General features: G+C 43.4%; 2 protein-coding genes across 5 annotated transcripts in view; one reads left to right on the top strand and one right to left on the bottom strand.

Annotated features, from left to right (window-relative positions):
* Positions 1-99334: 99334 nt before the first annotated feature.
* Adamts18 (ADAM metallopeptidase with thrombospondin type 1 motif 18) lies at positions 99335-232668 on the top strand. Of its 3 annotated transcripts, XM_021721749.3 has the most exons (23): positions 99335-99520; positions 99614-99701; positions 102457-102773; positions 153084-153345; positions 155337-155530; positions 155782-155865; positions 157083-157242; positions 159067-159172; positions 162266-162403; positions 164345-164498; positions 174968-175063; positions 179581-179729; positions 186177-186349; positions 190072-190202; positions 190918-191041; positions 192076-192320; positions 209080-209221; positions 212040-212166; positions 215332-215536; positions 218141-218323; positions 220019-220222; positions 222064-222211; positions 230753-232668. In XM_021721749.3, exons 1-23 carry the CDS (start codon positions 99431-99433, stop codon positions 230866-230868), a joined length of 3636 nt encoding a protein of 1211 aa, XP_021577424.1. In that variant the 5' UTR covers positions 99335-99430; the 3' UTR covers positions 230869-232668. The 3 variants fall into 3 exon arrangements, with proteins under 3 accessions (XP_021577424.1, XP_040135470.1, XP_021577423.2); XM_040279536.2 differs by lacking the exon at positions 99335-99520 and having other exon boundaries at positions 99578-99701; XM_021721748.3 differs by lacking the exons at positions 99335-99520; positions 99614-99701 and having other exon boundaries at positions 102641-102773; positions 153084-153349.
* A 49958-nt stretch (positions 232669-282626) lies between these two features.
* Syce1l (synaptonemal complex central element protein 1 like) overlaps positions 282627-288358 on the bottom strand; it is a 10983-nt gene continuing 5251 nt past the window's right edge. Inside the window, exons 3-11 of one of the 2 annotated variants that reach the window (XM_078032701.1) lie at positions 286922-286981; positions 286666-286737; positions 286086-286133; positions 285768-285822; positions 284249-284312; positions 283313-283382; positions 283154-283241; positions 282978-283050; positions 282627-282783 (exon numbers count right to left, since the gene is read on the bottom strand). In XM_078032701.1, the coding sequence (XP_077888827.1) occupies positions 282706-282783; positions 282978-283050; positions 283154-283241; positions 283313-283382; positions 284249-284312; positions 285768-285822; positions 286086-286133; positions 286666-286737; positions 286922-286981 (608 nt within the window). In that variant the 3' untranslated portion in view covers positions 282627-282705. The remainder of the gene's footprint in view (positions 282784-282977; positions 283051-283153; positions 283242-283312; positions 283383-284248; positions 284313-285767; positions 285823-286085; positions 286134-286665; positions 286738-286921; positions 286982-288358) is intronic. The other variant, XM_078032702.1, reaches the window with a different exon arrangement.

The raw sequence follows: 288358 nt of genomic DNA, 5'->3' as shown, positions 1-288358 counted from the left end.
ATTCAGGGCCCCATAATTCTTCACTGTGGGGCCTGACTGAGCCTTTGTGTAACCCCATGCCGGTAGAATCCTGTGCCCTGGTCATGACAACCAAAGATGTTGTGGGGTGTTGCCGGCTGTCTCCCTGGGGAAGAATGGACCCTGGTTGAGAACTGCTGTATTCCTGGAGGAGATGGAACTGGTTCAAATCCTGGTTCTACCTACCATTTACCTGAACTTGGGCAACCTGTGTAACCTCCCCCCCTCCCCCCAACCAGTATCTGTTTCATTAGCTGTAAAACAGGCAGGTAATATTCCCAGGCCCTACTCTACTAGGTGTTTGTGAGGATTACATGAGAAAGTGCTTATCAAGAGTGTAGCAAGATTTTTTTTTTTTTTTGGTTCTGTGTTGTTTGTGCCCACGTGCAAACCTGTACGTTTAGTTTAAGAAATCCTGGAGTATTGTCAGGCTCCCCAAATTTGAAAATAAAAACACACTCCTCCTTTTTGTAGAAATGGGTTTTCAAAAAGTGGACCATTCTTAACCTCAGGTCAGAAGCCATGAACTAAAGGGCCTTGGTATGGGAAGGGAACTGAACTGGTCTGAGCTGATTCAGAGACAGTTTTACCTAGGACCAGATGGCTGCTGACACCTGATGTTCTATAGATTATAGCTACAGAGACTTGAATGGATCCAGTTAAACCAGACTCCGAAAGACAATGGAACCGTGCCGGTTTGTGCTCCCGAAGCGTCTCTTCCAAGTTGCCCACACACTCTTTCCTGGTCTTTCAGGACCCACCTGCACAGCGGGCTGCCATTTTGGACCCCACTCTGAGTGGCTTTTCTTCAGGCTGCAGGCAAAAATCACTCCTGCCAGTTGGACCCACAGACGGAGCTGAGACGGACGAGGTGTTTGGTTTAGCTCTCTTCGGGTCTGGCTGTTTGAACACCGAATCTGTAGACGCCTGATCTTTCAAGAGAAGGGGAGGTTTTTAACATTTGGGACAAATTAACCAGTTTGACAAAAGCAAAACAGTCCTCCTTTTAAGATGGAGTGCTCCTTAAGTGCCCCTACGGTTTCCAGCCCAGACCGGACGTTTCTCCTCCCATCTGCTCAGAAGGGGCCTTGGAACCCCACGTGTGTGCAGCAGGGTCAGACACCAGGGCTCTCCTGTGGCTGGACTCAGCAGAGCTGAGTGATTAGGCCCTGATAAGGATCTCAGTCAAGCCTGAACCGGGCCTGAACCTGCAGATATCCGTCCACCCTGCCATTTCTTTGGGTGATTTTCTTGTCCCCTCAAGCCTCCACCCCCTCATTTGAATATTTTCTATTGTTTCTCCCTCATAACATGCAGCTTGATACTTTGCTGGCGTGGGCCCAGTGTTGAAGAATCCTAATCAGTCACCTAAATCCTATTCTTTCCAGAGCCTCCCCTATATTTTCGGGGACTGTGGCATGCTGCTGAGGGCGGGGTGGAATGAACATCAGAAGCAATCAAGATGATGAATGTCTGCTGCCCTCAACTTTTAGTAGCTTCCCATAGTGGCAGAATCATCTGCTGGTGACCCTCCCTTTGAGTAAATACTTCCAAGGACATGAGGCTCACTACCTTGCAAAATGATGTATTCCCTTGTGGGGCAATGTCAGTTGGTGTTCTTGACTGTGGTAACTGAGCTGTGTCCTTCCTAACGCTTACACGCATCTGGAACTCTTTATTTGTTCATTCATTGACTCTCTGGTCCCCCTCCTCCCCATAGAGGGAGGATTCCTGAAGACAGAGAACCTCTTGATGCTCTCGTTGAATGTCAATCAGGGGATGAGTGAGGGAGTTAACTAGTTCACTAACAGCAAGACAGCTCTCAGGGTGGGCGCTGGAAGTTCAGATCCATATTTTACTCCTAGCACTTAGCTTGGGGGCTGAGACTGAGGAAGCATCGTGATGCGGTGGGAAGAATGGGGATTTGGGAGACAGACCTTGTTAAAATCCCACCTTGTTCACTTTGCAGGGGCCCTGGGTAATTAATATCTACGAGGTGTGAATGTTGCCCTCTGTAGAATAATTTTCACACACAGGATAGTGCCCAACTCACAGGTCATGAAGATTAAAAGAGGTTTTCCTAAACTACTTTGTGGTGCCTGGCCCCTAGTGGGTGTCCAGCTGTACAGTTTTAATTGTATTGATAAGACCAGATGACTTACCAGGTGACCAACCAAGACAAATAGCAGGAGAGGGGCCTGCCTCCAGCTGTCTTTTCAGAGGTGAGTAGACCAAAATGACCTGTTCATTGCTTCTGGAAAACCATCTTAGTGTATCAGAGGGTCTCCAAAAGTGAACCTGCAGATGAGGCGGTATCAAGAGGGCAGGAACCCTGTACTTTGGCCAGGGACCCCTTTGTTTCATGATAAAAAAAAAAAAAGTTTTCAAATGTGCATTTATTTTCCTTTTCCTCCAACTTGCAGACTGCCTAGATTTTAAAGTTGTTTTTTACCCAAATGTGCCTGGATGCTGGGTGTCAGATAAAGGCAGCACATTCATATTTCCTTTCTCTTTCTCTGTCCAGGATTTGTCTGTCACTTCCCTAGATTAAGAACAAATCACAGTCAGTTTAAATCTCCCAATTTAATAAACACCAGATCCTCCAAATGTCAGAGAGTCTAGTCTTTTGCAAGGTCTTTAACTTGTGGCTCACATTTGAGACTAAGGAAAAATGTGGTCAATGATATGAAATACGAGGGGGGGGGTGTAGGAGCAGATGGGTGGCTCACGAGGCCAACCGGTGGTTTGAGGCCCGTCTCTGCCATGCATCTGGACTGTGGACAAGCCTTCTGGTCTCTGAGGACCCTGCCTGGGGTCTTGAGTTCTGATCAGGACAGCCCAGACTTCTGCTTTACAGTGAGTGGTTAGCTGTTGAGTAACAGGGAGTTTCTCCACAGAGAAGTTTCCAGAGCAGAAGGCTTTCCAACTCGCAGCAGGATGTCAGTGTTCCAAAGCCCGAGGAAACCTCATCTTTGTCCTCATTTTGCAAAGCCATATGGTGATTTTGACCTTGACTTGTATTGTGTCAAACTATGCTTCTTTTTTTTCTGGTTGTCCGTATTATTCACAGGAAAGTCGTTTAAAGTAGAGAGGTTAGGGAAGAAAAAGCAAGAAGAGCAGGAGTCAGTTCGAGGCATACATCTTCCATAAACTTATTAAAGGTTCTAAAAGAAGTGACGTCTGGCTCCTGGGCCTCATCCAGGGTCTAAGGAAGGTCTCCGACTAGTTGCTTTGAGAATGTGACCTCTGCAGCGATGGGAGGCTGCGGGAGTTGACTGTTCTCGCATTCCCTCTCTGTTGCAACCAGAGACCTCCGCCATTGTAGGCTTTAAAATGGCTCCCAGAACCTGTCCACGGCCAGTCCCTGGGACCTGCGAACATGTGACTTTACACTGCAAAGAGGACCTTGCAGAGGTGATTAAGTGGAGGATTTTGAGTTGGGGAGGTTAAACTGGATTATGTGGGTGCCCTCGTGTGTTCATGCAACTCCTTATAGGAGTGGGTGGAAGAAGGAGGTACAGTGGAAGTGGGGGTGGGAGCAGAGGCAATGGTCCTGTGCTACTGACTTTGAAGACAGGGAAGGGGCTGAGAGCCAAGGAACCCAGGCGGCCTAGCAACTGGATGTGATTTGCACATTGGGATTTTTCCAACGAGATTTCATCTACAGAAGGATTTCAGTGGTTAAAGGTGATTGAAAGCAATGGGATGTGGGGGCACTTGCCTGTAATCCCAGTGGCTCAGGAGGCTGAGGCTGGAGGATTTCGAGTTCAAAGGCATTGAAGGTAGCCTCAGCAATTTAGTGAAGCCGTAAGCATTTAGTGAGACCCTGTCTCAAAATAAAATATAAAAGAGCTGGGGAATGTGGCTCAGTGGTTAAGCGCCCTTGGGTTCAATCCCTGGTACAAAAAAAAAAAATTATAATTTTGCTACTGGGGAGCTGGTCCCTGAGCTTAGTCTCAGTTTAAAGTGACTGTGACTGAGTCCTTAATATAAAAAGTCAACTTGGGGACAAGGAATGTGGACACTTACAGTCTACTTGGGGACCAATACAGAATTCTTCAAAGAAGGACATGATGTCCTCTTCTCCTCCTCCACAGCGTCCGTCAGGCCACTTCTATCCGGCCCACTGCAGTATTTCCTAGGCTGGCCCTGTCACAGACACTGAGTGGCTATTTTTGGACTGAATAAATAAATAAATGGCCAGTGACTATGGTAGGAATGTGAACCCTTCTGGCCATTTTGGAAGATAGTCTGGCCGTTCCTTATAAAATTAAACATCACCTTACCGTAGAATCCCGCCATCTCCCTCCTTGGTATTTCCCCCGCTGAGTTGAAAAACTTGTGTCTACACAAACACCTGCCCATCGAGGCTTATAGGAGCTTCATTCATAACTGAGAAAACAAGGAAGCAACCAAGGTGCCCGTCAGTAGGTGAACAGTTAAACAGACAGTAGTACGTCTCGACGGTGGAATACTGTTCGCGCTAAAGGGAAATCAGTGATGGAGCACCACGGAGGTGAGAATGGTAAATGCACATTACTGAGTGAAAGATGCCAATCTGAAAAGGCTGTGTACTGGGTGACCCCCAACTCTATGACATTCTAGAAAAAGCAAATCTGTAAAGACAGTAAAAAGATCAGGAATTTGCAGGTGTCAGAGGAGGGAGGGATAACTTGGTATCAGAAGAAGTTCAGGGCAGTAAAACTATTCTTATGATACTGCAATGGTGGATGCATGTTTCTACTATTTTGTTTTTTCTTGGTGCGGGTGATTGAACTTGGGGGTACTCAACCACTGAGGTACATCCCCAGCCCTATTTTGTATTTTATTTGGAGACAGGGTCTCACTGAGTTGCTTAGCACCTCACTTTTGCTGAGGCTGCCTCATGATCCTCCTGCCTCAGCCTCCCAAGCAGCTGGGATTACAGGTGTGCACCACGGTGCCTGGCAAAGTTTACATTTTTTTTTTCTTTTTTGTGTTGCTGGGGATTGAACTCAGGGCCTTGTGCATGCAAGGCAAGTACTTTACCAACTGAGCTATATCTCCAGCCCCTGGATGCATGTTTCTACACTTTAGTCCAAACCTACAGAGGGCACAACACTAAGAGTGAACCCTGATAGGTCAGTCCGTTTGTTATAGCAGATGGATTGCTCTGGTGAGGGCTGTTGATGGTGGTGGTGGTGTGGTGCGTGTGTGTGTGCGCGCGTGTGGCGGTGGGGGGCAGGACAGGGCAATATGGGAAATCTCTACTTTCTGTTCAGTTTTGCTGGGAACCTAGAAGTGCTCTATAAATTAGTCTATAAAAAATTTAAAAGGCCACTAATCTACTTGCAATTTTCTAAACAGACTCTGCTTTTTGTGCTACTATGCTTTGCAGAATCTGTTACTTCCCTTCTCTGTTCTCTTGCCTTCCCTGAACAGCTCCTATTTATTACCCAAGGCTCCCCTGAGGACTTTGCTGACTCTCCTCCTGCACCCCCTACCCAGGCTGTTCCATGTCATCCTGTCCCAGTGCCTCCTGAGCCAGTACCTACCCTGCCACTGATCCACACTGCACTGTCATTGACATACTTATCCATGTGACCTATCGCACTGTGAGTTCTGGAGGGGATAAAAATCTTTTTTATTTGCAATGCTAAGGCCCAACGTGGCTCCTCAACACAGCAGGGCTCCTTAAGTATTTACTGGATGAATGATTGAGGTTAAAAGACCCAAATGTACTTTGCAGCATCTGTCTGGCTTTACCAAAACTTCCTTTCTTTTTTCTTTTCCCAGCTCCCAAATCTCTTTCACAATTATTTCCCTCTCATTCCTTTGTTTAGTTCAGTTATATGCATGTCAGATTTCTGTCCCAAGCCAAGGCATTCTCCAACTCCCCAAATCTTGAAAATGCGAATGGGGCTCCTTATAAGAGCCCGTCTCTTAATTGCATTTGGCTGACACTGAAATGAAGGATCTGTGTTATTGACAGGCATTGGGCTTATGCACTTTCTTTTTAGTCTTCCAGGAATTGTGTTTGCACTTGTGAGATGCATCACATCCTTCTGGAATGATGTGGCATAAACACACACACAGGTAACAAGGGCACTCAAGTACCATCTTTGGGATGAGTGATTGAAGGCAAAATGTGAGCATATAACATCACAGTCAAATTCCAGGGCTCTGCAGACTCTGACAGAGGGAGGACCCCACCTGTGAAAAGTCATAGGAAGTAGTTCTCTGAACAGGCCAGTGGGCATCTCACCAGGGGGACTACCATCTCATAGCACCTGCTTTATCGTCTTACAGATGCCTACTATTTGCCCAAAGCAGACATTCTACCAGTGCCCATCTTTCCCCTAGTCAATATGTAAATTAAGGTAGAGCAAGAAATAATTACCAGTTGTACTGTCTCGATGTGAGATAGTGCTTATTAATTCCCTTACCAGAAGGGGATTTTAATATCTAGACAAGGTCTAAAAGAGAAAGGTCTTTGAGGGAAGAGTTGGGGGAAAGTCCACCAGACACGGGGAGGATCAGAGGGAAGTTTGGGGTAGCAAAGATTTAGGTGCATTGATTTCCATTAATGGATCCGGTTCTAAAGTTCCAGCATGCTATTGAAAAATGGAAAGTTTGTGTTCCTGTCATTTGGAGGTGTCACAGATTCTGAGAGGCAGAGTGCAAACACATTGACAAATGGCAGGGTGGCCCTTCTCAGATAGGATGTGGTTTACATTCTGCTGACAGCGTGGAGCTGTGGAAGGAATTGGGGTGTGAAACTTGGAGCACCCCCAGAGGGTGGGGAGACAAGTTCAGTGGGTCCAGACAGCTCAGTGCTGACACGGGAGAGTCAGCAGATGTGTGGGTGTGACCCTAGAGAGCAGAGTGGGGCCAGGAGCAGTAGGCCAGAGACCCGGATTCCAGGTCCTGGCAAGGAGGGTGACAGATGCCCCTTGTAGAGCTGGGCAGGTGGATATGGAGGACATGGCTCTCGGAGTGAAGTGTGGGTAGAAACTCTGATGGCTCTTCTAATGATAGCTCCTGATGGGGTGAGCCCTGGAGGAAGTCACGGCTGCATCCCGAGGACAGAACTCAGATTCATTTCAGAAACTGTGCTTCTCTGGGTCATGCCAGAGGCTTAACAAAATAGGAAGGTGGTCAATCTTGTAGGCCAGGTAAAGTGGACTCTAATCCAGGTTCCTCCAGTTACTTTCTGAAACGGAGGCCCAGAAAGACTGAACAACTTCCTGGGGCAAACAACTTTCCTACTGGAAAGAAGGTCATTGTTGGGGTCAAAGACAAAGTATGAGCACCTCTCAGTGCCTAGTAGTTTCAAGTGCCACCAGTTTCGTCCTGTACACGACTCAGAGCATCGTCCTTCTGCCTGAGCATTTGTGTGACCCAAGTGTGACTCACTAAGGAGACAGGGTCATACAACATTTATTTTGATTTGTTACCAGGATAGAAAAACAGGCTTAAGGGGCTGGGGATGTGGCTCAAGCGGTAGCGCGCTCGCCTGGCATGCGTGCGGCCCGGGTTCGATCCTCAGCACCACATACCAACAAAGATGTTGTGTCTGTCGAGAACTAAAAAAAATAAATATTAAAAATTCTCTCTCTCTCTCTCTCTCTCTCTCTCTCTCTCTCCTCTCTCACTCTCTCTTTAAAAAAAAACAGGCTTAAACATTTAAAACCTATTTTTAATAGAACAAAGAACTAAAAAAAAATGTTTTTATTTTTCCTGATAAACTTACTTGAATCCTTCTTTAGTTGAAAGCTTCTATATCTGTCCGTCTAGCGTATAACCACATAATTGTCTGTCTGCCTGCCTATCATCTCTCTCTTACCTTATTCCAGAACCAACAGTTGATCATGTTCATTGCTTTGGAAAATGCCTACTTTCTCTCCTGCCTCAAAGGTGTAGTATGAACGTAGCTTCAAAATATCTTTAACTAGATGCTAAGACAATCGTCTCATCATTTTCCCATCCACTTTTTGACAAAGGTCGAATACTGAAAACTTTTGGTTAGCTGGATTTGGATGCATGACATCAGCTTACACTGGATTCGAGCGCCCCATTTGTACACTCTCTCTTCCATGAGAAATTAAAACAGGTTTTAGTTCCCAGCATGCAAGTATTAAAAATGAATATCATCTTTATTACCTGACTCTTTCTTCCAGGAAAATTTGAGATGGTCCTTTACTTTACTTCCCCTTCTTCCTTCACTTTCTTCCATTACAAACCCGACTCTCCACACGGCAGCGTTAGAATGTGAGGATTTTCAGCCTCTATTTATGTAACAGTTTCAATTCAACTGGCTTAATATGGAAGTTTGTAAATTATTATTAAATTATTTAAAATAAACTCAGAAAAGGAAGCAAGGGCCCCTGAGAGTGCACAGAATCTGTCGTGTTCAATGGCTTTTGCCTTCCGTGTTTCAGAATAAGGCTACTAGAAAGAGAAATCAATGCTAAAGCCATGGCATGTCTCTGGTTTCTAGCGAGGCCTATGAGAGTCGTTGTGGAAATCAGAAAAATATGCCTGGATGATAATGCACTGGGCCACGAAGCTGGTATTCAACGTTAGGTTGATGGGTCACAAGCACCTGGGGATGTTTGGTAAAACCACTGAATTGTACAGCCTTATCCATGGGATTAGAATGTCTGATGGGACATCGATGCAGGTAGGTCTCTAATCTTCCCTCCATTCCTAAAGATCTATGATCCTGTGAAAATATGTGTTCAATCCAGGTAACAGAATTCTCAGGACAAAAAAAAAAAAGTACTTGACCCTCAAAACAACAGTCTTGAGTCTTTTAGGGCTTTATTAGCTTAATTCTGGCCAGTTATATTTTTTTTATAGCTTTCATGAATCTAATTCAAAACACATTGAGAAGCCAAGTCTTTGCTGGGCTTGAGAATGTAACTAATAAAAAAGGCAAATACACCCCGGTTGCCAAACGCTGCAGAAGAGAAGTATATGACACCAGCTCTAATGTGAGAAATCATAGAGCCTTATTTTTGTTCTCCTTTTGATAGGAAACATAAGTGTGTTTTCATGTTCTTGGAGAAAGGCCCCTGCAATATGTAGCAGTTATTTTGAAAATATCGCAATCAAATGAGGAGAACGTTCCTATCGTGGCAGTGAACTATGTGCAATCCAGGCAATGCCCCCTCCCCCTTTTTTTCTGTGGACCTCCATGTAAGAGGATGCTTCTCAAATTTAATGTTTTCTGGCAGCCAGCAAAACCTCAGATCCTGTTGAAAAACCAGAAGCTCACGTCAGGGTCTCTAAGGTGATGCTGAGACGCAGATGGCCACAGGAGAAGAGTCACGAGGGCCAGGATGGGTGGGCCTGGGGGTGAGGAACCCTCTCTTCAACTCCTTCGCCCAGTGCCCCCTTCTCTGCCCCCACATAGGCACAGGTGGGCCAGTGTGGAAACCCAACAGACACAGAACCCTCCCGCCCATTCCTTCTGCAGAGAAGATCACTTTGCCAAGTGAGCATTGGCTTCCCTAGCTCACCCTCTACCACCATTAAACATGCACAGTAGAATGTTGTTTAAAAAAATATATTCCGGCACACTTCAGTGCACTTCACAAAGCTGGTACACAAAAAGTGCCTGTGAATCACTTTTCTCTGTTGAACTTCATGGAGTTTTGAGAATACTTCTGGCGACCAGGAGAACCATAAGCAATTTTCCACTCCTCATCTATAGACACGTCTGCTTTCCGTGGCTTCTGGGTGGCTTTGGCATCTCCCACCTGCCACGCATCTTCTGCAGCAGGGTGTGCTCTGCAGGCTGCTCCTTGCACCTGGGATTCTCTTCTTTCTCTCCTGGCCTGGCGGACGGCCTTGCGTTCCTCAGACCTCAGCTCCACTCTGCCCTCCCCTCTGTTCAGGGCACACTTCTTTAAGCTCTGTGGACCGTTCTGATCAGCAGTCCTCACTTTAACGACACTGCGATGGGCACAGGGCTTCTGTCTTGGCCTCTTCTGTCTCCAATGCCTTGGAGAGTATTCAGCATAAGCTTGATAAATGTTTGTTGAGGAATGAATGAATGAGTGAATGAATGGATTTACCATAGTCTCAACTCTGGTGCTGCCATCAACTGGTTGATGCTTACTTCCTTGGGCTTTGGTTTTACTCTATAAACTGGGGGATAAGAATACTTATGCTTCCTACCCCATAGGGTGTTTTATTAGAGTCCCATGAGATATTGTACAGCATTTGGCATATTGTGGAAAACCAAATTTTGCCAAAATAAATGGCTGAATTTTAACATGTTTGGCAGCATCTCATGTATGGGATGTTCCTTTCATTTTATATATGAAATATATTTTATATATTTTCATTTTATATGTTTATATTCTCAGGGAACCTCTGATCTTAGGTCATTTCCCTAAAATTTCCCTGCTTGATATCTTCTTCCTAAGTCCTCCATGTCTGCTAGGCATGACCTTATAGTAATGGTAATAACATCTCACATTTGTTTATTTCTTAAAAGTTCTTGGATTACTTAGCATCACTATCTGCGCATTCCCATCGACAGTAGAATGGATTTAAAAACTGAAGATGTTCATATAATGAGATATTCTACAACAATGAGAACAAATGATTAAAGTTACTCACCGCAACATGGTTGAATATAACACGTTGAGTGAAAGAGACAGCATAACTCATTCCTGTGAAGTAAGAGGCGCACATAATTTTGGTATTAGAACCAGGGTGGTGGAGGAAGGGACTGGACGTGGGCAGAGGGAGCATGTTCTGTTTTTTGACCTGGACGCTGCTTACATGGGTACATTCAGTGTGGGAAAATCCACCCAGTTGTGTGCTTCTGAGGGGCACATTGTATTTTACCTCCATGAAAAGTTTAGGAATCGTTTCTCCATCTACGGTTTAATACAATTTCTCCCTCAACCCTGGGGTTTGACAGAGCAAGTATTTTAAATTTTATTTTCGAGAAGCATTTAATTACTTAAAGAGCAAATGCCTTATTGAAACTTGCATACGGAGCACATGCTATAGCCGAGATTCAAACCCCGGTATCCTTTGTGTAGGGCCCTTTCTACTAGATCACATCATCTTCAGGAGGTAACAAGGGACTTTCAATATGCACATCTCCCAGAGGCCTATGTGGTGTGGGGTGAATGCCGGAAACCTTAGGTAACTTCTAAGGGCTCATTGTGGAATGGAGAGGTTTTGCATATACTCCAAAGCCCCTAAGTGGCACTGTCCCCCATTTCTGGCTGGAGTAGAGGGATATTTATGATGGAGGACCCACATCAGCTGCTGAAAGCTACATTGGGAGATCCAAATAAGTCCCCAAGACAGGCCATGACATCGAGAGCAGATGCTGAGGAGGACACACAGGCCAGCAGATGTTAAGCAGCTGGAAAGTCTCTAGCATAGCCAGTCAGGCTCCAGATGAACTGATTTTGTCTGTGGCCTTTGGTTGAGCACCCCACGTGCTAATCCTTGCAATGGGAAGGCAGAGCCTGGCTCGCACCTCATCACCGAGGGTTGAATGGGGAAGCAGAGACTTAGCAGGGCTCTTTCAAGACCCAAGCGGCTTGGTGGTGGATGGGAAGGAAAAGGTTCCAGATGTAAGCCGTGCAGGAGAGGTCTTGAGTTCACAGGAAAACTGGCTACAGGATTCTGTGGGTTCAGAAGTCACATAAAGGGACAAGGAGAGACATGAGACAGAGGTCAAGATGTTATGTTAGGGTGCAGAGCTCGAGCTTCGCAGCTCCAGGGCTAGAACCCAGGCTCTCTTCACTCCCAGACCTGTGATTTGTGCCTTCATCTCCCGCTGGGTGACCTTTAAAAGTCATTTCACCTCTCTGACCATGCATATGATGCTTGTGTACTAGGGCTTGTGGTCATGTCCCTGGCGGAACCTGACATCACATCCTAGCAACCAAAGCCTGTTTACGGGTAAGGAACAGAAAAACAAGTTGGAGGGATCATAAAAATACGTTCCATTGAAGGAAAAATGAACCTTCAACCCTTTTCTTTGCACCACAACGGACGTGCGCCTCAAAATATTTGACAGATCACATTCAAATAGAGTCCTTATTCAAGATAAACGCATAGCATTCTATTGACTCCCTCTATTCCAGAACCTTGATAATTTTTATTTGCTTTAGTATTGTTGGATTTTCTCACTATTTTCTAACGTTGCATTGTATCTTGGGACTTGATTTGGACCTATTCTGTGTGTGTGTGTGTGTGTGTGTGTGTGTGTGTGTGTGTGTTGGCTTTATTGGAGACCAATATTTTTTTTTTTTTTTTTTTTTTTTTTGGAAAATTGAGGTTTCCTGAAATCTGGTTTTATTTTCCCAATAAAAGCACAAAACCCATATTTTGATTTTCTTCTTTATCTTTTGGTTTTTCATGGAAATTAATAAAAAGTTCCCTATGCAGTAGAGAAAAATGAGCCCGTGCCCCTCACAGAAGTTCACTAATCAGAGTTCATATTCCTTTCACACAAATATTCCAACCTGCCAGGTTCTCAATGTATTTTGAACAGCCGGGTGCACATTCGTGGGACATCCATCTTCTATTTTGAGTAGGATGCCTTAGCCCTTGTCCTTAAGTCTCACATATCCCAGAGCTTATGTGTTTTACCTCTGGATGGCTTCAATCAGCGTGATCGACATGGAGGCATTGGCTGCTGAAAGTGGGTTCTACTCTGGTGGACCTCTGCTTATTTTGGCGCACTCTCTCTCTTACAATCTCATATTTTATCCAGTGCACGATTTGCTATCAGCTTCAGACACCAGCATCACCCACTGAGAAAAAGAGGGGAGGCCCGCCTCTGACAGTGGTAAATTTAATGGTGCATTAAAAACCCCAACCAACACACACCATCTGCTGCCATCCCAGGGAAGACTTATTTTACGGTTTCAACTTTATGGCCTTAGATTTCAGCATGACATGACTGATGTGGAAGGGAAGTCTATTTGGATGATAAGATGAGGATAATTTGTCCCGGGAAATTATTTGCAATAGTGATAAATAATCCCTGGCACACAATAACAGAAAATCTCAACCCTTGAACTGAATTATATATGTTTGTGTCTCATAAACAAGGTAGAAAATACATTTTTTTTAAAAAAAAAAACCGCTGTGTTTGCAAAGTCCTCTCACTTCCAAGCTGCCCTCGTTAATAATCATAAAGAAGCACATTTCCAAGCTCAGAATCCCATTAATCTCCCTCCACGTGACCTAATTATGCACTTTGGGGAGAATGGATGGGATGCAGTTGCCGTCGTGTGTTCTCTACGTTCTGTCTAGTTTTCTTGGTGGATGCCTTGAGAATGCAGAGTCTGGGGGGAATGATGGAGAAACCACGAAGATTAAAAAAAAAAAAATGAGTGTTTCAAAAGAATTGGACTTTTTGATCACGGAAACGATGATGGAATGAAGAGATAAGGGCCTTCTCCTTGTTTTCCTATGCTCCGAGAAGGCGAGAGGGGAATAATGTTTCTGTTCTTACTCCTGAGCCTCCCCATCGTATCTGGAAAAGCTGATGGGGAGATTTAACAGAACTTTTTGTCTGAAAGCTTTTGCTTATAAATGTTATAGAGTTTGGCTTTTCCAAGAGGGGGAGGTTATCCAAGGGTTGGTGGACAGGGGAGTGGCTACATGCAAGAAAGAACGTGAGGCTTCCTCCAGAAGGCCATGCAGACGGAGAGTGGGGAAAGGGAATGGTGGAGTGCAGCCAACGAACAGGCGAGGCAGGCCCCTCCTGCTTCAAGACTGCCACCAATGGTGCATGGTGACTCAGTTCCATCCATGGCAGTTGGACCTTGAGATTAGATCTTTGCAGTCAAATGTGTGGTCAGCAGAGAGTCCATGGAAAGAAGTCTTTCTGCCAGTGTGACTCTGATGCCCAGTGCCTAATGGGAGCCAGAGGGACCTAGAGGAAGAGCAGTGGAAATGGAAGCCACCATGATGGGTCAATAACACAGGCGCCAAACTCCTCTTCTTAGCGCTGCATCCCCCTGCGACCCTTCCACCGTGGCCCCTCTGCTTCTATCTTGTTTATTATTTGACGGTGCTGTACAAAATTTTGTCACAGAAAGGGATCTTTTAAATAAAAAAACCACACTTTGAAAGCATCGATTGAGCTAATCTGTGGGAGCGCTTAAAATGCGATTCCCTATCTGTGCTGTAGGGGAAGGGATGCAAATCCACGGAAGGAGCCTCAGAAGCGTGCAAAGAGGTTGGGGGAGAGACTTGGTCGGGGGACAGATGGCATGGTCTTGGAAACTCCACAGGTTATCACTGGGACCAAGTGAGATTGAGCGCACAGAGTCACTCAGTATGTAACCCAGCTTGAGTACCTCTGCTCCTTACCTATGGAGCAAGCACACTCATTCTGTATTTGTGAAGCATTCACAACTATTGTATAATCTGTTCTGAGTGACAAAAATCCTGACATTCTGGAATTCCTGCTTCAGGAAATTTAGGGAGAAATGCTTTCAGTTTGAATTCTACAATGGCACAGAAAAGAAAGAAAGAAAGAGGACTCAGAACACCTTAGGGTTTCCTAGAAGGTGCTCACCTGTGATTCCAAAAGCCAAGGAAAGAATCAGGGAACCATGGGAAGGGGGTGGAATGGAGTAGAGCCTTGAAAATGGTTGAAATGTGCCCAGAGTCTGGAATTTTCAGGTTAGAAGGAAAGTTGAGGAGTTCAAGTCCAACTTGTACTCAGCTGTTTAGAAATTCGTGGTATCATCGCCCCAGGGATTATTGTCTTGAGCTCTCAAGAAACCTAGATGAAATGATGGTATTGCTGAGTTTTATGTTAAATTCTTGCCTTGTGTGATCCTGAACTCAGGAAAACCTTAGGAAGCTACGATCATGTCCACTGCATAGGAAGACAAAGGTCGGACATCTTGCAGGACTTGTGCGATCAGACAGGGCACACATGTTTGGAAGTAGAGCTGAATGGTTGGAAGCTGTTGTTTCGGAATCAGGCCTGAGTTTCAGTTCTGACTTTGGCACTTCATAGATGGGCCATTTGTGGAAGCGGTCTGAGCCTTGTTAGCTGGTGTGTACTGTGGAGCTTATCATCTACCTCCAGAAGAGAATTATCATGGGAACTGACTTAAGAGTTACTAGACAATGTTGTGGAGCACTTGGAAATGTGTTTGGCACGGTTAGGCCTTTACAAATGATGTGTTTTCAGTATCAGGAGAGAGGAGAAAGAAAGACAGACTGGAGGCCATAGATTCACACGTGGCTTTGGAGAGGGCAGTGCTATGATGAGACACAGGATTCAGGTCACCGGCTAGCTCTGGATGTTTTCTCTTGTCCATTGCCCACAGTGATGATCTTGCATTTGTCCATGTGTTTTACCCAGGGTCCCTTAATCTGAGCAACATTGATGTTAGAGACTGGATAAATTCTTTCTCATGGGATTTGCAAAGTGGGAGCTGTTCTGTGCATTATAGGCTATTTAGCTCCATGCATCAGACATGAGTAGCATATTCCTCTCACTTGTGACAAACAAAAGTATCTCCAGACATTGTCAAGTGTCCCTTGGGCAGCAAAACTGGCCCTGGTTGAGAAGCACCGGCCTCACCATTGCTTCTGCTCTTTCTACTGCAACGGTACACGAGGCTCCCCTGTGAGACTCTTGGCCCCACACCCGTGGCTGCTCACAGCTGGAAGGTCCTTGCACCACTCCGTCAGGAACATACAATAATTCAACCCAAGACTGTCTTTCTTCCTTAATTCCCAGGGTTTGTACAGTGTTTCTTTTCAGTTTTCAACTCTGGGAATTTTTCTTTTTCTCATTCGCCAAATCCACAGCAACCATCAGAAAATGATTAACACTGTCTGTCCATGCTGAGGCTATTGAACAATCACAAGGTATACGTGTCCCCAGCACCGTCTGAACTTACTAGATGACCCCAGCTAAAGACAACCCGGTTTATATTTTTTACTACAAGAATTTCGTGTGGGATATTTTTCTTCATTTTGCTTTCTTTCCCAGCTGCTAGGAAAAAAACGAACATTCTTTATCCACATGTCCTGCCTTTCTTCTCTTTGTATCATTTTAAATAATCATCAGGCATTTCAGTGAGGGGCTAGGGAGGTCTTAACAAGATCACCTGGTTTAGATATGTCCGTATAGACGTGGAGCAGAGTCTATCCTGGGGTGGGTGGGGTACCCTCCAGGGTCTAGGTTCCCGGATATTTATTGCTCTTGGTGGGAAGAAGACTGAGATGTAGATTTGGGGAGGAGCTGGAGGCTCTGATACTAATTAAGCACCAAGCTAAGCACCTCTCACCATTGTTTTATTCAGCCCTCTGAAAGGCATTATGTGAAATGGGAGCCATAGTAACTACGCCTTAGAGAAAGTGAGTAAAGCTCGAGGAATTCACCAGCCCCATATTGCACCAGCAGTATTTGCAGCTGAGAGTCAAAGCTAGGCTCTCCGGTATCAAAGGCTGTACCCTTTGCAGCAACCAACAGGACTTCTACACAGATGGGGACCCATGTATTAGGATTTCATCCAGCCTGCTCACGTTGTTGTCTATTTCCTTGAATCTTAATAGCATGTACAGACTTTGGTCCACAAGGAGACTCCTCTACAAGTGCCAATCAGGAGGACCAGGAAGGAAGTTTGGCTAAAACCCAGAGGACTTGCAAACAACCCAGTGGACACATCAAGCCTTGCCTCGTCTTGGACCACTTAGTGTGCTCTAGCCCCGGGTTTTCCTGATAGTGTGGGGGTCGGGGGGGGGGGCTCAGGGGAAGTGCAGAGGCAGATGGGATATCAAGGTCTTGGAATTGGAATCTAGGTCTGTATGACCCTGGACAATTTATCTCTTAATTTTCTCATCTTTGAAGTGGGAAGTATGATCCCACTTCCTGAGCTGGGAGAGAACCTGGGACGAGGGAAATGTCCCATACATGGTTCTTTGTCTCTTTTTGCTCCACCTGGTTATTACTACCGGACAGCTATGTAGGTTTCTCCAGCCACCTCTTCACAGCCACCTGTGGCCTGAACCTCAGCTCTGCAGGCCAGGGATGATGCATTTCTCCCTCACCACATCAGAGTGCTACCAGTTACTATGGATGCTTCCAAGAAGCAAGCTCTTTTCCCATGACGGCACCTGCCTACACATTGTTGCTTTCTGAGTTTGGGGTGGGGGGGTGGGGGACCCGTCTCTTCTAAACTCAGCCACTTAATGCTTCTCCAGGTCCTCTTCTCTGCTTTGTACAAACATCTCGTTTTTCTTCTCTTTCTTGGGACCTGAGATAGTAAACTGGATAAACCGGATGTTAACCAGAGCTTTTAATTCTCTTCCTTTCATTTATCCTTACTTGAATGAGCAAACAACCCCATCTTTCTTTTTTTTTTTTTATGGTGACTGAAGACAACGAGGAAGAAACAATATCTGCTGATGCAAACATGGGTAGGCAAGGTCCAACCAGGAAATGTTTCCAACTTATTTTATTTTCAAACACCGTATATTCTGTTCCTAGGCACGCGGTGCAGAAGCCTGAGGTGAAATAACTTGTCTGGGGTCGTACAGCTAGGAACTGGTCCTGACTCCCGAGTCTGTGATCTTGACCTCTATGATATGTGAGCCTGGAGAAGATAGTTCTGTGAAAAGTCTTGCAGGCCCATAAAGTCTACTAATTTATTACCAGATGTAAAACGTGATTTAACTGCCTTATTAAAAAATAAAATTGCATGAAACTGAGACCTGCTGGATTATTCTAAGAAAGCATACTTCTTTCTGTGTTTGGGCCAGCTCTGAGAGCTTTTAGCAGGGGAGCAATTAGAATTTGCAGACCACCACCGAAGCGCCCATTAGCTGTCTGAGTCTCGGGGAGGAAGTGAAGGCTTCATTCTTGATACGTTCCTTTTCTCCAGGCTTGGGAGGGAAATGGAGGACTCCTGTCTCCCTGTCTCCCTCATTCTCAGGCCTACCCAGTTCTGCACATTCAGAAATAGCACTGCACCCAAGACCGCCTTTCCTCCTGGTCTCCTTCTTCTGCTCTGACTACACAGACCTGGTGAAACAGATTCATGGGTTTGGTCTGTGATTCAATTCACTGATCATTTAAAATTTCAAAGCAAGACTCTGAATAAATTTCATATGACTTAAACATGTATAAATAACTATAAAACATTTATTTATTTTAAAAGTGACATGTTCATTGTAAGTGATTAGGAAGAAAATTAAAGGGTCCGTAGGAGAATAAAAATTCACCATAGAACAACCAATCACTGTTAAGATTGGGGAGTATTCCCTCTAGCCCAGATCATCTCCCCCCACCCACTGTACTTGTAAATCATACAATTTTGGATGGTATTCTATTGTGCAAATGGGTTTCAATTCCGTTCTTTTTAAAATCTGACTTTTTATCAGTAGTAGTTTCCCTTGTCATTAAATAATCTCTTAAGACACCCCCTTGGATGGCCACCTGAATGGATGAATCCTGATAATTTAAACTATTTCTCTACTTGGTTAGATGTCTAGCTTATTTCCCATGTTTATGTCAAAGTAATAAATATTTTTCTACATATGTTTTCATCTGAGCTTTCTTTCTCCTTTCTTTGTCTGTATAAATATTTTTGTTACAAAGTACAGAGAGATGTAAGTTTAACTTTCTTAGGATAGATAAATTTGGCAAAAAGCAAAGGACATGAGTTTTTTTTGAAGGAGTTTTGTGCATACTATGGAAGCTCTTCCCAGATGATTTGTACCAGTTTGCACTCCTACGAGAAGAGAGTGACAGTAACTGCTCTAGTGTTCTTTTGCCCAAACGAATCATGTCAACCTTTAAAAAAAATTAGCTTATTCAAAAAGCAAAAAAGAAAATCTTATTCAGCAACTTGCATTTGCTAAAAATTCCTGATGAGGATGTACATTTTTTTTCTCACTTCATTAAGTACCTTTTAAGTGTTATTTGCAGTTTGATTTCATAATGGCCATTTGCATGTGTGAAATTTCTACCTTTCTGATGAGTTTTTTTCCATTAAGATTTGGAGGCTTTTCTTCTCAAAGTCTCAAATGGTCCACCAACTGGTCTCTCATAGTGAACTAAAAAAAAAAAAAATGTCCAGGTCTGGTAGCATACTGGTAAAATTCAGAAGCATAATTTTTGTCTTTGTTTAAAAAATACGGTAAGTGAGATATTATAACTTCTACAGTGAGACTCCCATCCCCCAGGAAATAAATGTGTCTTTTGCTGCCTGTATTTTTGTCTGTTTGGTTTGTACTCTTGGAGACTTTCCTCAAATTTCCTGAAGACTTTTTCTGAGGCGATAGCATATTTTCTAACTTCCAAAAGCGTTTCCTTTATTCTGTGTTCCTTTTTGTTGTTGTTGTTGCAAGTTTTATGAGTAAGTTTTCAGATCTCTCTGAAACATTAATAAGGATTTACTTTTGGAATCATCTTCTGCTCCCTGCATGACCTCTGTTTCCTTCAAGGTTAATGCTTACTCAGTTTATCTTCTCTAATTTATATATTGGAGATTCAACTAGATAATGATGGCTATTCAATAAGGTCTTAGAGTTTGTCGTATTGGAGTGGGGTTTGTGGATAATGGGCTTTGCATTTGGGTGATCAGCCAGTGATTAGCTGTACTGGAAAGTGCCGGATACTATGTGGTGACAACGATAAAGTTTTCTTGTATGGGATAGATGACATCTATGGATAGCATTTAAATTAATCTATCACTGACACTTTATTTTCAACTCATTTCTTACTCCATCTCTCAATGATACCTGGTATTTACAACCCCAGTACTCCATAGGATTCTGCTAAGCCCACACACTTTCTCTGCAGCGGCTCCATCTACACTTCTGGGCTGTAGCTTCTTTCAGCCAAGAGCAAATATCTCTGGTTCCTGGACCTTCGGCCTCAGCATTGATGGTAGCTCGTGGATGCTGAGGACAGTTCCTGTGGATCGTCTCACTTTGTTCTGACAGTGACTCACCTCGAGGAAGTGCAGAGTGATGTTCACTTTTTGTCCTGGGCTTTCTCATTCTTTGCCTCGGTAAAAGACGCCATCTATCAGGCACCTGTGAGAAGCCTATGAGTTTATGGGCATTCATGTCCCTCCCTGGGTACCCTCAACCCAAGGGGAGATGGAAGAATATGGGCCGGTACTTCCCACCATCAGTCCTTGAGTGGGCAGATCATCCCATTCCACACTCAGAAAATCTGGATGGGATTGAATTTCAACTGCCCTTGGTGGTGACCTTGGTTACCCACTCTTGTTCCTGCCCTTTCAAACTTCTCAATCTTTTTTTTTTTTAAAGATGGTCTCTGCATTTATTTTTCTAATTATTATTTTTATTTTCTATGACAGCAGAATGCATTACAATTCATATTACATACATAGAGCACAATTTTTCATATCTCTGCATTTCTTAAATTACTTCCAAGTTTAGAGTTCATGTTGTTGTTCACCTGATGTAGGTTTCAGATTTGTGTCAGTGTCTGAAGAGGCAACAACGCTGTTTCATTCACGTTGCTTTACCTGGATCATATTTGCTGAATGGAGGAATATACTCTCAGTGCCCTTCAGCCAAAGGCTACAGGAAATAGGTCTGTCGTCAGCAAAGCTGGGCTTACTGACTTGCAGTAACCAGGGAGAATGCTTACCATCTGAAACGGTGGGCTTTCTGAGTAAGGGAGAGTCTGGATGGACTGATGGGAGGTTTGTGTTAGGTAATTTTTTGGGAGGGTTCCAAGAGGTGATCTTTACCCTGGATCACCCTCAGGCTGGGTGTCAGGGGAGTTCTGTGATGAGGTCTCTAATGATTCCTCTCGCAAGACAGGTGGAACAAAGCAAAGCTCAAGCTGTGATTGGTAAGGAAGTGGCAGTGGCAGTTAATTGTTATTAGCCAGGAAAGGATGATGGTTAGTCTTTTTTAATTAGCTATTATTCAGTTTGGGCGTTGTACTTGTTTTTTTTTTTTTTAATCTTTGCTGGGCCAGGATGGAGGTATGATCTGATCTTTGTCTCGCTCCATTATGAGTATTTTTTTTTTTTTTTTACCATGGCCTTCATCAATGTTGATGTTCTGAGAAATTGTTCAGCAGGAAAACACCACGGCCCAGCTAAGTACAGGCTCCCCTCCCCAGTACTAAGACTTGGCAGACATTGCCTGGCAAGGCCCCAGCCATCAGCATCTACTCTTTCCTCTCTCAACCTTATAGAAAGTTCCTTGAAAACTTCACGGTGACGTAAGTCTGTGCAGTTTGGCCAGGGCTGAAGAACATCACCGATGTCAATAGATTTTGGAGCCTATTACATTTGGATTCTGAACTTTGGTTTGTCACTTGTTAAATGTCTCAACGAGCTTATGTTCTCTTGGACCTTTCCATCCCATGCCAATGTGACAATGATCCTCACAGAAATTTTATGCAACATAGTAACTGATATAGCAAAATGTTTATAGAATCTGGAAGACTCTTTAATCTCTAATAGGCCCATACACAATACATACTCTCTTCCCACTTTTTTTTCTTTTTCAGTGTTGTTAAGAACATTCTTTACAAAAATCACTGTCCATGAGGGACCTACCTGCCCTTGAGTAGCAGTGAATACTCCCCAGACTCGATGCCCCCGTGTCTGCCTTACCCCAATCCTCGCCTTTCCCGGTCTTCTCAGTTCTGCTCCAGGGCTGGCTTTCTTGTTGACACATAGTTGGAATCTCCCACCCCCACACCCACCACCAGCTCGGAATTATACAACAAATGAAATGTTTTGGATCTGTTATTTTTTTTTTTCTTTAAAGAGCTGGTAATAATTAATCCTGCTGTCTTTGCAACAATGGAAAAAATGGACAGAAATTTTAGAAGCTGCAAAAACCCAAACACCATCGAATGTGTTTTCTCAAAATAAGGCAGTTGTCACAATATGTGTTCTATTTAAGTGTCAATTTCTCAGGCACAATTTTGCCTAACGGAAAAAAAAATACAGATGAGTTTAGAAAAAGTGGGTGTGATCCTAAAATCGTATGATGGAATTTATGAATAGAATTCATACATGAGCCAAATTTATGTTGATATTTTAGTTTGGGTTCCTCTCGACAGAAGTTCTGGGCGAAGACTGCAGCAGAAGCAGTTTTCTTGGGAGAGGAAAGAAATACCTGTGGGTGGATGAGACTGGAAAAGAAACACAGTTAATAGAAGAAGGTGGTATTTCCTGGGACTAGCAGATCTTAATCTCTCTGGGAAAGCTGGGACCAGGGCAGAGCAGCCCCTCCACGTCACTGTCCTGAGGATGAGGCAGCTGGGTAGTCATGCACCAACAGCCCTCAGTAATCAACAGAGGAATGTCCCTGAGGGGATTTGCACACCTGGTCTGCTGTATGCTAGGTGGCAGGTAAAGTAGGCTTCTCAGCCAGAGTCCCAGAGGACAATCTAGTGAGTGCTGAACTGTTTGTGTCCCCCTCTGACTTTATAGGTTGAAACCTTTCCACCAAAGCGATACTGGTGGGAAGTAGGACCTTCATGGAAGTGACTGGTCAGGAGGGTGGAACCCCATAAATGGGATGAGTGAGCCCAGGGGAACTTATTCCCCCTTTCACCATGTGAGAATGTGGTGAGATTTGAGCAGCCTTCCACTGAGAAGGGAGCTCTGGCCAGAACCCCACCAGGCTGCACCTTGACCTTGGACTTCAGCCTCCAGAGCTGTGAGAAGGAAATTTCGGCAGTTTATAAGCCACCCGTCTAAGGTATTTTGTTATAGCAGCCCAAGTTGGTGAAGACAAATGTTACAACTCAAAGCCCTAGAAAAAGAAGATCCAACCAACACCAAAAGTGGCAGAAGATAGGAAATAATTAAAATCAGGGCAGAAATCAATGAAATTGAAACGAAAGAAACAATTCAAAAAATTGACAAAACAAAAAGCTGGTGTGATGACAAAGGAAATATCACAACAGACACTATTGAAATACAGAAGATAATGGAAACTATTTTGAAAATTTATACTGCAGTAAAATAGGAAACCTCAAAGACACCGACAAATTTCTAGAGGCATATAATCAACCCAAACTGAGTCAAGAGGGCATATAAAATTTAAACAGATCAATTTCAAGCAAGGAAATAGAAGATGCCATCAAAAGCCTACCAACCAAGAAAAGACAGGGACTAGACAAATTCACAGCCGAGTTCTACAAGCCTACAAAGAAGAATTAACACCAATACACCTCAAATTATACCATGAAATAGAAAAGGAAGGAACTCCTTCCAAACACATTCTACAAAGCTAGTATCATCCTGATACCAAGACCAGGCAGAGACATATCAAGGAAAGAAAATTTCAGACCAATATCCCTGATGAACATCGATGAAAAAATTCTCAATAAAATTCTAGCAAATTGCATACAAAAACATATGAAAAATAGTGCGTCATGATCAAGTGAGGTTCATCCCAGGGATGCAAGGTTGGTTCAACATATGGAAATCAATAAATATAAATCATCACATCAATAGACTTAAAGATAAGAATTATATTATTATATCAATTGCTGCACAGAAAGCATTTGACAAAATACAGCATCCTTGGGCTGGGGTTGTGGCTCAGTGGCAGAGTGCTTGCCTCCCACATGTGAGGCACTGGGTTCAATCCTCAGCACCACATAATGATAGATAAACAAAATAAAAAATATTTTTAAAAAAATACAGCACCCTTTCATGTTCAAAACATTAGAAAAACTAGGGATAGTAGGAACATACCACAACATTGTAAAAACTATCTATGCTAAATCCCAGGCCAACATCATTCTAATCAGAGAAAAATTGGAAGCATTCCCTCTAAAAACTGGAATAAGACAGGAATGCCCCCTTTCACTCCTTCTATTGGACATAGTCCTTGAAACTCTAGCTAGAGCAATTAGACAGACAAAAGAAATTAAAGGGATACAAATAGCAAAAGAAGAACTCAAACTGTCACAATTTGCTGATGACCTGATTCTATAAAACTTCAAAGCTCTACCAGAAAACTTCAATAATTAATAAATGAATTCAGCAAAGGAGCAGTATATAGAATCAATACCCATAAATCAAATGCACTTCTATATATCAGTGACGAATCTTCAAGTAGGTTTCCAAGTTCCAGTTTTAGGGAGGACTGTGGGTGAGCAAGAAAGACACAGGATCTGAAGTCAGACTTCTTCCCAGCTTTCTTGTGATGGTTGCATTGCTCGATTTCTTTGGGATCTTTTTCCCTTCTGCCTTCCAAGTTCATGGCAATGATCAGATGAGAGGTCACGAAACCCATCATGGGGTAAGATTCTTGCTTGGCACTCAAGAAAGCATTATTTATATATTTCTCATTTTTTCTCAATGAAGAAAATTTACTTGGCCTCACTAGCTTTCAGAAATGTATGGAGAGAAAACTAAAAGAGAAAACAGTTCAATGCAGTGATTTTGACCTGCACTGGTTGTGGCTGCACGGGTAGCTCGCTCCCTGAGCAATTCAGAGAAGACATCCTGGTGTCTAAATTGATGGATCTTGCAAGTTTGCTGTTGCCACTGCTTCCAGGGACAATGGAGTAGAAATCAATGATCGTGTGGGGCCTCCTTTGTTCACCAGTGGCTTCCAGAAAGATTATTGAAATAAAAGATATATTTTTTTCTTTCACTGAATTCTGATTTGATCAGGTAGCCTCAATGGTAACTTCAAATACATCACCTAGGGAAACTTTCACCTCTGCCTGACCTTTGCACCTGATTACTGATGGACAGTCCTCTTCCTTTATCTTGCCCTGTCACTAAACTGAGAGGTTATTAAGTCATAGCTACAGATAACTTCTGTTACTATCACTACTAATGCATTAGCTATTCTACCTCTTCTGCCACCGATAGCCTAGGACTACAATTGCAATGACTGTCACTAATGTACTATTGCTCCTAGTACTAATTCCACATACCTACGGTGACAGTGACTATTACTGCTGCTGCAAAATGCTACTGTTATTATGCCATGACTACCTTAATGCTGCTATTATTAGCAGCAATGCTGTTGCTGTGGTGCTTTTACTAACCATGCTGTGGCTGTCACTACAGCTACCCCAACTGCTGCTGCTGTTTTAGTTGCTCTAATGTCCTCAGCCCCCTGTGTGGCAGGGAAATACCTTGGATAACAAATGCAAATTGTTTTTCTGCTTAGAATGTTTATCCTCACAACCACATCAGGAAGCAGGCACCGTTTTTTGCTGCATTTTACAGATGAGGGGCCCAGGCTGAGAAGTTAACTTGTGCACGCACCATCAAGCACCAGAATCAGAATTTGATTTTAGATCTGCTTGACAACCATGCTGAGTTCTAGCGACTACCCTCTATGACTCTATTTGAACAGTCTCTTTTACATCTTCTGTTCTTTGCAGAAGGTCAGGCTGCATGAGCACATGGCAGGAGGGCTGAGGAAATGGAGATTGATGTGGGTGGTGTGACATTTACCTCTCACTTACTGAATGAATATGGGGAAACCTTAGAGCTTCAAAGCTTGGTGAATGTATAACACTCTTCACTCCCTTGGACAAATCTCCCAAAGCTGTTCAAACCCCAGGTTTGCAGACTATCATGTTAAAATACGAGCACCTGACTTTAAGAATTGTTCTGAGGATCAAAAGGATGATCTGATTGAGAAAGCCTTTTGTACTTTATAAGCATTTAAATCATAAGCTATTATTACTCTAATAAATTTTGAGGCCCTGTGTGATTAGATAAAAAAAAAATGCTCAGTAAAGCTCATCAATAAAAGCAATTCAACAGTTACAAGAACAGTTACAAGTTACAGTTACAAGAAGCTATCTTACTTTTTCTACTTTGTTGTTCCAATTCAATTAACACATGAAATATACTTAGGTGCACGATCATCTGGCATTCCTGGTGGTCATGCGCTGGGTGAGGACAGCCAAATGGAGCAGAAAAAGTGCCGCATCTTCATTTCCAGTTCCTAACTCCTCATTCTCGCTTCGCGGGGCTGAGGTTGCTAGGCTCATCCAATACCCCAATCCCCGGGCCTCTTCCTGACCTGGGTTTTGGATCTTTCCTCGACTTCTTGTGTTGAGGAATTTTCAACCTCCTGAAAGATCAGGGAAGGGTAAGATCCAGAGCCCCTGATGCTTCTGATGCTTCGAATAAACCAATCATGACTTGTTGAAGGCATGAAGAATTGTCGGGTTATTCCTTTAATAAAGGACTTAATTCCCTCTTTCCTCCACTATTAAACAACCTTATGGTAACTGGTTAAATGCACAACCAGCAGTAGAAGATTATATATTATAGTCACTTATTTCAAGTTCAGGTCCTATCTTTCAGGTCATACAAAATTATAGTGAAGAGGTTAAAAAAAAATGGCCACTGTATTGTCTTCAACTGTCTTCCCCTTCAGGGCGAATATGTCACATGTCATGAATTGCAGGGCTCCTTCACCTAGTCATTCTTTTCCCAAGGTCTGGAGAGGGATTCCAGAACATTCCAATTTCTCTCCCCTTTTTCCTCCATGGCCACTTGAATCATTTAGCTACTTTGTCCCTCTGCTCAGAGACCCCCCTCTCAGGTGGGTTGTCGATCATCCTGTTCCTCTTTGCATGGGGCTGGGTTGGGGTGGGAAGTGAGGCCTGTGGTCATCTTCATCATGTGCAAGATGCAACCAGAATTCCAAGACGAGATGTCATTGAGCATGCCTGTCTCCTTTTTGAGCTGAGCAATCATTTGTTTGCTTCTGTTTTTCTTTTTCCTGTGTTTCTTGAACCTTGATTTTGCTTAATGAAAAGTCAATATCAGAGCTTGAAGTTTAGTGATTAGCACTATTAGTGGTTAGTTACTATTCAATAGCTACTTGCTCCATGAAGAAACAACAGTGTAAATGGAACCTTAGTATGGAAAAGTCAGGATAGTCAGCAGTTCCCATAAAGAGGAGGGTTTGTTTTGTTCTATGTTTCCATCCCTGGGGAGGTCATTCCTTAACAAATCATGAGTCATTTCAGGTTTGAGTGATTTTAGATTTTGTTGAATTCAAATCACAATTGAACAAAATGAAGTGATTGCAGCTTTTTAAAAAGTATGGTCAACCTTGTGATTCTTTTCTGGACTGATGGGATTTCGGCTAAATGTGGTCTTTGGTCATATTTGGAGATTTAAATTTAGTTTCTTGATTTCTCATCCTTGGCACGAAGCAGAGTTTGGCTACCACCAAAATGCTGTTTATGGAGCTTGAAGGGTGAACTTGTACATAGCAGGGTGAATTGACAATGGCCTGATTTGGACAGATGGATCAAGCTATGACTTATACCCAGCACTGAGAACCCTTATCTTCCTCTGTTAGAGACAGGCCCAGATTTCTCACCATTAACTTTTGTTCCATCTGTGTCTAACCAAGAAGATATTTAAATTCAGAATAGAATTATACATTAAATAATTTGAGCCTCTAACTATTTTACATTAACCTAAAATGCAACTTTACCTCCATGTAATTAGGTCATATTAGATATGTTAAGAAAAGCATGTTTTGTACTTCCATCTGTTTGTACTAAGCCCTTATAGCTTAACTTAAAAGTATATCATCGTTCAGCTAAGATATACTTATATCCTTAGGTCTGCTGCCTAAAATTAAAATGGCTTCTTTTTTTCTTTATTAAATTATTTACTTATTCTAATGTGTTATACATGATGTCAGAATGCAATTCATTTCATATTACACATATAAAGGACAATTTTTCAAGTCACTGGTTGAACACAAAGTGTTTCACACCATTGGGTCTTCATTCATGTACTTAGGGTAATGATGTCTAACTGATTCCATCGTCATTCCTGCCCCTCTTGCCCCTCCCTTCCTCTCCCTCCCCTTTGCCCTATCTAAAGTTCCTCCATTCCTCCCATGCTCCCTGATTATCGCCATTATGAGCCAGCATCCTCATATCAAAGAAAACATTTGGCCTTTGTTTTTTGGGATTGGCTTCCTTTACTTAATATTTTATTCTCCAACTCCATCCATTTACCTGCAAATGCCATAATTTTATTCTCTTTTAATGCTGAGTAATGTTCCATTGTGTATAGATACCACATTTTCTTTATTCATTCATCTACTGAAGGGCATCTGGGTTGGTTCCACAATTTACCTATTGTGAATTGTGCTGCTATAAGCATTGATGAGGCTGTGTCCCTGTAGTATGCTGTTTTTAAGTTCTTTGGGTATAAACTGAGGAGTGGGATAGCTGGGTCAAATGGTGGTTTCAGTCCAAGTTTTCCAAGGAATACTGCTTTTCAGATTGGCTGCACCAATTTTAAGACCCACCAGGAATATATGAGTGTCCCTTTTCCCCACATCCTTGCCAACACTTATTGTTGTTTGTATTCCTAATAGCTGCCATTCTGACTGGAGTGAAGTGAAATCTTAGTTTTGATTTGCATTTCTCTAAATTGCTAGAGATGTCAAACTTTTTTTTTATGTATTTGTTGATTGATTGTATATCATCTTCTGAGAAGCATCTGTTCAGTTTCTTGGTCCACTTATTGATTGGATTATTTGTGGGGTTTTTTTTTGTATTGTTTTTTTGAGTTCTTTATCTATCCTAGAGATTAATGCTCTATCTGATGTGTATGTGGCAAAAATTTTTCTCCCGTTCTGTAGGTTCTCTATTTACCTCACTGATGGTGATTGTTTCCTTTGCTAATATGAAGCTTTTAGTTTGAATCCATCCCATTTATTGATTCTTGATTTTATTTCTTGTGCTATAGGGGTCTTATTAAGGAAGTTGGGGCCTAATCTGACATGATGAAGATTTTGGGCCTGCTTTTTATTCTTTTAGGTGCAGGGTCTCTGGTCTAATTTTTAGGTACATAATCTACTATCAGTTGAGGTTTGTGCATGTTGAGAGATAGGGGCTTAATTTCATTTTGCTGCGTATGGATTTCCTGTTCTCCAAGCACCATTTGTTAAAGAGACTATCTTTTCTTCAATATGTGTTTTTGGTGCCTTTGTCTAGTATGAGATAACTATATTTATGTGGATTTGTCTCTTCTATTCTGTATCATTGGTCTACAAGTCTATTTTGGTGCCAATACTATGCCGTTTTTGTTACTATTGCTCTGTGGTATAGTTTGAGATCTAGTATAGTAATGTCATCTGCTTCTTGCTAAGAATTGCTTTGGCTATTCTGGGTCTCTTATTTTTTCCAGATGAATTTTGTGATTGCCTTTTCTATTTCTATGAGGAATGTCATTGGGATTTTGATTGGAATTTTATTAAGTCTGTATAGTGCTTTTGGTAGTATAGTCATTTTGACTTGTATATCCAAGAAAAAGGGAGATCTTTCCACCTTCTAAGGTCTTCTTTAATTTCTTTCTTTAGTGTTCTGTACTTTTCATTGTGAAGGTCTTTTGCTAAGTTAATTCCCAAGTTTTTTTTTTTTTTTTTTGACGATATTGTAAATGGGGTGGTTTTCCTGGTTTCTTTTCAGAGGATTTGTCACTGATGTACAGAAATGCCTTGGATTTATGGGTGTTGATTTTATATTCTGATACTTTGCTGAATTCATTTATTACTTCTAGAAGTTTTCTGATGGAATTTTTTGGGTCCTTTAGCTATAGAATCATGTCATCAGCAAATAGTGATAGTTTAAGTTCTTCTTTTTCTATCTATATCCCTTTAAATTATCATAGATAGCTCTTACAGTGTTGAGATATGCTCCTGTTATCCCTAGTTTTTCTAGAGTTTTGAACATAAAGGGTGCTGTATTTTGTTGAATCCCTTTTCTGCATCTATTGAGAGGATCATATGATTTTTATCTTTAAGTTTATTGATGTGATAATTTACATTTATTGATTTATATATGTTGAACCAATATTGCATCCCTTTGATGAACCGCAGCACTTTTTAATATGTTTTTGTATTTGATTTGCCAGAATTTTATGGAAATTTTTTTGCATCTATGTTAATTAGAGATATTGGTCTGAAATTTTTTTCTTTGATGTTTCTTTGTCTGGTTTTGGGATCAGAGTGATATTGACCTCATAGAATGAATTGGAAAGTATTCCCTCTTTTTTTCTATTTCATGGAATAATTTGAGGATTATGGGTTTCTTTGTTCAGCTTTTATTTGGAAGATTTATCCAGTGGTGAAAGAGGTGTGTCAAAGTCACTCAGAATTATTGTGTTGTCATCTATTTGACTTTTGAATTTGAGAAGAGTTTGTTTGATGAATGTAGATGCTCCATTGTTTTGGGCATATATATTTAATTGTAATGTCTTGTTGATGTATGGTTTTCTTAAGCAGTATGAAATGTCCTTCTTATCTCTTTGATTAGCTTTGGTCTGGGGTCTACTCTATTTGTTATGAGGATGGAAACCCCTGCTTGTTTCCACAGAGTGGTGTGTTTTTTTCCCAGCCTTTCACCTTTAGTCTGTGGATATATTTTCCTATGAGATGAGTCTCTTGAAGGTAGCATATATTTGGGTCTTTTTTAAAAAAATTCAGTCTGTCAGTCTGTCTTTTGATTGGTGAGTTTAGGCCATTAACATTCAGGGTTATTATTGAGACATGATTTGTATTCCCAGCCATTTTTTTTTTGGTAATTTAACTTGACTTGGTTTCTCCTTTGATTGGGTTTTCCTTTAGTATAATACCTCTCTTTGCTGATTTTCATTGTAATTTTTCATTTCCTCCTCATGGAATACTTTGCTGAGGATGTTCTGTAGAATAGGTTTCTAGTTGTAAATTCTTTTAACTTTTGTTTATCATGGAAAGTTTTTAATTCATCTTTAAATATGAAGCATAATTTTACTGGATATAACATTCTTGGTTGGCATCCATTTTCTTTTAAAAGAGCTGCATGAATGGGCGCCCAGGGGTCCTGCTCAGGTGCTGATGCTGGTGGTCCTGAGTGGGAGCAGTTGTTGGGGGTGTCCTCTAATAACTCGCAGAGTGACAGTATTACCATTACCAGAATCCCAGGTCATGGAGCGACACAGAAACCAGCCTCCCTCTAGGCCGCCATCTTGGATCCTGTATAGAAAGTAAAGAGGATATATGGACACCAGTAGAGTAATGACTAATAAAAAAAAATAACTAGCAAAAAGTGTTTCTTGAAAGTGTCAAAATCCCTTCCTTATTCCTAAATGTTGAGATCTGGGCAATTCCAGATTTGAAAAGAAGGATATCAAGTTGAGACCTGAAGAAATGTGTATGAAACGACTCACAAAAATTTCTATTGAGCTTTTTTCTCCATCAAAATTAGTTTCATAAAGAAGCTGAACTTTGTGTGGGGTGCTAATGTAGCCCTTCAGCATGATTGCATGATTTTTAGGGCCTACAGGAAAAACCGGTAGAGTATTGTTGCGGTGTTTCCCAGGGCTGTTGGCGGACATTCCACCCTGAGAGCAGCTTAGCGCCTGTCTTCCATCCTCTCAGATTTTTTAGCTTCTGCTCCCAGCAAACAAAATAGCTAAGTGTGTCCAGCATGTAGCTGCTCTGCGATGCTTCTTATTTTCCTTCTTGGTGCTTTACTCACCAGCTCTTTGCCCCTGAATTATAGCCCTACCTCTCTGTCAAGCTGCAAATCACAGATGGAATAGTTAAAAGAGCACAAAGTTGACACAAGACCTTTCTCTCCCCCAGTTACCAATTTGTCTTGCACTTTATTAGAAGACCCATCACAAGTTGCTGCCGAGGCTCAGGGAGTTGCTATAGGCTCATTTACCAAGAAATGGACCCGAGAAATAAGTGTCAAGCTATGACTTGGCTCTGCTGGGGATTTAAGGTGTGTGTGTGTGTTGGGGGGGGGCTTTCTCAGGGTCTTGCTTATTTCAGGAGGTAAGCATTTGGTTTCCAGTTATGATGGGAATCAAGAGATGCTTAGGGTCTCAGCAGCCTTCTAGCCAAGTCATGGTTTTCTTAAACAGAGGTTTCCCAGGTACTGATTACACATGACCAAGTGTGAGAGGTCATTATCTCCCAGTGAGAACAGTGTTGGCTAGTCCTTGCTATTAATAATTACAGTAATAATGAAAGAATAAGCAATATTTATTGAGTGCCTTTTTAAATCTGTCAGACCTCTTGTAAGCATTTTGCTTTTTGTACAGCAAGAAAAATACTAATAGCATCTCTATTTTACAGGGAGAGAAACTGAAAGCTCATAGATCTCGATGTGCTTACCCGAGGTCATGCAGGATTAGATTTCTAAACCTAGTTTCTTCTTCGTGGTGCATATTCCCCTGCTTAAGCCCAATTTCCCTACCTTTTATACTCTGCTATCATTCTCCATGTCTGTACTGGGGCACTTGGAGTGAGCCCATCCTTCTCTTTCCCTACTTGCCTACTGCAGTAGTCTATGTGTTTCTGTCCCTTCAAATTGTAAGTTGAGATCCTAACTTCCAAGGTGATAGGATTAGGAGGTGGGGGCTTTGAGGAAGGTGACTGGTTCATAAGTTGGTGACCACATGGATGTGATGGGTGCCCTTTCAAAAGAGGCTTCAGAAAGCTGCCTTGCTCTCCTCGCCTCTACCAGTAAGGCACCTAGAGAAGGTACCGTCTGTGAACCTGGAAATGGGCCCTCACTTGACACCAAATCTGCTAGTGCTTTACCCCAGACTTCCAAGCCTCCAGCCCCCAGAAATAAGTTTCTGTTATTTATAAGGTCCCCAGTCTATGGCATTTTGTTTCAGCAACACAAATGAGCTAAGACACATTCATTCAGAAGCATTAATAGAACATGCCCAAGGTCCAACTCCTTTACATGAGTGTATGATTTAATCCCTAAAGATGTTCCATGAACTAGGTATCTATACTTACGTGTTACAGAAACAACTTGAAGTACTTGCTGTGATCCCATTCCTGCTTGGAGATGACCGATGGCTCTTCTGACCCCAGCTTCAGTTAATCTGAGGGAAGGACCACTCTTGGCACAAGAGCACACATCCATTTTCCATATCCCCATTGGTTAAGCACTCTATTTACTGTCTGGACAACCTGTGATGAAACTTTGGCTCGTCATCTAGAGTTGATTAATATTTCTCATGCACTTTGTCTAATATTCATTTGGCACTTAATACAAAGATGAGCTTTTGGCAAGGACTGCGTGTTGGTGACATGGGCAACACCTGATTCTAGTCCACATTCTGGTTTAGAAAGTACTGATGTGTCAGATCCTTGTATTTAGAGGAGCGCATATCAGGCCACGTAGAGGTGTCATTGATGGGGAAGGGGTGCAAATAGAAATGCTGGAGTCGGCTTTCTACCTCTGTCTCCTCCTCATCACTCTGGGAAGTTTGTTTTGAACATTGCCGTTGAATTGCTCACGCCCCGCCAGCCCTCCTCTCTAGCAGTGAAGTATTGGTACAAGTTTCAGGTCGGCATTCAGAGGTTGTAAGTCATTTTTCCTACTGCTTTTCTTGGATTCCCCCAGAAGGCCAAGGGAGAGGAATTTCCCCTGAATACGTAATTTACAGTCCTCTCACAGATGATGGATTTACAGTTTGATGGGTAAAAAAAGAAGCACTCATCCTAGCTACCATTTTTTTGTTAGTTTCATGTTGGAATAAAGCAGGCATATTTAAAATGATCTGAAGTTTACATTTAGCCTAGCGCTGAATTTCAGGGATTACAAATTATTTGTATTATAATTACAATATTGAGTTAACAAATTGCTAACATTTTAAATATTTTCATAACTCTTTACTGTTTTAAAGAGAAACCATTCAAATGTGAACTCTATTGTAGATCTTCTTTTCGTGGGATGCAGTGATAGAAAAAAAAAAATCCTGAGACTGTGCTTTGATTATAAAGTTTAAAACCTAGTGTATACAACATTTTAGATGATTTATCCCTGCTTATGGTGGATGATTTATCATTTGATATTCAAAAATTAAAGGAAAAAAAATAGCTAAAAAGAGAATGTCTGTACGTATTTCTATTTATTTCCTACCTAAAATGGGGAATGTCTCAGAAAAACATGAGAACTTTTCCCATCCCAACCTGAAGGCCCGGTTGATGGAGGATGATAGCTCATCCTAGATGGTGCTCAATTATCTTGTGTTGGTGTGAAAAGCAATCGATATTCCTTTCTTTCTTCTTGGCTAGTATTTCTCACCTCAGCACTGTTAACATGGTGGGCCACCTAATTCTTTTTTTTTTTTTTTTTCTAGAATAAGTGTTTATTAGTAAGAACAAATTACTGCCTTCTTGAGAGCTTGTTTGGAGGTTCTAGCAGGGGAGCGCAGGTACTCCTATACACTTGACCGAAGACGGGTCCTCCTCTATCGGGGAAGGTCATCCTCTTCGACCGAGCACGCAGCTTCGGGAGGGACACACATGGAGCGGTGAGGGAGGAAGGGGACACTCGCCTAGCCAGCCAGATCAGCTGAAACCACCCTGGCGATCAATGGGGTGACAGATGTCGCAGCCAGATGGCCCTCACATCCTACTGCCTTCTTTATGAAGAAGGATTCCAATGCAATCAATCTGCCCAAAATGGTAAGCCATTTCCCTTGCATTAGGTATCTTGTCCAGGGAGTACATCTAGTCATTACCACTGGCACTGCGTGCTTAGCAGCGGTGCCTAATTCTTTGTTGTAGGAGGTTGTCCCTTGCACTGCAGGACATTCAACAGCATCCCTAGCCTCCACACACTAGATGACATTAGCACCCCCGCCACACACACTGAGTTGTGACAGCTCAAACGTCCTTAAATGTTGACAAATGTCCTCACAGGGCCCAAATCACCCTTGATTGACGACCATTGGTCTGAGCTATTGTTTTGTCACCTTTCAGCATCCAGAACCCTTCCATTTGGAATTGCCAGTAAGCTGGATTTCAATGGGTAGGGCCCATGAGTTCATTTTCTGTCTTAGGCAGTGGCTGAAGGGAGTGGTACAGTGTGGTACAGTGCAAGTACTTCTGTCCTGGGAGGGGCAGTCCTTCATTTTACTTGCAAAGTCTTTACTAGTTTTTCTGATTTTTCTTCTTTATAACCATAGATGATAATCACTGCCCTGATATTCCTGGCTTAGAGTTCACTGTAAAATTTGGAATAAAATCATACATGAGAAGGGTCTTTGCAAACTCTTAAGGCATTGCACCCAGGATCTTCTGTCCAGTAATATAAGAGGTTGTTAAAGCAAAAGCACTAATGATGAGACATTCATTAATGTGTACACTAGCTCAGTAACTCTGGCAAGGCCACATAGAAATTCTTTAAAACTCAAATTAATCCTATAGTTTTGACGTAGCTCAGAAACAGACATATCTGTGTGGAGACTATGTTGATGAACACTTAACTGGAAGGATTGCTTTGGAAATTAGAAAAAAAAATAATTGGTGAAGGCTGGTTTTGACAATTCCCTTTAGAAGGTTGACACACAGTTTTATATGTTTCAAAGTGAGAAAATTTGGTGTGTGTGTGGGGGGGTCAACACCAGAATGTGTTCCCAGAACTGAAGAGTGCATCTGCAGTGTGACACAGGAACTCTGAGTTAGCACCTTATGAACTCTATTGTGTGTAGATTAAGCCATCAATCATTTGATTTGGCTAGTTTCTGTATGTATGTGTGTGTGTGGGGGGCGGGGGCGAGTTTCATCCAAATGGCCTACTTTTGTAGAGAGATCACTTCCATTTTCTAGATTAGGAAATAGATTTTTGGAAAAGCCAACTTGAAGCTAGCATGCACAATAGGGATGTGTTACAATGACTTCTTGCTCCAAATTTGGTCTTGACCCACACTCCTAAAAGAATTAATGGGGGAAATAAGCCTGATTTTTGCCATGTACCAGTTTACTTAAAGTGAATCTACATCGTCTTGTTGGGCTTTATTTATTTATTTTGTACTGGGGGTTGTAGGCACTCAAATACTGAGTCACATCCCCAGTCCTATTTTGTATTTTATTTAGAGTCAGGGGTCTCTTAGCACCCTGCTGTTGCTGAGGCTGGCTTTGAACTCGAAATCCTCCTGCTTCAGCTTCCAGAGCCACTGAGATTACAGGTGTGTGCCATTGCACCTGGTGCTTTATTGTTCATGTTTCATTATTTTTCTGTGTGCATGTTTTTGACTCTGGGGATTGTTCCTGAAATGCCCTTTTTTCCTTATATAAATCTTCTAAATACCTACTCCTTCTTCCAAGCCAACCTTGAATGCCACCTCCTAAGAGAGGTCCTTTCCTAAGTACCTGTGTTCACTCCTATTTATGGCATCCCGAGTCCTATTGTGAATCTGAAGTCATGAAGCAAAGAGTGAGGAGTCGTGAATAGAGAGGAGAGGCTCAACAACTTTTGTTCAATCGATTTGACCAAGTTGAAGTGCACGGGTTGAAGCTAATTGGTGCACAGAAACACTTTGGAAGAGTTGAAGAAGTTGGCTCAGAGAAGGAATGCAATTTTCACGTTCCTGTACCTTTAAGAGAACTAGCCAACTCAACCCAAAGCAAAGGAGGATGCTATCATTAACTCTGATTAGAGAATTTATTTTCAGTTCTTTGTAGAAGGAGAGATAATTGTAATGTTTGTAGTGAACAAATTACTTATTATCTCTTTGAGGCATTCCCATTCAAAGAGGCAGGGCTCTTTGATCATGGGGACACACACACACACACACACACACACACACACACAGGCGATCATGTATTAGTTTTACATATGAAAGCCTCAAGTTCCTTTAATCCTTATGGGACAGCAAGATTTATCAGTGGAAAACAGATCTGAACTCTCCTGACCTCACCTTGACACAGAAATCCTTAATTCGGGTATAACGACAGGATGGAAAGAGCAAACGCTTTTAACTAACGTCAACATACTCTGGCACTCTTTGTAATTAATCAGGGCAGAAAATTTGCAGACAAGAGAGTAACATAGGCTGCTGCAAGTCATATTCCTGTCTAATCAGCAATAGCACACACTTTTTCTTCACTCCACTTGGCGTTTGAAAAGGACCATCGTTTGAAAATGACAACTGCTATTGTTAGGATTCATTGGAAACTTGGTCAGCCTCTGAAGACCCAGTGTTTATTGTTGCAGGCAAGGAATGGTAATGTGCTTTGGTTTCAATTAGTTATCCCAAATAATTCCCCCCTAGAAACCACTAAATCCAGCCCTCTGACTGTGACAAAGCCTGTCTCTATTAAATCTATGCATTATTTTATAACTAGTCGGTGGAAAAGCATGAAACGTGATGGCGAAACATAAATAAAAAATACAAATCAAAGAGTTGGAGTGCAAAAGTGAATGATTTTATTAGCGCAGCGTAAAGGAGGTGACTTCATATTCCCAGCACGTGGGACAACAGTCCCCATTGTAGTGAGAAGCAGTCTTGCTGTTGCTCAAATGGTCTGGATACTTTCACATCTCCATCATGAACTGGTAAGCACGGCGGAGGCAACGTCTTCGAATGAAAGTGGCTGGCGTTTTAAAGGGAATAGGAACACGCGAGAATAAATCTCATATTTTTCATAGGGAACTGATTTTTAAACAGCTTCATTCTATAAAACGTGAAAAAGAATGAGACATGGTAGAAAGTCTCCAACTCAAGAGGCCCAGATGTTGACAGGGAAGAAGGTATTTGACCATTCTGAGTCTCGTTTATTAAAAATGGGGACCCAAATGCTTACTCTGTAGGGGTGCTGGGGGTTCAATGAAATCGTACCATCAAGAGTCAGAATATAGAAGGTACTTAATAAACGCTAGTGGCTATTATGTCTTTATAACTGCAAGAGGTTCACTCTAAGAGGTAGTAGCTGTCAGAATTGTAATTAGTACATGGGTTAGGAATGTTAGGAAATGGTATTGCAAAACTAAATGTCTTGAAAAACATTGCTGTAGAAAGTGCTGATATTTCAAATATTTGACAACTGACTAGGACCTGGGCACCAACCAGAATGGTCTATAAAGGCCACCTCCCTTGGGTCTGAGAGTGGGGCTGTTGTGCCAAGCTCTCAGCTGGGTCTCACAGAGGCGTCATTTGGTGCTCTGAAGCAGCTGGAGGCTCTGAGGGCAGGGCCAGGCCTGGGGAGAAGTAGTTCTGTATCAAGACACGGGATATCCGGTATGTAGGGAAGCATTTCAATACTTGAAAAACAAGGACCATGACACTAGTGCCTGTCAACCCCATCTGTAGAGAAACTGGTGATGAAAATACTGCTCCCCAGGTCCTGCGACATGTGCTGGGTTAGTGTTGGACCCACAGAGCTGCACCCTGGTGAAGGGCAAGGCCTCAGCTTCATTCACCTGGGACCATCCATGCAACACAAGGCCAGGCCAGGACTGAAACGAGGCTCCATGTGATCTGCCTTGCTCTCAAGTGAAGCCAGACCACTCTGGGGCTACGCTTCCTGCATCTGTGTAGAGTCTTACAATTCAGGAGCTCAAATGGCCCTGCTGGTGGAATATCCCTGTTAGGAATCAGTCCTTCATGCACAGGTGTTATGGCATCGGCTGAAGGATGTTGAAGGGAACCCAAAAACATGGGCCACATGGGACTGGGCACCACATGAAAAAAAAATACATGGTGTATTGACGTATACTGTGAAGTCTTTGGGTTCAGCAATCACTTAGATATCTTTCAGAGCTAAGTCAAAATATAATTCAGATTCTTTAGAAAAATGACTGAATTGACAAATAGAAATATAAGTATGCTCATAAATTGGAAAACTTGATTGTGGAACTCTCCCCTATGTACATGTCCTCAAATTGACCTCTAGAATCAATGCCATGCCCATCAAAATCCGAGAAGGAACTTCTTTTTCTTTTTCTTCTTCTTCTCTCTCTTGAGAAACTGACAAATCAACTGTAGAATTTTATGATATGGAAATAGAAAGTACTCATCATGGACAAAGTGATTTTGAAAAAGATGTTGGATGATTTCCATCACATTGTTCCACTGTTTCGAGAGCCCGTGAAGTGCTAGGTGGCGGAGACAATATATCAGTGTAAGAGACAGAGATTTATAGATCCATCCAATGGAATTCTGAATCCAGAAGTTAATCCATACAACTGCAGGAATTAGGGAAAAGCAATGGAGAAAAGATGACCTTTTTAAAAAGCAGTGAGGGTCCATGTTTGTTTTGTATCCAAAAAGATGAAACCGCTGATGTCACACCATACCCCAAAATTAATTGGAATCTTAGACCTAAAGGTAAGACCTAAAGCTAGAAGATAAAACAGAAAATCTCTGCGACTTGGGGATAAGTAAAGATTTATTATGTAAGGGATTAATATCACAAAATAATGATTTTTAAATATTAATTGAACTTTATTAGAATTAAAAATGTTTGCTCTTTGAAAGGTACCACTCAGATGATTAAAACATGTGGCTTCAGACTTGGCAAAAAAAAAATTATCATATGTTTATTGAGCAAAGGACTAGAGCAGAATATTTAGAAATCCTTATAACTCAATAAGAATAAGATGATCATTTAATTTAAATGGGTGAAATATTTGCATAGACACTTTATAAAAGAAGACATTCGCATGGTTAATAAGCATGTGAAAAGCTGCTCAATGTTTACTAGTCATCAGAAAAATGCAAAGTAAAACCGAAATGAAGCCAGACTACCCGTCCCACTGAATGTCTGACATTAAAAAGACTACCAGCGTCAAGTGTGGCAGAGAGGGGCAGCCCTGGAGCACTTGGCTGATACTACAACCAATTTTGAAAATTGTTTGGTAATTTCTCGAAAAGTTAAACAATATCCACAGCATCTTTTCCCCAAAGTGCTCCAAAATGGAAAGCAATTCACCAACAAATGGACAGAAAGACAAAGTGTGGAATGTTCATATAATGGAATATGATGAAGACAGAAAAGAATGAAATATTTAACCATGTTTTGTTTAGCTCAAAAAACAAAACATGATAAATAAAAGGAACCTGTTAAGAAAGGGTGAATTTATAGAGAAAAAGAATTCAACGAGTGATTCTCTGAAGCTGGGGGTTAGCAGTTGATAGTACAGAAAATGAGGAAGCTTTTTAGGGTGACGAAAATGTTCTATATCATGGCTATAGAGATGCTTAGCTGCATGGATAAACTCTTCAAACTGATTTTTTTTTTTTTTGGTACTGGGGTTTGAACCCAGAGATGCTTAACCACAGAGACATCCCCAGTCCTTCCTTTTGTATATATATGTGTGTGTATGTATGTGTGTGTGTGTATATATATATATAATTTAGAGACAGGATCTTGTAGAGTTGCTTTAGGACCTCACTAAGTTGCTAAGGCTGGCTTTTGAACTTGTGATCCTCCTGCCTCAGCCTCCACGGCCACTGGGATTATATATAGATGTGCACTACTGAACCCAGCTCAAACTGCTTTTTATTATACATAAATGATATCCGAGTAATGGGCACAGCACTTGACACTTGTAAGAGGAAGCAATACATATGTTATATAGTGAGTGCCTGGAAAAATACCAGCTGAACATTCCTACTCCAAGCATGCCAAAAGCTTCAGCACTTGGAGCATTTGAGATTTTCAGATTAGGGATGCTCAGCTGTGTAAAGTCCAGGCAAATATTCCAAAATCTGAAAAAAAAAAAAATCTGAAGCACTTGGTCCCAAGCACTTTGGATAAGGGACACAACCTACGATAGACCCTCCACCTTTTTTTCTTCCCTTATTTCTGCCTCCCCTCCCTCCCTCCTTCTCTTCCTTTCTTCCTCCATTCCACCTCTACTAATTTTTTTTTGACAATCCTGTGCTATTTCCCACTCAACATCTCACCAGCGCTGATCTTTGCTAACGTGCGAATGGCCCTCGTATGTCAACGTGCGGTTGCTTTTAGGGTCTCCCAGTGAGGAACTCTTGAGATGGGCTGTCCATGGCCTTTGTGAGGGATTGGACCCTGGGGACAGAATTTTTTCTATACGATGGACTTTGAAAGAAAAGCTGTTATTAATTATCCCAGTGTATTCTTGGCTCGAGAAATGTTGTAACCATTTATTTAGTAGAAAAACAAACATAAATCTCCAGATAGGCACTTGGTATTAATCAGACAAGTGGAATTTCGAGCTTTATTTCTCATGTTTAGTCTTGGTTGCTGCGGGAGGCAGGGCAGCCCTTGTGGCGAGAACATCACCTTTTCAGCCCAGCAGACCCCAGTTTGAGTAATAACTCCACTTGTTAGCTATGTGACATGGAGCTCCTAACCTTAAATTCTTCCTGAGGTTTGATGTTTGGAAATGAGGCATTAAACAGAGATATGACCTAGACGGAAAGAGGTTCCCACTCTGAAATAAACACAGAAGCGTCAGCCTCCTGGGTCAACCAGAAACTCCGGCTGGGGCTCTCATTAGCCAGGGAATATATGGCTATGCTGGTGGAATCGTACTGAAAGCTGCTTTTATTTTATTTCCTATTCATTAGTGGGTATAGGACTTAAGGCTCAATCGAAAGTGAATTGTAGGCTAGGTGACTATCTGTCTAGTTGGCATGAGCTCTCATGATCTGAAATGGTGGCCAGAATTCAAAAATCCACTGCATTCAAGAAGTACCACCTTGTTCTTTGAAATGTGTCTTTGCATGTACTCTGTTGGGTGATCCCAAAGGCTCAGTTAAGGATACCACTTACCTGTGTTTTAAAGGGCAGGGATCAGAAGTGTAGCTATATTAATTTCAAGATTCATAGCTGGTGAATGGAAAAAGGGTGGCCCAGAGTTCCTATCTTTGATATGATCTTTTTTCAGTGACTAATACTGTTGGTCCCCAGCACAATGAGACATTTCTGGCCATCCCTTGTTTTTGCCTTTGCAGTTGATTGTGGCCCTTGGGCTGGGGTTAGACATTCACAGATCTAGGTCATGTGTTAGTGCTCAGGTGAGCTTGGCTTGCAGATGTGGAGACATCTTTGTGGACGGCACACATCATGGAGTCAGCCTGGCTTATTGGAAAGTGTGTGCGGTATGGGCATGGACTGATCCAGGCTGGAATCTCTGTTAGGATGCTATCCATTAGGATCATATTTTGCAAGCTTTTCATTTTTGAATCTCTGTTTGCTGATCATTCTAGATGAGTTCCCATGAGAGTTGAAATATGTGCACAATTCTTGGCCTGTAATCATGGCCAACGAATGATTCACTTTCTCCAGTTTTCTCCTCATCCATGTTCAGCTCAGCTTCCTGTTATAAAGGAGGAATAGTCAACAGAAGGGGCAACAGAGTTGAGAAGAACCAAGAGGAAGAGACACCTGCTCCTGTCTTCTCCTTTAGTGTTTCGCAAGAAATCTTTGCAGTTCCTTGTGGTTCATTGTTAACCACTGTTGATGATTGTGAGAAATTTTTTTTCGAACTCATGAAGATCTTTTCATTCTCTAAGCAGAGGTTGAGGAAAAATTAGACCACTAATTTATTTTCAGCTCCTGATCCAAACACGGCCTTTGTTCATTCTGCTTTGTCTGCAGAAAGATCTTGCTCTTCTGGTCACATGAGGTTTAACATTTAACTATTGTTTTCTCTCCAGGGAAGGCAGAATTCCTGCGGCGGCTGGGATGTGAGTGTTGGTTATCTTATGGGCTAGAAGGAGCTTTAGAGATTGCGCAGAATAACCCTTCCATTCTGCAGGTAAAAGGAAATGTCTTTTTCAAGTTCACCCAAGGGGAACCCAGCATCAACTTTCAGTTCTCCTGAAACTTCCCCCATGGACCAAGTTCATTATAGCACCTAAGGATGAATAGAAATCCCAGTGGTGATCCTTCTGGCATCATTCCATAAATCTTCTTGGCGACTTTGTTAAAATGGGAATTGATCCCCAAGAAATTGATCCCTAAGAAATGACTTAGAAGAAGTTCAGAGGTAAAGATTTTACTTCAAGGAGTAATTTTTATGCACAAGGACTAGCTACGGGGAAGTCCATGCACGGACTTGCAGGGGGATTGTAAACCTGGAATTCAATGTAAAACTGCCTGGGAGTTTTTGGATGAGAAGTTTGGATAGATTTTAGAGTCCCCAAAGTCAGCCAGATACAACCACCCTTCAAAGGCTGCCTCAGAAACAGAGGGATGATGTTCTTGACTGTCCTTGTTTGTTTGTTTGTTTGTTCCAGGTAGGCTTATACTCTTTTCTGTGTGGTCATTGGTGGAGGAGGGGGACAGAGAAATTCCAATGACCCACTTCTTTCTCTCAAACTCGGTTGCTCAGGATCCCAGAATAGGATTGAACTTGGAAAAGTGGCCTTAGGGAAACACCCTTGCATTTCCGATTTTCCTCTTTGGATTCAAGTGCAGCATGCAGGTGGAAGACTTTGGCCTTAGAACTTGATGAGGAAAGCTGATGTGGAAGGTTAATGTAAAATACTTGCATATTAACACATTTTGACCAAGTATTTTTGTTTCCTGCTTTACTTTAAAATCAGTATGCAATTGCTAAATTGTATACTCGGCTTCTTATCCGTCAGTGTGGTTACAGGCGGCACAGGAGGTACAGAATACCTCAAATAGATCTCCAGGGGAAAGATGGTACCATGTATTGATACATTTAGCTTGGCCTAGGAAACAGAAAGGCAGAAAAATTGTGCGGACCAGTGGACGGTCTCTCCAGTTCTTGCTTTAGGGTGTGGACTTATACAACTTTGGAGCTGCTCAAAGTCATTTCTTGGAGAATGTAAAAGAATCTGGGGGGATCTTCTGACCTGCCCATTCATGCCCATACTGATGTTTCGGCATGTTAGTCCTGAGAGTTAGGGACCAGGATGCTGCTCCTTGGTAAAAGGAAATGTCTTGTTCCCTTCCAGGCTCATGGCTCTCGTGATGGCGTCCCAGGCGGCATAACAATACCATGTCTTCTCTGACCTACTCCTTCTTTGTTCCTCTCTCTCTTCCTTCTTAAGAGAATGTTTCCAGGATAACATTTACAATGCAAATGATTTGTTATTTGTGTGGTGACTTAAAAAGCTTAACCCGGTATAATAGGAGACCTGTACGTGTGTGTACCCTAGGGGTCTGACTTCCATGTTTGCTATGATCTTCTTCCTTAGGCCAATATATTCCCAACTTTTCTTGCTCTTTCCAAACACAACATAATATACTTTGCAAATAATCAGTCAGATATTTTGGGCACCTGATCATTTTATCGATAGTGAGTAGAGCTGTGGAAAATAAGGATGAGCAAGACTTTTTAATGCAACTGTAGAAATGATGATTTCATTCCCTGTCCCCCAACCCACCACTTACTGAGTACCCACAAGGGATAGGGTACTGGGGATATGAGGAAAACCCCACAAGACTTGCCCTCAGCCCCGTGGCTGTTATGTTTACACCTGATATAACAGCTGGATTGCATAGATTAGGTGTGTCGAGTTTGAAATGTAATTAACATTTCTTATATAAAAGTTTAAAATGGAAGGAAAGGAGAGCCTGCTCACCTGCAGGTCTCCGTGAGGAACCCCAGTGCCAGGGAGGCACAGTTGAGGAACCTCTTCCTCAGGAAGGATGAGCTCCAAGGGTCTGCCAACATCAGATATGGCCTCACAAATCTATACTTTGAGTTACCCAGCCATGCCACCTCTGCCCTCCTAGCATGCCCATTTCCTACCCCCATGCCTGTCAGGAGTCCTGGTCTCCATTTGCTGGCTGGGCTGTGTGTCTGTCTTCATGCAGGCTTCTAGAAAGAACCAGGCATTGTGTGCGCTTTATCCCAGGTCCTGTATAAAACGCAGCTCACTTGTGAATTCCTCTTTATGATTTCGATCATAGGACATGCTAACACATGCATCAGCTCTACCATGAGAGCAATTCTTAGTGCCACAGTTGACAACAGGAACTTCACAGCCACATGCTTGCCAAGGAAATAAGATCCTTTTCATCTTGTTAAACCATCCGGGAGGGGGGATCGGGTGACATTAGGGGATGATGTGAGAAGGAGGTCAAAAGAGAGAATTGAAACATCCAAGAAGCCCCCTGGCCCAAAGCATGTGCTCTGAACACCACAACCAGGCACCTCCTTGATTGCCTGGACTCTGCCTGCTTCCCACCTGTCTCTCGGTCTTCTCTCCTTGCTGTCTCATCCTTCTCCATTCTGAACAGAGGGAGCATTTCTTTCTCAGTTCTAGGACTTTGTACCTGCCTTACCTTTGACTGTACCTCTGTTCTTTCCAGATACTCTTTGGCTAACTCCAAATTGTTCTTTATTAATTTTTATGCATATCTTTTCTTAGCAAGGTTTCTGGAACCTTCTATATAGAGTAAATATGCCTCCTTAGGGTTCTCATAACCTTTTGTTTCTACCCTTATGTAAAACTTATTCAACTCACTTAAGGCAATTTCTTATTTTTTCCCTTTGCAATTCAGTAAAGGAGACTCTGTCCTCAGTATAAAATTCAGGAAGTTCTTGTTGGGTAAGATTTTAGAAGATATCTTGGGATGTCAAGTCAGAACCCTGCTTTATAGCTGTATGATCTTAGGTAAGTTACTTAAAAATATCTCCAAATCTTCCTTATTTTAAAAATGACGATGGTGCCACCTTACTTGTAAGACTGTTGTAAAGATTAAAAGATAATAGAAATAACATACTTGATAGAAGTTATTCACAAATATTAGTGATCATTTTTATGAAATGGGCACAACAATTTTAAAGGTAGTGTATCTCATTGTCTACAAGGAAAGAAAACAAGGTACTCAAATGTGGCCATTCTGAGAGCTAACTAAAAGTCTCATAAAATTAATTCCCACTTATTGAGTGTCTATACATAGTGTGCCTTACTAACAGTATCTCATTAATTCTCACAGTTGCCTTGCAAGATAGGAGTTAATATCATTCTATGCGTAAGAAAAATAGTCTCGAGGAGAGTATGGAAAAATTTGGAGGACTGACATTTAAGTCCATGTTTTCTAGTTTACTTTACTATTTTACAATCAGATGGCTTTTGCTACCCCTGTCCCAAGGGGCCTGTGGCAATATCTACAGGCATTTTTAATTATCACAAATTGTGAAACTAGCACGTGGGTCGAGACCAGGGAGGCTGCTAATCATCTTCCAAAATAAAGATTGGCCCTCACAATAAAATTATCCGACTCAAACTGCTAACATGCTCATGTATGGAAGTATGGTGGCCTAGGGAATGGTCATGTTCATTCAGGAACTGGGCCCTGGTGAGAATGGCTTGGCAGCTATTCAAGATGTGTTCTAGGTAGCATTGCCCAAGGACACATAGAGTACCTGAACACCCTCTGGTCTAGTTTCACTGTATCTGAGCTTCTTTTCTTTCACCCTGAAGATAACATGATATTTAAGTCATCTGCTTTTGATCACATGGAGTCATGTTAGAAGCCATTTCAGAAAGTCCTCTATACCAATAAACCCAAATAAGCTCTGTACCCTATAAAAAGTGATGGAATAAAAAAAAAACAAGACCGTTGTTTTAGTCAGCTCTTATTGCTACTGTAACTAAAAGACCTGCCAAAAGGAGGTGAAGGCCACATGAACCCCAGATATGGCATGGAAATAGCCTGAGAGGACAGAGGCAGAGCCTGGAATATGAAGTTGCAAGTCGAGGTCCCCAAGGAGGGCCTTGACCACCAGCAGCGAGGGGTGGGGCTCTACCACCACCTTGATTTTCGACTTCTGGCCTCCAGAACGGTGAAGGAATCCATTTCTATTGTTTTCAGCCTTCAGGTTTGTGGCAGGTTATTAAGGCAGTCCTAATAAACAAATGCAGTAACTCACGACTTCAACAGATCACCACTCTTCCGGAAGCCCTCCATGCGTGATTCTTCCCCAAAATGGGTTTGACAGCAGTGAGACACCTTGAAGAACGGGCAGCCGCACCATCCTGGTAGCTACATGAGCAGCGGCCAGGCCCATATCTGCAGGCCGACCTCGATCCCGAATGTAGCGTGAACTGAGGAGTTAGTTACATCTCTTGGCCTGATGAAAGCCATTCTTCACTGCCGAGGCTTCCTGGCGCCATGTCTTCCTTTGTTCCAAAGGAACCCGTGACCTGGGTCATCCTCAGGGCTTTCTATCTCCTGCAGTTGGAACAAGGGAAAATGGGGTTATGCAGACTGCATCCTCTCTGTGGGGAGGCTTGGATTACCCCAACATGGACTTCAGATAATCAAGGGAAAAAAAATAAAGTTCCATTTGCCCCAGAGAGCCGCTTTGCTTGAACAAGTGTTCCTCATTAACTAAAGCGGGGTGTGTTTTTTATTTCCCCTTTTCACCCTGAGTGGCAATTGCTTGTTCTGACTCGCAAAAAGTTCTTGGTTTCAAGAAACTGTTTTAGAGAATCGAAAGGGAATGTGTTTAAAGAATAGTGATAAATCTCCTGGCGGCAGAAGACAGATGATAAAATCTCCCAGGAGTGGTCAAGGTGGGCACGGGTTCAGACCCACTGGGGTACCAGCTCTGGGATCTGCGTGAGTTATCTACGTTCCTGAGAGCACTGATTCCTCATGGGTGGAGTTATTGTCAATTTTCAATGAAAATTTTGAAATATCCATTGTTATCCTTAAGTCAAATATTATTACCTCACCTTGGTGTCCTCCTTGCATGGAAGTATGGTGGCCCAGGGAATGGTCATGTTCATTCAGGAACGGGGGCCCTGGTGAGAATGGCTTGGCAGCTATTCAAGATATGTTCCAGGTAGCATTGCCCAAGGACACATAGAGTACCTGAACACTCTCTGGTATGACATAGGAGGACATCTGGACTTGTTTGATGCCAGAAGATAAGAAGGAGGAGATATCCATCTGGATTTCTCTGTACATTTCCTGCTTACCCAGGAAGGCTTCTGTGGTGTGGCTTGAGATTTTACCTTACTTGCAAGCTCACAGTTGGTGTTCCAAGGTTTTATGGATATTGGCAGAAGACACGAGACTCCTGGGTCAGAAACAAAAGACTTTATTACTTCTCAAATAGCAAGTTACATGAACTTCGCATTAGTGTCAGCTGTCCTTGCCTGTGTCCCTCAGGGCAATGCAAGGCGGTATGTATGTCACAGGTGAGGAACCAAAGACTTAGGGAACCTGAAGTTTTCATATTGAACAATAAGCATGACTTCCCATTTCTCCAAAGGAAGACACTCTTTCTTTTTAAAACTTGGGTTATTTGCTTATTTTATTAACATTATTGATGGTATATATCAATAAGGTTCTGTGTGGTGTTTCAATACATGAACCCCATGTGCTCTGACCAAATCCAGTATCCCTTTATCTACTCCCCCACCCCACAACTCCCTCATATTTGGTAATTTCTCTTCTATCTTCAGTTAACTTTTTAAACTTCCATATATGAGAAAGAACCTGTGATACCTATCTTTTTGTGCCTGGATTATTTCACTAAAGAAAATGTATTCCAGTTCCATCCATTGAGCTGCCAAGGATAAGATTTCATTCTTCCTTGTGGCTGAGAAACATTCATTTACGTATACCACATTTTCTTCTTCCATTCATCAATCGATAGGCATCTAGGTTGACTCTGTAACTTAGCTATTGTGAATACCGCCACAATAAATACAGGTGTGAAATATCTCTGTAGTTTGCTGATTTCATTTCTTTTGGATGCACACCCAGACGTGGGGTAGCTGGATCACGTGATCTATTTTTAGTTCTCCGAGGAAACTCCACACCATTCTCCTTAATGGTTCTGCTAATTTACATTCCCACCCACTGTGCATGGAGTTCCTTTTGGGAGATATTATTTCTACCTTCCAAGCCTGTTTGTCATACACCCTTAAAGACAGAGTACACAACAAAGGCAGCCCATGCCCTGCTCTTGAGATGTGCAGTAGCGGGTAAGACTCACGGAAAATCCTCTCCACGATGCTATCGATTTCTGTTTGTTGTTAAAATTATAGAGGACTAGGAGTAGTTTAGAAAACATCCCATGCCACTCTTCTCTCTTCCCCTTTTTGCAACTCCCTTCTTGCTTTTAATTGAGAGATAGGACTGAGGTGGAAAGAACACAGCCCTTGGAACTTGGTGTACCTGGGGTTGCTCATAGTGCAACCTTGATCTGCTTCTGATTCATGATGAAATCTTGGAAAAGTGACTTAGCATCCCCGAGTCTCAAGTTTTTCTGTCTATGAAATGGGGATAGGAATGTCTGCCTCACATTGTGAAAATAAGTTTGGCGCACAATACATGGTTAAAGAATAGTGCCTCTGTTTATAATGGTCATGTGATTGTGTTCTTGCATGGGTGAGTCAAGAGTGGAGCATGGATGTTATTTTGAGTGTCCACGTCTCCATAGAAAGCGTACCAGAAGAGAGGCTAGCCTGGGGATGAGAGACGAATTTTGAGCAAAGCTGCTCAAACAGAGACTTGCTTTTCTCAAGCTTCCCTCCGGATTTCTTGAGGAAGGAGGGTCCCATTTGATCCCGGTGGTGGCTCATGAGCAGGTCATCTTCTGCTAAGCATTTTCTTTGACTTTTATATGGAACTCATGTCCTGTGACCCACATACATGCCTTCAGGCTTTCCATTTTTGCCTCTGTTAATGCAGACAAGCTATAGTTCCCTGTCCACACCTCCCCCACCTCCTTCCCAGCAAGCCTTTGGCTTTCTTCCCTCCCAATGGTCCTTGACCAGTCAGTCTCTGGGGGAGTGAAGTCGGACCTACTCTTCCATGCTCAGTTTTCAGAATACAGGTGGCTGAGTTCTTCCCAGAGCCTCACTTCTGCTTTGCTAATTTCTAGTACTTTTGGTTTCTCAGGCACAGAGAACAAACCCTAACCCTGACTCCTGAAGGGGTCCAGAGTGAGGAAGAGATGGAAGGATGAGGATTACCAGGTCTCTTACTCCACATGAGGTCTAACAAGGAGAGGACCTGTATCGGATCTGTTTCCTTAGGTTTCTTAGCTACTATCCAGGTCGGTGGCTGCACTTGGAGAAAATGATGCCGCTTTTTTGCTGAAATCTCTTTTCTAACATTGAGCTGTTAGTTCCGGAGTGTCAGGTTTCCTTTTATGATGACTTCTGAGTACTTGCAGTGATGAAGAAAGAAAAGGTCAGTTCATTCAAGCAAAATAATCATTTATCTTGAATATATATACACCATCTATCCATTTTCGTATCTGTCCAATCATACTCCATCTACTTGCCCATCGACCTCTCTGTCCCTCCATTCATCCTCTATTTATATTAGCTATCTTATCCTGTTTTCTGTTGCTGTAACAAAATGCTTGAGGCTATTTGCTTTATAAATAAAAGATGTTTATTTAATTCACAGTTTGGGATGTCAAAGAGCATGATGCCAGCATCCTAGAGAGAGTTTCTGATTGTGCTATAGCATGGTGGAGAAGCAGAAAGAGAACCAGATGCATGCAGAAAAGCATGAAATAGCCTCACTGTATAACAACCCACCTTACCAGAATTTATTCACTCCAGGAGGCCAGCATTAATCCCTTTTAAGGGCAATGCCCCCATGACCTAATATCTCCCTTGGGTCCTTAAAGGCTTCACCACACTGGGACCAAATTCCCAGCACACAAATCTTTGGTGGACTCAGGTAAACCACATCCAAACCATTGTTCATTTGTTCTGTCTGTCTATCTATCTATCTATCCATCCATCCATCCATGAACCATGTCATCTCTGTATTAAACATTCTGTTTTAGATGATCTAAATGGTATTGATTAAAATGGTGGCATTGAGGATGAAAGTCTTTATATTCTGTTGGCTTGTTTGCTTTTCTTTCTGAAGAGGTCCATCTGTGTGGTCCAAAGTTTTATGGACATTAATTAATTTCCAGATTCTAAAACCTTCTGGAATTTGTGGCGCTCCCTGCTCTGCCACACATGTATCTGTTCTGTGGGCTTCAGAGCAGCACTGACAAACCTTCATTTTCTGGCCATCCAGGGTTTAGAGTTAGGATATTATTAAAAGTCTCATCCAGAACGTTTTATGAACTATTTTTAGTTCTCTGAGCTGAGCTCTTTTTTTTCCCCCTGGGTACTGGGGATGGAACTCTGGGGTACTCTACCCCTGAGCCACATCCCCAACCCTATTTTGTATTTTTGTTTAGAGGCAGGGTCTCATTGAGTAGCTTAGTGCGTCAATTTTGCTTGGGCTGGTCTTGAACTGGTGATCCTCCTGCCTCAGCCTCCTGAGCCACTGGCATTATAGGTGTGCACCATGTCCAGCAAAGCTGAGCCTTTCTACCCAAAGAAATAGTTTATTTATTTATTTTTGTTGTTTAAGAAAAACATCCAGAGTAGCTTTGAGGCCAAGGTGTTTCTCTACTCTCTTGTTAATGAATGCAGGAGACGTGAGGATAGAGTCCAACTGCCATGTTCTCACGAGGAGGAAATGCCAAGAAAGGGAAGCAGGTGCTGGATGAGAGAGAGAGCTTCAGCAATACAGAGGGGATCCACTGCAAGAGGAGGAACAGGAAAACCAGAGGCCATGGCAGAGACCCGGAGGGTCCATGGCTTTGTCAAACAATGCCAGGCAGTGGGTTCTGGGACACAGGGCATGGCTGAAACTTGACTGCTGGGCAGAGTGGACGAGCAGCTATTGGACTTCAGCTTCCTTCAGTCTTCTCTTCAGTGGATGCAGAATGGTCCTAGGTCTGGGTGGACTCAAGCGGCCTCCATTACAGAGGAGTGTGAGGATCAGAGACACCTTCAGGGTCTGTCCTGAGGCTCTGAAAGACTGTGAACTATGTACATGTGCTCATTCTTCTTCTCTGGACCATAATAAATGGATTTTTTTTTGCCACAAATATAGAAACAATACGACTTGTTGATGACTCATCCAAGCGATTTATTTCTATAAAAATTTCCATGTGAAAAATTGAGGAGTGTTTGTTTAGGCGTTTTCTCTAATCCTGTGTGATGGACAGCCACAGTGACACTTGCTGAATGGATGAAGGAATGAGTAATAAAGGAGAAGCTGTCACAAGAATTGATCTTCAGTCTGACACTCCTTCATCATCTGGGTTGTCTTCTGGGGAAGAGAGACAGTCCCCTCTTTTCTCTTTAGTTATCTAAGGTCCTTGATTCGACTTTCCACCCGTCTCCCATCCTTCCTCCCACTCCTTCTTACTGAAACTTGTCCTCAAAAAAGGTACAGTTATCGGTCACTTGTGTCTTGATGTGATTGCAAGTGACTGATTCTGCAGCGTCAGGTGCACTGAGTTTCTTTCTCGCCGGGAAACAAAAGGCTTTATTCCTGAGCACGGAGGGAGACAGGATGGGAAGGGGTGACCTCCGACCTATAGTCAGAGAGGAACTGAGGCCTCTTCCTGTTTTCCCTAAAATTTACACCTTCTCTGTCTGCCTCTAGCTACTTCTTTGAATCTGAGTTTTCTCATTTGTGATATGTACCAGCGACCTCAACCTCAGAGGGCTTTAGGGAATAAAATGGGAAAACAAATGTGTCTGTAGAAAAAGTGCCTGGTATAGTTCTGGGCATCACCAAGCACTCAAGAATGTGGCTCCTGTTCATGTTCTTTCATTATCACTGTTAATGTCATGGACAGGATTAAAAAGACATCACACAATGTCCAAAAATATTGTGTATTATTTTGAAGGCACGCCTGCCTTTGCTACAGTGAAAGGTACCGGAGATGGCGTATAAAACATCACATGTAAGATCATGTGTTAAAGATCACAGAGATCCTTGGTCACAGGTGACGGAGTGAGGCCGTGGCAGCCTGCGTGTCCTGTGCTGAGCAAGCGATCCCAACCTGACAGTGAAGCGCACATTCTGAGACTCTGCCTTCCACAGGAGAAGCCAGGATTCTCCTCCCTGATTGGAACTCAAGTCCCTTTGAAGATGGATGTGCCCAATTCAGATTGGGGTTCAAAGACGAGAGTAAACTCTGAAGAGTCGGGGGGGGGCTAGGTTTTTAATTTCTGGGCGAGTAGATTGGAACTTCTCACCAAATACGGGATGGCCGAGTACCGCCAATGTTCCTGTGAGATTCAGGCAGCTGAGGGTTCAGGGGCATGGACAGGAGCTGAAGGGAAAGATCCAGGTGAACCAGGAGCAGCCCAGGAGGCTGAGGGAAGGGGCTTCCTGCTCCCTGGAGGTATTGTTCTCTCAAATGCTCTTCTACTGGGAAACCACTGGTGTTGGCCTTGGGTGGGGAACCAGCAATGAAGATGTATTCTGCCCCCAAGGAGCTCTTGGTTTAATAAGAGTGTCCCGTTCACCATTCCAACGTGTGCATGAGCTGCTCAAGTTAGGTAAAAGCTTACGGAGATCATGCACAGAGTCGCGTGAGGTTCTAGGGATTTGGGACAGGTCTTCCTAAAAGGGCTTGGATTTCCCGCTGGGTGTGGGCAGCACCTGTGGCCTGCTTCCAACTCACAGAATAGGGCAAAGGTGGTGGGATGTTACCTCCAAGATCAGGTTGTGGAAGCCTATGCTTGCCATCTTACAGCCTCTCTCTTTCTGTGGCCTGTCTTGCCTTCTGTCTCTGACGAGGCATCCTTCCTTAATGGAAATTGTGAGTTGCCCTAATGGCCAACCCACAAGGCAAAGAACTGAGGAGCAACTCTCTCTGACAACCAGATAAGAACTGAGGATCAACCCTCCATCCAACCATCTTCCAGGAACTGAATCCTGCCATCAAGCACAAGGCTTGGAAGCCCGTGCTTCTCCAGTGGAAATTTCAGATGAGATCCCAGCCTTGGCTGGCACCTTGATTGTGACCTTGTGAGAGACCCTGAAGCAGCAGGCCCAGCCAAGCTGTGTTTGGATTCTTGATCCACAGAAACTGGGAATTAGAAATTGTGGATTGTACAGCAATGGATAACTAATACATCGATGTTCCGAGATCCGTTGGGGAAGAGAGGAATATGTAGGTTAGAGAAGCCCCAGTGGGATCTAGTCAGGCCAACTGCTTCCTTGAACTTTGGGCCTGGCAAGTTATAGGGTGTGGCCCCTCTGTGACGTTGGCACAGCCTAGCTGCAGACCCCTGAGGCTTTGGGACACATGGGAAAGACGCTTGTCGAAGGAATCGCTGAATCCAAATCTCTGCTCCAATGCTCACAATCCTTAATGGAAACATTCTACGGAATCTTCTGGGATCATAATGAAAGGAATAACCTCCTTATGTTTCAGCAAATATTTTAAAGAACAACCGCTGGAGTGTCAGAGCAAGGACTTGGCAGGCCAGAGAGAAGACAGATTTTAGGAGAATATCATAGCGCTCATTCAGAAAATCTCTGGTTTCCACTCAATATTTTTTGGGGGTCTGAGAAGTCTAAAGATAAATGATGCAATTAGCAGGGGTCATTTCTCTTTCTGTTCTCTTCTGCCTCTGACATTTAGCCAGAAAGACCGTGGAGGACTCCGCTTGCTTTATCATATGCATTGGGCTTTAAAGGAACCAAAGCCTACTGAATGCCAAAGATTTCTTCTCGATTGATTCTTCCTTCATGCACCTCTGAACTTCCAAGACCGTATGGGGATTCTTTCTACCAATTCTGTTTAGCTGATATTTTAACATTTTTAATCAGATTTATTCAGAGTTGTGGACTTTGAATTTTGCTCCAGGTGAAGCATTAGGATTTGGGGGTGTGCTACCGGGGCCCTGCAAATGCTGAGGAGGTTTCTGCCAAGCTGCACACTCTTAGTTGCTGTTTTACGTATTGAGTTCTGGGCAAGATTACATTTGAAAGACACAAAAAGAGGTAGAGTGAAAATGATAATGAAACATTTAGTGTTCTCCAAGCCACTGATGTTGATTAAACATCTGCAACGATGTCAGTCATCTAAACCATAACCTATTGTACTCATTTTGGGGGGGCGTAATTAAAATGTACTTATTAATATAATTTATTGAGTACTTGCCTTCTACCAGGTACCCGGATGGATTTATTTCCAACGACAGTGTGTCATTCATTCAATACAGAGTGTTCTTGGTCTCTAGTAGAGAATAAATGGGGTCCCCAATAAAGGCACCTGGGACATCTTGTTCCTTGCGCTTGAGGATGTAGGACAAAGCAGAACAAGATACAGTGATCGCCATGAATGTGGTGTCACCGTGCTACTCTGCCGGGAACTTTCCCATTACCTGTAATAATGATAAGCACTCCTTTTGCTTTAAAAAAAAATCCTGATTTAGAAGACATATGATTCACCCTAGGCAAGACAGGCCAAAAATCCTATGGGATGTAAAAATGTATCATTTGGTAAAAACAGGTCACATTTTCTGCTTCTACTTAACATAAAATTGATTATCAAAATTTATCTAGTTAATTTATGTCTTGATAGTTTAGATTTATTCTGGGGATTTATGATACCATAAATCATTGGAAATTTTAAAATTTTCTTGACCGTTGTATGAAAATTCATCTTATTTTATGCAGATCAAGGAAAAACCAGTGTTAGTTGACTCATTCTTTCCTCTCACAGTTTCCCAGTTGCCATGGACAATGTTCGTCCATTGCAAAGCGTAAATATCTGCTTTCCTACGTGGATATGATGACTATTGTGAATTTCTGGGGAGGGAACCTGCCACCCACACTGCACTTTCTTTTGCTTTTCATTCCTCCAAGGAATGATTGTGAATCAGAGAATCACTGTATGGAAATCAGAGCTGAAATAGCCTATAAATCACCCTTGTCATCGTTTCCCCCAACCGTGGTTGATTTATGATATATCCTAATGTCTCACTGCCCTGGCCATACCATTCTCGTGATATGAAATCACGTACACACACCATCGGGGACTACTTAAAGACTACACAAAGAGAGAAATCAAAACAAAACAAAACAAAACAAAAGAGTCAAAATTTGGAGAATGCCGAGATATGTATGGGATATAAATACATCTGTGGAAAATCTGGGGCTGCAAGCGATGAATGTTCCCATTATGGAAAGCAACAGGGATGATCATCGAGTCCACCCTGGAGAATGTTGAGAGCAGGCAAAGGCTGAAATAATTGAACTCCTGTCTCCAGATGCAGAGATGCTCCCATGACCTCATCCTTAGGCACTCTGCACTGGTTATTCCCAGGCAGAGGAAGGGCCAAAGTCAGCTGTCATTAAAAAACCCGGTGAAGGTTTCCATGCAAGGGGCAGCAGAATGTTCTGGGGAAGGAGAAAAGGGAAGACGGTGCTGAGGGAGGAAGGCAGGAGGAAGTCAGGCTGAGAGTTATTTTTTCATCGTTATCCAAGCTAGACCGTGGAGATCTGGGAAGAAATTTGGTGCCCTGCCCCATATCTGTGTCCACCCAAATTTAAATTGCAGTTGAGACTCAATGGCCAGTACCTCATTACCCCGAGAAGGTACTTCCTCTCATAAGTCAACCCTCCAGCTTGTTCTGGGTAGAATGTCCTTCATTAAAACTGTCTCTAAGTCCTATGCATTTCAGATAACCCTGGGGTTGTTTTCCAAAATATTTCAACAAAGACAGATAGTCAACGATGAAGTCAGAGGAGAAGTCAGTGTGAAGCTGAGTTGTCTCTCTCCAGGGCACATCCAGAATCAGCGAAGACCCATCAAGGCAGTGCAGGGGGAGTAGGAAGAGCCAGAGCGGGACCGGGACCCCGGTTGTGCCTGCTTTGCCTGGGCAGCCCCGTGGCTCCCAGCAGCCTGTGCTTCCGATTGGGAATGATTTCCTTGGGGATGGCTGATGGGCAGTGGTTCCACACTTGTGGGTCCTCTCCCGTCACATGTCCTTCCACTGAATTAGTTTCATTATGTCTAATTCCTTGTCATCACTTTGGGAATTAAGCACAATCTCTGGGCCAGACAGACGTGAGTTCAAGTCCTAACTCTGTCTGACTGCATGATGTTGACCAAGGTGTGGGGAGTTTCTGAGTCTCAATTCTCTCACCTACAGAAGGGAGATGAAAGCAGCTGGATTTTAAAAGTGCTTATGAAGACTGAATAGATGTGGAGAGCCTGATACTTTGCCTGACACAGAGTAGGCACTTAGCATGATATGGCATGCTATTGGGGTTCTCCAGAAGAATGAAAACAATACGTTGATCAATTGCTTGATTGATTTTTTTTTTTTAAGAAATTGGCTCAGAGAATGGTGGAGGCTGGGTGAATCCAAAAACTCCAGAGTAGGCCATTGAGCTAAAGATCCAGGAAAGAGTCAAAGGCCCACTGTTGACAGAATTCCTTCTTGCTCTGGAAGTCAATCTTTGTTCTTTCGAGACTTTCAACTGGTTGAATCAGGCCCACCAGCATTATGAAGAGTAACCTGCTTTATTCAAAATCCATGAATGTATCCACAAACACCTTCACAGAAATATCCAGAATCATGTTTCACCAAGTATCGGAGCAACATGACCCAGTTAAGTTGAAATACAACATTATCCATCACGGCATATGTTTATTTAAAATCGGGAGCTACATAATTCCTTGCATGCATCAAAGAATTATATGCCTCAAATAATTAAAGGCAATGCAGACCTGCTAACACTTTTTGAGTAGTCAGAGACTTGATGTGGATAAAGAGTTCAATGACTTTGGTTGGTCCCTCCAGACCCCACATTTTGTATCTTCTAAAATGTACTCCACTCTGATGGTCTAGGCCAAATCTGGAGTCAAGAGCAGGACTCCTCTCTCTGGCGGACCTGAAGCAAATATTTTTTTGGAACATAAATTGAAACCGAAACCAAAAACCATACCTGATGCATGTGTAGGCAGAGCCAGAAGCTGGAGAGAAAGGAAATCTCTGCATCTTGCGCTTTGCCTTTTGAGACACTAAGTTTGGTTTCCCCACTTGCCTCTGTCAGATTATAGTGCCTGTCAATCATGCCTGGCTTTGACGGCACCCTAAAGCTGCCTCCCAGGAAGAAAAAGTAGAGAAGATGCCATGCTTCCCAGGGTCCCTCGCCTTGGTGACTTGTCACTTTATTCTTGAGATTAAAACTGATGTGAGATGAGACAAGGGCCAGTTAGCAGGGAGGTCCTTAGCTATCTTAGGGTGAGACAGTTGTTCCAATGGACCACATTTCCACGGATTCCTCTGTTTAAATTCCCTGAAGATGCTCACATCCAAAAAGGTTTTCGGAGGTGTGTTTCTACTCTTCCAACCCTTTCTCCCCTCTGTGGTCAGCATAAGTGTGAAGTGGAGGCTCCGTTTCCTCAATCCTACTCGACCTCTTAGGTATCTGCCATTTTCCTGAAAGACCTCTCTTTCTCCTTCTAGGCTCCCTGTTCACCCTCTGAAATTTAGTTTGAATGAAACTTCCCAGGATGCCTTGCCTGGAATTTAATGACTTTCTCCTCTGTATCGCCATAGAAGCTATATGTCTATGATAGTGTCTAGCAAATTACTGTAATCATTTTACAACCCCTATTGCACCCAGAGTAGCACCCACTACAGCCAAGAAGTCCCTCAAGAGATTATAGGATAGACGGATGGATGGGGAGTTGGGTAGGTAGGCAAGTGGGTGGGTACATGGACGGAAGGATCCCTCAGAAAGATCTCAAAGGTGTTTCCAGTCAAAGTTTCTGTGCTGACTCTACGGCCAACTTGCTGTGTGACAAAGAACAATTTGCTTACTCTCTCTAGTTCTCCTCATGCATCAAAACAAGGATGGCTTCCAGCTGATCATCCAGACATTTCCTGTTCAAATAATCTGCAGGCCCAGCATTTTGCTGGGTTTCTTGGTGGCAGGCAGATCCCAAGCGAAGAGGCATGACTATTACAGTGTCAACATCTACTGCAAGCCCAGGTCACGTGGTTACCACAGCTAGGGCTCTAGAGAAATCTGCGTATCCTCTTGATTGATTCACTGGGATGAGAATAGAAATGCTAACCTCCCAGAGATGCTTTTTCCCCCCCAGAATTTCCAAACCTTCTGTGAAGGCAGCTTAGTGTCCTCAAGACCACATATACACCTCTGTAACTCCAACAGACAGCGTGGTATGAGAGACGAGAGAGGAAGCCCAAACCCGTGAATCAAACGCCGTAAGGCAAGGCACAGAAAGCAAGCCATGAAACCGTCAACACCCAATACTGAAAAGACCTCAGCTTCACGGAGGTCAGCAGCTTCACCCTGGATCCTAGGCATCGTTTCCTAGTGGGTTTTCCATAACCTCTCGGTTTCCCTCTGAGACGTTTAGCTCACTCAATGCCGAGGTGGTCTGGCACGGTCTTAGAATGCAAAGGGACCCTTGTCAAATTCTCCTCCAAATTCTATGAAGCCTAGAGCCTTCTGGGCTTAAGGACAGAGACAGTGGTGATGTGTCATGTGTGCCAGCATTTAGGAGAATTCTTGGGGCAGTCAGGTGGCGTGTTTTCTATTCCTGAGTCAGTCGCATGCTAACTGCACGGCTCTGGGTACGATACGAGCCTCTCTCCATCCTAGTTTATTTTTGATTGCAAAATGGGGGGTAATTACGGTAACACAACGAGGAGTCTTACTGTCGCATGGTTATGAGGTTTCAATGAGTTAGTCCACCCAAAATGCTGAGCTCAATGATTGCTAGAGACGAATAGCATTTCCTGAGCACTTCCAACATGTAGAAGCCTATCAACTGTCATTCCCAAGGCCCTCATTTTCCTCTCAAGTAGCACAGAGACAGGACAGACACCAAAGCATGTCCTTGGAGCCACTGAATGGCATGACTACCAGGGAAAGGGGCCCGGGTTTGGAATCCCAGTAATTGGTTCCTGGTCTCAGTCTACCACTTCAGCTAGCTGGTGCATTTACCTGTCTGTAAATGAGAAGTTGTGATCACGTCCACGTGATTCTCTTAAGACACGTTCATGGCTCCATCCCTTGAAACGTCTAAATAGATTGAACTGTCTGAATGGCATTCCATCTAAGCCATAAAATAATTTAAAAATCTCCGTAAGCATATTTTCCCTGGGGAAGTCCGATAGGCACCTACCTCTTTCACTGTCTCCCTAACACGCAGGCCACCCCCCAAGAAAAGTCATTGTCCTAGGTGTTCTCTGCCTTTTGTCTCTTAGTCCCAGTGTTACCTCGCTCAGCTGGAGAAAAGCAATCAGTGGAAGTCATTACTCAAAAATTATCAAGGACATTTGTCATCTGCCAAAAAAATAACCCAGAAAATTGTACTGAGAGGACCAGGGGTGTAATGTTTCAAAAATTCCCTTAGTAGTAGATGTAAAAACTAAGTGAAAGTTAACAGGAGTGAAAGTTAAAGCATGGTGGAGCCCGCATCCATGTTCATAACCTTAAATATTTGTGCACACACTGGACTACAGTGTATTCACATTATCCGCCCCACAAAGAATTGGAAAATCATTAAACCCACAGAGATTCCATTTGTCCATAGTGCCTGCGCTCATTTTCCCCGGCTCCACCCGTTCATCATTGGCTCTGTCTTTGTCTTATCAGTTTCTGTTTTATAGGACTGTCCTTCTCAGACTGGATGCAACAGGGAGATCTGAAGATACCTGGACAGTAGGGTTAGGTGACTTCTTACCTCTGGTGCCCCTCAGGCTGCATCTCTGCCCCACTTTTCCCTGGCTCCGGCGGCCCCCAAAGGCTGCAAAAGGAAACAATAGCTCTCAGCCCCTGCCAAGCCGTGTCTTCTGAGATGCAGCTGAATAATCAATTACCGGGTGAGTGTATCTGAATTTCCCTGGCCGCCTTCCACGTGCCTTCAGAACATCAAAGTCCACGGACCCGGCTGCTCGCCTCCTCACAGCCCTGCCACTCCACCTGAGCCTCCCAGGCAGCCCCCGCCCTCGCCAGCCTCTCCTGGCTTCATCTGTCCTGCCCACAGGGTGTCTGGAAAGAAAGACTATCGTTCCCTTAAAAAAGGACCTGCTGGAAAGGAGAGAGCGCAGACAGCAACACCTGGCTGCTTGTGACCTGGGGCAAGGACCAGGAGCCAAGAGCCAGGAGATGGGTACTTTAGACAACTTTGATTTTCATTTTGGTACATTAAGTGGCTCTGTTAAAATAAAGCAAATAGATCACAAATCCGGGCCTACCAGTGGACCCCAAATGGCCTCTGGTTCCCCTGCACCCAGAAGCCACAGTTGGGAGTGGATCTGTGTGCTTCTGGTCGCTTGTGGGTTTTGCTCTAAGAAAAGTCAAAATATCAAGACGTTCCACAGGGGCCTCTGGCCAACAGCGAGGGCAAGCTGGGAAACAGCTTAAGGAAGAGAAAAAATTCTCGTCTGTGAAGATGTCCAGTGCTTTTGAGTGTTGGTGTGGATATTTATGTCACTTTGGGGAAAACGATGGCACCGGCGGACTGGCTGATATGGAGGTGGTTGGCGGGCAGATCAGACAGCAGGTTGCGAGGATTCCCCTTAAAAGCAAACATGGCTTATGTAAGAGGTGGGTACCCAGACTCGAGCCCTGGGAAGGCCGCATTTCTCTAGGAGGTGTGGGTTTTCAGTCTGTGCCTTGCTGAAGGTGAGGACTCCGTTCCATTGGTGTGGCACAAACGGGTTCGCAATTCTCAACGTCAAGCGACTCTGAGAGGGGAGGCAGAGTCAGGGTTCCCGTCAGCGAAATGGGAGCAGACATCGGCAGAGGAGACAAAGTGAGAAAAGTACTGCCTGCCAGGTAGTGGGACTTTATTTATTTATTTTTTTAAATCTGGGCATCAAGACAAGGTGATGACACCCCCCAAGTACTTAGAAAACTCTTCAGAGGGAGCTTTGCCTTCTGAGTGTCTCATGACAGTGCATGGGTACAGGGCTTCTTTTGTGGGAGAAAAACATTCTAAAATTAGAGCATGAGAGTGCCTGAGCAACCCTGCAAATACACAGGCAATATCCAGTTGTACTTAAATGACTGATAGATCATTCACAAAGAAGAAAAGAATGTGTAAAATAAGTGTTTTTTGTTTTGTATTTAAAAAAAAAAAAACCAAGAACAAAAAAAGTAAATACAAACTCAGATCTTGGTGTGGGGATGGACCCATTGAGTTGGCCCCCATCCTAAAGCTTGAAGTCTTGCAGGTAGCTACGTATTTGCTGATGAGTCAAATAAACGGAGTTGGCTATAGAAGTAATAGAAGTAGGATTTGTGGCAGAGGCTGCTCATCACCCCATGAGATGCCTGTTTACCTGGAGCAGGCATAATCCCCCTAGAGATGATGCTTGTGACATCCCTGCAGCCACGTGTGGTCCTGTGACCCAGTTCTGACCCATGGATGTGAGGGTGGGGCAGGCTGGGTCAAGCGCGATAGGCTTTCTGTTAAACTTCAGAGATGGTGCTGACCTGGACTAGGGGTTTTGTAGGGCAGAGTTCGTTCAGTGGGGCTCTTTGAGTGGGTTTTATGAGCAAACTTGATGAGTTGGATGTGGGGGTAGTGACTTCTGGCTTCTGGCCTGGACGAATGAGTGAATGAATGGTGGGTCCCCGACTTGAGATGGGAAAGGAGAAAGGAGGCGAGGCGTTGAGGAGGGGAGAAGTTAGGTTTCCATAAAGTGTGACTTTCTGACTCGCATTTTGGAAAATGGGTTTAATTTCCAGTGAAGCCACATGGGAATAAACATACATAGCAATAAATTAAGTATAAACAGGGACTTCTGACCTCAGTTCTCTACTTTTTCTCAGAAAACTATGCAGAAGTAAAATGATCCTGCACCAGGTGGGAACAGGGAGTGGGCTGGTTGGCCCAGATTCCCCAAACGTCTCCACTTCTGCTGGTCCCACGTGGATACAGATTTGCATTTCTAAGAATGACAATCCGTCCTCCCGTTGCTACCCTGGAATGAGCCTTATATTCTGCACATTTCTAAATCCACTTATTATGTCTTGTGGCTGCTCATAGATTCCACTGGAATTTCTATATAAATAACCATGTGGGTGGATTAAGACATTTTACTCCTTTCTCTCCAGACTGGATGCCTTTAATTTCTGTTTGTCGTTGTTGTTATTGTTGCTCATTTTGTCTTTGATCAGACCCTCCAGGACCTCTGGGACGATGCTCAGGATACATGGTGGAAGTTGGCATATGATTTGTTTCTTATACTAAGGAAAAAGTATTCAGTCTCTTACCATTAAGTTTGGTGTGATCTGGAAGATTTCTCAAATGAGTTCTTTATCAAGTTTCAGAAATTACTTTCTATTTTATTTTGTTAAGATTTTTTTTTCAGGAATATATGTTGATATTTTTTTTTCCAAACACATGTTCTAAATCTGTTGAGATAATCATGTGGTTTCTCTGTTTTCGTTTTAATATTGTGAATTGTGCTGATTTTCATCCCTGGACTGCATTTCCACTTGACTTACCATCCTTCACATACATTTTTTAGACACAGTGATTCTAAATAGGTGTTAACAAATCGAACTCATGTTCACAAGAAATATTGGCCTGGATTTGTCTTGTCGTGTACTGTCTTGAACTATTGTAGGGAATAAGAATAAGACTGGCCTCAGAGTTGGGAAGTCTTTCTTCCTCTTTGATTTACTGGAAGGGTTTAAATAGAATTAGTATTACTTATTCTTCAACAGTTTGATAGAACTGACCAATGAAACTACGAATTATGGGTATAGAGACTTTTTTTATAAGGTATTTAACTAAAAATTTAATTTCGTTTAAGACACAGGATGGTTCAGATTATCTATTATCTTCTCAAATGAAGCTTAATCATTTGTATCTTTCAAAGAATTTGTCAGTTTGATCCAAATTCTCAAATTTATGGTTTCAAGGTGGTTAGTAATATCTTATCATCATCTAAGGATCTGCACAATCTGTAGTGATTTTACTTCTCCTACTCTTGGTGAGTGTGTTATGGTGTTTTTCCTGATCAATCTAGTTTATCTTCTCAAAGATCTTTCACTTATTTTCTAAATTGTTTTTCTGTTTCTATTTCGCTGTTTCTCACTTTTTTCTTTCTGGTACTGGGGATTGAATCTAGGGCCTCACATATGCTAGGAAGGTGCTCTACCACCAAGCTACATATACAGCCAATTTCAGTTTATTTTAAGACAGGGTCTGACTTAGTTGCTGAGCTTGACCTTGAACTTGCTATCCTCCTGACCCAGCCTCCTGAGTACCTGGGATTACAGGTGTGTGACAACATGCCCAGCTTCTCTTTGATTTTATTGTGTCATTTATGCTTCTTAGTTTTATTACTTTAAAAGTTCATCCTTCTTTTTCTAATTTCTCGTGGTGGAGGCATTGGTGGCCATTGATCTGGAACTCTTTAGGGACTCATATAGGTACTCAGTGCTATAAAATGTCCCTAAGTGCTGCCTTCACAGCATTTCACAGAATTTCAAATATTGCATTTTCATATTCGCTTAGCTCGAAATGGTCATTTCCCCTTCAGTTTCTTTGTTGGCTAAAGATTTACTTGGAAGTGTGTCATTTAGCTTCCAAGTATTTTAAGAGTTTCCAGATACCTTTCTGTCATTGGTTGTAATTGAATTCCATTGTGATCATAAAACAGACTTTGATTTCTAATTTAGTTCCATGGTATGCAGAAGATGTACTTTGAATGACCTGTATCACCCATAATAGAATCTATAGTGATACATGTTCTGTGTGCTCTAGAAACGAAGTGTGTTCTGCTCTTGGTGGTCAGGGCCATACACATCAATTAGGTAGAATTAGTTAATGGTATTGTCAGGTCTTCCATGCTTTCACAGATATTCTGTGTTTATTCTATAAATTATTGAGAGAGATCAATTGAAATTCCCCATAATAATTTTAGATTTATCTATTTCTCCTTATAGTTCTATGAATTTTTGATTCATATATTTTGATACTTTCTTATTAGATGCATAAATATTTAGGATTAAGTATTCTTGATGAACTGGCTTCCTTTCCCTGGTAATTTTCTATGGCCTGTATATATTGTGATATTAATATAGCTATTCTTGCTTTATTTAGACTGGTATTAACATGGCATATATATTTGCCTATCTATATATTTATATTAAATGTGTCTTCCCACAGTAGCATAGAGTTAGATCTTGTTTTTATACAATCTCACAATCCCTGTCTTTTCATTGGGGTATCTAGACCATTTACATTTAATAGATTATCGATATTAGGTTTAAAGCTTATCTTCTTGTTGTTTGTTTTCTCTTTGTTCTATCTATTCTTTGTTTCTCTTTCCTCTTTTTCTGCATTGTTTTAGATTAATTGTGTGGTTTTTAAGGCTTCTATTGTAATCTCCTTTCATGGTTTATTAGTGCTAAGTTTGTATATTTGGTGGTTGTGCTTAGGACACATTAGTCAGGGTTCTCTAGAGGAACAGAATCAACAGGGAAGTATGATTATGTAAAGGGTATTTATTAGACTGGCTTACACAATCAGAACTGGATAGTCCACAATGGCTGTCTGCAGGCTGGAGAGCTGGAGGAACCGGTAGCTGCAGAATCCAAGATGCTGACACCTCAGAAGAAGAGGAATCAATGATGCTACCCCAGTCTGAGACTGAAGGCTTCTGGAAACTCAATGGAGAATCACTGGCAGAGTCCACTTTGGAAGAGTGAAGGATCAAGAGTCTGATGTCCTCAGGCAATAGCAGCAGCAATCATGAACCTGTTCAGGAAGAATTGAGCTTACTTCTGCTGCTCCTTCCTTATTCTTCCAACTTTGATTCCATCTAGGCCTCCAGCCTAATGGATGGTGCTGCCCATAATTAGAGGGGTCTGCAGTTCACTTTCCCACAGGCCAATCTTTCCTAGACACACCCAGAAGCCTCTTAATTGTCAGCATCTCTTAATCCAATCAAGTTGACAATTCAAGTTGACCATTACAAGTATATTCCTATAACTTATCACCGTCTACCTTCAAATGATACTATACTACTTTACCTAAAAACAATAGTCTCTTTCCATTTCTTTCCTCTCAACCTTTATGCTGTCATCGACATACAAATGAATGCCAATCTAAGCATACGATAACCCTGATCTGTGTGTATATTACATTACCATTTCTAGCGCTCCTTATTTTAAGTGTAGATCCATATTTCCATCTGATACCATTTTCTTTCTTCTTGAAGGATTTTCTTTAACACTTTTGTGTTTTGTGTGTGCTGGTGGTGATGAATTATTTCCGCTTTGAGGATGTATTTAAGTTTCCCATCTTTTTCTTTTTGTCTTTATTTTATGGTGCTAAAGATGGAAGCCAGGGCCTCATGCATTTTAGGCAAGCACTCCACCTCTGAGTGACATCCCTGGCTGAAAACCTATTTCTCCAATCTTCATTTCTTGAAACACATTTCACTAGATAGGACATTCTAGTTGATTGCTTTCCCCCCTTTAAGTTCTTTAACGACATTGTTCTTCAGTGTTCTCACTTGTGTTGTTTCTAATGAGAGATCTGCTTTTGGCTTTTCTGTACAATATGGTGACTTTTGGAAGCTTTTTAGATTTTTTTTTATCATGTCTCTGGAAGATTTTTAGATTTTTTTCCCTTTGTCACTGGTTGTAAGTAGATTTTTCATTATGATTTGATAATTGTGAGCAGATTTTCGTTGTTATGTGACTTTGTATTATTTTCTTGCTGTGTCTTATGCTAGGTGGACGTTGAATTTCTTGGATCTGTAGGTATGTAATTTGCATTAAACTTATCAAAACCATTGGCCACTATTTCTTCAGGTCTTCTTTCTGTCTCCAGGTGCCTTTTCCTCTGGAACCCAGTTACATATATATCACACTGCTTTGGGTTGTCCTTAATATTTTTTTGTCATCTGAGTTTTGTTTTGAATAGTTTCTATTGCTAAAGTTCCAAGTAGACTGTTCTTTTCTTCTGAAATATCTAATCTGGAAACAATCTTCAGTGTATTTTTCATCTCAGACACTGTAGATTTCAGCTCTCAATGTTCAGTGTTATTGTTTTTCTTTTAATATTTTATGTCTTTTTGAATCACAGCATCTTGTCCAAACTTAACGTTTGAACACCTGGAATATGAGGATAATGACTAATTTGATATTCTTGTTGCTAATTCTAACATCTGTCTGCTTACAATGCATGGTCACTTATAACGCATTGATTATTCCCAGTTTGGGTCATGTTTGCTGGTTTTATTGAATGCATGCTTGGTAATGTTTGCTAGCCATTGTGAATTTGTCATGGAATAGATATTTTTACATTCCTCTAAATATCCTTAAGATTTTTCATGAATGCAGTGAAGTTACTTGGAAATCATTTGATCACTTGGGGGTCTTTGTATTTATGCTTTAAGCAGGTCTGAAGCAGCCTGGGATCAATTATTGCCTATGACTGAGGCAAGATCTTCCTGAGGGATCTACCAAGTGCCCTATGAAGTATGAGTTATATCTAGGAAAAGGGAATTAATCCTGGTCCTGTGGGAGTACCAGATAACAAGGAGATGAACAGAGTTCAGTCATTTATAATCTCCAGGTCCGATAGCACCCGAACCCAGTACCTGGATTTCCCCATTGTGTGACTGTCATTTGCATATGGCTCCTGTGTAGCTAACAAATCTGATCCACTGGTGTCTAAAACAAATCCCCTCCCTGCACTATGGACGCAACCCCTTTCAAAGAGGTAAGCTGGAGCCGTTGTGATGCTGTGGTGACCACTTTCCCCCCTCTCAGGAATCACCATCTTATGTAGTTGGATGTACAAAGTCTTGAACACCATTTTCCCATGTCTCTTTTTGTTTGTGAGGTTTGTTTCAGGCAGGAGGACCAATCTGGGTGATCTGTCTTGTCTGGAAGCAGAAGGTACTCCTCTCAACACCTCATTTAATCTATCTGTCTCTGCAGTAGTCAACCCCGTACCACTTTACTTTGTCAATGTTTTTCTGATTTCCTCTGCTTCATGATCCCTTGACTTAAAATGCTCTAGGAGGGGTTAGGAGATAGACAGAGTTTAGGGTTGAAAATAGGAGTTCCCAGGTCCTTTGAGACATAAAAACTAACACCGGGTGGAAATGTGAACATATTGTTGAGATGGGGGACCACACCAATATGACATTTTTTCCTTCTTAGCAATCATGGTGACACATTGGAAGCCTTATTAAGGATCTTCTAGCTCCCTGGGTCTCAAAATGGAAACAAACTCTTGACTGGGCAGGATATATAGTCATGAGTTACAAAACATAATAAAATTTAAGAAATATGGAAGAGACTGTAATTCTGGGATGCATCCCCCCACAATAACTTCTGAGACCTAGATACCTATTCTTTAGTGGAGAATCATATTGATGATCAATAGTTCTAAGGGACAAATGTGGAATAAAGTCTGGGCTCTCCCACTCACCAGCTGAGTGATCTTAGAAATCATCTAACCTCATCTGAACCTCCCTGCTTTGGTAAAATAGAATGGGTTGATGATTTGCCAAGACTGTTTGATAAGATTAGACTCATTCTCTGAGTTAAAGTGCACTGTGGTTCCTTTTTGTTTCAACAGCCCTGTTTCTTCTCTGGATATGCTCCACCCTATTCACGGTGGGGCAACAGAGACACGTGGGGTGTGCACTGTAGACCCTGTCAATCATCAGAACAACATTTCTCCAGAAATGACAATTGGTTCTGATTTCAGTTTCATACATCAAGCTGGGTATTGTTTCAAGTTCTTCTCCAGGAACTAACTCAGGTAGCGTTGAAAGAAAAAGGTTTTGTTCTTTGGGACACAGAAGAGGAAAGCGTGAGCCAGGATTTTCTAGGATCATGCAAGTCATGCAGAAGACACTTGTGTGCAGAACAAATGAGTCAGACAGGGCACCATAGAAACACAGCCAAGAATCAGAGTGGACCAGGGATGAAGGTAAAGCATCAGAAACAAGGAGATGACAGAGTTCAGTCATTTATAATCTCCAGGTCCAATAGCACCTGAACCCAGTACCTGGACTTCCCCATTGTGTGACTGTCATTTACATATGGCTCCTGTATAGCCAACAAATCTGATCCACTGGTGTCTTAAAACAAACCAAGATGCTTTTCCTTCTTATTGACACCAACATGCTTAATTGTACAGAATTCCCAGTTACCCTGATTAGAAAAGAAAGCAAATGAAAAAAAGAAAGAAAGGGCAAGCCCCACAGGTACAAATTTGGGCCAATGCAACCTTTGCAAGTTTTGGTGTCTGAACGTACACCCCAGCTGTGATTCAACGGCATGGCGCCATTATAACTGGACAGATTCTTGTGTGGGAAGTAATTTTCCTATTTTTTTTTTTCGTTTGAAATTTTTGTTGTTGTCAAGAATTTAGAAGACCTTCCACCATCAGTGGGATCCAGACTAAGAAACCAAAGGACACAGAACCCCCTGGTGTTCCTTAGAGTGGCCTTCAGCTTTTGCGGGCAGCGGGGCCTAGATGGTTCTCAGGGATGGCTGCAGGGAGTGTGATCGGGCCTGCGTGTGTAGACAGGGTGGGGCTGGGAAGCGCTTGCAGGGGCCCACCCTGGGTCTGGGCTGTGGGAACCATAAACGCAGGGCAGCCTCCGGGGTCCTAGGAAGGAGCAGACCCTCCGTGAGCTCTCTGGGAGAATGGAACAGCAGGCTCTCCAGTGGCTCTGGGGCTGGTGTCATCTCATCCCCGAGGTCATTGTCACACACGTCTTTCTCACCCACCAGCTGGTCCCTGTCTTGGAGTTGGCAAGCTGAGGTTGCTCTTGTCCCAGTTAGCCTGGGCTTACAGGCCAGAGCTGGCGGATGGAGTCCATTTGAAACTGGGGGAGAGGGGAAGCTGCTTGGGCAGCTTCAGTGGACAGGTGGAGAACAGGGAGCTCGGGGGTCCTGTGCGGGCTCGCCCACTTGCTAGATCTGTGCATTTGGGCAGATTCCACTGCCTCTCTGAGCCCCAACAGTTTCATCTAAAAAGTAAGCAGCTACAGTTTAAGGAGCCCTCAGAGAATAAGGGCTGATTGGAATAAGCTCTGGAAATGAAGGTGATATCAAAGGGGCCATGACCCTAGTTCCTATAGAATTTTTCAAAGATCCAAATTTGTCCCCGCCTGTTCTTTACCTTCCAGAGTAAAGGGGCAAAAAAATAGGTTATACAGACAGACAACCCCTGACAGAAGCCTCAGAATTCCCCAGCACATGCCCAGAGGAACGTGTGCACCAACATCTCCTTGATACTCATCTTTAAGTCAATTCACTCTTTTCCCAAATTAGAAATAGATAAAAAGGAATCTTTACATCATGGTTTTTTTTTTTCCACAATAAGAATTCTAAAACATCGTGTTGTTTTCTTGTGCTTTTAAAAATCACCTTCTAATTAGATACCTTTGCCTGCCAAAGGCGCTTGCCCGAAGCCTGTTCTTCCCTAATGCTTGCTAATCTCCCTTTTAAACAGATGTGGAAGACACTCTGAGGCTGAGCCAAAGCACAGCTTCCCCTTGATACGATCAGCCGGCGAGAAAGGGAGGCCCTTTCCAATCACATGCAGTTCTTGAGATTTCCATGTTCTTTTGTTCGTGTGCTTCTGAAAATGATCTGTTGGAAGTTGGTTCACATTTTCTGCAGTAGCAGATAGGAACTGCAGCCCCTCTCCTGCCCAACCAGAAGTCTCCTAAGACAGTTTTCTCCACGATAGACTGAAATCAGTCCCGCCCACTGGGGAAGATTCTTGGCAAGGGCCAGGACCCTGTACCTTCATCACTGTTTGCTTTGGAGTGAGCTTTAAAGGTGTCCTCTGTAAACAGGAGTTTCTCTCTAGCTCTCCTGGTCCTGGCCTATTCTTTCTGGAGAGTGGCAGGGCACAGCCTCAGATACTGGGACCAGACATATGACACAGGCCGTCCCTCCCCTGCTCTGAAAAGCTGCACTTCTCGTGAACTGGCCACGTTTATATTCATCCACAAACATCCCTGAACAAGTCTACAGAAGAGAAAGAAAACTCCTATCCATGAAACAGGCACCGCAGAATTAAAAGGCAGAGGAGCTCAGTAGGAAAAAAAAATCTGTTTTTCTTTTTAAAAAGCAAATTTGAAGATGGAGTGTGTAGGTGGGCACTGAGAAGGAGGCTGTGGTGAACTGCTGAGACAGCTACTGATCCTGTACAAGTTGCGTACCAACAGTGACGTGGGGACCTGGGTCCTCAGGGAGGCAGCAGAGGCTGTGGCTGATCACAGACCAGGTGTCATCCAGCAGATCCAAGAGCTTAGGCTCCCGGGGAACCGTAGGGCTCCTGGTGACAGGGTCGTGTGGTCCTCACTGTCAGGTTGTCCGTGCATTTCACCAGGGAGGAAACTGGGGCTGAACGGACCCCCTGAATCTGTGAGTGACTGCGCCCCTCGTCTCCTTTCCCCTTCACTGTGATCAGATGATACAGGTCAAATGACCCCACATTTACAACCAAGAGCCTGAGGCTCGGGGACAGCAAGATGCCTGCAGTCGCAGACCTAGTGTTCCCCGGGGACCGCAGAGGCAGGCACTGTCTCCAGGGTCCGCGCTCCTCCATCAGATTTCCTGAAATCTGCACTCCCTGCTTGCCCTGAGCACGAGCCCACTCCCCCACGCCCTGGGTTTTCATCCTCGAAAACACATGCCTTGGTTCTGGGGGAACATCCAACGGCAGCATTTTCAATACAGAAATTATAGGTTTTGAAGACATTTATATCTTACACAGACTTACAAACACACAAACACACACACACACCCCATTCCTAAGACTGGATGTGTTTGGAGGAGAGGAGTTTACTAGGCTTCCTTGAATATATTTGGCGTTTTTCTTGCCATGGATGCCCAAAGATATACATGGTATTTTGAAGATTTTGAGTTTACAAAGAAAAAGGCCTTTTTATTATTTTGGAGAATGCCCACTAAAGAGGGCAAAGGAGTCCACTCTGGACACATTCCCGAGGGAGCTTGATGTTCCAAAGGAATTTAAATGGCTATGATTGCTCATGATGCCTTACCAAAGTTGGGCTACCCTGGTTACATTCACTATTTCATCCTTTAATAGATTTTAACTGAGAATGTACTGTGGGCCACATTTTATGCTAGAGATACCAGTGAGAATGAGCATCCTGAAGAAAACACAGGCTGTGCTGGGGGCTTTGACAGGGACCTCCGCCCAGTCTAGGCTCCAGAGAAGGGTTTTCTCAAGGCAGATTTTTTGAGGGTAGCTTCTAAGGAAGCCTCCGCAGGGCCAAGAGTTCCTAGTGTGGAGACATTTTTATTGTTATGATAGATTTCTTTAGGGATATATGATTTCCTTCACTGAACCAAAGCTTTTTGAGAAAACAAACAAACAAGCAAACAAAAAAAAAACCCTCTCTACTCCGTTCATTCTCAGATCTCCTTGGTCCTGGCACACACAGGGTGATGAACGCATTGTTGGGATGATATGATGACTTTCTAGTTCTATGAATGAACTATCTGTTCATTCCCCTAACACAAGCAGGACTCAGAAATCATGTTGCTGCATCCCCAAACCACATCAGAGATCCAAACCCAGGTAGAACAAACGAAACCTCTTCAACATAGCATCACTTTTATCAATGACTGATAAATGGGAGTTCTGAGAAAAGATGAAACACTGACATTGTAAATCATTCATTCATTTAAATTTTTAAAGATGTTTTTGTGTATATGTATGAACTATATATATATATATATATATATATATATATACACACACACACACACACACAGATATGTAATATATATTTCACCTAAATGTTACCATGTTATCCATTTTTAAGTATAAAATTCAGTGATACTAATTACACTCACAATTTCTAAACCTTTTTTTAATCACCCAAACAGGAACTTTGTAACCATTAAGCAATGCCTCCCTATCACTCCATATCTTTCTCCTCTACATGTATTTTCTGTCTCCACGGATTTGTCTTCCTATTAGTGGAGCCAAATAATATCATCCTTTTGTGTCTGACTTATTTCTCTCAGCACAGTGTTTCAAAGGTCCTTCACATGATGGTGGGTTTCATGGCGCCACCCTTTTTGTGACCAGGTAATGTGCCATCGTGAATTTTGGTTATCCACGCATCTGTTGACGGGCGCCTGGGTGGTTTCCATCCTCTGGCTACTGTGCATAATGGTAATATCAACAGTAGAACAGAGGTGTCTGTTCTAGTCCCTTGCTTCCATTCTTTGGGGCGTATGCTATGACACTCAACTTTTTATTGCTGTGACTAAAATACCCAACAAGATCAAGTTAGAGGAGGAGAAGTTAGTGTATCTGGGCTCACAGTTTCAGAGGTCTCAGTCCACGGTCGGCCTGCTCCATGGCTCTGGGCCTGAGGTGAGGCAGAACATCATGGCGGAAGGACGTGGTAGAAGAAAGAAACTCACTTCGTGACAGACAGGAAACAGACAGAGTCAGATACCAAGGACAAATGTGAACCTTGAAGCCATGCACTCAGTGACCTAGTTTTTCCAGCCATGCCTCACCTGCTTACAGTTACCACCCAGCTAGTACATTAAACTTGTTAACTCATCAAATGGATTAATCCTCTGATTAGGTTAAAGTGTCTGCAATCTACTCATTTATACCTCTGTACTTTCCTGCATTAACACAGGATCTTCTGTGTTCATTCACAGACCATAATAGATATTGGAGCAGAATTTCTGGGTCATGTGATAATTCTGTGTTTAACTAAGGGGAATTGCCAGGCTTCTTCCATAGGAGCTGGACCAGTTGACATTCCCACTGGCAACATTCAAATATTCCAGTGTCTCTGCATCCTACCAGGGCTTGTTATTTTCCATTGTTCTGAGAACAGCCATTCTGGTGGGTGAGAACTGGTATCTCATCGTGGTTTTGACTTGCATTTCCCTAATGAGTGATGAGAGCCAGCATCTCTCTGTGTGTCTGTTGGCTATTTGCATATCTTGTTTGGAGAGATGTCTATTCAAGTCCTTTACCCCTATTTTAATTGGGCTGTTCGTCTTTTTGTGGTTGAGTTGTAGTTCTCTCTATATTCTGAATATTAAACCCACCACATACACAATTTGAAATATTTTCTTCCATTATGTAGCATGACTTTTCTTTTTCTTGACGATACTCCTTGACATCCAGCAATTATTAATATCGATGAATATGCTTCATCTGATTTTTCTTCTTCTTGTTACATGTGCTGTGGAGGTCATACCTGAGGGTCCATTGCTGAGCCACATTCATTAACTTTGCTTTCAGCAAATACTCTTTGCTTCTCCTAAGCCTTACCACATGCCAGGTACTAATGATAAATAAGAAAAACAGCTGCTTTCCCTAGGAAGGTTTTATTCTTGTGGAAGGAGACAAAAAAAAAATAAGTTAGATGATGTAAGTTAGATAGTAATAAGTTCTATGATGAAAAACAGATATTAAATCATAACAACAACTAAATATCAGAATATAATGGGATAGAGAGTGATGTAAGTAGTCAGGGAAACCCCTAATGAGAAGTGGTTTGCACAGTTACCCAAGTGATGCAAGGGACCAGTTATTTAAGAATCTGAGAGGAGATTGAATCTCACTGCATGGAGGCCACAGGCTGCCACCCAACCCCTGGATCTGAGTGACAGTCATGGTTTGCACCCAGGTCTCCCAAATTCCCTTTGAAACCAGTTGCATTATGTGTTTCAGGGTTAATCAGCAGAGTGGAAAGAGTCTAACCCCAGTGGGGAGGTAGTGGAGGGGTAAGAGGGAAAGAAAGGTTGTGATTTTGTATTTCTTTATCAAATGTATGGAATCTTTGGCAGCCACGAGGAGGTAATCAAATGACATATTAATTTGACCAGTATTTTGACAAGCTGCTCTGGAATGTAGGCTCCCAGAATTACTCAAGATCAATAAACAACGGCTCTCTCAGGGTAAGGCCTCAGGCACCCCGATCAGCTACCCGGGAAAGGAACGCAGCACAGGCGTTCCATTCTCCAGACCCAGGGTCTGGCTACAGTGGGATTTGTGGGTGGCAGAGGAGACGAGATGCAAACACTTGGCCTTTGGCGGACATGCCTGATAAATATCCGAGTGAGAAATTGTCTTCGTCATTCCTAGTGCTACTATGGCAAAACTCAGAGGTGGCTCAGTGTACAAGTCACATTCCTCACTTGCAAGATGATGGGGAACCAAGCCCAGTTCCCAGAGTCTTTCTGGACCCCAGACTCTTCTTCTTGGGAAAGTACCACCCAAAAGCAAACACACCCCAAACACACTGCACTCTCCCACAGAACAACTCCCAAACAGTTGCATTTCTCAGCACAATCTCAGCTTTTAAAAAACAACAAGTAAGAGAAGACCCTTCTCTAGGGAGAAGAGTTTATTTCTGATTCCCCGGGAATTAGCCTTATTTGGCACTCTTGTCTAACTTGAGCAGCAGAAAATAATGTCTCTTTGGGACTTTGATTAAGTCTTAATCACTATGAACTCCACCACCCCTTCCTGCCCCAAGCAGGGCGTTTCAAACCTCAGACTCATGCTCCAGCTCCTGAATGTTTGTGCCAACCTGGGTATTTTCCATTCTCAGCCTCCTATTTCTGTGGGGTTTTATTTTATTTTGTTTTGTTCAAGATTTCCATTATGATTCCTCAGCAATTATGTGTCTCTAAGTATAAAGGTCCCATCTTATTCATCCGGCCTCTGTCGTAGCACCCGTCACGGTTGTCACAGAGGGTTTGAAGAATCCATTTATGGCCTATCTTTGGTGGATTTTGAAAGCTGCCCCTAATTTTGCAAAGCTGAAGGCCACCGTGGCTGCCGGATGCATCACTGTGACATTCAGCATCACCAAGAGCTCTCTGACCGATGCTCCAGGCAGTTCACAGAGAAATGATGCCCGCTTAACCTGCCACCTCCCAAATTCCACTTGCACCATTTCAAAAGGAGAGGGATCAAAATAAACAGATGGTTTTTCTTTTAATTTATCATGGAGGAAAGTGATATAACATGCCACCATTTGTATACTGTGTAAATATCCACAAGCCACAGATGAAGGCTTGATGAGATAAATTGAAAAGAAAGACAGTTCTTGGAAACAATCAAGAATGTGAGTAGAGATCCTACAGAATGGGAGAAAATCTTTACCACCTGTACCTTAGATAGAGCATTCATCTCCACATGATTCAAAGAACTCAAAAAACTTTACAACAAAATAATAAATAACCCAATCACTAAATGGGCAAAAGAAATGAATAGGCACTTCATAGAAGAAGAAATATGAACAGTCAAAAAATTTTGGAGGTAGGAAAGACGGTGGAATGAGATGGACATCATTACCCTAAGTACATGTATGAAGACACAAATGGTGTGACTCTACTTTGTATACAACCAGAGACATGAAAAATTGTGCTGTCTGTGGGTACTGTGAATTGAAATGCACTCTGCTGTCATATATGACAAATTAGAATAAATAAATAAATTTAAAATTTTTTAAAAAGTAAAAATGTTCAACATTCTAGCAAGTAGAGAAATGCAAATTAAAAATACACTGAGATTCCGTCTCACTCCAGTCAAAATGGCAATTATAAAAAATACAAGTAACAATAAATGTTGGCAAGGATATGGGGGAAAAGGCACACTCATACATTGTTGGTAGGACTGCAAACTGGTGTAACAACTATGGAAAGCAGTATGGAGATTCCTTAGAAAACTTGGAATGAACCACCATTTGACCCAGTTATCCCACTCTTCAGTTTATACCCAAAGAACTTAAAAACAGCATACTACAGTGACATAGCCACATCCATGTTTATAGCAGCTCAACTCACAATAGCCAAGCTATGAAAACCACCTAGTGTCCTTCAACAGGTGAATGGATAAAGAAAATGTCACACACACACACACACACACACACACACACACACACGCACACACACACACAGAACATTACTCAGCCATAAAGAAGAATGAAATAATGGCATTTTCTGGTAAATGAATGGACCTGGAGAATATCATGTTATGTGAAATAAGCCAATCCAAAAAAAAAAAAACACACTAAAGGCCATATGTTCTCTTTGACAGGTGAATGCTAACCCAAAACAAGGGAGGGTGGAGAGAGGAAGAATAGAAGTCCACTGGGTTAGACAATCAGGAACAAAGGTAATGGAGGTGGGAGGAGGAGAGGAGAGACAGTAGAATTAATTGGATATAACTTTCCTCACCTTGTATTTGACAGGGTATCTCTACATCATGTACAACCACAAGAATGGGATCCTAAATAGAAAAAGTTATACTCTATGCATGTAAAATTTCCCAAAATACATTCTATCACATTTCACTGAAAAGAACAAATTTTAAAAAAAGAGAGAAAGAACAGGTGTAAAATCACTTACATGTGTCTCTAAGTATAAAAGTCCCATCTTATTCATCTGCCCTCTGTCGTAGCACCCACCATGGTTGTCACAGAGGGTTTGAGGAATCCATTTATGGCCTATTTTTGATGGATTTTGAAAGCTGCCCCTGATTTTGCAAAGCTGAATACTGCCTATGTATGTCAGGCAGTATAAAAAAAAATCAGATATAGTGTTAGCAACATATTTGTCCATGAGAGAAAGAGCACTATAGATTATTCTGAATGTAAATGATCATATACAGTAAGAGAAATGAAAATATTCATTCACTTTGACCTGGTTCTCTGTCTAGGGAAACTAATGTGCAGGAGATAATTCAAATACATAAAAAGCAATCATTTACCAATACAGTTAAAATTTTTCTCCTATTTATACAAAAACTAAAAGTCATATTTATTAGACTTTCAATGTTTTCAGGTCTATGTTATGATCCACTCAGCTGATATATCCAACTTAGCTTAAATCTCATCAGTAGAATATGCAGTAGCACAACTTAGGAAATATTTCCAGCCTACTTGTAAAATAGAAATGTCCACAATTTTAAGTAGCTAATATACGAGCACATATAAACAAAAGGTGAGTTTTTAGTTGTTATTCTGAGGTTACTGTCTTTAAAGAAGATGGTAGACATGTCATGATTAAAGAAAAGTTCCTAAAATATTTTTTTTCCATTTAGAATATAGTAAATAAATTAGAAATGATATAAGGAAGAAGGGTACAAAGAGTGAGGACCTCTAAGAGTGAGGGACTGTCACGCCCCGCCTCTTTCTCTTCCCCTCCTAAGCTAGGACGAAGCCCCGTGCTCTGTCTTCTCACGGTGAAGAGAAGATCAAATAGATTTTTGAAGAGCAGAAACTGCTACCCTGGAAAGGGAAGAAGATAATGATCGAGTGCATAAAAGCAGAACCCTTCCTTCGGGGCTTTTGGAAACAATTCTGGGGCCTGACGATTCATTAGAGTAATTTTCTGTGGCCTTTGAATTTTACGGGAGAACAGGGGGGCTGCCTCGAGTAGGGACAACCCAGTGTCCTTCACTGGAGGATACCTACTTAAGTCACCTTGGGTAACCAAAGAGGTGACTTGATCTTTCTAAGGAAGGTGATCTCTAGGGAACCTGGCGTTGCACACTGCCCTGATTGTAAATGAGTATGGATTCTCACGTGGTGTGTGTTTTCACGTCAGGGCTGTATATCCTACAACCGTGGCTTTTACTGGGAGGCAGGTAGACCAGGGGCCAAATGCTTCTTGCTTTCTGAGCAGCATTGGATGGTTTCCCCGAAGGCCGTGTGTGCAGAAGCATGACGTGGGGACTGGGTGGCAGGACCGCTGGACACAGTCATAAACAGCTGAGGGGCTCCAGGCAGTCAGGGCTGATGAATGACCCCTTGTTGGCACGGTGGGAGGTCTGCAGCCGGGTGACATGGGGATCGCTCTCCGGCCCTCTCCAGTTTGTGGTTTTTTTTTGTTTTTTTTTTTTTTTTTTTATCAGTTTCTTGGGTTAAAAGTATGCTTATCACATTTTCAGCTGCTACAGAAGTGGGGAGGGATTGTTAATGCACGGAGGACAGAATGCTCAACAGGCAGGAACAAGGGACCGAGAAACCAGAAAAGAGACTTCAATAGGGAGGGAAACTAGTTTGACTTTGGGAGCAAATAGTTGAATAATTTTAGCACAGGAGACATGGGACTTGGTTAAGAAGCAGAGAAAAGAGATCTGATATATTTTTTTTATCCATTTCCAGGAGGAATGGGGACCATGGGAATGATAGGGACGGCTTTTTAAAAATCAGAGGGCCCCATGTGTCACAGGGCCTGACAGTCCCACCTTGCTTGGTCTATGTCTGCAGTTCTGTGTCTGAAAGGGACTCCCATATTTCAAGAGGTTCAAAAGCATCAGAGGAAGCTCAATAAAACCACGAAAGAGAAAAAAGCAGCCGACATGGAGTAGGTATTTATTCTGTGCCTGGCACTCTGCTATCTGGAAACTTGGTATTTGTTCTCATGAGCACAGTGGCCTGGGTACCGGACTCATCAGGAAGTAGATGAGGAGACTGAGGCTTGAGGAACTTGCTCAAAGATCAACGGCCAACATAGGGTCAAATGAGGGTTGAGCCCAGGACTGTAAGCCCTCCTGGGACCCGAGCTCTACTTTCTCTTCCAGAGAAACCATCAAACACATTATGGATGCAAGTATTGTCTTCATCTATGTCAGACATTATCACAGGGAAGAGGACCCAGACTTCCCTGGGTCTCCAGATACACTAACTAAGGTCTTTGGTGTAATTTCATGGCTCAACCCATTTCTGCTTAATTGAAGGAAGAAATTGTAATGAGTAGTCGTCCCACAGTGCAAAGATCTGCATACACACATCTTAGATTTCTTTTACTGGGACTGTGGGAGCAGAGAATAGACATCATCTGTCATGGATATGTGGAAAAGAGTCTTTACTCCCTCTACTATCGACGGAAAGGTCGAACTCAAAGTCCTGTACCATCCCTTGCAACAGTAAAAATTCTGAGCCTGTGAGCCAAGCCCACAAGAATTGCATGTATTCTGAATGAGCTTGTCTGTCAAATTCACTGCTTCAATGTTCTTGAGTTTCTGCTCTTTAATCTCACCTAACCTTCCAGATTGCTGGGATTAAGTTCTCAGCATTACAACTCGCTAACCCCGTGGCCGTAGGTGAGCTACATGATGACCCTCTAACATCACTCTTCCGTGTGCAAAGTGCGGGTGAGAATGGCACCTGCATCAAGTGGTTGTGCAAACACCAAGGGAAATGTTTATTAAAGAAATACTGAGCACCCCCAAGACCAGAGCAGCACGACAGTATCTGTTAATGACTGATGGTGACAGTGTTGTGACGACAGTTAGGATAAAACGAATGACTGGAGACATTTGTCAGGGCCTTGTGTTTCTTTCTTCTTCTTTTCAAAATGCTTCAGGGCAAGGATTCCAGGCTGTTCAGTGAAGGAGTCTCGGACAGCACAGGGTTTCTGAGGAGCTGCCATTCCTATACTTTCCTGCATAGCTCACCTTTGAGTCCAGGCAGCCTCTGGCAGGATGCCAGTGTTTCCCGAGGACAAGGACACAGGTGCCAAATGTCATTTGGTTTCACTTGGTTCCGGAGACAATGCCTTTCCTGCATACCTTTTTTTTTGTCCCTGTGCTGATTTTATTCCTAAACGTCACTTAAGTCTTTGACAGTTGTGCCTGAGGTATGTTCATCTTAACACACCCCATTCAATTTATGGGAAAACGAGAGTCCTCCTCCACTCCGTGTATGGCAGACACCTGCACCCAGCCACACGGTCCCCAAAAAGAGCCCGGCTGAGAACTACCTGCAGATCTTTTAATTTCATACTCTCTCATAAATACGCTCAACACTGTTGCTTTATGGAAGGTGGATCTAGAGATCAGCAAGTGACTGGGACATTCTCCCACAGGCAGTAGGTGGCACTCAGGGTTCTGACCCTGCTTTCTAAAACAGCTTGTTCTTATCCTAATTCCAGGTTGCCTTGAGGCTGTACAAACCAACCTTCTGAACTGTGGCACAAAAGATGTACGCAAAAGACTATGAAACCAAAACTGAATTAATTAATATTGGCCATCAGAGCAGTCACATTTAAGGGGAAACACATCTTAGGAAACTCTGTACAGAAATATACAAAGAAAACCTCTACCATCCAAGAATGTGTCAGAATTCTTTGTTTTAAAATGGAAGACAAAGCAAACAGCACTCCCTACATTTTCAAGAGGCAATTTAGACATTCTGATATTTGGTGTCTGGAATAAAATGATAGCTCCTCAATTTCTAGCTAGTTTAGTCTTTCTCTACCACCAACTCGTGGGAGAAGTTCAAAACACTGAGATTTAGGAGAAGAAAACGTTTGTCTTTTTCCATAATGCTTCCATTTTTGGGAGTTGTTTATTTAATAATCAGAATCAGACTTTTTTTTTTTTTTTGCAGGCTTGGCAAGTGGCTACCAGTTTGAGATCCATTCTGATTTGATTAATTGGACCACAGAGAAGACACAGGAACATGACTGGAGAGATGGTTCTGGTTGTTTTGAAACTAAACATTTGTGCTTTGCTGCGTTTTTTTTTTTTTCCCCTGTACACAGTGTTACATGTTCTTAAATTTGTTGTTGAATTGATAGCATTTCATGTTTCATTTTTTTGATGCTTTTCCTTCCTCTGGGCAGCTGCCTGATTTTGGATTCAGACCTCACAGGGCATGCAGCGTGCAGACCTGGGGGACATGACTCCGGTAGGTCCTTCGTACTGCGGACCGGCCCTTCCATATGTCACACGATGGCAGGTGGTCAGGTTAAACACACCAGAGTTTCCAGGCAACCCCGTCTTGCCCGATGGGGATTCCTTGGGAAGCTGAAAAAAGATGTTGGAGATGAAGTTGTTGGAGCCACTCGGTCTCCAGCCATTGTTTGCTTTCTTTTGTCTTCCTCCCCGCATTCCCCGCCATTCTGACCTGAGGCTCCAACGTGGGAAACGCATTCCATTTCTGGCACTCCAGAAGGTTCTTGGGGGCACACGGAATTTTTAAAAATTTCACATCAGATAAAAAATATTTTAATTTGTGAAGAGTATCGAGTTCCAGAAATATAAGTAAAAAAGGTTAGGTGGTACCCAGATTTGGCCAAACAGAATCAACTCCCTTACACACACAAAAAAATTAAGGTTGGCATAAAAATTTGGACTCCGTTTCCAAAAAATGTAATAATATTCTGATTTTTCTATTTACATTGTTTTCCTTGTTTCTTTAGAACAACTATGGTAATGATATCTAAAGAACTCATGTAATTGATTAATTGATTAATTAATTAATTAATCAATTACATGAATTAATTAATCTACCTAATTAATTAATTAATCTACCTATGTAACAATTTAATCTTCCTTGACTACTTGGTTCAGGTGAAGAAAGCTTCCACTGGGGTCAGATAAGCCTTTTTCTTAACCTCAGCTTCAGCATTTACCAGGCAAGTAGCCTTGGGTAAATGGCCTTGGGTAAATGACCTCTTAGTACGTCAGTTTCTTTCTCTGTAAAATGGGTTGAACAACATAAGATTACTTTGAGTATCAAATGGCTCATGCCTTCAAATGAGTAACCTATTCCTAGTAAACATGCAATTCATTCTAGTTGCTGTTTATTCTTCTCGTGATCATTGTGTTTCTGAGATGCTACATACTAGTTGCACATACCTTCTTATTTCACAGTGTTAACATGTGGAATGAAGGTGGTGGGAATGATGGTGTGTGACATCTTTGTAGTGATCTTTCCGAGTGCTGCTAACTATGATGTCATTCATTAGGATTTTCCCTTTGTTATCTATGAGATTTCAGACAGTATCCCTGGTTCTGTGGCTTTTTCCAGGGCAAAGCCAACTCACGGTTGTTGGCTGGGGACACCTTTGGAGTTAATCCTCGAATCAGTTTTCAGAATGTGGCTTTTACGACAAGCTTCTCTTGTGCTCTCTGAGGACCAAGCAAAGAGAAAGGGGAATTCCTTGAATTGATCCTAAGACTCCACTTATTCCTACCCAAAGATGCAAGAGTGCCATGAGTCATTTTTTTTTAAGTTTGCTTTTGAGTAAGAACCCTGGCGTTTGTCATTACACTTTCAGTTATGAAGTGGCTAGAACACCCAATAAAGCATGGGGACACCTGGTCTTCAGTCACACCGTGACCATTTCACTTTTAATCCATGCAGGTCTCTGATGCTAATTAAAATGAATGCTCACATAAAGAGAAGGCTGGTTGGCCTGACGGACCCAGGGTCTGCAAAGAGAGGCCCCCAGATCCCTGCTTGCTTTTGCTGGCTGTGCAGAAGCCAGCTTTGGGTTATCCCCAATCTTCTGGAAACAAGTTCACTGGTCCTTCATTTGGTGTCTCTTATAACTCCTGGTGTTCGCCTTTTGGTTTTGTTGTAGAAATGCATATGACATGTGGAGAGTTCTGAAAGAGACGAGCTTTCCAAAGTCACGACGACTTTTAAAACTGATGAGGGTGAGAAGGGTCAGATGGAGCCCTTGTCATACACCCTCCTGACAGATGAAACAGAGGGGGACTCAGGGGCACGCTCACGTCCCTGGAGAATAAAAACATAACAGCAGTCGTCTAATGTGTCATTTAAAAAGAATCTTGCCATGTTTGACTCCTGCCTCGCTGCTTCTACTCCTTCAGTGAGTCAGAGCTCAAAAGAAAGGCCTGGGGTTGTCCGATGAAGTGCAAAACCCTAGGCATGCTCCTGTCTTCCACTTTAGACGCACTCCTGCAACTTGGAGTTCAGAAGAATGTGAGGAGGGCAACTGGTATCATTCATGCTTTAAATGACTCGTTCACTCTGTGCCCTCATAAGCGATATGATGCAGCACAGGAAGGTTGTGAAGGTTTGCCCTGTGTCAAATGACATTGTTGAATCCTCACAGTACATGTGTGAGATCTGGGCCACTGTGGTCCTGTTTTATAGATGGGGAAACAGGTTGGAAGGATGAGACGGTGTTCAGATGACCATGTTCAGAACTGGGCTTTGACATCAATATTCTGTGCTCTCTTACCCCTCCCCCATCCTTTCCCTTCCTTTTCTTCCTTGTTCCTGATGCTTTACAAACTTCCATTGCCTGTGGCTGCACGTGGGCCTCCTGCCCTGGGGCTGCTGCTGGATGGATCTTGAGACCCATGATCTTCTCATTCTTGACTCCGCAGGCTTCAACCTTAAAGTGTGGGTTACGCACATCGTGGTACCTTCAGCCCAGAGCTTTCTCTGACTCCTTATCCCAGGTTACACCCAGGAGCCTCGCGGGAAGCTGAAAACCAGCAACTCTTGGGGCCTCATCACTCACCTTGCCCCAAACCTGATGCTTCTCAGAGACGGTATCTCACTGAAGAGCGCGCATTCCTCTAGGGAGGTGAGCGGACTCCTCCTGAATGCCCTGCCTGCCTCATTTCTGCAGCCTCTTCGCAACCTAAGCCCCGCCCATCATCTCTTAGCCCCGCCCATCATGTCTAAGCTCCTCCCACGTCTTGAGCATCTGCCTTCCCTGCCTTGTCCTTCCCTTGCTCCTCACCTGTGGCCAGGACAGCTATAGTCCTCCAGCGGGACTTCCACCCTTACGGTGTCCCCACCCGTTCCCCACCCACCAACCAGAACGAGGTTCCTCCAAAGGCCAGCCTGCTCCTGTTGCCCCTGCCCCGTGGTCAGGCACTTCCCTGAATGCGCAAGGTCCTTGTCATAAAAGACTGTTTTTTTTTGTTATGTGCTGGCGATTGCACGCAGGGCCTAGCATATACTAGACAGGCCTCTACCCTTGAGTACACCCCCGCAGTAAGCTCAGACTTCCTAACAGGACTCCGAGGATCTGCTACTTGTGCTGTGTCATCATTGTATTTCCTTTGGTCTTTGTGCTGGGGCCACTGTGATCTTCAGCCAGTTCCTTGAATGAGCCACCTCCGTCCACATGTGTTCTTTTCTTTGCCTGAAAAGCCACCTCCAACTCTAGACTTCACCATCATAATTTCTTTTTTTTTTTTTAATATTTATTTATTAGTTAGATACAATATCATCTTTATTTATTTTTATGTGGTGCTGAGGATCGAACCCAGGGCCTCACACGAGCTAGGTGAGCACTCTACTGCTGAGCCACAACCCCAGCCCTTCACCATCATAATTTCTGAGCTCCCTTTATATCTCAACTCAGGTGTCATCCCTCAGTGAAGATTAACTTCCATATCAGGTCAGGTCTGTGGGTGTGATGTTGCTAGGAGACGTTGTGTATGAAAACAGGCAGGAGATCCCTAGGTTAGGTAGTGGGGTAGGAGATCAAGGGGCAGGGAGGGGAAAGGGAAGAATGGGGTATAAAATTGACCATCTTATGCAATATGCATGTATGAATATATCACAATGAATCCTGCTTTTATGTAACATTATAATATACCCTTCAAAAAAATATGTAAATAAATAGAAGGAAGATTGGAAGAGTAGAAGAAAAGGATTAGGGAAACAGGAGGAGAGGGAAAGGAGAGGTACTAGGGAATGAAATGGAACCAATTATGTGCATGTCTCACTATGTCAGTGACTGCCTTGATTATATATAATGAAAATGCACCAATAAAAACAAAACTTTGTATATTTCATTCAAAGCGTTTTAAACAACCAGTGCTTATATATTTATTTGTTTACATATTCGATTAGTATTGGTTCTTTGAGAGGTAAGTTCATAAGAACATCTCTTTTTCTTTACCATCACAACCTCCTACACCTAGTGTACAGCCCAGCACATAATAGTAATTCAATAAGTATCTGGACACATATACTATGACAAGGCACAATAGGATCATTACATAATTGAGCAAATGGATTTGTATTCTAGTTTATTAATGGGGAGAAAAATACAGTCTTTGTCCCCAACACAGAGATTCTCAAACTTTGGTGGTGATGAGAATCACTTTCCAAACTTATTAAAAGAGAGGGCTAAGTCGCATTCCCACAGTTCCTGGTTCATTGCGTGATGGTGTGTCGAACATTTGCATTTCTTTTTTTTTTTTTTTTTTTTTTTTTTTTTTTTTTATTTGCAAAAGTGTTTTCTTTTTTTTTTTTTTTTTTTTTTTTTTCCTTTTTTTTTTTTTTTTTTTTTTATTGGTTGTTCACAACATTACAAAGCTCTTGACATATCATATTTTCATACATTTGCATTTCTAATAAGTTTCTGGGTACTGCTGCTGCTGTTGCTGCTGGTGGTCTGGGGACCGCACTTCAAGACCTACTGCATTAGCCCATTACATTTCGGGGAGCCGGTTGTTAGACTCTGTGTTCCATGCCTTCCTGAGAAGTCGCTGCTTCCAAAGCGCTCTGCACAGCCTTGGATGTCGAGGGAGATGAGGAGTTTTGAGCTTTCCTAGCAGACCTGGGGGAAGCTTCAGTACTGTGCCTGGTATTGCTCAGGGATTCAGTTTACAACAGCCCTTTGCTGACTAGCAAGAGTCTCCAGGTTCTCAAGGGGAACGAGTGTCTGCGACTGAAAATAAAACAGGGAGGGAGGTTGGGGAGGCTTAGGTTTCCAACATCTTTCATTGAGGAATTAATTTTAAAGAGTCCCACAACAATAAAGCACCAACTGAGCCCAGACACCGTCATTCAGGACGCGTTCACCCTCTGAAACTGGCACCGTGCCAGCCTGGAGCCAGGTGCCTCTCTTGGATCTGAGTCAAGTGCCCTGCGGCCACCTACAGAGCACTCGGGTAGGATCCTGAAGGCCCCTCACCTCCGTCTGCTCTGCCTGATGACTATTTCAGATCCCATCCGAAGTCCGCCGGCCTGATGGACCGGGTCCAGCAGTTCAGGCTTGGCCTTCACCTTCTCTGCTCGGCTGGGAGGAGGATGGGAGGACCATTGGACCTGGGAGGACTATCAGAGCACGCCCTTGGCTTGGAGCTCACCTGGAGAGGCATGTTGACACACTGTTTAGGGTGTACGGCATGTTATCCCAAGGTTGGTGGCTGCAGAAAGACACAAGAGGGTTGGACCTGCAAAGCCGAGACACAGGTTTGAATATGAAGCCAAACAAACTCTCGGGACATTTTTAGGGCGAAGCGGGTGGAGTCAGAGATCACCTGCACACAGCGAGGTGCGCTCAGAGCCTTGAAGCTAATACCACAAAGTGATGCTCAAGGGCAGCTCAGAGTGCTGGCTGGGACGTGCTGTTTGTCCAAAGGGCGGGTGTTTGAGGACATGCACGCCTGGCTGGCTCCAAGGCAGAGGAGTCGTGCAGGTTTTATTGAACATTTAAAAGTTTTCAGTGGGAGCCCTGAGAACATGCCTCGCCAACTCCCAGCTGCAGGAAGGGCAGCTGAGCCAGTCCCTGGCTGTGCACCGAGCTCCGCCCTGGCATCTCTGCCCGGGTTGCTCGTAGCTGGCTGATCCTAACCAGTGGGCATGTGCACCAGGTACTAGGTCATCACTGGGGACTAATTTGACCTTTAGGACCCTACAGCCATGGGCCCCTGTTTGGATTTTCTCTCTTCTCTTTCACCTCAAGTGACAATCTAGCATTGCTAAAGCCGTAAACTGGAGCAAAGGTCATTCTTGGGATTCCTAGCTGAAAGCCTACTCTATTGGAGGAATTATTAAATACAAAACATGAGGTAGAGTAAATCCTCTCTGTAACAGACCTCTGATGTGGATGCTGTGACTCACAATTGGTTTTTAGCTGGTAGGCAGTTGAATGTGGTGGTTATAAATATGGAAGCATAACTCAGATGCTGTATTGCCTTGAGAAAGTCACTCAATCTCTCTGAACTTTCACTCTATCATTTGTTTAAAAAGGAAGGGGTGATGAGGAGGAGATGGAAGCCTTGGAGAGCTGACGTGAAGATTATATGAGAGGGCGCTGTACATGTGAAGGAGTTAATATAGGACTCTAGGCCCATTTGTGTCTGCTGGGTGTTTGATTCTGACAAAAGCAGTCAGGAAGCAGGACATGCAGTCTCCAGTCTTAGCACAAGGTACTCGGCACCGATGGTCATTAAGGAATATTTGCTGAGCGGACGGCCTTTCACATTCAGGTTTCTCCGTCTCAGCACTCTGGATATTTTGGACTGAACAACTCTGGCTCCTGGGGGTTCTCTCCTGGCCAGTGTGCACGTGACGTGGGGCAGCATCCTTGGCCTCTGCCCACAGGATGCCAGCAGCAGCCCCCGGGCCAACATGGTGACCAAATGTGCCTCCTGCCAGTGCCCTACGTCCCCTGGATGGAGGACGAGCCCAGTGAAGAACCACCATCAACAGCAGAGAAAAGGTGGCCCCTGGATGGCCGGCCTCGAGGGGCAGCCGGGCAGGCTTCCCATGGGCTTTAACTCATGGTTTGGATTTCTCCGTTTCACTGCAAAGTAAAACCCTGCGTGTTCAGGGCGCACAGGGGAAGGATGTGAATCCGGGCTGGAGGAATCGAGTGCTCCTACAGTCAGGGCAGGTGGGACCGACCCTCCATGACAGCCTTTGTGAAGGGACCATGGGGTCACTCAGCCCTCCATGAGAGGCCCCGGCTCAGCGTCACGTCCACTCCCTGGCAGGGAGCAGGCATCCCCAAACTTCTATTTTAGAAACGGGCCACAATACTTGTTGGTTCTTGTTTGAAGCCTAAACTTAGGGAGTGGGTCTCTTCCAAGTTGCTTTCTCACTTGTGGAAACGGGGGGAGCCAGGAGAGGCCCCAAGACCCCTGTGGTCAGTTCTTCTGCTCTGCTGAAGAGGGAAAGGAGGACGAAGCCACCTTTTATCTCCTCAGAGCAGATGAGTGAGTCACTGGGCGTGCTCAGGCAGGCTGCCGGATTGCTCTGCACAAAATGTGGGAGGAAAGAGGAGGGAGTCTTCAGGGACGGGACGACCTGGGGTACCAGGGTGGGGGCCGAGGGACCCGTGAGGAGGGGACATCTGACGTCCACCGTAGACTGGGTTCCCCCCGCGATGGAGGTCTCCTTTGATGACAGCAAGGGTTACACATCACCAACACGCCCTTCATGCCACCAATCAGTCCCCTCTGCAAAGACTAAAAGGGCAAATTGTATGCGATGGGTGTTTTACTGCGGGATTCGAAGGCTGACAAAATGTGCAAACTTTAGTGACAATTGCTGGGCACTCTCATGGCCCCTGGAGTGTCTGTCTGGGTTGGTGCAGGGCAGGGGGGAGAAGAGCACTAGAGAGACCTGTGGGCTTCAGGAGAGAGAGCAGAGCCCTGGGGCCCGTACCAGGCCCTGCGAGGCTGCTAGACTGGCTTTCTAGGGTGCCTGGGATTTAGGGATCCCAACGCTTGTGTCCACCTTTTAAGGTGCAGGGTAAAATCGGCTGTTGTCAGGCTGACGTAGAACTCGGCCCTAGAGTTCATCAGGGGCTATTTACACCACCTGTGTCTGAGGGGGTCAAAAGAGTCCAGGGAGCGAGGTGGACTTGGCACACACCAATGCTTAGGACCTGAGGTGGCCCTTTCACGCCGTTTCTTCCCTCTCCTCCATTAAATGATTTATTGGATGTCACATCACACTGCATTGGTAGTTGTTGCCTTGGGTTTTCAGTCTCTAGGTGTTTTGTGCTGTTTCTTCATCTGTCCTTCTCTTCTCGGTTGTTTTTCATGGGTGGGAACTGGGGGAGCAGGAGGGGGCCCTGAGACTTATCGGGTCAGTTATTCTCCACCCGAGAACGAGGCAAGGAATCGCGGCTTTCTCATTCCTGACAGCACGATGAAGAGTTACCTGATACGCTCAGGAACGGAATCCTGGCTTTTCCTTCTATCAATTGCTGTTCCAAATAATTATGCCTGTGGATGCCACTTGAGGTCAAACCTGTGACATGCCCGGGTGTGTCTTTGCACATGCAGGGATAGCCCTTATTACAAGGGTCCTCTTTGGTGTAATTCTGAAAGAGTTGCCGACTCTGCCCGTGGCCAGCCGAGGTCTCTTTTGGTCAGGCTCGGAGGGAGGCTAGGTAGACACCTGTTGGCCAACTCTTCCCACGGTGGGGTCACCATGCAACCTGAAATGGATGCTGTCATGCTTGGAGTGGGTCACACCCAGTGGCCCCACACATTCTGCTGTCCAACAGAAGATGGCGAGAGGCTGGGGTTTGCAGCTCAGTGGTAGAGCGCTTGCCGAGCCTGTGAGAGGCGCTGGGTGTGATCCTCAGCACCACACAAAAATTAATAAATAAATAAATTGATGAATTAAAGATATTGTGTTCATATACAGCTAAAATAAAATAAATTTTTTTTTTAAAAAAGATGGTGAGACAGGCCTAAGGAGTGTCTCTGGAATGAAGCAGAGCCGGAAGCCAGTGCCTCATATCCAAATTATGTCCGCTGGCAATTACTTACCTTCACTGTGCGTCAGACATTCTGACTTTAGTTTTCCAGATTAGAAAACTACTTGAATGCTTATTTTCTTTAAAAGTTCACCAGGGTTGGCCCAGTTCCAAGGAAGCAATCTATTAGGAGCAGTAAGTTTTTCTCGTTGTACCATCAAATGAAGTCCCTCTCAGCTACCATGGAATGTTCTGGGATACACGCATGCCTTGTCTTGTTTCTGTGTTCTTGGTTCTACATTTCAAGTAAACGTATGCTATCCTTCACATGTAGAGCTGAATTCTGAATTTTAGCTCCTATGGAAAGACATGACTGTCCGAATCTAACCGTTTGAGGGTGAAACTGTCAGGTTTGTGAGTGACAGCACCTGGGTAAGTTTAAGTAGCACGAAAGGCATTTATTGAGGCAATGGTAGTTTGGATTCTTGACCCCACGGCACTGCTATTGAGAAGTGGTGGTGGAACCTTTGGATTAGTCATAACCCACCCCCCCCTCACCGCCCCCGTGGTATTGATGGAGGATGGAATGGATCCCTATGGGATTGTCCTTGACACAACACTTGGCTTGAAGTTACTCAAGAAACACCAGTCTCCACCTCGCTTCCCCATCCTGAAGGGCAGATGTCCCCACTGCTGCTGTCACGTGGTGTAGCTCAGCCATCCTGCAACAAGGCCACTTCCAGATTATTACCGAGTGTCCCATTCTTTACTGGGTTATATCCCAGGTACTAAGAAGAAGGGTTCAGGGAATTCTAACACCTGTGACATATTCCATATACAATACTAGTCAAAAAAGTGGACACTAAAATATGTGCGATACAACCTCAGCTAGGTGAAACAGTGCTCAGTGCCGAGGGAGGAAGTCATACCATACTGTGTCAACGGTGGTCACCCTGAGGGGCGACTGATGAATCATTCTGACCCTCTCCATACTTTCTATATTCTTCGCGGTTTTCAAGAAGAGCTCATATTGACTTTTGTCACAAACGTACTTATTACTTTTTAAAGTCATGTCTATAAACTCTCCGTATTAGGCCTGCTTCTCAGTTCTGAATTACACGCGGAGATTTATCTGCTTTTCAGGGGGCGGGCGAGTTGTTTTTGTCTTGTTTTTATTTTGTTTGTGTCTTCTTTATGTGCTTTTAAGCCAAACAAGTGTTTCGTAATTAAAGCAATGTGCTCAAGGCTGTGTGTTTGCAAGAGACCTTTCATTTACTCTGAAGCCAACTCACTGAACGAAGCAATACTTGGGCGATTCTGGAGAAGTGGGTTTTCTTTCCCTGAAGGAGGGGAAGGCATGCGATGGTAACGATTTTCCTCTGTGTCATCTAGCCGTTTTCCAGGGCTTTCTCATTATGGCAGTGCTGGGCCATTTGAGGTACCTGCTCTCTAATCAGCCCTGGCTGACTTCCAGTCCGCCTTGGCGGAAGCTTGCTAGGCACGGGGTTTAATTGGGGCCACCCACCATGGAAGAGTTCCCCCCTTTGTCTGGAGAGATGGAAGCTCCTATGGATTGCATATAAAACGCCGCACACTGCCGGGCGGGCACAAGTGGGCTCTGATGTCCCAGACTCTTGTTACATTTCAGTTCAATGCTAACTTTCCAGACTTTTCCAAAGGGTTCCTCTCCTTTTCCTGACAATTGAAAAATCAAGATACTCTGTCCAGGCTTGCGGGGGGGGGGGGGGTGGCGGCGATGGGACTATACCGAAAGAGAGCAATAAAAAGGATTGGGTTGCTGTCTGGATATAAGCCCTATTTGGAACCTCTCTAAATAGATCCCAGACTGCTTTATAAAAAGATATACACCCCTCTCCCCCTTCAGCCCTCTGGCACCTTGGATTCCTAAAATTAATTCCTTGCAAAAGCCAGTTGAGTTCCAAAAATTGGTTTTAAATGATTGACTGATTGGCCTGTGGACATCGGGCCTTGACACCTTGTGGAGCATGGGGTAGGGGGCAAGTCACCATGCAGTTTCCAGAACCAAACGGCCCATGTAATGGGGTATAGCAGGGTGGTGGCTGTGTAGCAGGGGAGACAGGGTGTCTGAAGGCCAGAGGGTGGTGAGTGGTTGGGATAACGTGGACAAATTAAGGGAACCACGACCTTTTTTGCATGCTTAAAATTGGAACTGTTTAATCTAGATGTGAATGTGGCACCTTCAAGCCTCACATTGGTTGTTTCTCAGGATTCTGGGAATAAAGACTGCCCTTCCACCACCCCACTACAGTAGGCAGAGGGATGCTAGAGGGGAGTGAGGAGAGGGAGAGAATGGTGACAAGACTATCACCTGTCATGTGCCGAGAGTGCCCTGTAACTCGACGATGCACCCTGCATCCATATGAGACAGTACTACTATTTTTTCCCCTCTTGTTGAGGAAGGTAGGAGACTCTCCAAGTTCAGCCAGCTATGTTGGAGCCCTGTTTGGCTTTGCAACGACACTGGTCCACCTTGGCTGTGCATGCACCCACCTGGGGGGTCTGCAGCTAATGCAGGCTGTGCCTCAGTGGTCCTGAGCAGGGCCTGAGACTCCACAGGCATCTATCCTGCTCCAAGGAGATGCCCGTGCTGCTTGTCTGGAGACCCCACTTTTGGAGACACTGGACAGAGGTTGGTTGTCAACTGGTCACATATCAGATTGACCTGGAACTAGGGGACTTTCAAATTCACTCCACTGAGTCTCCAGAACTATTAACTCAGTATCTCTGGGGAGGGGGCTTGACCAATGTGTGCCCAGGCTGAGGACATCTGCAGAGGGGGAGAGTTAGATGGCTAAAATGTTAGGATATATCTGGAGGCACGTAGACATGGACGATAATGCACAGTGTAGTTAGGATAAGAAGGAGAAAAGGAAAGACCACTGTGCACTGGAGGGCAGGGGAGGGAGCAAAAATGAGGAAAATTTGGAGAATGAGAGGAGTAATATCAAACACAACAGTAGGACATGGCTTACAGGTGGTTGGAACCTACTGGGTGGTGGAAAGTGTCCCTCCCAGGGTAGAGTGGTAACAAGGCTCTGGAGTTGGGGCCGGCCGTGCAGGTGGCATAAAGTGCTTGCTCCAGCAGTCTGGAGTATTCTCCTTCGGGGCAATGAGGTTTGATTCACTGCGTTATCAAGCATGCCTGTGCAAGCCCCATGGGAGGTACGAGAAACAGATGATGGTGGTACAGTCACCACATGGCTGGGTGGGGGTTATGGCCTCTAATATGCTGTCTCAATGATCTCACAGAGGCCAGGGAGGAGTTGGCAGGTGTTTGGGGACTCTAGGAGGTGTGCTTATCATCCAGCCTTGCCTGGCTGGGCAACTGAGGAAGTCTGCCCTGGGGGTAGTATCTCTGTTTCTGAATCTCACAGGTGCATGACCTGAAATAAGGCCATTCTGATTCTGGGACAGACCCTGAGGGTGTAAGATAGTGGTGACCTTGACCATCATTTAAGTAGTGGTGACCTTGACCACCACCCCCATCCACAGGCTACCGGAGCTTCCCAGCTGGGGATCGTGGGCAGATGGGGCCTGTCCTGAGTGCTTGCTGGTCTAGGATCAGTGACTTGTTGAGGTTTTTAGCTAAATGCTCTAAGGCATTTAGCTAAAATATCCTATAAATGGGTGGAAATATGTGTCTAGAGCTCAGGACAGAGATTGGATTGGAATTGCCCCCAAAATGCCCAGGAAGGAAGGAGATTATCTTGTGGGAAAAATAAAAGGAACAAGGACAAGTTTATGGAGCCCCAATATCGAAGAGGCAAAGAAATTATTGATAAGAAAAATTCAACAAGATTGATTTAAAAAAATCCACAATATAAATAATAATCTGGAGACTGAAGAGGTGAGAGGGTTTTGAGGAGGTGCCGGGAACCATTTGTTTCAAACTCTTTTTAAAGAAGACAAATACTTCCATGGACTGCCCCGCTCCCTGTCTTTTTTACTGTATTGATGGAAAGGAGCAGGATACATGTCTTTTTATTTCTATTATTTTTTCTTTCTCTTATAGATTTCATTGCAATTTTATTGAAGGAGCACATGACCAGGGTTAGAAGCTGAATGGCAGGTAGGTGAGACGTGAAGGGGAGACCACTACAGATGGGACCTCCTTGTTGTCCCCTGCTCTGCCTGTCCTCCTGAACAAGTGTCCTGAGGCCAAGTGAGCCCGTGGAAAGACTGCTGAGTCACAGAGGCACACGGAACGGTGAATTCGGTAAAGTGACCCAACTATGAAGCTGCAGACAGGAGAATCTTGCTCCTAGTTCCCCACTGAACAATAAGAAAAGGCTGAAGAGGAGTTGGCAGTCCACGCTGGGCAGTGAGTGAAAACCTAATCCAGGTCTCGAGCTTCTTCTGTCTTTCCGACTTCTAGATGGAACATCCATTTCACAGCCCAGGAATAGGAATTCGGACAACTCTAGGCTTCAATCACACAGCGTGACCACCTTCCCCGAAAGATGGATTCTGTCTCCCAAATTGTGCAGTTCAACACCCATGAGAGATGACAACAGGTCACACTCCAGTCCAGCTCTCCTCTCTCAGGGTCAATTATTTTTGCCATCATGAAAGTGTTATTCCGTCCTTGGACATGCCTCCATTGTAGATTCAATCCAAAGAAGGGGAATAGGAAAGTTGAGCAGGCAAATCACCCTTTGCGGCCTTAAAAACCACACCAAGCAACAAATACCAGTTCTTCCCACTCAGCCCTCAGTGCCATAGCAAGGGTCCAGCTCTACGGTTGTTTTTTTTCTTCTTTCTGCTCTACCTGGCCTCCTTCATGAATCAAAAATGGCACCGAAGGATCCTAGAAGCCTCAATCCTATTGGCTAGGAAGTTGTGCTGGCACCCAGAGGAAGAGGAAGTACTGAAGGTCACAATTATCATTTTGTAATACGTTCAGTTACATCGGAAACACCCCTTAATTGGAATGTCCCTGGGGAGGCCAAGAATGTGTATTTCTAACAGTTTTCCAGGTGATTCTGATTAACAGTAGTCTCCAGTCCTGGCTGCCCCAGGCCTGAGGCTGAGGGAGAGCTTGTCTCTAAACCTGTGCATGATGGGACCATAGTGTGGAGAAGCGGGGGACAGTTCTTGAAAACAAAAGTTATTTGTCTTTTGTAGGCAGCCTGATATTTTCCAGAGCTTTTGCAAAGTATATGTTCCACTCTTCCACCATACAGAGGGCTCAGAACTTGGCCGTGAGTTCATGTGTGGAAATGAGTAGTCTAGTCTTAATACTACATCTTCAGCCTCTGGCACACACGCCACTTTTAATAGTAGGGCTTGGGAAAGGGCTAAAAATAGGCATGGGGAGGCAAGGAGTCCAATCCACAGGGGAAAGCTGAGATGAGGAAACCCAACCCCTTCGAGATCTGATGGTACAATGCAGGGAGAAAAGGAGAGAATGTCTCAATGACCAGTTGTAAATGTGTGGTTAAACAATGAGGTGCCAATACCTCCTGTTGCTGTTACTAGCAGAAAAATTTGAGAAAAAGGTCATTTCCTGTCACTTGCTTGAATTTCTTTCTTTATTTTGCGTGGTGAGCTCTTTGTCCTTCTGGATGATTTTCTTTAAGGAACCTAGAAATCAGGACCTGCTGCTCTGTGATCTTTTGCCTCCTCTCTCTCCTACTCTCCACCGATTCTGAGGACGACCTTGTTCCTTGTGTCTCATTGCTGAGACACTGAGCAGAAAGCAGCCCTTATCTTCCCAGGTCTTTGAGAAGGTAAATCCATTTCCATATCTTTATTTTCCCTTTGGGGTGCTCTTCTAGGTTTAGATGCATAATTTGGCGGGGGTCTTTCTCTCTAGATGTGAGAATATTTTCTATAGAAAGCTGCTAAAAAAACCTGTCCTATGAACCCAACAAACTATTTGATGCAGCTTTGAGGACACTGTCCCCCTACACTCAGCTTAAAAAGGAGGAGAAAATAAGGAACTGGTTATAGCACAGTAGGTCAACTGTGGTGGAAGAAGTGGTTAATTCTTCTCTCCTTCTCTTTTCACAGGTTAGGGACAAAGGGAAAAGTGTTATTCCGTCCTTGGACATGCCTCCATCTTAGACTCAATCAGAAGAAGGGGAATAGGAATGTTGAGAAGGCAAATCGCCCTTTGCCACCATTATTTTTGGTTTACCATTTATTTTTGGTCAGAAGGCAGTATATTACTAAAGATATATTGCTTTATTAAAAAAAAGTTAAACTTATGTCACTAGAAGATGAAGGGAAAACCAATGCCAATGGTACCATTGATTTAAACACAAATCAGGGGGAAACTTTAAAACTTTTTCTCTATCTCAAAATTTTCTTCCCTCCCTTCCTTGCTTCCTTTATGAATGCCTACTGTGTGTCATGTTCTGGGCCCAAAGAATACAAGATATCAGTGATCTTCCCTCCCCATGGGTTTGCTGTGAACTTTAGACAGTTATTGTGTCTTGAATTTGTCCTTTTGAAGTAGTCTGAGACTTCTATTTCCATGTGACTTTGAAGAGACTGCTACTTTGTAATTCAGTCTTAAGGCTGGACCATATGCTCATGACTCTCTGTCACCATCTAGAGACAATTTATATATATTGCAGGGCCAGTTCCTGGAAAATTGAATGTATCATTCAGAAATTATGGTTTTGCAAATGTTTGTGTATCAGTCCTACAGATGGGATCAGACCTTGTCTTGTCATCACCAAATGAGTAGAATTGGAAGCTTGGTAATTAGATCTGTGACTATATAAGAAATGAGTCTTTGTTTCTGTGCCAAACTATGGAGGATTGGGATTTATGGGGAGTAAAGTTTTATTTTGGGTATAGGAAAAGATCTAAAAGATCATTGGAGAACAAACCACTTACATTAGGTCCAGGAGGTGGCCAATAGCCTCTCAAAGGGTGGACATTCAACAAATATGTGTCCAGTTAAATAAGAGGCTCTGAGGCTCCCTGTTGATGGAGAAGGGTCACAGAATAGGACCTAGATGATAACCTAGATGAACAGTGCAGATCTTTCTGCACTGTTCATCTAGGTTATCTCTGGGGCAATCCTGATGCCCCAGGGAATGTGTCAAAAATATCATATTCTGTCACAATTGTGTGTGTGTGTGTGGTAGGGTGCTGCTGGCATCTAAGGGGTAGAGGCCAGAGATGCTAAACGCCCCTTTTTATAATGCATAGGACAGAACCCACCACAAAGAATTATCCAGCCCCAGTGTCAATAGTGCTGAGGTTGAGAAACCCCATAATCCAGTAAAACATATAGGAAAGAGATGTTTTCTGGGACTCTAGCGCTGACCCTCATGAGGACCTTGAATCACCAGTCACAGAAGATAAAGACCAGGAAAATTTCCTGCAAATGCATCTCATTGGAGTGACATGTTTCTTTTCATCTGAGTGTAGGCACACCATTCAACCCCTTGCCCCAGTTTCTTTTGGCATTTACTTAATGGTGTGACCTACAGTGCTATGGATTCTGGATTCCTTTTCTTGTTCCGTCTGCTGCTTGGCAACTACTAGTACTGAATGTCTGATGTCCAGTTTCCTTAAGTGTCCAGTTTTTCACTGAAATAAAGCACTTAAGTCACCTGTGTCAGAACCCACCTGCAGATGCTTGCTATAAAAGCATATTTGGGTCCCACGATCGAGAATTTCAATAGCTCACAGCCCAGGAATCTGCATTTTAAGCCAGGCTCATAGGTGAGGATATGAAGTCGTAGAAATAAATACTCTCTGTTCTTACTTTTAAAGTCTACTTATAAAGTGCTTGGAAAAATATACTCTATCCTCATTATATTTTTTTGATATATTGTGTCTACAACCCCAGGTTTAGGAATGTTGGCCTGTCACTTATTCTAAGTTGACATGGACCTTGTTTGAAATATGTGGTACCCATAGCAGTGTAATATGTTACCAATCCTGCTACCATCTGGTCCAAGACCCTGTCATTGTTCACCCTGATGCTAGCAACAGTGGCTTAACTTGTTTCTCTCTTGGCCCTGTCTCTGCACCTGCACACTCAATAAGATCCACACTTATTATTTTAAAAAAAATGATGTTGCCTCTCTCTCACACACACTCACACATTTACTGAAACCTAGCGATTTCCTACGTGCTCTCTCCCTGCCTACCCTACTAGGTCCTGAGCATCTGCCCCTCCCTCTGGCCTGTCACCCTTCCACAAGGCAAAGGCTTTTCCTACTTAAACTTCACTGAGGCTGTGCCTCCTCTTCCACATAAAGCTGACCTCCTACTTCCCTTTGGCCTTATTTTCAAGGTCAGTTCCCTAGAGATGTCTTGAACATGTGCACACACACCTGCGCAGGCTCTCTTTCATCTCCCTGCTCCCATTTAAATTGCATTCTGCTGCTATCTTTCTAATTAGGAGCCCATTATCCTTTTCTGATCGGTTAGGTTCCGTTTCTCTTGCTGAGTTACCAATGAGGTTCTTTTCCACTGGCTCCTGAGAATATATTTCATTTCTCATTGCAAATGTGGGGATCAAAGGATCAAATAAGTGTATTGAGACTGAACATTCACATGGCCCAAGGCATGCCACGCTGATGGCTGATTGCTATAGGTTTGGGGTCTGGGGCCAAGATTTAGCCCTCCCGAGTTGGAACCTGGGCCACTTGGAGAATGAGGAGGTCACCTCGGCCAGGCCAAGAGTGTTCACACGCGGACAGTGACAGGCTCATTATTCTAGTCTTCCAGATGCTCTAGATTTGAGCGTCGCCTGCGTGACTCCTGTTAGGTGGGTTATCTTGAGCCCATCTGGGCCTCAGTTTCCCATATTCATCAAGAAGCCAATGATTCCCACTTTGTTAGGACAGGGTCCCTGGTAAAGGAGGTAGAGCCAGGATAGCTCCGTCACCTTGGAGATGTTGAGAAGCCTGAATCTCTTGACTCTCGCCGGAAGACTTGTAAATGACAAGTCTGCAGGGACAACGAAAGAAGTCGCGCCTCTTACCTGAGCCCTTCTTCTCAGCTCATCTCTCCGTGCGCTCCCATTTCGTTTGCCGAGCCTGACCCTGGGCGCGCCCCTCCCGTTCTCGCGGTTGGTCCCTCCCTCCCCCCACTCCCACCCAGCCTCCCCGCCCCCTTCGCCCCCTCCCTAGAGCCCGAGCCCGGAATCCCACGCCCTTGCATCAGCCCGGGGGCTCGGACGAGCCCGGGAGCCGCTGGTCGCCAATCACCGCGCGGTGGAGAGGCGGGCGCTCGGCTCCGGCGGGCGCGCTGGGGGAGCCAGCTGGCGCGGCTTTCCCCCGAGCCTCAGACGCTCACACCGACACACAGACGCACAGCCTGGCTGGCGGGCGGGCAGGCACCGACAGAGTCTCCCAGCCGCTTGCGCTCCAGCCCCGGCCCGGGGAGTCCCCGGCACCCCCGGAGTGCCGCAGGCGGCCCGCGCCGCCGGGAGGGAGGGCACGCGGGCGGCCGGGGGAGGCGAGGCCCCGGCGCGCCCGCCCTGCCAGGTGAACGGCGGCGGCCCCCACCTGGCGCCGCACCTGGGGCTCCCGGCCGCCGCGGGGAGAATGTGCGCGGCCCGTGCGCTCCGCCCGCCACGTCCGGCCGCCTGCAGCCGCCGCGCCCGCACCTGACCATGGAGTGCGCCCTCCTGCTCGCATGCGCCCTCCGGGTCGCAGGGTCCGGCCCGCCGTGGGTCCCCGCGGGACTGGGGCGCTTGGCCAAGGCAGGTGCCATTGAGGGGCTCAGGGACAGCGGGTGGTAGGGGGCGCCAGCCCCGCCGCGCCCCTCACGCGGGATGTCATCTTTTCTCTTGCAGACGCTCCAGCTGTGCTGCCTCTGCTGTGCATCAGTCGCCACCGCCTTTGCCGGTCACAGCAGCAGCGGTGGCAGCGGATTAAATGATGGTTCGTATATGCATCCCCTTCCCCAAGGGCCTTTCAGGACACTTTGTTCCTTTCTTACCCCAAAGAGGGAAGAGAGAGAAAAGCGCAGCCCCTACCCTGGCAGGTGTGTGCTGTTTTGGAAATGGTTCCTATTTGGAGAGCAGGGCTTGTGGCAAGGACTGTGAATTTATCAGAAAAATCAGTGCCTCAAGCGGCAAGTCACATAAATGAAAAAATACTTTCCCTCCTTCACAGATGGCTTGTTAAGAAAAAAACTCTTAACTGTGGTGAGAACTTAGAAAGGAAGGGGACACCAGCTAGGGTATTAATGATCAAAGGGCTCCTCCCACATATCCTTCCTCTCCTGGGTGGGGTATGAAGGACCATGCACCTCTCTCTTACCACCATCTTCTTCCTCACCCATCTCCACTTCTGTTCTTTCCTTTCTTTACTGTGCTTGAGTCGTGGGTGCCCAAAGATGGCTGTTAGAAGGAGGAAAGCAGTAGCTGTAGGTCTTGGAGTCCTTTGTCTCTTCTGAGATTTTCCAGCCACAAACTCCCAGAATATCCTTAACTTCTGTCATTTATCATCTTCCCAATGGTGTCCAGAAGGGAGATCCTTGTTTGCGCTGTTTCCTACCAGCTACAGGAGAACAACTAATTGCTGACCTAAGCTGTATAGCAAAACCTTGTTGTCCAGCCTAAATTCCTTGGGATGCTATAGTTTTCATCCTTGCATGATTAACCCTTCTTGCCAGAGGGCAAGGGATCATTACTGGGACTGGAGGATGAGGGTGGTGGTGGGGGGGTCACAGACAGAAGATGGCAGAGCATGAGTGAGAGGACAAGAAACCCAGACATTAGCTCTTGGGAAATTTACCTTTTGTCCAATCCAAGGCTGCAGTTTCTAAAACTGCCCCTCCTTGTTCCATCAGGATCACATGGCTGGAGATCCTTTCTGACCCAGCCACCACCTGTAAGGACCTCATCTTTAGTCAGCTCAAGTGATGGATCAAATCACTCTTTATAGGGGACTCTGACTGCCCCTCTTCCAGTAGCCTGTTTATTCTCCCCTTGGAAACAGACCAGTAGCAGGTGTCTGGGGGGGTGGGGCTGGCTGGATGAGGCTCCCGCAAGGTCTTCAGAGTCAGCCAAGTTTCAGATGCTTTTGGAAGAGGAGGTAAGAAACAACTTCTTGTAGAAACACTATCTGGACCATTTCAGAGATGGTTTTTGTAGTCAAGTAGGATTTGCATTGGTAGAGGGCAGAAGTCAGTTTTCTGCAGAACCTCCTACGAAATCTTATATGTTTTGCTCAGGTTTTTAAGGATAAGAGAAGGGGAAAACTGTTTTTCCCAATTTCTTAAAAAAATGTCCATTATATAGCATTTCTAGTTAAAGGAGTGAAGGCAGCAGACAATGGAAAAGACAGGACTAAAGAATATAAGAATAAGTGTTGCCCAAGCAATAAAAGTCACAGATGGTATAGATACCGAATAGGTAAAAGTTATTGTCATATTGGTTTTGTTTTGCTTTTGCAAGTGTGTGCTTCATCAGAATAGCCCTCATTGACAATAACTGAGGGGTTCTATATTCCCTAACTTTATAAAATTTTGTTATTTTTTGTTGTTGTTGTTGTTGACCATCTTGGGAAAAGAGAACTTCCTCTCCAACCCCCCCCCCTCCGCCCCCCGTCCAGTAACCAAAGACCCAAGTGACTCACTCATGTATTGTAGTTATTCACAATCTTTCTAAACACTTTCCAAATTAGTTTCCCATTCTGTGCCTCGAAAGTAGAAATGCAGAGCATTTTTAATGCACAAAGGGCATGTTCCAAATCATTTTTGTGGGATGATGCTTTTCAGTTTCAATGTTTTGTGAAAGAAAACAGTGTGCTAGCTCTGCTCTTTCAAACGGCAAATTGTTTTTGAGCTCCCCCTCTCTAGAACATGCAGCAATTAGTGCTGCTCTGGGGAGCAATGGTGAAGGTATTTTTAAACATGCCTTTCCAGGTGTCCCCCATCTGCCACGCCCCCTCCAACATGTCTGAGCAGTTTTCCACACCAGACTACCTAGGATGGATCTGACAACTTTGCGGCATTTTTAGGCATCCACTATTTTTTAGGCTTACTATAAAATGGGATCATCCCTGTGAAAACTCATAGTTAAATGGTAAGAGTGAGCTGAGTGTTGGAGTTTTATCATCACAAGCAAATAGTACTGGAAATAGAAACTGCTGTTGTCTGTTAATGACCTGAGGTATGATCTCAAGTTGCACACCACCTCTTGCAGTGTCGTGTACTGTTTAACTGTGCCCCCCCTGCAAAAATGCTCTCCATTCAGTTTGAGCACAAAGCTATTAATCTCCTTGGGAAAAAAAATCCCATTTATTTGCTTTTGTGGTTTTTGATCATTTTTATCTTCCTACCCCCCCTTCAAAAAAAAAAAAAGAAAACCCAAATCTTCCATACGAATGGCTGTGTGGCTAATGTAAAGAATTCATCTATAGACCGTGAGAATCGTGACCTTTTTCATATTCTTGAAACTTATCAAAACTGTAGTTGATTTTCATTTTTCAGATGGTATTGTGGCAGAGCTCATCACGGGGACTCCAGGTCCCCCTCTTCAGAGCTGCTGGGGAGCCTCTTTGCTCTAAGTGCGTGGTACTAGGAAGGAAGGTGTCTATGAGCCGTCTGTTGCTCTTGGCCAGCCTGTTGGAGAGTGACCACTGGTAATGTGGGCTCTGGGTGCTGACAGCTGAACTTTTCCCATTGCAGATTACGTCTTTGTCACGCCGGTAGAAGTGGACTCGGGCGGGTCATATATTTCACACGACATTTTGCACAACGGCAGGAACAAACGATCACTGCAGAGTGCTGGCGGCTTCCTGCACTACCGATTTTCAGCATTTGGACAGGAACTACACTTAGAACTTAAGCCCTCGGCGATTTTGAGCAGTCACTTTATTGTCCAGGTACTCGGAAAAGACGGTGCTTCAGAAACTCGGGAACCCGCGGTGCAGCGATGTTTCTATCAGGGATTTATCAGAAATGACAGCTCCTCCTCCGTCGCTGTGTCTACGTGTGCCGGCTTGGTGAGTACACCCCAGTCTAGTCCGACTCCCTCTTTCGTGTGTCCTGTAAACTCGAGCGAACAGATGTCTGCAACGTGAAGTGCTCTTCTAGCCAACTCCACACATTCACACTGTCAGCTTTGATACTTATAATATTCTCAATTGAATTAATCTAATCTCCTCTCAGAAAGAAGAAAATATAATAGAACTTTAATTACCATTTAGAACATTCTTTTGATGTTTAATGGTCTGGGCCTTTTCATTCTCCATGTTTGAGACGCTCTCCCAAGGAAATTAATTTGATGGATGCCATTCGCTTTGTGAAGTCTTGGGAGACCAGGCATTCTATAAATCTAACAAGCTGCGTGCGTCTACATTGCTTTGAAAAGGGAAAACAGTATTTCCATGCAAAATTGCATTCAGCAGCCCTGGTAAGCCCTAACCTTCGACGGCACTGAAGCAGGTGCTGTGGTGTCCTGCTCACGGGAGACATCCTTTTAGAATGGGACATGGTGTGTTCTTAAGGGTGGTGACCCGGGAGGCAGGACATTTCAAAGTATTTGAGGTGAGTGTCATTTCCTCTCTGTGTACTCCTCATCTGTTGACCACAAGGCCAGGGATATTGGTGTCAATGATACCTCTCAGGATTCCATCAAATATATGAGGCAGTATATGGCATTCTGGGCTCTCATTTTGTGTTGCATAATTTAAAAGTGTCTCTTGGGTTGAAACAATGCGTTGAGTTGACAGAAGGGTTTGTGTGAAAGCTGGGTGGTGATCATGCTGTTGCTCTGGTGTGGCCCGGAGAGGGAAGCTGAGAAGGCCCACCGAAGATGTCGTGGGTAATGTCCAGGGCGGGTCATGGCAGAAGCCAGAGGAGAGGCTGGGCTGGGCATGAGTTGAGTGACTCCCATGTTCTTGATAGTTGAAAGTTTGTTATTTTTGCAGCTTTTCTCCCACAGTGTGACCTGAAATTCAGATAAAATCGTTCACCCTCACCATGGTCACGATAGTCTATGGTTTATTGAAAGTAGGAAGATTTAACCATCCCCAGCTGAGCTGGATCTATTTAAATGATGGCTACTGCTCACTAGTGACCTAGTTATAGCATGGTCACACACAGGTGTGCACACGTGCCTGGATGTGTCTGGGGATTTTTTTGTTTGATTTGTGGTGTAGAGCCTGCTGATCTTTGGTGTTGCCTGTGCATTTCTCTTCCAGAATCTTCAGGGGCTTAAGCTGTCCACTATGGTGCCGTGTGTGTGTGTGTGTGTGTGTGTGTGTGTGTGTGAGGGCTGGGATTGAATATAGGGGTTCTTTACCCCAGTTCTTTTTATTTTTTTTATTTTGAGACAGAGTCCTAGTGGCCCAGGCTGACCTTGAACTTGTGATCCTTCTGCCTCAGCCTCCTGAGTCTCTGTGATGACAGGTGTGTGCCACTGTTCCGTTGTGGCTGAAACACTCATTCTATATACTCACAGTGAAGAGCACGAATTCTCACACCAGCACGAAGCAGTAGGGCCTTAGACAAGTTACTTACCCCTGTACATGTGTCTTAGTTTCTTTGTCTTGGAAATGGGAATAAGGAGTGATGGGGTGGCAGGGCCGTGGGAGGGAATGGCTTATGGAGAAGATGCTGCAGCAGCTTCTGGCTCACCACTGTTCTCTTTCCCACAAAACTTGGCCCCATGTTTGGTTCTCCCAGCATTCCACCATCTGTGAGTGACATGTCAGATCAGTTCTCGTTAAGGGATGTCAGGTTGTTTCTCGTCAGGGAGAGACTCGCTCTTAAACAAGGAGAAAGGATCACTTAAACTGTGAGTTCCAAACGTCATATTTTAACCAGCAAATCTGCCTGGGTCAAAGGCTGATAGAAATTGGGATGTCTCTACTTTTCAATAAGGCAGGTGCGTAGATTTAGCTTATTAGCTTTAGTTCTCTAGAACTAAAGTTTACATTTGTGAACCACGTAACACGAGTTCTAAGGCCACTGTGACCTCTGAGCATCTGACTCTGGTTATCCAGTCCATTGACACTGGCAGGCCCCATTTTGTCAGCAGTGGGGAGATTGTCATTATCCATCCCTCTGTGCCCCACCAAATTGCAAAGCCCAGACACCTGTGAACACACATGTATTGGAAGAGTTGAGCTTAGTCAATTTTCACAAAGTCTACCCCCATGTAAGCACCAGCCAGATGAGACAGGGCATATTAGTACCCCAGAGGACCCACCTTGTCCCCTTCACTGCCCACCAGAGGCCACCACTGCCCTACTTCTAACAGTTTAATGTGCTTATTTCAAAAATTTGCACAAGTAGAACCATAAGCTCTCTCTGGGTATGAAGATTGTACAGTGTTTCCATTTAATTGTCAAACTTGGCCCCTTGTTAACTATCAAAGTGTTTTCTGTTGGGGATTGTTGGGAAGAACACTGCGGAAAATTCTCGAATGTGCCTTTTGCTGAACTTGTGGCTGCGTTCTGTTGCGTAGACTCCCGAGAATGAGGTTCCTGGGTCACAGGATATACACACGATGGGCTTTAGGGAGTCTTGCCAATCAGCTGTTCAGAGGGGTCCTAGGAGTTTACGCTTCCATGGCCAGCAAATGAGCACTGGGGGCGGGGCGGGCACTGGCATTGGGATTCCTTGAGGTGTGATAACCCTCTGCTCATGTGCATGCCGTGTGTGTTAGGAAAATTAATACGTCACCATTAAATGACCTGGCAAAGTGCCCATGGGAAAGCTAACCATGGTGGTGACTGCTAGGGAAACCCCAGAAGATAATGAGAGAAGGCAGAAGGTGATGGTAGTGAAATGCATCTATTTGTACATATGGGTATGTGCACATACTTCAGTGGGAGTTTTTCCATCAGGGAATTTGCCTTCAGAATTGATCTATGTTTACCATGTTTGTAATGCCTTCCTGAAATGCACCTTGGATCCCCTTTCTCCATCTGACAGTTCTCACTTTATCCAGGAGTTGAATAGGTTGTTACTTCCTTGGAGATAACTCATAAAAAAGAAGTCACAAACTTCCCTAAGTGAGTCCCGCCAACATTAGATTTGGAGGTGATTATTTTTTCAAATTTCTAATACCTTTTCCAGGCTGCCACTGCCTACTGCACCTGGAGACTTGCAGCCTTTCTCCCAGAATCTCAGGGTTACAGATTAACCTGCTGGCCTTTCTGCTGTACCCAGCCTCCCTTGACCACTGCAGTGAGGTCGTCATTTCTGCAAGCCCGTGCCATTGGAGGGGGACGTCATCTTCCTGTTGAACTACAGCTAACTCAGGATTTTCACCTGTTTTCAATTCTGTTTTCTTATACGACAAACCTGTATCTTTCTTCTTTAGTACTAGGAGCTTTAAGACATTTTTCTGCTCTAAAATACTTGACCGTGGTGGTGATCCTTTGGGTTGGAACAGTGACTTTCAGAGTGTGGTCAACTCCACTAGCCTTATTTGAGGTGCTAAAACTGTGGTGTCCTTCAACTTCAAGCGCAGCTCAGGGGGGCCCCAAAGTGCATATTTTAAATTCCCCAAATGGTTCTGATGCATAGTAACATCTGAGAAGCACCTAATGGTTGTGTGTTTGGAATTTACTGGAAAGATATTGAGTCATCTTTCTTTCATCCAACAACTGTTTATCAGCCTGTGGGATGCCAGGCACGTGCAGAGCACGAGGGACAGTTACCATGAAGATGGATGCGAGGGCCGGGCACAGAGCCTACAAGCTGAGGGAGAAGATGCCCTGGGGCTTTTAGGCCTGGAAGTTCCTATTTTAGTGTGAACCAAACTGTGGCTCCACAGAACTAAGAGCTGACAGGTTATGACCTCTGGAAAACGGAGAGCTGGTCACCTTAGTCCCAAAATGCCACCTCGTGGACAGTTACAGTGTCATGAGCATATTAGCAAGTCAGAGCAGTTCTGCATGAATCCCATTTTAAACACTGTTACATTAAATAACATATTTTTTTAAAAAAAACTCTGTTCAAACCTAGGCTTTTCCCAGATTTTCTGGTCATGGAAATTTTTTTTTTTTGAGGGGCACCTCTTCATAGTTTGGTGATAAGAAAAGCCCCGCAGAGATGCTGGGATCTTTTGTGTGGCTTTCTAACTGTTGCAGGATGCTTCAGGGATAAGAGTTTCAACTTACGGGAAACTTGACGTTGAAAGCAAAATTGACTGTGACACATTTCCTACTTTAACTGTGGCTCTGTGAAATCCCCAAAGATAGGACTGGTTCTAACTTGACCCCTCCCCTTTGCAGGCCATATGTCACCATCTCCTACCGTGGTTCTTTCTGTGTGTCACCCTGAAGGAGCAATTCTGGGGCCTCAGTGTATTTGCCCTCCATTGGTTCCTGACGTGTTCCCCCGGTGACCACATGTTCCAGTCTGGGACACGCTCTGATTGTCATCCAGCCCCAGTACCACATCAGAGACCCTGGTGGAATGTGTACCACATCCAGCCTCGATTCCTGATGTGCCATCCAATTTTGTCACTTCCTTTCTTTCTGTCCTTTGTCCCCAACAATTAATCCGTAAGTGGCATTTCTCCTCCATGGCTGGCTGCCCTAATGTCCCCATTGTATCTTTCTTTAGGAGTGGCCTTTTCAGACTACAACTGCAGTGACCCATTCCCCAGAGAACCTGGGTCCCTGTAAGGAGCTTTGGAAGCCATTGGATTTCAATAGGCAGTGGGGATGCTTTGATCTCCCCTTTTCAAAAGTATTTTATGACTCAGAAAGCTCCGTCATTGAGTGGCCTGTTGCTGGTCCCTGCCTGCCAAGTTGTCTTTAGAAAGCTGATTTCCATTCATAAAAGGGCTGAAGTTAAGTGACCTTCGTCCACGGCTCTACACTTAGCAGGCCCCGAGAGCCCGCAGGGGTTGCCGAATTACATACACCCCTTTGGAACCTCGTGGTCACTTGAGAGGATCACGTGAAATTAGGGATTAGACTGGGTTGCATTTGTATGTTTTTGGACACAGTCTGACCCAAACCAGGGGTGTTTTCTTAGGCTATTACTCAATTCATCAAGGGTAAAAAGACTTTAAAAAAAATTTTTTTTTTGGCTGCTTTCCTCCATGTCCTCCTCAGACATAATTTGTAAAGAGAATTATTTGCTTATAACAACACTTTGAGCAAAATGCCAGACTAAACTCTTCAAAAAAACGTAATAACTAACTAAGGACCTTGCCAGAGAGCTGGACACCAGAGGGGGGCTGGCCAGGCTGAAAGGCCTCGCAGGAGAGTCTGAAAGGAACATGCTGCCTGCCAGTCCAGGGAGGGCCACCGAAGCATCCTGCTCCCAGGCCTCTGTGTCATGAGTCCTGGGCCTCCTTCCCGTGTCTCTGCCTCGGTTTTCTCATTTGTAAGGTGGACATGGTTGTTCCCTCTCCTAGATTTTGGAGGCTTATGATGAGCGCTTAACTTGATGAACAGTAGGAATGCCGCCACGTTGATTGTTCTCGACTTTGAACCAGGAGATGGTCAGGCCAGAGATGGCCCTTGAATGCCCCTCTCCCCACCCCCAAGGCGTTCCAGGGCTGTGAGCAAGAACAGGAAGAGAACACCTGGGGGTTGGCACCCATCCTGGTGGGAATGCTGGGGGTTTTGTGTGAGAAAGTAACCACTAGTTTATCCGCTGAGAAGAAATAAGATGGAAGAAAGGGAGATTCCAAGAGGAAGGTCAAAATACAGACCATCATTTGGATCAATTCCTGTTTGATACATCACTGGGTGCCATGTCTGTGGGCTCTGACTGAGGTTCCAGCTCCTGGCCTCATTAACTCACCCCCCCCCCCCCCAAGGTAGATTGCTCACACTTTCTGGGCTTAGTTTCCTCACTGGTAGGATGAGGCTCCTGGTACCTCTCCATGGGGCTTATGTTTGATTTAAAGAAATACGCTCCATGTGAATGCTCGACAGTGCCTGGCACAGTCACATTGGTGCTGGATGAACTCCAATCTGAAACCTTTTGGGTGCCAACATGATACCATGAGTGGAAAACCTATACCTGACCTCATGCCATGCACAGGTCACAGTCTGACCACAGGTACACTAAAAATATTGTATAAAATGACTTTCAGGCTTTGTATCCATAAAGTGTACATGAAACATAAATGAATTTCATGTTTTGAGTTGAGTCCCATCACCAAGATATCTATTATGCATACGCCAAGATTCCAAAAAGAAAACATCCAACACACCATGGTCTGAAGCCTTTCAGATAAGGGATCCTTGCCCTGTAGTAAAAAGGATTTAGCAATAATCATCATCCTTGCAGATCTTCTTCCATAAAGGAGTTTTCAAAATTGGTTAATGCCAACCCTTACCACCCATAGGCAGGAAAGAACTTTAGCCTAGATTAAAATAAGAGTTAATATTTACTGAGCACCTATGGCTTTTAAAACTGGAGCTGTTGGGAGACTCAGCTAAGACAGAGGTAGCTGTTTAGAATGTTTAAGTTCCGGTGGACATCAATATTTAAGGTCTAAGGCAAGGTAGGGTTTTTTTTTTTTTTCCCATGCAAGAGATGTATTGTCAGTAACAAGTGGCATATCAACAAGGCTGTCCCTCTCAGGAGAGCAGCCCACAAGGTAGGTTTTTAAAAATTTATTTTATTTTATTTCTTGCCAGACACTTCACAAAGACCTGGGCACTTTGAAAAATACGTATGTTTAGGCCCTGCCTCTGGAAATTCCATCTGTCCTAGGTAGATCCAGGGTGTGCAAGTTTAATAAAGGGAAGAAGGTTCCCAAATGGGCGGTGGTGACTGGTGACTGAATGTGAATTTATCCTAAGGGTGTTGGCAGAGAACCTTCTCAGGGGAAGCAGGACTCCTTGGGCCTTTTTGTTTTTGCCATAATGGACTGTACATCATTGACGTCGGCGTGACTGTGAACGTACAGGCTAGCATTAGCCAGATGAATGCTGGGGGTCAGGATAGCTAATGGGAAACAAAAGGCAGAGACCATTCTTCTTTATAGATTATAAGACTTTTCCATCTCAACCAGAAAAGCCCCCCCTTGAACTGATTGGTTGGCTCTAGGCTAATTTTCTAAGTCATCCTTTCCTCCCTTCCTCCTCTTCCTCCTTCCCTTCCTCTCTTCCCCTCCCCGTTCCCTCCCTCCCTGCCTTCCTTTCCTTCCTACCTCCTTTCTTTCCTTCTCCCTCCCGCTCGCTGCCCCCCCCATCTTTGTCTCCCCGCCTTCCTTCCTTAGACCTGATTGGCTAGCTTTCTGTAAGCCTGGATCCAGGATATCCACTGTGCCCACCATCCCTAAGCTCTCCTCCTCTTCCTCATTCTCTCATTGGCTTCCTTCTGCTACGGGATCTCCTCAGTTCCAGCCACGACTCAGACATTTCCTTGGGTGGTGGCAGGTGACTTATTCAGCCACAAACCACATGCTCTGCCAGCTACTTCATACCTGAGAACACGTGCACAGGCCTCTGGGCTTTATTAGCTGTCATCTGCCTGTAAGTCCCAGGAGACCACGTTGAATTCACCTCTATCAGAACAAGACAGAACTGGTTCCAGAACAAGAAAGAACTGGTTCTTCCTTGCAAGGTGGATGCATGCACAGAGGGAGGTTTGAAGAGATGCCCACCAGCCCTAGGCTCCACACTGAAACTTCTAGAAGCCAGAGTTTGTTTCTGCCCTGTCCTGATGCATGGATACCTGTGCTTATGTGTGCTTAAAATGTATGTAAATTGCATTGGCCAATGCTTTTTCTGAAACATCTTTTTGGAGCAGGGAGTTTAAAAATAACATCTAACTTCTTGTTCTTATCGTTGGACATAGATCTAGCTGCTTCTTTTAACTGCTACATAGTATTCCCTTCTGGTTTATATGCTTATTTCTAGTGTTATTTCTATGCTTATTTCATGCATACATAAGACTCTTCTTCCATTCATTTCTACATTTTTGAGAGAGAGAGAGAAAGACATCTTACCATGTGAAAACCTTAAGTGTCAAAAGCATACAGGACATGAGCTGTGGCCAGAGATTTACTTGCTTCTGACATGTACCATTCACTCTCGCTGTCACCATTACCTTGGTTGTATAGCATGCAGAGCTATTTAGAGGGGATTTCATCCTGATTTTTTCACAAGCCCAAGATGATGATTTAGACTAACTCCCTACAGAGAAGCACATGTGTTGCTGGAATTGCGTTGTTTCCCACCATCAGCAGTAAACGATTTAAGAAAGGATGGTACTGATTAATTTCTGAAGTCCAAATATAAACAGGCCTAATGATAGCACTGCACATTAAGTGACCAAAAATATTTGCTTTGACTTCATACACATCTCTGTCCACAAGCCTAGGAGCTCCTCAACAGTTGCATCAAGTTATCCCCTTGAAAGCCTGTTCCCACGGTTTTTCTACCCAATTACAGGGCAGAATACACTCAGATACCATAATGCAAGTCTGCTGAGAGCCCTGCCTGGTCAGCATGCTCGCCTCTCCTGAAGGGATGCCTTTGATGTAGCTAAGGATTTCATTCTCAGCAGAATTCTTTTGATTGCTTATTCATGCCACTGAGCTTTGGAGTATTTTATCTGCCCTTATTACCACAGACAAGTCAAGAGGGCATGCTTTCTAATATAAATTATATAGTGCACATCACTAATTTATGAGATGTCCACTATATGCACACCCTTATTTGAGAGCAGGTACTTGAAAGAGATTGAGATAAGCTGGTAAAGGAGATTACCTCTGTGGCCTTACGGAGGTCTGCAGCAGAGTGCATTTAGCGTCTGGGTTCACCCTGTGATTTTTACAATTCCCACCTCCCTTTCCTGTTTTACTTTGCCACTTCCAGGAGGCAAAGAAAGACTCACCCAAAGTTAGTTTCTCTATGGATAAGGAATGCACAGAATTTTCTCTTTGCCTCGAGGATTGGGTGGATCTTTTTTATGCAGGTCAGAGTTTCAAGGGAGAGAAGACTGTATTCGAATGCACTCTTGATTTTCAATACACTCATGTGCATCTCTGCTTCTCATCTCAGGGTTTGGCAGTCAGTGTTTTCCATAAAATGCACTGGGGGTCAGGTGGGTTCTAGACGTGTAGAAGCATTCTCACTGTGTGTAAAACAAATACTGACCTGTTTAATATTGCATGTTTAACTCTGTCACTTAGGACTGGAAAATAAGTCTAAACACATGATTCTTAGTACAGCGATCAGTAGAGAACATGGGTGCCTATGCTCAGAGCCCAGCTCAGATGCAACAAAACAGAATGCTTGAGGATGGGCCCACGCATCTGTATTTTTGAAGACTGCCCAAGTGGTTTCTAAAACACAGCCCAGTTTGAGCACCTCTGGTCTAGGTAAATGAAGGCTTTGGAGCTGTGACCTTAGAAAAGTCTTGTCTGGTAGTTGGAGATGGTGGATGGTGTGTTAAAATGAGAGGGATTTTTAGAAACCAATCTCTCTCACTTTCTAATGGTGTAGTCTTTAGAGTATGTTTTTGGATGACATTGTATTCTGAAGTAATACAATGTCATAAGAACTTGCAAAAATAACTCTAGTTCCTGTGTACCCTTCACCCAGCTTTGGGAAATATTCAAACTGAGAATCTAATTTTCTTGTCTGGGAAGTGGAAGTTAAATAAAACAGGCAACTGTCAGAGGGTGCTGCAAGAATTACATGAGATAATGTTTAAAAATGTGGAAGGCAGAATTCTAAGGTGGTCCCCACAAGTCTTGGCCCTGGTATACTTAACTCCCCCCATTGCTGAGCTAGGTACTGCTGGGAAGGGATTTTACAGTTCACCTCGAGATAGGGAGATTGTTTCAGGAATGTCTGACCTCATCACAGGAGCCCTTTAAATCCAGCTCTAGTTCATAGTCAGGAGAAGTCAGACTCATAGCTGGAGGGGCTTAACATGGGAGAGCGTCTCCATGTGGGCTGTGGAGATGGAGGGGTCCATGTCAGAAGGAATGTGGTCAGCCTCCAGCCAAGCGGCTCTAACAGCAGCAAGGAAACGGGGCCTCAGTCCTGTACCCCGAAGGAACTGAATTCTGCCAGCAGCCTGAATGAGCTTGGAGGTGGAATTTTCCCCAGAGCTTGCATGAAGAGAGGCAGCCTAGCTGAGACCCTGACTTTGACCTTAGGAAACTCTGAGCGGAGCACTCATCCGTGCGGGGCCCACACTTAAGACTGGCAGAACTGTGAGTTAATAATGGTTTTTTTTTTTTTTTTTTGTGCTCCTTGTTTGTGATAACTCGTTGATTCTGCAGTAGAAAGCCAAGTGTCTGTGGGGCCTACTCTGGAGCAGGTGTTTAGTATTTATCGAGTCCCTTCCCTTTTCAGGTTCATGGTCATCTTCAGTCATCTGGTCAACCACTTGCCCTCCCTCATGAGGCAGGTATGAAAATGGTTCCAAGGAGAAGCAAGTTTCCTTAGGTGGCCACTTTAAAAATTGCTTAGGAAGTTGTTCTGTTTGGCACAGGGTTTTTCAACAGGACATTATGGATGAGTTAGAATGGATAATTCCTCCTTGTGGGGAACATGTCTCTGCATTGCAGCGTGTTTGGCAATATTCTAAGCTCTATTCATTAGATGCCAGTAGCCCCTCCAGTTATGTCAGCTTGAAGTGTCTCCAGACATAGCCACAGTGGTCACCAGCTAATAGATAGTGATTTAGCCCAGTCACGAACCAGCTTCATTAATAAAATGCATCTATTCAAGTTTATTTTTTTTCTCATAGAGTATACATGCTTTTAATTTCAGTAACATTAGGGGTAATGATTTCAGGTTCAAGTTGAGTACTCCTTGTCCATAATGCTTGAGATGGGAGTATTTCAGGTTTTAGAATATTTGCATATTCAGGTTTTAGAATATTTACTGGTTGAACATCCCTAACCCAAATAGTCTGGTCTCCAAAGTCTAAAACTTTTTAGAGTATCCCATCAGCGCTTGAAACGTTTCAGATTACAGAGCAGTTTGGATTTTTAGATGAGGGATACTTAACTCTACCACACCATTCTTTGAGGAACTAAGAGGCTGAGGCTGCGTGAATGGCACTTAGGGGCTGGGGGTAGATTGGATGGCAGCAGAAAAACCACCTGGGCATCCGTCAAAACTGTGTATTTGATTTTGAATTTCACAGCATGCCAACTCAGACTACTGATGATAATTGGATCACTGAGGAAACAGAGATACCTATAACAACATTTTTTCCTACAGTCTTAGAGGAAAGGGATCTCACCCTATGGATGTAGATTAGAAATGTGGTTTCTATTTCTGGGTTTGCAGTTCACCTGAGACCTAAGTGAAATAGTCTGTGTATTCTCTTGATCTATAAGGATGGGGCAATGGGTATTTCTTGGAATGAATTAAGCAATGATCATTTTCCTGGGTGTGTCTCTTGCCTAAGTACATTGTAAAGGTGTGCTAGACTTTTCTCTCTGCTGCACGTGGTTGGGTTATTTACACATTGCTTTTCAAATAGCCATGGTGCTTGGGGAAGTGAGGAAGCTCTGTTTTAATGGGAATGCAGGACATGGAATCTAATTCTCCCATAGGCATAGACTTACCAGCTGACCTCATTTAATCTATCTCATCCCTTTCTTCAAAGGATTCATTTGTTAACAGTAGTTCTGTCGTACTTACATAATCTGCAATATCCTCTCAATTACTATCAATCTCTTTTTTAATCTTTTATTGATTTTATTTTTTTAAATACACAACAGCAGTGGAATGCATTACAATTCTTATTACAAAAAATAGAGCACAGTTTTTCATATCTCTATAAAGTATGTGCACGCCAATTCATAACTTTTTCAATTACTGTCTCATTATAAAGTAAGTAAACAAAGCCAAAGTTACTTTGGGACTTGCATTCCTAGCTGTCAAGAACCAGATGACATTTCCTTCCCATTCTTTTCTCTCTGTTTCTTTCTCTATCCCATCCATCTACCCCCTACCCTGGACCCTTCTAAACCAACACATTTATTTCTAGCCTCTTATGTGTCTTACTCCTATGATAGAATATGGGCATATAAAATGATATTCCTAAATTCTACAGTATTGCAATGCAAGGGTAGGGAATAACGAGGTTGTGAACATGAACTGTAAGGAATTAACATCACGGCTAAGGAACATGTTGTGACCTCCCACCTGGGTTCCTGCTGCAGGAACCCTGTGGCTTGATTATTTCACTTTCCCCATCTCCACCCACTATTGGATTTACATCCAGACATATTTCTTATCATGGTCCTGAGGAAGGCCCACTGTGATCTGGCGTCTTCAACCTCACCTCCCATCTCCTCCATCACTGCACACTCCACTCAACTCTTCGGGCCTCCGTTGTCTTCCAACCCCCAGATGCCCCTGCCTCACTAACGGAGCTTCACATGAGCTTCACTAACTCTTCCTCAGGTTTCCTTCTTGGCCTCCTTCAGTTCTCCACGCACATGTCATGGTTGTAGAAGTTCCCTGCGTTGCCCCCTCATTTCCTTCTCTGGTTTTATTTTTCTTTATACTATTTATTTATTTATCACTCCATACCTGTGTATTGTTTTGCAGATCCTGTCTTCCCCTTTTAAATATCAGCTCAATGAGGGTCTGGGCTTTGTCTCGGCTGTCCTTTTTAGTCGCTAATAGTCCTTGGCAGATGAAAGACATTCAATAAACATTTCTTACGTGAATGTGTGAAAGTTAGAAAGAAGTCATTTCTAAATTGGACTCCATCCTGGACTTGATATTTCTCATTTATTCACTGAGAAAAAGGATAAATTGATTTTCTTTTATGTGGGATGTCAGGAACTCAGAAATGGCAGTGGTGACTCATCATCTTCCCAGTCCGTGGGGACCTACCCTGCCTCTATCTCAACCTCATATCCTTGGGATCTGGGTGCAGGTGACATGCTTTCTACAGTAACCAGTCAGAAGGCCAGCTATCCTTGTCTATAGCGACTGGTTTAGAGATAAACATGTAATAGGATGGGAGCCAACAAGGTCAAATTCTGGGACACCTGAGGGAAGAAAAGAGAGGAGACATGAGCCAGAGTTGCTGGTGACTATCTTGCCAGCTGAGAATAGGGTCATCACAGTCCTGATGTCTAGCTGTGCCTGAAAACTAATGTACTTTGTGTTTCTAAACTGCAATAGGAGTGAGCAAACTGTGGACACTTTCTGCAAAGCATTCTTTGTGTCATAGAGGAAGGAGGAAAACATAAAGCAGCAGAGTGGTTGGTAGGCCAGTGTAGTGAGTCAATGACCCACCTTTTTGGGGTGCAATGCCTGTGGCCCAGAGCATTATGGCATCCGACATTGTGGATGTGTGTTCCTAACAGTGCATCTTGGCTATGTTATCTATTCTGTTGATTCACTCCTTTGTCAGTTTTTCTTGTGATGACACACCTCTCCATGTCTGCCAACAATAACTGCAGATGGCTCGAAAGCGGTAAATACGAGTGAGCACGTTGTATGCCCGGCAGTGAGCAGTTGGTGGGAGACGGGCTTCACGGCTGGCTTAGAGTACGACTTCACACTCTAACCACTTCTAATTGGTTTCTTTGATTTGTTTGAATGATGACATGTGCGGTAAGATTGTAAACCAAGAATGCTTATCAGTGGATTACGTTGCTCAACGTGCATGTGAAGTTCATTTGTGTCTTTGTTTTTATGGATCTAATTTTGTGTGCAATGGATTTTTGTTTTTATTTTTTTTAGTTGTAGTTGGACACAATATTTCATTTATTTAGTCTTATGTGGTGCTGAGGATCGAACCCAGGGTCTCGGCGTGGGAGGCGAGCATTCTACCACTGAGCCACAACCCCAGCCCTAGGTTTTTATTTTTAAGTAATGACAACAGAAGGGATTTCTCCCCTTCATCTTTTTGTTTTTTTTCATCAAATAGAAATAAAGTCCTATGCATAGGACTCCGCATCCCTTTTGACCAGTGTTCAGTGGAACTAGTATGCAAACCAAGATATCTAAGTTTAAACTCTCTGGTAGCCACCTGGAAAAAGAAAAAGAAAAAGGGAAAAGAAATAGTTGGAATTTAGGTTAGTATTTTTTTTAATCTTATTTAACCCAGTATGTTAAAAATATAATCAAGGCAAAAATGATCAATGAGATACTTCACTTCTGTTTTTTGCATGGTTCTTCAAAGTCTCTATACATGTTGGATTGAGACCAGCCTTGGGTCAAGAGCCTAGTACTGGCTGCTGCTTTGGAGAGTGCAGCATCTCCTACCTGGAAGTTCACTAACAAGTTCAGAGACACCCAACAGGCAGAAGAGAGACCCCTTTTACTGGCTAGTTTGCTGAAATTGCTTTTCTCCTCGTCAACACTTTCAGAGCCTCTGCCGTTTTCTGTTGAGTACTCTGGAGTGGACAGGTTGGCATTCTTGTCTGGAGGCGCTTGTTCATTTCACAATTACATGGGAAATTGTACGCATCGATGAAAAAAATCAGACTTAAGGATGCTGAATTAAATATTTCCCTTGAAGATAACTGAGAATATATTGTGAAAAATTTCAGAATTCGTGTGTGTATTTTCTTTTATATTTCGCCCACACTTGCTAGATCAATTAACTTTTTCTCCTTTTGGAAACCTTCTTACTGATTCTCGGCTTCGTACTTTGTTCTCACAATAACCTTCCCCGTTATGCCGAATAACATTTAGGAAGCAAAGCAATATACGGTTTTAAAAGATCTCTGGTTCGGAAATTAAAAGCGAAGTTCACACTATTATCAGTTTCTCTCTCTAGTAGAGAGGTTCAGTGACAAAAATAATCCAGAGCAGAGGACATTCAAAAGTATATCGTATCTGATGTGGCATCCCATTTAATGTATCAGAAAGTTCAGTTTTCTCGTATTTCTGCTCCGATGGCTGTTTGAGCAGATCTTGTTTGCTGGAAGCAATTCTCATTGAAGCAGGAAGCTTCTACCAGAAACTGGAGAAATCAGCCCCATGGAAGGTCCTCTTCATGTGTCACCCCAATGCTCCTTGTGGCATTTTTCTAAGCAGGGAGTCAGAGACTTTGGTTTCTATTATTACGTCTCCTTATTGAATCCTGGCTTCCTTAGCACTGCCCACCCCCCACTCCCAAGAGTTTTTCTTCAAAATTTTTGAAGTGAGGAGGAGGTAGTCTTTATTTTTCTGAAATCTTTCACAGTGGAGAGAAATGGTAGCAGCTGCCTTCCATATATGCCTTTTTTTTCTACTCTTGCTGGTAGGCTGATCATGAAAGGGCCCGTGATTGTCCAGAGACTGAACCAATTGCTTTATTTCATATGTGTGCGTGTAAAGGGATTTATTATAAAGAATTGGCTCGTGCTCTTTAGAGACCGAGAAGTTCTGTGACCTGTTGCTGGCAAGCTTGGGCCCAGGAGGACCTATGGTGTAAGTTCTAGTCTGAGTCAGAAGGCAGGCCATGGCAGAGGTACCAGCTCAAAGACAGAGGGAATTCTCTGTTACTCAGACCTTCGCTGACTGGGTGGAGCCCACCCACAGTGGGGAGGGCCATCTGCTTTACTGGGCCCACCAATTGAGATGTTAATTTCACCCAGAAACACGTTTATGGATACACTTAGAATAATGCTTACGTGTCTGGGTACCCTGTGACCCCATCCAGTTGACATAAAATGAACTGTCATAGGGTCTTCTTACTGTTCTTTAGCAAAGTCGACTTGGCATCTCTTTTTGTAACATGCTGTGGTTGTGTCTTTAGTGATGTGTTTATGGAGCGAGTCTGTCTCCTTTACTAGATGGCTGGTGTCATGAGGGAATGGACCTTACGGTAATGATGTATTCATGGAATCAAATATTTTAAATGTAAAAATTCCAGCTCATCAAATATGTATCCCCACCAGGTGACATTCAGGTATGCAGGAAGAGTGTAGCCTAGTGGCCTGAAGAAGGGCCCTAGTGAGGGACTGATCCATTGTGCTCCTTCCTGTTGAGCTGATCTCAGTCATAACTAACTCACTCAGTTGAGCAGAGATCAAGAATGGATACAAGGGGGCCAGTGCTATGGCTCTACTAGGGACCCCAGGAGGAGAGGCAGGGAGTAGAAATGCCCTGTGGAGACTGGCCATGGCAGCTGTATTCCAGGCGTTCCAAGCGCTGGATGAGCCTCAGCTGTCACAATGAATGATCGCTCCCTTCAGCTCCTCACCCAAATGGGTAGACGGTGGGTATTCACGCTTCATTGGCAACTTGGCAGGAAAATAGGGGGTTCAACTGGAACAAATGAGCCAGTTTGAAATGATGGTCTTGCTAAACTGCTGGATAAACAGGAAATATCTGAAAGCCTGGAATATGAATATTGCCCTGTGATACTGCACCATGAGGTTTGATGATAAGAAGGAAGGATTTGGAAAGATTCATTGTGCAGAATGTTCTGTTGCAAATTGGCTGAAAGAAGGAGGTGTTCCCAGCCACCCATACTCAGTCCTGGGTTTGGTTCTCTTCTCTAGAGGGGCATCTCTGGTGCTATTGGTCACTCTTCCTCCTTTGACATGGTTTATATAGCACCACTTTCTCACATGTTCTGTGAGCAAATCATTTCCCTTCTTTGGGTCTTGGTTTCCCCATCTGAAAATGGAGGGATGAGATTGCATCAGACACTCTCGTGCCTGCCTAGGTAGGCCTTGTTTGGAACGCTTGATAATGAGTCACATTCCTAAGCCCTGTTTCCACCTATGGAATCATAATCACTGCACTGGGACTTTGGAACCTGCACTGTCAGTTAGCATCCTAGAACATTCGTAATGCACAGAATATTTTGAGAATCAGTAAAATAATAAAGAGTAGCTTGGCTCAGCCATTTTAAAACAAGTCCTTTATAGAAAATTTATTTTTTCAAAATTTGCATTGCACCCAGTCAGTGGGCTGTAAGCCAAAGCCATGGTCAACCTTCATGAGCAAGGATAGATAATAGAGGAACATAAATGGAATACACAATATCAGATTGTATATTATCTAGATGGGGTGTTTCATGCCATCTGTGAAATTTTGCCTTATGGACCCGTGTGGGTGCGTACTATATTTTTTATCCATGGCTTTGGTCAAGTGGTTTGAGACACTGTGATAAAGCATCACATTTCATGGATATATAAAGTGGTATTGTGTGAACTGCTTGGATCCAACCAGACACATCCTAAGAATCCTGCTATTGTGACGACAGCAATAGCAAGAGGTGTAGGAGTCAGTGGGTAAGTGTTTCCTAGCATTGGTTTGTCTTAAAGATTATGTACATTTCTATACATTTGTGCCACTTCGTTCTCCCCCTCCCCTCCACCAAAGCACAAGAATGAGGTCCATTATTTGAGCAGAAGTGGGGCGCTTTTCCTGCCACGTGAGCCAGTGCATGCCTTTGATCACCCAGCTTTCAGCTGGCCTCAGACTCAAGATGAGGCTTGTCTGATGAAGCCACCCTTCAGAGCGCTTCACCGTAAATGCCACAGACCTGTTGATTTAAGGGTTTCAGTGTATACTGTAGGTCATCAAGCCCCAAACACAGCACATGGGTTTTTATCTGAGGATTCCGTTCTCCATTGTAAATCTGTCAGCCTTGGCTGTCGAGTCAGCTACTGAGGGCAGAACGTCTGTGATTCTGTTTATCCTGTCACGTCAGCTTAGGAGAACAGTTTTTTGTTACTCTCTGTGGAATAAGCCAGTCCCCTGTTAAATGCTACTTTTGACTCTAATGCAGTTTCTTATCTCTGTTTTCTTCAGGGTCTGTCTGGGTAGGACGGGGCTTTGGGCAGTGCAGCTTTAGTCTGAAGGTTTTGACTAAAAGGTGCCACTCATTTTACAAGGTGCTTCTGAAATCCTGCACACACACCTCTTCTCTCAAAAGAATGTTTCAGATTCTGCTTTTAAAAATGATCAAAATAGCATATGCACAAAAAGGTGCACAGGAAGTGATACACAGCTCCACTTTTATCAAGGGGCCACTGTCCTCCTGTACCCAGGTCAGAATATCTCTGACCACCAGCTTCCCAGAAGCACTCCTGAGGCCTTCTCTCAGTTACCCCCTCCATGAATATAATCGGCACCATGGCTCTTCCACTGACGATGGGTTTGCCTGCTTTTGAACTTTGTATAAACATAATCAATGGAATGCTCCGGTTTGACTGGCTTCTTTTGATCCATGTCTGTTTGTGACATCTGTCCATATCGATATGAATACAATGGTTGGTTCTCATTTCTCTCAAGTATCCTATTGCACAAATAGCCACAGTGCATTTATCCATTATATTGTTGATGGACATTTGGGTTGTTTCTGGTTAATGCTGTTGTGAATATTCCTTTTGCAGTTCTAATGGTTCAAAGATGTACTCATTTCTGTTGAGTCTGTTTATCTAGACATGGAATTCCTGGGTCATAAAGTGTACAGATTCAGTTATCAGTACAAAATGACAAATGTTTTTCCAAAGTGGTTCTACCAATTTACATTCTCACAAGCTGAGTGTAAGTCCAACTTCTACCTCATTGCCCAAACTTTTTTTTTCTATTTTAAGTAACTTAAAATGCACTTAGTAGATCATATTGTGTTTTTATGTTTCACTGAGGTTGATCAATTTTTTTTCACATGTTTATATGTTGATTGGAATTTGGATATTCTCTTGTCAAATATCTGGGTTTTTTTTTTGCCATTTTTCTATTGGATTACCTGGATATGAAATCTTTTTGGATAAATGCATTTTATTTTCTCTCACCTTTTCAGCCTTTGAATGGTTTCTTTCGATAAATAATGTTATTTTAACATCTCCCAGTTCATCTTTGGCATTCTGTATTAATATTTTATGTAAACGTAAAATTCTATATATTACAAATTTTCTTCACATTTTTTTCCTCTGGATGTTTTAAAGACTTTTTAAGCCTTTGGTTTGCAGCAAAATTGCCATGATGTGTCTAGCTCTTTTTCCTTTTTTGCTTAAATTTCTCAGTATTTGTAGTGCAGCTTGGATATATATGGTTGAAAGTTATTTTAAGCTTAAATTCTTGAACAATTACTTTTCAGATATGGTATATGTCTTGTATTGTCTCAGCTCCTCTTCTGAGACTTCAGTTACATATGTATTACATACATATTTTCAAATAATATGGATCATACACATTTTCTACTGATCTGTTTTCTAAAACATTAATTCTCCCTTCTTCTGTGTTTGGATTTTTGTTAAATACATTTATTGACTATAAGTTCAATTCTGAAATTTTATTTTTAAAATTAATATTGCTTTTCTAGTGATTTTTTTTCACTTGCTATTTACTTTCTAGAACATAATAATTACTTCCAAAATTGTGGCTAGTAACACTAATATTTGTATCACCTGTGGATCTCTTTATAATTTGTTGTCTTTTGAGTTTGGCGCTGCTTCTTGTTATGCCTTGTGATTTTAATTAATAAACATTACATGTGGGAAAATGTATATAGTCTAGATGAACATTTAGTTTCTAGAGGCAGTTCTATCAGTGTAGAATCTACTAGGTAGACCAAATTAATCCTGTCACCTATTTTGAGGTTGAACTTTTAATCTTTGTAAATCTTTGTAAATTGGGTCTATTTCCAGTTTTCCCAAAGTCCTAGCATGTACTCTTTCAGGTATCCTAAATGAAGACCTGGGGTGATTACCACTTTTCTTCCCCTTGGTGGTTAGTGCGCTTGCATTTCTTCTTATCTCTTCATGAAACTGCTAAGATCTTGGGTTAGTTTCCCTAAACATGGGGATATCACTTTCTGCCTGACTTCTCTGAACCAGTATTATGTTGGGAAGTAGCAAATTCCTCAAAGGATAAGCGTTTCCTGTTGTTGGACTTACTACTTTATGCTTCTCTTCTCTGTGGGATGTTGGCCCTTCAAGTCAGATATTTTAGTAGCCCCAAACATGTGTTTCTGTATTCTTACTTTGTTGAATCAGCAGAAAATTGTGCATCGGCTTCTTTCTGTACTCAGTTGCTTTGCTCTAGTCTCCTCAGTCCTTATCATTGAATGCCTGAGAGGAAGTGATGTAGATGGCTCAGATCACTCCCTCTTGGTTCCCTTCCTTCTGGGATCTTGGCCCTTTTGATCCTGAATGTCTTATTAGTTATTTAATATCTTCCTAGATATTATTAGAGGGAGGAATTTTTATAAAGCTTATCTAGTTATTCAGTGGAAAGTATGGACTAGACTAGGAGAATCTCAATTTATGTTTTTATTATCTTGCTATTACGTTATCAAAGAAACTGTGGAAAAGACGGGGGCATTAAATTTGGGAGTATGGGAACAGCCAACCCAAACTTCTGGTGCATACCTGTTTCATGGTTGGCACTCTGAGGAGCTGAGAGACAATCACACAAATCTTGATAAAGAGGAGCAATCAGCAATCATTTTACATGTAATAACAATTTTTAAAAATAAGAGTTGTATAGTAATAAGAGTTGCATGCAAAAAGGTAATTGAACGGTTCATTCCCTTGTCAGAATTCCTTCCACGTATAGCTAGTAAGTAAAAAAAAAAAAAAAAAAATGTTTTTCCAGGTCTAAGGCCTGACATCTTTAAATTTGTTCTTTTTAGTTATACATGACACTAGAATGTATTTTGATGTACTATACATACATGGAGTATAACTTCCCATTCTTGTGGTTGTACATGATGTGGAGTTACACTGGTAGTGGATTCATACATGATCATAGGAAAGTTATGTCTGATTCATTCTACTGTCTTTGCTATTCCCATCCCCTCCCTTTCCTTCATTCCCCTTTGTCTAATCCAAAGTACTTCCATTCTTCCCTCAAACCCCACCCCCTTATTGTGTATAAGCATCTACATATCAGAGAGAACATTCTGCCTTTGGTTTGGGAGGATTGGCTTGTTTCACTTAGCTTGATATTCTTCAGTTCCATCCATTAACTGGAAAATTTCATAATTTCATTCTTTTTATTGCTAAGTAATATACCATTGTGTATCATATACCACATTTTCTTTATCTGCTCCTCTGTTGAAAGGCACCTAGGTTGGTTCCATAGCTTAGCTATTGTGAATTGAGCTGCTATAAACATTGATAAGGCCACATCACTACAGTATGCTGTTGTTAAGTCCTTTGGGTATAGACCAAGGAGTGGGATAACTGGTTTAAATGGTGGTTCCATTCCCAGTTTTCTGAGGAATCTCCATACTGCTTTCCAGAGTTGTTGTACCAATTTACAGTCCCACCAGCAATGTATCAGTGCACCGTTTTCCCCGTATCCTCGCCACCATTTATTGTTACTTGTATTCTTGATGATTGTAAGGCCTAAGATTATTGACTTTCCATTGATAAGTATTTACTTCTAAAATACATTCTAAGTGCTTTACGTCCCCAGTGAAGTCTTATAGCCACGTTGTAGAAGTTCATTTATTATCATCATTTTATAGAAGAAACTAAGTGTGGGGGAAGTATAAGGGACTGAATATGTTCCCACCTTCACGCCCCCAACACACACACACACACACACACACACACACACACACACAACATGACTGTGTTTGGAGGGGAGGCCTGTGAAGCAGCAGGACCAATTAAATAAGGTTATAAGAGAGGGCCCTTGATCTGATAGGACTACTATCATTGTAAAGAGAGGGAGAAACACTAGCAGTTTCTCCTACCACATGGGGATATGGTGAGGAGGTGGCCATCCGCAAGCCAGGAAGAAACCCAATGAAACAACACCTTGATCTTGGACTTGTGGCTCCCAGAACTGTGCAAGAATGAGCTTATGTTGTTTTAGCCACCCAGTGTGTGGTGCTTTGTTACGGAAGCCCTGGTAGATTAATGAAAGACGTTAATCGCTTAAGATCTCCATTAGGTCATTAGATATGAGGCAGAAGAAGAAACTTTTGGCTACATTACTTTTTCCTTCCTTGTGAAAAGTAGTACTTAGGAGCACTCTGGAAGGATTCATTGCCTGAATAGTATTGACTCAACGTGAAGCAGAACTAAGCCTCACTAGCGTCTGTCTGTTCTTTTAGAGCATCCCAGCAGATCTGCTCTACTGATGACTAAGCTCAGAGCTCTGCTGGACTCTGGATTGGGCAGCGCAGGCTTCTGCCAAGCGGGATGGAGGAGGTGCTCAGGATGTTGGAAAAAAAAAATTCCATTGTTTCAGTTTGATTTTTCATTCAGTATTGAAAAATTCTGGGCGCATCTGAACACGGGCTGCTTGTCTGGACATGAATTTGAATCCACTTAGCTGTCAACACGCCACCGAGGAGGCCAGATTTTCTCTCCCAGTCCCAGCACAGGGTGGCCAAATGCCGCTTCAAGACAAACACACCCTTTGTCTGGATTTTAATGTCACTTTGAGTCAGAGCTGATCTGCCTAAAATCACTCTGGATTTTTTCCCCACCAGTGGCTAAGGTAATTAGCAGCAGCGCTAACAACATTTTTCCCCCCTCGGAGACTCTGGCCTTGTTCTTTCATTAAGACACTATTCGAACACTCTTTTATATTAAAAGAAAAATCTTCTGATACTCCCAGTTGAGGTAAGGGCTCTGCTTTGGACTCTCGGGGGAGGTTGTCTTTGTCACTCTGCTGGACAACAGTCCCCCAGTTACTTGGCCATCTCCCCACCAGGCAGGTAACGAAATCCTGGAGGAAAGAGACTGATCCTAATCATCTTTGCAGCCTCAGAACCTGGCAGAGAATCAGTCGCATTTGATGCGGAGGATCAGAGTGGACTGTGAAGTTCATCAGGAAGGTAGATGGACAGATGACCTCGGTGGGCTTTTGAGAAGTGAGAGCCTTCCATCAGACAAACAGAACCCACAAAACGGTCCCTCGTTGCTAATGACCCCATCCACCATGGATCGGAGGGTCAAGTCGTGCTCACTCTTGGTTCCGTGTTCTTTCAGATGGCATTTAGTGACACACACACACACACTTTACAGTGAGTTTTCTGATTTCGTTTCTCTTTTCCTCGTAATTATATTGCTGTCATTAGTTCTGCTGTTAACCTGCAGGAAAAGCCATGGGTCTGTGGGATGCCATAGTATGATGGACTTAAAGTGCATTTCCTCCCAAACCTCATTCTTCGTGGCCCTGAGAAGTTATCCCCTAAATCTATATTTTTCTTTCATTGCCCTGAAAAGCTCCACCTTCCCTTTGGTCACAGGCCTCTAGTGCCTCTTGGCATTTTGTAATTGTTTTAGCAGAAGGACAGAAGTCCATTCAGACCCTTGATTCATTCATTCCTATTTTCTTCCTCCTCCACTTCCTCCTGCTAGGAGACACGGTCATCTGTAAAGAGCCAGAACTTTGGGTTACAAGAACCAATGTCTGGAAATTTTTCAGAGGTCGCGCTCTGAAGAAACTTGCTCCAAACGTAACTCCAGCTGTCCTTTGGATCTCTGCTCCCAGGTGGCGCTGATGGGAGAGTCTCTCATCCCGTCCACTCTCTTCCCAGATGGGATTTGTCCAGGTTTTTGTGATAGCATCGGGCCTCTGCCTTGCAAAGGACTCATCTTACACTTAATTATGTGATTATCTGGCCGTGGTTTGTCTCTCCCACTAAACTCTAGCGACTGTGGTACCAAACTGTGGCGAATTTTTCTCACCACCCCTGAGCGTGTTCAAGTACTCATGTATTTTGAATGAATGAACGACTCAGTCTCCCCCAGTGGACAAGCTGGCCGAGACATGGCCATTTGGGTGTTCAGAGGACCTGGCTCAGAGGGCAGCAGACATCCAGAGGTCAGGGGACTCTTGAATCTTAACTATATCCATCCCTAAAGCCCAGTCATCCCCCTTTCCTGCCTCATGAAGAATCACACAGGGGTATGATGCATGGCATTGAGAGCAAGGCTTTGTGGGTGGACAATCTTAAAATCAAACCCTGGCTCTGCTACTTCATAGAGTTGCGAGTTGTTTAAATCTTCACTCTGCCTACCTCCAACTATCTTTATGAGGTGATTTGGAGCATGCTCTATCCATGCTGGCCATTATTCATAATAACTAGCTCAGGATTAAAACAAGTCTGTCTGGACTTAACATTTATGACTCCATCTCTTAATGGTGTCAATATCCTCTTAATGACAAATGTTTTTTTTTTTTCTCATTGATCATTTGTATTAGCTTGGGTAAGTTATTTACTTGGGGATATTGCTCAGTGATCAAGTGCCTGCTTAGCATGAAGGAGGCCCTGGGTTTGGTCCTCAGCACTAAGAAGCAGGGATAGAAGAAAGAAAGAAAAAAAAAGAAAAGAAAAAAATGTTGCCAAGTTACTTGAGCTTGGTGCATCAGTCACCTTAACTATAAAGTTGGCAGTGTTAATAGCTATCTAGTAGTTATGTGACTATGAAATTGAGTTAATGCATGTACAGATGTTTAAACAGTGTCTGGCACATAACAAGCAGTCATATAGAAGCTATTATATGTGGTAATTTATGGTAATAATGATAAAATAGTCATTAATAACGTATCCCCATGTGACTATTGCCCACTAAGTTCTTCATGTGTGTTTGATAAATGTGCTTCTACAACATTGTGGGCCATTTCCCATGAGGGAGCCGGATGCAGAGGTAAAGAATTCAGGGCATTCAACCATGGCTGAAGTTCTTGGTCTTGAGCCAGCCATCCCCTAAGACTGCAGAAAATTAGGATAATTTTGTAAGAATCAGAACTGGAATATTAAAGCTTTGTATTTTTTTGGGGGGGGGGGCAACAGTGCTAATCCAGCGGTACATTTCTTTTTGTTTTGCAAAATTATATTTTCTCTTGTTTGTTTTTAGATAAACTATCCATGTCGATCAAATGCGAGTTTGTGCATTGAGGGGAAGGGAAAGCACACAAACAATCTACTTAATGTTGATTTTTAAAGTGGTTTACATTCTGCTTTAATCTGAGAGTTCAGATTTGCTGTCAGCATTGAAAGTTCCTTTAGAAACCTCAGCCAGCATTTGAGAGTGGGCCCCGTTGCCTGCTTCCCATGCTTCAGTGCTCCAGGCCGTGACCAGGGATTTGCAGGGCCTGTATATTTGGAAGGGTGTTCTCGAGATGGTCAAGTCTGTGGATATGGCTGGCCATGGGACCACCTTCAGGAGAGGACTGTGGGGATCAGTGGTGTAGGGACATGGGCTCAGACCAGTGCCATCTTCCTTTCTTTGTACAGGATGCGAGTGGGTGGGTCAGATTTTGTATCATAACAGGAAATTTAAGAAATTATCTCCTTATATAGGTAATGTTCTATACCTTTGTGTTTGCTGCTGTTCTAGAAGGAGAGAGAGGGCATTAGTGTTATCCAGAGAAACAGAATCAATAAAATAGATTAGGTAGGTAGATAAGAATAAGGTAGGTAAATAAGAAGGGAATTTACTGTGGGAGTTGGGTCAGGTGGACGCCAGGAAGTCTGTCAATATGGCAACTGCAAAGTGAAAAACGGTGAAAGCTGATGATGCAATTCAGTCTGACTTTAAAGGCCCGAGACCCAAGGGAGCTGATGGTGTAACTCTCAGTTCAAAGACGAAAGCTTAAGATCCTGAAGTGGCTACAGGTGTAAGTCCCAGGTTCTGAAGGTCAGAGACCCTGGAGCTCCAGGGTCCAAGGGCAGAAGAGATGGATGTCCCGGTTCAAGCAAAGAAAGAATAAATTTGCCCTTTCTCTGCCTTTGTCTTCCATCTGGGCCCTCAATGGATTGAGTAAGGCCAGTCCACAAAGCTGAGTGTGGATCTTCTTTCTTCGTTCACTGCTGATTCAAATGTTAATCTCGTCCAGAAACACCCTCACCATCACACCCTCAAATAAGGTTTTACCAGCCATCTGGGCACCTCTTCATCCAGTGAAGTGGATGCATAAATCCACCATCACAAAGAGCTCATGGATTCTGGCTTCAGACAAGGGCAGTAGGGCAAAGTGACTAAGATTCTGGGACGACAGCAGGTTCAAATCTTGCTTCCATCACTCGGTGGCTGTGGGGACTTGGGCAAATTTCTTCAAAGCCCTGGGCTTCATTTTCCATATCACTGAAGCAGGGTCAATGATGTCACCTACTTCCAAGGACCGATGGACTGATTGAAGTCAAACTCTGAAAATGGTATCTGGTACCAGTCACCATGCCTGCTGCATCTTGTCTTGGATTATCATGCCTTGACTTATGTCTTAATTTGGCTTCTCCCATGGCAGAACGTGAGATGGGGATTTGAGTGCAGATAGTTTATTTGGAAATTGATCCCAAGAAGCAGAGGTGAAAGGGCAAGGGTAATGAGATAGTGAAGGAAAACAACTGTACGAGGTGGTCCCTAGAAGATTTTTCTAGAAGCTCTATGGGCTTGATTTGGTCACGATCTCTTGAGAGTTAAACACGGTGCTTCCTGGAATCATCCCTGAAGGATCCATTTTAAGGCATCCCCTCCCCGTGAGGCCTGCCCCAGGGCTCTTAACTCTTTCCAGTGGTGAGCAGCAGGCTCAGTGTAGACAAAAACCTGTGGTGTAGACAAAGGCCCCTGTAAGATGCACAAAGATACACAGGGCTGGCTTGAGGTGGGTTGAGGTCCAAGGAGGCAAAGCTGAGCTCACTCTGACCTGTCTACTCCAGCTGGGGCTGAAGTCAGAGGGGTGTATCTGGCATGTGTGCAAGCCACCACAGAGACCTCTGAGATCCTAAACCAGTGGGTAGGTTTTCAGCTGTGCAGGATCAGAGGATCCATTTAAGTCTTATTAGCTGATGTGGGAGATCTGACTATGGGGCACTGGTTTATTCTAACCAGTGCTATGTCATGTGCTTTTTGGTACCAGAAATTCCTTTTGCTTAAAGGAAGACATACCTGGCCAGGCATGCAGATAAAACACTCTCTTCTTAAAGACAGATCTATACAATATTCTACATTGCAGGCAGCCAAGATATCTGCAGTTAATATGGAACAGAGATAATTACTTAGGGACATTGCAGTTACAGTTGCTATAGTAATTATCCTTGGCATTAGCAGCCACTGTGGTGGTAATTGAGACGAGGTTGCACCCTTAATGCTATCTACTGATGTGCACCGAGCTCATGGTGTGACCCAAGGACTGTGCTTTGTACTTGGGCATTTGTTCTACTTATAGCCCAAGGCAGCCCTGGGAGGTATCTGGAGTTGTATTCTCCATTTCATGACTGAAATAAAAATGACCAATGGATGACCAGGGAGATGAGCCAACTTTCTAGAAACCTGACATCAAGTAGCAGACAGAGGCTTTTCAGAGAAACAGCAGGCATCACTTAACTGGATGGTCTTTTAGCAAAAACAAGCCCCATAGAGACTTTAGAATTCGTGCAGCTTCCCTGGGTCTTTTTTTTTTCCCCCAAGAGGTAAAAGCAAACAGAGTGTCTGGTTCTGACTCAGGAAGTCAAGCGCTACGCAAGGGCAGCAGAACTTGGTATCTCTATATCTCAAGGAGTTTCTGCTTTCCTCCCTGTTAGCTTCATCCTCGGCACCACCCGCCACCTCTGCTACGTGATTCCCAGCATGGCCAAAGCAGTCCTGGTCTCACTTTCCACCAGCAAATGGTCTCACACTAACAACAGTGAAGTCTGCAAGGCTGACGCATCTGACCGGCTTGAGACCAGCTTGTTTCTAACAGAGTGAAGCTTGTGGTCAGTCCAGGGGCAGGTGGCAGCTCTGTCTGTTTTATCTCATCCAACCCAGACATCTGGGTACATATTTTCCATCCTCCCTCTCTTGAGGTCTTGAATTTCTACTTCTTAGCCCATTTGCATCTACAGCAGTGGTTCTCAGCCATGAGCAATTATTGCCAGGGGACATTTGGCAATGTCTGGAGACATTTTTGGCTATCACTTTGGGAAGGGCCGTTGCTACGACACTTATCTCCTGGCTTCCCTCGTTGTCAAGTGGCAACAGCTTTCTTTACCCAAATGGAACATCTAGAGATGAAGCCTTCTTTGATTCGAGGTGAAACTTGGGCTGAGTACTACTGTCAGTAGTAGGTGCCAGAGGTGCTGTTCAATTTCCCACAATGCCCTGACGGGCACAGAGACTTAACCTGCTTCCAAAGGTCAAGGCTGAAGAGACTGAGAAACCATCCTGATCAATGCCTTAAAATGGTTGTTTTTAAAGTCATCCTACCCTTGGCATTGAGAAACTTGCACTTTGCTCTCAGCCTTTAGATTTTCTGACTTTTTCTAAAGCGATTGACAGTTTTAATTGCTGCCTCTTGGAAATCCTCCATCTTGTTGCAGGATATGATTGGCATTCCTACCACCCTGGGGTTCCTGCTCTTCTTGGGGCTTTATACTCCTGGTTTCTTACCCTTGTCATCCTTTATTGAATTGTCCCAAATTCAAATTCTGGGCTTGGTAGTTTTTGTAAGGAAATCAAGAAATCTTGCACATAAGTGGGTACAGAGAGTCCTCTAGCAAACAAGGAAACTGCGGCCTGACTCCTAGCACCCCAGGCTTGCCAGCTTCTCTGAGGTTTCCAAGCAAGGCACACATCTAGGTCCTATGTGACATCTTCCCATGTGTGAGGTGGGCAACTTGTTGAACATTTTTTTAAAGCTACGTGTTGATATGAATATACACTTACTGGTTTACAGCCACCTCGGACTTAAATATTAGTGTTTTCCATTTTGTTTTTTTAAGATAAATCCTCTTATGCTTTATGTGCATAAGCAGACAAATCTATTCGGTTCTTGGAGTTGATTGACATTGATGTGCCAGTGACTGCATATTATTCTGGGTCTTCATATCTAGTCAAGATGAATGCATGCAGCTTGTCAAAAGCAGAGCACCCTCTTCATCATTGAAGCATAGCGTCTGCAGGATGACCGTAATGGTGTAATGGTCACAGGGAAAGGTCAACATGGTCTATTCACGCTGTCAGCACAGCATTTGGGAAGTCTAACATGCTCTTGTATCTGTAGCTAGGAGAATTGGAAAAATAAGGAATCTCTCCTCCTTTTGAATATATTTCACTTGCAAAGGAGTAAACAAACACACAAAGCTCTCTTCTTTCCACCCTGTTGATTTTTTTTCTTCTTTCCCATGTCTAAATCAGATCCTAAAACTATTTTTCTTCCTTACTGTACATGTAGAAATAAGAACGTTAGATTTGAACAACGTGAGTATTTTAAAAAGCAATGCGGATTGGCACATCATCGGTGAACAAAGCTGGGAAGTCCTTTCATATGCAACTCTGAAAACAATACTGTTTTGGGAGTCCACCTGGTCCCCGACTTGGGTTTACAAAATAAACCAACCCCCGACTCTTGCTCGAATTCTTGGAATCTTGATTTCCCCCGTGTGCGGGAACTTAGAACTTCCTCTTTGCAGGTTTTCTTTGACCAATTGTTTTTACCTTCCACATTTGTTTTTCGATTAAGATTTTTTTTTTTACCTTCAAAATTTTCCTGCGGTTTTGGTCTAAAATGATTTTTTTCAACCTTGTGGTTCTGATAACAACTTCCTTCAGAATTTATACTAATCATGTGAAACTGGTTCATAACCCATATGGCGTCTGGAAACAGTTATTTTTAAATGACTTTATGCTGAAGTGTAGTCATATTTTTGTAGAAGGGCTGCGATCTGTTTTTAATTTACGGCAGTTTGAAGCCATATTGATTTTTTTTTTCTGCTGATATTTCAAATTTCCCTTGATGGCAAAGCCAGTAAGTTGATTAACCTCTTGGCTTCCCTCCCTGTCAAGTGGCAATAGCTTCATTTACCTGGTTGGAACGTCTACAGATCACATGTTCTTTAATTTTAGATAAGACTTGAACTGAGGGTTGTAGACAGTTATAGATTATTTTTATAATTCCATGCTAGAAGTTTTGGTAGTTGAGGACTAGTGAAAATTTTAGCTTTATCGTGCCAGCTGGGTGGTCTTGGGCATGTTTCTTAACTTTTGCCGGGGAGGCTCGGTTTCCTCATCTACAAAATATTAATGATATTCTCCCAACCCTCGAGTGTTCTTGGGAGAACTAAATGAGATTAAGCAGCTTGGCACCCTGCCCAGCCCATCATGGTTAAGAGCCTCATAAACATGAGGAAGTACCATCACCACCACAGCTCCTTGTAGTAACAGTGGTAATAGTAATCACAGGAGTCACCTACATCACTTTTCTCTATAGCAGGTTTTAAAATGCTTTTCCAGTTCAGGTTTTTTTTCCAGAATCCTGTTTCCCGGTGCTTTCTGTCCTTTTCATTATTCTATTTTTAAACTTCTCTTCCACATCACAGGGCCCTGGGTGCGTGCTAGAGATGTAATTGACTTTTTAAAGGGTATGATCCTTGCCCTTCTGGAAAGTGTAGCCTCCCACCTGGTCGGGGTGGGTGTTCTGTTAGAGAATCATGGAGATGAACAATTGCAACTGTCCTACTGGCTTCAAAGGAAAGGTGCCTGGTGCTAAGGAGGAGTGATTCATGGAGAGAGGAGGCGACTCTGAAAGAAACGGTGATTCAGCTGCGAGGTGGTGGAAAGACATCCTAATCAGGCAGAAAGGAGACCTCACAAGTGCCTTAAGGTGGAGACAATGGCTTGTGCAGATGCTCTGAAAGGAGGAAGAAATGGCCGGCCCTGAGCCAGCAGGATGCAGCCACACTGAGTGGGCAGTTGAGGAGCAGGGCCTTTGGGGCCACATTCCTGGGCCGTACTAGACTTTCAGAGAACTTTGGCCTCCCCACAGACATTCCCTAATCACATTTACTAAGTGCTGGTTGATTCAGAAGGAAGACTTAAACGCGTGTCGAATCTCCCCAGAGGGAAATCTTCCCGGCGAGTGTTTCTCGCTTCTGGGGCTCACTCTGCCCTTCTTCGGATGAACTCAGACCAGAAATGAGTGTTGTGAAGCCCCGCTGATAGGGGAGAGCATCCATATGCTCAGGAATCACAGGTAGATGCATTTCATACCTGTTTGATTTTCTCCATGTTGAGGGCCCAGGCAGACACGGTGGTGGCAGTGTGGGAGTGTCGGGTATGTGCTGACGGTGGTGCTGTCTGATAGATTTGCTTACCTGCCTTGGAGTGAGGACTGCTGGGTGGGTTCACCTGTGGATCTCACACAGGCACAGGCTAAAGGACCATTCCAGACCTGATGAGTCAATGATGGTCAAAAGCAGACAAGAAGAAATCGGGATGCTTGTGGGTGTCTGTGGGTATGTACACGTTCTGTCTTACCCTTGGCTGATAAAATGTCCTAGGCTTTCTTTATTAAATGATATCAACTGAAGATGATAGATTTGGATTTGTAATGACTCTTCTTTAGGAAGAATGAAGATGGCGATTCTATGTTAATTATGTCAGTTACAATTTTTATTTTCAGATCCCAGAATTCCAAAAATTCAAGAATTTCCTGATTTTATTTTTATAGTAGGGCAGGAACTGTTTTGAGAATTTTCCTTGAAAAATCACATCTTGAGAGGGAATGTTAGTTATTTCATTGTTATTCGTCAACTCCGTTTAAAATTGCCTTAGCTAACTCTCTGATAGGTCAGGTCCCTGTTCCTTTTTTGCTTATGAAAGTATGTCTAAATTCTGATCAATTTCTTCTGACACAAATTTTTGACATCTAAGTTATATTTTCTCTCTCCCGAAACTTTCTTCTCCAGTAACACTAATGACTATCATTTTTCTTTGTGCCTAGGACTGGACAAATATCTAATCCTCACATCCGCCCCCAAATAAAGCTATTTTTAAAAAATCTTTAAGATGAGACTTCCGACACTCAGAAGTTAAATAGTCTCAAAATTATCACCTAGCTAGTATCCAGGATTTAAAAGCGGCTCTAACGCCTTACCTATCCTATGACCACCAGCCCTGCAGAAAAAAGCAATGAACAGTCTATAAACAATCCCACTTACAGTCATAGGCCCCTTTTGCCCAGTAAAAAATCCTTTGCCAGTAGAACCATTATCTCCCACTCTGGCCCCACTGAATGGCTGCTGAGGATGTATTTTAATGTGCGGTGATATCAAGCTGAATGGATTCCGCTGGACACATCTTTCTAATGAAGTTGATGGTCTTGAAAAACAAACAAAATCATTATCAATCATGTGAAGCCCTGTCAACTTGAGTCAAACAGCTTGGCAGCGATAATCCCTCCAGGCCACGTGATGCTCCCTAGTCAGCTGAAAATGGTGTAAACCAGAGCTCCGTGAATCCTCCCTGGGGCGGGGTGGGGGGGGGGATGATCCCTGTGCTCAGCCTGCCTTTGCCAGGGGTATTTGAAAAAGGATTGGAACTGGAGCAAGAGTCACGTTAGAGCCCTCTAGGTTATCATAGCCCAGCCTGGGGAGGGGTTTTGGTTGTCTGGGGGTTTAGTCTGTTGGACGGCTGTAACAGAACACCGTAGCCTGGGTCACTTCCAAACCACAGACCTGCATCCCGGTTCTGGAGATTGGAAGTCAGAGGTCAGGGTCTGGCATGATCAGGTTCAGGAGAAGACCCTCTTCTGGGTTGCAGACCCTTCTTCTTGTGGTGTCCTCACCTGGCAAAAGGGCCAATGTGGCTTCTGGGGCCTCTTTTATCGAGACATGAATCCCTCCATCTACCTTTATGACCTAATGGCCTCCCAGAAGGTCTTCCCTCCTAAGACCACCCCCTCCATTTTAATCCTATGAATTTTGAGGGGACGCTGTGAATGTTCAGACCAGAGCAGCTACCTTATACAGTAGCAGAGGGTTCGGAACACGGTCCATCCGCCTGTTTATAATCTCAGTCCAAGCAGCCTGGGTCCCCAGAGCGCCACCCTGCCTGGCTCCCCATTTCGGGGGAGCACATACCTGCAGGAAGCCTGTTGTGCTGAGGCCTTGCCCTTTGTAGGAGATAATGGTTCTACATGCCCCACCATGCGGTGGAGACGGCACAGGACTGGGGACACACTCAACGGGGCCGCACGTGGGTTGTAGGCCATGTGTGGCCACTCTGTGACCTCAAAAGAGTCACAGCCTGCCCTGTGACATCCATTTTCACCTCTTTGGTGACCAGATGGTCACTGAGAGCCCTGGTGGTTTTCAGCTGCTTTAAAGACTGTCCCTAAAATGTGACTGACTTTGGGGAAACTGGGACCCCTTTGCTGTTACCCACAGGTTCTGGGTCTTTTTCGTCCTTTAAGAACTACACTTTTTAGATCTTGGAGAGGTTGTCTGAAAGTTCTCTCTTGCAGGCCACTCATCCAGACAGCATATAATAGGATCTGATAGTTGAGTTTGTGCCTTCTGATTTAATGCCTGATTCAATTGAATAAGAAATGAAATGCATTCTCATCGAACCAGAGGGGTGTGATTTTAGTACTTGGTGCTTTCGCAGGAGGCTCTGCCACCTAGGATGTACATTCCGCCAGGATGGAGGTGCTCATTCACTCAACCCATAGTCACGGCGCCCACTGCAGGCCAGGACCTGGGGATGCAGCGGCAAACATCTGTGCTGCAGTGGGAAGGACAGACTGTAAATGCAGGCATGTACGTAAGGTGTTTCACTGGGCACAGTGTTACGGAGGAAAGTTCAGCAGCGGCCAGGCAGGAGAGGTGGGATTTCCCACTGGGAGCTCGGGAAAGTTCTCACTGAGAAAGCCACAAGCACAGGAGGAAAGGAGACAGAGAGCCACGTGTGGAAAGTGTTCCGGGCGGAAGGAGCAGACCTGATGAAGTCCCGCACCGGGGATCCCATGTGGCATGTTTCAGGACCAGGCCAGGTAGCTTGTGCAGATTCAGTGAGGGCTGAGCTCTAGGAGATGCAGGCAAAGGAGGAGGGTGTGTTCAGATCAGTCCTGAAATTCAGGATGTCCCAAGTGCACTGTGGGGAGAGCTCTCAGTTTTGCTCAGAGTTCTGAACAGAGGAGGGAGTGACATCACGTGACCTGACTCCTGACTGCCTCCTTTCTGGTAACATTGCCCGTTATGCTTGGCATGGAGTAAGTGGTCAACAATTTGATTAAATGATTCTTATCATTTTCCTCCATTTCCTGTACAATGACTGGGCATCTTTAATCTGGGACGGTCTGTCTGGTACTGGAGTTCCTGTGAATGTAAGTAGTCAATGAAATGTATGGTTATTTAGCTCACAGCAGCATGAGTTACATTTCCCTAAGGGCACCTCTATCCAGTTTTCCAAACCACCTTATTCCTGAGACATGGAAGTGTCCCTTGGTGAGGCTCTGGAGGCTCAAAGGGAAGCACGGGTTGATCTGACATGAACTGGGTCTCCTTGCCTGTCCTTTGTGGGAAGAAAACAATACGTTTGCCTTCTGTTCTTTGGTTTCTGCAGGAAACCAAGTACAGTTGTAGGTTTTGTTGTTGTTCTCAGATCTTATGATCTCATTATTTCTACGGCCAACAGACCAATTGGTTCCTTAAGCTCTTTGCAGCTCTTTGCAGTTATAAAAGGGAGATTGATCAAATCTTATGCAGCCACCTTCTTCCCTCTCCCTGTCAGGAGTGCATAAGCATTTACTAATGATTGACATCCTAGGTCCCCCCTTGTTAGCCGCAGGCCTGTTTTGGTGTCGTATGAGACTGAGAAAGCACAAGGACTTGGTGTCTCACTCTTCCATGGTATTTGCATGGTGCATGCAACTCATGCTTAGGGCAAGTGGGTGGTTTCTGGAAGTGGTTTGATGTCCTTTAGATTAAAAAGGAAAACAAAACATACACATGTGGGGTCACTGGACAGACTGATAGAGAAGTTGATGGCAGGATGGTGACGTGGCTTATGGCAGCATCACCAGCGTATTTGGTGGTAGTGTGATTCAGCACTGTTCACACGTGGCTGCTGAGCACTTGAAATGTGGCTGGTGTGAATGAGACACTGGATTTCAATTTTAATTTATTTTAATGACTTCAATAGCCCCAGTGGTTAGTGGCTGCTCAACTGGAAAGTCCAGGCTGTAGACTTGATGGGCTAAGGAACCTCTGCAGGGAACCAACCAGCAGGCGAGGGGACTCTTCACTGGTGATAAAGAGGAGACCAAAGGTACCCGGTTGCCTACAGAAAAGATCCGAGCACCCTCCTTAAATTGTCTCCTCTGCTTCTTCCTTGTCAGTCTAATCTCCTCTGCCATCCTGAGTTGGTTTTCGTTGCTATTATCTCTTTCAGAAGCCCAAGCCATAGATTTTGACATGTTTTCTAGCCCCGATGCTCCTCCTCCTTCCAATTTATCCTCCCCCTTGCAGCCATGGGCGCCCTCCCTCTTTAAATCTCCCATGAGCAGACATCTTTCTCAGGCTAAAGCTCAAAGTCCTTAACTTTGGTGAACCTAGTGGCTTTTGTCTGTTTTATTCCAAGCTACAGAATCCTGCCTTTTTGCATGTCACCTCGATGTAAATTTTTGATAATCATGTTAATTTTATTTCGAAGCATGTGTGTGTTCACATGGTGTTTTTAAGGCTCAGGGTTTCTAGAAACCCTGCCGCATTCCACTCCCAGTAGCGTGCGCATGCCCAGGCACATAGCCATGCTATGCTTGAGGAATCCAGTAGCCTCAGGCACTGAGCCCCTCTCTCCCCTCACCTGTGCTCCCTCACCCGGAGCTCCTTCCCAGCCCCCTCCTCGTTCACCTGGCTAGCCCTGGCCTCACAAAGGGCTGAGCTTAGATGTCCCCTCTCATAAGAAACCTTTCCAGAAATTGGTTAGTGCCTTGTCATTGGCCTCCCAGACTATTGGGTGGTGGGGGTCAGGAGAAGGGGTTTGTCTTGTGGGGTCTGCTTAGCTGTGGGTTTTCCTGGCCAGAACCCCAGCACCCTGAGGACAGTGAACAGCCCTGCTTCATTCCTTGATCCAGGGCCTGGGTCAGCACTTAGCCCATTATAAGTGCTCAATATTTGCTGAATCAATTAATCTGACAATCACACACTGTGGTGAAAGAAGTTTTCCAGACTATTCTTCCCTGCCAAAGGGAAAAAGAAAAACGGTAGCTAACAAAATAAATCCAAATCCCTCTCTAGGCTGGCACTTACATACCTTTTGTGGAACCCCATAATACAAAGGTCCAGCTACTCTCCTCTTTATTTGCTGTTGAACTTGTAGCTCCGATTCTCTGTCTAGTGATCCCCCTCATTTGATTGGCTGATGCCAGTTTCATTAGAAGCTGCTGTCTGGCCTCAAAAGCACCATTTGGACATTATTCATCCAATTAACGGACACTCAGAATCCGCTGTGCATCCGATGCTTCTCTTGGTCCTGGGGTATTAAGCTGGACTAGAATTTGCACGATTCCCTCCTCTCTGCAACCCCGAGTGCTGGAAGACCACCGTGTTTTCAGCCAGGGAAGCAGCAAATACAAAAGGCCACCCAGGCACTCGCTGTGTAGCAGGCAGTGTTCTACGTACGTCCTGGTGGCTGAAGCTCAGAGCAAGCCGATAAGGTTCACTCACCCTCAGTCATGTTGGGGAAACTGAGGCACACAGCATCATCAGTGCACCCAAGCTCACAAGACTTATATGCAGCGGAGACAAGGTTTGAACCCAGGCCCTGGTTCCAGCCTGTGCAATTTGAAATTCTGACTTGGGATTATTTTTGGTTAGATGATCAGGGAAGAATTTTCTGAGTAGAGAAATCCAACCTTGTAGAGAGTATGGGGTTTATGGTGTTCCTACTAGAGAAAGTCAGAAACAGGTTTAGCAAGTTTAAAGAAGGGCAGAAAGACCTGCCTGCCTGCCTGGAAAGTAGGAAAGGATGGGGGCGGGTCGAATGGTGAGAGATGATGCCCGAGAGAATACAAGGGCAGTCTCCATATTTCTCATCCAAGGGGTGTAGATGTGTCTGTAGCACATAAATGAGAGCAGCAGTCATCAGTTAAATAAACAAACTACTGGAGAAAAAAAGGCCCAGTTTTACCCACAGCCTTGGTTGTTGATGGACAAATGTAAGACATTGGCTGTCATCTCAGTTTACGGGTTATCTTAGCTATGGTTGGAGAATCAAATAAAACTCTCTTTTTTTTTTTGGCAGGAGTTAAAGAACTCAACATCCTGCTGTTGATTTTCTTAATGTGATCACAGTAAGCCACTGATACGCAGCCTATGATTGCTTCTTTAAAGAAAGACGTGATAGCAGAAGCAATTCTCTTTAAAATATGTTCCATTAGGCCCGGGTTCGATCCTCAGCACCACATACAAAACAAAGATGTTGTGTCCGCCGATAACTAAAAAATAAATATTAAAAAATTCTCTCTCTCTCTCTCTCTCACTCTCTCTTTAAAAAAAAATATATGTTCCATTAAAATACCAGAATGGGATACGAAGTAAAGGGACAGTGTACGAGGCATGAGCTTGCAGAGTTATAGCAGAACCGCCTCGGTGTGAAAAACGTTCTTTATAGTGTGCATTTTGTGATTGCTTCCAAAACCTGTTTTCATTGGTAATCCGGAAGACTAGACATGCTTGCTTTGTTTTAATCCACTTTATTCCATGATGACGGCGACCTGGGCCATCTTGCATTCTGAAAAGCATAGACTGGTCCCTGATAGCCTGCTAGATAACTATTGGGCAGGAGATGGACATGAGCCAGAGTTTGTCAAGAAAGCCACTCTCGTCTTCCTGCCACACTGTGCTCCTCCCAGGAAGAGACCTTGCATGACAGCGGAGTGAGCCAGGGACCTCAAGGAAAGCATGAGGCAAACTTGGAAATCCCTGCACACTCTCGGTTATGTATGTGTTAGCGAGTTAACAGCATATGCATAGGTCTGACATCCTCTCTTATTTATGTCTCTCTGAAGCTGGATCTGGATGGAAGGTATTAGTCTAATTTAAAGCACACAGCCTTTTGCTATTTTTTGCCCCCAGGCTCCCTCCTTCCTATCCAGCATCTGTTTGAAACGGCCATTTGGATGCAACAGAAGGCAAGCATAGTTCACAGGACAGAAATGTTTACCCTCTTGCAGGCTTCTGTAGTTTGTTTCTGCAGGAAGGCACCAAGAATCTGCGAACTCACAGACTTCACAAGGTTAAATAAACTGGGCTTTTATTCCAACCTTCTAAGAAAGCTGTGTTTATCTTTCTGCCTCATGTTTACAGTGATCATTCATTCATTTCTCAGTGCACAGTCTTTACCAAGCCTTATACAAATGTGTATGTGCATATGTACATACGTATGTATGCATACCTATTATGCACACAGCTGAACAGTACTAAGAGTAAAATTTTATGTTATCCTCACTTTACAAAGGAGGAAACTAAGGCCACCGGTCTAAAGTGCAATTAATTAATTTAATTTAATTCAGAATTTGAATCTAGGTCTAGACTCAAAATCCCAATTCTTTTTCTTTCATTCTTAGACCTCTTTTATATATATTTCAAGGTATGTTTTCCTTAATAATTGAATTTGCATGTGACATATGTATGAAGTGAGCTTAGTGTCAGGTGATCAGGCAGATACGAAAGAAAGAAAGAAAAAGAAATGCCTTAGCTACCAAGACATGTCTTGTACCAAGAAGCGCATCTGATGTAGGGTTGAACTAGGGCCAAGGTCACAGAGTACAATGTCTACAGGCACCCCACTGGTAATACAAGGGACCTGGTAGAAGTGGGGACGTTGAACTTGAAAGCTAATGTCGTAGCCTTACTCGGTAGCCACTCCTTAGCTGCTGCCAAGTACCTGTGCATACAAAACAGAACTTCTAGCTCCTCTTGGGAATTGAATGAAATAACAATAGTGTGCTCAAATTCCTACATGGAACAAAGTGTTAACACAGAGAGGAATAAGAAAAATCTACAAAGAGCCAGGTTGGGCCTGTGGGTATAAATATGCAGTGTCTGTTCTGGAAGTTTGGTTTCCAACTCCTAGAAACCAGATTCTAAAAGTCTGGACCTGGGTACAGCATTTGGATCTTTAAGCCTGGTGTCCACCCAGGTTGAAGTCTGGCCCTTGGGACCTTAGCTGGGCTCCAATGGGACATAGCATCATCAAACGCTTTTATTGCTAAGTGTTTTTCAGCCTCTGTAGTCTTGTACAGAAATTGTATTTTTGCCTCACAGTAAGTTACCTGAATATCTTCCCAGATGCAAATAGGGTAGAATTTCAGATGTAGAAGGCCTTTTAAATCAAGTCCAGTCTCTCCATTAAGTGGACAAGAAAACTTGATGCTAGATAACCAAGTTCTGCTTCTGATCAGTTTCGAGACTTGGGACAATTCCTTGTTCTCCCTGGATCTCATTTCCTTACTCTATAAAATCAAGGGAATGGACCACACAATTGCTAACATCCCATAATCCGGTGATTATTTTCCTTGGTTGTACCTTAAGGCAGGGGGCAAGGGGGTGGGGCAGGAGAAGATAAATAACTGAGGGAAATTGGGACCAGCCGTTTCCAACATGGTAGTCATCTCTGGTTCTTCCACACCACCCCTGGGAGATCTTGGGATGTCCTGTCCATCATCCAGCCCCTCCAGGCAGCTGCCCAATAGGTGGATACCATGTAGTTACTTCATCGTATCTCTAACAGCTGGTCATTGGCATGGCTTCCAGCGCCAGCTGTCTGTTTAACAAATGAACGCCATCAGTTCCAAGAGGGGCAGGGCCGGGCCTGGTGGAGAGCTTGACATAACCCATCACCACCCCAGAAACAAGTAGAAACATATGTCCTCCTGATGGCACATCAGCAGGCAGCAGGCTGGGGAATGAGGAGCATCGTCTACCCCAAAGACGATTTGCTCCACGTCTTGCCAATGCACCAGGCGCTGTTCATGTGGTTTCAGCCGAGAGACAGGACACGTGTCCTCTTTTCCTTCTTGGAAAGTCGCTATTTTCAGCCAGTATGTATTGAAAATCAACTGCATAAATCCCTGCCTATCCAGACCTTAGTAACAAAATGAACTTGAGTGGTATTCAAATAGCAAGGGACACCAATAATTGACAGGCTTTGATTGTCAGGCTGCAAGGAGTTGGTTTATAGAGTAAGGGAAACTAATCTTGTATCAAAATATTTACCTGAATTGCTGTGATATTGAGAGTTTAGACTGCAGTATGTGACTCTGCGAAGTGGTAATGTTTAAGTTTTTAAAAAGAAACCCAAAGCCCAGGCGGCATAATAAAACTCGGTAAGCTGCATTTCAGGTGATGTGTGCTCACTATGGGAATTTCTATCATCTAGATTTTTGTCATATTTCATGGTAACGCCAGGCAGAATGTGTGTTAGGTTGGTACTCTCGGAGGCAGCAGATCTCTACAATGTGAGAGTTTGCACAAATTGCACAGAACCTTCAGCCATTCCTCACTGTATACGAGTTCAAATAGATCCTCCGGGGCGGTTCACTCCCATAGGATGTTGACTTTGTAATATTCCTTCCTAAATTCAGTGTGAATGCTCATGCAGTGCCATCTGAGTCCCAAGGGCACAAAGTCAAACACAACACTGTCTCTGCTTCACCAGGGATTTACATTTCAGGGAGTGAGGGGGAAACTAGAGAAGTCACAGCCTCTTTGGTAAGTGCTGTGTTAAAGTGCAGGATGGCGCAGAGGCTCATGGGAGGGCTCCGTAAATCAGAATGATGAATTGGGAAAGGAATATATCTGATTAGTCATGTTGGTCTCTCACAGTAGAAGTGTTTCTTTCATCAATGTCATGCTTATTTTTATGACCCCCTTAGCACCAATCATGTGGCTTTGTTTGTGAAATGGATTTATTTGCAAAGCACCTACCATGTGCCAGACACTTGGCATGCAAAGAATGAGCAAGATAGGCACAAGTCCCAGACTTCGTGGAAAGTAACAGAAGCAGTGAACAGTAAACACAGTGACAAAGAGTAACAGGATGGACCATCAAGTACTGATAAGGGCTGTTACAGAAAGATCAAGCTGACCGAGATGGAAAATGACAAGATCTGCTTTGTTTCAATAGGGTGGTTTGAAGAGGTTGCCTTTAGGAATTAAAAAAAAAAAAAAAAATGAAGTGAGTTTTCTAGGGGAAGAGCAGGCACAGGAAACAGCCAACAGAGACTGAGATCTGAGATGGGAGCTGAGGTTTCCTGTTTATGGCCGGCAATGGACCCAGTGCAGCTGGAGTTCAGTTTTTAGAAAAAGGATAAGAGAGGCAGAGATGTTAGAGAGGTTAGTGGGGGGCTGGGTTTGGAATGGACTGGACTGGACCCGAGGGAGGCTTGTAATTCTTATTTTCTTGGCTGAGGATTCATCCTGTTGTAATAGAGCATGAGGGAGACCTGTTCAATGTGATGGTCTGTGAAAGTAACTGTGGTTTATAAAACAGCTATGGATGAGAGAGGGCAGACTGTCAGCAGGGGACAAGCTCAGAGGTAGAAGCCCTGGAGATCCACTGGACATGGACATCTCAACATTCTCAGCCACGTGATGCCGCAGTCTGTAGGATGCTTCTTGCAACAACGAGGAATTAGAGGTGGGGAGCACAAATGTGGGTCCTGAATTTCTTACTGAAAAACACCACTTGGATGGCAACGTGGTAGGACCACCTCCTCCCATTCACCCAACCCCCTCCATGTGAAGACCGACTGCAAGACACAGGTCCAAATCCTGGAGTGCTCTAGGGAGGAAGGCTGCCTGCATGGTCTCATGCAAAGTGCATGGTAATAGGGAGCATCTTAGTCACTCACAATTAACCAATGGCCCTTGTGGCAGCCGTGTATTTCCCAAATGATCTCCTTCAGCCTCCCTTGAATGGTCAGGCTCCTGAGAAAAATCCAGAGCCGAGGATGATGTGTCAGTCAGCTCTTTCCTTCACCTTCCCTAGCTGAAAATATCTTCATGATCCAGCTACTTGTAAAGGTCATGCAGCGTTGGGATCTGTCCTTCTTGCCGATGGGTGGGGCATATTTGGGTTGCTGTAGACCTGGGAAGGCATGGTTTCTCTTCCTTATTATTCTGTATGTATCTTTCTCCCAAAGGTGTGTGGACACACAGGACCTGGCGTGGCTGTGGGAAGGCACAGTGGTCCAGCCACGCCCATTGTATTTAGAATACATGAGTAGGGGGAAATGAGAGCATCGCAGGGGGGAATGTGAACTAGGTGAGGAGTGGAAAGAAAGGCCCTGCTCCAGAGAGCAGTTCATCCAGGTAGCTCCGGATCCACAGAGGGACTTTCTCAATGTCACCATTGATCGCAGGGCTGGGCATTCCTTTATTTCATACTTTCCAGTATGAAGATGGAGATGGGAGGCCATGAGGCTGACCCTCTGACTTGACACTGCTTGATCCCAGGCTTCATTTCTGAGAAAGTGGATTTGTGTCTCTAAATCGCTCTGATCCATGCCATGTGCCATCCCAGAAGTGGTTTGTTCTGAAAGAGTCAAACTTTAAAAGTCTGTTATTTGAACTTCCCCTTCCCCTGCCTGAAGTCACAATCTTCTGAATTTTAATAGGACACATGTAGCCAGATAGCCCTGAAATATGGAGGAGTTCATGAAAGATAAAAGGCGTCCATTGACTGGAAGAGTTGTGAGAGTCAGGTGAGCATTTGCAGAAGAGATGCTCCATGCCCTGTCTGGTGCCTGAGCAACACTGCAATAAGGGAAGGTAGGGAGAAGGAGAGAAGGACTCTCCAACATCTAATCATCATGTATTAATTAATAAGTGTTGAAACATAGGTTGTGGTTGCTTATAAAATCTATATGCATTTGTTAGCGTTTATGGATTTTTTTTTAAAAAATACTAAGATTCATACAATAGGTTATTGTAAATATATCAACCATTTTCATATAATAGCTTAAAAAACAGAGTCCATTCTGAAGAATGGAGCCAGGCATGTCTTGAACAGAATCTGGGTACATATAACTTCCAGTGTTGAGCTGTGCACCACTGTATTCTTGTCTTATGGGATTTGGGCCGTTGAAGTCACTAAGTTTTTATTTCAATGGAAATAATTATTAATCAGCTAAACAAATGGATTCCATGAATATGTTGTTAACATCTTTTGAGAGCTGGTAGAATGATGTGATCTCTACCGGTCCTGGTGATTATAGTGTAAGTGCTTTGAAGAAAGGGACTGAATCTATTCATCTTTGTGTCAGGAGCATAAGCCATTGCTTGTGGTCAAAGCCATGTCAATTTTGGAGCTAGATTAGGTTGGTGTAAGTGAAAGAAAAAGATAATTCATTTTGAACATCCAGGTGAGGGTAGAGTTTGGTGAAGATTTCTGAAGCAGGATTTGGGAACCTTTCTTCCCAGTTTGTCATTATCAGTGGAGACTCAGAAAGCCACAGAGACTTTCCCTGCCTTGCTGAGGTTCAGAGTCCCCTGGACAAATCAATCTTGTGCAAAGATACACCCCTATGGCTGCAGGCTGAGGACCCAGGGGGCATCTGTGGAAGGACCTTGGTGTGCCCCGGTGCTTGCTGCAAGGGAGGGCCGTTACCTGCCTCATCTAAACAGATGGCCAGCATGTGACCTGAGAGCTCTGCTCCAGGATCCTGATCCATCCTGCCACATTCTCCAGAAAGTGCCCTCAGAAAGACTTCCCGTGCACGTGTGCAGGCCATTCACAAACCCCCCTTTCCCCTCGACGCTGGTCAAACTGAAAAGAGACCTGTGGCCTTTTTTCAGAGGAGAGGGAAGGGAAGAGGTTAGAGCTTCAGAATGCAGGAAGGCTGGATTAAAGCATCTGAACCCACTAAATTAGGGATGTAAAGCCAATGGGCCCGAGAGGGACATAGAAGAGGAGCAGCCTGGTGATTTCCTTCCCCGTCATCTTTGCCAGCTCCACCCAAACACACCAAGGCCCAGAATCCCCGGATTCAGCCGCTCTCCAAGGTAGAGACATTCAGGATTTTGTCTCTGTCTAAATATCTTTGGTCCTAGCTGTGAGATGTTCATTAGTGTGTTTCGGTTCTTCAAACTTGGTTCAGTCCTCTCATTTCCTTTTTCAATAAACTGGAATAATATTCATGCTTTTGTTTTATTATTCAGTTGGGCCAGAATTTGGGGTCCAATTGAAGAGGAAAATCCTAATATAAACACAGTTAGAAAAAGGCTTGGCTTCTCGGCTTTGTTCCCTCAAATAATAATGATAAGAATAATAAATATGCACAGAGTGTTATCCCTGGGCCAGGCACTGCCTTTAAATATTAACACGTTTAATCCTCTAAAAACCCTGCAGAGGAAGGGCTCCCATTATTCCCATTTCACAGGCCAGGGCCCTGACTCTCCGGGAGGTTTGGAACTTCCCCAGGAGATCAGGGAAAAACAAAAGAAGCACTTGAGCATGGCAGAATTGTGGACACTCGGTGGCTCTTATCAGCCTCATGCTGCTCTGTCACCAGACTGTGAACAGCTGTGGAATATCAACAGCACTGACGAAGGGTGGATGGACAGGATTTTGCAGGGACATGGGTGGCTGTACAAATCTGGAAAATGTAAATCCCCACCTATCGAATACTTGGTATCATGAATCCTACAGTGGTGATGTTGATAATCAAGAATGGGTGGCAGGTGCCAGGTTTCTTTTAAAATCTCTCTATATTTTTTTCATCTAAAAGCACAAGGTATTTTTCCCTTTGATAGTAACAGGGGATCTGGAACATATGCTTTTTTGAAATGCATGTCTGTGTTTGGAGATCTATTCCAATTGTCTATTAAACCATCTCTGTGTGTAGATGCCAATGACCAAAAAAAAAAAAAAAAATCCATTTAGGATTCCTAGAGCTCTGTGCTTCAGAGAGAGCTGAGGATGTTATCAGTGTCATTTTGCACGATTCCTCTCTCTGCCTTGTTCTCTGTGGCCCAACAAATTCTGCCTGTTCTCCCCTGGGACTTGGTAAACAGTTTCTGACTTATCAAATCCCTAATGTTCTATTTAAAGCCACTATAAAACTTTTTTTTTTTTCTTTTTTGGTACTGGGGATTGAAGCCAGGGTCTCTTTACCACTAAGCCTCATCCCCAACCCATTTTATTTTTTATTTAGAAATAGGGTCTTGCTAAATTGCTTAGAACCTCACTAAGTTGCTAAAGCTGTTTTTGAACTTGCGATCCTCCGGCCACAGCCCCAGCAAAGCTTAAATTTTGCTTCTCAAGACCTTCATTTCTATATTGAACATTTCCCTTAACTCTTTGTCTTCTTCTCATTCCATTTTATCTCAGTAATTTTTGTGGTTAGTGGAAGGAACCCTAAACTATCCTCTTGCCTTTCATTTTTCTCAAGTAAAGACTTCCTGGCCTTCATTTTTAGACTTTTATTTCCCCCGACTCCTTTCTCCAATCTGGACCACAGCTTTCTGTTGTTTTGTGTTGATGACACTTTCTTTTTTACTTTTCTTTTTTGGAGGGGTAACAGGGATTGAACCTAGGGGCACTTAACCACTGATCCACATCCCCAACCCTTTTTAAGTTTTATTTTGAGACACAGTTTTGCTAAGTTGCTGAGGCTGGGCTGGCTTTGAACTTGCAATCCTCCCGCCTCAGCCTCCTGAATCAGGTGAACACCACTGCTCACCCAGCCAACCTGTCCCTGATTCTCAATGAAGATCATCCTCCTATAATCAGTTATTTGTTCTTTGGTGCTATTGTTTGAATAAAATAATATATTTTTTGAAAGAATGTGGTAAACTTGAGTAAAATAACACTATTTTTAAAGGTTTTTGTGGTTAGGTTAAAAATTAAAAAAAAAATTAATTATTGGTGATCACAAATCTACTTCTTTCCCAATATTTTTCCAGCAAGCCTATGAGGGGCTGAATCTGTCAATTTATACTTGATTAAAAATAAAATAGAATAATGATAGTGCCCACTGGGCTCTTTTTATTATCGCATCAAGATACTTCTTTAAGGTTGACGTCATTTCATTGGGAGTTCTGATTCAGTTGCAGTGAGCATCATTAGTCTACAAAGTCTTAATTCTTTGAATTTTTTTTTTTTTTTTTTTGGTGGACATAAGGCCTGGGATGCAAGCTCCTTGGATGTGGCTCCCTCTTCCAGGAGCGTGTAACTGCGTGATTCTCATTCCTCTTTAAGGCTGTTCACAATGAACCTTTTCAAGTGAATTGTGCTTCCATCCCACCACTGAATTTATCAGGTATTCCTGGAATCTGTGTTCTCCGTCTGCCTATTAATTCTAAAGCCTTTAATGGAATTGAAATATGACCTACAGGGAGGGCATCTTAAAGGAAAACTGGGGGAGATTTCATGAAGTGTGATTTATACCTGATGTGAGTTCCTTGAGAATTATTCTTTGCTCTTTTGGGTTTTTTTTTCTTGAAATCTAAAATAGGAAATGTCTGCTCACCAAATGTACTTTCTCACCTTTTAAGGTAGAAAATGGTAAAATATCTGAATAGAATATGGACCATGGTCAGTAGGCACTTTGTTTTAAAGCCCAGAAGCTAAACCATGGGGCAGTTTTTCTATCCATAATCTTGGAAAAGATGGAACACTCTGAACTCTGTACATCCCAGGTTTTCAGTTTTGGAAACACTGCAATGAAATTGACTCAGGTGCATTAAAACAGGTCCGGGACCATAACCTAGAGCTTCTGTATCTTTTATTATCTTTCATAATGAAAATAAGTGAAACACAGATTGTCCTATAAATAGGATGTGGGGACCATATGATATCTTTTACATCAATAAGCCATCTTGGAGGTAGGACATTGGGCATTGTGTTATCTGGGACGTGGGACCAAGGGGGCTAATGTGGAGAGTCACTGTGAACCTGTCCTTCTGCGGACTCCAGTGAACCACCCAGCTCTGCCCTTGGCTCCTTCTGTGGAGGGAAAGGAGAGCTGGGAACGTTTCCTTCACCACCAGCAGCTGCCAGCACCTGTTTTGCAGTGGACATGGGGCCTCTCCTGTCCACCCCTCGGGGGAAGCCTGAGTGACCTCACGCTCCATGCCTGCCTTCTCTGCAGGCAGCGAGGTCTCTGCTTTCTTCCTGCTCTCGTGAGCTTTTCTGCTGCTCAGTTCTGAGCTGTTCTTCTCTGAGTTTCGTGAAGACTGCCCCTGCCTCAATGAAAATGCACATCAGAAAAGCACTCTACAATGTCCGACCCTATCCTTCATTTCCCCGCTTCCTACCCCTTCTGTTACTGTTCCTCTCAGAATCCTGAGCTCTGTCTTCATGCTATAGACAAAGAGACATTTTATTTTCCTATATTTACTAGTCTAATCTTTGTTTCCCTCATTGAATGGGAGGCCAGGAGGGGACCAAGGATCTGTCTCCTTCACCACAGTCTGGCTCCTTTGGGAATCACTGGGCTTATATCCGAATGTTTTAAGATGTGTTCATTTGCTTAGATTCCAACAGTTTCCATCAAACCAGAAAATTTGAATATTTTTCTTCTTTATTATGTCGCACTGTACCATTGTTGTTTCATTATAAAGAATTATTGCAGATCTGTGTCCTGGTCATGCTGCAGTGTGTGGATCAGTGTATTTGTCCCAATATAGGAGGATTTTTTAAAAAATTTGTTTTCTCAATATAGAAGTTTTTCACTACTTATTTGTGTAATGTACAGTTTTCATGAAACAGAGAACATTGAAAGCTTCCAAACCGGTTAGTCCAGTCAAGACTCTTAAGTGGCTTAAGCCTTTGATATTAGTTGAACCAAGTAAGGAAGTTAGTGAGGCTGCGGGGCTTTCAAGGATAATTTACTTTTTTTTTTTCTTTAACTAATCACTTTGTCCTGGGGGACTGTAAATGATGTCTTTTGTCTGCATGCTGTTTGAAAGGAGGTGAAGGCTTGTCTTGGATAAGAAGAGGGCCTAGCTCAAGGAATGGGAAGCCCACGGTCCATCTGTATGTACTTCCTGTGGGGATTTCCTCCCAGGTACCTAGGAGGTTTAAACAAGTCTTTCTGAGTTCCCACGTCTTGTGACCTCGAACCTCTTTCCCTTCTCATGTTGGCAGGCTGTCAGTATCCCTCCACTCTGGTAAATGTCTATAAAATAAGAATCAAATACATACCGGCTGCTAATTAGTGGTGTGCACCAGGGTGACCCCAGCAGCCCCTGGTAGCAAGTGCACGTTCACGTCACATGTCAGGCAGGGACAGTGTTGTGTTTTGTTTGTTTCCTTCACTGGAGGGAGACATGAAGCCACCAAACTATGGCCTAGGAGGATGTTTTGGAAGCAGGAGGGAGTCTCTTTGATGGGGTTATGGGTGCAGCTTCTTTGAGGAGATGGCATTAAAGCTGGGCATCAAAATGAGCACAAGAAAGCCCACTGGAGAACAAGATGGCAGGTGAAAGAGGAATGTGCACCAGCAGCATCGGAGTGAAAGGACTTAGTAGGGTCACAGAGTGAAAGCAACATCCTATTTGCAATAGCATGAAGAAGAGGGAAGCCAATGGATGAAGTTGGCAGGGTTTGCAGGGGGCAGATTGTGCAGATATTTGAGGCCCAGGATAAGAGATAATATCAGGGTGCCTGGGATGAGTTTCCTTACCTTGGATGAGAACTTGGCTGATATGGAGAGGACAGGTGCAGTTCCGAATACTAGATAGTGTCCAAATGAGCAATGACAGCTTCTGCTGCCTGGGCCAGATGTGGAAGGGCGTGCTCCTCAAATATAGTCCTAGAGATAGGATAGACAGGATTACTGGGATTGTGTGATTTTTACTTTTTCTTTTCTTTTTTTTTAATATGCCTATTAGTTCTCCTCTCTCATAATCTCCCAGAGGATGTGGATGCGAGCTGTTTTATTTTTTTAGTAGGTACCTATTTCTTTTAAAGGCCTATGCCTAGAATAAGACCAAGACTTGGGAGTTCAGTGACCACTTGGTGAATGAAACCATCTGTTTTTGTGTCTGGGGTCTAGATACAATGTCAGTGCCCCAGTCCATAAAGAAGGTGGCAGGAAAATCAGGACCCAACCACACAGTGTGTTTTGTTTGTTTCCTTCCCTGGAGAGAGACATGAGGAATAAGAAATTGAGTCCAACCTTAGGGCCAAATTAAAGCCTGAGGATAGCACCTCTGCAGCCAGTCACCCACCTGCCCTGCCCCCAGATTGGGTTGGGTGACAACCCTGTGTTCCCAGAGAGACCTGTCCTTGTCACCTTACCCCACTTAATCGTCTGCATCATACTTATGGATCCATGTGCCTGTGTCTTTCTGGGTTAGCCACCCACTTTGTGATTCTCCTGCACAGGTGTGTGCCTAGCACATACCTGCATGCCAGGTACCTTCTTGGTGCCCGATGAATATGCATTGAGTCAGTCACTTACCCTCCTCCTCATCAGTCATCCAAATTGCTACAGTCTAGAGCACATAAAGGACTTTGGTACAGGTGATTTTCTCTGTGTGTGTGAGGTGCAGGGATAACTTTCCACATTTTGTACATGAAGGAGGTAAGGTCCAGCCCATTGGTTCATAATATTGTGATACTCACCTGGACGGTTCAAAACCAGAAACCACCGAGGTTATCAGTCACATTAAAAAGTGATTCTGAGGTCAAAGATACAGGATTTTGCCTGAGGGAGAGAGTATATGTGTGTTCTTGAGATACCCGGAGGATGCAAAGTTCAGCAAAGTTCAGCAAAGTTGAAAAGTCTCTGGCCTGTTATCAGTGCTTCCCAATCTTTAATGGGCCAGTGATCTGGGTCAGAAGCAGATTATGATTCCACAGGTCTGGGTGAGTGAGACCCAAGAATTTTGCATTCCTAATGAGCTCCAGGTGAGGCCAAAGCTGCTGGTCCACAGACCACAGTTTTCACAGGAGGGCCTGGGTACCAGAGAACTCTGATATCCAGAGAAGGGAGTGTAGCTCATGCTCAAAGGCAAAGGTGCACTGTGGCAGCAGAATCAGGTACACATGCTGTGCCTCGAACTTGGAAGGGGAAACTCCTCCGGTGGGCTCACCAGGGTCCCCTCCTTATTGATTTAACAAGTGTCTCTCTTTGCAATAGTGTAGCTCATTAGACCCCTGCTTGCAAATAACCACTCACTCCTTCCTTGGCCATCCTTGCTGGTTCTTTTAACTAGCACTTGTGAAATCAAGATTGAATATCTTGGTTTTACTCTCCATACTATGAACTCCGTTCAAGGAAGCCAGGCATTTGTACATTCAGCCCTCTGCCAGGTGAGTACCAGTGTCTGCCCGGCAGGGGCAAGCAGTACTGCCTGTTGCTCAGCCCCTTAGGCACACAAACCAAGTTGCCTAGTTGGGAATATAGCTCTGCAGTAGTGTGCTATATTCTACATACATAAGTGCTTGGATTTGATACCTGGGCGCCACCCCCTCTACTCTAAAAATGTTGACCGTGGTAAGGAGTTCTGGCTCAGGAGATAGAGTGCCAACACTACCTTTTCCTACCTGCTAGCTTATCCTCAGTTTGCAACTCTGTAAAATGGGAAGAATGATAGCAACATGTGACGGTGCAGATAAAATTGAGATGGTAGATGTCCAACAATTTGCCCAGCTCCTGTCCACGGGAAGTAGTCAGCACATATTTGCTGGAAATCCATCCAGAGAAAAAAGGAGATGCATGGAATCGTGAATGTGCTCTTTGTGTTTGGCTTTTTAGTCAGGTCTAATAAGGACACGAAAAAATGAATTCCTCATCTCACCGTTACCTCAGCTGCTGGCCCAGAAACACAACTACAGCTCCCCCGCGGGCCACCGTCCTCATGTACTGTACAAAAGGACAGCAGAGGAGAAGGTGCAGCGGTACCGGACCTCCCCTGGCCACTCCCCAAGTCACACTCCCCCTGCGTCCCAGAGTCCAGAGACTGAGTACCACCATCGAAGGTGGCAAAAGCAGCATTTTTGTGGACGACGCAAGAAATGTATGTAAGGAAACTTTTTCTCGCTCTGTTCTTAGTTGGGCCTCCACGGGGTTTCTTGTGTGCTGTTGGGTGACTCTGCAGGTTAAGATGGGGCTACGCTGAGCACCTACAACAATGTGGTCTCCGAGAAGGACCAGTACCATTTCTGCCTGGCAGAAGCTGGATGAAGTTCTTCTGGGTGAAGCTAGGAAAAACTTAGATTTATCTTCCTTCCTTCCTTCCTTCCTGGCTCCCTCCCTCCCTCCCTGTATCTCTTATTTCTCTTTTAGCATCTCTGAAATTTGGCCACGGTCTTATCTTGGTGATAATGATAAGAGAAAGCCAAGGCAAATGTCTAGGAGTGGTTGTCTGTTCTTTTGGGGGAACATAAGGAAGAGACTTGGCTCATGAAGAGGGACAGCAGCGAAGGACAGGACCCCTGAGCATGCTTTGTGACCCAGGCACCACCTTCTGCATATTCTAGACAAGCAGTACATTACGAGTCTCAAATGTCATTTTTAAATTTAACAGTTACGTTTTTTAAAGTTTCAAAAGTTCCGTTAATTTCAATGTCATTTTATTTAATTCAATATATCCAAAATATCATGTCAATAGGTAATTGTTATGAGAAATTGTTAATGAGGGATTTCGCCTTCTCTTTTCATATTAAGTTTTGCAAATCTGGTGTTTATTTTAACTTTGGGAACTCGATTTGAGTCGAAATGATAAATTTCTATCAGAAGTACTTCATCTGTGTTTAGATTTCAGAAGATTTAAGGTTGAAAAAGTCGATTTACATACTCTGACTATTCTAAAGATATACCTTTTTCAATAGCTGCATTGTAGATTGTACTTTCAAATGAAATGAAATGAAATAAGTGGATTCCCCTGTTGCACCAGCCACAGTTCAGTGACTCAGTAGCCACCGTGGTGAGCGGTTCCCTCAGTGGATAGCACAGGCAGATGAGGGCCCTTCTCAGGGAGAAGAAGAATTGGCATTAGTAGGAGTTTAATCAGGAGCACTAATAAAGTAGCGATTTTTCTCCATTTTTATTGATGTGAAACATCTGCTTGAGGAACATCCATTTAGCACCTGTCTATGAGGGTGGTGTCAATCACAGGGTGAGATAGTGATGATGGCATGCATCCGACATGAGACATCAAAGCTCATCTTCAGAACAGCCTTATGAATTAGTAGTTGTTCTTTTTTCATGGAAGATGCAACTGAGATCCAGCGTGACAGGGCTAATGAGTGGTCAGCTTGCGTTTTTACAGCTGAGTCTTCATGATGACCATCTCATGGCTCCATCAGTGGTTATAGTATTAAATTATCTCTATTCTTGTTTAATACACAGTTATGTCCTGAGCTTTCTCAATGTCCTTTCCTTCCTAGGGCACCCTTGTTCTTGTCACTGTGTTTTGACCAATAGTGTCCGGCCTGCCCCTACAGACACTGCAGGTCTCTGCTCACAGACTGTGGTGAAAAGTATTTAACATAGTTTTACCAACACCCCTGACTTTCCTGTTTCCCCAATAACTAAGGGTCCTCTGGGATGGCTCATCGTGTGCTATGTTTAAGACCACAAGCTAAGCACAAGTTTCTAGAGAAGTTCACTTTTAATTTGGAAAATAACATGAAGTGTCATGAATTCAGATCCCAAGGGTAATGTCTATTTTTACAATTTCTGAGTAAAACAAAATTAGCATTTTTCTTCTTTAAAGATCTTTAAAGAAGATCTCTGCCAATTAGAATAATAGTCATGCTCTGACTCTCTAGAGCATGTTGAGTGAGCTACTGGTCTACCTGTCCACCTACCCACACATCCAAACAGCTATTGCATGGATTTTTCTTGACCACACACTAGGTGCAAAGTGCCAGGGCAGACAGCTTAGTGGAGTGGTGCAGCGGGGGTGACCAGTCCCTCTCCTCCCCTGTTTAGATCTCTCTCCATCTGTCCCATCCAGATATTCTCTACTGATACTCCTTCCACATGCTCTTCTTTTCATCACAGATGCCCCCAAGCCTCCTACTGAGGACACCTACCTAAGGTTTGACGAATATGGGAGCTCAGGGCGACCCCGAAGGTCAGCCGGAAAGTCACAGAAGGGGCTAAACGTGGAGACCCTGGTGGTGGCAGACAGGAAGATGGTGGAAAAGCACGGCAAGGGGAACGTCACCACATACATCCTCACCGTCATGAACATGGTAAGGGGGGCTGTCACGTGTCCTCTGGCCCACAGAGGGCTGGAATTCACAAACTCCCGCATGGGCAGAATGACAGAGGGAGCCTCGTGGTTTCCCTGGGAGGGGACTGAGATTTGAGGAGGCTGCCTTCACGGCACGTGTCTGGTGAAATTGAATCCTACACACCCGTAACTATGCCTGATGGGTTGCCCCAAACAGTTGTGAATTTTTTTTTTTTTTGAGATTTTCTTAGATTTCCATTGTTCCTACAGGTTTCCAGTCTATTTAAAGATGGGACCATTGGAAGTGACATCAACATTGTGGTGGTGAGCCTCATCCTCTTGGAACAAGAACCTGTAAGTGGCAGACTTCACTCCTTTGGGTTGCCTTTATTGAATATCCGCCATGTGCAGATCCACGCACCAGTCATTAGGTACTCAGATTTGGACTTGCGCGAACCCTTTCCTCAAGGAAAGTACAAGCCAATAGGGCTATTTAATCCAAGAGTGAAACTAAAACACCGCAAAACATATATATTATAAATATGCAGATATGCACACAACTGGGACACAAAATATTAAATGTATATATAATATAAATGCAGTATAAAATATAAATATTTTCTTATATAAAATATATAAATATTACAAAGGCTTTACTGTGAGGGTGCCTTTGATCATAGATTTAAGGATTACTTGGCTTTTGAAACTGGCTGTACCACGTGATTGCAGTACATACGGAAGGATATTATGAAAGTAAGTTATCGGAGAATTCCTGTAAACCTGCAGTCTCCCTTGCACCCTCTTCGGCGCAACAGAGGATCGACAAAGGGTCGTGACTGCCCTTGAATTAATTACAGTGAGGTGCAGGACACAGGCGTGGGGACGATCACAAAAGCAAACATATAATAACATGCGAAATTGCACGGTACTCCCTGCTTCCGACTGTTTTGCCATTTAAGCTGTTTTTCCGAAGCAGAGATTACCCATCCCCTGAGGCTTTTCCTCTTCATCTGCGACCCCAATAAAGAATGTGAAAGGCAGGGAGTCAGGGGTGAGACAGACACTGATCTAGCTGCCCAGGTGTGTAGAGCCAGGGAGGTTAATGACTTGTCAAATCCCTCTTGGAAGTTTAGAAAGACAGAAGGGGTGTGAGTTGGCTGGAAGACACTTTAGTCTCAGCCTACCACTTATCCATTGCCCCAGGACGTTGAAGCTAGAGACACCCTAATTCAGGGATAATTAAAGTTCTTTCTCAAACCCCTCAACTTGACCCAAGTCAGTAGTTTTGACTGAGCAGGCATTTTGGTAAGCGATTGCTTTAAGGGTTGTTATCTTACCCTTGAGAACTTTTGTTGCACTGATTAGTTGCTTTAAAAATGATGAGCATTTACCTAGTAGATATTTTTCCTGAATAGATTTCCCCCCCTCCTGTCTTAGCTCAAGTGTTTTTGTCTACCTACCTTTTCTCTTGAAGCACGGTATTTCTGTGTTCGCCTGTATCAATGGAATGACTCAACAGTTCTCATCTCTGTGGCCAAAACAGTGCTCTGATGTGTGTGGGTTTTCCATAGGGAGGATTGTTGATCAACCATCATGCAGACCAGTCTCTGAATAGTTTTTGCCAGTGGCAGTCTGCCCTCGTGGGAAAGAATGGCAAGAGGCATGACCACGCCATCTTACTCACGGGATTTGATATTTGTTCCTGGAAGAATGAACCGTGTGACACTCTAGGTAAGGTATGAACAGATCCTTTCATGCACACCTGTGTTCGGTATGGAAACTTCTGGATAAATGACCATTTATCCTTATTAGAGAGTCCTGATACAATCATCTCTGCTTATACACCCTGAGAGGGATGAGACAGGAGGGAATAGACCTTTATAAGACCACCATCCTATATGTAGCACACTGCCAACTCATTATGCAGCATATCACTATATTTAAATTGTGGAAGACTCTCATGGAATCCTGGAATCCTGGTGAATGTGGTTCTGTTTAACTGAACATGGTGTGGAATAGGAAGCCATTTACTTTAATCCTTTTGCATTTTTTGTTGTTGTTGTTGACCCTGCTGTGATCATTGAGGTCTGATGTATGTCCCTGTTTAACAAGACCCATTGCTGTGACCGCAGAACCAAGTAGCTGAAAAGAAATTGACTGCTTTCCCTGGTACTGACTGTGCCACTAGGGAGCAGCGCCTCCTTTGGGAAATTGCTTGAATATGCAGGGCTCAGTTCTTCCCTGTTTGTGCAAGGCAGGGAGAAAGAGGACTTTTCCATCGAGGCTATATTTTGTAAAATGTTTCATTGCACTTGTGTAGGATTTAACTTTTTTTTAAAAAAAAATTTTGATAAACTAGTGATTATATGGATCAAGATCAGCAAACTTCCTCTATAAAGGGGCCAGATAGTAAATGTGTTAGATTTTGTAGGTTAAGTCTCTGTTTTAAGTACTCAGATCAGCTGTATGAGGACAACAGCAGCCACAGAAAATACATAAGCCAATGAGTGTAGCTGTGTTCTAATAAAACTTTATTGACAAGAGCCAACAATGGAAGCCATAGTTTGCTGACACAGCTAATGATCTACAGCGATGGTAAAATTTGGAGGGAGCTGAGAAAAGTTTACATGATTTGCTCACATCATTTTCTTAAAAGTACTTTCAAATCCCTCATGATATATTAGAGATAAAGGTAGATAGGACTTTACAAAACTTTGGTTGTATTTTCCCGATTAGGTATAATATCCCCATAATGCCCTGTAAATCTGTTTTAGTAGTTCACCTTTAGTCATGGTTTGCAAAAAACCCACGATTTTAGGAATTATTCCATATGGGGGGGTTTTCTTAAATGAATTTTAAAACATTGCCTGAGTTTGGAATGTACAAAGTAATATCTAATAGCCCAACACATGGTTGATGTTCTGAAAACATCTTCTGAGAAGGAGGCAGTTTATCAGTCAACCAAAGGTCAAAGTCTGATGAAAACGAATGCAGTCCCAGGAATCCTACCAACTGTAGGTGACTCTCTTTAAGCCACATGTCCTAATGTAAAGAGTATGAGCTTTGACGTCACACGTGTCTGCGCTTGATTCCCAAATCTGGAGTTTATGGTGGTGTGATCTTGAGCAAGTTGATTCCTCTTTCTGAGCTCAATTTCCTGATCTGTAATCAGACATATTGCACAGTGTTTCATGTTGGGAGCCTTTGTGTAGTGATGATGCTAATAAGGCATATCAATTTTCTGTGCTTGATGCTCTCCTATATATAAAAGGGGAATTATAGTAGGTTTATGACCTCAGAAGGATGTTAGGAGGAACAATCAATGGCAATATCTAAAATCAGCAAAACATAAAACATGAATATTTGTATATTGCTTCTACTACTACTACAGCACCCAGGACACAGGACTATATACCGTAAGTGTTTTTTCTTGCTAAAAATTGAATGCATTAATCCATGAAACTAAAATTGTGTGGAGCATTTGGAGAAGGTGATAAATGATCATGCATGCTCGTGCCCTCTTGGGATTAACATCTGACACTGATCTTTCCGTAGGGTTTGCCCCCATCAGCGGGATGTGCAGTAAGTACCGAAGTTGTACCATCAATGAAGACACGGGGCTGGGCCTTGCTTTCACCATTGCTCATGAGTCCGGGCACAAGTGAGTGGCTCCTTGATTCACCACTTTGCACAGAAACTGGCCAAGAGGTTCTTTGGCACTCCTCTAATGATGGATATTGATCTGGGTGGAATAAACGGGATAACTCATGAGTGCAGCTTAGAACAGGGCCTGACTATAAGAAGAGCTCAGTCAAGGCCAGTTATTATTCATGTTGCTCTTTTTATGCTGCAGCATTATGTTGTGTGCAAAAATGGACCACAGGTCTCTTCATTGATTTTCTGGTCTTTTAGGCATTTATTTTTCTTCATGTTTTGCTTGAGTGAAGATACTTTCAGCTCATTCTTTACATTAAGGAAATAATCATGGAGACCTGCAAACTTCCAGGATGCAATAGCTTGCTGATTTAAATAAGTTTTTGTTGCACATCATGGATATCCTTATAGTGGGTAATATTGTGTGCAGTTATTCTTTTAATTGACGTGATAAATCTTTTTTTGTGTGTGAGAATAGAGTTAGAAACAAAATGAGAAAACTGTGTAGTGAAATGAATTCATTTTACTGGGCGTATAATTTGCTCAGGAGACAATCTCCAGAGAATTATCAGACACTTGAGCAGCCACAGCTGCACTGGAAGAAATATCCTCACACAAGTTTCAAATATACTGCTTCACAGGGTTTCAAAGTGTACTTCTCTTTGGATATACCAATCTAGGAGTATGTGTATATACGAACAGTGTGTGCACATTTTATTTAACATGTAACTTTTATACATCTTCTGAGCATCTGGTTCACTTTTGACATAAAAGCAAACATCAAGCTGGACACAGTGGTGCATGCCTATAATCCAGCAACTTGGGAGGCTGAGGCAGGAGGATCGTAAGTTTGAGATCGGCCTCAGCAATTTAGCAAGCATCATTACCTCTGTCTCAAAAAAAAAAAAAAAATGGCTCGGGATGGGGCTCAGTGGTAAAGCCCCTCTGGGTTCAATTTCTTGTATTTAAAAAAAAAAAAAAGCAAACATCATCCATTCAAAAACTGTAATTCATAGTTTGATATTTTTGGTGCTGATGTATTTTATGAGCTAAGTTTATTATCTTCAGGAAGTCTAAATCATGGCCACTGCTCTTATCCAGTAGTTTCCCAGCATTTTATTTACATATACACATAACCATCTTCCCATCAAGGTATGAATGAGCCAATTTTATTGTGAATGGAGGTGCAGAGATGCCCATTAAGCACAAATCTCTTTTGTATAGAACAGGAAATAAAATATCTGTTCATGTTAAGCATATGTCTGAATTTGTTCCATGAGCATGAAGTCCAGATTAACGGAGCTCCCGTACATAATACTGGCACTGAAAGATGTCATCATTCTTACGTATGAGTTAAAATTACCCAAGACCAAACCCAACATTTTAGATAAAGGGAAACAAAAACATACCCTTCAGGTAGGGTGGGAGAGAGGAATCAGATGTAAAGTACAAGTTCTAGGTGGAATGGCCTTGTAACTTTAGGTTTTATGGGGCAGGCATATAAAGAAAATAATGTGTGTGTTCTTTTTTAAAATGCTACTAAGAAGTTAGAAAATTGAAAATTTTTAAGGACAAAATTTAATTCCTACTCAGTTTTCTTGTGTCCAGGAAATTCCAGAGAGGTACTCATGAAGCACCATTACCTCTTTGAGTAATATCTTCAATCTTTCCCCATCCCTTCTCCGTTTGGGGGAAATCGTAGGTTTCAGGCTTTCAAAAATATTGTTAGAAGGATTGTTTCCCACACAAATCTCCTTGGCTTCCTGGTTAGGTACAAAGAATTAGGCAAAACTTTAAGATGGCAAAACACTTTTCCCTGCATCTATGTTGAGATTAATGAAGACCTATTTGTGCACGGTCGTCTCTATAATACCTAGGGAATTCACTGATAGAATCACGGTACCCAGCCACCCTGCCATTTCTTGATTGAGAAATTGGACAGAATGTTGGGAAAATGGCCAGATTATGGACACATGGGTCACAACAAAGCCATCTGTGGTTTTACCATGTCTATTTGGTATAAACTGCCTTCAAAGGATAGCTATAAAAATTAAATTATATCACAATAACATCTTTATTTGCACACACAGGAATTACACCTGCCTTATAAAAAGGCAGGTTTTACTTCTTTAAATGATGAGATTAAGAACCTCCTCACTTATAACAACATTCACATTTATATCCCTCTGTCCTCTGCTTTCCTAAAAAAAAAAAAATAGTCACAAAAGGCTTTTTTGTACACTGAATGTTTTCTTTATAGATAATTAAAGCAGTTAGGGAACTATTTAATATATGCCGTTATATAAGCTCTGTCTGTATTGTGGGGGGATATGCAGGGTATGTGCACTAATAACACATTTATTCTACCAGTTAGAGAACTAGAAATCATTTAGTGCCAATGTACATAATTTCTAGGGAGTAGACCTCCTAAAGTCATTTTTACTAATTGGTAGAACCTTTTGCAATCAGATGGAACAAATTAAAAATTTTCTTCTATATTTAAAGGAAGTCCTTTATATACTTTCAATAGATGGTTTCAACCATTAATTTTTAAAGATGTTCATCATTATAAAGGAATTGTATTCAGAGTTTCTGATTTCAGCTAATAAGTTGATCATCATGGGGGAGAAGTTTTTAGATCACACTAGCCTTACGTATGAACTGTTCTTAAATAACTTGTAATCAATGATCTTCTCTCTGCACCTACCTCCTACTCACTTCTGAATTTCCATGCCATAGTTGCACGATTGGAGGCAAGAAAAACATTTCGCAATTTTAAATTCTAGAAGTTGACTGCCCCATCACTTTAGCTTAGGAATCCTGACCAAGATTTTCTAACTCTTAAAGCATGTAGCAGATCCACCATTATTTGATCTTTGTGGCCTAGAAATAATATCTTACAGCACTTAGCATTCTTTAAAGTCCTCTGGGTGAATTTTGTAGCACTCTGTCGTATCTCATTTTTGTCTTTCTGTGTCTTACGATTTCAATGCCCGTTTCTCACCGGGGTCCCTGAATTCTCAGTGCGTCTCTCGGCTCTCTCTGGTTGTGATTTGGAAAGGGGACCCGCAGCTGGGTGGTCTTCTGCATTCCCTTTCAGCTTTGGCATGATTCACGATGGTGAGGGGAACCCCTGCAAGAAGGCGGAAGGCAACATCATGTCTCCCACGCTGACCGGGAACAACGGGGTGTTTTCATGGTCTTCGTGCAGCCGACAGTATCTCAAGAAATTCCTTAGGTAAGAGGCTAATGCAGGAGGGCGCTCCAGGGCTGGAGTGGTGGCAGGAAAGAGTGTCAACAGGTGTGAAAACAAACCCCAGTAGAAGTGTCTTTTGCCCTCCATGAGCAGAAAGACCAGCAATTCCATTGATGGTGTCTTGGCCTCACACTGGGCTAAATACTCGCCACACACTGCCATGTGCACTCCCCTTAGCGGTCCTACTACTGTGTCCCCCATAGAGTAGAGGAAGTGAGTCTTCAGTTAATGGCATTGCTGAAGTGCTACACTCGGTGCCCTGCAGGTGGAGGACTCACACCAGGCCTACTCTGACTTCAGGATCTGCACTCAGAACCCCATCTCTCTCTCCTCTCTGACTTCCAGAGGCTGCTGGACATACTGCCTTTTCACTGTCATTATTTTAATCGGATCAGTTTGTCTTGGAGTTATAAAAAGTGCCCCAAATGATATATTTTTTTAAATGAATAGAACATTTTCTTGATTGACTTTTATTTGAAATGGCATGGGCTGGCTATATGTCCAAAAGACATCCAAAGGAGTTAGCACTGTGTAGAATCCTTTTGATAACTCGGAACTCCCAGACTGCTTGAGCAAAAGCAGGAGTTTTTTGATTCACATTAAACAATGAATGCTAAGTTCAATTATATGTAGGTAGGTGAACCTTTTTTAATCTGTGTTGACCCACATGAGCTCTTAGGTTCTGATCCTGTTTCTTTTTGACCAGATGTTAGTGAAGTTTCTTTGGGAACAGACATTTTTTGATTCTCGTTGACCCATACAAATGTATATTATTTGCAAATGTTCACAGAATTAGCATAGGCAAGGCAAAGTAAATTCAAGGCCATCTAAACAAATGAGGACCCTAGGACAGAAAAAAAAATTAATAAATGTTCTGCTCACAATAAGCTTTGCCACATAGATTTTCTTATTCGTTTTCATTTTATTATTTGGGGCCTGAAATGATCTATTCCAACTCATCTGAGAATGGAATCAAGAGATATTATAATTCATAATTGACTTGATGTAGATGGAATTTTCATCACTAATACGTTACTGTTAAATGGTTTGTGTTAGTAATAATAGCAACAGCTTCTAACTTTTCTTACAGTGCTGTTAAGCCATTATGTTTCCTTGTTTGATTTGTGTATTAACTCTCACGGGCGTCATTGTCATTAACAGGGGGCCTGAGAGTTCTACAGCTTGGTCTTGCACGCATGGTCCATAGGACCCCTTTCTGTCTGATTCCAAAATTGCATTTACCCACCCATGTGAGTTAACCTCTCTGTGATACCACCGTTTAATTACTTAAGTGGACATAATCTGCTTTCTAAGAACACACACATCAAGACTGATTTTTGTCCCTAACTTCCCAATTCAACAAACCTCAGACATTTTTTTTTCCTTCATGTCTAACATGCCCTCCTCCTGGTTTTCCCAGTAACCTTAGTTATTTATTTGTGTTTGCAAAGCTTATTTGAGGTAAAGAGCATCTTTGACCTCTGCCTCACCATCTATAAAAAGCACGACATGATTTAAAGCTCTACAAAGTCAGGTACTGTCTCTGTCTGGTTTGTTTTGTATACCTTTAGGGCTTGGTCTAATGCTTGCCAGGGAGAGGGCACTCAATATAAATGTGTTCAGCATTGCTGAACAAGATCGTCGGGTTGAGTTCTACATGTTTACCTTTCCCATCCAGTCCCAAGCCACATCAGTTGGACGGCTAGAACTTCTAGCACCCATCACACCCCTGATGGCTGTGCACATTCCTTTCCCAGGACAGGACCCACCCTTTGCAATAGTTGTGCACTTTCATGTTAAACATACCCATTTCTTTAGCCTTGTTAGATTTTTCTTTGCATGACTGCATTCAGAGGGGTACTGTTTTAAGCGGAAAGATCACAGATCGACAGAGTAATTAAAAGCCATGTGTTATCATTACAGCACACCTCAGGCTGGATGTCTAGTGGATGAGCCCAAACAAACAGGACAGTATAAATATCCGGACAAACTACCAGGACAGATTTATGATGCCGACACACAGTGCAAGTGGCAATTTGGAGCAAAAGCCAAGTTATGCAGCCTTGGTTTTGTGAAGGTATGTTGCTTGTGATTTCAAACTTACATTAAGATTCTGCAGTGCATCAATGTACCTACCCAAAGGATAAACATTTGGCTTGCTGAGGCCAAAGGTTAGAGTCTGGGTTATCTCTCAAATGTCAGTTGTTTGGCATGATAATTAAGTGGCAATTTTACTGTCAACGATTTATCCAGACTTATCCCCCATAGACCAGGCCTGGTTTCAATACCACTTGACTGTATCCTTGGAAGCAAATTCCTCCTCCTTGGATGAATAATGTATCCCTAGCTGTAAATATGGGAACAATAGCTTTTGCCGGCTGCTAATCATTGCTTTTGTTCTCTTCCTGTTCATATTTCCTTTAATATAGTACACTTAAAATCATCACCACCCCACATACTTTTTATAGTACAAGGAAACTGTTATTGGCAGTCAAATGTTTTGGGTATGTAAAAATGCACAGTGTATCTTGAGTAGGCTTAGTGAGATTATTAAGTATTTTTAAAAAAATTGTGAGAATAATTAATGGGAAAATGCAGAAGCCCAGGATGTAGAAATGAGAGCAACCTCATTTCAGTTGGTCAAGAATTGCATTGAGAGAGTTACGGTACATGAATAAAGAGTAGGATTGCTTTTAGGTTGGTTTGTTTTCAGTGTCCAGTGAAAAACATTGAAGTCCTAGGTACTTAGATACAGGGAACTATGAAGGTTTATAGCTTCTCTTTCTCCTTCTATTATTCCTCTCCTTTCTCCTCCTCTTCCTCTTTGCCTAATTTCTCCCCTCCCACCACCACCAATACTAGTGTCCTCACCGTCGTAACAACATCATAATTACCAATAGCACCCTCACCATTTCTGTTCACCACCACCATCATTCACCATTACCATGATGATTATTCACCATCACCACCACTATCATTGCCACCACTGTTCACCATTCATCACCATCTTCACTACCACCACTACCATCCCACCTGTCACCTACGCCACCTTCCACCCTCCCTCACTACCAGCATCTCTATTAACACTACTACCCACTTTTATTTTCAGCAGTTTCTAAGTGAACCTCTGTTCCATACAAGGGGCATTTGCTTAGAGATTTATCTCACTTGACTTCAATCTTCCCCCAAAATCTTTGAAGTAAAAATTATGACTGCTTTTCACCTGGAGCTGAGAGAAGATATTTAATTTGCTCAAAACCACAAAACTTGTATATGGTGAAACCTTAACAAAACAAACCATCCACGTTGACATTGTTTCCTTCTCTCAACTGGCGAGCACCAAGTTTTCCTAAACTAACATTCAGTCATTAACAACTACCTTCACGATGTCTGTATTTTTTCCACATTTTTATTGGTGCATTGAAGTTGTACATAATGGTGGGATTGGTTTGTTTCTGTATTTTTATTCACTTAAATCAACTTACTTTCAAAATAGAAGTTGAACCCTAAAAAAAAAATCTATCAAATCATGGATTTGATATGGGGCTATATGTTTTAATGCAATTTGAGTATATAACTGTTAAAGTTTATCTGGTTCCTCGTGTGTGTGTGTGTATGTGTGTGTGTGTGTCTGTCTGTATGTCTGTCTGTCTCCATGTGTCCCCATGTCCTCCACACCACATAGACTTGACTTCAGCAAATGCTGGTATATCATGTAAAGTTGCTAGATTTACAGCTGTTGCTATTTGCCTTTTGAGACTTTTGTTGAAAAAGTTTGTCTCTTTGCCTGTCACTTCATTCAAGAGGATTCATTGTTTTTCTCAATCATCCATCAGATTTGTATTACGCATTTCCTATGTAGCAAGGGCAGAATTGGTTGTGAGTATTTGTTTAGAAATACAAAAAAAAAGTTCCTAAAATTACTCTCATTCTTTCAGGATCATGCATGCAGCAAGCGCTTGTGGGGTGTCTGCTCTGGGCCAGGCAGTGTGCAGGGCTTAAGCAACCATTCTTAAATAATAGATTGTTTTCTGAAAACCACCCCCACCCCCATACTTTTAAAAGACAGTATGTCAGTCTGAGGGTCTTCCCTGGGAAGCAGAACAAGGGGAAATGGAATTTCCAAACTAGAAGATGGACTAAAATGATGAGAGGCACAGAGACGAGGATGTCTGGGGCAGGGGGTGGGGGTTAGTGAGACTTACTTAAGAGATAAGGTGGTATTGAGGGAAAATGAGGCAGGCAGGCCTGGCTGGTGGATCCTGAGTGTGGGTTCCTCCCCCACAGCCTCGCTTTCTATATCATTCCTAATCCTAATTACAACCTGAGTCACGGCCACACACTCTGAGGTTCCCAAATGGGCCCCGCTGGGCTCTAACCAGAAGGGGTTTCTAGAGCAATTGGACCTGTCTGTCCTGCTGCAGCCGGACAGCAGGAGATCACGTATATCCAAGGGCCTGCATTAGCCCATCATTACTTTCTACCCCTTCAGTCTGCCACCTTTTTCCTTTAATCCATGACTCAGAGAAAGGCAGGTCTGCGTAGTCCTTAGAAGCACCAAAACAAACACCAGAGCCGGTTCTCAGCGTGTCTTCTCCAACCTGCAGATAGTTTGTCAGCATCACCTGGAACTTGTTAGAAATGCAAATGCTTAAGTCCCATCCCAGACCAGAGGAATAAGAAACTTGAGGTGTTGTCAAACTTCTCTATTTTAGAAAAGATTCTGGTTGATTCTGATGCAAGTTCAATGTTGAGAACCAGAGGTAGATGACCTTCAATGTTAAACACACACACACACACACACACACACTCTGACAATTTCAAACTAAATAGACCTGGGTTTAGGGTTTTAATCTACCACTTGCTAGAATCATCACTTGGGCAAGTGACTCTGCTTCCCTCAGCCTTAGAGTATACATGCACAAGGAGAAGGTAATATTTATTAGTTCTTCCCTGGAAAACCTGTGGGGATTAACCTCTTGAAGCATTTGTATCACTGGGTAGGAATGAGGTGGCTTCCTCTTGCTGTCTTCCCTCTGTCTTCAGCATTGTCATTACCATTACACTTGACTCTGCTTTCACAGCAGCTGCCTTGTAAAAGGGTCTGAAGACAGCTTTTTTTATTACTTGTTCCCACTTCCCCTCTTCTTTCAGCCTCAAATTTTCTGGGTATCCGGCACATAACACTTGATTTTTGTTCCCATCCAAAGTGTTTGTATTAGTCAGTATTTCTTTGCTATAACAAAATTCCTGAGGCAGTCTATTTGAAGAATGAGAAGTTGCTGTAGCTATAGTTTTGGAGGTTCATGGGTATGGTACTGGCATTAGCTCAGCTCTGATGAGGACCCTGTTTTCTGCATCCCATCATTGGTGGATGGAAAACTCAGGACATGTGTGGAGGCAAGCAATTAACATTGCTAAATAGCAAGCCAGATAGGCTGGATGGGGTCCGGTTCAGGATTGTATAAGAATCCTCTCTCCAAAACTAACCAGAATTCCATGAGAAGTACCTTTATCTCTTTTAAGGGCACACTCACAACTGACCCGATGACTTCCTACCCAGTCCCACTTCTTAGTTCCAACATCTCCACACCAAAGACCAAACTCCCAACTCATGGACCCTTGGGGGACAAACCACACCTAAGCCATAGCAGTGTTGATGAAAATGAGTTGTTAATCTGGCTAATAGTCCATGTTAGTTGGGCAGACCTACAGGAGGGTTACTTCTGTATTCTCTGAGGAGGACATCCACTTGGTTATTACACCCTCAGAAATGTTTCCTGGCTCAGAGAGTGATCGATGCTGTGAGTCAGAGGTCCATGCATGGCAGGGGAGTCCAATCAGTACTTCCATGCCGGTACTGCCGCGAGTTAGAAATGGGAAGCTGACCAGCTGCTCCATCTTTTGGTTGATGCTGTGGGTGGGCAGGCAGCACTATTACTGTCATATAGCAAGGTCTGTCGTGTTTGCTTATAGGCCCACTGAGAGAATTTGAAGCTAAAAGGAAATTGTGGGGAAGCTATTTTAATTCTAGTAAACGTTTTGGGACCATTGTCTCAGAAGGCATTCTCTTTGAAGGATAGTGGGATGTGTATGTGTTTCTTCTTCTAAGAATGTGACACTGGGATGAAAGAATGGAGGATAAATAGAAACTTCCTAGTATCTCATCACGCCCCCTTTGTAATATACCAAATTTATTACCTCATGCTTCAGTGTCTGCTGACTTCCCCCACATACTTATGTCCCGACAATATTGATGTCCTTGTAAGGGTTCCAAGTATTTCCTCTCTCCTGTGTCCAAGGCCTTGTCTGTGTGTTTCCCCATCCTAGAACACTGCATGGCCACCGGAGGGACGAACACCTCATCGTTTTGTGTTGTTGTTGAAGATTCAGCTCAAGAGTTACCTCCTTTATCCCCCACGGAGACTGGAACATTCCTTTCTCTGGGCTTTCTCTCCATCCTCTGTGTTAGCCTTACCACCTTGTCACCATCTGTGTCCTTGCCCGGTGGGTGTGGGTGCCTAGCATGGCGGACAGGATCGCAGGTGCTCAGTGTGCATTTCTGGATTAGCAATGAGGACTGGAGCCCACATCTTTTGGGCACAATTCCTGTTTCCTTGGAGTGGAAGAGGATGCTGTCTTTTCCCATCCTTCCTCAAGGAAGCAGGCTTGACTTGTCTGAGCAAGAAGGTGTGTGAGTCTGCACACCAGAGGAGCTTCTCAGCATCCTGTGTTTGTGCTCTTGCCTCCAGGAAGCATGCTTCTCTTCCAAAATCCTCTAGGGGGTCTGCCTTGGATGGAGATTTGTGTCTGTCTGCAAATGGGGAGGGCTAGTTAGTTTAACACAGCATTAGGAGACCCATTTGGCCACAGGTCTCAGCCACTTTCTCCAATTCATCTTCAGCTGTATATAATAAGATGATTATTTTAATCTTCGTTTGCCTGACTCCAGTGTCTTATTTATCTACTGGTAGAATAGATAGGGGCATTATTTATTGTTGATTTTCAATCCAACAGTAAGGAAATTGAAGTTAATTATCTAGCCACGATCAGGCAGAAAGTGCCAGTGGACAAAAAGACAAAAAGCCCAGGTTTTATAGTCAAAATTGTGATGAAATTGAATTTATTTTGAATGGATTTTTAGTAAATGGAGGACAGCTATTTCTTTGTATAAGAATAGCTATATGTATTCAGGTTTTTTTTTTTGTACAACAATGCTGCAAACACATTATATGCATTAGGTGTATATAAACACATTATATACATAGGTGTGTGTGTGTGTGTGTGTGTGATATGTGTATATGCACATATCACACACACACACACATTACTACTTTCATTCATCTGTACCTTTGGAATATGCACTGTTATCCACACTTTTCCTGTTAAGATATACATGTTTTGCTTATGTTTACAAAACCAGCAAATGGCAGAACTAGATTGGGTCTTGGCAGCTCATGCTTTTGACCACATCTAATGCCTCTCCCTTATCTATCTGGAGAATATAGAATGGTACCAGTGCCCATCCCCTTAGGAAAAAATAAGGAAAGGGTACCAAAACACTTCAATGGCCCATCACAAAAGAAGGTCAACAGAAAACATTCTACAGTCTACGAACACATAAAATGGTGCTCAATCTTAGTTATCAGAAGGACACAGAATAAGTCACAGTGAAAGCCAACTGCACACCCACTGGCAATACCAAATGTCATCAAGCACACGAAACAACTGGAACTCTTTCTGTTGCTGATGAGTGTGGAAAATGGTGCAATTACTTTGAGAAAAGGTGTGACAGTGTATTTTTAACATGGAAAATTAATTATAGCTTTATATTCTGATCCAGCAAATCCACTCCAAAGTATTTACCTTACAGAAATAAAAGACTATGATCACAAAACACTGGGAGCAATTGGAATATCCTTCAAAAGGTGAATGGATGAACAAATTCTGGTGTATTTGTACAATGAAACTCTAGTCATCATTCAAAAAACAAACTATTGATTTACACAAAAACATGAATGAGTTTTTTAAAAATTAAGCAAAATACTATAAAAGAATCCATTTGGAAAATTCTATTTATATGGCATTTAAGAAAAAAAACATCACTAATCTATGGTGTCAGAAATCAGAACACTGGTTTCCTCTTGGAAATTTTGGAGGTGATGTGAATGTTCTGTCCTGATTATGGCGTTGTCTACAGTGGCATATGTATTTTGTCAAGACTCCTAGAACCATTTGTTAAAATGGGTGCATATTATTATAGTAAATTATAGTTCCGTAAACTGGATTTTTAAAAATGATACCAGTGACAATTTTTGTTGATTGTTACTTTTTAATTGTGAACTGCTACTTTTAATTATTGCTTAGCTTAAAAGTTTGAGCAAATGAGTTTAAACATAAGTGAGTTTAAATCCAGGGCAACCAGAGACTTACCTGCTAAAGGCAACTGAGGTATTTGCTTAACTTCTCTTGAGCCTCTGCTTTCCCATGAGCACATCAAAGGCAAGGATTGTGACCTTCCTCACAGGGTCAGGATGAGGATGCAGAGAAACAATTCAGGGAAAACTCTGTTCAGCAGCATAGTTTGTCAGGTTCTCTTACGTTTTTAGAATTGACGATTGTCCTTAAGTATTCCAGAGTTGTCATGACTAGTGAAGGTGACTTGTATTTATAAAGTCAACAATTTTCATTCGTATGCTGATTTACTTAACAATATTTATTAAAGTCTGCCTTGTCCCAGACATTATTCTTGGGATGTGTCAGAGGAAAAAGCAAAGTTCCTTATCCACATAGCAATGAATTGTAATGGGAAGGAAAATGGTGCACAGAAGACACTGCAAATAAGTAAATGGTGTAGTAAGTAAAGTCAGAAGTGCTGAGTAAGTTAGGAGTGGGATAAGAGAAATTGGGAGGCTGATTGCGTGGTGACTGGTTAAGGTTTTCATTGTGTAGTGATACGAGGTGAAACTTGGGCCAAGACTAGATGGAGGTAAGAAAGTGTTAGGTATTCAGATAGTAGGTAAAGTAGAACAGGCAGTGAAAAGGCCTAAGTTTGGAGGTGTTTGCAGAACAATGCATAGCCAGTGTGGATAGAGCAAAATGGTAAAGCCGATGATATGTGGCTTGGCAGAGGATAATAAGGTCTTTGGATTTTTCTAAGTGAAGTTGGAGACATTGCATAGTTTTGAGCTGAGAAATGCCATGAGCTGACCTGATGTGGAAGGATTTCTAGCTCAGTGCTGATCTCTAGAACTTTCTGTAGTGGTAGGAATGTTCAACATCCAATATGGTAGCCACTCACCACATCTGCCTCGTAGGAACTTGAAATGTGACTAGTGTCACTGACTGAGGAAGTGCATCTTTTATTCATTTAAAGTGATCTGAATTCGGTTTTAATGAGCCACTTGTAGCTATGGGCTACAGTACTGGACAGCACTGTGCTGAGAATGAACTAGGATGGATGGGGAAAGACAGAACTCGAGGCCCATGAAAGGGTGTGGTGGTGAGCCTCTTCAAGGTGGCTTGGGACAGGGAGCAATATAAGTGGAGATAATTGTTCAGATTCTAGAAATGGTGTGAAGGTACAGCCCATGTGACTTCAAGATCTAGCGGCAGATTTTCTGATAGAATGTGAGAGAAAGAGAAGAGTTAGAGATGATGGCAGGATTTGGGGCCTGAATCTCTGGAAGGCTGGAGCTGCCAAGATGCGGGATGGAAAAGACCGAACATGGAACAGGTGTCCGGGGCTGGCGAGGAATTCAGCTCTGGATGCGTGAAGTTTGAGGTGTTTTATAAAACTTGATTTTCAGAAGCTATTCACATTTTCAGCATGTCGGGGTTTATGTGAAGGGATGTACGTCCTGGAATTTAACCAGAGAACGTGTGATCAGTGAGGGACAGAGGATGGAGAGCCCGAGACTCTTTCCTTAAAAATGTGGTCTCCTTCAGCAAAATCGTATCCAGGCAGCATGAGACCTTGGGGTCTCTGTGGTCATTTCCTTTTCCCTGAAATTATGACTTAAGTCCAGGTAATTATAGATAAGGAAAAGTTAGTTGAACAGTCTGGAAAAAGGGAAAAGGGAGGAACACACAACAAAAGCGCAAGCTCGCCTCTCTGTTTACTTTGAAAGGGAGCTTTCTCGGGGGCATTCACGGTCGCCAGAGCATACAGTTGGCAGTAATTACATTTGACTTCTGCTCTTCACCGCAGGAGAAATAGCATGTTCATGCAGCCTGTATGAGTTCACTCCAGAGCCTTTGTGTGTGTGTGTGTGTTTGGTTGGTTTTGCTTTATCTCTTGGGTTCTCCGGCTGCCCCTTCTCTCAGCCTCATGGCTTGGCATTGCCTGTGGCAGCTAGGACGGGCATTGCCTGTGCCACATGAGCTGTGGGTATAGGTTACGGCTTTCCTCTGGCTGCAAGAAAGAAGATGACTTGATTCTGAAAGCCCTTCTCAGGGTGGCTTTAATTGTCTCAATGGCTGGGTCCTCTCGCTCCTCCAGTTTGACTGCTCTCTTTTCCACATTATGTGGATCCCTGGACCCCAGGGTCACTTGATATGGAGACACACGGAGGTGGTCAACCTGATGGTAACTGTGTTGGGGGCTGCCTCCTGCTTTCTAATGTCAGCGGCAGTTCAGAGAAAGATGTACGTATTTTGTCTTAGGAGCTCTTCTGGGATTTGCAAATGTTATGTGAGCCCCTGTCTGAGGCTGCTGCCGGGGGCTGTGTTTCTAAACAGTGACGTGGATTTTCTTCCATTCTCTTTTGAAGGAAAGATTTTTATGATTTACAAGGTCAAGATCACCACATATACTTCTGGTGTCTCTGTTTTCTTTTCCCAGTCCTAGAGAAAGCTTGTGTGTGTGTGTGTGTGTGTGTGTGTGTGTGTGTGTGTGTGTGTGTGTGTGAAACATTACCAAGCATGTTCTGGCCATATTTTCTAGTCGTGAAATCTATATTAATTTGAATGCTTAGGGGAATTGGGTGTTTGGTGGATTGAATTTTCACCATCACAACAAGAAACCACAAAAGCCATCTCGTACTCTCCTGGTGGTGAATCCCCCCACCCCAATGGGTGAGTTCCCATTTCGACCTTTGTGAACAGAATGTGGCAAAATGCAATCACTTTGATGTTCTGGGATGTTTTGTGACATTCCATTGGTGGCCTAGTTCTGAGTAGCGACTTGGACAGGTAGAACTGGAAGTGTCCTGGTCCTGGTTCAGTCCCTTGACTCTGTAGGTTGGGAACTGAGGCCTAGAACACTCGAGAGCTTTCAACATCCATTCCCAGCAAGCCCAGGTCTGGAGCGATGGTGGAGACCCTGGATTCTGGAATATGAGACCAGTTCTAGTGCCAAGTGCCACCGCTTTGAGAGTGTCCGTAGCTTGCTCAGCCTCTTCAGCTGCATGAATTTAGAGGAGGCAGACTTTCGCCACTACAATGGTGGTGCTCCTGTTAATTTCCAGTTGGTGTCATAAGCTTAGTGTGACATCCAGCAACAGAAATTCGTTATGTTGTTATTCTGGAGGCAGACACTGGAAAAGGCTAACAGCAGGGGTGGGCGCGGGGATGTGTTTGTTCCCTGTGATCTTATCTGGGAGAACCCATTTTCTTGGCTTTTCCAGCTTCTAAAAGCCACCTTGACTCCCGGCCTCTTCCTCCACCTTCAGAGCCAGCCTCCTCCTCCTCTTGCACCCCCCCAAGCTCTCATTTCTCCATCTCCACTTTCCCATTTAAAGACCTGCAACTACATTGGGCCTACGTGGATAATTAAAGAGTCTGTTCATCTCAAGGTCGTTTGACGAGCAGCCTCAGTTCCACTTGCAGCTCTCATTCTCCTTTGTCATGTAAACTCACATAGCCACAGGTTCTAGCGTTTGCCATGTGAGCCCTTTTCTGCCCACCACAGTCTAGCAGGATAACTGAAATGGTTTCATAGGTCTAGTGTGAGAATGAAATGAGCTAGATAATTAAGCTTTGTGATCAAAGATAAAGAAAGGAATGACGATGATGATAATGGATAACACTGTGGGCCAGGCAGGCTAGCCATTTTGCATGCATCATATGGTTTATCTCTGAGGACAGCTCCGTGGAGTCAAGTGCTAATTTTATCACTTTTTTATGGGGAAAACAGAGGAAACTATAGCTTTCAGGAATTCTTAAACCCATCCCTAGAGCACACATCCTGGAATTCCAGAAGAAGGATTTGAATCAGAATTGCTTTATTCCCATTTTGATCTATTCTGCTGCACTGTTTATTATTGTCATTAGAACCCAGATGTCTTTGGTCTAATCCAAGGGTTCTCTAAATAAACTGCCACTGCCTCCCAGTTGCTAAACACATGACCACATTGTGGTTAAAACAAACGGCTTCTGCAGTTGCTAGAGTATTTGGCCTTTACCAACTCCACCTGCCTCTCCTTTCTGAATAATTTGTCTGATTTCAGCCACCACCTCAAAATATAATATTGTGTACAAAAGCTTTGAATATTTTCATTTTTTTTCTTGCATTACCACCCTTACCAGTCCCTTCTTGCCTTTCAGGACATTTGCAAATCACTTTGGTGCCACCGAGTGGGCCACAGGTGTGAGACCAAGTTCATGCCTGCAGCGGAAGGGACCATGTGTGGCTTGAGTATGGTAAACTGCATACTTGTTAGTTTTGGGCTCTGGAAACTTGATGAGGCATAGACCCAGACTCTTTGAGTGGTGACCTAAGAATGGAGTGCTTTGGCTGCATATACTTTCTGCCTTCTCTTTAAAATGATGAGCATTATTCAGCAGTGATTACCAATCTGAATGCTAATATAACCGTCAGTTCAATTGTTGAAGCAGATTTTTTTTTGCCTTTGTTTTTCTTCTTTTAGATGGAGTCTCGAGTTGAAATCTATTTGAATGAGCTAGTAGGTTTCATTACACTCCACTTGCCTTTTAAGCTTGATGCCGTGGGTAAGAGTCTCAGGGAGCACATGTTCCCATAAGTAGCAAAGAAATGACTGCCTCTCCAGACCAAGGCCTCTGCCATTCAGTTCACCTCACAGGAGCTGCCTTGGACCTTCTGACATGCTTCAGAGGTGCCCATCACTTAGAGTTACATTGCTATTGAAGGGTAAGAGGCATCTCCATTCACAAGTGCCAAAAAGCCTTTTTGCTTGTGAGCAATAGTCCCTTCTGTTATGGAAGATTATAGCAGACCTTTATGTTTTAAAGGAAACATTCTCAGGTATTAGTCTCTCTTTTTCTTCCCCTTCCCCAACAGAGTCTGTAGGGAAAGTTCACTTGGATAAGTGTTAGTCAGCTTTTCGTCACTGTGACAAAAATACCTGGGGACATCCACTTAGAGAAGGAAAGATTTATTTTGACTCATGGTTTCAGTGGCTTCTGTCCATGGTTGGTAGGCTGCTGGCTCCATTGTTTTGGGCCTGAGATGAGGCAGATGAACATGATGGCGGAAGGGTGGAAAGAGGAAAGCTGCTCAGCTCATGGCAGTGGGAAGGAAAGATGGAAGGCGGCAGTAACAATAAATACTTCCAGAGTCCACCCCAGTAACTCACTTCCTTCAACCAGGTCCCCACTTCCTATGGCATCCATCACCTTCCAGTAGTCCAACTCTGGATGGACAGTAGTACCTTGGGGACCAAGCCTTCAATACATAAGTCTCTTAGGGGACACTTCATTATTTAAACCATAAGAAGGTACCAGTAAGTGGTCCGGATTTGGAGAGTTCACTTGAAAAACCGAACATGTGCTACAAATGATAACATGTCAGCGGCTTACAGGTCTTTGTTTTTGACTCTTTTAAGTCAACACAAGCCTGTGCAGACAAATTGGCCATTTAAAGTGAATTCAATTTCTGTGTGATCTTTTCAGTACTAGATATTGGGGAGAGGAGACTCTGAGGATATAGAAGTGAATAAAACTCAGCTATAACCTTTCAAGAATTCACAGTCCAGCAGAGAAAGCTATGCAGAGGCAGTAATTCCAACTCCCTTTAATGTATATCTTCTATAAGCACCAGTGGCTACCGAAGCCTGGATGAATGAAATTGAACCTTGCTCAGGATTAGGTATGCTTTGGGGATTTACTGCTGTGAGTGGGTTCTCCTGGGCCTACACTGGAGTGGAGTATGTTCAGTTGGAGAAGAGAAAGAAGAGAATTTTGAGGGAAAGGCCAAAAGTAAGGCAGAGCATAGACACAGCATATGAAAATAAGTGGGTGGTCAGCAAATGTATTTTTTTATATTTATTAAGGCATTTATTCAACATCTCTTGGAAGGTCTGTAATATTTATATTTTAAAGAAAATACATTTTTAAAAATTGAAGTTATGTGCAATTTTTAATCAGATGTACTGCTCTTAGGAAATCCCAATAAGGATTCTCATTAAAAATGCTTATAGAAGTTTTATAGCTGTGATGATACAAAGCAGTGGGTTAATTAATCAAATAGTTAAAAATAACTATTCAAGCCAATTTAATTTTGAAGACTGAACTTGTAACTTGAGAATTAATAGATGATTTTCATTAAAAGAAAAAAATCAATCTAGCATCAATAAACATGGGAAGGCATATATAAGAAGAGATTAATATAAATAAGGGAAATATATGATGTATAACAAGGCATAAGATTTAATGTATAAATACATTAGGAACCTCCGTTCCTCAGGGACTAAAATGCACTTGGATTAGACTTCAGTAAACAGAACAGGAGATAAGTCAGACCAGAAGTTAGGAAACCAATGTCCTAGTGCCACCATCCCCCACCCCCATTATTTTGAAATGGGGGGTGGTGGGGTGTATGATCATGCTCTGAGGAAAACCCGCCAACATGAGTTCACCCTCAGCAGAAAGCGTCCCCATTTGCCATCACTCCTGTGTAATAATGACCGCATTCTGGCACATATGATCTTGTGACTCCTCCTTCCGTGGAGAGCGGAATTGTAATGAATGAGACTGTTCACCCCATAAAGGCTGAGGGTACCTTTGCTTCGTGTTTTATCTGGAGTGTCAGGAGCAGTGCAGCAGCTGGTTAGAATTTTGTTTCTTTCTAACCAGAACTCAACCTATCCTACCCCATCCTTAGGCAGTCCCCTGTCCTTCAGTGATGATTCTTACTATGAATATTCAGAAAATAATTGAGAATGAAAGCCAGGTACTTTCATCTCAAGATGTGTGTGCCAGGAAAGAAAGATGCATACATGCTTTCTATGAAAAGGTATTGCTGTAAGTCATGGCCATTCAGTTTGATATTAGAAGTACTGCCAGAAATATATATATATATATATATATATATATATATATATATATATATATATATATGTAGTTGGATAAAATTGTGGGTGTATCTGTTTAGTATTTATATCTTATATAAATATTTTTTATACACATGTGGATTTTGGCATGTCTGTGGACATTCCTCCACATTTCTACCTTCTAAACTCATTGGAAAGCCAGAGGGAGCAAGTTAGCAGCAGTCTAACCTAATACTGGGATAAATACTGAAATCATAGAAAGTCCAATTAGTTGAATGACTGGAGCAGATCTAAAAAAAAAAAAAAAACTTACTAATTTCCAAAAAACTAAATTAGTTTAAAAATTAAGATATGTGGATCAGTAATTTGCCTCAGAGTCAAAGGTAGGATGAGTTCTATTTAGGAACCTTGGCTGCTGAGTCCAATCCAGTCCCTGCTATTAGGTAGTTATTTGGGTAACTGTGTGACTAAGCAAGTTAGCATTTCTTTCCTAAATTTCTCTAACTCCTAAGTGCCGTGCAAGGCTTCTATGAGATTTTAATGTGAAGTTCCTCGTCCTCACTGATGGTCAACTGCAGCTGCTGTGGCTGCTGCACGTGTTGCTGGCTGGTGTCAGCCACTGAGCCCAGTCCAATAGAGGCCCTGTGATCCCTGGTAGGGAAGAGGCGTGCTTATTTGAGGGATAAACCCCTCAAATGACCGATTGCTTTCCCCCAGAAAGTTCTCAATAATGTTATATGGTTTCATGCAAACTCTGCAGTGGCAATTAATCCAGGGAAAAGAAAAATTAAAAACAGAAGAATTAATCAGCACAAGGCAAGAAGTTGAAGAAAGGAAGCAATATCTTAACCCAGACAAAGTGCTCTGGCAACCAAGCCACACATTCAACAGCTCCAACGCCCAAGGTGTCACAGGGGAAAAGTGAAGATTTAAAAGTCAAAAAAAACACCCCATAATTTTGTAACTGAACCCCCAGTCCTCCGCAAAACCTGGCATGGTCCAAACCCAACCTTTTGGATCTAATTGCAGAGGCTTTTGGGAAAGTGTGCAGTGTGCTAAGTCATGCAGAACTTACTCATATTAAAAGCACCACAAGAAAAATATCTAGCTCCCTCCCCCCAAAAACCCTACCAGACTCATATAACCCCCAAATCCCCAAGAAGTGAGATGACCAGCAAGGTCTGGACTATGCTGCAAAGAACTCAAAGGGGAAGTTTAGCCCAGATGACAGCTCTGCCTTGTGCAGATCATGGGTGAGTGAAAGACCCAGAGCTAATCCTTGAGATGCCGAAAGACTTGGAAGTCATCAGAGGGTCTGAGATGAGGACCTTCCATATGGTCAAAGGAGTAACATACGGTATCTGAAGACCACGATTGGTTCAGACTGGAAGTTACTTGGGTTCCTAAGAAATGCCCAATAGTGACGGTGCCCAACAAAAATATATTGAATGTCCAATTGTCAGTTCTTAGGAGATAATCATCAAAATGATCAATGCTTTGTTAATATCTTAAAATCCGTTTCTCCTTGAGTGAGTGACCTGGGTTGTCCCTGGGTAGTAGCCCTGTTTCTCATTGTCAAGGGAGGCCCCTTTGCAATTTCGCCCGACTCCTGGGTTGTTAGGTGGAATCTCATCCCATGTTCCACCTTGACAGTTCACGGATCATGTGAGGCTCGGCTTGTTGGTGGGAGATGCTGCTTCTGTCTAGCTAGCAGCTTTTCAAAATGCAGGCAGCCAAGGTGGGGTAACTGTTAATAAAACTGCGCAGAGAAAGGGATCGATCAAGGGGTCCTGCACTCTCCTCTTTGCCCCCAGACCCGTTTCTCCCATTCCTATACAGGTGTTCACATCTCCCTGTGCTTTCCCAGGTGCGCTCTGACGGGAACCGTGTCCCACGTTCTTTTCACAGTGGTGTCGGCAAGGCCAGTGTGTAAAGTTTGGGGAGCTCGGGCCCCGGCCCATCCATGGCCAGTGGTCCACCTGGTCGAAGTGGTCAGAATGTTCCAGAACTTGTGGTGGAGGAGTCAAGTATCAGGAGAGACACTGCAATAACCCCAAGTAAGGCTCCCACAGAAAGCCAGCCAGTAACACACTGGTTTTCTTCCCTCTGGGGAATAACAATCAACCAGGATTTTACAATTTGCACACAATTGGAGGCAGGGTGGGCAGAAACCAAAACACAGCGAAGAACTTATTCCACGCATGAATGTGACCATCAAGAACAAGTCATAGCCCAAGTTCCTTTCTTATCCTACCCGGGGCTCTATAGTCATACAGTCAGGTGCCTGAGAGCTTATAGAGCACAGAAGCTCAGTTGGTGGAATGCATGGCTGTCTGTCAAGCTGTGAGTCGGAGAAAATTTGCTTATTTTTGCTTTGCAGGAATGTATACCAACGTGGGCCGACTGTTCTGCCTGACTTCTCAAAAGAAACCAAAAAAAAAAAAAAAAGGTTATGTGTGAAGTTTTCCAATTTTTAAATTATTAACAAGAAATTCAATTTCCTTTGAAAGCAAAAAGCCACTAAGAGGACAAGTTAAATCACGTATGGATTGAAATTGGCCGATGGTCCCTGTGGGCACTCTGGTTGAGTCAGACTAGAGTCTGAATTGCCACCCACACTCTGTGTAAATGCCGGTGTGCTTAGGTTACTGTCATATATGCTAAGTTACGCGTCAGGTATTTTCCATTGCATGTGATCTAGAAAGAGCCTAGGCTTTGGACAAAGACTCCAGGTCACGTGTCTGCCACCTCTTAAATGTATGGCTTTGAGAAAATCACTTGAACTCTCAGCTCGGGTTTGTGTGTGGAATGGAGACGTATGGAATACCCTGCTATGATCCTGTGATGTTCTCGGGAGAATTAGAAATTGTATCTAGAGAGTGCCTGTAACATAGGGAGCATCCAGTGGGCACTCAGAAGAAGGATCTGGGGACTGTGTGGTTTTCATTCCTCTCACCCCAAGTTCACCAGGAAGACAGGATCACACCACAGAAGCAAGGGAGAGAGGCAGAGACATCACTGATGGTAATAAGGTCAGAAGAATGTGATGGGGACCTTGAAAATGGTCCGGGTAACTTCCCGATACAGTCTGAGAGATGGAAGAGCACAGGGCTTAAGAACATAGATTCCGAAGCCCCTGGGTTTGCATGCTGGCCTGCTAGCTGTGTGGCCACCCACAACAGGCTCTCTCTGTTCCCAGAGTCCTAATTTGTGAGAATAGGATAATGACAGCACCTACAACAGCTAACAGTTATAGAATGTTTTCAGAAGGGACTGGTATGTCATAAGCATTGCATAAATGGTAAATTGAGAATTAAATAATGCGACTAGAGAAAAAGGAAACCTTTAAAGAGACAAAGGGTACTTCATCTGAGTCAGCAGGCTGAGCTGGATCAAAAAGGGTTTTTTTGTTTGTTTGTTTTTTGTTCCCCTGCCCCTCCCCCAAATTATAAGGAGCAGTTTGGAGTTAACTTGACCATGATTTGTCAAGCACTACTTGGGATATCTTGGGTTAACCTAGGGTTTTTCAGCTTCAGCACTACTGACATGAAGGGCTGGAAAATTCTTTTGTGGGGTTTGCCCTGTACACTGCAGGATAGTTAGCAGCAACTTTGTCATCTGCCCATCTGGTACTAGTAGGATCACTTTCCAACTCCCCACCCTCAAGTTGTGACAAATGACAATCATGCCAGGCATTGCCCAATGTCTTATGAGGGGCAGAATCATCATCTTCCATTGAGTCGCAGGGGTCTCATCAGATCCAGTCACTGGGCATAAAGGGAGGAAGGCTTTGACGCATTTATAACTCATACCAGATTATTAAAACCACCCTTCTGAAACTTTGAACACAGCCCATGTCTTGGATAGAATTGTTAAAAACCTTTATATTACTTTACATTTTTGAAGCATATTTCATGGATCTGGTTTTCATACATCACGAAATTTTACAATCTCAATATTTTCCCAAAAAAGAAATAGATGACCCAGTTTAATAATAGCTCTGCTGGTAAAGTGCATGCGTGACGCCCCCGAGATTTAAATTAAAACCTTTCTCATATCTATGGGATGGAGAACTCTCATTATAATAGGGACTCATTCGGGGAAAAAAACCATATTGTAATTTCAGAGATGCCCAATAAAAGGATTAATCGCTGAAGTAATTCTACTCAGTGCAGTTTCATCATGTTGAACAAGATCGAGGATCATCAGGATAGTGTTTACTTGAACTCTGCATGAAGTCACAAAACAAGTAGAGGGTCGGCCATCCCAGGACAGCCGAATTGATTGTTCTGTCTCTGCTCTTAATTTGCTTTTTTTTTTTTTTTTTTTTAAATTCCTCCCAATTTCAAGTTACTGGTTTCCTTCTTGCTTCAGTTTCCGCCTTGGGTTCCTCTGTTCTCATCAGTCAGCTGACCCTTTTTATTTTCTCATCTGAGAAGCAATATGGGGCCTATTTCATTTAGTGGTGCTTTTCCCAGTACATTTTTTATTTCATGAAACATGGATCATTCCTGCCCGGGTTATGGATTTATCAAATGGTTGAGGTTTCCTAGAGTGTAAATTTGTCTACTCCTGGAACAGCCATTACCAGCAGCACCTGTGGCCACCTCAGTTCTCTCATGTCTCTTCTAGGAGTTCTTCATCGGTCCAGTCTCTGGTTTCTGTTGTCTCACAAAATACTTCTTTAGACATTTGTTCCCAGTCTGGTGGATGGTGACACGTGGATTGAAATCCGTTGTTTTACAGATGGTAGCTGGATAGGGGAGTCAGAGGATGCTGATCACAGAAGCAGCCCCTGCCTGGGCACCGTGCTGCAAAAGGCAGACTCAGACCAGATCCCCAGTCTTAATGCATTTGGCATCTTTTTCTGGTTGCTACACCATGAGAAAGCCTGGGTGTTTTAGTTCAGTGTTTTTCACTTCTGTGATGAAAAGGACCAGAACAACTGTAGAGGAGGAAAAGGTTATCAGAGGGCTCACAGTTTCAGAGGTCTGAGTCCATAGTAGTCCAGCTCCATTCCTCGAGGCTGGAGGTGAGGCAGAACATCATGGTGGAAGAGTGTGGCAGAGGGAACATGATGATCAGGAAGCAGAGAGAGAGTCCACTGGCCAGACACAAATATACACCCAAAGCCACGCCCCAGTCCCCACCTCCTCCAGCCACATCCTGCCACTCCAGTTACCACTCAGTTCATCCCTATGAGGAGATAAATCACTCATTGGGTTAAGACTCTCACAACCCAATCATTTCTCCTCTGAACCTTTTTGCACTGTCTCACACATGAGCTTTTGGGGGACACCTCACATCCAAACCAAAACACTGGGGAAATTCTATAAATCTCTCAAGAAAATTAGCAGTGACATTCTAGAACTTTCCTGAAGCATGAGTCTATGGAGAAAGAATTATCTACCCCCTACTCTTACACTGCTAAGCAAATGGAGAGCAGAGGGAAAGCATGGTTCTAGAACAATAATTGAATGGAATCTGTGGCCCATTTTCCAGCCAGCCATTCCCAGATTTAATTATCAGAACCACCAGCATACTTGGAAAGTCACACTGATTTCTTTTAAAGGCACAGGTCATACATTCTAATTGAGAGTCTGTGGAGGGGCCCAGGAATCCAGGGCTGTGTGTGTACATATATATGTGCATACACATGTATGTATGTATAATTAATGGAGCTCCCCCAAGTGATCCTAAGAGCACCAGCCACCTGTAGTCAGGATGAACTGCACAGAAGCAAATGTTAGTAATCTAACACAAGGACAGAATCAGATGCTTAGACTTTTGTATTCTGTTTCCCTTTTTTTGTTGTTTTTAATCATAAATGGATTACTATATGGAAGGATTTTATGGTAGAATTTTTTCTTAATTTATTCTCACACTCATACTTAAAGCTACTCAAAAATGTATCTGAGTTGGAAGATTAAAAAGAAAAGCTCAACGTCTTGTTAGTCATTACTTTTGACGGCTTTGCCTTGTCCCATCATGACAAATGAAATATATGCATATGTAAAATCCACATTGCAAACTACCCAGTGCAGTGTGGGTAGGTAATACACAAGTATAAAGTATTTTAAAACGGATATAATTTATTTGTGCTAACTTTGCCCCGAATTAAAGTACTATATCAGTTGCCAAAATTGCTCTCATTTTATAGATGAAGAGTTTCAATAAAATTGCCTAAAGTCAAGTTGGGAAGAGACAGAATATTCAAAACCAGGTCTGTCTCCATGTAAGAGGCTGGCACCCTGGCCACTATGCCACTCTCTCTCTCCCCCTCTTCCCACATAGGGCTCCTAACTCAGTGAGACATAGGCACAGTTGAAGAGGAAAGAGTCCTGGGCAGGATCTGGAGGCCCAGGGGTGAGCTGTGCTCTGTCTCCTCTAGCTGTGTGACCTCATCATTCAGCAAGTTTTATAAGCTCCATCCTCTCTCTCTTTCCTTTCATCTGTGCAATGAGGGGAAGACTGCTTGAGTCTGGAGGTCTTTTCCATGTCACAAGTTCTGTGAGTTCAGAGGTAACACGCTGAGGTGCCCTTTCACTTCATGACACATGATCCATCCATATGAGAGTTATTGGCTGACTCTCAGGCAGAAAGTCTTCCACTGAGAAATTTGTTTTAGATATGCCTGGTGAAGATGGCTAGGAATATTGAAGTTATGATGAAGCACATTAAGGTTTTCCAAATGCTTTTTAGATGATCATTGAAGAAGTCTTTAGGGGCTTGATCTAGCACCATGTCTGCTGTGTGTTTGAGTAGTTTTTCCAATAAGTTTTGAGATAGCACAAAAATCTCGCCTGGCCATGTGGCCCTTCCTGTTTCTGTTGAGTCCATCTTAGCAGGCAGTCACAGGAGAGTTTGACAGGATGCTGGAGCAAACCCCGAGGTGTTTTATAGCATGATCGTGCTTCCCAGGGAGACCAGGAATTTTAATCCCATCAGTTTATTAATCTGGAGCTCCTTTTATGTTACATGTTGGCATCGAATCCACAGCTGAGTTTCAGCCTTTGGAGAAGGCTGTGAGAAGCGGGTAATGGAAAGAAGGACTCGCTCTGTGCACAGAGTAGACTGGGTAGGTGGTTAGAAGTGATTGTCAGTGTGGTTGTGATGGTGTTTGTCTTGCTCTCTGGTTTTGGTAGATCAGAGTCTGCCAAGTAAGATCTTAAAGAGCTTGCCCTTGGATCATGACCATTTATGTTCCAATGGGATTCCCTACTTTGGAAAGCCATGTCCCACTGTGCTTGGCAGAAAAGCAGGAGGCCCCCTGCAAGGTTAAGTGCATGAAAACAAAGCAGTGTTTTCCCTTAGGATCAATCCAAATGTCATCCTGAGGACTGACAGCTGGACAGGAGATCATGGCAAATGGGACTTTGTTCCTGCTGCGCAGGGTCCTGCCCTTCTCTGTGAGGGTGCATTTTGGAAAAGCCTAGGAAGATGATGAGAATCCTGGGAAGTGGGAGAAGCTGGCGATGACAGTGGGTCCCTGTCAGGAGGACCGGAAGCCAGCGCCCGTGGACACACAGGATGTTACTAAGGATGGAGGAGTCTGTCTACAGATTTCCCTGATGCAGGAGGAAGTCTCCTTACAGATGTCCTTTGGACATTCGTGTTTCTTCTTTTGAGAAATGTCTGTTGAGTTCTTGTGTTCATTTATTGATTGGGTTGTTGGTTGGTGTTTTTTGAGCTCTTTATATTTCTGGATATTAATTCTCTGTCCAGAGAGTAGCTGGCAAATATTTTTTTTCTCCCAATCCGTAGTCTCTGTCTTCATGCTCTTAGTTTTTTGAATTTTGATTTTTTTGCTATGCAGAAGTTTTTAAGTTTAATGCCATCCCACTTACTGATTCTTGGTTTTATTTCTTAAGTTTTAGGGGTCTTATTAAAGAAGTTCATGTCTTTGCCTGTATGTTGGAATGTTGACCCTATGTTTTCCTCTAGCCGCTGCAAGGATTGTGGTCTAATTCCTAAAAAGTCAACTTTGAGTTGACTTTCATGCAGGGCAAGAGATAGGGAAAGGGGAGACACAGGGAATGATACTGATCAGATTATGTATGTGCATGCACAAATTCGACAATCCCGCTATTATGTATGATTATAAGGCACCAATAAAAATCATTAAAAAATTATCCTTTCATTAGTCATTAAGGAAATTGCCAGAATATAAAAACTAAATAAGAGAGGGCAAATAAGTCTGATTTTATATGCCAATTAAAGAGGAATAGATGCCTAAGGCTATGTTGAGAAAGATTTTGAGCCCAGGCCAAGTTTCTGCAAAAAAAAAAAAAAAAAGAATCCCCTGATTCATTCATTATGTCTGCAGTGGACGAAGAGGGATGTGGGAAGTCATATCTCCATATTTCCCTTCCTGTGATAATCTGTGTACAGCGGCACACACGGTAACAGTGCTCAGGTGGATTGTCCCTTCCCTTATTATTGCATGTGGCTCATAGCGAGGCCTCGGATGGCTAGCACTGAAGTTCTTGAATTTTATTTTTTAGGCCTCAGTATGGTGGCAAGTTCTGTCCGGGCTCTGGCCGTGTTTATCAGCTGTGCAACATGGAGCCCTGTCATAAAAACAGCCTGGATTTTCGAGCCCAGCAGTGTGCAGAGTACAACAGCAAACCTTTCCGTGGATGGTTCTACCAGTGGAAACCCTACACCAAAGTGGAAGGTAACTCAGCCTCTGGGGCACGCGCTCACAAACGTCTCCGTGAGAAGGAACAACTGAGAAGCCACCGCTGCCCCTGTAACAGAGCTTCACTGTTCACCCCTCACTCCCCAGACTCGTCCTGGTTCCGTTTCTGTTCACTTCCATAGGTTTTGTTTATTTTTCCACACCTTTTTTTTTTTTTTAATTCACAAGACACTCCTTGTCTCCCCCAATCCGTGAGCCAAAGGATCCATGTGTTTGGTTATGTTTCCAAACTTAGTTTTGACGTTTCAGCAATTTTGTTTCCCAGGGATCTTAATTGAAATTGGTATGAGTTGTCCAGACCCCAAACTCATGAAACCATATATACCCCATAGAGACATTGTCCTCAGGAACTGACAAGTCCGATGATTTCAAGCCCAGGAAGGCCTGTTTGTAGAGAGCATGTGTGTATGTGGGCACGCCCCCCACCAAAAAAAAAGCATGAATAAAAATGATCTCTATACTAGGTTCTTAGTACTTACGATAACTAAAAGTTATGGCTTGTGTTTTGCTTTTTAAATTAACTTGTTTCTATTTTGGCTGAAGACCAAAGCATTTATTTTAGTTGCAATGTGAGAATTTAATGTGCTTTCTATTGCCTTTGTAGAATAAGCTGTCACTGTTCTAGTTGTTTTCATTCTGATTTTATATCCACTTGATTTATCAGAACTCACCCAAGTTCCCTTGAGAAAAGATACATGTGAATCCCAAATACCACAAGCAGAAGGGGTGGGTGGAAGGAGAAGAGACCCAAATTTTCCAGCAATTTATGAAGTGTTCTTATGCAAAAGCTCAAGATGAACTTACATTAATTGCCATCAAGGAAATTAATGTAATTAGAGACGTCAGCCTAGCAAATAGCACCTCCAAATCAAGGGGGAAGAGGGTGCATCTTTGCTCAGTACCACCTCAGCCATTTCAGGATCATTGATCAAGTTCTGGATCGTGACTATCCAAAAGCCCAGCTATAGTCACATAGGAACACTCTGAAAGCTGTGTCTTAGGAGAAGTAATGAAGGTTGTGAACATTGCTATAGAAAAGAGACTAGTTATACTACAGACTTTGCAGAGCTACTGAAGAGAAAGGTTTTAGATTTGTCTGGAACTGCTTTGGAGAACGCCATGCAAGGGCTATGATCTCTTGGAATCTCCTGCGAGTTTCTCAGACCTCCCTTGCCAGCCCCTCCAAAGTATCCTTCCTTCATTCCATTCTCCGACACCTTCACCCTGCCAAATTTTTCATAGCTCTTATCAGGGCCTGAATTTATTCTTTTGTATCCAATCAATTTATTGTCTTTCTCCCCTGGAGAATTTAGGCTCCACAGAGACTAAGCCTCTGCCCATGTTCAGCACGCTCGTATCTTCAGCATCTATGACTTTAGAAATGAATGAATGAATATTGTCTCTCCCCAACGGAAGTGTGTCCGTCCCCAGTGGAAGTGTGTCTGTCTCCTTTGCAAGATGGAAGTTCTTCATCACTAGAGGTGTCCCCCCAGGAAGGATGCTATGCAGCCTGGGGGAACATGGGAGTGGACAGAACAGCTGGGGCTGCTCCTGTTTAGGGATTTGAAGATGTGTCCTCTCTTGGTGGCATACTCTCCTAATCCTGTGTTTCTTATGTAGGATCCTTCCTCTGGGGCTCCGTGCCCTTCCCTGCTCTTCCCTCTGTTCTTTGCTTTGGCTTCTTGGATACTCCTTGGTCTTTCCCACATTGCAACTGTCTTCAAATACAGTGTTCATGAAACCTGTTGTCTTTTAAATGACTTCTACGCCAATACATGAAGAGAAAGTTAAACAGATGAATTTTATAACTTGAAAGATGCTTTTTTTTATGGCATCAAATTAATAAGCTTCTGCAGCAAGAGAAATGATAAAGGGGTACAAAGAGAGAGACTGCAGAACGGGAGAAAAATCTATGCCATTGCTCTTCTGATAGAGATTAATTATCCAGAACGGATTTAGAACTCACAAAGAGCTTAACCCCAAGAAAACAAATAACCAATCAAGAAATGGGCTAAACGAAACAGATGTTTCTCAAGAGATAAAACACACAGAGTCAAAAAATGTATGAAAAAGTGTTCAACCTCTCCATTAACCAGGAAAATGCAAATTGGTATTACACCGCAATTTCTTCTCACCCCAGTTAGAATGGCTTTTGGGTTTCGATGTTCTTTTACTAACCCTATTGCAGTTTTCACTAAATAGGGAGCATGCAATCTCACTGATTCTCTCTACAGATGTTTACTGAGCTCTTTTTATGTAGGAGGTGATCCGTAAGTTGCATGAGAGAGTGTGTGTGTCATCCACAGCCTCTGGAATCACTTCCCAGGGGAGAGAGAGAGAGAAGTTAAGGACATTGGGTCTGTCCCTCTTCTTCTTATACTTACATCAGAAGAGACTGACTGTGACTTAAGGGTCTGTGACACTCCTGCCATTGAAGAAGAGCAAGGGAAGACTTTATTTGTAATTGTAAACAGCCCTTGTTCTACATTAGTGAGCTCTCCCGACCCACCCCATCACCTTTTCTCTTTCTGTTTCTAATGGATCAGTTCATAAACTTTCCCAGGAATCTGGCTGGAAAATGTGAGCTTTCTGAAATATGTTAATACTTGGGAATGATAGAGAAAAGAGAGGATGTGTGTCGTCCAACTTCCTAATCTCATGTGCAGAAATTAGGAGGCATTAAATCTGATATTTCTTTTTTCAAAAATCAGAGCTGAGAAACTTAATCCACCCACACATCTACATTCTGCAACCATAATAAATTAATTTCTTTCACATTAACTTTTGACTTTGTCTTTTATTGGGGGGTCTTGATGAATCATGACTGTTTGCAATCTATTTACACATTTGTTGTAAAGCTGTTGTTAGGGATGTCACTCGGTGTCGCCTACATAAGGTCCCATGTGAGCGACGTCATCTGGAATTCCCAGCCAAAGAGAGCGATTTGTGTTTGAGAAGTTGACATGGTAACTTCATTCTGATATGATAACATGAGCACCGTAAAAATAATATTTTTTTCTTTTACCCATGGTCTTAGAAACTTCTGAGGGCCATCGTGGTCAGCATGAAGCTTCTTTTTCTGCCTTTAGGAGTCTTATTTCTCCTCCTTCTTCTTCTTCATGCTATGGTTTTGCTCTATGTGTTTTCTAAACATGATTGACAGTGTGCTTTTTTTTTTTTTTAATGAAGTGCCTAAAAATTTTCCTCTTTACAGATGGAATAAATATCTAAAGTAGTCCAGTCCTAAATCAAGGCAATCAAACCATGACCTGAACTGTTTCTTAAAATCAGTTTCATTGGCACACGACCCATGAAGCCTAGAAGATTCACTATCTAAGAGACTAGCTACACAATCCACCAGTCTTATATGTGGTGACTGTCACCAAGGATAGGCTTTACATGGCTTGTTAAATGGTCATTTTGGGGGTGGTTGCAAGCTGGCTATCAAACCCAGGGCCTCACCCCTACTAGGCAAGCACTGTACCACTGAGCTCCAGCTTCCCATTCCCTGGATGGTTAAGTGGATTGTTTAAAAGCCACATGCCCATGTGGGTCTGCAGATGCACACACATGAAACTGCATAACGTCATCTGTTTTGATCATGGTTTGCTGAGTAAACTTAACAGACCTTTTGATGATCAGAGCATTTCCTTGCAATTTTCCCTTGACCATGTCCACGCTTATCTCTTTGCTTCTAGAGGAAGATCGATGTAAACTGTACTGCAAGGCCGAGAACTTTGAATTTTTCTTTGCAATGTCTGGCAAGGTGAAAGACGGAACTCCTTGCTCCCCCCACAAAAACGACATTTGTATTGATGGGATTTGTGAAGTAAGTGAACATTCCTGCCTTGAGGGTATCGCCCTGCTGCGTTTCCTCATAGTAAATGGATGCTGTCAGGAGTGTTGTGAGAGATTCTCTGCAGGCAAGGTTTAGTTGGGATAGGAATGCCACCTCCAGGTTCCTGGCTCGATTTCTGCATGTCCCCTATCTATTCATTTCAGTTTCTCTTTCAGTCCTTTTCCCTACGTGTAGAATAGCCTACTTTCAATAGTGAAGTAAGAAAAAAAAAAAGGAGAACGTAAATAATGCTAAACTTCTGCATTTTTCTAAGTATATTCACTGTATTGTTAGAACCTCAAAATATGTATTTCAAAAGAGAGCTGTTTCTTTTCCTTTCTTGCCGGGTGCTCACTGGCTCTCCCATTTCAGTTTGACTCTGAGCTCTTTGATCCTCTTAGGGGGAGTGTGTGGATGTAGGTATGCTGTCCAGTTGTCCAGCATTTCGTCGAGTCAGAGCCAGCCCGAAAATCTCACCTGGTGTTAGTAGTAATTTTATTCCACTTTCACAGGTATAGAGTCTTGGCTAATGCATGCAACCTGCACAGTTACGTGTCCAATGATGGTGGAGAAAAGATTTGAGAAACTTGACACTGTACTTTTTAATCAATAAATATAGAAAACATGCACCTTCTAGTTATTCTCAGCCACTGACTTTTCCGATTTCATATTTTCTCACTTTTTTTTTTTTTTTTTTTGGTCATAGCCAGTGGGATGTGATCATGAACTTGGCTCTAAAGCAGTTTTGGATGCGTGTGGCGTTTGCAAAGGTGATAATTCGACCTGCAAGTTTTACAAAGGCCTGTACCTCAACCAGCACAAAGCAAATGGTAAGAGACGCTGCTCGTTCTCTCTGTGGCTGGTGAAGCGTGGGTGCAGCTGAACAAGTTCAAGTCACGCTGACAGAGTACCGGTGCCGAGACACACCGAGATGAGAGCTTCTGTCACTCCTGCAGGAACGAGGGAGGGGGTAGACGGTCTTTAGAGGGGAGTTTTGCCAATATAGCGTATCTCAGAAATGCCGTCCCACTCTGCAGTTTAAATGTGCCAACCAGCTTATCCTAGCCCCCATGAGAATTTGCTAAACAAAGAAACTTACTGTGAAAGTCAGAGGACCTGTGCTCACAGTGGTACATGAATGTTCAAAGCAATTATCTAAACATCTTGAGTAAAAGTAAACCTTTGGTCCCTGTTTTCTGAGACTCACTGTTGAGGATACATGACTAGGTTTCTTCTGGTGAGGTGAGAAAGAACAAGGAGTGTGCTTGAGTTTTGTGGCCTTTGTTGGTGTGTCAGTCAACTCTCTGTCACTGTGACCAAAATGCCTGACAAGAACAACTCAGAGGAGGAAAAGTTTGTTTTGGCTCATGGTTTCAGAAGTTTGGTCCATGGTCAGCCAACGCCATTATTCAGGGCCCAAGGTGAGGCAAAACATCATGGTGGAAGTGTAAGGGGTGGGGGAATCGGCTCAGGACAGAGAGAGCTCTGCTCACCAGGGACAAAATGTGAATCCCAAAGGCACACCGCCAGTGATTTACTTCCTCCAGCCACACCCTATCAGCCTACAGTTAGTTCCCTGTTAATCCACATCAGTGGACTAGGAACGAGATGGACGTGTCTCTCAACTGCAAACACCTGCTTGGTACAACACTGGAAAAGCCAAATGTATTTTCTTCTCATGTTTCTACCACTTGAAAACGAGTTAAATTTTCATCTTGACTTTGTGGAATGGGAACAAAGTATCAGTTAACGATTCAAAAACTCTGCGGTATAAAGATGGACACCCCTCCGCTGCAGGTGCTTCTAGTTGCCTTTCTCCAATGCACAGTGTAGGCTACAGAAATGTTCTCTTCTTTCCGTTTAGAATATTATCCAGTGGTCGTCATTCCAGCGGGAGCCCGAAGCATTGAGATCCAGGAGCTGCAGGTGTCGTCCAGTTATCTCGCTGTTCGAAGCCTCAGTCAAAAGTATTACCTCACAGGGGGCTGGAGCATTGACTGGCCCGGGGACTTCTCCTTTGCTGGGACCACATTTGAATACCAGCGCTCCTTTAATCAGCCGGAACGACTGTATGCACCAGGACCCACAAATGAGACGCTGGTCTTTGAAGTAAGCCCCTTCTGCTGATTCAGTTCTCAGTGCTTCTAGCTGCATTTAGAGTGAAGACTCTAATTTGAGCTAGCTCAAAGGACTCCCATCCTTTTGCTTCAGATTTATTTCCTAATAGGGCTAACTTTCAAAGTACAAGGAGGAGCTGGTATGGTGGTGCATGCCTGGAATCCCAGTGACTCTAGGAGGTGAATGAAGCGAGTTCTAGGCCAGCCTCCGCAATTTAGCAAGACCCTGTCTCAAGAATTTTTTTTTTTTTAAAGGGATGGGAATGCAGGGGACATGGCTTAGTAGGAAAGCGCACAATCTCTACTATTGTGGAGGAAAAAAAAAGTACAAAGAGGAAATGTCATTTAGCAATTCCATTTTGGAGAAGAAAAGTCATTGGACTTCCAGGAGAAGGTGTTGATTTTCCCATTTTATATGCCAGCCTCTCACCATCATGCTTGGCTTTCCTGAACTCCAAGGAGTACAGCAGGAATACTTTTTAAATTATTCCCCTTGATCTCTGTCTGTCAATTGGATGGTTCATTGTAGTTATCCAAGACACAGGTCAGCTAGCCTGGGAGGAGCAGTCATATAATAGAGAAAATGTTTGCTTGAGTGTCCACAGAGTTTGTCATGCTAAACTATCATAATTTTGTAGGTTGTGATTTCCCAAGAACCAAGAGAATTTGAATACATTATTAATGGGTAATAATGACAGTAATAAACCCAGCCAACATGTCTGCAAATGACCGCAAAATGATTCTGTTTTATGTTTTATGTCGTCCATGTCATCATGTCTCTGAGTTTCCTTTGTTCCCATTGGGAAAACTCGACTGATGGTTTGCTCCCTCAGGCACGTGATTTGCTTCTGCAGGCATAGAAATGATATTTGCATATAGTGAATGCTTAGGAAACAAGGTATTTATGTTTGTCATTCTGAGCTTCCGTTCCTTACTTGAAAAATGAGGGTGGAAAACCTAAGAGTTTTCGTCAGTGATTGCAACAAAATACTGGTGATAATCAACTTGTAAAGAGAAAAGGTTTACTTTGGCTTGTTTACTTTTGGGCCTGTGGTAAGGCAGCACCTCATGGTAAGTGCATGGTAGAACTGCTCACCTCATAGTCACCAGGAGGTAGAAGAGAGGGAAAGAAGAGGACTCTGGTTCTAATATCCCCTTTGAGACATGCCCATGAATGACTGGGAGACTTGCAACTAGGTCTCACCTCTTGGTTTCCACCACCTCCCAATAGCATGCACCAGGGCCAAGCCTGTAACGTGGGCCTTGGGGGGACACTTACCCAAACCAAAGCACTTACCTCACTGATTTGCCAGAAAAAATATGGGATTGGGTGTGAAGAAAGGCAGCTGTGTCTTCTTGTATTTGAGCATCAAGCTAATCAATGTCATGCACTAGTTTATGAATCCCCATTTTACAGATGAGAACATTAAGCCTTAAAGAGATCATATTATAGGTGGTTATAGGTGGCAATAAGGGTAAGAAAAGGAAGTGGAGATTGTTTTTGGATTAGGCAGGATGGATAATTAAGATGGATAATTCTTTGAACATCTAAGTGGCAGGAATGAGGCTTGAACTAAAGTCTTTCTGACTCTGACTCTGTTACCCAGGACATTATTTATATCAAAGATGCTGGAATGGCTCAGCCACCTGGCATAGTAAGATTTTTCTCAACACAAAAGTGCTGTGGATGCTCCCTGGGAGGTACAGAAGCATCTAAGAGGTAGGAAATACAGTGAGAAATAGACAGAGTACTGTTTAGAAATGCCTGCCATCCAGATTTCACAACACAGTGAGAACATGACCGTGTATCTTGCCCAACTCAGACATAAAGCTTGATCTAAAAGTTGAATATTAAGAGGATTGCTATCAGGAGTTAGTGTAATGGTTTTTGCTTAAAATTCTGTTTCCTCGGGCTGGGGATGTGGCTCAAGTGGTAGCGCGCTCGCCTGGCATGCGTGCGGCCCGGGTTCCATCCTCAGCACCACATACCAACAAAGATGTTGTGTCCGCCGAGAACTAAAAAATAAATATTAAAAATTCTCTCTCTCTCTCATTCTCACTCTCTCTTTAAAAAAAAATTTCTGTTTCCTCCTTTATGGCTCGGGTATGGTAATTTATTCGGTTAACATATTTGTAATTTCTGTGTCTTTGGTACTGAGGAAAGTGTCATGGTACTCACTTCCATGGGACTTATAGCCTGTGTGTACTCATGGCTGCAGGGTGTTTTGTTGAGATAAGTAATTAGTAAAGCAAATTATTAGAGGCAGATTCTCTGTGTCTATTCAGAGGTGCCCGTATATCTTCCATGCACCAAGGATGGATAATTCTTTGAACAAATACCATGTGACTGTGATATTGAAGGTGACCTTTTGAAGCTCTTGATAGTTCAGTGGGTGAAGCGATGAAGACAAGTTTCTTACCCTGTATGTGGAAGTTTGGGTGCCATGTGTGTGAGTTCTTTGGGGAGTATTTAGATGACATCTTGGAGTTTCACCAATGGATTATTAGATTTGTTAGAAGGTTAGAAGACAGAAAAGCGCAAATACCCATGAATTAGTCATTGAGTCACTCTGTGTCACATGCCTTGGGCTTCTGTTGTGTCCCTCATTGATATTAAACCAGGCATATAATTGTGGATCAAATAGGAAAAAACATCAGGTGTGGTAGTGCACACTTGTAATCCCAGTGGCTCGGGAGGCTGAGGCAGGAGGATCACGAGTTAAAAGCCAGCCTCAGCAACTTAGTAAGACCCTAAACAACTTAGTGAAAACCTTTCCCAAAATAAAAGAAATAAAAATCGGCTGGGATGTGGTTCAATGGTGAAGTACCCCAGGGTCCACTCCCCAGTGCCAAAAAGAAAAAAAAAAAAAAAGACCAGGAAAACTAAATCTCCCTGCTATTGAAGCTTAGAGTGTGGGAAAGTACAGTATAGTGTTACACAAGTAAGTGCAAAAATGGACACGGGGTTATAGGTGGCAGTAAGTCCTGTGGAAGACAATAAGGGTGAGAAAAGGAAATGGAGATTATCTTTGGATTCGGCAGCTGGTGGAGAAACTCTCTCTAGGATGAAACCTTAACGTGTAGAATTAGCCAGACAGAGTACAGGACATTCTGGTGGAGGGTACAGCTATTATACATAACCCCATGTTGAGAGCTGAAGTTTTAGAACTTTAAAAAATGTCCCATGTAGCTGGAGTGTGAGGAGAGCGCCCCGGGGTCGCGGGGTGAGAGGGGAGCCACAGAGAACATTGAATCTGTGGTCAGCCGTTTGTGTTTCATGCTAAGAAGATCAGGATCCCCCCAAAACGAGGGTTGTAAAAACGCACTCTGGCTGCTCTGTAGGTAGGTGGCTGGAGGGCACCAAGTAGGTCTGGAATAAAAGAAATGGATTCTTCTAGAATTCCAGGAAAGAAATGCACAAAGCTGAAATTGAGACCATGACTGAGGAAGTGGACCTGCTTGTAGACCATTTTGAATCGAGAGCAGAGCGTCGTTGGAAAGGTTACTAGGGACGGGTGGGCGCTGGGCTCAGGGAGAGGGTTGAAGGGGCGGTCTCGGGCTTCTTTCTTGAGACTTTGGTGGGAGCTCTGACCAGTTGCACGGATCTGGAGGATGCCGGCAAACAGGGTTGGGGAGGAGAAGTTCCGTTCTGGCCACTTTATATCCCACCTGTGTCTTTGATATTCAAGAGTAGCTAGCAATAACACGTCCTCCATGTGTTTGCAGTACATCAAAGCAGCCTTGGAATGAACGCATGCATGGGTTCCTGGAAACACCTAAAGTAACAGTCGTGTGTCATTCATTAACTGAGCCGAGCACTTAGGTTCCAGCTTCCTTTGATAAGCTGCCTCTTGGGAGTAGCCAAATAATCGCCACTGCCAAGAAGAACAGTTCTTGCAAGGAAACTGCTGAACCCTGGTTGGCACCACCAGTGAAGGGGAACGTACATCTGGTGTGGCAGCCGGGCTCAGCCGGGAATGGGACCCCCATGGGCATGGCGGGACTTTGTGTGCAGAGGCCCATCTCTTAGCACCTTGGCTTCTCATAGTTCATTTCCCCCCTGCACCTGCATGTGCGTAGACAGGAGTGGATCCACCGTCCTAGGTGTCTTTCTATTCCTGCTCCGACTGCACGTGTTTTCTTCCAGATTTTAAGATGTTTAAAATCGGTGTCTACGTCCTGTACTCAAAAGCGGTGCGAAGTCATTTTTGCAATAGACATTCCAAGTGGTCCGCTGATCTCCAGAGGCAACCAGGGATACCCAGTTGCAAGACCATACAGTCTGTTCTTCAGATTTCAAAAGCCCCGCTTTCTCTACAATGCCAAGGCTACTTGACAGGGTTGGAGATGTTGCTTTTGGAGCACAGGGCTGCCCTGTGAAGGGTCGCTCTCCACCTGGTAGGAATGGAGCAGCACCAGCCTTAAGCCTTTACCTTGGAGACTGAGTAGAAGGCAAATCACACACACACGCACACACACACACACACACACACACCCATCCATAGGTAACTTTAGACCCAAAGATTAAGAGCACCTTGACCCCACCCTTAACCCTGAGCAGCTAATGTAAGCCCAGCAAGTTTCTTAATCTCTGTGCTGCTCAACATCCACCTTTATAAAAGGACTATTTTATAAATGTGGCATTATATCTAAATGGCCCTTATGCTTAATTAAGGATAATGTAAGATAAGCTCAGGGCCTGCCAAGCTCAGAGCATATAATGTCTAGCAATATCATCACTATTTGCCTCTGAGCACATCACATATATATTAAAAACAAATAAAGATCTATAACTAACTCTCAGGCTATCGTTAGTCAGCTGGAGCTGGTGATCACAGACTCAATCGAGCTCCCAGATCCTATGAGATTACACCAGTGCTTTAATATCAGGTGATTTTTTGTTTAAAAAAAAAAAACGGATTTCTAAATCTCTTAAGAAAAATGTTTAGACCCAGCAAATGTCTGAGTTTGCAAACGCAGCTATGGACCGTGACCATGAGTTCCCATGGTCCTCCAGGCTCTGGATACTAGGTCCTGGGGCTTTAGCCTGTGTGGTAGAAGATCCCTGAAGATCTCTCCACACTGATCAGAGGTTGTCACTGGGGGGTGCTCTTGGGTCCCTCCCAGCTCTTCATTTGACAGGGAGGGAGCAGGAATTCCAAATCATATTGGACTAAGGCCAGAGTAATATGGAGTCAAGAAGGACTCTGGCCCTTAAAATTACACTTCAATTAAACCAAAGGCATAAGATTTGACTCCCCAGTTAAAGATTTGTTGATATTTTTTTAAAAAAAAATTTTCTGGGGTCTTCCCCCCACCCCTCTCTTTTTTTAATCAAGCATCTGAACAGCAAATTTCTTTCCCTTCTGAGAAATGCATTTAGCTTGAAAGGCATCAGTGTCAGAGCCACAAGGCTTCCCTGGTGATGCCAAGAGGCCTTTGATCCATCACTAAGCAAATGTACACAGACTGAGTTCTGGGGCTGGGGGGGGCGGGCAGAAATTTAAAAAAAAATCCTGACTCAGGAAGCGGGGCTAGAAGCCTCTCACGGCCTCTGCCACTAGCAATCAGGACAAAGTGCAATCACTCCTGATGAGGAATAGGTTTTCTGCCACTTTGTGACAAGCAGCCTTTTTTGTTGTTGTTGTTTCTCTCTCTGGTTTTGTTCATAAACACAAAGCCCTTCCCGTGTCCCCCAGCTCTGTTTGTAATCTAAGCTTTGCTGTTAAACATATATTCTCTGCAGGAAAAAAAAAAAAACAAAAAAACACAACAGAGAATAAGATGAGAAATCATGGCGCGTGCCAAGCAGGGTGACTGAGCTCCTTACTTTCATCTTTAAAACCCGAAATGTCCCCTTGTTGCCTGTGTGTTGTCGCTAGGGATATCCCAGCTTGGGACTGAACCTCTTTATGCCTTCTTTAAGCGCAGCTCCGGCCTTGTTCAGCTGCACATTTAGCCCTGACAAAAGCTAAACCTTTGAGTTGTTCCCTGGGTGCAAGATCTCATCCCCAGCCCTTGTTATTTTTTATTTAGAGACAGAGTCTTATTAAGTTGTTTAGGAACTCACTAAGTTGCTGAGGCTGGCCTTGAACCTGCCATCCTCCTGCCTTAGCCTCCTGAGCCACTGGGATTACAGGTATGCGCCAGTGCACCCGGCTGAAACATATATATATATTTTACTGTACGTAAATACAATAAGAGTGAGCTAGAATAATATCTGTAATAATATAGAATTTTAGTTTCACTGTGGTGGAGGAAGGTCACATCTGCTTGGCTATTGTTTTCCAGAGTCTTTTATGTGCTCCTTCAGATTCAATGAAAGCTTAAATGAGTGTCCTTGAAATGTGAACTGTCAGAAAACTATGTGGGTAGAAACTTGCATGATTAATTAGATATGCCTTATTTGTATTTTTAAAGGATTTATGGTTTCATTCAAAAGCTACAAGTACATTTGAAGGTTAAAAAAAAATCAACTCCAGTAACCTCGTATTATGTCTATTTTATCTTTTAAAAGAATTTGGGTTAATAGCTTTAATATTTAAATTATACTTTATTATTCTCAGGAGAACATCAAATTTCTGGTCAGTTTTAATCACATGCTTATATCTCTCCAAAGTTGATAGAGCATAGTTACTTCAGAAACTTAAAATTACAATAAGTAATGAATTGCGTTTTTCCAAAACTAGACCATATCTTGATATCCAAGTGACCCATGACTTGATTCTTTAAAAGAAGTTAAATAAAGTTCATATGCCTCTCCATACAGCAACTATCAATTGAACCAAAATGAATACTTTGGGAGCCAAAAAAACGCTCACTCCAATATAAAAAATGTCGAATATGTTTTACAATCCTGTGGGACGCTGAAATCAGAGTGTGGGAACTTACCAAAATGGAAAATGCTGTTCCATCCACACAAAGTATAAGTCTACAAACAAAAGCACTTTCTCTTTGGCCACTTAAAATTACTGCATATTCACTAAGTTCTCATTATAGTGTAAAATTCAGCACCAGAGTGTTTGCCAAGGCACACAAGGGTTCCACTGTGAGAGTCAGGCTCCTCTTTCACTTATATGGGCGGCAGCACATCCTCCCAGGATCTTAGCTAATTCCTATTTTCAACTACCTCAAGACTTATTGATTTAGTAATTAATATCAAAGAAATTTTCTTCTCTTGTTCCTCTCGATGTCTGATAAAAAGAAATGAACCAGAAGTGGGGTACCCATTGGACAGACCTGTGGCCAGATAAGAAGTACCAATGGTTAAGATACAAATCCTGGCAGTCGAACTTTATGGTCTCAAGTCTAAGGAATGTTCAGAGCCAACCTTGGTACATGGGCCCTATTCTTTCTGGAAGCATAGTGGGTTAGACAGGGACCGTAGTTGGCAATGTGACTCACAGCCACTGTGTGGCTTTGGATGAATCACATAGATTACCTGGGTCCTCCGTCTCTCATTTGGGAAGTGAGTTCTTCCGGGATGACTTGAAGCCTTCCACTGTGTCCTGTAGCGGTGAGGTACCAGTGACCCTGTGTTATCAGACGATAGCTTCTTTGTAGCTTTCACAGCCAACATAGTATCTAGAACATCACAGAACACCCATGCACACACAGTAAATGACACCCAGGAATCCAATTTATTCACGTAAAAAGTAAAACCTCGCTGGGTACAGTGACACACGCCTGTAATCCCAGCAGCTCAGGAGACTGAGGCAGGAGGATTGCAAGTTCAAGACCAGCCTCAGCAACTTAGCGAGGCCCTAAGCAATTTAGGGAGAACTTGTCTCTGATTAAAATATATAAAAGGGCTGGGGATGTGGCTCAGGGAGTGGTTAAGTTCCCCTGGGTTCAATTGCTGGTGCCAAAAAAAAAAAAACAAAAAAAGTGAAACTTTCTTTCAAATTGAAAAATCTTACATTGAGGCTAAATAAATAAATAAATGAGAGGAGAACTTCTGCTGTGAAAGGCGGGAGCCAAGGGACCGGAACTTGTGTCCCCTGAAGATCCCTGGATGTCTACAGTACACGTTTTAAAAACCACTGTGTTTGATCATCTCTTAGGACTGGCCTCAGAACCATACGATTTAAAGTTAAGTACAGTGAAGAGCATGTGTAAAGTAATGAAATTGGATCCCCTTCAATGCATTTGAGGAATTGGTGTGTTTCCTGAAAATATTCGCCTTGCCCGGGTCCGTGTGAATGATTCCCCCATAGGAGGCTGCCGACCTGCTGTTTCACAGAAGGCTCACCTCAATCCGAGAGGCGGTTTTGCCGTCCCGGGATGGTGGCTTCACCAGATCATTACACATACTCCTGGGTGTTTTCAGTGCAGAGCAGAGTAATGCAATCCTGGGAGTAATTGACTGCTGTCAGGTAACCCCGAGCCATAAGGGCACGGCCTGACACCAAATAAAAGTTATCTTCTGCTTCTGGTTATTTTTATATGTCAAAGCTTTATAGGATGTCTAAGCTCAATGTTTAAATGAAATGGGAAACAGACTTTCACTTTTATCCCTAAGTCACGAGCCAGTCTGACTTTATAATGCGGTCTCTATTGGAGACAGTCCTTCTCCCTGGGCTCTTGCGCCGATGGACTCAACCCTGGCAGCAGGTGGATGTCAGTTTAAACAGTGCCGACCTCACTGATTTTCTCGGGGGCCAGGGGACATTCCTCAGGGTAATCAAGGATTTGTCTGATTGTTTTAGGCCTAGATTTTTTTAGGCATTATTTAAGCCCATCAATCACATTTCTATTTTGAAATGTACACACGCGTACGTATGAATGACACATTTCTTCATTGCTCAGGGAAAAAACCAGTCACATACACACACATGCTCCAGCACAAGAAGAAATAAACATGAATTTGGCAAACTATATGCTCTCTGAGATCTCTGTGGATACGGTTTTTACAAACTAGACAATTTCCATCTATTTCGACTTATTGTCTACAACAGAAGTCTGGCATAAAGATTTAAAAAAAATCTAATTGGACTTAAAAAATATCTAAGTGTTAGTCGTCTGAAAGATTAAAAAGTGAGCTTATATTTTGATAGTGTTTAGGATATTATGGGTCAGTAGTTCCTGTATTATGTTTATTTTATTGGGCTTGGGAACAAGAATAAATGTGTGTTAATTCTGCACTTTCTGCAAAAGCCTAGCCTAGTGTGTACTGGGGAAACAAAGCTTTAGAGTTCCATTTTTAAGTGGTGGAAGTGTGCATACTTAGAATCAGAGTTGAAATATACGCGACTTGGTTGCAAATACAATTTTTTTCTAAAGTAGACATACATGCTGGGCTTTGTGTGTGGGGCTGAAAACTTAGCGTTTTTCCATTTTGAGGTTTACATGGAGGGAATTTAAGGTGACTCCCTTTGTGCTTTGTTTAAGCACTGTGGAAAAGATTGTTCACTATACCCAATTTTAGGCCTTGGCAGTAAGGATTCTCATGCAAATCGTCTTATATTTTGAGATCAGCTGAGGTGTCCCTTTAGAGATGACACATGGTTCCGAAGTGTCTGAAGACCAGCTTTCTTACCACCTCTCCTCCGCCCTCCATCCATGTCGGTCTCTCTGTCTCCTACACGTGCACACACAACAGCGAGTGAGTCATCTTCTCTATCAAAGTGTCGAGCAGTTGGAGGGGACATGAGGAACTCCGCTGTGAGTGTTTCATTATTAAGTGACTTCATCCCCCCCGTCTGAGGACGACATGACAACACACGTTGCTCGTCTGCGGCTGAAATCTGATCCTCCGTGTTTTTACAGTGATGCTTTTAAAAAATGTCTTTAAAAGGTTCTCCTTTATTTGCTCCCCCCCCCATTTTTTTTAATTCCTCCGTGTTAAGCAGCAGAAGGGAGTCATTAACTCTTCGAAAGCCCCTTCGTTTTTGATGGTGCACGGAGGGAGAATCCTGCAGCTGAAACACGCTGGGACTGTCACAAGGACAGTAAGTGAGAAATAGGTTAACCCCAGGCTAGTTTCCAGGCAGGAAAAGACATTTAAAGAAAATTACTGTAATAAACAACTTCCTCCACTCTTTGGCAAAAGATGATGATGGGGTGGCGGGGGACCAGGTGGACAGGCACATTGATCAATGAGATGATGGTGTGCGAGCGCAGTCGACAAAGTATTAATTACCTTCTGGTCCAGCCCCTTCCTCGTGACCCTGCCGGCTGAATCCTCCCCGGGGTAAAGGGGATGAGTGACGATGTACCTCCAGATTAAATCAGTGCAGGGAGAGGAGGTTAGCCAAGCAGCGCGGCCTGAGTGAGGACGAGAAACTCAAAAGAGTCCAGGAGGTGGGGAGAATTAATTGGGAACAGATGACATAAAACTCAGATGCGAGAGGACGATTCCCAGGTCCTCTGGCCACGGCACATCATCTGTCTGGAGGTGGCCGTTTGCTGTTTGAAGCAGGGGCCTCTGGTGAATTTGTGGCAGATACCCCTGCGCTGGGCTGGAGGATGCTATTTATTTCTCTTCGCTACACTTTGAGGAATGCTAATGAGCTGACCTAGAACCCTGGGGGAGCTCCAGTGTGTCAGCCCACACCTTTGAAGCAGCCTCACAGACGCGTTTCCAAGTCCCCGGCCAGGGTCTCTGTGTTGCCCTCTCTTGTCAAAGCCGACTCACTCACACCTAATAGCAGCCATGATACCTGGTGACATTCTTCAAGCTTCGAAAAAGCAAAAAGAAGGCAAAGAAACCTGGATGCCTTTTAACCTCACGGCACGTGAATTTGGAAAACCACAATCAGGCACCGCAAAACGGCTCCTCCTTGCAACATGTAAGGTGGCGCAATCTTGAGATTGATCAAGGAAGGACCAACCAGTAGAGTCTGTTATATTGCAGTTGTTCAAATAGCGATTAAATAAAACAGAAAGGTGGGGTGGGGAATGGATAGAGGAGATTAAGGATCATGTTTATATTAGGTAATAGCATGGTCAAGAAGTAAAAATTTCAGGGCTGAATCCTATATCACCAAGTAATGTTCTAGCTTACTGTTGAATCCCAGAGATAAAATTCTTTCCAAAAGTTAATACATTTTTAAAATTTAATACTAGAATTCTGGCCACCATCGCAGTGTTTGGGAGGCATTGTTGTGAGCATTAAGATGTCAGGGTTTGTAGTTAGATTATCACCAGGGAGCTGAATCCAGTGCCGCTTCCTACCAGCTCTGAGACCTTGGGCTTTGGTTTATTTACCTACACTCTACTAGAATATTAATAGAGCCTTTTTATAATGCCAATATCAATTTTAAAAGAGAATGTATTTTACAATGCTTTGCCTGGCATACAAGAAGCCTTCAATAAGTATTGCTCTTGTTATTTCTAAAGCAATAAAATATATTATGAAAAATTTAAAAAAAAAACAGGTTTTCCGAGCATGCATTAAATAAAATTAAAAGTGGAAGCAAAAGAAAGGAAGTTAATTACCCAAGATTACTCCAAGTGTCCTGGGTTTTAAATGTGTGTGCCCCAGGCAGAAACGACATCACTGCCTCCCCCACTCCTTTAGAAGGCAGTTGGTCGATCCCAGCCTCCTCTGTGGTTTTCCAACTTAAGAAGCTGTAAATTTTATAACTCTGCACCCTGCGGTCAAAAGCTGCTGAGTGTTGTGTCTGAAGTCAGGTGGTTTGTGTGTTAAAGGTAGACATTAAACAGCTCTTTTGAGGACCTGGAAGCATTTAAGGAGGTTACTTGCCAGCTGTAAATTAGAGACCCAATGCCAGTTGGCTGGAAAATTCTTTGGATTAAATCCAGTTAAGTAGACTGAATCACTGGCAGTCTTTCCAGATTTGTGCATTTAACAGCTTGGCTACACCGTCTGACGTGCAGCCTTGGGATGGTCGGGAGTGGCATCATTGTGACGTCATGCCGTGACGGCAGGATGGGTGCTCCTGGGACCCCGAGTGCTCTTGACAAGGTCTCTGAAAAGGTTTAAAAATATTCATAGGTGATGGGTATTCATTTTCAAATCATGTCCTGTGCAAGGTGCATTCTCCAGAACTCTTAGCAGTGCACACCTCTGCTAGCTCCTCCTACTTCCCAGTGGAGGTGCTGTGTGTAGTTAAAACGAGGGTCACATTGATGTACTTAGGTGTAAACCAGGCCAGCAATTTGGAGCATATGGTCTCCGCCTGTGAAGGCAAGGAGAAGTTATTATTAGCCCAAAGGGTCATTTAGAATTTGAAAAAATTGACTCATTGACTCAAAATCCACGTGAGGAGATCCCAGATTCTAAGTTTGGTAGAACTGGTTTCGTGGCCTTGGAACCTACAGAGTCGCAGGTGACCTTGTGCTCAGAAGAGCCCTAGATTTGTTTTAATGCTCTGCTAAAGGTCTTGAATTTTCATTTTGTATTGGATCCATAAATGACGGGTCATTATTCCTGAGGGTGAGACTGATTTCTTTAATAAAATTATGTCTCTCTGAGAACAGGAGAGACCCACAGAGATTTTTTCAGCTGGGGAGGCAGCCTGTGTCCCAGGGATTGCAAGCATGACATAGAAGATAGGAGGCAACTGCTCTGTTCTGTCCCTAGTCCCCTTCCTCCTTAATAATACAGAATAAGCAAAAGGGCAGAGAAGAGAACTCGTCCTGAGAAGAGAATGATACTGTGTGATAATTGCATGTGCTCATCTTTTATGCACCTGGCCTCCTTGCCTACCTGCTTGAGCTCTGACTTTCTTTAAGAGGCCTTGGTGAACTGATGTCATAGTAAATTCTTAAGTGAGCTTGCTCCTGGTCTTTACAGATATTGTCTCTGAGCCCACATGATCACACAGCTCTGCCTGTGAATGGATAGCTCCATAGACTCTGAAGTCAAGCCTTGAATCCTTGATATTATAAAGCTGAGTGGCTTTTATTTACGTATGCATTCACTGAAGGCATTGTTATATTTAAGAATAGCAAATGTGCTATACATGCCAGTGGCTATAAAGCTGTAATGGAACACACACACACACACACACAGGTATCCAGCTACCACGTGTCTTATGAGTTGCTAATTTAAAGTTGCCTGTTCCTGTGAACATTTGCAGCACCTTGTGCCATTTCTCATCTTGCTCCGGCTGGATACATAGGTGCCTTATAACCTTGATAATAGGAAATGGCCTCATTCCCCTGTTGCCTTCAGATTTTTCTGTTCAGTGCTATTCTTACTTTTAGCTCAAGTATTTTGTTTTTCTGAGGCTCCTTTCATATTTCCATCTTAATTTGGGGGAAAGGGTGGGGGGAAACACCATCTGACGGTTTCTTTGTGGGGAATAGAAAGCCGCAGAGAAAACATAAGCTCTGTTTTGGTTGCTTTGCAGCTTCTTGGCCAGAGTGTCAACCAGATGGTTTGTTAATGGCAACCAAGCTGCTTTAGGTGGCTGTGTGACTTCAGGTGTCTCTGTGATGCTCCCCTGCAGCTTCATGAAAGTGTTGGATTTCCCGCCCACGCAGGTTCTATAGCTCTGTGCTTTGAACCTGCTCATTAGCTGTCACTGAATTGATCTTTCTCGGGGGCCTGCCCCATCTCCTCCACTGGAGGATATCACCTCCCCTCCTCCCTGGAGTGCTATTTTTAGTTCCCTGACTGTGGAAGTCGGAGGAGACATGACGGTGGCTTAGGTCAGGACAGGGGCAGTAACAGAAGAAGTGATATGAAGTGTCTTGAAAGTGTAGATAACCCCGAGTCCTGACCTGTTAAACGAGGGTTGTGAGAACACAGAGAAGAGTCCAGGGTGGCCGTCAGACTCCATGTTGGCCTAAACATTTAGAAGAATTGGCCGTCATTTAAGGGATGGGGAAGACTGAGGAGGGGGACAGCCTTTCTGGGGCCAGAGGAGACGATGATTTCAGTGTTGGACTTGGATGTACCTTTTAAACTTTCAGGAACAGAGGCCAGGTAGGCAGTCAAATAGGTTAATGGGAGGTTAGAGGCCAGGTTCATATTCAGCTGTGCAGCCAATATGGCGGCCATCAGCCAAATGTGGTCAACTTAAACTTACTGAAGTTTGAAGGTCACTTTGACAATGAATAGAGAAGAGATAAGGAGGATTCAGCAAATGAGACTGGTAATGGAGGTGAGTGAAGTTAGCGGTAAAAAGTAGGGGTTTGTGGTTAGAGGGAAAAAAATAAAGTGATCAACTGTGTCCAGTGTTGGTAATTGGTGAGGAAGACAAGGACTGTCAACTACCTGATTATGACAAGGTGCCCTTGAAAGAACAGTTTCAGTGGTGTGGTTGGGAGGAAGATCCTCACAGGTGGATGAGGAGACGAGAAGGCAGACAGTAAAAACAACTCTTGGAGAATTTTTTTTGTCATAAAGGGAAACACAGATGCTTTCATCTTCTGGCTGATTTTTCTCTGAAATGCATCTTGCAACATGTTCACAGCATGTTTTCGCAGTGAAACCACATGCCATGTATTCAGGCTCTAAAACGTGAAAGTAGTACCTATGGTAAGTACTTGTTGACACTTCACTAAGCCATTCTTAAATCACCAGAATATCTAAGTCCCTGAAGCTCAAAAGGCAAGAACTCCCTTTTTTTTAATAGTTTTTTTGCATTTCCATTGAGGATCCATCCCCGCTATGGCAGTAGAAACCAGAATATAGCTTGGTTGGGGGCCTGGGTGGTCTAGAAAGTGGAGATGGGTAAGTAAAATTCTTTCTATGTAGTGCTGACACTTTCTCTCCTGTATGTCCATGTGTGATGTGATTCCACTGCAGAGTAGCATGGTCCTGCCTCAGGGGACAAGGCTTTCTGTTGGTCTCACACAACTCACCTGCATTTTATTGCCCTATATGTACATGTGATACGCCACATTATTTTCTTCTCTACAAGATCTCTGCATTTTTGTTGCACAAAGAAAATAACAACCATAAGTATCAGATTTGGAATAGACTTTCATGAAGGAGAAATTGAGTTAAAATATCAGGGAGCACCAGGATTATCTTCTGAATGCCCCCAATGCTACCTTGATGGTGAATAAAACTCTAAGGTGACTGCATTCATACCACATGAAAACATTAACAGAAACACTTAGAAATGCTGGATAAGGGAAGCTCGGTCTTTATTCAAGATGTGTGAATGCAAGTCGAACACATGATTCCAAGAACAACTGTATGGCTTAGCTGAAAAAATAGGAAGAGCAAAGATTAGAAAGTTCTTCAAAACTAAAAGACCCCCGGGACTTTGATTTTTAAAAGGTTTTCATGGGCAGCTGATGAGTGTAAGACATTGTTCTTTTTAGTGATGCTCCCTCTTGTATGGTTTTAGATTTTGTTTCAACTGGGGTGAGGGAAACACAGGTTCATCAATTAATATGTTGGTTGTTTCTGGGTGGCACCTGGATTTGTTTTGTTGTGTTACAAGTGATGTCCACACCATGGAATCTTAAGTGTCAACCATAATGTTCCTGGAAACTCTTAAGCTAATAGCAAAGTCGAAATCATTTGGTGGCATCCTAAAAAGTAAACTGGTACAGTGGAGGTCCTTGAAAAGCCACCACCCAACCAACTTTAATTGAGGTGGGATCCCACCAGACGGAGATAGAGCCAGAGGTTTCTATTTTTAACTTGTAGTAGGCTTTGCCTCTTGGGCATGAATGCCCAGTTCTGGTGGTAAAGGATCTTCCACAAGACTGATGGAGCTGGAGAAAGCAAGTTATTTATATTCATGCTTTGAGCTTGGAAGAAAAAAGAAAGGAGTAGTTAAGGAAAAAAGGGCATCAAGAAAAGGGCTTTTGCCTACATCAGAACCAAGGTGATCTATTGCATTGTTGAGGCACATTTTGGGGAGGTTTTATTTAGGCTCGTCCTCTAGTGACTTGTGTGATCTTGCACATATCCTCATTTTATTCCGTGGAAAAACGGGAAGTTGCATTATAGAGTTGTTGGAGGAATGTTTTGAGATAATGCATAGAAAAAGTCCCTCAGAGTATATGACACCCGAGAATTACCTGATAGAGATTGCTTTCATCCTGATAGTCAGACCTTAGGGGATCAGATTCCCCCCAAGTCCTTGCGTTTTTGAGACTCAATCCATTCCAGTCCAATTCTGGCTTTCTTTTTTCTGTACCTACGAGGCCTAGGACACAGTTAACAGACACATTATTTGGGGGCAAGGTCTCTTTGGAAACTGTTGGAAACCCATTTGGATTCTCGAGTCGATGCTAGGCAACTCTAAGTGGGGTATCCTTATGGCTTGGGGGTACTTCTCCTGCGCTCACCTGCTACTGACAGTCAGGAAAGAGCTTATAACTAACATCCCAAGATACATCATAAAAATGAATATGTGTCGGTGCCACTTCATCCTGCTCATCTGTGGGGAACCACTGAGCAGATGTGGACTGTGCCAGACCTTCAAGTTTTAGTAAGGTGGAGACCTGACTCTATAATTTTTCTTCATGTGAATGTAAAAACTGTATGTATGTGTGTGTTTATATATATATATATATACATTTTTTTATCAATTAGTATACCTGGAGTTAAAGATTGTGCACTTATGGTAAATAGCAAATTGTGCTTTGAATATTAGCATCTATCTAAATCATAGTTTGATTTTATGAAAGATCGTATTTTAAAGTGTCATGGGAAACCTTTAAATCGACATAAAACATTCTTGGGAACAATGAAGCAAATTGACTTTAAGCTCAAAATGACTTGCAAATAGCTTTAAGATGTTTAGCAAGATTTCTGGAATGCCAGGGTCTGACTTGTATTTTGACCTCTGATTTTTATCTCATACTGTCCCCAGATTCTGATGCAAGGCAAAAACCCAGGGATAGCTTGGAAGTATGCACTTCCCAAGGCCACAAATGGAACTCAGCCAGCCACAAAAAGACACCAGCACACCTGGAGTACGGTGCCTTCGGATTGTTCCGTCTCCTGTGGTGGAGGTAGACCACTTCCTGATTCCATCTTCCAAGCCTGTCTCCTCTGAGAACACGGTGCTTCACTCCAAGACTCTTTAACAGTGCCTGGTTTAAATAAGTCACCCAACGACTGTCTTCCAGGGGAACCATCACTGTGAAACATAAGTATTGTACTATTGGAGAAATTTCCTATGTAGAAAACAATGAATGCTCACAAAGTTCAAATCAATCACCACCAAAGCTCAAAAATTACATGCTTAAAACTTACAAGGGGAAATGTATGAAATACATTTGTTTATAAATACAACCATATATATATATATATATATATATATATATATATATATATATAGAGAGAGAGAGAGAGAGAGAGAGAGAGAGAGAAGAGGGAGAGAGAGGTGTTATGTCTTTCTCTTGTTATGTCTTTCTGTCTGTCTCTATTTTCAGATTACAGTTCACTTTCTCCTAATCCTGACTTTCCTGCTTTCTCTTGTAATTGACATTTCACTGGGCTCATAAACAGTGGGATCAAGACAAGTGAGAACACATACCAGACAAATTTAGGATGACCATCTGAAATGTGAATATTGTGTCACCCCATGCATAAAGGCATGGTAAGGGCAACAAAGTCTCTTTCAGGAGAGAAGCGGGTTCAATCCAGGAAATAACCTGTGCCAGGAAAGAACGGCAACCATCCACTTAACATGGACAAGGAAAGAATTTTATATAGATGCCAGAAATGTCACATATTTGTAGGTGTCAGTAATTGTCACACTTGCTCCTTTGGGAGAGAAAGACTGAAAGTTCATGCTCATAAACATGTCCATGAAACCAAAGCATGAGAGTTGGTTGCTCATTTCCTACCATCAGGAGCACTGGGTGACAGTAGGTCTTCCTCCTGGGCCCATCCCACTCAGCAAAGCAAGGTCTCTTTGAATCAAGGATAAAGCAAAGATACAGAAAATGAAGAAATTCTTATGTCTATGAGGCTTGTCTTTAGGCGGCCTTGCTAATTAACAAAATACAAGAAAATATTTTTTAAGTGCAAATTGACTTTAAGCTCAAAATGACTTGCAAATAAACACAAGACTTGGTTGCAAATACAATTTTTTTCTAAAGTAGAAAAGGGCAAGTCTTGCAAGGAAACTGCTGAACCCTGGTTGGCACCACCAGTGAAGGGGAACGTACACCTGGCGTGGCAGCCGGGCTCAGCCGGGAATGGGACCCTCATGGGCATGGCGGGACTTTGTGTGCAGAGGCCCATCTCTTAGCACCTTGGCTTCTCATAGTTCATTTCCCCCTTGCACCTGCATGTGCGTAGACAGGAGTGGATCCACCGTCCTACGTGTCTTTCTATTCCTGCTCCGACTGCACGTGTAAGTTTAGTAAGACCCTAAACAACTTAGTGAAAACCTGTCCCAAAATAAAAGAAATAAAAATGGGCTGGGATGTAGTTCAATGGTGAAGTACCCCTGGGACACAGAAGTTACAATTAAACACACGTAAAAAATAAACACAAGATAATACATCTTTGTTAATAAATAATTCAATTTGCAGTCTGCTAGAAAGATAATCCCCCAGATTTCTTTCATCAAGAGTAGGCAACATTGATACTTTCTATCATTCTATTTTTTACATATGAAAACACTCATAGGTTTGACAGTCTCAGCCACATGGCATAAATGTCATTTTGTATTCTTTCTTACTGAACAGCTATAAAGCTGTACACAGATTTTTGCACTCTGCTCCTTTTTCTCTTAGTCTCAGATTGTGAGCAATTTCTCAAATATCAGATGTGCTTTAAGAACATTTCTAATGGCTTCTTGCTATTCCAGGAAGAGCATAGCATCTTGGGAAAGAGACAGAGTTGATCCATTTTTAGTTCACAAGGAATAAATCCAAGCATGATACAGATGCATGAGAAGTGCCTGGGGAACTCCCTGCTTGCCTCGATTTAGCAAGGTCTTCATGCAATTCATAGACTGTGGTATAAGCCTTGGGCATAAGAGAAGGTGGCTTCAGATGAATAAATTCTATGGAAGTACGCCAGTAATTTCTGGGAATCCCAATGTAGTTGTGATCCCTGCCTCTTTAAAGCAAACCTGCTTGCACCCAAGTGGCTGGACTGAGTGCCAATCATCATAGCAGGAGGAACATTTAATTTGCTTCTCTGAGTCCATTTAAGGGAAATTATCACATAAATTAAAAAAAAAGAAGCACAATTCAAAGGGGAAGCAGCTTTCTTACTAGAGGAGCTTAAAAATGCAGTAATTCATACACACAAAAAAGTCTCCAATAGGAAGTCCTGAAATGAACAATCAAAGCAAGGCAGTCAGATGCCACTCCACAAGCCCACAGTTCCAGCTGATGGCAGGAATGCACATTCAGAGTTCCAAGTTTTGCAGCATGATATGTATTCAGTAAGAAAATACAAGATGCTTCATGACAAAGCAGAATCTTAACCTTTTCATACATAATTCATTAGTGGGTTTTCTATGAAGAACATTTTCCATTAGATGTGTTAAAGCTTGCTGAGGTGTTTCCTTTTATGGTTGCTCTTTCCAAAAAGTTGTATTTATCGCTTTATGATGCTGAAATCCACATAGTCTTGAAAAGTAAAAATCTACACATTCAATGATTAAAATGTATTATCTTGGAGATAAATGGAATTCAAATTAGTTGCAGTCATATCAAAGGGAAGTGTTTTTACAAAATATTTTTGGATTCTGTCCCCTAAATAGAGTATCAGAACACTGGTAAATCCAAAGCTAAGTTTGGAAAGCAAGTTGAACTCATTAATTATCTGTAATTTTCACTCTTGTTCCTTCTGATGTCTTATTAGGTTATATCAACGTAAAGGCCATTTGCTTACGAGATCAAAATACTCAAGTCAATTCCTCCTTCTGCAATATAAGAACCAAGCCAGCAACTGAACCCAAAATATGCAATGCTTTCTCCTGCCCGGCCTAGTAAGTCATGTGGTCATGTCTTTCTGTTCATATCTGTGTGTGAAGGCCTTTGCTGCTGGTGTGAGATGCTGCAAAGCCCGCTGTCAATGCTTCTAATTGAGAGAGATTGAAAAGTAGATGCAATCTCTAAAATAAATTTAGAAAGAAAAGATGGTTGAACTGGGGAATGAATTCTAGAAGGTGTGTGCATGACTATACCACAGAGTATCCCAATTTTATATATAACTATTAATGTATCAATTAAAATTGAATAAATAAATAAATAGAAAAAATCAATAGAGTAGAGAGAGGGCATCAGGGGAGGGAGGCAGGAGGGAAAGAAGGAGGTCATGTTAGGGATTGAAATGGAGAAATTACATTATATGGATTTATGAAAATGCCAAAATGAACTCAGATATTATTTATATCTATTATGCACTAAAAATAAACTTTAAAAAGGTGGGGCTGCATTATGACTTGAAAAGTAAAAATCTTAATCTGCATTAGACACTCAGTTGACTTGAGCCATGTTATCTTGGGATGTGAAAGTGTCTTTTATTTTATTTTTTTAACTTTTAAATAGAAACTCCACTTCTCAGAACTGAATCAAACAGATATTTAAATAACACACAATTCTATATTAGCAAAATGTACACGTGGCTGTGTGCTTAACTTTTATATAAGTCATCCAAGAATTTAAAAATCATACTGTTGTGCAGACCGTGAAACCCCAAATGCAAATTACATAGGAGCAAGGCACAAAAAGGCCAAGCCAAGTGGTGATACCCCCTCCATGATGGTCCCCGTGGGGAGCTCAGTGGGTTTGTTCTTTGATTGATTTTTGCCACACACCATTGTTTGAACACTAATTTTAAGTAAGCTTCCCAGGCAACTAGAGTCTAATGTGATTTATCTTCTGCCAAAGATATTCATATAAATGGACAGTTTCTTCCAAAGCCATGGCACAGTCACCAGTGCTTCAGGTCCTCTTAATAAGCAGTGTGTGGTGTTGGTTGATGCAATCATATGGCGTGATCTTTTTATATATGGATCTGTGTGTCTTTTCCTTGGAACCAGTGGTGCATTTGTCAAAATCGTTTGGGGTTTCAGCTACCCACCAATCCCATAGGCCCAACTGTTAACCCAATTTTTCTCTTAGGGTCTAGAACCAGCTGTATCATGAACACCAAAAGGAGAGAGAAACTGGGTAGGGGGCTTTTATGGATTTTCCTCTTTGGCTAAGAAATGACTGAGCCTAAGAAATCCCCCGGAGGCTCTCACATGTGATTATCAGAAAGTGCTCTTGACCCCTGTGGAGTGACCTCTTGAGGTGGTGGTGGAGATGATGCTGTGTGCTCAAGTCTGCGTCTGTGGACATATAGGGAGAAACAGAACACTCAGCTGGCACATTGGTTGATTTGAAACCTCCTCCCCATCATTTACTATTCCAGCCAACCAAAGAAAGAGACCTCATTCTCCTGTATGTGCATGTAAAGACACACCAAGGTCATGCCTGCCTCCTGGAACTCCCTGATGACTGTGTGTAGACATGCTATCCTGTGAGGGACATGCTCACTACTAAGAGCAGAACAATCCTGCAGGATCTGTAGAGAGGAGGTGGTGTGCGGATGGGACTTCTGCTCTTTTTTTTCCTCTACCTTATTATTTGTCGGTATTTTCTGCTGGGATAAAGGTCCCTCCCAGGGACTGTTCTTCCCCACAGGTACACTAGGAAGAAGGGTTTAGATGCCTAGACCTGAGAAGTAGAAGAACAAAGGTTTACTCTGTTACTTTCACACATAACAAACACACCATAGCACTGGCTGTATGCGAAGCCCCTGAGAACTGGGGTATGGAGATGAGTGGTGTGTGGCTTCTGCAGTCCGTGAATCGACAGTGGAAGGGAAGAGATGGGTGTGTGAAGAAGTCATTGAAATGCAGTGCGGTGTGCTACGAAATGTGTGTAGGAAGTAGAGTAGTGATGGGTCTGGGCTTGAAGGTGCAGGTGGCTGGGGCAAGGTGGAGAATTTGCTGGGCTCACTGTGGAAAAGCCCCTGTGCCATGCAAAAGTCTGTGTTATTTCTAGAGTCTTTGCAAACCCATCACATTAATCCCATAGAAGAAAGTTGAGGTTAGTATGAAAAAATATCATTTCAGAAGTGAATGTTGAAACAAATAATTTCATAATGTTTTATTTATATCTTGTTATAAGACACAAATAATTATATAAATAGGAAGAAGCATTTTGTTGGATATCATCTTTCTTTAAATAAGATACTATGGATTATGTGATATTCCTAGAATTTCATATTCCTAGAATTTATTTGCTTAATGGTGTAGATTAAAGGTCTTTAATTTCACACATCAAGCTTTTAGGAGAAACCAGAAGAAGATATTATGAGACTAGAGAAAGTGACAGAATTTCAGAGGTATTAAAAAAACATATTTGGTCTTATCTAAAACGATATTTAGAATCTAAGATCAGTTTTAGACATTGTCGCTGTGATTCAAGTGCATAACAGCCCTATCTGGAGTATCTATTTTATGCTTTCCCTGAAAATCATACAAGTTCAATTATTCATAGTGGTTGCTGGTAAGCATGATTAGTTTCCATTGATGGGCATTCCAGTGTACATCAAGTCTTAGATAGTTGTGAAAGAACTGGTCTGTCAATCATCAATGTGAGGTTAGATCTCTAAGTAATTGTAAGCTTTAAGAATAATCAAAGTAGCAGTTTGGGGGAACTGCCCACCTGTGATTGTGCTGTGTGTTAATTCCCACGGCAGCATGTATCAGAAAGTCCCCTCTGCTCACACACCCACCTCTTCACTGGGTTGAAGGCACATTTGTAGAAAGGACAGTGCCTCATGCGTTTTTCCAATCCCCATGCCTCAAAGAGGCCCTGACACATAGTTAAGATCCCAATAAATTTGGCTGAAGAATTGCTCAGATATTAAGATGGCATGTATTTCTTCCCCTGCAGAAGAAATATTTTTCCTAGAACCATGTGGTGCTTCCTTATATCTGAGTCACCTTAGCATATTGATTCAGAATTAGTACAGATTGCCCTCATGGGTTTTAAAATGGATCTAAGGTATTCACCAGCTGCTTATTCTGTCACAGTAACTGCCTTAGCGGTCACAGTACTAAGTCTTCACTGAAAGTAATTTTGTTTTTCGCTGAAAGTTGGCTGCCAGGTGAATGGAGCGCGTGCAGCAAGTCGTGTGCCGGGGGCCAGCAGAGCCGGAAGGTGCGGTGCGTGCAGAAGAAGCCCTTCCAGAAGGAGGAGGCGGTGCTGCACTCTCTCTGCCCAGTGAGCACGCCCACCCAGGTCCAAGTCTGCAACAGCCACGCCTGCCCTCCAGAATGGAGCCTTGGGCCTTGGTCACAGGTAATGGGGTCAGACTTGGAGTCACTGGTCTTGGTCCCCACTCAAGATGAAGGTGAACATGCAGGTGTCTTTGTCCAGGGGAGCTCAGCTGTTTACATCTTCATGGGAATGAGGCTGGATTAACACCGTGGGGGACCTGGGAATCTGCATTTTAGCTATTTTAGCTATTGTTCTCCAGTGATTCCAAGGGGACCTGAAGTTTGAGATCCCCTATCCCTGAGCTTAGAATATTCCTTAGTGGTTTAGAAAATCATGTGGGGGCCATCTAGGTGTGCCTAGTAAGCGTAGTGAGAAGTTGGTACATAGACCTGGCAACTGAGTTCTCCAAAGCAAATGGAAATTTACAAGTGCAAAGAGTGAGCCATAGGAAAAAAATATTTAACTCTCACTTTGGTGGAAAAGGGAGAGAGTTAAAACAAATTAAAAGGATCTGGGTGTCAAGTTCACTACTGTCACAAACTCCCAGAGAAAGGCTTAACGTTAATAAGTTGAAGGAGACATTGAACTATCTGTCATTCACCACTCAGAATTTCCCTCTCAAGGAGAGGCTGTCCACGGAGGGAAGGCTTGTCCCTAGGACACAGGCTGCTGGCATCTAGTGCACAGAGGCGGGTGCCTATGACGCTTTGTGTCTGCCACAAAGACTAAGTGTCAGAGGTTTCCCTCCTTCAGAACCCCTGCCTTACCACCGCCTTACAGGTGATGGTTCATCCTCTGCTAATCCATAGATGGCGATCCAACTTTAGAGAAGAGCTCAAAGCTGCAGGGGAATGGTCACTTGCACTGTAAGCCCCGTAGCAGTCTCCCGTACTTCCTTTCCTTCATAGTCCCTTGTGTCAGGTAGAGGGCTGATTTCTGAAGTTCAGCAGTGCAGTGCCACATTCCCAGAAGAAGGCAGAAGAAGACTTTTTTTCCCCCATGTTGGGGTATATCTATTAGATTAAGAATCCCAGGGTGGGAAAGAATATCTTTGAGCATGCTTTGGGGTACTTAATGTGAGAACACATTCATTTTTAAATTTAAAAAAAAAAGGGTAAATGTAAGTAGTATACGATGTTGAGTCTGTTCTCTTTCTTTCCAGTTGGGAATTATAATTTACAAAGGGAGAATTCAGAGGACTGTTTTAGCCAAATATGTATGGTAGTCATGGATAATGGAGACTGGTGAATTTCAAATGGCCCTGATGAAAAGCATGTTAGTTCATCGAGTTTGCCCCAAATGTAACATGGAAATTATTTCTTTTGTGAAATTTTGATTACTAGAACCAAATGCGTCTCTTCGAGAACCTGCTCATAACTAATATGAAAGAGATCCTTCAGAATGTATCACAACCTGTTCTTGCATGAGCAACAGGTCCCATATTTGGCCATTCTGAAATAGAATTGCAAACATAAAATTAGAATTTTTTAAAAAAGAATTAACCATTTAGATATTTTGTGACAGAACAGTGATACATGCCATGGTTCACTCCCTGGTCTGGCTTCAGACCCACTTTTCCACTGATCTCTCTTCCTTGGCAACTGTGTGATTATCTTGGATAGGGTGCTCTGCTCTTGGATTCTTAGATACTTCTTTTGTAAAACAGGGTGACAGTGATTGGGCCCTAAAGTTGTCAGAAGGTTGTGTGATACAGGCTCTGTTGTTCCTGCTAAATTACATCATTACATGGAAGGGATTCTCCCTGATGTCATTGTCATCTCCTTTAAGAATGCGAAGAGTGAGAATTTACACGGGTCCTCTGAGCAAGCTGCAAATGCACCCTGCTGATTGTGATTAGTTAAGAAACTCAGGTAAAAAAAGAGAGGCCGCTGTGGCATATGGTCCTTCTGAGAGAAAGATAAGATTGTAGGGGCCAAGATGGTGACACGTTCCTTGAGGACAAGCCTGGAGCCGTCTTTTTAAGTGACCTTGACAAGTTTGTAACTATTCCCCTGAAAGCAAGGAGATGCTTTTGAAGAATTCTTTTGAAGGTTGAGAGTAAGAGTGAAAGAGTAATTTGCCCACCTGAAGCTTTGTGTTATGCAGATTTACTCAGGTCTTTTATGAGTGCTTAGTAGTCTCCACCATAGTTAGGACAATACCCAGAGGGCACAGTTGTCAGGGGTAAGAACCTAGTCCCTGGTGCCCCCTTTCTCTGACACCTGACTACTGTTGATGTAGCACACACCTATATTCTATCTGTCCTTCTGCACACATTTCTGCTGTTACTCTTCTTGGTGGAGTCACAAGTGATCCTCTTTGGTCAAGCACCCAGGTCCACTGCACCTTGTAACAGACACATACAATTATAGGTGGATAAGGTGCCAATGGATAGGAGCCCTTTTCTAGTATACTGTGCCATGTGATGAATGTAACTCATCTTCAGACCTGGGGTCACCAGCAGCCATTTGATATCCGGCAGGTTGAAGGCAAAGCTAATCATGGCAAGTTATGTACTCTTCCCTGGGCCCCTAGGTGGGTTTCGCCTGCTGTAAGGGACTTTATTGGTAATTTTGCTCAAATGCTTACAAATAATCTTGCAAACACTTCGTCGGTATGAAATTTACTCAAATGAAAAGCATTTACTAAACCAGCATGCCAATAGCACTTTTTCTTCTTCTCAAGTGTTCCAAGACCTGTGGACGAGGAGCACGGAGACGTGAACTCCTCTGTAAGAGCTCTGATGCAGAGACCCTCCCCGAGAGCCTGTGCGCCAGCATCCCCAGACCCGAGGTGCAGGAGGGCTGTGTGCTAGGACGATGTCCCAAAAACAACCGGCTGCAGTGGGTCACGTCTCCATGGAGCGAGGTATGAGCTCAGCTGCACTATTGGGTGGGGAGGGGCCTCAATGCTCAGCTCATCCACCAGCATCCAGAGTCAGAGGGCTCCTCCTTGTTACACGCATACACCAGGTATCTACTGATTGCTGATTCCCCCTCCATGCTTGTTTCAAACATGAATAAAGTGCCCAGCCTACCTACCAGGCCTGTGCCTGGGTAAGGGATACAAAAGTCCATAAAGCACACATAGGGAAACCGATGCGGTAGGCCAGGTGCTCTGAGAAGTCTGTAATTTTCTGAGAAAGTTCAAGGTCAACCAGAGCCAGACTTTAGGAAGAATTCTCATCAGCAGAGACTCTCCAGGGAGCGTGAAGGACGAGCAGGAGTCATGCCGAGGTTGGGGCAGGTTGTTGGTGACAGGATGGCACACTCAGCGGGCTGGGACAGGACCAGGGTGGGGGTATGGTGGGAAACTTCACTGGACAGGGGTCATAAGGCCTGGGGTAGCAGGTTAGGAACATGTCCTGCAAGTACTGAGTAACCAAGTGAAATCTTAAATGAACAGTGGAACCCTCAGGGAACAGGCCCCCAGCAGGCAGACCCAAGGGTGGGGAGGCCCTGTGTGGACACTGCAGGAAGGAAGACGGAAGATGAACGTGTTTGGGACAGAGAAAAGCCATATCCTTGAGTTCCTAAGGAGACCATTTGGTACCTTCAGGCCCATGTGCTGGTAGGAGAGAGGGAGGAGCTGTCTCCAACTCTGGCTTGGGAAACGCAACCGAACTCACAGACGTCGGAAAGAGGAAAAGGATCTGAGCCCAGAGCACACAGTGTAGACAAATGGTCTGGGCTTTGAAGGGTCTACAGTCTGGCAGGAAAGATAGAGAGGAAAAAAAATAATAGAGGGACGTTGAGCGAGCTTGGCGAGCCTCACCGTCCTTGCTTCTGTCTAAATGATAAACGGGTCCATACCAGGAAGCAGTTATGGCAACACCGTCTCCCTCCTCCCCATCTGTTTTCTTTAAAAGACATTATGACCTGAAGGCTACGTGCGTGACCCTGGGCTGGCCCTGCTGGCCTCATCCGTACAAGGGAGCTGTACTTGTTGGCTCCATTGGAAAGGGGAGCGTTCAGTTTCACCCATTATCGTATGTGATATTTACACTGATACCAATTTCATTGGTTAACTGGCTTCATGAGGCTCCATACATTATCCCCTAATACTGTTTAAAATACTTTTTAAAAACGTGGTTTCTCCCAGTTATTTCATGGACCTCCATCCTCCCCTCTCTCTCTCTTCTTCCAGCCATAACACAGCATTAGGTTACATCTCATCCAAGGGAGAGGCAGGGTGAACGTAAGGGACCAGTATTCAGAAGCGTCTTCCCCCTCCACTGTCTCTCGACTCTCTTTCTTTGGCTCATTCTCCCAGCTGCTCAGAAAGACCTGGTGTGAATGTCACCAGTGCTTCTGTCTCATCCTTCTGCTGGGGGACTTTATCTCGCATCCACACGGCAGCTCTCAGTCCCCATGAACAGTGTGTATGAGTGAGCTCTGCAAAAGTCACTTCAATACTCTGTCCTTTGGTCTCCTTGCCTGTAGCATCCAGAACTCCGCTGATTATCGTTAAGTCCCTAAAAGGCATGTGGTTGACACCGCGGGGAGGTACATCCATCCACTCAGTGGCGTTCTGCCATCTCACGCCTCCTCTCTCTGCCCCCAGTGTTCTGCAACCTGTGGTTTGGGCGTGAGGAAGAGGGACTTGAAATGCAGCGAGAAGACCTTCCAGGGAAAACTGATAACTTTCCCAGAACGAAGATGCCGCAACATTAAGAAACCCAACCTGAACTTGGAGGAAACCTGCAACCGAAGGGCTTGTCCAGTGTACAACACGGCTGCTGGATGGTACACGTCGCCATGGCAACGGGTGAGTGAATACAGATGTAGGAGGTTGACATTCTAGGGAGATGCAAAAGATGAGGCAGCTCACCAGCAGTTGCTCCTTGCACATTAGCAGTTGCCCAAGCATAAAGAAGAAAGGCTTTTGCTACGTATGTGACCCTAATCTGTAAATTTTAGTTTTTATGTTTAGAAAATTGCTATGATAAAAACTGGAAGAGTTGCTTTTTTTTTTGCCAAGTCAGTGAGGCAATAAGTATAAAGCACTTAACATCAGGCCTGTGACACTCTGCTAATTTAGAAATGCTGCTCACAATCACAGCTCCTGGTTTTGAATAATACCATAACATCTAGCATTTTCCAAACCATTCGTGTGCAATAAATCTGTGTGTGCTTTCTCTCAGCTAATCCTTGAGGCCAACCTCTTAGCAATCACAGCGACCTGAATTCTCTGTCCTCAGCGGTGAGAGAGACCCTTTTTCTGGGGACATTGGGTCACTGGTTTGGGTTTTATGAGCTACATGGTATGTGATGCTAAGTGGGAGAGAAGAGCATATTCCCAGGGATGCTTGTGGCAGAGTTGCTTTGTTCTTCACAGCACACATTCACAGCAGCTGCCCACCTTACCACTAAGCACAGGGGCATGTGTGAGTCCAGACGTATGTGTGTAAACACGCATACATCCAGGAGGATCTGAAAGTAAAACATGAAGGAGAATGGCATGGTTATTTCTCATGGGCCAGGCAGTATGCTATCCATATCGCTAGGCCCTTTATCTCTGAGTTTTTAATAATTTACACATTTGAAATGGATTCTTATATTATTATTGAGATCAAGGGTTAGCCAACAATTGCCAAGGTGCCAAGTCTGTGTCCTTGACTCTGCCATTTTTTTGGTAAGCTTTTTTATGAGAACATAGCCACATTCACTCCCACACTGACCATTGCTGTGTCCATGCAACAGAGAGCATGTAGCCCCTATTACCCCAAATTTATACTATCTCACCAAGTTAGAGGTTTTGCTATTTGAATGTTATGCTAATTCCCAAGCTCATACATTTTCCCACCCCAGCTTACATTTTCCTCCCAAATGCAAAGTCATATAGTGATGTTTGTCCAAAACAAAGCCTCATCTATCTGCATTAAATTAATAAATTTAATTTAAATTTATTAATTTTAAATTTAAAAGCAAAACGAAATTTTAAAGCAAAATTTTAAAGCAAAACAAAATCTATTTAAAGGGTTACACTTTTTTCCTGATAATGCTTACTTATTTATGCCTCTTATGAAACAGCTTTATCAACTTTTCATACACCTATCTGGGTTAAAAAAAAGCTGACCATCATTGATTGGACAGTAAAGTTACTGGCTTGTAGGAAGCACCCAATCCCCCGTGCTAACTAACTCTGAATGACCCAGGGCATAATTCCAGTGTCTCTGATTATCACTTCTTTTCCTGTCCTAATTTAGAGTTATCCCCCTCCACTATGGCATCTGCAAAGTTGGTCTGGAATTCTTTAAATACTGCACTCCATTCCCTAGATGTGTCTGGGTTTGTTTCTGCGTTCTTAAGGCTACTTCTGGAACCTCTCTTCTTTATGAGTCACTTAACTGGGAGACGCATGCTCTCGGGCTAGACAGCCTTTGCTTAAGACCCTTCTGATCAGATCAAAGGCACACACACACACACACACACACACAAATCAGGATGGACCGTCAGCGCCTGGCTCCAAATGATCTCTGCTCCATCGGCAGGCATCTCGGTCATGTCACGAACGTGGAGATTCCTTCTGTTTGACATCACTGACCTCAGAAGGGACAGCATCCAGAAGGGCCCTTCTGACTCCCCTCTCCTTTCCCTTCTCTGCAGTGCACAGTCACCTGTGGGGGAGGGGTGCAGACCCGCTCCGTCCACTGTGTTCAGCAAGGCCACCCTTCCTCCAGTTGTCCGCTCCACCAGAAGCCACCAGTGCTCCGAGCCTGCAACACAAACTTTTGTCCATCGCCTGAAAAACGAGGTAAAGGGCACCGCGCCTGTCAGTTCCACTAGTCTCTGGAGAATTTGTCACAAGCTGACGCTGTTTGACGGTGCATCTCGGGTGTTCACAGCTCTGTGGCCTGTGGCACATTCCAATGCAGACTTGACAGTACTCCCTTGGACTTCTGCAAGCTGCAATGCTGGGGCACTTACAATCACATTAATCTAGTTTTCTGGGTCTGGGAGGGAGCATTTCATTCTAGGCTTTGTCGCCACTCATTCTTACTTCAAAAGTGGGAAACGGCCATGCTGCAAGACCCTTTTTAAAAATTAAATGTTTGTTCAACAAACATGAAAAAGTAACCACCATGTGTCAGAGATTATGCTAATCAGTGGGAATATAAGAGGGAACAAGAATGGCCCTCCAGGGGCTCTCGTTTTAATGGAGGAGACAGATAAATTATAGTCAATTACACCGAATGCGTGCTGTCCTAGGACTGCACATGAAAAGGTTTCTTAAGTCGGTTCAAGTGAAGTGCAGCGGGTGCTGCTGGGAAATTCAATTACAGGAGAGAACTGCTTTCCTAGTCTAGTTCATTTCAAAGTCATCTGACAAACACCAGGAAGTATTTTTTAGCCTAATCAGATTTCCTTGTGCAAGACAATCATTTTCTAGCATAAAACTGCTGGGTTTTCTTTTCATCCAAACACAGCTTTTTTTTTTTTCCAAGACAGTCCAATCTCTTACCCTGCTTTTTCCAGTTTGTGGTGAGTCAGACTCAGGACTGTTCCTCCCGGGCTCCCCTGTCTGCATCGCTTCCCATCTCTAAGTTGTTCTGGGTGTACTTAGCTCCAGGCTTGGGGCGTCAGTTTCCTTTCCTCTTCTTTAAAGAAAGAAGTTCTTGTTATCTGCGTTCTATGTTATCTGGGCTGAGGTTTGCAAAGACAAAAGGAAGGTGTTATGTAGCAATTGCTGAAAACCAGATCATCCCTAGTTGATGCTAGAATTGTCTACGGGGAAGAAATGTACATTTTTGAGGAATGGATCATGAACTCCCAGACTCTCTCCTTTCTTTACCATCAGTGATTTCTCATTTCCACCTGAAAGTCAGACCATCATGAAGGGACCCACACATACCGAGGCTCGGTCTAGGGGAAAAAAAAAATGCACCCCATCAGCATGGCCGAAGGACAATAGCCAATCATGAGAGTACCTCATTGTATGTTACCGCTGCACGATGCCTTCCCTGGTGTCAAGATTGGGGCTTCACCTTGGATGATTTACATCGTACTTACTTGACGTGAGACCACTTGAAGTCTCGTCATTCACAGTGCACTGCACCTGGTGTTTCACATTGGATGTCTGGGCTGCAACTAGGGAGATAAGAGTTGGGAATGGCCAGGTTAAATGGGTAATGCTAATACGCTGCTGCTCACGGAACCCCATGTCTTCAGATGGGTGGTGTTGCATGAGGAAGCAACAAGGATTGTAAAAACATAAACACAGATTTCGATCCCTGCTCTGAAACTTACAAGCTACACAGCTTTGAGCAAGTTTTTATTCAACAGGGAAATAATGCTTACCTCGAAAGACCACTGTGAGCGTTAAATAAGGTAGTTCGACTTTCAACACTTGGTTATTTTGTACTTACTAAGAACTATTCTCAGGTCTGATACAAGCAAAATGAACAAAATTCCCACTTTCATGCCAAACTTATTGCGTGCAGATGGAAACAGCAAGCCGACCAGTAGAAGGTGTGACCAGATGATAACACAGCAGGAAGGAAACTCAAGGAGGGTATAAAGAAAGAGTGACTGGGGAGGAGGAGATAGGAAAGCAGTGTAGACATCAGGTCAGACAAGACCACTTTGAGGGGACAGAAGATGCTTGGGTAGGAAGGCCTCGTCCGTCATTTTTGGACTTAAGGTCTTATTATGCCACTCAATTATAACTTGACCTTTTGGATTGTATGGTATTCCAGTGGAGTATTTAATATTCCAAGTTTGGAAGAATTCTTGTAATGATTTTCTCACAAAGCTGGGCCCGATATCTGTCTTAACTTGTAGGGGTGATCCCAAAATGGCAAAACATTGTAGGAAATGGCTTTCAGGATGTCGAGCTTTTTTGCCCGACTGAGCAGTTGCCCAACAAGCATGTGAATAAGTATCTATAGACATAAATATATATTTTAATTTTCCAAAAGGTTCATAGTGGGTCACATCAGTTTGCCAGAGGACATTAGGTCTGAGGCCCCTAGGGTTGACCCCGGAGGATTCCAGAGGTGGGACCTGTTCGCCCAACAGTTTTTGTAATTCCACCAAAGTATAGGACGCCTGGAAAAGTAATTGAGGCTTTAGGGGATAGACAGAGTCCAACCTAAGTTAAAAGGGGGTAAGGTCTGGACCTAGTCATTAGATACATATAATCCTCCCTTTTGTAAGAGTCTGGAGTTCCTTATAGGCGGAACCTAACGCTTTGGCGTCCGACCACCCCAATAATGATGTCATCCATGTAAACATATAGAATTATGTTCAGTCGCCTCCAAAGGGGTTGCAGGACTTGTGAAACAATGTTGACAAAAAGCTGGACTATTGGCCACGCCCTGGGGTAACACCACCCACTCATACCTTTGGTCTGGCCCCTGGAAGTTAACAGAGGGAACGGAGAAGGGGAGAAGGCAAACTTCTCGCAGTCCTGGGGATCAAGGGGAATAGAAAAGAAGCAATCCTTGATATCAATCACAATGAGAGTCAAATCCTGAAGGATGCAGGGGATCCAGGGTAGCCCTCGCAAGGGGGTACCAACGGGAATCATCTGCTCATTAATCTTTCTTAGGTCCTGTAAGAATCCTCCATTTCCCTGTGGCCTTTTGTATTCCAAGGGCTCAAGGAGGGCCTAATATGCCCTAGGGTCAGTTGTTCTGATATTATCTCTTTTAACTTTTGTAGTTTATCTAGAGGAAGAGGCCACTGTTCCACCCGCACTGGAGGGCCCAGAAGCCTTTGGGGACAGTAGGAACAGTGGCCTCTAGGATTGCGGGTGAGGCCTCACATGGGGTGCAGGAGTGTTCAACCTCCATGTCTCAAAAAGTGGATCCCCCCCCCCCCCGTAATTGCTAAGGGGACCTGACAGGCCAAACTGTTGCTGGTACTCCTCTTCCTCTAGGATATTGTCATCTATCCCTTTGTGATCTGTGGTGATGAACACCTCAGCTTCCCCCAAAATATCCTGTCCCAGCAGATTAGCTGTCAGGCCAGACGCCACCAGAGGGCGTACCTCTCCCTGACTCCCATCTACATCCTTCCAAGTGAGCCAGTCCTTGGTTTCTTCAGACCTTGTATCACCCCCCACCCCCAATAACTACGGTCCGGGAATCAGCTTCCATTGTGGGGGAACCTCCTCTTTCCTAAATACTGTCCCATCCGCTCCAGTGTCAATCAAGCAGCGGATCTTTTTCTCTGCTATGAAGATATCCGTTTTTGACGTAATTCCCAGGGTTATTGGGACTGTCCAGTGGGCCCTAGGCGGGCCACTAGGCGGGGCGCCTCCTTTGGGTGATGGGGCTGGAGGGCGCCCCATTATTAGTTTAAAGGCTTCCCCTCAAAATCAAATTTGGACTTACAATCCCTCCGCCAAGGGAATCCCTTTCTACACGGGGGCAAGGCGTCTTAGGCGGGGTTTGCCCTGTAGCCGGGCCTGAGGGACGTCCCTGCAGGGCACCGGGTCTTATTTGTCCTGTAGGGCACTCTCTTGAAGTGGCCCTGTTGACCACACCCACAACAAACCCCTTTCCTGGCGCCACTGGAAGAGGCGAGGGCGGTAGTAAGGGCCTCAGCGAGCGAAGCCGTCTGGGCCTGCCAGGCCGCGACCAGCGACTGTGATGGTGGGCCTGAGTACCGACATCCTTAGTGGCCACTATCCACCTCCCCATAGATCTGTCCTTCATCCCCGCACAGGCTAGCTTGTGGTCTGTGGCCATCCCCTCCCAGACCAGCATCTTGACAACTGGTCCCGAAGGGGCCCTGGGGGGAATTTCCCTTGGAGGCTCTTTTCCACCCTCTCGATGAAGGTGGCAAGATCCTCAGTTGCCCCCTGGGTAATTCCTGCTACCGGGGCTCTGAGGGGCCTTCCTCCAACTTTTTCCATGCCGCCAGTCCTCAAGCCCGTACCTGCTCCTGGTAGGGGGCAGGGATAGCGCCTGCTGAAGGCCTGTGGAAAATTGATCCCTGGACTCCGACAGCATCCCATAAGTTACAGGAACCGGGGGATTAACAGCCTGATTCCTCTCAGCCTGAGCGTGGCACTCCTCATTTAAAAAAGCACACCATTTCAGGTACAGGGGACCAGGAAGCACAGCCTGGGTTAAGTTTTTCCAGTCTTGGGTGGTGCACTGTTGTTGGGCCAGACCCTGGAGGATGGTTTTGGCCCAGGGTGAATTAGGTCCATCCTTGGAGACGGCCTTTTTTGAGTTCTTTCAAATCTTGGGCCTCCCAGGGATACCAAAAGGCCAGTCTATTGCCCCCAGGGTTAGCATTTACCAGGAAAGCCATACACAAAGGGGATAAGTCATCGCTGGTCTTATAAGATGGCAGCTTACCCGGCTTTTCTGGGTTTGCACAAGATGGCGGAGAATTTCTGTGAGGAGAGAGGTGACAATATGGCAGAGGCCGCTCCCCATCCCGACTATCCACCATGTGTTCCGGGACAGGAGCACTTGGTGCGGAACTCAGAGGAACAGGCTAAGGATCAAAAGGGTCTAGGAGGCCATTGTCTGAGGCTTTACGCCTTTCTCCTCCTGGGCAGCGAGAGGACTGGCTTACTGTGACCCAAGTCACTCCTCAACAAGGGTTTCCCAAGCCAGGTCGCCCTTTGAGGTAGGAGGAGTAGGTGTCTTAAAAGGGTCTTTGCCGCCCCTAGAGGTTCCTTCTGAGGGGCCCGGGGAGAAGCAGGCTTTGAGGGCAGATAGGATCGGGTAGACCCCAGAGGGGGGTCCTCTCGCAGGTTAATCTCCCTCTTCCTCACCAATTGTTCTGCGCAGTCCCAGGTGGCCCAATCAAAAAGATGGGCAGCCACCAACCAGGGCACAGCGCGTGTCAAGGTTTCTCAGACCTTTTCGGCCTGGGCATCCAAGATCTCTAAACTTCGGCTTTTGAGCATGAATCTCAGCACTTTAAGAACCAGAGCATCATGCTCAGTGTGAGATTGCCCCATGTCTTCAGGGAGACCCTTACCTCGGAACTCGCCAATACTTTCACTTTTGGTGAACCGACTTCTTCGTGACCCTGTTCAGGCACCAGATGACGGGGCTTTTAGTCCTCTTTCCCTCCACACTAAGATATAAGGAATCTGATCTGGATGTCCCTCTCTTTTTGGATGAAAAATCACATTCTTTACTCGGATGATGGCACTTTTTCAAAGGTCCCCTCCGGTGGCCACCCTACACCAAAGGTGGGCCACTGGGCGGAACAGAGAGTAACTAGCTTTCTTTTCTTTATCTCTATTCCCAAATTACGTCCTCTTTCCCTAACGTCTATAAAACGGTCTACAGTCAAAGGAGTAGTCTGAGTTTGCCCCATGTCTAGGTGAAGAGAGAAAACAGCTACAATTATTCACAAAATCAAGATCATAACACAACAGCAAATGCCTTGCACTAACTGTGAGCACCCTGAGGCTGTTTCAAAGAGGATTTCAGAAGGCAGAGTACATCTTCCACTGCCGGACTCCCCTGGTGGCTTACGACCTGCAAGAATTCTGAGGGGGATTAGTTCCCTTGCCAGGGTGTTGGGGTGGAGGTGGACAGGACAATACAAACACACATAACACAAAATTCGCAGCGCGGCCACAGAATTCGCAGCGCGGCCTGGATTGCTACCCAGAAACTAAAAGCAGAGGTGGACAGAGGATCTGTCAGCTACAAAATATTTTACTAAATACTTTACTACAGGCAATCCACTCAGAACCCAGAAGGTGCTGGGGACGTCTCCCACAAACCCCATCAGCTGCCTTTCGGTGCATCCATCTGGACCTTTTGCCGACCTCACAACACAGAACCAGAACCTGCAGGCAACCAGAGTACAGAAACTTACAGATCGGCAATGCCTTCACTTACTGGCCAGGTTTTCAACACCTCTCAATTGGGGTGTCTGAGTAGGCTTATAAGGGGGATCCTGGACGAGCCTCCATATGTTATGCTCAAATTCGGGACCCCCAAAAGACCACCAGAGACCAAGAACAATGTAAGCAGCAAAGAGGTGTTTATTGCGAGCAAGCTCAGTCCTCCGCGTGCACACAGCAACTGGTGACGCTGAGAGGCCCTGAGCCCAGGGTTTGCAGCAGTTTTACACACTCTTTGGGGAAGGCCGGGACCCCACATACATCATAGCATCTCTTAGCAAATCATCACACACCACAGGAAAATCAAACAAGAACTCTAAAACATGATTAAAACATTATCAAGTGGCGAGAAAGAATCTGGAAAGGATTATTGGTTAGTTCAAGGAGTTGCCTCACTTAAAAATGATTGGTTTAAACCATGAGGGTGTCGCAAGGGGGGTACGTGCCAAGCTGCAGGGATACTAGTTTAGATATTGGTCACCACACCTAGGTGGGGGGCCATCTGGAATTTCAGATATTTCGATATCTTGGCCTCTCTCAGGCCACCACCATCTGTGGCTTTTCTGAGAACTGTTTCCACAGAGCTTTTCTGTGGTATTTTCCTGACTTTAGGACTGTAGTAGGTCAGGGGTTAAGTTTCAGAGTAAAATGAGGTCTCAAGTAGAATGAGGTTGCTTAGGTCTTTCATTTGGAAAGAAAAAAAGAACTCCATTTGATCTTTGCACTGAAGTTTAGATTTAGTAGGGTCTAAAGTTTTCATTTTATCCATGATAGTTAGAGAAATGAATATCTTCAATAAATAGTGAGCAACTACTTTGTGATACAGTTTTAAATGATGCAGACAGAGTCTCTGCCCTCAAGTAGTTTGCATCCTAGAGAATAGATAATAAGTAACCACATAGTGTGAGTTTCAATAAATTCAGTGTAGGGGCTGGGGATGTGGCTCGAGCGGTAGCGCGCTCACCTGGCATGCGTGCAGCCCGGGTTCGATCCTCAGCACCACATACAAACAAAGATGTTGTGTCCACCAAAAACTAAGAAATAAATATTTTTTAAAAATAAATAAATTCAGTGTAAAGAAATGGAGAGAACTTCCTGGCGGGATCAGGGAGCTGGATGGTTGTATAGATAGTCCTAAACGTCTCACAGATAAATGACCATTGAGTGCAGATTGAAGTGAAAAGGAAGCCATTCAAATGTCTTTAGGAAAATTGCACCAGCAAGGGGGCTGGCCTGGCTGGATGGGACAAGAAAGGGGCAAGAGGAGGAAGAGGAAGTCAGGGCTGTGGGGAACCAGATCCTTATCCCCCATGTAACGCTGTACCTTCGACTCCAGTGGGGTGTGAGGGTTTGGGGCAGGTTTGACACCAGCTGCTTTAAAAGGATCCCTGGACTATTGTGGCAGAGCAGAAAGGGTCTGGGGAAGGGAATTTCAGGCAGAAGATTTGAGACTTGAAGGAACCATAGGCCGCAGGTTGGGAGCAACAGGAACATGGTCATACATGACTGGGAAGGGCAGGTGGAGAGTCCCTGAAGGGCAGACTGGGAAGGGACCTGCTAGGTTCCTGCAGAGGGAGGGCTTGGATGAGTCGAGGCCAGAGGCACCGTCAGACTTGGATAAGGAGAAGAGAAGAATTCGGGCTCTGAAGGAGAATATTTGACCATGTATACTAAAGGCCCTAAATGATTCTGAAAAAGAAAATTCACTTTAAGGAAACAGTAAAATGCCTCATGCTTCAGTTATGCCTTTCTGTCCACATAAAGAAATTGGTGTGAGTCACATGGTTTCTTGTACCTGTTGAGGCTCCGCTGAGAATCCCAGATGTATGATGTTGGCACTTCCAAGGCATACTCACGTGTCATCTGACTTGAGCAGCTAGAGAAACCAGAAAGGAGAGGTATTAACTCACCTATTTGCTAACTGGAGAGATTTATTTAAACCTACACAGGTTGGCGCAGGGCCTCAAATCCAGGCGTCCTGCTGCCCACTGTATTAGTCTACTTGCTCCCCCAAGTATAGTGCCTGGCCCAGCGGCACCAGAATCCCTTAGATGCTTGTTAGAAATACACAACTGCACCTGCCCCCCCGCCAACCTGGAACTTCTGAACCGAACCCCAGAGAATTCCCGAAGTGCTAATCTAGGGTATGTCCCTTGGAACCTCATTTAGCTGTAGATCCCAGGAGATGTGAGGGGGACAGACCTTGATCTCTTACCAGATGTGACTTTTTTTTTTTTTTTTTTGCTTTTAAACATGTATCTTTTCTCCCATCTGCTAATGTTTGCCGTCCTTCTGGTATCTTAATTCTGCCCCTGCCTCACTTTCCTGACAAAATTCTAACAAATAATGGGAAGAAGCTCACGTGGACACAAGGTAGGTGGGCCCAAGGTCTTTGTCCTGTAGACCCCCCCCTTCTTAAAATGGTTCAGGCAGAGCTAAGATGCTAACCGCATGTTCTCCTTTTAGAGGACCCATCCTGTGTGGATCTCTTCAGCTGGTGCCACCTCGTTCCTCAGCACGGTGTCTGCAACCACAAGTTCTATGGTAAACAGTGCTGCAAGTCCTGCACCAGGAAGAGCTGACCTCCACGTCCTCCTCGACAGCTTCCGGCCAGGGTCTCCCCTTCCAGCCTCCAGCGAGAAGACGGAGCACTGCTAGCCAGCCACCAGCGAGCTGGTGCAGGGTCAAGGAGTGGGCAGGTTGCCGTCGGATTCCATCCCCAGAAGCACACGGTACTCTGAAGCACTTGAAAATAGAAAGCGATGACAAATCTGACTTGGAAACAAAAAGAAAGAGAAATGGTTGATTTGCACTGTGAACGTGAAAAGCGAGGCACCACACTGAGGTATGTTGGATTTTAATCTTGACACTGTGAGACGAGCCCTCTGGAACTTCAGAGGATTCAGTGGCAAAGACATCTGTTTGAAAGAGGTCCCTGTAAGCCTTCGGGTCCAATCAGACCTGGATGGAACACCTTGCCTGTGACTTGGAGTTCACAGTTTGACTCTGACCTTGAACACCCCAGCCAGGAGTCGTCTCAGAAGCCAAACGGTGCTCACCTTTGTGCTTGCTGCTGGACTGGCAAGCTTCATGTTACGTTTATTTAGTGTGTGTGTGTGTTGTTTATTATTTTGTTTATAAAGTATATTCTGCTTTATAGAGAAAAGTCTCCAAGACTAAAATTAACAACTTGAAAAGTGTTCAAAGGATTATTCTGGAAGGAGGACGATGCAGACTATTTAGAAATCTCCACGTGATTGAAATTCACACTCGGGTGGAAAACAATCTCATCCAAGGCAAATACCACTGCCCTCTTTGCACGGTCCCCCTCCCGAGTTTTGGTGCTTGCTGAACAATTCCGTGGGAGGCTGGAACCGGCTCTTTGGGGGTGAGTGGTTCATTTCTGGTAAATATTTAGGGCGAGCTCAATGGCAGAACAGCCACGTCCCAAGGAGAGGAGCACACGTCATTCATACTGCTCTGTACATATTATCAGAGTGCTTGGAAAATTAAAGGCTGCTTGTGGCTTTTTCTGCCAATAGACAAATTTTAAATTTGCCCCCAGGATTTAGTTAACAAGGAAAAAAAAAAACAGTGGCAAGAGAAAAGTCTGCCAGTCTTCTTGCTGCATTATTAATCAATCACAATATGCCAAGACCCTTCAACAAATAAGAGTATTTTCACAGTGTTTCAGATGAATTTTCAGTCAGCAGAAGCCAGCTGTTGTTGGGCATTAATAAGCTTAAAATTGTTCTCAATTGGAAAAACACCGCACTGTATTGCCAAAACCAAAGTAACTTACAAGACTGAACCCCCCTGTAATTTTTTTTTTTGAGAAGTGGTTATAAAGGGCATATTTGTATGATGCTACTCTTTGATGAATGTAACCCAATTTTACTGCTTTAAGAAGTCTCAGTCCAGACAAGGATTAGCCAGCTCAGCATAACCAACTAGACCGTGCTTGGTTAAATTTAGCAGCATCTTTTGTTCTCATACTAATTAAAATCATGAGTTCTTGAATCTCAGAGAAAGAGCGATTGGATTGGGAGCTTCCCTCCGCCCACTGGAGTGGCAGCCAATTTATCCCCAAAATAAAAACGGTTCCACAGCGCCACCCTCGTGCCCTCCAAAAAAATAAATAAAATAAAATGGCAAGTTATTTGTGTCTTTATATAATTATCATTTTGTTATTTTATGGAAAAAAAATTAATTTATTAATAGCCTATTATGTGTTATCACTTGCTTCACTGAGGAAGTGGTATTCTGAGGAAAAATGTTGAATAAAAACCCTGGATTATAGAGAAAAGTCAAAAAATATATGTGTAATATTTAATTATTTTATAAGTTTTATAATAAAGTATTCTGTTTCTTTATCTTCGAAACTTGTTAAGTTCTTGAACGAGAGAGTAGGAATTCCGTTTATTTCCAAGGTCGTTTAACTGTGCCAATGTGGGTCAGAAAAATCTCAAAGGAACTTCGTTGAGAGAAGGAAAAAGATAATGACTTTTCCTCTTTGGGTGAGAAGAAATCCAACTGGAAAAGGCTGGAGTGACTGTGTTCTCCTGTATAGGCTTGTAAACATTTATTTATGGAAATCATCTGAGACAGAGCTACCATCATGAATGGTTAGTCCTGTCTGAAAGGCAGCTTGGTAAAATTTTTGCAAAAAAAATGGGAGAGGAGGGAGGGAAGAAGAAAGAAGGAAGAAAAAATAAGGAATTGTTTTTGAAATTTGGAATCATCAGACCTATGGAAAACAAGAACCGTTTCGACAAAGTAAATCCAATTGATCTAAATACATGGTACTTTCCCTGGTATCTCGGTTGCAACACAACTCATATGCACTGCCCTCATATATATTTGAGGACTTCATCTGATTATCGCTACTTAGCAAGCAAAAATAAAACTGTGGTTAAGAATGGAAAATGAAGCTGGTGACAGGGGAAAATGTCTTTGTAGCATTTAGTAATATTCTTAGAAGCAACCTAGATTCGTGTTCAGTGGGTGTCAGGTACTGTGCTAAGCCCTTTATACGCACTGTCTCATTTAATCCCCACAACGGCCCAGGAAGGAAGATACGATGACCCTCAGTTTGCTGAAGAGGACTTTGGGATTCAGAGAGATTATATATTTGGCCCCAGAATCAATGGTCAATTTGTAATGGAGTCAAGACTTAAAATTAGGCCCACCAGGGCTCTCCTTTCGCTAAGCTGAATTCTCCTGGAGAAGACGGAGAGTTCTTTAGAACTCTCATGGCCTCTGAGATGCATGCGAATAGAGGTTGGCAATAAGTGATTTAATGACAAATTATGGGCAGAGCCAGGAATTTAAGATGGGAAATAGGGGATGAGAGGTAATAAATTCCCACTAAGCCCACCTTTTCAACAAAGGATAAAGACTCATTGCATATTTAAGTCTTCGTTCCCTAATAACTGCTTCTCCCTGGGATGATAGTATTTCCTGGGCAATAGCACTGAAGTGTCTGGAGCATGCAACTCCATTAGGATGGGGAGAGCACACCGGAATGCTCCTGGTGTGGGTTCCGTACATTAAGGGTGGAGACAGTTGATCCCACAGCTGAGTCTCATGCAAGGACTGGCTTATGGAAGGAAGAATTATTCCTAGATGTGACATGAAAAGGTCATGGATTCATGTACTTGATGGTTTTAGCTTAGAAAATATAGAAATATGCACAAGGATTCCATGCTCTGCCTTACTCCCTCTTTCCCCTAAGATCTGAACTCCTTAAATACCTCTGTGGTCTCCACTGGTACTGAGGCTCTGAGCACCTACTTACAGTCACCCCTGAATTCAGGAGAGAAGACCACAGGCACATGGGAAGTGAATCTCAAACTGCTGTCACTCATTTGCCATGATAAAGCACACATCACCTCTATTTTAAGATTTATCCTTTTTTTTTTTTGTTGGTATTTTTGAACCCAGAGACATTCTACCACTGAACCACATCCCTAGCCCTTTTTATTTTTTGAGACAGGGTCTCGCTAAGTTGCTTAAGGCCTCACTAAGTTGCCGAGGCTGACTTTGAACTTAAATCCTACTGACTAGGCCTCCTGAGCTGTTAGGATTTCCTGAAAAGATGTGCTTTTCAAGTAAACTATGTTGCTCTTTAAATATTGTCTTTAGAGCAGACTTTGCATAATTCCTTCACGTGAAAAACATATATTACATGGTACACACAGAAGGCAGCCATAAAAGCCTAATAAATATTAATATGCTATTTTTAATTTAAACGTATTCCCCGTAACTGGTTTACTCCCATCTGAAAAACGAATTCCTCTTAAGAATAATTGCACTGCCCCTAGTTTCAAAAACATTCAGTTCAGCATCACCAAGCTTAGGATAAACGTGGGATTTTCTTTTGATAAAATTTTCTTGCATCCCAGTTCACATTTGCCCAGGGAAAGGGCAGATTATATCCACATAATTATATTTTGATGCTAGAGTTGGACATGGAAGATCATGTGGCTGTCATTCAATGAATTTTTGTGTAGAGAAGACAAGGCATAAATAGAACATGTTCTTCTCCATGTGTGCCCAGCTCTGTCAGTTTATGCAAAGTTGTAGCAAATTTCCTCCTCCATTCCTGCACTACCCTCCCATTTGAATATCAATAGAAATGTGCACATGTATTCCTAAGTGTCCCTAAACTAGCTTAATTGGGGTGAGGGACATAGCTGAGTTCATAGTCAGGTACTTCAATAAGCAACATGTTGTATATAATTCTTGATTGGTGTAATGACAAAGGAAAGTCAGGGGTTGTACCTGTCATCCTAAGAGGGATGAGAGAAAGGCAGAGATGCCTGGCACTGGGAAACCCTGTAGGCCTTTCTCCCAACCCCTCTGTTTCGACCCCTGTTCTCTTCTTCCTCTCTTAGGCACAAGAAGGGTATCACGATATTGCCTGGTGCTGCACCCCGTGTCCACATCATATATTAGAAGCATGAGCCTAGATCCTCCTCCTCCTCAGCCCTCCCTCCTGAGGCTAATGGCCTTTGTAGAGCTGGTGGGTAAACACAGTGGCCTCTTTGCTGTGATGGGTTCACAGAACCCTGAGGAGGTGGTCTTTGAGGGTGAGCCAGGGCCAGGGGATGTCCCTGCTGAAGCCAGGGCCCAGGGTCCCTTCTGACTATGGCTCCCTCCTCTCTCTCCTGTGACTGAGGTAAAGAAAGAGCCATAAGCCTCCCATGTAGAAGGCTTGGCTGGCTCTACCTGGGGCCCTGCAGACAATCATTCCACATATTAGGGGCTGAGTCTCTCCTCTTTTTTTGGAAAGAGAGTCCCCATGTCCCTTGAAAGCCAAGATGGACCTAGAGTTAGTCTTAAAAAAAAAATGGTTTCTAAATAACTAGCTGCATCAGAATCACCTGAAGGTCTTTCATCCATAAACTTCCCAGGTCCCTTTCAAGAAATCGGATGTGTGAGGCCTGGGGGTGAGGGCTGGGAATTTTTATTTTGAAAGGCAGTCATGTGTCTATAAGGACCAGCTCATTTTGGAAACACTGGTCTAAGGCAAAGAAAGGAAGTGCCTTGGGTCTGTCTTTCTAGTTAGACAAAGGACCCCCCTACCCCCACCCCCGGCACGTGCCCCCCTGCACAGCTGTGCCGAGGTTGGCCAAATTAGGCAACTGATGCAGGGGCCTTTGCTTGGCCCATGCGTGTGTCCCCTGGAACGTCTTTGTTAGAAAAGGTAAGGATTCATGGGCAAGGACCCATTCACCTGGTCCTTGGTCATCTTTCTGTTTCTTCTCACTTCCAAGCACATCCGTGGCCACACTCCAGTTTGGGTGGCTGGACCACTGGCTGATTCTCTCAGTCAAGTACCCACACGCAAGAGCTACAGTGCCGTTTTGTTTTCTTCCGAGGGGTATGGTAGAGAAGCCAATGCAGTGCTCATCAGAACATGTCTTTGGCACATAACTCCCAGGGCCTCAGGTGTGTGTTTATGGGGAAATCTGCAGCTCATGAAAGCCCTGGACTCCCAGTCAAGGCTGCCCTTCTACTTCCTGCCCTATTTCATTAGATGCCAAGAAACGAATTAACCATTTTTCCAAACGGTGCCAGCTGTCGCCCTTCCTAACACATTGCCAGAAACTCATGGGCTGACACAACTGAACAGAATGGTAACTTCAGCTTTTATACAACAGCAGAAAAAAAATCTTAAATGACATGGGGAAGAGCTCCTAGAACAATGCTTTTGGCCACATAAAGCGTAAACAAGTTAAATTTGTGGTGCATGCTCTCCGGGGCTCTGATCTGGTTAATGGCTAAATTGATTAATTCACAGTTTTTGTGTCTTGTTTTTGTAAAGATTGGTTCCAGATATTTAAAACATAACATGTTGTCCATTTATTTATCTGCATAGTCCAAAACCAATGAATCACTGTTACTGTATTCAGCACATTTCTTCTTTTGTTAGGATGCCTTTATTGTCCAAACTTTTTATCACTTGCAGCCTGGTCTACTGAGGCGACAGACACTTCACGTTTTCTTCGAATTAGTGTTTATTTTCAGGATCAAAACCTCTCTGATATGCTGAGTCACAGCCACCCTTTTCTAGTGTGGTCTGCCTCAACATTTTATTGTGCATTAGTTAGCACGTCTGCTAACTAATATACGTTCATTCTTTCAGCAAAAGAATTTATTGTGCATTATTGTGTATCGGCTGCCGTGTGAAATGCAGACATGGAAAAAAGCTTTATTTCTGACCCACAGATAGATAATGGCCCCAGGTCACAGAGTCCTAAAGATTTAAAAAAAAAAAAAACAACTCTTTCTTTTGTATTCATCCTAGTCAACATTTGATAAGCTCTGCTTGGAGTCTGCTCTGGTCAGCATCACATAGGAGCATCAGGATGATGCAAAGGGGTGTCTAATGTAATGCCCTCCCCAAATTAATTAAAATTACAAAACAATAGCATTACGTACAAGAGTCTGCTTGGAAATGAATGAATAGGAATAAAGAACAGGAAGATAATCTAGGGATCGTCTCTCTCCTATTTCACAGATCTACAAACTGAGACCCCAATTTTTTATGACCTATTCTAAAGTTACCCAGTGAGTTAACAGCAAGGCCACATAGGTCATGATTTTTAGGCAAGCTTACTCTTCATTGTATTATAAAATATTTATTTTTTACTTGACAGGCAAACACTGAGTTTAAAGACAATAAGTAGCGAGTTTCAAATAGAAACCTAGCAAGAAACTGTTAGAAAGTTCGTAAATGTATGGAATGTCAACTTATGTTTCCTTCCTCTGAGATAAAGACTCTGGCACCACAAAAAGTCCGAAGAATGTTGTCATCCTCCCTCTGGGTAGAGAGAGGGTGACCATAGGAAAGTACAAATTTCTAAAAGTATCTGGCCTATTCTCTTTCCAAAAGTCTGATATTTTCGGGGAATTGAGTGATTGCTTTTCCCAAGCCAGGAATTAATAATAGTGTTGAATGTTGCAAGATTCTATGAATACACCAATATCGCAAGATTGGACACTTTCAAGGGATGAATTGTACGGCATCCATATTCTATCTCAATAAAGTGGTTTAAATAAAAATATATGGAAATAAGGGCCGTCAGTCCTCATGCCTGTTGTTGTGATGTTATTGAAGGTTAGGGACCTATCACAGGTGAGTCTTTTCTCCTAGACAAAAAAACAAAATTCTGAACTTCAGATGAAGAAAACAGCGGAAATGATGGGGGCCAGCCATGCCGTCACACCATCCTCATTCAACCTACGTTTTAAGAGTTTGGCAAGAGCAGCTCCATCTGCATTTATAGCCACCTCCATCCCACAGAAGATAAAAACACCCATGAAAAGACTGAGATTGAAAAGGGTGGAGGGCGAGGAAAACTAATTTGTTATCACTCCTTGCTCCTAGACACATTAAAAGAGAGGCGAAGAAAAAGGTATCCCGGGGGAAAGAATTTCGGACAGAGCCTTCTTTAATATCTTGTGGATTTTATGACACCTTTAAAAAAAAATCTGCTTTGAGTCCTCTGATGAAACTTTAATATTTTGCTTATTTGCGTATAATTTTCCTAGGATCTACCTAGAAAACCAAGAATAACAATGTAATAAAATGTTAGAGTTCCCCAGGGCCAGCCACAGGAATGAACAGAGCAGAGAGGAGCAATGAGGAGGTGACGATGATGTCCACAATAGGTGACATTAATGCACACACGCTGTGTACCAGGGAGAGGCTTGTTTTATTCCACATACTAATCTGCCTTCGTGGGGATGACAGTTCATGGATATAGATGAACCAAGGAATCTCACTGCTGCTCACAGAATCCCAGCCAGGATAAGGCTGAGCAGCAGCTGCATGCGATTGTAGCCAGTACTACCCTGTGCTCTACCCAACCCTACTTGGGTCCCTTAGGCATTTTCTTGCACATGGGCCTGTGTGAATTTATTCCCAAAGCTAGCACGTGCATTCCTTTTTCCAAGGGCGTGGTTCATACTATTAGTACCTATTTTGCCTGCAAACAGAAAACCACAAACATCTGGAAATTTACTCTCTTTCCAACCTTATTCGGACTATCAACAAGAATGCCGACCGTGACTGACCCAGCAGGAGTAACTGTGGTAGCTAGAATTGATTTTAGTGCTATATGCAGTACTGTTCACTAAAGGGGAGCATCTGGCACATAGTAATATACAACAAGTGACAACTGCAAAAGTGACGAGAAGAAAAAAAGGTAGCTAAGGAGATTTGGAGGGTCAAAAATGTGTTTTATGTATTGGGGAAAAGCTTCTTGATATTTATTAATAGGAATGAGGGGTTTTGTTTTGTTTTGTTTTGGATAAGAACCCAAAAGCACAGACAGCAATTAATAGGGTTAATAGTTGTATGGATTCCTTACACATTTTGGCTAAGATAAAAAAAAAGATTTTAAAATGGGCAAAGAACCTAAACATATTTCTCAATAGAAGATATATAAATGGCCAACAGATAAAAGATGTTCAACATCACAAATCATCAAAGAAATGCAACTCAAACCCCTTATCCAAAGGACAAAAGATAATAAGTGTTGGTGAGGATGTGTAGAAAAAGGGACCCTTGTTGGGGTGGGGAATATAAATTAACAATTGCAGAAAGCAGTAGGTAAGTTCCTCAAAAAAAATAAAAATGGAACTACTGTATGATTCAGTAGTCCAAATTCTGGGTGTACATCCCAAGGAGATTAGATCAGTATGTTGAAGAGACATGTGCACTCCTAAAGGCCACTGAAGCAGTATTCACCAAAGCAAAACTATGAAATCAACCCAGAGGGCCATGGAGAGATGAATGGATACGGGAATGTGTGGTACACAGACACATACTGTGGAATGTTTGTTATTCAGCTATAAAAAGAAGGAAATCTCAACATTTGCGACAACAGTGAATGAGTTTATAGGACATTATGCTGAGTGAAATAAGCCAGACGGAGAGAAACACGACTGAATGACCTAAAATGGTCAAACTCAAAGGACAGTAGTGCTGGGCTGGGGATGTGGCTCAAGCTGTAGCGTGCCCGTCTGGCATGCGTGCGGCCCGGGTTCGATCCTCAGCACCACATACCAACAAAGATGTTGTGTCTGCCGAGAACTAAGAAATAAAATATTAAAAAAAAAAAAAAGGACAGTAGTGCTTTCCAGGGAGAGTTTGGCAGACAAAATGGGGAGAAGCTGGTCACAGTGTCCAAAGTTCAGTTACAGGATGAATAAGTCCTGGAGATTCAATGTATAGCATGGTGACCACACTTTTCACAATGCAAAAGGAAAGATGGAAAGAAAATGGTTCCTATGTAAGGTGAATGGTATGCTAATTAGCTTGATTGTGGTCATCATTTCAAAATGTATACATATATCAAAACATCCATTCGTGCCCGTTAAATTTATACAACATCTATTTGCCAATTATACTGCAATGAAGCTGAAAAAAATAAAAAGGACCTTTGTGGCTTTGAACCTTTTCAGAAAATAAGCCAACAAGCAGGTTCACTCTTGGCCTAGATCTCATGAGGCCCTGGGTCATCTGAAGCTCAGCTGCCAGCCCCTGGCCAGGTGCAAGCCTGAGGTCCACAAAGGAGGGAGAGTTGGCAGCCGGGCAGCAGCCAGCTGCCAGCCCCCTCCTTTCCCCAGAGTGGGAGGAAGTTGGTTCCTGTGTGACAATTAATTAAATCCTGACTGGGTGGGCACTTCTAACGTGTTTTCCAGTGTTACTATCTTGCTAGCAGAGTTCAAAACTGAACTGCAGCCAGCCTCCGTTGGGGAACAGGAAACCACCTTTGACTGGGGCCAAAGTACTTGTTCTCTCTCCAAATGTAGTCAGCCAGGTAGAGATCTCACTTGGAGGTCAGCCTGTGATTCTCAATACATCAATTGTTTCTGCCCACCTCCCCTCTGCAAAGTCCGGAAGACATGAAATAGGATTCAAGGCACAGTTAACAGGCTGCTCCGCTGCATTGTCTATTTGGAAGGCACACGCTGGGTATTGTCCGCTAGCACAAAGGGGCTTTCAGAGTCGCCTTGTAAAGGATTGCTTTTCGGAAGATTATGTTTTAGAGTTAGGTGTCTCAGTATTCCCAGTACAAAGTGGCAGGGAGATTTAGCAGCTATCTAGATAATCTTATCAACCCAGAGAATTCAGACTCTGGTTTTACTGCCTTGAAGTGAAGTAGCCATCAAGTTCAGCTCCCTCCCACAGAGAAAAGCAGGCTGAGGATTACTAAGCCGCAAATACCATCCTAGTCGCTTAGTGCTTTTCCCTTTAATTCTCATATCAAATCACTGCTTATCACTGCCTCACTTTTAAAAAGAAGGAAATGAACTTCAGTCAGGTTAAATAACTAAAGTCACACAGAAAAAAAAATATATACACACACACACATACATACATATATAGGTTTAGAATACAGGTCTATTTCAGGCAGAACAAACAACAAAAAATAACTTTCTATTTGATAAAGAGAGGAACCAATTTTTTTTTTTTTTAAAGAAAAGCCAATGGTAAGGTATGTTTAAAAATTGACCTGTATCATCCACTTGGGGTTTGGTCATATAAGCTTCCTGAAGACCAAATCCTAAGCAGACAAACCTTAGAAAAATGTGGAAAGCAAATTCTGAAAAACTGAAGAGTAAATAAGCAGGCATGTGGCAAAGGAGTCAATGTGGAGAAGCAAACAGCATCGGGGTGAGGATCTCATCCTCTCTATTCTCTTTCTTTCTCTGTCTCTCCACTTCCTGTTTTTCCTTATTTGTAGCTCAATCCTGAAGCCGTGCCATAGGCAAAGAACAGCTTCTAGGTGAGAGCAAGATTCCTGATGGGGTTCCTGGATGGAGAAGCCAGGGAAAGGAACCCCAGGCATCCTGACAGATAATGAAAGCAGAATCCATCATGGAAGATGTCCAGAAAGGCATTTCCTAGTTCTGAGTGTGGACTCCATATAAATATCTGACCATACAGATAGGAAAGACTCATAGCATCACAGTAAATACTTGAATTACTGAACTGAGATTTAAACTAACTCCCACAGTAGGAGGGACAGAGCTTATGTTTTGCATTGGATCTAACAAATTGCTGAAATAAAATTGTCATTCTTCAGAGGAACATAAGGGAACCCAGAGTCTTCACAATAGAATTTGCACTGTACCCAGAATATAATCTATCATTATTTAACAAGACTAAAACTGTTAAAAATGACACATTTCTAGGGGAAAAGATGATCAACACATGCCAATTTAAACTGACCAGAAGTTGGGAGAATCCAGATGGTTAAAGTTAGATAAGAACTTTAAAGAAAATGATAGAGCAATCCTTCATGATGAAAGGGAAATACACTCACAATGAAGGGGGGAAGACAGCAGGGAAATATAAAACATAAAAAAGAACCAAATGGAAATATTATAATCAATAAATATAATATTGGCAATAAAATATTCACTGTCCAAACTTAATGGAAGAATAAGACAAAGGAAAGAGATGGTGAACTGGAAGATAGAGCAATGGAAAATATCCAATCTGAAGAAAGAAAGATAAATGCTTGAGTGGAAAATTTAAAAAAGAGCAGATGGGAGGGTGGAATAGGATTTCCAAAAAACCTTCATAAAAGCAATGAGAACTCTGGAATAACAGATTCAACTCTCTCAGAACTCTAGCAATTAGCCAGAGATATACAACATTGCAGGGGGCATTTGTTGAAGAAAAATAACAGCATATTTTAAGTTTTATGGTGTTTTTACTTGGTCTACTTCCATTTTCCTCTCCTTGGCAACATGCAAGTCTGGACAACCTAGACTTCATCATGATGAAAATCAACAACCTGGCAGCTGGAAGGAACAGAATGGTGTTGGAGTCCTTCAAAGCATAATTCCCAGAGGAGTGTTATTATTTGACCTTGGTATTATTATTTGACCTTGTTATTATTTGACCTAGTGGTTTCCTAGAAACCCCACTCAAAAGGCTTGTCTCCAATTAACCCAAAAAAACAGTCTTTTTCTTTGCAAGTATTTGTTGAAAACCACCAGTAGTGATTCATTTACACCGTGAGTGCCTGAGCTTGTGATGACAGTTGAGGAAAACAACTGGCTAACCAAGAGTCTTAGAAGATTCTAGAATGAGATGTCCATGGGGCTTCGAAAAGCTCTGATATATTCCCGGGAATCTAGAAGGCCATGCACGTGTGTGGGGCTGAGCACATGCCCAGGGCTGTGAACATGTTCGGGGACTCCCTGAACATGCCTACGTACACTGGCCTGGAGGCTCCCCCAACAAGAAGCAGACAGAGGCTAAGGCAAAGCTGTAACTACCTGCTGGGTCCTGAAGGCACACTTCCACCTGCAAAGAGACCTTGCAGCAAGACTGGGATGTTTGTATTTTCTGTTTACATGTATATGTGGAAGCATCGGCTCAATCACCAGTGACCACTAGGCTAACAATGTGGAGAATTTAGACCACACATGACAAACAATATAGACCTACAGAATTTGTCTAGGAACATCGCTGCACAAACTAACAAATAGCAGTTGAAGCAGCCAGAAAGGGAACAAACAATTTCCAAAGTGCCATATTTGCTAAGTTGTAAAATTTCTAACAACAACATAAATGTATATGAATGAAGGAAAAAATTTAAAGTATGGTTGTTGCAGTGGGGTAGTTGTAGTTTCTATTGCAATCAATAGAAACTGTCCATAACACAGTTTGATTAGCCGTTTAATTATAAAATCAGCTCTTTTAAGTATTTCAAAAATGAAAGAAAATTGTATGTAAACAATTGACAATAGCTAACTACGGAACCAACCTAGGTGTCTTTCAATAGATGAATGGATAAAGAAAATGTGGTATATGTATTCAATGTAATATTACTCAGCTTTAAATAAGAACGAAATTTTGGCATTTGCTGGTAACTGGATGGAGTTGGAGAACATCATGCTAAGTGAAATAAGTCAATCCCAAAAACCAAAGGCCAAATGTTTGTTTTAATATGTGGATGCACTAGGGAAAAATCGAGTTACCTTAGATTAGGTGCAGGGGAATGAAGGAAGGGAAGGGGAGGGAATATGGGGATAGGAAGGATAGTAGAATGAAACAGACATTATTACTTTATGTATATATATGAGTGCATGACCGATGTGATTCTACAACATGTATAATCAGAAAAATGAGAAATTATATCGATGTATGATATATCAAATTGCATAAATGCATTCTACTGTTATGTATAACTAATTAAAACAAATTTGAAAGAAGAACTGCTAAGTGAAGTAAGCAAATCCCCAAAAAACAAATGCCAAATGTTTTTTCTAATATGAGGGTGCTGATCCATAAAGGGGATGGGGTGGGGATAATGGGAGGAATGGAGGAACTTTAGATAGGGCAAAGGGGAAGGAGGGTAAAGGAGGGGGTAGGGGGGTAGGAAAGTTGGTGGAATGAGATGGACATCATTACCCTAAGTACATGCATGAAGACACAAATGGTGTGACTCCACTTTGTGTACAACCAGAGATATGAAAATTTGCACTCAATATGTGTACTATGAATTGAAATGTAATCTGCTGTTATATATAACAAATTAGAATAAATTTTAAGAAGAAAATAAAGAAGTAAAATCAAAAGCTCTTAAGTTAAAAAAGAACATGCTATATGAAAATAATAGAAAAGTATGAGAACAATGTGTCACCAAATAGAGAATAGAAAAATACCAAAATTATAAAAAATAAAAATTACGGAGCTGAAAAAGCTAGACAAATGAGGAGTAATCAGATAAAACGGAGCAGACAGAAGAAAGAAACAACAAATGTGAGCACAGGCCAATTGAGATCATCCAGCTTAAGGAACAGAAGTAGAAAAGAATAGGAGAATGAACCCAGCCACAGAGACCTACAGGACATCATCAAGCCTGTCAGTATGCACACAAGGGATGTCCCAAGTGGAAAGGAAAATGAGGAAGACTGAACAGATGATGTCTGGAGCTTTCTAAATTTGATCTAAAAGAATTAATTTATACATGCAAGACTCTCGATGAACTCCAAATAAAATAAACTCAAAGAGATCTACACTTAGATATTTCCAAAAATATTGAAAGCCAATGCCAAGGATAGGATCATGAAATTAGTAATAGAGAAGTTGTTGGTCACATATAAGTGATTCTCAGCAATTTTAAAAATATATATTTTTAATTATTTTTTTTACACAAACAGATAATAAATTTTCTCTGGTTGTACACAAGGCAGAGTCACACCATTTGTGCAATCATACATGTACATAGGGTAATTATGTCAGTCTCATTCCACCATCTTTCCCACCACTCCTCCCTCCCCTTCCCTCACTCCCCTCTGCCCAATCCAAAGTTCCTCCATTCTTCCTTTGCCCCCCCCATTATGTATCATCATCTACTTATCAGAGAAAACATTTGGCCTTTTGTTTTTTGGGTTTGGCTTTCTTTCCTTAGCATGGTATTCTCCAGCTCCATCCATTTACATGCAAATGCCTTAATTTCATTCTTCTCTAAGGCTGAGTAACATTCCATTGGTATATATCACAGTTTCTTAATCCATTCATCTATTGGAGAACATCTAGGTTGGTTCCATAGTTTAGCTATTGTGACTTCAGCTGCTATAAACATTGATGTGGCTGTGTCACTGTAGAATGCTGTATTTAAGTCCTTTAGGTATCTACCGAGGAGTGGGATAGCAACCAACAGAATGGGAGAAAATATTTACCTCAAACACACATCAGATAGAGCATTAATATCCAGGAGATATTAAGAACTCAAAAAAGTTAACACCAAAGAAACAAATAACCTAATCAATAAACAAAGGGCTAAGGAACTGAACAAACACTTCACAGAAGGAGATATGCAATCGATCAACAAATATATGCAAAGTGTTCATCATTTCTAGCAATTAGAGAAATACAAATCAAAACTACTCTAAGATTCCATCTCACTCCAGTCAGAATGGCAGTCATCAAGAATACAAGCAACAATAAGTGTTGGGAGTACGTGGGGGAAAAGGTACACTCATATACTGCTGGTGGGACTGCAAAATGGTGCAGCCAATATGGAAAACAGTATGGAGGTTCCTTAGAAAACTTGGAATGGAACCACCATTTGACCCTGATTCTCAGTAATTTTAATAGCCAGTTTCTCCCGAGGAGTCACAGGCTCCCGAAGGCAGAAGGATGACACATTTCAAGCGCTGAAAGGAAAGCCCATCAGGAAAATGTGCACATGCTGCTGAAGAGTTCTTTTCAACATAGAACGCTAAATCAAGGTACTTCTAATCAAACAAAAAAACAGAATGTCTGTCTCTAGTAGATCTGCCCTCTATGAAGTAGTAAAGGAAGTCCTTCAAGCTGAAAAAAAGTATGTGGGGCGGGGGGAGCACTAGAGAGTAGCTTCCAAGCCTAAGAAAATAAAGAGTGCAGGTAAACATGATTATATAGACAAACAAGAATACAGAGCACTGTATTATACAAGTCTAGGGTCTAATATCAAAGAATCTGGAATTTTGATGTCTGAGGAGGAGAACGGTGTCCCAGTCCCAGAAGGAAGGAAGAAATCAACTTCTGTTTTATCTGGTCCCTCAGTGGATAGGATAGTGCCCACTCACAGCGGGTGAGGTGGGTCTTCCTTACTTGGTCCCCTGATTCGAATGCCAACCTTTGAAAACACCCACAAAGACATACCCAGCAATAATGTTGTATCAGCTACCTGAGTGTGCCTCAATCCAGTCAAGTTGCCACCTAAAACGAAATCCCCAAACTTGGGATGGAAACAGACACCCCTGTAGAACACAGAGCCAAATAGAAATCACATTTGAACCATAAGAGAAATTGTCCCCCCTGAGCATGTTGCCCTTACTCTTTGGCAAGTGGGCAAAGCACTCCACAGGGAGGATTCTTTTGTGTCTATGGTTTCTACAGTGGGAAGGGAGAATCAGAGGAGGACATCTGAGCTTTCCTAGCACTCTGAGATACTTCCCAGGAAGCCCATTCCAATATCCCTCAGGAAGAACAATGGGCATAAAAGCAGTGCTGGATGATGTGGAGTCAGATAGAAACAAAGAAAAGATGTCAAACTCACAGTGATGGGCACACATGTCTTAATGGTTTCTCTGTGTTTCTGCCGGGAGTGACATCTGATCAGATACCAGCCAACGGCATAGCTTAACCTTAGACTGAGCTGACTGCTATCAGAAGCACGGTTGGACGTTCAATCTGCTGGGGTCCCTAGATTGCCAGCCTCCATGCCCAATTTCAGAGTCTACTCCAAGACCCCTATCCAAACAGGGAAATGTGCCATACAGCATTTTTGCAAAGCACAGAGTCTAGACTTTCCTGAATCAGGAAACCAAACAGAAGTTCAGCTCAGTCTCAGAACTTAGGTAGGAAGCAAGCCTTAGCCATGCATTTCTACAGAACTTAGGCTCATGGACCTTTCCAACTAGAGTAGATATTCTGCCTGGTATGAAAACTCAGTCTACAGCTCTTTCCAACTGCAAGACCCCAATAGCAGGAAGGGAATACACATTGCAACCCTCTCCAATCAGAGGCAGTCTGGACAACAGCTTGGCCTGGTTACAAAACCCAATCAGTGGTCTTGCTGAAGCCCAACTAGCAGTCCCATCTGAACTTGAAGCAAAGGCAGCAGCCCACCCAACCAAAGAACCAGCCGAGGTGTCCATCAGTGCATGAATGGATAAAGAAAATGTGGTATATATATTCACATTGGAGCTTTATTCAGCTAAAAAGAAGATTAAAATTATGTCATTTGTGGGAAAATGGATGAAACTTGGGAACATTATGGTGAAATAAGCCAAACTCAGAAAATCAAGGGCTATATGATTTCTCTCTTATGTGAAAACTGGAGAGGAAAAAGGAAAATAAAGATGTGTGAGGAGGGTGGAATCTCATAAAAATAAAAGGGAGATAAGTAAAAGGACCAGGAGGAGAAAGAAAGTGAGAAAATGGGAAATACTAGAGAATTAAATTGGCCAAATTATATTGTTAAATTTTGTGCATGTACAAAGATGTAACAACAAATCCACCATTGTATACAACTATAATACACCAATAAAAATATTAAAAAAACCCAGACACTCTTTCTGGCTGGGGTCATTACTTGCTGGTGCATCTAGAATCGCAGGCTAAATAGTAAAGGTCTACCCCTGTCAAAGAATAACTATAAAGGCCAGAAATAACTATCAAGTGAGCAGACACCAGCAGAATAACACAAGGACTATAAAGAATTAGGGAATTATCACACCACTACAAGAAAGTAATGCCACTCTAATAACTAACTACAAAGAAGTACAGATCTAGGATTTCCTAGATGACTGACATAGAATTCAGAGTAATCCTCTTAAAGAATCTCAATGAACTATCAGAAGTTAGAGAAAATTAAAATTTGGAAATCAATAAATGAAAAAATGATAAGTATAATAAAGACAGAAAAACACTTTTTAAAATATAAGTACTAAGTATGAAGAATACAATGATAGAATGAAAAAGTCAATAGAAAATTTCAGTAGCAGTCTTGATCAAGAAGAAGAAAAAGTCAGTGAGCTCAAAGATAGACTATTTGAAATTATCTAATCAGAGGAGCAAAAAGAAGAAAGAATGAAGAATGCCTACAAGAATTATGAGACCCAATCAAGAGACCTAATATTTGCATAATAGTAGTTATTGGAGAAGATAGAGAAAATGGACCAGAAAGATTGTTTAAAGAAATAATGGCAAAAAAAAAAGAAATAATGGCTGGGGCTGGGGATGTGGCTCAAGTGGTAGCGCGCTCGCCTGGCATGCGCGGGGCACTGGGTTCGATCCTCAGCACCACATAAAAAAATAATAGTTAATAAATATGTGTGTCTACCAAAAGTTAAAAATGAATATTTAAAAAATTCTCTCTCTCTCTCTCTCTCTCTCTCTCTCTCTCTCTCTCTCTCTCTCTCTCTCTCTTAAAAAAAAGAAATAATGGCTGAAAGTTCTCAAATATGGGGAATGATGCTAGTAACAAGGTTCAGGAAATAAAAAATTCTCCAAATTCTACTCAAAGAAGAATTCACCATATTACTATAAGGGAGTTCCAGTCTCCACAGAAATCCAAAAGGCCAAGAGACAGTGAAATCATGTGTTCAAAGTGCTGAAGGAAAAAAGAAACTGTCAACCCAAAATACTTTACTTGGCAAAGTTTTCAGAAATTAGGGGAAAAGCTTTCTTAGATAATATAAGGCAAGGGAATTCATCGCCTCTAGTCCTGCCTTATAACAATTTCTAAAGAGAGTTTTTTCAGATGAAATGAAAGGCCACTAGTTAATAACATAAGACAGAGGAAAGCACAAAACTCAAAAGTATCAGTTGTAAAGAGTCTTATTCATAATACCCTAGGCTGCAATGCTGGTGTGTAAAGCAATTTTAACTCTGGTATAAAGGGTAAAAGAGAAACTATTCAAAGTAACTACAGCTGAAATAAATTATTAAATTGATGATATAAACTTTGACAGCAAAACATAAAATGTGAGGAGGAAAAGTAAAAGTGTACAGTTGTTAAATTGTCATCAGCTTGAAGTCACTGACATATTGCATTTTATGTAGCTTCATGGTAACCACAAAGCAATCATCAACAGTAGATGCAGCAAACAAAATGAGATTCAAAGGATACCACTGCAGGAAGGCGCCAAGCCACAGAAGAAGACATCAAGAGACAGAAAAAAAAAAAAGCATTCACGAAACCCAGAAAATTAATTACAAATTGGCAGTGATAGGTCCTCCTCCATAAAATTATTTTGAATGTAAATTATTTAAATTCACTTCTTAATTAAAAAGACAGAGAGGATAAATGGATAAAAAAAAATCCAACTACATGCTGCCTAGAAGACTTACCTCTCTTTTAAGAAGTCAAATGTACAAAATTACCACAGACCCACACCAAGACACATTATAAGGAGAATGACTAACAGTGAGAATAAAGATAAAATTTTAAAGGCTGTGAGAGAAAAATATCAAATTGCATATTGGGGGAAACCAATACGGATCTCAATTGATTTCTCAGCCCAGACCCTCAAAACTAGGAGATCCTGGAATAACATATTTCAAGCTCTGAAAGAAAACGGATGTCAACTGAGAATTTTATATCCAGCAAAATTGTTTCATATTTGAAGATGAAATTAAAACATTCCATGATAAACAAAAATTAAAAGAATTCACAATGAGACAGCCTACACTACAGAGCATTCTCAACAAAATATTCCATGAGGATGAAGTGAAAAAAAAAGAAGTGAAAACCAGCGAAGGGAGAATCTACACTAAAGGGACATTCAACCCAATGAGAAACTAAGACAAATCAAACACCAGAAATAAATTTAAAATGACAGAGAATACAAATCATATCTCAATAATCACCTTGAATATCAACGACCTAAACTCATCAATCAAAAGACATAGACTGGCAGACTGGATTAAAAGGCAAGACCCAACAGTATGCTGTCTGCAAGAGACTCACCTCATGGGCAAAGACATCCACAGGCTGAAGGTGAAAGGATGGGAAAAAACTTATCACTCATATGGATTGCTTAAACAAGAGGGGTTTCCATTCTCATTTCGGATAAAGTAGACTTCCAACCAAAGTTAATCAGAAAAGACAAAGAAGGACATTTCATGCTTCTTAAGGGAAGTATATGTATAGGACATAACAGGTATAAACATTTATGCCCCAAACAATGGGGCATCTATGTACATCAAACAAATTATTCTCAATTTCAAGAGTCAAATAGACCACAGTACAATAATACTGGGTGATATTAACACACCTTTCTCACTATTGGACAGCTCTTCCAAACAAAAACTAAATAAGGAAACTACAGAACTAAATAATACAATCAATAATTTAGACTTAACAGACACATATAGAATATCTCATTCATCAACCAGAAAATATATATTCTTCTCAGCAGCACATGGCTCCTTCTCTAAAATAGACCATATCTTATGTGACAAAACAACTCTTAGCAAACACAAAAAACAGAAATAATATTTTTAATTCTATCAGACCACATGGAATGAAATTAGACCACATGGAATGAAATTAGAAATCACCAATAAAATAAAAAAAAGAAGCTATTGTAACAAATGGAGACTAAATAATACACAATTGAATGATAAATGGATAGTAGAAGAAATCAAGGATAAAATTAAAAATATTTTAGAGGTAAATGAGAAAACCGATACAACATATCAAAAATCTCAGGGACACTATGAAGGCAGTACTAAGAGGAAATTTTATTGCATTGAGTGCATTCATTAAAAGAATAAAAAGCCAACAAATAAATGACCTAACACTACATCTCAAAGCTTTTAAAAAAGAAGAACAAATCAACACCAAAAGCAGTAGAAGACAAGAAATAATTAAAATCAGAGCTGAAATAAATGGAATCCAAACAAAAGAAACAATTGAAAAATTGGCAAAACAAAAAGCTGGTTCTTTGAAAAAATAAATAAAAGAGATAAAACCTTGGCCATGCTAATGAAAAGAAAACGAGAGAAAACTCAAATTACTAAAATACAAGATGAAGAAGTAAATATCACAATGGTCATGTCTGAAATCCTGAAGATAATTAGAAACTACTTTGAAAATTTATACTCTAATAAAATAGAACATATCAAAGATACTGACAAATGACCTAGAGACATATGACCTACCCAAACTGAATGAGGAGGTCAGACATGATTGAAACAGATCAATTCAAGTAATGAAATAGAAAACATCATCAAAAGCCTACCAACCAAGAAAAGCCCAGGACCAGACGGATTCTCAGCCAAGTTCTACAAGACTTTCAAAGAAGAATTAATACCAATACTCCTCAAAGTATTCCATGAACTAGAAAAGGAGGGAACCCTTCCAAACTCATTCTACGAGGCTAATATCACCCTAATACCAAAACCAGACAATGACACATCAAGAAAAGAAAACTACAGACCAATATCTCTAATGAACCTAGATGTAAAAATAATCAGTAAAATTCTGGCAAATTGCATCTGAAAACATATTAAAAAGATAGTGTGCCGTGATCAAGTGGTATTCATCCCAGGGATGCAGGGTTGGCTCAACATGCAGAAATCAATAAACATAATACATCATATCAATGGAGTTGGAGAATGTCATGCTGAGCAAAATAAGCCAATCCCACAAAACTAAAGATCAGATGTTTTCTCTAATATGCAGATGCTAATTCACAATAAGGCAGTGTCTCTAGGGAAGAATAGCATTACATTAGATTGGGTAGAGGGAAGCGATGGGAGGGGAGGAGAGGGGAGGGGATATGGAGATAGGAAAGATACTAGAATGAAAGAGACATTATTACTGTGTGTATATATGTGACTACATGACCTATATGATTCTGCAACATGTACACTCAGAAAAAATAAAAAAATTATATCCCATCTATGTATGATACATCAAAGTACATAAATGCATTCTACTGTCATGTATGACTTATTAAAACAAATTAAAAATTAAAAAAAGAAGTCATGAAGACCAAAAGGGATAGAAAAAGATATTCCACATAAGTGAAAAACAAAAGACAACAGGGATGGCTACACTTATACCAAGAAAAATAGACATTAGGTCAAAAATTGTCAAAAAGGATAAAGTGGGAGATTATTTAGAGGTCAGAATAAAAAAATATAAATATGTATGCATTTGAGGACAAGGGTCCTACGTATAAAGCAGATATTAAAAGATCTGATTGAGAGAGAGATTAGAGTGCAATGATATATATATTGGGACTTCAACTTTCCATTTCCATCAATGGAAAGATGCTCCAGACAAAATTAATAAGGAAACACTGGTTATACTGGACTTCAGACAAGCAGACTTAACAGCCATATACAGAGCATCCCAACAGAAAACACATTCTACTCCAGCACACATGGAACTTTCTCCAGAATAGGTCCCCATAATAGGCCACAAAATAAGCTTGAACAGATGTATCAGGATCAACATCATATCAATGATCTTTTCTAGTCATATTGGTATGAAAACTAGAAAATGATAACAGAAGAAATCTTGGAAGATTCACAAATATATGAAAATTAAACAACACACTCCTAAAACACGTTCACAACTTGATAAAGAATAAACAACACAATTCCAAACAACTAATGAGTCAAAGAAGAAATCAAAAGGGAAATTAAAAAATATCTTAAAACAAATGAAAACACAACATACCAAAATCCTGGGGACAGGGGTAGCCAAAAGCATCTCTAAGAGGGAAATTTATAGCAATAAACACCTAAATTATAAAAGAAGATCTTAAATAAAAACCTAACATTATATACCTCAAGGTATGGGAAGGAAAATGAAACTCAAAGTTAAAAGGAAATAAATGGATCAGAGTATAAATAAATGAGATTGCTGCTAGGAAAATAGAAAAAAAATCAATGAAAAGAATTGGGTTTTGGCATGGGATTGTGGCTCAGAGGTAAAGCGCTTGCTTAGCATGTGTGAGGAACTAGGTTCGATTCTCAGCACCACATAAAAACAAAACAAAGGTATTGTATCCACCTATAACTAAAAACATAAATAAATTTTTTTTAAAAAAGAGTTGGGTTTTTTTGAAAAAATAAAAATCAACAAATACTTACCTAGACTAAAAAAAAAAATGAGATACAAATCAAACAAATAGAATAAAAAATAAAAGAGACATTACAACTGATACCACAGACCTACAAAGGAACATAAAATAACTATCAAAAATTGTATGCCAGCAGATTGGATAACTAAAAGAAATGGGTACATTCCTAGACACACACAATCCACCAAGACTGAATCATGAAGAAATAAAAAGTTTGAACAAATAATTAGTAAAGAAATTAAATCAATAATCTTTTTTTTTAAAAATCTCCCTAAGGAAATTCTAGTACCTAAAGTCTTCATGGGTGCATTCCACCAAATGTCTAAAGAACTAATACTGATCCTCCTCAAATTCTTCTAAAAGAGTTGAAGATGAGGGAAAACTTCCAAATTCATTTTACAAGGCCAGAGTTTCCCTGATATGGAAGCCAGACAAGGACATTATGAGAAAATAAATTATAAGCCAATATCCCTGATAAACATAGATACAAAAGTCTCAACAAAACACTGGCAAATTAAATTCAACAGCACAGTGAAAGGATCCATCACAATGGTCAAAAAGGATTTACCCCTTTGGGTACAAAATAGTCCAACCTTCATGAATCAGTAAGTGTGATACATCACATTAACAGAACAAAAGGACAAAAATCATATCATCTCTATTAATAACAGAAAAAAAGCATTGGACAAAATTCCTTTTATGATTAAAAACCCAACAAATGAGATATAGAAGGAATATGCTTCAACATAATAAAGTCCATATGGGACAATCCCACAACTAACACACACGCCAGCAAAATGTTGAGGGTTTTTCCTCTAAGATAATACTGAGGAACAATATTAAGACACCCAGTCTCACCACTTCTATCCAACACAGTATACAGTATATATATATATATATATATATATATATATATATATATATATATATATATATATATATCTCCCCTAAAGACTCTACCTGAAAAGTGTTAGAATAATAGCATCACTTTGTACCCATAAGTACATATAATTATAATTGGTCAATTTGTAATAAAAATCAAAACAAATTAATGACTAACATATGCTATAACGTGTAGGAATTTTGAAAACAGACAAAGTGAAAGAATCCAATCACAAAAGACCACATAATGAATCTTTGCTCCCCATGAAGTATCTGGACTCAGGAAATAGATGAGTGATTTCATGGGGTCAAGGTAAAAGCACGTGGAGGTTTTCTTTGGGTGGCAAAAATGTTCTGAAATTGATCATGGGGATGGTTGCCCATAGTTTTGAAGACCCCAGAGACATTGTAATTGTAGATTTTATATGGTATAGTACGCAAGCCACGCCTCAATGAAGAAAAGAAAAACTCAAGAAGCGGAACATAAGCTAGAATCAGGAATCCCTGACATTTTTTTCAACGTGGTATATCAGAACTTTAAAAGGGTCTCAGGCCATCACTAGTATAGGGATTTTCAACAAGGGGCAGAAATCAGGATCACCTGAGAATCTTCTTATATATATATTCCTGGGCTTCTGTAGATTCTGTAAATGCAAATGCCTCAAATGGGGTAAGAGCTTTCTTTTTATTGATTAAGCTTCCACAGGTAAATTTGGTGTGCAGTCAAGAGAGAACCACAGTCCTAAACTGAATGACTTCCACCCCAAATTGTTGGCCTAGACTAAGGTACAGGCTTGACTTTATGGGACCTCCATCCCATCCACTTCCTCTGGTCTCTGATACTTCTCAAAAACAATAAATTCAGCCAATTCCCAACAACAAATAATGGGCTCCAATATTCTGGTGACTGAGATACATTATTCAAAGAAAGAGAGCTTAAGACTTACTGTTCCTACTCCTTGCATTGATCAAGTAGATATAATGAAGTACACTAATTAATAAGTACATTATCAAGTGCATTGGAAAGACGACCATGTCTGGGGTTTAGAATTTGCACTGATTCTCTGCACAAACTTGATTTATTCTCATACCCTCTGTGAGCCCTGACCTGTCATTCAATGGTGTGACCCTCAATAAGGAATATACCTTGTAAAAACCTGGAGACAATGTATAAAACATACCCGTGTCCCACCCCCAGAGATTCTGATCCCATTGGTTTGAGATAAACTGTAGGTTCCCCCACATTATCCTAATATTCAGCAGGACTGAAACCTTTGATTTAGACCCAACAACATCATAAATGAGTCATTTAAGGGCTCTTCCAAGCCTTTCAATCTTCTGTAATTTTATGATGGTTTCCATTCTCAATGAAAATCTAAGAATGACTTCAGCCTATTGTGTAAGTGACTAAAGCAATTTATTTGTCAGCCCTGGGTGCATTCAACAAGCAAAGATTGAAAACATCTGTGCTGAGTACTAGTTGCTATGGTGATATGGGACACAATGAGGATGGGGAAGTGGTCCTCAAGGAACTTTTTTTTTTTCAGTAGTGGAATTTGAACCTAGGGTGTTTAACCACTGAACTATATCTCCAGGCTTTTTATTCTTTAGATACAAGGTCTGCTAAATTACCCAGGCTGGGCTAGAACTTGTGATCCTCCTGCCTCAGCCTTCTGAGTCACTGAGATTGCAGGCATGCACCACTGTGCCTGTCCTTAAGGAATTTCTTGTAGCAAACTCAAATTTTTAGATGTGTGCCACCGTTGCTGCACTAACAGTAAATGCCGTGAGTCCTTAGAGGTGGGTTTTGTGCAATGGTGCTATTACAGTACAGGCCTCTTGATACACCAATACCTTATTTTCTTTCTCCTTCCCTAGGGACGTCTAAATATTCACGTTGGTCTTGGCAGAGCTGTCTACAATAAGAACTACTTGCACCAATTTTGAATAGTAAAGATCTTGGAGAGATGAGACATGGGCCTTCAATGTGTCCTGATCTACACATCAGGACAATTACTGCTTAAATTCAAGACATAATTGGCAAAAGTCAGTGTTCTAAGTGTGGTCCGTGTCCTCCTGACCGCTTTCTGGAAAGGACATCAGCTTTGTTGTCAAGTGTTGATATTCACCATTCAGCAAAGCCTTTGCTGCTGTGTTTACTTTCATGTCTCTAGAGTATACACACTCCTCTCTGGAAATTGGGCTCTTGCATGGGAAAAAGAGAACACTGGCGCTCAAGAAGCAAGTGGGGCCACCCCCAAGTGTTTGATTTTCTTAAAGAGCTCTTATCTCCCCATGCCTAGCGATACCAGATGCCTGAGTCTTCCCTTGATGAAGTTATTTGGAACTCAACATCAGCTTTTCTTATCACTTTGGCCCATCCAAGTCATTTATTCTCTATTGTTGTTCTTCAAGAAAGAGTCATGGGATGAGATTAGAAATTATGAAAGTGATAAAAGCAGAAAAACCTAATTCTACTCAAGTTATTTGATGACCTACTTTTATTTTTTTTAATTGTGATCTACTTTTAAATAAAGATTAATTAACCTTTTGTCTAGTTCCCACCATGAAAAATCTATGTTAAATTGAGGCCTCAATGTTCCCCATCTGTGAAAGGATGGATTTGGCCAAATAATTTCTTAGCTTTTTCTTTCTTTTTTTTTTTGTTTTAATGGTTATAGTAGCTATTTAACCCCAGTTATTTGTTTCCTACTAAACGTTATGTATAGATTTAGAATTTAAATGAAAAACGTATCACTTGGAGCCTTTTATTCTTTCCTAGGGGCTGTTTGGTACTTTACTTTTTATTGGTATTAGTTTTGGCCACTAAAAGAAAGTTGGGGAAGACCAGATGGGGGAAATGATATTAATTCATTGAGATATTCCATAAGTACCTGTTACTTGCCAAAACCTCACTTAGCATTAAAAACAGTAGATAAGATAGGGCCCTTTCTTTCACATGCTTCTTGGCAGAGAGACTCTGTGCTCTACAATCAAACGCATCTTTCTATGGGAGAACACGTGGTAGGCGTGGATGGCCAAGGGAGGCAGAAAAGAAAACTAGTTCTGTTTTATGCATTCAAAGAAGAGGCCACAAAGTTGGTGGCACTTGGAAGGATTCTGGAAAAATAAATGAGAGAATGCTAGATAGAGACAAGGACAATCAAGGCAAAAGGAACAGTAGGTTCAGACTTTAATGGTGGCAACTAGCCTCCAAAAAAAAAAAAAAATCCCCATGCTTTCTGACTGGTATTCATGCCCCATTGAAAGCATTCTCCATATTCTTTCATACAGAGAAGAAGAGTTGACTTGGGTAATCTATAACATATTGTCAAAATGATTGTGTGTGGCTTCCAAGGCTGGGCCGTCAAAAACATGGTGGCTGAGCCAGTCACCATGTTGTGACAGTCTTCAAGTGCCCTCTGAGAAGCTCTGTGAAAAGAAGGTGAGGCCTCCCAACAACAAACCATGTGAGAAAGCCATCTACAAGCAGCTCCCCCAGCCCAGCCACACACTCAGACAGCTGTCGCCGTGCCTCCTGGGAGACCCAAGCCGAATCCGCACAACCACACTTCTGAATTCCTTTGCGGTAATAAATGCTCAACTCATCATCCCACCTATGGAACACCTAAAAACACTTATATTGAACATCAAATATATCATTTACGGTAACTTTGAAATAGTTATGATTTTAGAGTTCCATTCTCTTGGGGGAAAAAATTAAGCGAATGACCACCAACAATATTCATTATTAATATTATTGGTAATAAATTATATAATAAGCTCTTGATGGTGAGTTCCAACCTATTTGAAGGCACCTATGTCAATGTCACTGAAATATTTGTAGAACTGAAAACTTGGGGCTTAATGGGTTAATTTTGTTAGCCAGTATGCTTTGGGTTAATTTGTTTCACAGTGATGAATAGCTAATGTAGGCCACCTCCATGTTCACCTACATTATCATGCTCTGGGATAAGGGGGAATGGAGAAGGATGGGGTCTGAAGGGAAAAGGATAAAGAACAGACTGGGAAAGTTTTGCAGTCAGGATAGATCACACAGAAGAGAGCTTATTGCTGGTTTTGATGATCTAGTGCTGCCATCAGTTATGAGTTAGGAAGTATAGACGTGAGCATTCAAAAGAAAAGTGTAGGTAGGTAAAATATCAGGCATGTGTTGAGAGCCACAGCCGGTCAGAATGACGCCCGGCATTTGCCAGAGGGAATGTTTGAAAGGTGATGATTTGAGTTAAGCTATATATAATTGCTGTGATGCTGAATTGATTGTATTGTATATTTGACCTTTACTGTCAGGCAATGGGGCAGAGTTCTCGCGGGGATTCCAGGAGAGTTCCCATTGGTTGGGGAAGTGCTGGAGGAGGGATTTCCGGTGTGGGGGTTTTCTGGAAGCGCACATGGGTGGCGTTGGCGGAAAAGCGCGTGTGCAGTGCCGGTGAGAGTTGAAATAAAGTAGTTGCTGTTTGAACCTACAAGGCTTTGTGGCGGCGTGGTTATTCGTGCCCAGCCAGACTGCGGCAGGCATGGATAAGAGTGAATTATTTTCCACCAGACTCTCTATGCCCACGTTTATTAGAGGTTGACTTTCAGAGACGCAGGAGAACGACTCCCTTCCCTTTTCAAGACTCTCATCTGCTGCCTCCTTGAGAGAGGACATTCCTGCTCTGGTTCAAGCAATCTTCAGGGATGGTGAGAATACCACCAGTTGAGTCAGCCTCTAGCATGTTGATTTGAAGAGCTCAATGGTGCCCTGAAATTCTAACAGACCCCTGGACTGGATTCTAGGCTCGTCTTCCCACTGTAGAAATGGTGACTAGAATTTCCAGAATCCATGTAAACTAGAAAGGGGCCCAAAATTCTGGTGCCTGCTAACAGTCTGCTCATTCTCTTGCGATGAGCATCATTTTTATCTTTTATCACATGAGTAATAAATTATTCTGAGAGCCAACCCAGATTCCTTACTAACTCTAGTTGGGATCTGAGAAGAAAAGTGATGGAAACTTTTTACCACCACTTCTAGATCTGGCTTTACAAAATATCAGAGTCATCTGAGGAAAAGCTGAACCCATCTCAATATTTATTTGCAATTTTTTAAGAGATCTGAAAGAGCATTGGATGTGAAGATGTATATTGATCGGCAGTTTCATGAATGCTCTAGAAATGTCATACTGCAATGGATCCCATGCCATCTCACTCTGATGGAGGTGGAGGTGGCTTAAGGGTTGCAGTCCCAGGATGTCCAGGGTGGGGAAGTGGTCACAGTTAATCAAGACTTGGCTCAGAGCAAGCCCTGGTAGAGGCAGCATGAGAAGTGATCCAGTTTGTGTAAATCCCTTGCCTTTCCAGCCCAAGGTTACAGCACTTGGAAAACATCAGAGCCTGTTAAGTGATTTGGATGTCTGTACAGTTGCTCAATCAGTAGTTTCAATCATCTGGGTTTTTAATAACTTTTAATCATTCAGTGTATTATATGATCCCCGTTGGTCCTGCCAAGACAATTTCAAGGGAGAGGAAGCAGTAATGGAGGCAAGATTATGAACTGGAAGGTCACCTTGTAACTGGCTTCACAATTAATACTCAAGTTTAAGGTCCTCTTTAGGTTGGCCTTATGCTGGTGTTATGCTCGAATTTGGGACCCCCAAAGACCACCAGAGACCCAAGATCGATGTAAGCAGCAAAGAGGTGTTTATTGCGAGCTAGCTCAGTCCTGCGCTTGCACACACAGCAACTGGTGACACTGAGAGGCCCCGAGCCCAGGGTTTGCAGCAGTTTTATACATTCTTTGGAGAGGACAGGGACTTCACATACATCATAGCAAATCATCACATACCGCGGGAAAATCAAATAACAACTCTAAAACATGATTAGCACATTCACTGGTGGGAACAAGTTGGGTAGGGGTGATTGGTCAGTACAAAAGGGGTATTCATTTGAACTGATTGGTTTAAGCCAAGAGGGGTGTACGTGCTGAACTACATGGTTTCCCAATATGTTATCAACCACCTAAACTACTGGGAGGGTCATCTGGCATCCCAGGTATTTCCCTGTCTCATGCTAATTGGTGGCTGCTAGGGGCTTCTATGGGTCCCCACCTAGCCTGACTGAGTCAGGGACACCTGGGTGCAGCAGATCTCTCTGTTATTTGTAGATAAATAACTTAGCAGGGTGGGAATGTGCTTAGGAGTGCTCTGTGGGTTTTTCCAAGGACAAAGGCCATGTCCCTTCCTTGGACAGGCTTTGCTCTGAGATAGAGGATGGTTTTTCACTGGTCTTGGTCATGCACTTGATCTTTGAAGCCTTAATTTGAAATATATCACAGGAAGCCCCAAAAGCTTCAGAAGCGTGATATAGTGAAAAATAGGACTTTAAAGTTAGACTGACTCACTTTCAAATCATAGCTTTGTTGGGACATCTAGATTACATGTGGCAAGGAACAGTTACCTGAGAACTCCCAGTTTCAGTGCCTTCGGGTGTCACCTTGGATTCTCATCATTGTGGCAATGGCCATTTCTGCCCGACAGGTCATCTTTGCTTTAGAGGCCTCTGGTGAGTTGGCTGATACTATCTCAGATCTGCATCATGGCCTTTGATTCTCCCTGCCAAATCCCAGATCCTCATCTCAGTCTGAAGGATTTCCCTCCCAAAATTTGGCTCCTCCCACTTTTACCTTTCCAGAGCAGTGTCCCCTACACAATGAACCCTTGGACCACTAACTCCTCTTGAGCCTCTGCTTCCGAAGGATCCGTCTGACACAGTAAGTGACTTAAACTCCATGAAATTCAATTGTTTCTCTTTCAAATTACACTGCTACCATAGACCTCAGAATTTGAAGAGGTTCAATGAGGTAAAATATCTAAACTTTACTATTGGTTCATGGTAGATCATCAAATCTATTCTTTTTTTTTTTTTTAATTTCACACAGCTCCTAAGTAGGACCTTTTTCTTCCCAATGGTGTGTTAAAGTCAGATATATTCCTTATGCTCATTTACAAACTGAGACATGTCCAGAAAAAAATGTTTGCCCTCATGAACAGGAGGGATCCTGAACACAATCAGAGAGGCATGAGCATCTGTGAGCACCTCAGGGTGGGCACCTTGGGTTTTCTCAGTTTTATTAAAAATGTGAATTCAGAGTGTTAGGGGAGCACAATGCAAGAGCATCTAGGCTGTGGGTGTTAAGAATAACCAACTGGGAAGAGAGTCTGGGAGAATGAGTTTAAGTTCACCAAGAAAAAGAAGAAGGTTGCTATCACAAGAAGAGCTTTGCCGAGTCTCAAAGACACCAGAGAACAAAGTGCCGCCAGACCTTGTTCAAGGCCAACATGGTCCATAGATATTACAAAGTAGAGGTGGAGGTGGTGTAATGGCAAGGATTTCTGCCCGCCTTTCGACAGAAAGGAAGCTGAGCGGGAACCAGAGGAGTAGAATGGCTGGCCCAAGGTCACAGAGTGGTGAAGAGAGACAGAGCCAGAGGCGCAGCCCATCTTTGGTGTTTCTCTGCCTGCAAGTGTTTGGCGCCCCACAAGGGCAACTGAGGTGACTCAGATAAGCCCCAAACCAAGTCTTAATTAGCTGATTGCCTCGAGGAGCAGGACAGGGGTGAAGTGAACCACCTCAAAATCAATGATAGAGGCTTTTTCTGGGGAGAGATTCTCTGGGCTCGGTAGTTCAGGAATCTGAGCACACTTTTGGAGACACAGAAGCCAATGTACATTCAGACCAATCAGTTCTCCCCAAATCCACTACGCTTAGGAGATATTAAGGCCTGACAGAATCCCCAAAGAAAGAGCAAGGTTTACCCTCAATCTTTACCCTAAAGCTGATTCCGGTGCCTTGATCTAAGCTACTCTGTCTGGCCCTGTTTGCAGGCCCAGGTCTGGTTCTCATTGCTTTTGTGGAATGAAGTCAAATACTTCACATAATTTAAATTAGAATTTGTGTCAATGACATTTCTTTGTTCTATTATTTTTAAAAGACAGAAAACACCCAAATCCTTACAATCTGGGCCACTGATTCAGTGGACACAGGCTGTCCCGATAATTGAAGAGAGCATGATCCCAAAGAATGGGAGCAACATTGACACACCAGGGGTGAGGTGAAGTCCCCTTTTCAAAAGCCAGACAGACTCAAGCTGCCCCTGTCCCCTGCTAGTGTTTGTGGCTGCAGGGAGGCTAATGCACACCATACAGGATCAGATGACACTTCAGGAGGCCGCAGTGACAGACCATAGGACCACTGGGTTATCTAGAAAGACACCACACCTCATGCTGGACAAGAACACGGAGCCCGGTCAAGGCCAACTCTCTAGATGGAGAAATGCAAGATTTGATTGGACAGGCGGCTTGCTCCAAATCAAGGTCAAGTTCAGAGCACAATCAGACCCTCATCTCAGTCTGAAGGATTTCCCTCCCCAAATTTGGCTCCTCCCACTTTTACCTTTCCAGAGCAGTGTCCCCTACACAATGCATTTAGGATCTGATTTCCAGACCACCACTCTCATTTGGCTCAGTGACTCAAAAGACAATGAAAGGCTTCTAAGCTTTTCTTTCTATTTAGGTGAGCCACACGGCTCTGGGCAACTAGATCAGTCAGTTGCCTATGCCACGTGGCTTAGTATTGATCAGTGGCTGCTATCCACCAGGAGAGCATCTTCTCTTGCACATGATCATTTAAGTATAAAGGGAAACATGGGATGCAGGTGATGTGAAAAGGAAGGAAAAACTGTCAAAGTTGAAAAGACTTCTAGGAGATCACCTTGCTCAGTATGTTTCAAAGAATAACCCATGGGAACATGATTCACTGTTATGGAAGGGAAAAGATCCTGTTGTCAGAGTGGAGAAAGGGGATCCAAGGAGGGGGTGGGGAGGAGGGAAGAGCTCATACTGGAATTGAAATGGAGAAAACTATGTTGTATGTACTTACGAATGTGTCTAAATGAACCCCACTGTTATGTATAATTATAATACACTAAAAAAATATTCTGTGGTCAAATTGCATTGGGAAACCTTGGTATAATCCAAATCCAAAAGATTCTTGACTGCAGAAGTCCTCAGGGTCATTGCTATGACCTTAAGAAATGTACTAGGAGAAGAACAAAAGATGCAAATTTTCCAGGAGGAACCTTTTTTATCCTAAAGACAATCTCTTAGGATGAATGTTTCTTGAACTATGATCTTAAAATGGTATTTTTTTTCCAAAATTAGGCAAGAAAAAAAAACTTAGAAAAATGACATTCCCCAGATCAAAGGACTCATCTGTGATAGAACCAGGCCTCAAATCCAGTTGTTCAGACAATAACCACAAAACCAAATCCCTTTATTGCTGTATAACCCTAATACTGTGTCTCTGATGGACTTATCAATAGGCAGTAAGGTGGAGACTAATAAATAATAGCTAAGTGCTTTACCTACGTTATCCTCCATGGTTTTAGTTGAGATCCTAAGGAGATACTTCATTACCTGTTTTACAGGTGAGGAAATGGAATCTTAATACACTTGCCATTTGATTTTGGTCCAGTTATAGTGCTAGGGAAAAGAATGAGTTAACGGAATGATGGAGAAGGCACTTCCTACCATAGATATAAATGACTAACCCCAACACTTCCCGGAAAAAAGAGGAAGCTATGGGGTTCCAGGGGGTGGAAAGCAGCATTATGGGTTCTGTGACCACAGCAGGTATGCCTCCAGCAAACCTGAGCCGCAAGTCAACTCTGCCACTCCACCCCAGATCCAACACCTCCACGGCCCAGTCCCATGGCCAACACAGTTCATGCACAGACTGGGACCCCCATGCTGATCTTGCAACACATGCTCTTTGTGGGACTCCCCGATTAAAGCCTGAGCAGTCCCACCCTGGTCATAAGGAAGGCATTAGCTCAGCCCTCCCGCACTTCCATTGTCTCTGAAATGTTGCTCAAGTCTTTTCTGAATGTCACAGAAATCCCATCTCTTGGGATTTCACATTGTTTTGCCATCCTTGCCTTTAATCTGTGCCTGTCCCACAACAGAAGAACTTCAAACCTTGAGGTTGGAAGTCGTAGGAGCAAACCCTAGCTCTGGACTGCATGTGCCATGTGACCTTGACAGTGACCTTGACAAACTGTGTCCCCACGTGATAAGAGAATCATCACTATGATCATTATTTCAGGGTCTATCATTGGCCTTATCTAACGAGGTCGAGGTCGGCTTTAAATGTCACAACAAGCCATTGGAGCAGCTCTCGAGATTGAACACATTTTATAAATAAGAAAAAGTGGCCCAGAGAGACTAAACCAGTTCTTCATTTTTATGACCTTCAGTGGATAGCAGAACCAGAGTTTGACCACAAGTTGCCCCAGCCCACCGAACAACCACTGGATAAAGTAACACTTTCGAAGTGCCATGGATCATATGTGTATGTGTGTGAATGAGCTCTCCTTTGGTGTCACAAGCCTGGGACACTTGTGTCATCCCTATTAGAAAATGAAGAGACTGAATCTCAGAGATTTAAAACCCTATGCAATCTCTCTCCCAGCAAGTGACTGGGGCAGATAGAATTGGAGCCAAAAGCTCTGTGGCTGTAAAACGAGAGCTCTCAACTCTGATTCTGATGTTTCCAAACCACAGTTTCCTTGTTTGCAAATGCAGGTAATAATAATCTCTCCCTCTCAATGACTGCACTGGGGATCAAAGATCATGGCATGTGACAGGTCTCATCCACCATGAGCCTGATAACAGTGGCCTCTTCTCATTTTTGTCTATGCAAACCCACAAATGAGGAGTCTGTGGCAGGGGGCCATCTGCTGACTGGGTGTATGTGCTGGCTGGACATTGGATTCGCTCACCTAATTTTTTAGGGCCTTGTAAAAGGTATGAGGTAATTTGTCTTTGTTAGTGAAAGATTTAGTGATGAATTCACCCTCCAGTCTAATTAGACCCAGGCCTGCCTGTCCCTGAGGGGAATCCTTCCTATCTTAGCAAAATATATGCAACCTGAAGCTCGGGGGCATGTCATGTTACAGAGTTCAGCTCATCTAACACACAATGAATCGAACCAACAACCCCTTATCTCTGCCACCTAGAAGAGTCTCCACTCCTCCACAGCAAAACAAAAGAGTTGTTTGTGCCAGAATTGAGACCGATGGTAGTGAATTCCAACTAATAATGCTTAAGAGCTGCTGGATCCCCGATTGGTGTTTCTACGGTTGCTTCTCTGGCTTGAAGAGACAAAGGGGTGTACTTAGGTAGTAGGAAGAGACTCCTGTGCTCCCTGTGGCTTCCTGAACATGTCCCTGCTTGACTTTCAAAAGACTTTCTGAACATAAAGGCAGGGTAGTTGCCAGCTCACCTCAAAGTGACAGAAGGATTTGCTCAAAGGAGTTTCAACTTTCATTTTAAATCATGCCTTGTTCCTGCCCACGGAGCATCCAAAACTGGGAGGAAATGTTCACTACCCATCCCCAGCGGCTTAGATCATTTGGCGATCACGTGACCTGGGGCAATCGAAATGACCTCCATCCTGGTTTTGCCAAAAAGTTGGTTGCTGTTTCAGTTCTTCCTCTCTTTGGCTGTTCAGCAATTAAATGTCCTTTCCCTACTGACCAAAGATAAATAGGGGAAAGAAAAGAAAACCCTCTGGAAATCCAGCTGCCAGCGGATCAAGTGTTGGCTTAGCTGGCTTCTGCCTTTGTGTGCCGAAGTCCCAGCACTGTCCCAGGGATCCTCAGAGTCACTGACTTCCAGGTCCACAAATGGAGTCCTTGCAGCCTCTGAAGGAAACAGGATTCTCCTTCACTCCCACTGAAGCTGCATCTCCAGCACAGGAGGCAGGACTCAGAGACGAAAGGACCAAGAGAGGCCACAAGCACCAATTATTAAGGTTCTTTACCAAATCCACAGGAATCAAATGATCTGGAGGCTACTTTATGCTGGTCCTAGGAAATGACATTCAGAGTCACGAAAAAAATTGTTTTCTAAATCCCTCGATTAAATGTTCTCTCCCTGGACTCTTAATCATACCAGCCCCTTCATGATCTTGTGCTCATCTGCCTAAGATCAATATTTATTGCTCACCTCGTAGACAAGCCAACACACTGTGGGACATAGGTAGGTAGGAGGTTCTCCCCTGCCGTGTCTTTTCCCGTGATTTCTTCCCTGATTTTCTGACACACAAAACTGTGTCTCTGATCGGAGGAGACACACCTCCATTTCCCCTGACATGTTGTGCCCAGCCCCCTCTGCTCTCCTTAGCAAAACACTCCCCTTGACATGTCACTTCTCTGGTCTTTCATGGGCTCTCCTGCACAACTGTGTTGATTAAAAGAGGGAGCTACTTCTTCATTGTTCAAATCTTGGCTAGCTTAGACTCGCCTGGGCCAGTGGAATGTGGGTGATGAAGTGACACTACGTGAGTCCTACCACCCAGGCCCTCAGGTCCCTTCAAACACCCTCCTTTGCCATCTTAAAGTGCTCGCCTGAGACTAGATAAAGAAGCCCCGCCTTTCCTAAGGAGGAGAGATCTGGGTGGAGGAGAACCAAGGTGTCTCAGGGAATACCAACTCCAGAAACACGAGGCCATCTGGACCACCCACCTCGGCTGAGCTCAGGGATGGCAGCAGTCCCTTTGGCGCTCCCAGAAAATCAGGAGGAGAACCGCCTGGCTGAGCCCAGCCCAAGCCACAAGCCTGAGTCATGGTCATGGTTTCCAGCCACACCATGAGTGGTTTGCTGGGCAGCCACACGATAGACTGCAGATACAATAAGACCCTTTGGTGTTTCGGAAAGGCCGCAAATGCATAGGAAATCACAGTTACCCCCTCAGTGTTTAGGAAGGTAGATTGTTCCTATGGGAAAATCCGTTCTCCTACCCTCTTTATCCAACCAACTCCTATTCACTATTATTAAAATTTGTAGGAGGACATCCATGTGGACTCGGCTCCTGCAATAGTCTCAACGGACCAAACCCATCGAGTTTAATTATAGTGGCTGAGGCTTAGTGAACTGCAGGAGACTCTGAAACCAATTAAGCTATTCCCAGTTAGGTTGTCTCTACCTCTCTGTAAATGCTCTCGGATCCTGTTGATGGTGGGAGTTCTCAGAAGCTGCTCTGGTTCTGAGACCTACACATTTCCTGAATTATTATTATTATTATTATTATTTACATCTACTAAATGTAATTGGTTTGAGGAAATTTTCTTTTTTTAACTCCATCCAGGTATCAAATTAGACAAGCTTTCTCTGGGCATGCTTCTCTGACTCTCCCGAGAGGGATTACGGGCCATCTTTGGGCTCCTTGGCAGCCTGCTCTCTCACCTTTATGTATAACGTGTCTCATACCACGTGGCTGTGATGCCTGTGTCCCTGACAGTCTCAAGCCTCCAGAAGGCAGGAACAGAGCCCAGGTGTTCTCAGCTCCCAGGTTAGCACATGTCACATGGAAAAGAATTTCTGCTTATGTAAGTTGTCAGTTCATCAAATGTCTGTCTATCCTCTCCTCAGGACACTTATTTGACTATGGGATGGTACCTTGGTGTTTCTCCTGAGTGAGGTACACTCTGCCTCTGTGTCTAACTTGCATTCATAAGCCTGTATCTGCATATTCAAATGCTAGGTGTGATGCTCTCCTTACATTATCTCTTCTTTAGCCCACAGTACAGGAAGTGGCTGAGGGCCCTGGGGATGTCTGTCCCAGAGTCGTAACTGTCTACCTAGTCTTTCTTCTGACAATTTTCCAGGTTGCCAGAACACTTCTGCAAAATGTGATGATGAAAATTTAGTACCTTCAGGAGGGGTCTGACCAAGGTAGAGAAAAATCACTACCTCCATGACTTAGAACTTAGTTCTTTGATTAATACTTAGAGTGATCAATTCTCATGTTGATTCCTTATTGAAACTCATCATGATTGACTGAACAGCTTCATTTTGCTGATTTATAATGGCCTTGCAGCCTGCAAAGGCCTTATATGAAAAGGAATCCTGAGCCAACATTCACTCCAATCTCACCTCACCTTGATAATGTGTAAGCAAAAAGCACAACAATTTTATTCAGCCAAAATTTATTTATATAATAATTGAGCATTTTAGTACTATTGTGACTACAAACAACAAAAACAAAACCCAATGCAGTGCTCCTGAAATCTACATTACAGTCCATTTAACTAGGACTTGCTTGGTTAGAAGTTTCCATTCAGCACTGGGATAAATTATTTAATTCAATGGTGTTCTAGTAGGAAAAAGAAAAACAATTACAAGTGACACTAAATTTCTTTCAAAGAAATGAATATTCTCTTGTTGTCCGAGTGTCAGAGGGGAAGCTGGGTCCATAGAAACAACAGAAGGTTTGGAATCAAACAACTTTGGATTAGATCTCTTTTTCATTGAAAATGCAGTTAGTTGTATGACAAGAAGTGACACTGAAAATCAGGGGCTAAAGTGTAAGGAGGAGATAAAGAACACAGTTACTTCTCTGATGGCAAGAAACTACATATCTATATAGCTGTCACTAGGAGTCACCTCATTTGATATGCATTCATGGCCACAGTGCCGGGAACATAGAAGCAAGCATGCAATTAGTCCTAGTTCATTATTTAGTTGTTGTTTCCTAATGGGTACAACTTCTGCCTCATTTGTACCCTGGGTGATCTGCCTCTGAAACATGCATTTAATGTTGAACATTTCCTGTGATGGCTGAAATGTAAAAAAGGGGGCCCAGTTCTGTCTGAGCCTTAAAATTCAGTGTCTCGGTATCCTTGTCTAGATTTGGAAATCTTGTGTGGGACACTGTGATGTGCATATGTGGACCAGTCCTGCCAATGCAGAAAAGCACAGAGACTTGAAAATGTTCCTAGAAGGGGATCCTCTGATTCTCCACCCTGTGGTGGAGCCTTAGCGCCCCCTGCTGTTCAGTAAGCATATTCCATACAGTCCTGAGGTGTTCACGGTGGGTTGGCGCATCTTTAGGTAGATGCTGCCATCTCCTGGGTATAATCACATGCAGCGAACCTCCAGAGTGCTCAGTGCTGTACCCTGGAGCCACAAAGGCTGGCCTGTGTCACCTGAATCTCCAGAGTCAGATTTTGGATATTGTGAACACTCAAAGGAAAAGCCAGGTCTTGGCAGAGCCTCTAATCACCTCAAAACATCGTCTGGGCCCATCCTCTGACAAAATCCCTTCCTTTGTTCTTAAAAACTGCCCTGTGCTAGGAATTTTCTTTCTGGTCTTTAAAGTCCCTTTATGAGGTGCACTTAATTCTGAAGCATCAACATTATGAAAAGATGTCATTTGGGGGAAGGGCAATGAGGCAACTTTATTAGAAAATAATTTGTAAATGTCATTCACACAATGAGAGGATTATGCATGTATTCTAAAGTGGTATCTATTATCTCATTTACTTTTTGGCCTCATAGAAACTATAAAATGGAAGCCTCTTCACAGCTGTTAGAATCTTTTCACTCTGCGTTACCCAGTACAAAAACCAGAGAAGAGCACAATCCAAAAAAGAAAGCTTCAGGCCAGTATCCCTGATGAACATAGATGCAAAGCTCCTCAGTAAAACACTAGCAATCTGAAGCCAATAGAACATTAACCAGATTATTCACCATGACCACGTCAGATTTATCCAGGATTGCAAAGTGAGTTCTACATATTCAAATCGATAAATATGAGGCACTATATCACCAGAATTGTTTTAGTCAGCTTTGTGATTAAAAGACCTGACAAGAACGGTGTAGAGGAGGGAAAGTTCATTTTGGCTCACAGTTTTAGAGGTTCAGTCCATAGTTGGCCAACTCCATAGCTCTGGGCCCAAGCTGAGCAAAACATAATGGTGGAAGAGTACGGCAGAGGGAAGAGCTTAGAACAAAACCACCAGGAAGAAGAGAGAGGGAGAGCTCTGCTCACCAGAGACAAAACAAACCCCAAAGGTGTGCCCCCAATAACCTACTTCCTCCAGACACAACCTACCTGCCTACAGTTACCACCCAGTTCATCCCTATCGATGGGTTAATCCACCGATCGGGTGATGCCTCTCATAATCTGACCATGTCATCTCTGAAAATTCTTGGATTTTCTCACACATGAGTTTTTGGGGGATACCTCATATCTAAATCATAATGAGAATAAAGGACAAAAAATCATATGATCATCTCAACACACACAGAAAAGAGCATTTGATAAAATTCAACAATTCTTCATAATAAAAACTCAAAAAGCAAATATGATATAGAAGGAACGCACCCCAACATAAGTCATTTTCAACTAACCCACACCTATCATTGTACCCAGGAAATAAGTATGATTTTTATGGGTCAGTGGAAAAACAACAGGTAAGATGTCCAAAGTACAGGGGAGGAAAGAAGCGGAGAAGGAAGCAGAGATTCCCAACACCGTCTGCTTCACAGGAATTCCTTATGCTGTTGTGAATGTCTCAGCAGAATGAGGAGGGGCCACAGCACCCCCTGTTCCCCTGGACCCTTGCTGTTTTTATGGGTAAAGGTTGTGGCCCGCCATGGGGTGGCTAAGGGAAGAGGGAGTTTGTTCTTCTGAGGTGTCCTGGGAGCATGCACTGCTCTCTGCATCCCTGCTACTGAGCTGTGTGCAGGGCCCACAGGGACATGCTGAGGCTATGCTGGGAGTGGGGTCTTTGCATGCAGGCTGCAGACAGGAATGCCAGGCATACTGGCTCTTCTGCTGCCTTCCTGTCCTGACTGCTTGTCCTCCTCGGCCAGATGATGCTCAGAGGACAAGAAGGGGAAGGGAAGAAGGACAGGCTCACTGGCAGAGAATGAAGGTGGAAGGATCTGTGGGCACTGAGCAAGGCCCACCCTCCAAAGGTGCAGGCTGAACTTGAATTGTGCTGCCCCAGCCATCTTGTACTGGAGCATCAGATACGTCCACGTGGCTTCATGGAGAGACATCCACGTGTGGTATGGGTTGTAGCCCATGTCAAACATAATTGCCATTGTCATGGGGTCGGGGCGGTTAGGGTTGCTATAGTTAGTTGGTGAACATTCCTCACTGGCTCAGTTACTAGTACCCCACAATTTGTGGGGCTCATGGTCAGTAAGTCACTGATGAGTTTTCACACTTTGGCTGAAAGGTGACAAAGGATACCATACCTTGTGCACAGGATCTGCCCCCTCAGCTGTGCAATGGTGGTCTCCTTAAATGGGACTTTTACAGCCACCTCTGCCTCCACAAGTATATGTTGGGCCAGTTTCACTGGGACCATGAATACAGGTGACACCCAGGTTCCAGTCATCCACTGCAGGGCCATCATAGGCTTTCTGCCGGTACGTTTCTGAGGCACTGTACTGGAGAGTGCTGCAGAACATTTCCAGCTTCCCGCCCAGCTGTGAGCCTGCCCCCCGCCCCAGGTAGCACACAGCTGCCTCCTCCTCCTCCTCCTCCTCCATGCCGATAGCCTCCAGGATGTGGTACCCTAGGTGTCCCCCACTGTGTGCTCCATGATGACGTAGATGCTGGTAATACTTTCAAAAATTTCAAAAGTTCGATCACATTTGGGTGTTTCCCAGTCTCCATGATATCCAGTTTGGATAGAATTGAGACCACATTTTCCTCCACCTCTTCCCCACAAGGATATGTTGGGCAGTTTCACTGGGGCAATTTGCCCTGCCCAATGTCCCTCAGAACCCTATGATGGCAAGCAAGGACATCTCCCAAGGTGGAGCTGGTCGACAGGCCCTGCCACATGCTCATAACCACACGGCTCTGGCTACTCTCACATCCTGAGCAGCAACACTGGGGGAGGCTAGCTATTTTTTTTTTTTTCAAAAGAAAAAGCTAGGGCTGGGGATGTGGCTCAAGCGGTAGTGTGCTCGACTGGCATGCGTGAGGCCCGGGTTCGATCCTCAGCACCACATACAAACAAAGATGTTGTGTCCGCCGGAAACTAAAAAATAAACACTAAAAATTTCTCTCTCTCACTCTCTCTTTAAAAAAAGAAAAAAAGAAAATGCTAGAAAAAAATTAAAGTAAAAAGAACCAAAATAGTAAAGACTAAAAATCAAAAAAACAAAATTACATAAACCCCTAAATCAAAAAACCAGTCACAAGACCAAAACCACCAAACAAGCTGTGAATCTCACAGGTCAAAAACCAAGGGCTTCCCGTGCTGGGACGAAAACCCAGCCCCAGCCAGGGCCTGCTGTGGCTGGCCTGTGGAGTCCCCTCACCCTGGCTCCGTGCAAGGTCAGAGCAAGAAATGGCCCGGGCACGGCCACACGTATCTCACAGTGCTTGTCTTACCCTTGGCCTCCAGAGCCTTCCCCACTTTCTGAATAAGAAAGGACTCAAGAAGCTTTTTTGCTTCCATGGGTTATAGAGGCTGATATTTTCTAATTTGAAAATTAAAATCTGTCGGATGCGCCAGTGGTTTTTCCATTTTGAAAAGATTAAAAATAAGTGATAGTTTTTGGCTTTAAAAGGCCTCATCGTATCTACATCAAGATACTCCTGTAAAGGTAAAATTTCTAAGCTGATTCTAAGCCGCAAAGCCTGAGTTAAAGTACAAAAGACCGGGCATTGTAAAGTTTCTAAACTGCAAGGCTTGAGTTAAAAAGTGAAAGACTAGGTATTGTTAAAATTCCTCTGCTACCCCCCAAACCTGTAATCCCTGTAGCTGTTAGGACAATACCCCAACTGCCCAGTAAATATTTCCACTGTTTCCACTGGTTGTCTAATAACCTGGGACTCTGTGTAGTATGTCACGTAGTCCTTGAGGCCCTAAAACCATTCAGTTTGAATGTGTACCCCGCTTAGGAGTGACCAATCACCCCCATCCAGCCTGTTCCCGCCAATGAATGTACTAATCATGTTTCAGAGTTGTTGTTCAATTTTCCCGCGCCTCATGATGATTTGTTCTGATGTATGCAAAGCCCCCCGCCCTCCCCAAAAAGTGTACTTAAGCTCTGCTTGACCTCTGCTCTGGGCTCTGGGCTGCTCTCCCTTCCTGAGTGAGCCTTGAGCCCCAGCATGCTGGTCCAATAAACTCCCTCCTGCCAATTGCATGAAGCCAGTCTCTTGTGTGGTTTCTTTCGGTGGACCCTTACACTCCTTTTTCCTTCAGTCAGGAGGAAGGTGTGAAGAGGACGGAGCTCTTCACTCACGGGGTGACACTAACACAATGTCTGCCCCCTGTGACCTCACAGGGCACGTTATGAACTCCTCCGGGGATGAGAGCGGGGGAGCGTTCATCATTGTTTCCCTTCAGGTCCTTGACAGCGATCCCATCAGGAACCCTGGAACCCAGAAGGCAGTGAGTTGATATATTCTGAGTGAAGAAGGACAAAAATCTGTCAGCCAAGCATCCTGGGGCCAGCACAGCTGTCCTTCCCACAGGAGGGAGAAATGGAGGCATCCAGATGTGTTGGTCCCTTCACGCTGCTGTAACAAAACATTTTAGGCTCTGGAATACTAACAACAGAAATCCATTTCTCAGTTTTGAGGATGGTAAGTCCAAGGCCAAGTTGGCATTCTCCTCCTAAGGTGGTACCTTGTTACTGTGCTCTCCCATGGTATAAGAGTAAAAAGATTGAACTGTCTCAAACCGATTTATTTCTTTATTGATAGATATCAGTCATTAAACCCAGGGCCTTGTGCATGCTAGTCAAGGACTCCACCACTGAGCTACAATCCAGCCCTTATTATTTTGAGACAGGGTCTCTGATGTTGAGAGCCACAGCGAGTCAGAATGACACCTGGCATATTGCCAGAGGGAATGGTTGAAAGGTGATGCCAGCGAACCATTGAGATGATGATTTGAGTTAAGCTGTATATAATTGCTGTGATGCTGGATTGATTGAGTTGTATATGGACCCTGCTGGGGTGGGGGGGGGAATAGGGCAGCTCCAGGAATCTGCCTGGGGTGCCCGCTACTTTGGAGTTCCCAAGGAGTTCTCGCGGGGTTTGGGGAGATTGGGTGTGGAGCCCGGTGGAAGGAGTGTGTTCCTGAGTAGTGTGTGTGCAGTGCCGGTGAGAGTTGGGGAATAAAGAATTGCTGTTTGAACCTACAAGGCTTTGTGGCGGCTGGGTTATTTTGTGCCCAGACAGACTGCAGCAATTATTTTGAGACAGGGTCTCCCTAAGTTGCTAGGCTGGCCTCGAATGAGTAGCCACTGTTCCTGGTTTAATCAGTGTACTTTTGTGTGTGTGGCGCTAGGAATCCAAAGAGGGCCTTGTGGGTGCTAGACAAGCCCTCTAATCCAAAGACATGCATTGCATCCATGAATTTGGGGCCTTGTGTCCCAGTCACCTCCTGAAGGCCCTCCCTCTCAATGAGTGTCGCAGTGGGGTTGAAGTTCCAGCAGGAGTTTTGGAGGGATGCACATTCCAACCATAGCATAAGATAAATAAGAGTCGAGGGAGCTGGTTACCAGTAGTCATGACCTGCATGAGGGGAGTCCTTCAGGTTGAACTGAAGGACATTAGACAGGAACTCAGCTGGCTCAAGACAGAAAGATCTCTGGTAAAGGCAAATTCATGACAATTTAAAAATCTAACGCTGCTTTTGTTTTCTACAAGATCTAAGAGACTTATGTAACCAAAAATCCCAATTATGCCTCCCCAGTTATTCATACGCATGTAACTTTGTGACATCAGCAGCTGAGGGGAGGGGGCTGGAGCTCCACAGGAGCAGCCTATTTTATGTTACTGAAGTTAGGCTGCTGCAGACTCACACCAGAGCGGTATCCAGTTACCATATTAAACGGGACACTCTGGGAACCACCAAGAAATAGCTGTAGGATATACCCAAAATGAAAGAGATGGGAATTAAATGTTTCACTATAAAAATCAAGTGACTAGGAAAGAAGATAATTATGCAGGAAACGAAGCCAACAAAAACCCTGTAAGACATAATATAGAAAACAAAATAACAGAAGCCGGGCCTCCCCGAAGAGGGATTTCTCTAAGTGAAAATGTATTAAACACGTCAATTAAAAGACAAGGAGTGGGAGAATGAACAGGAAACAGGGTTCAGCCTGCTTTCCCTAAGAACTGACTGAGGAAGAGCATTTAGCTCCGGTAGGATGCAGCAAAGTGCGCTCCAGGCAGAGGGAAGAGGAAGACAAAGGTCGTGGCATAAGTGAGCTTTGAGGGATGAAGGTAGAAGAAGGCCTGATTGTATGACCCCAGAAATGAAGCAGCAGTGAATGAAAAGTCAGGTATAGGTCAGATCAAGGTCACACCGGGAGCTGGGTGTTCTGATGTTTCCTCATTCTGCGGATGAGGAAACTGAGGCTCAGGAAAGGCAAGTCATTCTGTCAAGGCCCTTCTCTCCTACCATGGGGCCAAAGGCCTCATGCTCAAAACACTCCACTTGGGTTGAACTCAGACGTGTGTATTTCAGGTATAGTTGCAATCGACATAGATATCCAGACAGGAGGATTCAATGTGTTTAGTCATTAGTGCAGTCCCCATCAGGTATATCAGTAGAGTCCCTGGCTCCCCCAAACAGCTCTGGCCTATTTTTATAAATAATCACAATAAGATTTTTCTAAAGCACCTAACCAGATGGATATTTTTCCCATCTTAAATTGAACTTGAGTATGACTCCTATATAGTCTTTGTACTTCAAGGAAAGGCCAATGATGCCTTCCACAATCAGTGGGAACACATACCAAACCCACTTAAAAGCCACAGGAGGCACCATGCCTGGACCACACTGTAGACTGGGTATAGCTAGCAGGATCATCAGTAAATTGGAAGATCATCCTGAGGAAATTGCTCAATATGCACCACAGAATAAGGAAACATACAGACAAACTCTGAGAATCAAGAATACCCCAGAAACCAATCAGAATTCAAGTGGGGAGAGAAGTAGGCATTTAACAGGCCCCCAATGGAGCTACCCTCCAAACCAGGACTACTACATCCCATTCAAGCTGACATGGACATTCTCAGGTGTTCCCTTGGCATTTAAGGAGCTGAGTCTCCAGAGACTTTAATGGTGGAGAAGAAAGGAAAGGAGACAGAAATGGATGCTAGTTGAATGCCACATGTGTTGAAAGCCACAGACTGTCCCTTCTTCTACTTCATTTAATTGGCCCGTTGGCTTTGAGGTGCTCATTTCATCATAGGGTAGAGATTCAGTATATCTCTACCCTATATCTCTATTCAGCATGCAGTCAGTAGGTACTCTGAAGCTGGCAGAGTTCAGTATCAGGTCCATAGGGACAGAGGGTAAGAAGAGGAGAATGGATCTGAATTCAAAACTATTTGACCACAGTGCCTGCATGGATTTCAAGGTCAGCATGCCACCTGTTATGGTTTGGATTTTAAATGTGCCCCCAAAGCTTGCGTGTTGAAGGCTTGGTCTCTGTTGCCAACAGTGCTCAGAGGTGGGGCTTTTTGTGAGTGATTGGATCCTGAAGGCTGTGATCTCATCAGTGAATTAATTAATCCATGGATGGATTCATACTTAATGGGCTACTAATTGCACTAACTGTGAGGGAGGTATGGAGACTACTAAGAGGAATTAGGTCATTGGGGGCATTCCCTTGAAGAACATATTTTGTCTTGACACCTTCCTTTCTCTTTTCTTCCCACTGTATTAGTCAGATTTCAGTCACTGTGACCAAAATGCCTGACAAGAACAACTTAAATGAGGCAAACTTAATTTGGGTTCATAGTTTCAGAGGTTCAATCCACGATTGGCTGAGCCTATTGCTCGGGATCCAAGGTGAGGCATTGTGAAATCTGCACCAGCCTCCTTTCCACTTCCCTTCCTCACTGAACTGCTCCCATCCCTCTCCCCTGGGGTGCCCACCCACGGCTACCCTAAACCAGGAGGGGACACCCATGGTCTCACTCCAAGTGCCCTGCAGTTCTCTGAAAAGCCTTTCCTAACATCATTACTCCCTATGGGATTGTGTGTCCCGTAACTTTCTTCTCTTTTAGCTACAAGTAGCTTCAGGGCTCAGACAGACCCTTGTGACTATTTCTAGTAAAGTGCTTTAGCACTTGTTGACCCGTGGTAGGGGGTTGATAAGTGTTTATTAAAGACTATTTGAATGAATGAATGCAACTCAGGAGCCAGACCCTTCATTCAGATAGTGGAAGCCCAAGACGAGCCACGCAGGGGATGTTTAGCTGAGATTGTACAGTTGACTGCCAAAGCCAACCCAGTAATGGAGATGGGCATAGTGGATATTTACTAGGCACTACTCTTGGGGTCAACTCCAAGGACAGGAGAGAAAGGGAAGCAGAATGGAGCAGAGGGACCCCAGCGGACCTCATGGGGAGTTCTGAAGGTGGGATGACTAAGTTTCCCCAGCTCAGCCAAGAGGGCCAGGTCTTCACACCTTGTGGGTCACTGGGTATGGGCTGCCCCAGAAGGAGGACCGTCACTGAGGGGATTCCTGAAGGGACTGACAGCTGACAACAACTTGTCAGCAGTTGGAGGATGATCTTCCATTCCCAAAGTGGGACCTGGTGGACGAGGCCCTCGTGGGCCGCTGTTGATGGTAAGCATTTAGGCATGGATATTCTGTCAGGTGTCCTAGGGGACCTGGCCTGTCATTGGGTTCTGCAGAAGAACCCCTCAAGTTCTCTTCCATACTGGCTGCTGGTGGCTTCAGCCAGGGATCATAACAAGCACACACACACATCCATGCAGCCACTTGTTTTTGGCTTCTGGCTGGATTACAATCCACAAGGGAGTGATCACTCAGAGCCGCAAGGGAACAGTGTTCAGAAGAGAGCACAACAATGATTGGGAAGAGCAACAGACCTGAGTTGAAATGGGTTACTTACTAGCTGTTAGAACCTCAGCAACAGGCAAAACTTCCCAGTTGCCCCGTGGATGAGAGGACCACCCACCGTGCTGGTAAAATAGCTTGTGACACCGCAGATATTTTCCATGCATGAATTTCATTGCTATCCCCGCCTCTCAACACCCACACTCAGTAACCAGGCCTGGGCCTCCTCCACTGTGCACACCTGCTCCTGCACACCTGTCAGCCTCTCCCCACCTGTCAGATAACCCCTGGAGATGGAGCCATCCTATTGGACAAGGTTGCTGAGTCTATGGTTGGAGGGTGTCGTTGGTGCCCAGGCCCTCATTTGTCCCTCTGGCTCACACGATCCATGACCATCTGTGCCAAGATGATTTTCAGTATGCCCATCTCTTTTGTTCAGACGACTTTCAGATCCTATGGCCTCAGTTCTTGTGACAAAGATTTCAAAATGTTTATTATTACTAGCATCCCCCATCTGAAAAAGCTTCATTGTTAATATTCAACTCAAACAGTTTGCCAGAGTTTTATCAAATGTTCCAAGAAGGACGATGGCAGCAGGTGCACCATCTCTTAGTTCTGAATGCTAGAGTTCTACCAGTGTGTTTAAAGGTGTATGAACCTGGTTTAAAGGATGATAAGCATTCTTTAATAATGTTCCCTAAACCCTCTGCATCTCTTTTGTGGGAATATCTGTTTAGTTTTCTACACTTTGATTCTGCTCTTCAGCATCATAAAAATTGTTTACATCTATCTCAATATAGTGTTGGTTCCCACCAGTTTGCAGAGTTCTCATAGACAGTCCTCCTCTCTCCCTAATAGCTGAAGGCTGAGGTTTCTTTTGAGCATCCTTGAAGTATAGGAAGCATTGACTTTGGTGTCTGCCTTCATTGGTCAAAATTGTGTTGAGCCCATTAATTTTATTTGAAACTAGAGTTAAGCTAGTGTTATTTCTTTAAAAGAAAAAAATTTTTATTACCATACATGAAAATGCCAATTGCCCTTAGAAGAAAAACGCAAACACAAACAGAAGCAAAGCAAATATATTACATTCTAGGAAACATACAGTCGCTTGTCCAAGGCTTTATTTTAAAGGGGACATTAGAAGTTTAGAGATGTGTTTCAGGCATTTTCAATCAAAATAAAGTTCAAAAACCAATAGTTGGCTGAAAATAAGGCTGTGGCTGAAAATTCAGGGTTTTAAACCCCTATTTAGGCTTAAAATCTTGAAGGGGGAATAACATCCCCTCTGTGTGATTCATGTTATTGAATGAGCCATCTGGACCACATGGATCCTAAGTGACATTTGTCCTGCACTTTGGTGAGACATTCTTTTAAGCCACTGATTGAAAGATCCCATTTTGGCAAGTACGGTTAGATCCAGGGTACACACATAGATCGACTTCTCATTCCCATCAAAGAAGAGACTGCATAATTCCCTTTGTGAGGAGGGGAAGGAAAATGACCTCTTATTTTCCCTGACGACTTTACTGAAGTAATTTCTGGTTTACAGGTGAGACAGAGATTGGAGAACAAAATGCTTTGTCCTGAGCAGCACCTTTAGGGGTGAAGATTCCAGGCTTGAATCTTTAACTTCTGGCTTTCCCCACCCCCATTCTTAAGAACAGATGTGAAAAATTGGAAAAATTGAGAAATTCATGAACTGGAAAATTTTACTGTACTCCTACCTGCGTACCATCCCCAAAAGACTGACTCTGCTTTCTGAAGGTGATTAAGCTTCCTTGTTTCCACAGAACTGCTATTGACTCTACTGTGCAGCCCAATTTGAGAATCAATGGTTTGCAGCAGAAGCACAAACAGAGGCGTTCCCATGGTAGCTATTCTGCAGATGGACAGCTCAAATGGGTGATTCTTCTCTGAGTCAGTCCCAAGGCTTCCATGTAAAGTGTCTATAAATTCCACCTCTCCCTTAATGGGAGGTGGTCCTGGATGGTTCTGGTGTAACCTTCAAGATACCTATTTATCCTGCTTATTGCTCAGTGTCTGAGCATCCCACGAAAGCCAGGGTCCCTTTCCCAGGAGACATCTACACCACTGACTCCCTTGTGGCTCTTGTCTGACTGTGTCCAGTTTATTCCTCCCGATTGCCACTCTCTAGGAGAACCCTGACCGGAAGGAGTGAAGTTTGTCTCAGATGCAACACAATGAGGGGTGAAGACAAAATACTGAATAGGAAGAACAAGTCCCGGAGGTCAAGGGTGCCGAGGGCAAGTCTGGAGGCAGCAGGAAGCTCAACCAGCGGATGAAGTGGGGAAAGCAGGGGAGAGAGGGCGTGTGGGGAGAGGCCCTTATGAAGGATCATCAGCCTATCTCTTAGGCTTTCCAAGAAGGATGCAGATTGGCTAGTTTCAAAGAAAACACGTGCAGAGCAGGAAACTTATTGATGTGGCTCTGGTGTTGACCCGTGGGTATTACTGTGGTCAGCTGGCTTGGGATGGGTAGGATGAGAAACAAGTGGGCTTTATTGCAAATGACCACATAGGAGAGGAACTTTTAAGTAGCTCAAAGGTGATGGGTACCACCGGGCTTCAAAAGACTTATGTCAGGCCTAAAAATGGATGCCTAGAGTTTGTGAACACTGGTGTAGATCACTCTTTCTAGATAGGAGAGGAAAAAGAAAAAAAAAAAAAAAAAAACAACCAGCAGCAGCAGCCCAGGTAAATGAAGTGACTTACCCAGGACTGGGGGACAAATACAAAATAGAAATAAAAGGGTTAATCCTCCCTGTTGGAAACAAGAGATTCCCCCATGCCTGCCTTTTCTTGGAGCAACTACCTTAGGAAACTTTCTTCTTTTTCAGTCTCTTTGAAATGCATATAACTCTTTGTAAAACTAAGAAGCCTCTTACCACCAGAGTGGGTCAGGAATGCCTTTGTCAAGGACCTGGGAACCATCTCATTGAAATTTAATGGCAAAGAAGACAACAGGCTCTACCAGTCTCTGTGAGGGGTAAGAGCCTAACTTCAGCAGGGGCCTTGCTCCCCAACTGCCAGTTGTATAGTACATTCTGTGCAGCGGGTATCGCTCCAAAATTGCTTTATGTTTCAGATGTTAAGCAATTTGCCTGAGGTCACCCAGTCCGCCAACAGGAAAACCAGGATTTGAACTGTAGGTTGAAAGTGATAAAGCAGCAGAATATCCCCCACTGTCCCCACATGTGGGACACAAAGACACTGATAAAGAAGATGCTTAAGTTCCCTGGAAGCTGGCCTAAAGCAGGCATGCAGTGTCAGTGGGGTGAGGGGCTTGCAGCCCAGGTCTAGAGCCCCCTGGGGCTGGGTGTGAGCAGTGGCTGCTATTAAAGACCTGGGGCCTCCTGTGGACTTGGGATAACAACAGCAACAGTGATGGGATCCAACATTGATTGAGGCTAACTACAGCCTTGACTTTCCTCATCTCTGAATTAGGAATGACAAGAATAATGATGATTTATAAAATGATAAAATTTATAAAATGATGATTTATAAAATCTCTGTTCTAAGAGATATACCCACCTTAGTCTTCCTGGTTGGTAGCTTAGAAATACCAACAATAAATGATATGAACCATTTAGTGACCACTTAAAGGACATAAGTGCCTGGTCTATGGGATTCATCCACACGTCTCAGATTCACTCTCCTATGGATGGAGGGTAAGGAATCATATCGTAAGTGACAGCTAACATTTACTGAGGATTCGCAGTGCTACGGGTCCTCTTCTGAGAATGCTCTGTTCAACCAGAAGACGCTCGGCCTCCCTCCGGCCCTGCCACTCCCCAGTGATGTCTTCCTCCCCCCCACACCTCATCTGCTCCCCCAGATGGCTCCTCCAACAAAGTGCGGTGCTGTCCCACCTCACAGACTGCTGAGACTTGCCTTCTGCCAGGCACGCCTTTCCCTGTGGGACTCACTCCCTGACTCCTGTCACCTCCCTACTCACAGGTCCTCTCTGGTGAGACATCCCTGTCCACCCTGGTTAAAGCCAGGGCCTTTGATGGTGCCTGGAACACAGCAGACAAGCAGCAAGTGCTTGTTTGATCCATGTTCAGTAAACGGGTAGCGACTGACACAAGGTGCCGTTTGGAATTGGGTCCCCAGGGTCAGCCTTCTAGCTGACATCTTTAACAGACGGAGGAATGAGTACAAAAGCCCTCTGGAGTCCCAGGGGATGGGCACCCCATACGAGGATGCAGAGCTTGGAGTGTTTGAAGGTGGAAGGGCAGCCTTGCTGCCCCATCCCAGAGTGGAGGGCAAGGGTGGGTCTGAGATCAGTGGGAGAGACAGTGGGGACAGCAGAGACCTTGGCTGGGAGGCAGGGGCATTTCTGGACCTCAGGAGACCCACAGGACCTGAGGACCTGGCCTGAGTCTTTAACACAGTCCCTCTCACCCTTGTTAGCAGGTGAGGCCCCGAGGTAGGTTATCCTGCTCCACTTGACACCCACTTATGCACTAATCTGCTCTGCGGGACGGGTGGGTGGAGTCTGGCGCTGCCCGAGTGCTCTAGATGCCCGTGCCCCCAGGCTTGACCCCAGCTCCCATCCCCAGTGACCCCTGGAGTACAGACTGAGCCGTGGAGCCTGAGGACAATCTGAAATCACCACTTTTATTTTTTGGCAAGCCTTGAAGGAAGGTTGAGACAGGATGGAAGGGGTCTTACTGGCCTAGGGGGACATTGGGGCCAGCTCCACCTGCTGCTCCAAGTCCTCTTCGTTGCGGGGGGAAGGGAGCTGGTGGCCAGCCTGTGGGCAGTGGAGGCCAGGCTGCGGTTCCTGGTGTCCTGTGAGGCACCCCACATCCGCCGCCCCTGCCCACCCTGCTCCTCACGCCCTCTCCCAGGGCCTCCGCGGCTCCCCTCTACGGATCCGCCTCCCCTGCCCACCCTGCTCCTCATGCCCCTCTATGACGGACTCTGCCTGCCTCCTCCTTCTCCTACCTCTTCTCTGCGGACCTCAGGGACTTTGGCACTCCCGGTTTGTCCCTCGAATTTCTCAAACTCCGCCTTCAGCCTGCGGGGACCAGGCCAAGGAGCCGAGGGCGAAGAGTGAGAATCAGAGGGGCGTTAGGAAGCCAGAGACGGGCCCAAAGACCCGGCAAGGGGCACCCACTCACCCAAGCTTCTCTGCAGGGGCGCCCTGAACTTCTCGGGCTGAGAGCAGCCGTTGCTCCACCTCCTGCAGCCTGGCGCGGAGCATGGTCCCTATGGATGGCAGGGCATCAGCGCTGCGCCCACTGCTGGGGTCCCCACCGCCCACCCAGCTGCAGGCTCACTCTCTGCCAGCAGCTGCTCCTTGCTGCGCTCTAGAATGCCAATCTCCTGGGCCAGTCGCTGCTCCAGCATCTGCGGGGACAGAGAGACCTGTCACTGGTCTGCTCTTGGCTGCATTGCCCACTCTCTCCCTTTGTGTTTCTGGCACAAAAGATCTGATGACCAGGCTGGGTCTTTAATAAGGTCCCTCTAATCCCTGTGGTCCAGACCCTTACCTACCGGAGGCCTCTCACTCATACCCTTATTAACTCCACCTGCAGTTTCTGGGTGGCTGGAGACCTACTTCTCCCCAGGGCTGCCCCATGTCCCTGTGTATCTCTCATTTCTCCCCCAGCCACATGGTCCTCCATTCCCCCGTTTGCTGTTCATCAAACTTCTCAAATGTCCCAGGCAGAGTTCCGCCTCAGGGCTCTGCACCAGGCTTTCCTTCTGCCAGGAACACCCGCACCCACACAGTGCCGGGCTTTGTCCCTCACTCCCTTCAGTTCTGCTCTCAGATGGTCCTGCTCAGAGCCCTTCCCACTGGTACAGGACCTGCCCAACCTGCTTCCTTGGTAGGATTCTGGGTATGCTCCAACCAGCCAGCTTGGGGTGGCAAACACGGGTTCACCACAGCCTCTCTCTGCCTGGGTGCTGCCCGAAGCACCCATCAACAGCTGGAGGAAGGCTTTCTCCAGGTTCCCATTTGCCACCGCCAGGTGAACTCTCTCTAGGTGAGCAGGAGGGAAGCAGGATCTGCAGGCTATGGCAACAATCCCCAGGGATGCTGGATGTGACGGTGGTGCGTGGTAAAAAGTGTCCAGATGTGAGGGGAAAGGTGAGCAGAGTCAGGGACTATCACATAGCATTGGACCTGAGTAGGGGCAGGCGCTGGGCCAGTCCACAGGGACACTGAAACAAGGGGGGAGTGGCTTTGGTTGCAGGCAATCATGGCTTACATGGAACTCCCAGAGGTCCTTGTGCTGGTCCATCAGATCCTCCAGCTGCTCTTCCACATCCAACCTGAGGACGGAGACCCAGGAATGAGATCCCAGGCTAGACCAACACCCAGCGTGGCCGGGTCTGGGGCTCCTCATGCCTAAGCCTTCAGACCACCGCCCCCTGCTCTCTCTGCTGGAGTCCCTTCATGGGCTTTACCCTCCAGCCTTGGTTCCAACGTCTCCTCTTCCAATAAACATTTCCTGAGGCAAGTCCCACTGTCACTCCACCCAATGGCCCTCTAGACCTCAGGCTTTGGAGTTACCCCAGGTTTCTCTCTTTGTGATTCTGAAATCTGAGAGTTGTGTACAGGAATGTGCTCCTGCACCATGTGCTTCCTGGGAAAGACCACCTTCAGTCATATTCTCTGACTGAGCCCCTCTCTCCAGCAGGAGTGGGGGTGGGGCATCTCTTCACATTTACCCACTGCCTTGCTTCTGTGGAAAGTGAACCTTCATGGGCCTCTGTCAAGACCATCATTCTGCTCTGCCTGTTCCCAACAGAACTGTGCCTTCCCAAGAAACTTTATTAGGGGTATGGTAATTTAGTAAAGTGCATTCTAAAATCCTGACTTGAAGCCTACATATTCTACTCCACTGTGATCCTGGACAAGTTTACTTATTCTTTTTTCCGGGTCTCACTTTCCCCATACATAAAAGGTGGTAGTGGTGTATTGTGAGGATTAGGTAAATAAATGGACACAAACATTCACCAGACTGCATGTTGTGTGGTTAAGCATACACACACATTAAGTACCTATTATCAAGTTTCTCTATGCAATTAAAGTCATGGTGTCCTGGGACATGGGACTTTTTTCATAGGATGATGCTAAGTAAGATTCGAAGAGAAGAATGGATGAACAATTAACTGGATGGTGAGTGGTTGTAGGAGAGATGATGAGCGGAGGGACGATGGTTCAATGGAGAAATAATGGAAGGACTGTGGAAGGATGAGTAGATCTTTGGATGGGTGGTTGGGGAAGAAACAAATGGCTAGATGAAGGGATAATGGGAAAGGTGTAGAGAGGATGAATGCCTGGTTGGATGGATAGAAGAGGATTAGACGGGAGATTGAAGGTATGGCCATTGGACGATGCAGCTGGCTCGCTGGGTAGGTGAATGGATGAATGAGTGAGCGGGGACGGGGCAGATGGACAGGCAGGTGAAATGATGACTGGGGACCTAAAATGAGCAGATAGATAAATGAATGGATGGATGGAAGAGCTGGATGGGTCATAGGGAGACACTAACAACAGTGGGTGGAATTTATTTGACAAAGAAGTTAGTAACAAGTTTCTAACTGTTCAATCACTCTTACTGACACCATTTAGAAAACTAAATGACCAGGGAAGTTTCGTCTGGATGCTGTACCATAGAAAGGGCCATGAGGGGTGTGGAGTCAAGATTCTCTATCCTCACTCTTGCTCCCTCCTCCTCAGGGTGGAGAAGGAGTTGGGCAGAGCTGGGGTAGGCCTCTTACCTCGGTGCCTCACTGTCCCTCTCCTGGCAGTGCTGTCGCAGGATCATCACCGCCTCTGAGGAGAAAGGAACCAAGATGGCGCTGTGAGAGCTCCTGGGGGCCCAGGGTTGGGAAAAGGCAAGGGGCCCCACATCACACTGGGCACTGGGAGGTACTGAGAAGACTCGGGTGTGTATGTCAAGTGAGGAGGCAAGCCAGGAGGGATTTGAGCACAAGAGGGACTTGGGTTTCAGTGGGAAGGACGCCTCTGGCTGCTCTGGGGACTGGGTTTCTGTGAAGTGGGGTTAGAAGGAGGAACATGAAGCAGCAGGTAAATACCTTGCTTTTTGCTCAAGACCTCCTCAATGTGCACCTTCTCTCCATTCACTGGAAAGCACAACGACACTTTTAGTTCCTTGGGGCCACATCCCATGTCCCCTTCATGTCAAGGGCAAAATCACATGGGAGTGATGGCATGGCCCCAGGAGAGGCAGGATATGTTCTTACTACCTCTGTACCCATCTCCCACGGGGAAATTCCTGACCCGGCTTCACCTCAGGGACCATGGTCCCTGTAAGTGCCAAAGGAGTGAGCACCCTGAAGCCTGTACAGAGTTTACACTGAGGACAGAGATGACCATAAAGAAGTCAGTGACCTGTCAGGTGGGAATAAATGCTTTGAAAAAAGGCAGATCAACCAGGAGAGTGAGAGGACCAGAAAGAGGGTGGGAAGCTAATTTTAGACGATCCCATCAAGTTGGGCCTATTGGGCTGTTGGAGCCGAGAGCTGAAGGACGACGTCACAGAGCAAGAGGCAGTCTGGACTGGGAGGGCTAAGAGCTTTGCCAAGGCCCTGAGCCATTGCAGGAACACCAGCAGTGGTCACAGGATCTCTGGGCCCCTCTTTTGTCCCCACTTACAGGAGTCTAGTTCCTTACACAAGACCTCCCGGCGAGCTTGGGTCTCTCCTAGTTCCTCGTTGGCTTTCTTTGCTGGGCCAAAGGAAGAAAGAAGACTGTGTTAGGGCAGCCTCTGGCCTTGCTGTGCTACCACACACCATGACACGTTCTCTCCAAACAGCCCTGGAGGGGCCTGGCTTTTACAGTGGACCCGGGGGCATTCAACATCCAGGCCTCTCCTGCTGGCCCAGCTGGCCAGTCAGGTTCCCAAGTTTACCTTGCTGAAGCTCATTGATCCGGTTAATCAGATCCCCAATCTGCGGCTCCAGGCTTCCCTCTAAAGAAAGGAAGAAGGATTGAGTGGAAAAAGACAGATGCCTGGCCATGCAGGGCAGGAGCAGGGGGTGGTGCATGCTGGCTCTGGGCCTCTGCTGCTATCAATCAACAGACAATTACTGAGCCTCTGCTGTGTGCTGGGACTGTACAAGGCGCCTTGCAGGGTTTACATTCTGGATGGGGGAGACGGATATTGAACAAAGACATATGAGTGAGTTTGGGTGGCAGTGGTTGCGGTGCAGGGAAATAACCCGAAGGGAGGTGTTGAAGAATGACAGGGTAAAGGCTGCTTCTTGAGATTTGAAAAGTCCAAGTCAAGTGGGGTCTGTTGGGGGAGAGCATGGGGAGGAAACCGTTCCAGGCGGAGGGAACCAGCGCAAATGCCCTGCGGTAGGAGTGGGGGAGGCTTGTGTCCCAGGCAGCAGGGAGGGGCTGGTGTGGTGGAGTCTAGCCAGCAGGTGGAGAGGAGCAGGAGGAAGTGGGAGGGGAGGTCACTCAGGGCCCCTTGGGCCGTGGAGGCCATAGATGCCATCCTGAGTGAGGCAGGAGTGGGGGCTCCTGGATGGCCCACCCTGGGAACAGCTAGGCAGAGCAGGTCAGCTTCTGCTAACCTGGACTCTGAGGTTGGCCTCCTGAGAAAAGAGGGCAAGGCTTTCATGTTGCAGGTGGCAGCTGGCCAGCCCCCCGGTGACAGGGAGATCACTGTCCCTTTAGGAGTCACCTCTCACTTCTCAGTCCCTGGCTCCATGGTGGGTAAACTGAGTGGGCAGAGCTGGGCGTAAAGCTGCCCCACCCCTGGCAGGCCTCACTGCCAACCCAAGACAGTATGGAGTTAATAAACTCAGCTTAGGTTTTCTGAGATCACCAACTCCTCCACCTGTACCTTTCAGAGAGCGGGCCTCTTTGCAGTGCTATCACATCTGACAAGTCTCTGGGGGCTGAGGGGTCCTTTGTATTACTGGAGAAGGTCGGGTCATCTTCTTACAGGGTCAGTCTAGGCAGGGGTCCCAAATTCTTCTGCAGGAGCCACAGGATGGGGGAGGGGCTCCCTTTTGTTTGGCGTAGACCAGTGGAGCTCAGCATCCAAAGCTGAGAATGGGCTGGGCTCTAACCTCAGCCTCCCCAGCGCCAGCACTCTGCTCCAGCCCTGATGTGGGTACCTGCAAGCTGGCCCCAGGCCCTGTGCAACATGGCCACTTGCTGCTTGTACATCAAAGGGAAGACAAAGGAATATTTGCCTAGGAATGTATTTGTTTTCAAGTCTCTGTAAAGATACTTAACAACTTAAAAGCAGCTGTTGCTCACCTGTGGACCAAGGAAATGGCTGACTGTGTGTGTGTGTGTGTGTGTGTGTGTGTGTGTGTGTGTAAGCAGAGTA

This window comes from Ictidomys tridecemlineatus, chromosome 15 (genome assembly GCF_052094955.1).
Source record: "Ictidomys tridecemlineatus isolate mIctTri1 chromosome 15, mIctTri1.hap1, whole genome shotgun sequence".
Classification (NCBI taxonomy): Eukaryota; Metazoa; Chordata; class Mammalia; order Rodentia; family Sciuridae; genus Ictidomys; species Ictidomys tridecemlineatus.
Note: the sequence above shows the minus strand (reverse complement) of the source record. Positions and strands in the feature narration are given on the sequence as shown.

Bases quoted from the DNA above. Each gene is read 5' to 3' on its own strand.
- Adamts18 (XM_021721749.3), top strand. From the start codon at position 99,431: ATGGAGTGCGCCCTCCTGCTCGCATGCGCCCTCCGGGTCGCAGGGTCC. The intron at 102,774-153,083 runs GTGAGTACACCC...TTGGCTTTTTAG, and splicing joins TGTCTACGTGTGCCGGCTTG to TCAGGTCTAATAAGGACACG. The intron at 212,167-215,331 runs GTAAGTCATGTG...TTTCGCTGAAAG, and splicing joins GCTTTCTCCTGCCCGGCCTA to TTGGCTGCCAGGTGAATGGA.